General features: G+C 44.8%; 8 protein-coding genes and 1 long non-coding RNA gene across 11 annotated transcripts; 4 read left to right on the top strand and 5 right to left on the bottom strand.

The window, feature by feature from the left end:
- Positions 1–31,629: 31,629 nt before the first annotated feature.
- Positions 31,630–68,368, bottom strand: LOC119452718 (TBC1 domain family member 16). Its single transcript, XM_049667146.1, has 14 exons — positions 68,024–68,368; positions 60,868–61,100; positions 58,727–58,839; positions 54,760–55,103; positions 54,123–54,322; positions 53,449–53,656; positions 52,645–52,839; positions 51,065–51,240; positions 49,559–49,723; positions 49,091–49,239; positions 48,198–48,332; positions 46,905–47,091; positions 45,934–46,269; positions 31,630–41,582 (listed from the first exon to the last, which is right to left on the bottom strand). Exons 2-14 carry the CDS (start codon positions 61,069–61,071, stop codon positions 41,361–41,363), a joined length of 2,634 nt encoding a protein of 877 aa, XP_049523103.1. The 5' UTR covers positions 61,072–61,100; positions 68,024–68,368; the 3' UTR covers positions 31,630–41,360.
- Positions 68,369–68,481: 113 nt separating this feature from the next.
- Positions 68,482–72,284, top strand: LOC119452822 (39S ribosomal protein L12, mitochondrial). Its single transcript, XM_037714777.2, has 5 exons — positions 68,482–68,658; positions 68,802–68,967; positions 69,249–69,323; positions 71,124–71,255; positions 71,957–72,284. The coding sequence occupies exons 1-5, from the start codon at positions 68,576–68,578 to the stop codon at positions 72,071–72,073; spliced, it is 573 nt and encodes a 190-aa protein (XP_037570705.1). The 5' UTR covers positions 68,482–68,575; the 3' UTR covers positions 72,074–72,284.
- A 558-nt stretch (positions 72,285–72,842) lies between these two features.
- Positions 72,843–74,312, top strand: LOC119452282 (uncharacterized). The gene has a single exon (XM_037714525.2). It carries the CDS (start codon positions 72,953–72,955, stop codon positions 73,355–73,357), a length of 405 nt encoding a protein of 134 aa, XP_037570453.1. The 5' UTR covers positions 72,843–72,952; the 3' UTR covers positions 73,358–74,312.
- A 1,666-nt stretch (positions 74,313–75,978) lies between these two features.
- Positions 75,979–100,438, bottom strand: LOC119452825 (RNA polymerase I-specific transcription initiation factor RRN3-like). 2 transcript variants are annotated; one of them, XR_005192137.2, is made up of 14 exons: positions 99,990–100,438; positions 98,986–99,075; positions 97,103–97,235; positions 96,831–96,918; positions 94,355–94,523; positions 93,172–93,255; positions 92,329–92,440; positions 91,365–91,507; positions 89,734–89,867; positions 87,903–88,087; positions 84,672–84,921; positions 81,851–81,935; positions 80,348–80,496; positions 75,979–76,804 (listed from the first exon to the last, which is right to left on the bottom strand). XR_005192137.2 is itself a non-coding variant. In XM_037714779.2 (13 exons), the coding sequence occupies exons 1-13, from the start codon at positions 100,182–100,184 to the stop codon at positions 76,685–76,687; spliced, it is 1,788 nt and encodes a 595-aa protein (XP_037570707.1). In that variant the 5' UTR covers positions 100,185–100,437; the 3' UTR covers positions 75,979–76,684. The 2 variants fall into 2 exon arrangements, 1 of the variants encoding a protein (XP_037570707.1); XM_037714779.2 differs by lacking the exon at positions 80,348–80,496 and having other exon boundaries at positions 99,990–100,437.
- Positions 76,811–80,341, bottom strand: LOC125945503 (uncharacterized). The gene is made up of 3 exons (XR_007466937.1): positions 78,685–80,341; positions 77,119–78,338; positions 76,811–77,069 (listed from the first exon to the last, which is right to left on the bottom strand). It is a non-coding gene; the product is annotated as an uncharacterized LOC125945503 (long non-coding RNA).
- Positions 100,439–100,680: 242 nt separating the features above from the next.
- LOC119452826 (coilin) lies at positions 100,681–111,264 on the top strand. Its single transcript, XM_037714780.2, has 7 exons — positions 100,681–100,935; positions 101,977–102,745; positions 105,779–105,907; positions 106,703–106,750; positions 107,293–107,368; positions 108,312–108,373; positions 111,170–111,264. The coding sequence occupies exons 1-7, from the start codon at positions 100,694–100,696 to the stop codon at positions 111,218–111,220; spliced, it is 1,377 nt and encodes a 458-aa protein (XP_037570708.1). The 5' UTR covers positions 100,681–100,693; the 3' UTR covers positions 111,221–111,264.
- Positions 111,265–112,617: 1,353 nt separating this feature from the next.
- LOC119452827 (uncharacterized) lies at positions 112,618–114,777 on the top strand. Its single transcript, XM_037714781.2, has 2 exons — positions 112,618–112,912; positions 113,829–114,777. The coding sequence occupies exons 1-2, from the start codon at positions 112,671–112,673 to the stop codon at positions 114,775–114,777; spliced, it is 1,191 nt and encodes a 396-aa protein (XP_037570709.1). The 5' UTR covers positions 112,618–112,670.
- A 4,018-nt stretch (positions 114,778–118,795) lies between these two features.
- Positions 118,796–126,518, bottom strand: LOC119452828 (uncharacterized). The gene is made up of 6 exons (XM_037714782.2): positions 126,287–126,518; positions 125,730–125,818; positions 124,615–124,710; positions 124,044–124,123; positions 122,973–123,070; positions 118,796–119,910 (listed from the first exon to the last, which is right to left on the bottom strand). The coding sequence occupies exons 1-6, from the start codon at positions 126,401–126,403 to the stop codon at positions 119,758–119,760; spliced, it is 633 nt and encodes a 210-aa protein (XP_037570710.1). The 5' UTR covers positions 126,404–126,518; the 3' UTR covers positions 118,796–119,757.
- Positions 126,519–136,397: 9,879 nt separating this feature from the next.
- On the bottom strand, positions 136,398–201,223 carry LOC119452829 (meiosis regulator and mRNA stability factor 1-like). 2 transcript variants are annotated; one of them, XM_037714783.2, is made up of 19 exons: positions 201,068–201,223; positions 200,424–200,477; positions 194,063–194,377; positions 192,493–192,662; positions 187,159–187,325; positions 182,429–182,626; positions 181,630–181,759; positions 174,444–174,836; positions 173,481–173,642; positions 172,088–172,263; positions 170,488–170,663; positions 168,229–168,428; positions 167,384–167,617; positions 159,403–159,448; positions 156,898–157,112; positions 149,743–149,829; positions 146,831–147,159; positions 143,123–143,625; positions 136,398–138,151 (listed from the first exon to the last, which is right to left on the bottom strand). In XM_037714783.2, the coding sequence occupies exons 2-19, from the start codon at positions 200,446–200,448 to the stop codon at positions 138,033–138,035; spliced, it is 3,645 nt and encodes a 1,214-aa protein (XP_037570711.1). In that variant the 5' UTR covers positions 200,449–200,477; positions 201,068–201,223; the 3' UTR covers positions 136,398–138,032. The 2 variants fall into 2 exon arrangements, with proteins under 2 accessions (XP_037570711.1, XP_049523257.1); XM_049667300.1 differs by lacking the exon at positions 149,743–149,829.
- Positions 201,224–213,324: the final 12,101 nt, after the last annotated feature.

Raw genomic sequence — 213,324 nt, forward strand, 5'->3', positions numbered from 1 at the left:
TTTAATTAGCCAGGTCAGGCAGGCGGCAGAGGCCAGTGGGGCCCCGGACTGAGAGGCTCCGACCACCCCTCCTTAATATCTTTTCCATTACAATAAAGGTTCTATTAAGTTTCTATTTCCGCATTGGGAAAAGGTGACTGATATCTTGGTTTATTCGAAACACTTCACTCGGGCCGAATTCTTTATTTCTGACGAATAGAACATTGCTTTCTTTCAGTTTATTTTAATTATCTTGGTGGCGTTTCAAATCGCGGATTGCACTTTGTTCCGGCCGGCGCTTTGATAAATTATAGTGATGTACGCTTAAGATTCATTCGGTCTTTGTTGGTTTATAATTTTACTGCCCCAGAATTAGTCTTGCTAATGCTTTAAGGAGCAGGAATGTTCTCGCTAATGCACTTTTGTCAGCAGGCGTGGTAGCAGGAATGATAACTGCCTCGGAAGGTCTGAAGTTTATCATGACACGGGTTATTCCGCGAAGTGACATGTCGTTTTCATAGCATGCTTTAGTTTAGCGGTACAAGCAGAAGATGCTGTTTTCTCATTCAACGCTGTGAGTTGTCTGTTGTTTGCTGGCAAGGAATTTAGGAGCAACTGCAAACAGCTCTCGTTCCAGCTTTGGAGCGTTCTACTTTTGCACATCGCCGCTAGCTTGCGTTCTACACAGCTAAATTTTACTACAACTGGTGCAATTCGTTACCGAGTCAGGCATCTACATCAATACAACTGACTCCCCCCCCCCCCCCCCCCCCAAAAAAAAAAAAAAAAACTATCCTCGCTAAATTTTGGAACCTGTTGGAAGAAACTCAACTTGGTCCGATTGGTTGCTATTCACTTTTCACGTTTCACCGGGTTTGAGAATGTCTACGGGTGGCAGGTGTCCGCTGTGTTCCCAAGCCCGGGCCCTAACCTCGAACACTGCCTGCTGCGAGCACGAACAAGCGCCAGTCATCGGACGCAGACGACATTCTTAGCACACGTACCGGCTAACTATAAAAAGAAGGTGCACCCCGACTCACAAACGGAACTCCCATTTGTTTTTATGCCGAGACACACTGACCAGGTAACCTTACAGCTTTTTTTAGCCTCGTTCTATCAGTGCAGAATATCCGTATATAGCTCCTGAAAGCACGATAAACGTTACATGTCTATATATTCAGAGATGCCATATACATGTGATACACTGCAACACGAGTCTCAGAGTGGAGTTATCTATGAAGGTCGAAGACAGTCAAGTATCGTACGTGTAGCAGTGGAGCAACCCCGCGAACAATTGATTTCACTTTTCGGAGGCCCGCTACACGCACAAACACTTCCGGCTCGCTTGAAAGGCTCTTTGTCTTTCAAAAACTCTAATGCGGCTCGCTGCGCAAGCCAGACGTTTGCGCGCACAGCGCAACTATATTTCCGCGATTTCGTCGCTGAAACCCTTGAGACCGATCTAATTAAGATGAATGGCACCCTTCCGGCTTCCACGAAACACCTCGATTCGGTGCCACAAAGGAGAAACGTTACCACAGCACCAAGCGAAATAGTCGCCATGAACCTGGACGTCGTAGCCATCTTTGTTTACTCGGACAGCGTTGCCAGCTCGAGTAGCGGTTTGTGGACTTGCCAATAGGAGAGCAATGCGTTTGCCGATTTCGTGTGCTCCTGATGTCGCAAGAGCACTTACGTGACGCTTCTTTGCAGTGTTTACCATTTCAGACACAGAAGCAACCCACTGCAGTGTCTTATAGAAGCTATAGTATATGGCGTTGCACTGCTAATCACAAGGTCACCTGTTCGATACCTAACCGCGGCAGCCACGTTTCGGTGGGGAGAAAATTCAAAATCGCTCGTGCACTTAGATTTAGGTACACGTTCAAAAACCCACTCATCATCATCAGCCTATATTTATGTCCACTGCAGGACGAAGGCCTCTCCCTGTGATCTCCAACTATAGCCCTGTCTTGCGCTAGCTGATTCCAAGTTGCGCCTGCAAATTTCATAACTTCATCACCGCATCTGGTTTTCTGCCGACCTCGACTGCGCTTCCCTTCTCTTGGCACCCATTCTGTAACTCTAATGGTCCACCGGTAATCCATCCTACGCATTACATGGCCTGTCCAGCTCCATTTTTTTTCTCCTAATGCCAATTAGAATATCGGCTACCCCCGTTTGCTCCCTGATCCACACCGCTCTCTTCCTGTCTCTTAACGTTAGGCCTAACACTTTTCGTTCCGTCGCTCTCTGTACGGTCCTTAACTTGTTCTCGAGCTTCTTTGTTAACCATCAAGTTTCTGCGCCTTATGTTAGCACCGGTAGAATGCAATCATTGTACACTTTTAAGCGACAGTGGTAAGCTCCCAGTCAAAACCCCAGGTTGTCAAAATTATTCTGGAGTCCCCCGCTACGGCGTGTCTCATAATCACGTCGTGGTTATGACGGGTAAACCCCAGATTTTTAAATTAATTTTAATTAATCACAGTAAGAACCATTTCGGTTGGTGTGGCGATAAGTGATGTCCACATTGCACCACGGAAGCGGCGGTTTGCTCAGAACAACGGAAACGAATCTTCAAGGCCATACTTTTGCCGCGTGCTACGGGGGATCGAGAGCATCGGCGACGTCATGGCCGCCACGTTTCGGACACCGCAATCTATATACTCTTAAAGATGTTTGCACCCTTTGGGGCTTATATCGTCCCACAACGATAATCGTCATCTGCCTTGAATGCGTTTCCTTTCTTGAAAACTCTGCGCTGGCTACTTTCCTGTCAAGAAGGCTAGGTCATGCTGATAACCCGCGAGCCGTTCGTGAGCTGGAAGTACTGAGCGCACAGCGTATAAGAGAGAGAGAAATAGAAGAGAGGAAAGGCAGGGAGGTTAATCAGGCGCATGTCCGGTTTGCTACCCTGCACTGGGGAAAGGGGGTATAGGGATGAAAATAGAGAGAAAGGAAATAGAAAGAGCACAGTATAAGAAAAGATAGGCGCGCAGGATAGATGACTATCATTGTTGTGGGACAAGATAAGTCCCAAAAGGTGCGAACTTTTTTTAGAGTGTAAAAAAAACTTTCACGTCGCTTGGAGCTTATCTCGTCCCCAAACAATAATTGTTATCTAGATCGCACTTCCTCTCCTGAACACTCGGCGCTCGCTACATTCCTGTCAGGAATTAATGATATGCCACTCCGATAATGCACATGCGCTTCGTGACCGAAAGTATACCGGAAGCGCAGCGTTAAAGAAACGAAATACCCGCAAGATAGGACGATTATCTGTTTGAGGACAAGATAACCCTCAAAGGTCCCCCCGGAAGCTTTTCTTAGAGTGCGCCTATTTCAAACAAGTCGCTCGAAAGCCTTTGAACACAGCGAAGCGACCATTGCGAGTGAGCTAGTGACCTTTCTCAGCCACTCATCGTTCGCTCGCGACCGTGTTGCTCCTCGCGCCGCCTAGCTGATAGCGAGCCTGCTATCTCCTAGTTCCAATGCCACCACGTTGTGAAAGAGGAAGGAACCATGCGAACGTCAGAAATGAACAAAAGGAAAGAAAGGGGCCAACTCGCAAGGCCCCATCCATCTGTTTCAAAAGGTGGATTCGGACCAAAATAAGTTGCAAAACAAGCTTCATGATGCGCGTCAAACGAACACCTTGCGAACATGGAATGCGACACCGTGTTTGCGGTTTACATCGTGCTTTTTGGCCCCCCCCACCTAACAACGGTTTGCATAGCACAAAGCCACCGTTTGCGCCATGGTTTCTCTGGTGTACCGACCCCGAACAATGGTCGCATACTTTTACCGAAAGGCTTGTTACTGTGCTTGTTTTCGGCCTCAACAAAGGCACGTTTTCAGATAAGGAATGTGCGTGTACGTGCACCTAGATTTAAGGACAACAACCCACTTCAACAGTTTACGGCTGCATTCGTTGGAAGTCGTGGATGACGGCACGCTTGTGGCATGCGCCATAGGTCAATGGCACTAAGTGTTTCCTCCCCACCCCCCGAACTTCAGCAGACGTATCAATACCATAACGGCTAGATTCGACGTGCGAGAACTTCGCTCCCGAATCAGAGGAAAGTCTGCTTTTTCACCCTGAACGTCATAATTAAAATAAAATTGATTGATTGATTGATTGATTGATTGATTGATTGATTGATTGATTGATTGATTGATTGATTGATTGATTGATTGATTGATTGATTGATTGTACCTCTGTGCTATCGAGTATAAATTGAAACGCGAACAGTTGGAGGAGCAGATGTGAAGCATGGTCGCGGGATACGCATCCCGGCAACGGCGGCCGCATTTCGATGGGGGCAAAATGCGAAAACACCAGTGTACTAATTAAGACTTAGGTGCACGTTAAAGAACCCCATGTGGTCTAAATTTTCCGCAGTCCCCAACTACGGCGTGCCTGATAATCAGATCGTGGTTTTGGCACGTAAAACTCCATAATTTAAATTAAAATTTTAAAGGTGTGAAGCACAATGACTTGACATTACGACGTGCAATGGCAGCGCATGTGGTATCTAAACATGCCTATAACTATACTAAAACTGCGCATTCGAGCACGAACGGCGTCAGTGTCACGAATACTGGAGAGCTTGCAAACACGGCAGCCCCCCATTTGTCTAAACTTCGCGTTTCAATTTAACAGTTTTTGTGGCTACATCTTCCCTTCTTTCAACAGAAGAAAGTTAAAGAACTGAATTGAATCTTGGTGGTACGTTATCACATAATATGTTGAGCTAGCTTTCACGTTATCATAAATGTGCAGATCCAATGCACATGTTGGAATCCTATGAGAAGCGAAGGTTTCGTGAAGTGGTATGACCGTGGTTTGACTTTGACCTTCGGTGCCTGCTTCGATCTTATTTTTCTCTGTGATTTGGTGAACGAATTGATTGCATTGACTTTCAGTTGTTTTTCAGTCACACCCAGTTTACCTTAGTGGGATTCCGAAATCACTTTTGTTAACCTTTTCTTTCCTTGTATGAATTCCGTATTGCTATCGCTGGATTCCTTGAACATGACTTCTGATCCATTTTAGATTGCTTATCAGAAACCACAAATGAAGTATAGCCGCAGATTCGCGTTCCCGCTCCATTTATTTAGGTTGCCCTTAATTTTATGTATACGTTCTGTATACAGTGGGTAGGCACAGATATCTGAGCGAGGTCTACAGAATGTTGAATGAAATTAGCACAAAGTCAAGGCCTAATTTTAAGGCTACATCGAATATGCAGCTTTGAAAGACCAACGCTTCAAGGTAATTACCTTTCTACAACACACAAAAAAAAATTCGGGGTAGCTTGCACTATAATGGCGCAAGGCTAAAGGCACAGCGGAGCTGATCGGTTCCTAGCTGGTCGTAGCTATACGAAGTGAGGCTACATTATACGAAGTAATGCCAAGTTATGCTAAGTTATACGAAGTGTATAAGCATTTCCTCGTGGTCCGTGGTATCGGCGAACGTCTCGCGAAGCACTTGCAGTCCGAGCACACCTAGAGGAAGTGGGGCGAAATCTATGCACAGTGTACGGGCGGCGCGCAGCAGACAAGCCGGGATGACGTCAGGGCGCATGCGCAGTAAAGCACAGCTGGCGGGAGCTCATCGGAGCCGCGTCTGTGTCGGGTGAAGCGAGCGCGCACCTGCGCCGGCGGTTACTAGGTAACGCGAGGTGACATCATCACTACTGCTTCGGCGCATGCGCGGCTAGGCAAGGTAGGGCCAGTTGGTGCGCAGCTGTGGCTTGGTTGTTGCTAGGCAACGGCGCGAAATTTTCTGCGGGCTTCGGACGTTTTTCCTCGAGCTTTAACAGCTTCGCCGTTAAACGTGATTCTTCCCATGAGAAAAAGCTTGGTAATCCAGGAAAGACGCAAGAAATCGAATGGCGGGGGACGACCCTGCCCTGAAGTTTCCACACCAGAACGCCGTGACGTCATAGGTTTGGTCAGGGTTTCCTCAGGCCTAGTTAATTTGTTATCGGTAAATACGGACTGCATTGTATTCTTAAAACTGAAGTTAAGAAACTTCAAGAACTTTTACTTGACCAGAACGGCCCAAATACGAGAAAACGAGGTGAAATCTGCGACGTCACGCTGCTGTATTGGAACTGGGGTTCCGGCAAGAAAACTTAAATGATACTTTGACCTTCATTTTCTCTATAATAATAAACCGATTACGCTAAATAAACGAAAATAGTTCTCAAAATTATTTTATCAGTATAAATTCCTTAGGTCTTCCCCATAGTTTCACATTAAATGCTAAATACCTATTGCAATGATGATCATCATCAGCATCATCATCTGTTTATTTAGATACGTGCTAGCGCGAAAGTGATTAGACTCGCCAATCGTTGCCTGCGAACATTGCTATATTAAAGAATTGTCTTGAGTGACGTTGCGTGAGTACAGATAACCCAGAAAATACACAAAGCAGCAGTGATTAACGCCCATCGTGGAAGATAAATGGAGTGAAAGCAAATATGCAGTAGACCCCCGGAAGAAGGTTTCATGGCGAAAGGATAACGTTCGAAATGCAAGTTGTATGGCAATTGTATTTTGCAATCGAGATGAAAGAAGAACCCAATTGTGTCGTTCCATAGTGACCGGTTGCGAATACAAGTTACACCTTTGGCCGGCCTCATTGCAATAGCTCGACCAACTCCTCTACCAATGGCGGCATACTTCGACCCAAATAGTCACAATAGACACGTCTCATTGCCGGGGCATACTTTTCTGACTGTACTTGAAACCTTGTGAGTGAGTGAGTGAGTGAGTGAGTGAGTGAGTGAGTGAGTGAGTGAGTGAGTGAGTGAGTGAGTGAGTGAGTGAGTGAGTGAGTGAGTGAGTGAGTGAGTGAGTGAGTGAGTGAGTGAGTGAGTGAGTGAGTGAGTGAGTGAGTGAGTGAGTGAGTGAGTGAGTGAGTGAGTGAGTGAGTGAGTGAGTGAGTGAGTGAGTGAGTGAGTGAGTGAGTGAGTGAGTGAGTGAGTGAGTGAGTGAGTGAGTGAGTGAGTGAGTGAGTGAGTGAGTGAGTGAGTGAGTGAGTGAGTGAGTGAGTGAGTGAGTGACGATGGTATAGTATTCTTTCAACCCGCCCCGGTGGCTCGTCTCAACGTCGCTCTAGGTCGTGGGTTCGCCTCCTGAACGATGCTGCTGCATTGTAATAACAATATAAATATCGACAACAAAGGATGCTCGTGTACCGCATTTTGCGTGCACATTATCGAAGCTCAGGTTGTCAAAATAAATCCTGGGCCCTCTACTACAGGGTCTGCCCCCAGCGCTGCATTGGGACGCTAAACCCAATAAATAAATAAATAAATAAATAAATAAATAAATAAATAAATAAATAAATAAATAAATAAATAAATAAATAAATAAATAAATATTTCTATCTATAATCAATCTGTCCGTATTCAGGAAGTCAATCAATCGATAACTGGCTCTCAGTCATGGTTCACCCAACCATCGTTCCTCCCGTTGACATTAACGTAAAGTGCAAAAAAAAGCACATACCCGCGAGGGGGGTATGACCGCCAAGCGAGAAATTACATGACACGACAAACAAATGTGCGAACTGCCATGCCAATTCCATTTCCCTTTGCAAAGGGATTGCGAGTTGGGCGGGTCGAGAATGAGGTATCCATGATGATCAGCTCGCCCGAAAGTGAATACAGGATCAGGAAAAACGAGAACATGGGATACTAGAAGTTGGATTGCGCAACATTTTGACGGGGCACACGGAAGAGAAACACACACACAGAACAGAGCGCTACTTGCAACTATCAACTATATCAGTACCTTAAAGAGGTACGATATCCGGTTTGTGAGTCAATGTAACTTTGCCCGTGTTTATCTTCTCATGATCAGAACTGTTTTTTTTTTTTTATGGCATCGGTGTCTGTCTCCTGTTTTCCTGACCGTGTATTAAATTTAGTGCGCACCGGATCTACCCTCTTTCATTTTGTTTCAGCTGCATGCGGTATTGTACGCCGCCTGCGCGTCTTTTCTGTTTTTTTTTTTTCTTTTCTCGCTACATTCAACATAGCCGACGCAGCGATATGGCTCGAAAGGACTGCAATACACAATGAGCTACCTTTGATTAAAACGTTCCAGCAACAAAAAGAAAAGCCTGAGTGCAAGCGAGAACTAGAGATTATGAGAAACCAAAGAAGTTCCTGCTTATCGTCACTCCGCATAAACTTACACTGAGGAGGGCAATACTTTCGCTTAATGTGTATGTACGTACATAATGCACATGATCGTGACAAGAGATTCACGTGCTTACGCCACTCAAGAACCCCTTGCGGAGATAGCGCGGTTCTCGGGCAGGGTGCTCGTGCACTGGGACGCGTGCAATCCATCGCGAACATTCTCATCTCAGTGAGCAAACAGGACGGCGTGTTTTATGCCTGTGAGCACAGCATAAGTGTCGATATTCTTTGGAAACAGGCCCACGGGTCGGCTTGGAAGTCGTCTTGGCGCGGCTTAAAGAAGCGCGTACACTTCTTAAAGAGGTACGATATACTGTTTGGTGAGTCAGTGTAACTTTCCCAATGTTTATCTTCTTATAATCAGAACTTTGTTTTTTGTGATTTTTTTTCTTTCCCGCACGAAATAGGATACGTAAATTTGGCAGTTACGGATGCTCGTTCGCGTTGCGAGAACGTTAAGAGGAAATTTTAGGGAATTTGCAATGCAATTACGAAATTTGTGAACTTCTTACGGAAAACCGACGGCACATATGGCGACAGGAAAGAAATACATGTAGTATAATTTTATCTCCACCTTATTTGACAATGCATCTTTTGATACGTAATACGCAACTTGTCACGTCGTATGGAAACGTCCTTGTAATGGAGGTATGTACCTGACATTTTCTGCACTCCAAATAGTAAATAAATTTCGGCACTAAAATAGTACGGAAACATTTACGTGTATCAGAAGCCCCTTCCGTAAAGTTGCGCTTTCTAAACGCGAGACTACAAGTGATGTGAATCGATACGTCGAGAAATCGCGACAGTCGGCGAGTTTGTTTGTTTAAACGTTGTTCTAAATTATTTAATGATGTCTCTGAAATAGCACCATCATCACCATCCTATTGTTATGTCCACTGCAAGACGAAGGACTTTCCCTATGGTCTCCAATTGCCCCTGTCTTGCGCTAGCTGATTCCAGGCTTGCGCCTTTCCAACCCACGTGCCTTTATTGTCCTTATTACACTATATCCTAGAAAGTTTGAATTCAAAACATAGCATTGGAATGGGATGACTTGAGGCGACTTTCCACGCGAATGTGATTAGTTTACTTACATAAATAGATAAACAAGTAAAAAAAAAGGAAGGAAAGGAAATTACTACTGACCGCAGTAACTGTATAGCGCAGTCTTGACACCTGAACAGCGGTCAGCAATGGGGCGGAGTAAAAGGAGAGGGAGACAGCACAGCATTGAGGATAGCGCAAAGGTAAAACTATTAACATTATTTACAACAGAGCGACTGCGTAAATATTTCCATAGTTCGCTTGTGGGGCGACTTCCTCGAGAGAGTTGGTCACCCAGCCCTGGTACACTGGCACTGTTACAGGTTTATTGAATGGACTGGAAGATAGTTTAATGAATCATATGAACGTTTCAAGATCGAATCAGATGAACGGTCATCGTAATCGTCGTGTAAATGTACCAACTACAGTACTCCCCGTGGTAGGTTCTCCGAAGGGGTTTCCCCTGGTTCGCTACAGCCAAAGGTCGGCGCTTATCTGCAGCCTGGTGATGATCTGATGTCCTTCTGAGGCAGTTTTATTGCCGCTAATATTCTGAATCTGAGTGGACGACCTGCCGGATAAGATAAAAAGTCCGAGCTAGGAAAGTTTTTCGATGACTCCGAGCGTCCATAAAGCTACCACGACGTCACCAACGTGCATGGACGTCAGAACATTGCTGCGTAAAAGGTTCACCGCGCGACGGGTTGGGACAGCAAACATCGGGTCACAACTTGAGAAAGAAAACATCGCGCTAACGACTGACAAAGAAGTTACCAAACAAAGGTCTATCGAAAAGTCATCAACAAGCTCCACTTAACGGAGTTACAGAGGCAATAACGTGTACAAGCTAAAGAAGCTAAATAAATTGTGTAATGACCGAGAATGCTTGAGCGAGTGGCCAGAGGTCTTCGTACGGTGGGACATAATTTGTCAGGTGCTGCTGTTCTACCTCTGCTAAGGTCAATAGCAATAGACAAAGGAAAAAAATAGCTATGTGCCATTGCAAAATAGACTCCTAGTGCAACAGTACTGCGCGTATTACCTAGGACCGCACTAAGCAAGGTCCTAATGTTTCATTGTTAGTTTCCATAGTTTTCGCAGAACTTTCCGTGTATCACAGGCAATCGCTCACACACGAGCGCCAACATTCCACCACGGTTAAAAAAAGATAAAAATAAAACAACTGCACAGTCAGTAGCAGCGTTCAGGGGCGATATTGGCCACCCCAAGAAAGCTTGTGAGAAGTATACGGTATTTCGGCATAGCATTACTGTTCTGCCATTATGCTTACTGCTACCACTTTCTCCCAGCAAGCCAATCGAGCTTTTTTACAGTACCTGAAGGCGCCAGACTTGAGTGCGCGACTTTAGTTATGCCGCACCTGGCTTAGTGCACATAAAAGAGCGATTAAGATTCGTGTATTATCTCTCTCTCTGTCCCTCTATTTCACTCCCCCTCCCCACGTGTGAGGTAGCAAGATGGCCAATGTCTGGTTAACGTCCCTGCCTTCCTTTCCTCCCCTTCTCTCTCTCTCTCCCACGTGAGCATGCGCGGTAAGCCTCGTGCATGTGCGGGCGGTGGCAGGCCGATAACGGTAATGGTAGACGATATGCTAAAATACTCTTACAGGAACGATAACCTCACTTTTACCACGGCACATGCTGGGTGTCCCCTGTAACTTGTGCCAAAGTTTAAAGCAATGCAAGTGGCCACGTAGCTGGACAGAACAAAGGTAATGCTGTTTGCCGTCGATTGGAGCAAGTCAGGCTATTTTTTGGAGCGCAGAATCTTAGGCGCCCGTCCCTACGGCGAGCGTCGGCATCGGCGTAACCGAGCTAGCGAGCGAAGCGAAGGGCGAAAGCGCGAACGCGGAGTGGAGCGGGCGATGAAAGACGCGATGAGGAAAGCGGAGGAGGAGGAGGAGGTTACAGCGGAAGCATGAGGCGGAAAGTGCAGGAAGAGGGTACGGCGAAAGCGTGAAAAGAAAAGCGTAGTGCGGCGACGATGGTTACGTAAAGGCGCCAGAGTAGCGCGCGTCGTCTGTGAGGCCTGTCTGCGGCGGCGGCGGCTGTGAATCGCGCCCAAGCGTCACCCACGCGCTGGCTCTCGCGATCTGCAGATTAGCGAGGCAGTCGCGCCCAACCACTTCGCTCCCTTTGCAACGTGCCGCACGAGACAGATTGTCCGCGCCATCCAATATATCGCGAAATGAAAGCACGCCTATATAGAGCTGCGCTCAAATTTCGCATTAGGGAGTATCGTAATTTTCAGTGAATTTTGTTTTTGTATTTCGGCGAACTACATAATGAGTTATTGTTTGTTGATGAACTGCTCAAATATTATGTTCAGAGCAAAAATACAAATGAGAAAATTGTAGACCATGCTGAAAAATTCCCGATCCAGCTTTTAGTTGCTCAATATGTGCCATATCATAAAAGTTTTTTCCAAGCCTGAAAGAAACACCCCGAAATACGAAAAAAAATGTCAAGCGGCACTTCCTCGCGCTTCGTATTTTTCATTGACACTTTACCTCTTAATAGCTGATCAGTTAGTTAATTATTGACTAATTATGTAATTAGGCAAAATACGAAAAGTCTGACCTGCTGCAAGCAACGGCGAACAAAATTACGTTGGTTTTGTCCGAGTACCTGGCACTTGCATGTTTTTAAATTTTGGCACAGGTTACTTGGGACACATGGTACAATACGTGGCTAGGGCGCTGAGTAAGGGTTCTGTCTCAAATGCATTTTCACAAACCCAAAGATGTACCCCGTTAAAATTACGATGGCTGCGACTGTACCAAGACCTCCGTGCAAAAAAAAGATAACCCCAAGCTACCTTTTCAACTTCAATTTCACAACTTTAATGCCTGGTTCTCGTGTAGCGTACCCAAAATGCACACCACAGTTCGTCCTTCCCTACCTTCTGCTCTAACCGTGAGAACAGTGAAATCGCTCCCCAGACTACAACCAACACTCGCAACTGAGCCCGTATATGATATAGCACTCGAGACCTGATAGAAGACCAACGGTCGTATAGGACCTCAAATGGTTTCTGAGCAAACATATTTATCCTGTCCTTCCGGTTTATCCTGTATCTTCCTGTTCTTTGAAACGTCTGCCCCGTCTTGAACATACGTTCACCCTCACTATGGTCATTCTCTTCTGCTGTCGTTTGCGCATGCTCAGTGCCCATTTTTCATCTGTTCGACTTCACGCGTACTCGAAGGCAACGTGCCTATACTCTGGTCTGTTTTCTTCCCGCAGAACAGAAGGCAGCTAGCGGCCATGGTCAAGTTCCGCCTGCCTTCGGCGCTGGCGCGAAACGCCTGGCGCACCTTCAACATGGGCCTCTTCCTCATCGTCATCGGCATGGTTCCGCTCCTGCTGAGCCTCACTTCGCGGACGCGGCTAGACGTGGTCTTCTTGGCCGGCCTAGGCCTAGTCTGCGTCGGAGGCACGCTGTTCCTGGTCTCTTCCTGCGTAGCCATCTGCGACCACGTCCAGAACGTCGCGCGGCCCACGCCAGGTGGCGTCGTGGTCAGCGGCGGCGGCGAGCCGGTGTGGACAATCGATGCACCGCCCAGCTACGAAGAGGCGGTGGCCACGATCCATCTGAGTTCATCGAGTCCCAGCGTCCACATTACAACAGCGCCGCCCGTCGAGACCGTTGCAGGAAACGTCACCGTTTCCGCGACTGACGACGTTGCTGCTGCGAACGTTTCAGATACGGCGAAAGCGAAATGCGTGATTTTAACAGTGCCCGGACCAAAGTCTTCCGTGTGTTAAAAAAAGAAACATTCACTGCTTTCGCGCCGAGTGTGTGCTGTGGACGTGTGTGCTGCTGTGGACAGAACCCTCAAGCAGTCTCGGTGAAATATTTCTCACCAGACTATCGCTCGAGAGTTCTTCGATTGTGCCGGGCAAATTGAGTACCTGTTCTTTGCATGCGATATCCATGGCACTGCTCCGTCAGTGAAATCCGGGACGGTGTGCCGTTTGTCCTAGGTTCACGAGCACTTCTTACGAACAACGCCTGATAGCGTGAAGTGACCGACTGGGGACTAAAGGTGGCAAAGGGCTGAAGACACCTCCAGTGGAGATACGAAAGCCGGTCTTATCCCTCCTTATACTTTGCCTTCGGAACACCAGTACCTGTTATCGCAGTGTTAAGACCGGTGTTAAGACCGCAATGTTATCACAGTGTTAAGACCTCAGGCTATGCTTCAAGTTCCTCCGTGAAGTGAAGGTTGCACGTCATGTTTTCGACAATGCTTCGCGGACTTCAACGTGCCCAGGAGTCAACTGTCACTGTCGCTTCGCTCGAAGGCGGTGCTGAGACATCGGACGTCTGCCGTAGCTGTGTCGCCGAGCTACGAAATCGGGAGCACTGTGGACATGCTATAGATTGAAGAGAAACAGATCTGATAACGCCAGCCAGGGGTGACAGCTAGCTCGACTTTATATACACTCGAGTAAAAGTGTCATTGCATGAATATTGAAGCGAAATTTTTATTACGTTTTTATTTCTCCTCAAAAACCTGCTAAACTGCGCAAGAAATTTCTTGGTACCAGTCGTAACACAAAGTATTTATTTCCAACTAAACCACATAGCTTCGTTCTCGTAGCTTTGAACTTAAACGGGTCCATCTATTCAAATCGAACTTGAAGTATGCGCGTGCAGCCAAAGCTTGGAGCATCAGCATTTGGAATGTGCGTATAGTGCCAACGTTGTGAAATTGCCGACATCGAGTGTCAAGATCACGTTGTCCAGCTTTGAAACTAAAACATAACCGATAGTACTGAGGCGTTAAGAATGACCTTATCGTTGAGACATGAGTTAAAACGCAACCAAACTCATTTTTGGAAAGTCCGGTATCTTTGGCGGTGCACTATAACAGCGCCCACAAATAGCAGTGTCATAATCTGAAGGCATTTCTTGTACACGGATGTATCTGAACAAGTTCGCACGCCGCAGTACGACTTGGCAGCAACCTATCGTTCACTCATCCATAGGGCACGACATAGCACGGATGGATATTAAGGAGAAAGCTTTAGATGGCTCATGGGTCGAAAATCTGGCCGTCCGGAAAATTCAATGGTACCAAAATTGATGGTGCCGCCACTGAGGGTCGAACTCACAACCTTTGGTGGGAGTCGAACCCACGACATTTGGTGTTACTTAAGGCCAAGTTAATGAAGGTGCCACCAATAAAGGTCGTGGGTTAGAGGGCCTTAATTAACTCTACCTTAATTAAGAAATAGTTAATTAAGGCACCCGAACCCACCACCTTTGGTGGTAGTCATACTCACGACATTTGGTGTTAATTAAGGCGAAGGTAATTAAGGCACATTTAATTAAGATACTCGTATAGCTAATTAAGGCACTCAAACCCACTGACCTTTGGTGTTAATTATGACAAAGGCAATTAAGGCACAGTTAATTAAGGTAGAGTTAAGGCACTGGGACGCACGACCTTTGGTGGGAGAAAACAAGTAATGGGATTTAACAACGCATTCGAATGACAATGTCGAGTAATTTTTGCCTCGTGATCTCGCATTCGTTCAGGAGTGTCAACTCCTGAGCTGCTTATCTGTGCACCGCATATACTTTTGTTTCTCTTTTGTTACGTTTCGAATGTGTACACATTGTTGACTTGCCTGAACAAACTGGCCGGTTGGAAGTAAGCCACATATTGTGTAGTAACCCTTCTGGCTTTCTTTGCATGAGCGTTCACCTTTCGCCCGTAGTACACACGCGACCTATACACCATGATAAACCAAAAGCTGATAGCGAGAAAAGGGTGCAAAACAACGCGTAGAGTGAGCGTATCAACAGATAAACTTGTATCCATCAAGGTCCTGACAACATGGCCTTGGCGAAGACCTCGATGAATCAGCTAGGTCCTCGTGAAGGTCATTACGAGACGAGACAAGGCCACTCCTTGAAAAACTGCCAGAGTGCAAGCCAAACAAGAGACGCTCCAGCCTGGATGATGATGTGCATGCACAGCGCGACAGTGGACTAAGAACCGAAAGGCGCGACGGAGACCCACAAGCACTGACTTCCAACTAAACTTTATTTTCGTGAATACATACGCCCACGTGATCACAATCGTAACTGCCCAAACATTGCTCGCCAAAACAAAAATAGCACAACCTTAATCTTTGAGAAGCACCAACGTAGATTTAACAATATGGCACACCCTTCCCCGCGAATTTCAGGTAAGAAAGTTCATGTTCGTACAAGGCAAATGAAGGTTTGCTGACGCAAGAGCTTTGAGTTTGAGGGCGCTCGAACACTTGTCAGTTTTTTTTTTTTTTTTTGCTTTCGAGGCCCATGATCTTCCTTTACCGCAAAAAATATGATGAGTGGGAAATGTCATGTCAATACTGCTTTAATGAAATATTACAAGCACGGTGATCTTGCCAGCGCATTTCCTAGAATCCGAGTGGTCGACGAGGAAGGTATAGGAACAAGCGAATGTCCAGTTTCATCTTCATCACATACCGACTTCAATGCCCCGCGTACCGCAACGAGGGACAATTTTTTGAGTTACAAATGGACACGATTTGCCACGATCCGTTAACGTTAGCCAGCATCCTAGGTTCCAATGCCCGGCCCTTCAAAACAGCGCAGGGTTTTGGATTTATTGTTCAAATACCTGCCAGAAATTGGTCTAATTGGAAAGCTTTGAATATTCACCATTTCCATATAGAAAAGCCTAAATTTATCCGCCATCTCACCTGTAATTATTAGCATCAGGTCCACTTGCGCATTTCATATTTAACAAATGAGCTGTTTAAGCCAACCGTTAGTCCGTGCAGAGCAAACAGAAAATGTGGGCCGATCCTGGCGGTTGTGCAGAAAGGGTCCAAGCGCGATGGCACATACCCCTGTGAATTAGAGAAGCTGAACCTAAGCATGGTTGTGACTACTTAAACTAAGTCAGTCATCGATAGCCAAGAAATAGCTAATTGATAATCAATCAATAATCAATAAATTCGGGAAAATGCTGTGGAAGACTTGGTAGTGCTTAGCCTAGCCCAAAAGCCATGCAGGACTATCTAGGTTCCCGTCAGCTCCGCTGTCTCTTTAGCATTGTGCCTCCAGTGCAAGCTACGCTCATTTTTATTCTTTTTTTTTTTCACTATCCTCTGGAATTTATTCCCATTCCCCATCCCTGTACAGAGTAGCCTGCCAGCGGTCATATACGCGCCGGCAAAAATCTGTTTTTCTAATAAATAGCATCTCTCTCTCTCTCTCTCTCTCTCTCTCGTCACTACCAGCCTGCACTACCTCGATCCCCGGCAAAATCACTCTCATAAGCAGTTCAAACTTTTTACACTGGCTCAAAATATTGCCTGTGGAAAGCCGTACCGATAAGCCGTAGTCCATGTCTCCTTCTCTGCAAAGGCTATATACTCCCGTGCATTTAGGAATGCGTCACTACAGCCATAGGCTGTCTCTAAAGCCCTATGAATAGGTCAATGTAACCGCGCGCTCCACGCACACTGTGGGAATAGCAGACACTTGATCACACGACACACGCCTCAAAGACGCGCTATTCAATGGCGGCATTATTAATGCGAATAGCAGTATTTTCCTACTTCAGCAATTTTGAGTCTATCTATCTATCTATCTATCTATCTATCTATCTATCTATCTATCTATCTATCTATCTATCTATCTATCTATCTATCTATCTATCTATCTAGCCCCTTACGCCGACCGCATACCACACCATTGCATATGCGTCCAAACAACAACCGATACTCATTAAGCGAAGCTTTATAGGCTCACAAGTGTTGGCGGTGGTGTCACGCTGAAAAGTGGGCCGATCCTGGTGATAGCGCAGAAAGGGTCCAAGCTCAATGGCACATACTATAGGGACAAAAAAGAAAGAGAAAGAAAGAAGAAAATCACCACGAAGGTCAGATACACATACGACAAGCTTCGCTTACCCCCATTTTCTCGACAGGGGAAGGGCTGGTGATTTTTTAGACTATAAGCTAACCCCCCCCCCCCCAACAAGCTCACTTTCCTACATTACAAGAGTTGAGTGTTGGACTATAGTTGGTATTTTGACACGAGAACCATCTTGAAATAGCGCGCAACCGGACGGCACAGCAGAAAGGAAGAGCCCATGGAAGACGAACATTGCACCTGTGTTCGTCGTCCTTTCTATTTCAAGATGGTTCTCATGCCACTTTCCTACTAGCGCTAAGAGTGTGTGGCGCAATTTTAGCAGCATGCAGTTCTCTTTAATCAGTTGCACCACATGTGACATAAAAATAACTGAGAGATATTTGCATAGCAAAAAAGCCGCTACAAACCCATCTCACGATGGCTGTTGGCGGTAATGCGTTTAGCGTTGAAAAAAATGTCGCAGTTTTGCCCGAAAGGCGAAGCATCAATTGCGATAGCAAATTAGTAGAGAGCTATTCGGAGTAGGGATAGTAGTTTTATCGGCTGCATAAACTTGGACACATTCGCTTACTAACTGAATTAACAAGCGTGGTGTCGGCGCGCACAAGCAAACATGAATTGATCACACTGAACGACCGCATACAACGGCTGTCATAACGCTGGCAGCAAGCGCAGCCGCCGCAGCGGGAGAAGGTTCGTGCGGTCTATCGCTTCGACCGAAACTGAGCGGCGAATGCACAGTGCATACAAAGGTCAGAGCCGTGTGGAGATAAAGAGACGGTGCGGGCGATCGCCACAGCCGGGCAAAGTATGAGCGCAGTTGTTGGCAGAGTAGAAGCTGCACTCCCTCCCCCTCCCTGCCTTCCGCGCTGCCTTCCCGCTTTCTTGCTTTCGCGTGGGAGATTGAGTGGCATGTTCCCCTTACGCCCGGTTGCAAGATACGCCTTTGGTGCCGGAGCACATCGTCGCCTCGCCTCCCTCCCTCCCATACCCCCACGGCCTTTCGCGCGACGGTCGCGTTTGCTTTCCGCCGTGCGTTCGCTCTCCGTGATAGCGCGCGTCCCCCGCGCGCTTTCGCTCGCGCATACGGCGCGCGGCGACGATTTTATCGCCCTTGGACTTTATACGGAACCTCACGGCGACGCCGACGGCAGAAATCCGGTGAAAGTGTCCATATAATTGCGCAATAATAAATATAGCGACACAACGTCTTGCCGCCATCGAAACAAGTTATGTACGATGCGTGTACTGGAGCGGGATTTCTTTCCGGAATTAGCCTCCGGGAGCCCTCGATTCCCTGGCCAAATCCAACGGCAGTGGAAGACGCCGCCACGTACAAAAAGCAAATAGATGAAGACTACAAGAATATCAAGGAAAACCGCACTATTTTTACCTCACCCTTCACTAAACACGGAACAAGTATACATGTCCTTCGCAAAGTTCAGACTAACACTCTCCTCCGCCCACTCATGTTCTGCAACTTCGGATGGACTAGCACAGCTTATTGCCCCAACTGTCGGGAGATAAGGGCAGATACAGAACACATCCTGTACTCATGTAACACTGCCATTACCTCTACTTATTTCCCTTACCCTCCCCCTCCTTCCTGGAGTGGTTGGCTTCACCACAAGGCCCTCTAGCAGCTCCTTGGCCATTGCTACTTTGCTCTCCAAAACTCCCTGGACGTCGACACAATGCCCTCTAGCAGCTCCTTGGCCATTGCTACTTTGCTCTCCGAAAGTCTCCGAAAGCCGAAAGTGTTGCCACCACCGCTGGGGCCCTGGACTGAAGGCAACCCCCACCACAGAGATCGACGCTTCTCCGTGCCCCATTAAAATAAAGTTTTGTCTCTCTCTCACTCGGATTCCGTGGATCATTAGCGGGCCTTAGCGGAGCAAGCGCTCTTCTTTACTGGGCCTTGGCGTTGGCATTAAATAAAGTTTCTTTATCCTCCTCCTCCTCCTCTTTCGCGCCTACCTAAGAACACTCAACGCCATCTGAGCGGGGCCTCAGAAACGCAGGGCTCGCCAGTGCGTGCGAACTCTGAGAAATGCGTCATGTAACATCCGATCGAGCTCTTCTCTCGCGCTTCTTCCTAGACACTTTGCGCCGTCTAGTGGCGCTGCCGAGAAAGACCGCGCGTGGCTTCCGAGAGGAGAGGCGTGGTGCGCCGTTGCCTGCGAACGCTGAATATTCTTCCCTTTACAGCCGTCCAGAGTGCATTGTGTCGACGTCCAGGGAGTTTCGGAGAGCAAAGTAGTAATGGCCAAGGAGCTGCTAGAGGGCATTGTGTTGACGTCCAGGGAGTTTCGGAGAGCAAAGTAGTAATGGCCAAGGAGCTGCTAGAGGGCATTGTGTTGACGTCCAGGGAGTTTTGGAGAGCAAAGTAGCAATGGCCAAGGAGCTGCTAGAGGGCCTTGTGGTGACGAACAAGTCCTGTTTTGTAACACCACTTAAAAATAGACTATTTGGTGCGTTCATATACGAGAGGTCGATAGTACCTGATACCTCAACAAGAAACAAAAAAAGTCAGTGACGTTTTACTTCGCAAACGCGGGTGACGTGTCGCAAGCGTATGGGTGCTATAGCGCATATGAGGCTATCGGCCCTTGGTGCGCTTCGACAGCCTCGATTGGCCGCATCGCAGATCGCTTTCAAGATAGGGCCCGCGCGGCTGCTCCATAAGCAGCAGCCGCCGGAGTAAAAGTGCCCCCCGCCCCCCGTGGGAAGACGGCGCGCTACCTCCCCGCTCTCCTCCCTTGCGCGCGCGAGATTGAGTCACCATCGTCGGATCATCGTCGCACGCTTTCACTCGCACACACAGCATACGACACGATCACGAGACGAACCCGGTATGCCCATTCCGCGCACAGCGCCCGTAGCAACTGCCAGAGAAGGTCAACCCATGGAGTGCGCCTCCGCCTGCCTTCCTCATCTGCCAAGCTTCACCTCTTTTCTCCTTCATGCCTCTCTCTCTCATCAGTACCAGCCAGCACCACCTCGATTCCGGCAAAACCACTCTCATAAGCAGTTCCAACTTTTTTCACTAGGCCAAAATATGTATATATGCTACCAAACGCCACCTTTGGTAGCATATAATCGTGCAACAACTCTGTAAAGGAGTACGTTTATCTAGGTCAATTACTCACAGGGAACCCTGATCATGAGAAGGAAATTTACAGAAGAATAAAATTGGGTTGGAGTGCATACTACAGGCATTACCAAATCCTGACTGGGAGCTTACCACTGTCGTTGAAAAGACAAATGTACAAGCATTGCATTCTACCGGCTCTAACATATGGGGCAGAAACTAGGAGGTTAACAAAAAAGCTCGAGAACAAGTTAAGGACCGCACAAAGAGCGATGGAACAAAAAATGTTAGGCCTAACGTTAAGAGACAGGAAGGGAGTGGTGTGGATCAGAGAGCAAACGGGGATAGCCGATATTCTAGTTGACATTAAGAGGAAAAAATGGAGCTAGGCAGGTCATGTAGTGCGTAGTATGGATAACCGGTGGACCATTAGAGTTACAGAATGAATATCAAGAGAAGGGAAGCGCAGTCGAGGACGGCAGAAAACTAGCTGAGGTGATGAAGTTAGGAAATTTGCAGGCGTAAGTTAGAATCAGCCAGCGCAAGACAGGGGTAGTCAAAATTAATTCTGAGTCCCCCACTACGGCGTGCCTCATAATCATATCGTGGTTTTGGCACGTAAGACCCCAGAAATTATTTTTCAACTCACGTAGGCGAAATGATAACGTTTTGGCAGAGATGAATATTCAACAGAGTTCACTCTAATTCCATGTTAACCTCCCCAATCATATCTATATTGAAATCCCCTCCAAGAACTAGTTGATATCTGTTTGTGTTATCAAGTTCTAACAGTGAATCTAAGTATGACAGAAACTGGAAATAATTTCGGAATGGCTGGTCGGTAAGAAATACAGAAAATCAAATTACTGCATTTAACAACAGCTTCAAAGTGAGATTCAACGCAACAAGATTCAGAGAGGAACTCAGAATTCATTTATTTAGAAACTAACATTGACACTCCACCGCCACGTTCCTCGCGGTGGTTCACGTAAAAAGACTCAATTCTAACAAGGAAAGTTATACACATATTCCGAAACAAACCTTGTTTCCGAAAACAAAGTAACATTAAACCGCCTTTCTAGTGCGCAAAAGTCAAGTTCATCTCTCTTGTTTCCGCCAGATACAAGATTAAAATGTATGCAGCTGCATCATTTCAAACCTTGGTTTCTGATTATATCTAAGTTACCAAATTTACTCGGTCCATGAAACGCAAGAAAGATAAATCAATAGGTTATTTTATTTATTTATTTTATTTATTTACAATACCCTCAGGGCATGTGAAGGCATTGAAGAGGGGAGTGGATTAACAAACGAGATAAGACAAACATAACTGAATTGTTTACACGGGTGAAAATAGCGCAGACAAAAAAAACAAAAAAAAAACAATGCAGTAAGAATTCACACAGCAACGCAGTAATCCTGTCGTTATATAATATTAGCTAACGCGCAACGAAAAAGTGAGTTATCGTTGATGGACACAATATTGGCGGGAAGGTGGTTCCATTCAGTGGATGTTCGAGGCATGAAGGACTGCAAGAAAGTGTAAGTGTTAGACCTATCGATGCCAACTTTATGATGGTGATCCATGCGATGCGATAAGTAATGAGGTCGAAGAAAGAATTCGTTGCTCAGCGTAGAATGATGATACAGTTTGTGAAACAGGACTAAACGTGATATTTTGCGGCGTGACGATAATGATGGAAGTTGAAGGTCGGACTTCATGGCTGTAATGCTTACGGTTCGGCTATAGTTAGAATTAATAAAACGAACAGAGTTATTCTGTACAAGTTCAATGGCGCTAATTAATTTTTCGTGGCATGGATCCCATACAGATGACGCATACTCCAATTTTGGACGAATTAGAGTCTTGTACAGCAATAACTTCAAAGAAGATGGAGCGCTGGAAAAGTTACGGCGTAGATAACCAAGCATGCGGTTTGCGTTTTTAATTACGTATTCTATATGGGTTGTCCAGGTCAGGTTGGATGAAATAATTAAGCCCAGGTACTTATATGAACTTACTGATTCTAAAGGAACGTTATTCAAATAGTATACATGCGGGGTATTATTAATCCTGGCTACAAGCATAGTTTTACACTTACTAATGTTAAGTTTCATTAACCAAAGTTCACACCAGTTAGCAATCGCAGTAAGATCAGTCTGAAGAGAGTTAAAGTCGTCAGAACCTTTAATTTCGCGGAAAATAACACAATCATCGGCAAAGAGGTGAATGTTAGAAGATATTTGAGAGGGGAGGTCATTAATGTAAATTAAAAAGAGTAATGGACCAAGTACAGATTCCTGAGGTACACCAGAGTGCACCTCAGTAAGTGAAGAGTTGTGACCGTTAACTGAGACAAATTGCGAACGATTAGTAAGAAAGCATTCAATCCATTTTAAAACATTAGGATCAATGTTAAGATGACTAAGCTTATGAAGTAGTAGTTTATGGCAAACCTTGTCGAAAGCTTTGGCAAAATCTAAAAATATGCAATCGACGAGTGATGATCGGTCGAGAATGCGATGAAGTTTATGTGTGAAAGATACGAGTTGAGTTTCACATGAGTATGACTTACGGAATCCATGTTGTGCAGGTGTAAAGAACAAGTTAGATTCAAGGAATTCTGTCAGCGCTTTAAATATTATATGTTCCAGTAACTTACAGCATGTACTTGTTAGAGAGATGGGGCGATAATTAATGACCATGGCTTTGCTGCCTGACTTGTGAAGAGGAACAACCTTCCCAATCTTCCATTGTGAAGGTAAAGTACACGTGTCAACAGATTGCTGAAATATCTTCGCTAATATGATGGAACTATATGCGGACGTATTTTTCAAAAATTTTGCATTGACAGAGTCAAAACCGGGAGAAGAGTGATAGTCGAGATTTTCAATAAGTTTGGCAATACCACCAACGTCTATGACAATGGGGAACATGATCGGGTAGTCATAATTCAGTGATTCAGGAAGGTGAGAACTAGGAGCAAGGGAGAAATTTTGGACGAACGTATCGTTTAATAAAGTTGGGCATTCTTCGTTAGAAACATGTTCGCCAGAGGAGCCCTGTAAAGTAATTAAATTATCCGATGAAGGGTTAACTACGCGCCAGAATTTACGGACGTTTGTTTTCAACATAGATGGCAAGGAATTAGATACGAAATAATGCTTAGCGCTTTTTAAAGCAGTTATGTAGGCGGAAGAAGCTAGTTTGTATATCATCCAACGCGAGTTAGTAGGGCATGCCCTAGCTGCTCGATAGAAGCGTTTTTTGCTGTTAGAAAGGCGTCTGATATGTGCGTTATACCAAGGGGCGTGAGAATTGGAAGTGATGGTGCGGCTTGGAACGTATCTATCAGTCAGATCTTTTACTTTGGATGCGAAGCTATCCCAGTTAGTCTGAAGAGTACGGCGGTGAAAGTTACTCAAAAACGTGTCTAAAAAGGCAGATAATTCGCTATTGATAGCTTCGAAGTTGGCTTTCTTATAATCTAGAATTAGTTTTCTTTTTTTATTCGGCTTAGGGCAAACCACTCTGAGGTTGAAGTTTAGTAACGAATGATCGCTTATACTCGGTAGAAAAGTCATATCTGAAGCGAGATCAGGTCGATTAGTTAGCACTAAATCTAGGGTATTTGCACCATGGAAGGTGGCTCTAGTAGGACGTGTTACCAATTGTGATAAAGAGAAAACAGAACAAACGTCTAGAAATTCTTTAGCTTGGGTTGAAAAGGGTAATAAGGTAGGAAAATCATTGGTCCAAGTAATGTTCGGAAAATTAATATCGCCCAGCAAGAATAAGGGTGATGAAGGATATAGTGTACAAACAGTGTTAATGACGTCGTGAATCTAAGGTTATCTAAGCAACTCAACTGCTGCACAGTTCATCGAGGTCAACCGTGCAACGAGTGATAACCGAAGTTTCATACACTTCGTTCCGAACAGTAATTTTTCCCTTCGCATGCCACATGAAACGATAATAATTTTCTATTATTTATTTATTTACACTCGCCAATTCCTTCGCGCGGCGCAGCAGTTGGGCATTTGTCTGTTCTGTACGGTCATGTTTTCACCGATTGAAATATTGGAATTGATGCTTCTAAAAAATTTTTCGATCCGCCTGTCAAGCAGTGACAACTCTGAAAACCACACGATAATGCCGGATAAACTGCCTTGTCGGTAACCTATGTACAACATCGACGTCACTATAGCAGTGAACACTGTCAATTTCACTGGTTTTGCTACGTTTAGCTTTGTTCGGAGGTTTTCATTATCGAATACCGGAATTCCATGCACTTCAGTATTCAACTTCCTGCTGCAGCATTCAAGGTCATTTACCGAGGCTCCGAGTTGCTGGATGTCGCCTGCCCTGGTATTCCATTGTCTTCGATTTTAGAGACCCTCTCGTTCAAGCTGATTATTTACTTTTCTTGTGCTACTTGACGATTAAGTATTTCATCATATTTTTTTTAGGCATCAGCTGAGTAAAGGCGTTCACTTCTACCTGTTGCGTTAAGCCAGCGAGTGTATCATATAGTTTGCGGGTTAAGTCTGCCAAAAAGACCGAAAGTTTGTCATCTATCGCCTGTACGTTTGCTGTTTTAGCTTTTGGCGTTCTGCACGCCGAACATAACCATGCCTTAGCGTCCGCCCTTGCCTTACCATTTGTACGTTCACTCGCATCAGCCGGAACAATCACCGGGACGGTAGCCATACCCACATTCGGAGCACTTCATGAAGCGCCCATCTTTTCGGTGGGGGTTGTTGCAGAAACGGCACAGCCCTTTCATGGCTTGGTGTACACACAGTGCAGTCGACACGAAATATAGAGAGCACCAAGCAACACGGTGGCAACCGAGGTGGCAGCGGCAGAAATACGGCGCAGAATAGGTATAGTTAAGGAATAAACTTGCATTTACGAACCTGCGAAGGGTAGAATAAAGATGTAAAGGAATGTCCTTCCGCCGCCACAGCCCCTGTGACCTGCTGATCAAATTGGCCGAGCGAAACCATGAGCGCAACCAACACAGCCAAGATGAACATAGTTCGTGACTTCGATGCGGGCGTTCGCGACACAGCGCGACGCCGCACGGGGGAACTGCTGAAGCGCAGCAGAAACAGCGCCCTTGTAGATACCAGGCGTCTCACAACGCTGCCGCTATGAGGAGCGACGGCAGCGGCGTTACAGGCGTCGCACCTATATGTGCACCATATGAGAACGGCGGAAAACCAAACCGTCGGCGTTTTTAACAGCGAAGCTGTTCTGAGTCGAGCGTACGCCGTCACGCAGGAGCAGAACCGGAGAGAGGTCACGTGACCCACTCGCCGGGAGGAGAGGAGCCGACCAACCGGAGCGCGCGCCGGGAAAGAGCAGGAGAGGCGCGTGCTCCGATTGGTCGAAAAAAAAAGCATACGCGACAATCGCAGAAATAGAACGACCACAGCTTCGCTATTTCGACAGATTTCACTTCGTGCAACTGCATGGCTGCATTTTTTTCAGCGCCCCACGATAGGGTCCAAACGATTTAGCTCGACGTTTTCTATCCTTTCCCTTGGTATGCACGCAGCTCCTCTGCAGGAATAATGTATGTGCGCACAACGCCTCGTGCGAGTAGCGGAAGCCATGGGATGCTGCTCCAGGCTTCGGCATAGCCGATTTATCGGAACGTGACGGTGCTTTCCACTTGGTTTCGTCAAGTGGACATGCCCGCAAGTGCACGGACACGTTCGGCTTTTGCAGCCAAACGCACTTCGCGTTTCTGAAGACGTTCTATAAATCATCTCGTGCGGCCACGCGCATGCGCTGTCGATAGAGCGCCGTCTTGGCACTGATTCAAGGTATTTTGCCACCCCACAGGTAAAGGAATTACTACACCACTCTCCAATCTGGCGCAGAATATTAAGTGTATCATATCAAACATGTCGAACGTCATTTTATGAGCCATTAGTAATCATGTAATGGAAAAAGCACATAGGTTTGCGCACATCACTTTATTGTTCTGCTAGCAATTAGAAATAAAAAGAAAGTGAATGAAAATCTGAAAATGAAATTCAATTTTTAGAAGGTTTATAATAACGTTTTCTGTTCTTATTTCAGTCGCGCTATCATTGTGTAACTATTCTGTACTACCTCCCCCCCCCCCCCCCCATCCCTCTGTAATAGCAGTTTAGGGGTATTTTGAATTTTAAGAAAGTCGCAGTTTCGCCCGAAAGGTGAAGCATCGATAGCGATTGCAAATTAGTAAACAGCTATACGAAGTAAGGATAGTAGTTTTATCAGCCGTGTAAACTTGTAAACGTTCCCTTACTAACTAAATTAACAAGCATAGCGTCACGCACGCACAAGCAAGCATGAACACATATAACTCCATGAACGCGGACACTTGCTGCCAAAACATTGGCACGAGGAAGAGCGGCAGCAGCAGCGAGCGAATTGGATTCCATGCTGCATCTCGCTTCAACGCGGACTAAGCGGCGAGAACACAGTGCACACGAAGCTATGATACCTCGGCGGACTCTGTCCCCATCTCAGATCGCTTTCAAGATAGGGCCCACGCTCAGTCGCACCGTACGCAGCCGCTGCCGGAGTACACCACCCCCCACCCCAGTGCCTTGCGAGCAGTGGAAGACGGCGCGCTTCCTCCACGCCTTCCTCCCTTGCGCGCGCGTGATCGAGCCACGATCATCGGCTCACCCTACACGCTTTCATTCGCACCTATAAACAGCATACCGTACGGCGCGCGGCCACTGTGTTATCGCACTTTAATTTTTACGGAACATCGTGGTGCCGCCTACGGCGACAATGACGACGACGGCGGCGGAAATGCGCCTGGAGTGTCCATATAATTGCTATCGCAATAAAAAAAAATGTCGCAGTTCCGCCCGAAAGGCGAAGCATCAATTGCGATAGCAAATTAGTAGAGAGCTATTCGGAGTAGGGATAGTAGTTTTATCGGCTGCATAAACTTGGACACATTCGCTTACTAACTGAATTAACAAGCGCGGTATCAGCGCGCATAAGCAAACGTGAATAGATCACACTCGATGACCGCAGACAACCACTGTCAAAACGCTGGCAGCAAGCGAAGCCGCCGGAGCGAGCGAAGGTTCGTGTGGTCTATCGCTTCAACGGAAACTGAGCGGCCACAGCGCACACAAAGGTCAGAGCCGTATGGAGGTCGCTTTCAAGATACGGTGCGGGCGACCGCCACAGCCGGGCAAAGTACAAGCGCTGTTATTGGCAGAGTAGAAGTTGCCCCCCCCTCCCCCCCCCCACTCCCTCCCGCGCTGTCTTTCCGCTTTCCTCCTTTCGCGTGCGAGACTGAGTCGCCACTAGCCATTTCCCTTTGCGCCCGGTTGCAAAATACGCATTTGGTGCCGCAGCACAGCGTCGCCCCCCCCCCCTCCCTCCCTCTTATACCCCCACGGCCTTTCGCGCGACGTAAGTCGCGTTTGCTCTCCGCCGTGAGTTCGCTCTCCGTGATAGCGCGCGCTTTCACTCGCACATACGACGCGCGGCGACGATATTATCGCCCTTGGACTTTATACAGAACCTAATGGCGACGGCAGAAATCCGCTTAAAGTGTCCATATAATTGCTATCGCAATAAAAAATTTAGACGAAGCCATTTAATGCGGTCTTATAAGTCCTGCCATTTCAGTTTAGATTAGTCTGTCATGCTAAGCTTATTAGTATAACTTCCTTCTAAAATCGAGCTGCCATATTCCGAACATTTTCAAGTAAATTCAATACAATGGGAATCCCAGCAAACACATGTGTATTTGAAATATCGAACTTGCATGAGTAAAACGCGTTTTTTTTTTTTAGGTTCCAGGGGGTAGTTGACAAAAATAAAATTCCGACGTATATAGGAAGCCTAAACTAAGTGTTGCTTTATTCCTAATGTCGCTAACGAGTCGGCTTCATTTCAATTCTGGAGTGAATTTTAACACCCAGGTATTTTGATTTCGTAACCGTGCGTAAAGTGACGTTATTTACATTATACTGGTATGCAAGGTGCGCAGTTGCCGATTAAACCACAGCTAATCCTTGTGATGTTTGGATGAAATTACTCCCATCGGGGCAATATTTCTTGCAGATACAATCGTTTTATCACGATAGCAATCATATGGACACTCCAGGCGCATTCCACCGCCGTCGTCGGTGACGCAGTGATGTTCCGTGTAAAGTCCAAGTGTGATGACATTGTGGCCGCGCGGCGTACGCTGTGGGCGCTCCATGTGTGTAAACCGTGTTCCTTCTTTTGTCTGTTTTCTAGGCGTAATGCTACACGTTCATATTGGAAAACCAACAAGCCCAAGTGTAAACCCATACTGAAGTACGCGAGTGAAAGCGTGCTAGGGTGAGCCGAGGATGGTGGCTCCATCTCGCGGCGGGAGGGAGGACGGCGGGGAGGAAGCGCTACATCTTCCATCGCGCGCAAGGCACCGGGGCCATGGTACTTTGGCGGCGGTTGTGTACGGCGCGGCTGAGCGCGGCCGCGCGGGCGCTATCTTGAAAGCGATCTGCAATTGGTACAGAGTCTAGATGCGCCGAGGGCTGATAGTTTGTATGCGCTGTGTTCTTATTGCTTAGTTCGCTCGCTGCTACGGCCGCGCTTCCTCACGCCAGCGTTTTGACAACGAGTCGCCACTGTCGTCGAGTGAGATGTGTTCATGTTTGCCTGTGCGCACGTGGCATCATGCTTGTTAATTTAGTTCGTAAAACGAATGTTTACAAGCTTTTAACGGCTGATAAAACTAATATCCGTACTTCGTATAGCTGTCTAATAATTTGCTATCGCAATCCATACTTCGCCTTTCAGGCGGAATTGCAGGCTTTCGTTTTCTTTAACTTATCCCCCAAAACTGCTCGGCAAAAAGATCGTCTGCCATCGTACCAAACGCTGAGAAATGGCATTCAAATGCCGATTGATGTGCTCCAAATTGGTATTGCTGTACACGAATACTTTTACTTTATTTTTCTCCAAGAACATGCTACAATAACCCCTGAATTATATGTGGGCACTGAAAAACGATAATACTAAGAGAGACAAACAAACCAAGGAAGGGAAGAACATGCGAGAACTTTCAGAGCCGTGACTTTGGGTCAAGAATGGACTGGGCGCAGACAGACAACGCCTTGGGAAAGACCATCGTACGAAAGCGCAATAAGCAGTCGAAGCACAGATGAAAGAATAAGCCTTACGTATATTCTCATACGCTACACATCTGCTGATTGGACTCACGATCCTCGTCGAACACGACGGCGTCGAAGAATCTCAACGACCTGCGTAGTGCGACACTTCGCTCATTACGAGTGAAACGATGTGATGGGCTTGTGCGGATCGCTATCCAACACCCTGCATCTGACGAATACGACGAATTCATGATGCATGTTCAGCTACTGGGCTCTGTAAGAACGACTTCGATCTACACAGAGACCGGATGGTAGTGGGAGCACCGTAATAGGGCATGGCCTTCGAGACTTGCGCGCGCCGAATGGCGGCACGCGCGACTCTCGGAGGTTACGAATATAGAGTATATTATTGGCGTTCTGCTGCACCACGGCTCAGCGCTGGCCGCCATTTTTGTGGTTGTGCGTAGCAGCCAAGGGGCGGTGCGACGTGGTATTTGCCTGCTTGCTGATGTGGTCAGCCGCATCTCTCTCTACCACGCATTCACTACTCCGTGATCTCTTTCTATATTTAGGATCATAACAGTGAGTGTAGCTGCCTCGAATTGAAAATTCGCCGTATACGTTAAATTTGACCAGATGGCCACGGCGGTTTGGAGACGTTCGCGGCTGTCCGAAGCAGCCGCAGCATTATCCTAGGTGCGGAAACGTTTAGCGCTATATCTTTTTTATCATTCTTTATCTTTTTAACTCTATATCTTTAACGCGTTATCTTTTTAACGCTATAACCTTATTATTAAACTCCGAACGCTACTTAAACACAATGGGAGAGCCATTTCATCGTGACGACCTCAAGCAGCCAGCTTGCCTTGACTGCAGAGGACATCTACAGCGCTTTATTATTTGCTTAATTAGATTCTGGGGTTTTACGTGCCAAACACGATCTGATTATCTGATCTGACTCGACAGGCACACCGTGGCGGAGAACTCCGGAATAATTTTGACCAGCCGGGGTTCTTTACCGTTTTTTAGCATTTCGCTCAACAAGGCTTAGATCGAGTGGGGCTAGTCGGTATGTCATCGTTCTGTTTACTGCGCTATACTGTTCACACAAAGGACAAAATAAAAGAAACTGGCACACATGTGCACATAGGTGTGTCCGGTTTTCTTTGGGCCCAATTGAAATATGCGACTGGCGCGGCCGGGGTTTGATCCCGCGACCTCGTGCTTAGCACTGCAACGCCACAATCGCTAAGCCATCACGGGGGGTGATAAATCAAGAAAAGCGTTTTTTTCTTTCTTTTTACTTTTATGCTTTAAAGAGTTAGTATGTGTCTGATAATCACGAAATAAAACTAAATGATCCAGCGTGACAAATAATTATTGACATCATCATTATCATGATCAATTCTAGCGTACGTCACTTCAAAGCTCGCGCCCAAAACCATAAGAAACGAGCGCCGCACCGCGGCAGTCGCAACTGATAGGACACGTAATCACGTGGCCTCAAAAACCAGTGACGCTGTCGTTGAGGCGTGCACATGTTCATTTTCCACTTGCAGAATCCGTCGGCTACTGCGTGAGCGGGTTACTATGTCGTCGGCATTGGGATCGTGGTCATCATCATTGTTAAGGAAGATAACTTTGTGCAAGTCGGAATCGCTGCCATAGTGGATGTAGCGAACCATTTTCAATCTGGCCCTTGCAGAGCAGCCAGTCAGAAATTGGCAGTTCATTCCAGTTAACCCTAAGGAAATTATTTTGCATGAATATCGCTAAAAGTGATTTATGTGTTGAACATAGAACATAATTCGCAGTACTTCGATTCATTAACCACACAAAGCATGTATCATTTTTGTTACACTAAGTTTGATACCTCAAAATTCTGATTTATCCACTGAAAACTTAATGCAAAGCCCTTGTAGCGTTTTTGATACACTGGTAAGAAGTTTCAGCTGTGTATAACTTATAATACCATAACTAATTAATTACTAACCATACTAATTACGTTTCAAAAAGCTTTCATATTTTTGGTACAAATGTACACTCTCGGGCAAAAAATAAATGTGAACAAGTTTTCTGATTTTTCTTGATATTGAATGGCATTTGAGCTTTGTGGGGTTAACATGGTCTTGACTGTAAGTGGTACCACGTCCGCGTAATTCCCATCATGCATTACAATACAAAGTGCACCATGCTCATGATCAACAGACATGACTCCTATTGTTTTATCTTAACCTTTATTCCAGTATATGCATAGCTGTACATATATGCACATGTTGAGGCACATTATCACCGCGTCACTGTGTACACACCGTTATGTACAGATACCAGATACAAATCTTGCAGAACACGTACACAGGGAGCAGATACATTGCACAAGCGACAAAAAGTGTCACGTGACCGAATTAAGAAAGAAATGTTCCACAGTGGGATGTCTGGTGCAAAGAGAGGTGCAAACATTGTCTCGCCACGTTCTTTATGTAAAATGTAAAGAGTAAACACTGAAGCATGATAAAATTCAGAAGGTAGAATTCGTATTCACACCAAACAAAATAAATGGCACCACGTATGCCTTGACGCATTGTCGCTTCACTGGAAAAGAAGTGAGAGCCATCCAGTGGACATTGCAGGCAGCTTACCCGCCATGCTGTGATAAATTTCACATCTTTGTCTCAATGGAAAGTTGGTGATAGCCACTATGAGATGGCGCAACCAAACAGGTCATATATCTTTTCATCTCCTGATACACATATGTTCAAACATGACTGGGTATGTATATTGTATAAGAAGTCACAACTGTGCTTTATTACATCTTTTTTTAAGATTAAATCTCCCTAGAAGCTTCAATTACCGCTAGGTGACTGTGTGCAATCTCTTTGCGAGTGAAAGCTTGAGCGGCACTGACGACGAGAGACTACTGAACACCTAACGAGCCAAACACATAAACGAATGTGTACACTCACTTCAAGTGAAACTTAATTAGTCTGAGAACTAAACTTTTTGATTTCATGATCTGCAGACAGGTGAAGTGCCTTTGAGGACTTCACAGAGCATCTCAGTCATTTGGTGGGGTGAAAATGGATGCCTTTTCCAATGTACCAATCTCACAGGCTGATATCAAGAGCCTGCAAAACTCACTTGACTGCATAATCTCCAACATTCAATGTCTGAATCAAAAGAAAACATAAAAAGATGGCACAAAGAGATTTTGCTCCAAAATAAAAGTTCAATACAAAAGAGAGTTTGCCACTTTTTTTCTGTCCCTATTTCAGTAGCCGTGACTAGTAATTGGCACAACAAAGAAATATGACCAAAGCATTACGCTCGGATTCCCTATGAGGCTACATGAAAAGAGGATGAGCTGGCAAACGAAAAAGCTTTGCTGTTGCAGCAAGACTGGCCTCCATTCAAGGTGGTGACTTGAAGCCGACTGCAGCAAACTGACTAGAAATCGTGCAAACCTCAAATTACGAGGAAAAAAATGTTTCAAAAAATGTTTCCGTATTTGTAAACTTGTACTTCTTGGGTTCATTACTAGCCTGCACGGTAAACTTCATGGATGCATTACAAAATCGCTCCTTTTTGTGCTCTCTCTCATAACAGCCGACTGTCTGATGTTTCACAAGCCCCCCCCCACCCCTCATTACACTCTCACATTTCACTTAGACAAACACAGAATGCAAGTAATGCACAATGCTATCTATACATCATTATCATCATAATTGTTGTCTCAGCCATAATCATAATCGTGAGCCTACCGCAGAGGGACGAACGCTTTCCCAAGCAGCCCTCTTTAGCACCAGCTGATCACACCCTACATCAGCAAGTTCCGTAATGTCATCCCTCCATTCAATTCTATCCTGCCTTGTACCCTACCTCACCAATTCCACGCAGTACAGCAAAGGCTGTAGGGCACATGTCATTCTATGCCACTCTTGTCATCCACTGTTGATGGCCGGCTCATTCTGTCGATAACGTGGGCGGAGCGTCGCTCTGACCGCTGACGGAAGTGCGAAAAGGCATAGCATCGGAAAAGGCATCGCTACAAAATGGCGGCCTATGTTTCCCAGAAGGAACGCTTGCTCCATTGCGCACCACTGATTCTGCCAAGAAACTTTCATCCAGTTAGCACTGCACATACAGAGGATGATCAGTGGCAGACAATGGAGGAGCGTTTCCTCTGGTCAGGTCAGCTGAAGCGACCCATAGTTCTCGCTGTACTCCTCGGAATTGGTGGGACGGGTTACAGACCGCATCTCCCTTCCCTTGGAACCAGTACCGTTACACTAAGTGACCAGCTGTTCTACGCGTTACATTATCCGGCAAATGTTTCTTATCAACCTTGCGTTCATACACTACGCAATGAAGAATAAAATTTGCTCCAATAGCTCCAGTGCACTTCGTAATTGCCCCGGCCATCACAAGATCCGCCAGTGCATACTGTGTTTCCACAACTCAGTTACAAAGTCTGACTGGCGATGCTATGGATTGTGCGCGCAATGACGCCTCGTTTGGCACCTCACAACGGCGCATCTCTTTTCGGCTCGTCTTGCGAAATTCGCGCATTAGAGCGTGCGTACAAAACACGTACAAAATCTCGCACACCAAGACAACTAGAGCCGATTCTGCTCGTGCATCTTGCAAGACATCATGGAAAGGTTCAATTTTCAAAGCCATTGCACCCACGCCACTGACACAACTGCACATTTCATAGTAATGGGAAAGACGTAACTCCCTAGACAGGATTGCACATCATAATCATCGTAACACAAACATTGCAAGTACAAGGACTAGATCACAAGGCGATACATAGCACACAACTACAATGCTTTATGTACTGAGAAAAAAAACATCTTTTTCTTTTCATATTTGTGATGACTGCTTGCACACTTTTCAGGAAAGGAGCGATATGCAAACACTTTTTTGTGCAGCTGCTAACATGAAATAAAATGTTACAACACGCACTCAGTTCTACAAGAGTTGTATGTATGTACATTAGTACTCGCTACACTTGAGCCCAATGGTATTTTTTTAACACACAGCCTAGCTAAGCCCTTTAACCGCTTAACCGCTTTAACCACAACCTGTGCCAAGTTATGCTCTAAGAATTACAGACTCACTACTATGGTGCTCAACAGTTTTCCGCAACAGATCTCCAGTTAGTGTTTTAGGCAAGTTTAGTCTAAAGAATTTCTCCATTTAATGAAATGGTTAAGGGGTTAAAGTTGTGTACAAATTCCACTTGGCTCTTCTGCAATGCTGAATGGGTAACCTGAAACTTAAGCACACTATTACAGCTGCTCCAAGTTTCAAAAGAACAAGAAAAAGTTCTCAAAGAGGGAATGACTATAATGAAGCTGTCGTTTCTTTTTTTTTTTTTTCTTATCTCTTGTACTCTTGGTATCACATTTCACCACAGCATGCCCGTCACTAAGTGAACGCAACATTAAAAGATGGAATGGATCTAAAATGTGGATTAAAAAAAATCAGAGTCATGATTATGACAACAATATAAGGCGTGAAAAACGTACAATACCCATTGCGTAACACACTGTACGTGCAAAGCACACAACACACGTCTCGCATCACATTTGCTTGCGCGCACAGCTTTGCACACTTTACAGTGAAGACACTGTCACAGGGTACAAAGGAGTCGTGCATTTTGCTCGCACAATTCAGCAAATCAATCCAACACGAAAAATAAGGTGATGATGTTTAACGCCACAAGGGCCAGGTCTCGCCAAAGAGTGCCAAGAAAAATAAGAACGTAAACGGCAAAAACAAAACGAAGATTGCAAACTAATGGAACATCTTCGCATTTTACAGCATGATGAAATTTAAAGCATGTCAGAGTAATTGTCGCTCACTTTAGAATACCACTTTGATTGAGCCAGGACGTGCCTTGGCTACAAGCTCAATAATATGTTCAACTGGCCTAACTATACTATTTTCCAATTTTCATCCACAAGCAGTTAGAGCAATTGGAAACCAGCAAAATAAGAAATTAAAGAAAATAATGCTGTATGAACTGGAAATCGTTGGGAAACAAACCAGTCCAACTAATCACTTATTTCCAGTTGGGCTAGCGAGGAAAAAATTCAAAGCTTACGTCCACTAGGACATTGTGCATTCCAATAATGGCTGCACAGTACACAATGCTAAAAAATATAGGATCCATGAGTCAGTTATCCAGGAACTTGATTCATGTTTAAAGATGTAATTAATTAAAACTTGTGTTTTACTTTCAAACTGACTAGAATCACTTTGAGGAATGCAGGTTTTTCACTAGAATCACTCTGAGGAATGCTGCTTTTTCACACAGGCAAAAAAATACAGGAGTGTCTTTGGATATTGTCAAGTAACTATTAGAAAAAGTTAAGAAGAAGGATTGGATCTTGCATGTTCCTTTCAAATACACATTAGATGCAGAAATGGTCTACCCAGGCAACTGCTGTGCTGATTTGAAGAGAATGTGTTGCTTTTAAAATAGTAAGTTCAATTCTGCCTCCAGTTTATAGTTGATGTTTTACAGAGGCTCTCAATTTTCAATTTTAAAAACACTGAAAATAATCATCAAGATTTCTTGAAATCTGAATCGTCACATTTCCAAGCCTGTTAACAGTGCAATGAAAAAAGACCTAGAGTATCTGCAAGTAGCAGCTGACCGAGCATTCAAGCAATTCAAATTCACCATGTTATTTTCAATTTAATTCATTTCTAGGTCACCACATTAATTTAATTAATAAATAAATCATTTCATCTATGTGAGCTTTCCAAAGGCCTTATTAACAACTTAGTCGTGATCTCTAAAGTCATGTGCGATATACCAATAATTTATTACTTTAAACACTAAATCTGTTCGCACTGCAGTGCTTCAATTTTCTTTATTTTGTGTTTTGTTTTATAACTTTTGTAAGGTAATTGAAAGACTGTATAAAATATATGCTACAAGAGTTCGGAGCATTTGACTTTTTCTTTTAAATGCAACCAAGTTCTTTCTAGTCAGTTCAGCCATTGTCTAAGCAGAGTGTATTTCATGTGTGTTATGATGTGGAAAATTAAGGACCTAAACCTTTCTCTGAAATCACTTGCAGACAACACTTTTCCAAAATTCAAACTGCTGCTAAAGTCTTTCCAAGTACAAAACTGCACATATTTAAGGCATTCAGTCGATCTGAAAAGAAAGTGGTAAAATGCAGCATGCACCTGCACAAAAATATCAAAGAACAAGGAGGCAGCATCACGGGATAAAACTGAAGTTAGAAAAGGTCAGCCCGACACTTCGTCGTGGCGCGGCAAGCTTTAGTGTCTTCCGTCGACATACTAGCCACGGTGGGCGCACGCTCTTCTGAAAATGACAATGACTGAGATAGCCATGTGCGGCTGCCACAGTCTTTAGTTTGAACGAAGACTGCAAATGTACATGTTGCAATAAGCAATCGAAGTTGCACAAGCATCAAAGAAAAAATGTGCCCAAAGAAGTTGGCAAAGCACCCGGACAAGCGCACATTGATTAAAAGCTCGGGGGAACCAAGCACACTGGGCCTAGCCTGCCGAGCACAGAGGCATGTGTCGGGCCGAATTTTTCTGAGAAAAAAAAAGCAAAGGGGGTGATGCTCCACACAGAGTTGTCTTGTGAAGGCTGGTTGCGTGAGGTCATAATGTTCCCTACTAGTTTTTTTTTTCCTTCTTCCATGCAAAATGTCCTTATTTCGACTTCTCACAACAATGGCATTGTAAATGACTTCAAAAACTAAAGCCATATTTGGCAGAATCTCACTAGGAGAGCCGGTTGCAGGACATGCAAACACTAATGTGTACAAAGTGATCTGAATTTTGATCATGCGACATAGAGTCGACTCACTTTCAAAGCAACATAAGCTTAGGAATCGCTTTATGTCATCAGTTCTAGTTAACTGAAAGGACTACACTGAATCTATGGAAAACTAAACAAAGAACCATGAGCTGTCCAGTTTGATTATCAAAGAAACCATGTGAACAGCACTTATCTAAAAGGAACACTCAAGGCAAAGATTAAGTGAAGCTAAAAGTGATAGATTAGTGCTCTAAAATGTCAAAATTGCAAATTTCTGATCAAGACCGGCGCTTTCGCAAGGTTAAATGACATAGACATGTTAACGGATTAGCAACGCCAATAAGAAATTACAGATGCAACTTATGACGACATTTTAGTGTGTTCTGTTTAAAATAACTACCCATGCGAATATGAAAAACATTTTTCATCCTGCTGTCTATGGAACTACAAAACCCAAATTGCAACCATCTACAGTGTTTGTAATTCTACAAGCATGAACCAAACGTTCATGTTGTTTGCAAGCATTCAGAAAATTTGTCCAGCAACGCATCGGGCTAAATTCCACAATGCAATGCTCAATGCAGTGAACACAATGCCATCATTTGTTATCAAAATTGCCACGCTTATCTGGACACTAATCTTCACTAAGCTGTACAGAGTGATCAAGAGAAGGAAATGATGCTTGATTCTGCAGCCCCTATAAAGTCTCCAGCGGTCCATATAAGATTAAAATAAAGCTATCGCTTCTCTAGACAGTCCACCATACACACCGTTACATAATCAGCATGTAAAAATATAAAAGATTACGCACCTACAGAGGCTCTTACGTTGAACACACATGTCCGGAGTAAAAGATTATATTCTCGACAGCTTCACTACGCCGCCTGTCAGTTTATGAAACAAGGTTACGAAGAAAGAGCGTTGAGTCTACCGTTGCGTACAGTTCACGCACATGAGAGTATCAACTCCTAAACGAGCACAATCCACGAGCTATCCACAAAACAATGCCAATGCTACATTTCCATCACATATCTCGACAACGCATGCAACTTCAATGCTGAAAGGCATCAACATTGCGAAATAAGAAACAGATGAGCAATCCTTTCTTCATTGCTGCTGGAACAAAAGCACAACTTGCTGTGATAAGTGAACATTTCTACTGTGGGGAATTCTACAATGTCTTCAAGGGACACTATAGAGAGACACGTATCAGTTTAGAGTGACAAAGCGGTCTTTCAAAACTCGAATCTCCATAAATTTCGTGGTCATACATTGATTACTAAAAAAGAACATGAAGGTCGTAGCTCTCGCCATAAGCTCAACACCGGCATGGCAGTGTGAAGTTAAGGATTCAAAGCATGTTTTCGTATTTAGGTCGTGGTAGTTCAGTAAAAGTTCCTGCAACTTGCCAAGTTAACGTGTTGACTCTTTTAGAATACAATGCAGTCTATTAATACCGATGAAAAATAAACTGGGTCTTAGCAGACGCTGTGGAACTCTTATCACTTCTTGCTACCACCAAATGTGTGCGTTGACTCCTGAGCAAGCTGCATTTTATAATTCTATTTGTTCAGCTTTTTTACCTTTCTTTGGTGCTGTGCCTTTGCCGTTATTTTATGGCAGTTCCTGTTGTTGTATTGGAGAGTTGCCTTTACTGTATAGCTATAGTTTTTAATTTGCGATGTGCCGTAGCCATTTTCTTCTTTTCTGCACACCTTAGTTGACCCTTCTATTGTACCTATGCCCCTTCTGCATAGGCCTGCAGTATTCTCTAAATAAATAAATAAAATGCACAATGTCATGATAAGATTGTGCGGGAGTTTCAGGGCAAAGTTGCCACCCTACTGTCATTTATGACACCTCTTTTCATGGTATTTTTAGAACATTAATGTAGCAATACAGCTCAAGGCGTATTTCTCTTAAGTGTCCCTTTAAATTAGGGGCCATTCAAACATGGTCGTTCAATGAAATAAAAATAAAAAGTGACAAACTTCATAGTGATACCAGTCATCTTGCTTTTACAACGATGCATGCACTATGGCTACAAAGAGGGCTTAAAATGTGTGATAGGGTGCGAAGAAGAAACACAGAAGCTCTCCGGGCTCATGAAAGACTGCTGAAATGCTGCAACGAATGCAGGGATTCTCTCGAGAAGATGTCAAAAGTCACCGTGTCACGTTTCTCTTGTTTTTTTTTTTTTTATTATTTCGGCTCTAACAATCGGTTGCAATTAACTTGGACTCAGTTGCTGCAAAACATGCAGAGAAATCGTTTCACTCAGCATTCAATGCACCAAATTTGACGAGGCTTGTGGCAGTCAAAAGAAAATGTTGAAATACGCTAGTACTAACTGCAGAGAAGAGGTTGTTGATGTAGGTCATCAATATTTTTCACAAAAAATGTTGAAAATTGGAAAAAAGAAAAATAATAGTAAAACGAAGCTGTGAAGCTTACAACTCTAACTCAGCGATAATAAACTATATTGTAATGCTGTCAACTGCATCTATTGAGGCATGTAAAATTTACAAAATTGATGCGTCATTGTTATACACCACTAATTTGTGTGCAGGGATTTAAAGAAGTACCCTTGTTAACATTGGAACGATTTCACGTAGGCTGCAAATTAATATATCACAATTGCTTGCATCAGATGCCCTAGCAGATGCAGTTTACAGAACTCCAATATCGGTTTTCGGTGCAGAGTTAGAATCTACAAATCTGGCGCTTAATTTTAATTTTTTTTAGCTTACTCATTTTTGCCTATTTTTGTGAAAACTATGAGACCTTAAATAAATAATGTGCTTCTGACAGTCTGTAGAATGCACTTTGCAGGCTGCATCGCTGCTTAGGCCAGATCCTGTGGTGCTCTTTTATGCAGGGCATGCAGAAAGTGTGAAAGTGTGAAGACAGCGGCTGTAACGTATATGATTGGCAACGTAACTGCCAGAGCAGCTGTGCTCGCACTAGAGAAGTCATTGCATCATGGTGGAGGACTGGAATTTTCTCCTGCTCCGAACTGTCACATCCTTTCCCCTTCATTTACCTTCACTGCATTGCAGGCGTGTCTGCATCGAGAGGCCGGCTTTCCCGCATAGCTCAGTTGTCTAGTCGCTGAGCAAGCCTAACACGGAAGGGTGAACCAAGTTATAACTATCATGAGCCCAGTATCAGCACACAGCAAAATCGCAACAGCTGGCTAGAACAGGCTAAAGGCCAAGCTCAGCAGGTACGTTCCACAACCCACACTTTGCCCATTTCATAATAGCAATCGGGAACTTAAGCTAAGACGAAACTTGATTGTGTGCACGTCAATTAAGACGTCAGCTGCTATCACTGTCGGTCACATTACTGACACCCGTGATCGTCCATCCCGCATGGGCACGGGTGCAGCTGGTCCTAGGTCACATGGTTGAAATAGCTGTCGAAGCCACATGTACCAAGCCACACCTACCGTTGACACTGAGCCCAAGTTAATTAAAGCCCGTTGCTGTATACTGCAGTACATAAAGGGCTAGAGGTGAGCAAAGGTAAAGCTTGAGCTATGTATGAACGCCAGGACATGTTGACTTGTCTTCATCAAGGCAAATATTAATAGGGTCTGCCTTGACCAGAGTGTATCATCATGGACGAATGAAACATGAACAAGAAATTACAATGCAGAACACCTTTCGCAAGTAATAACTCGAGAGCACAATCTTTTATCACTACTTGTCCGGGCACCAAAGATGGTACAGGCGTCGCACCAAGTGTATCAACTAAAGTCATGCCGACAACATGAATTGGTGCCAAAGCAAAAATGAAAGAGTGCATTCCAGTCAGGCCTAACTTGTTCATGTTTCATCTGTCCGTGATGGTACTACAATGCTTGCATAAGCGAAGACAAGCCACCATGTCAAAGCATTAGTCACCGATCTGAGTCTGTGCTCATGCTCCCCTCTGGTCTCAGCAAGTCGATCAACAGCTTCGTTAAAGAGCTCCGACTTCAGCCTTACAGGAAGAAGTCCTGAGCCCTCGATAACAAACATGCGCGCGATGAGTAAACGTAGCTACTTCCCTCCAGCTGCTCATCATCATCGTTTCCGAAATGGAGGAACGGAAAAATGCAGCTGCCACGCGGAGCTGCGGAAGCTGAAGATCAGGGAACGTGGTTGGCGGCATCGGCCCCCGTCCCCTGCGAGGAAGGTGCCACCGGGTCCTGACCACGGTGCGGACACGGCCGGCCACCGTGGCCGCCGCGGCACTCGACGACCGGCTCGTGACCGCTGTCCCACATGCCGGGCCCACACAGCTCGCACAAGCCAGCCAGCGTGCACGGTATGCAAGGCAGGAGCCGGAACTGGTGTAAGAGGCCCCGCGCCTGCAACGACCGTGAGATACAGTCAACGACCGATTTTCCGGACGCCCAATTTTTCGGACATGCCCGATAATTCAGACGCCTTCGTGCCACCGCCATGTACCCTATAGAGTCAATGTCTGAAATTGTGTATGCAAGAAAACCTTCGCTGTCCGATTTTTCCGGACAGGCGTCACACCAAGTGTATCGTACCTGCGGCCTTGTCCGAAATGGCATTAATTGAAGCCACCACCGCCGCCATTTTAGTTATCTTGCCGCCTCGAACCGACGCTCTCGCACGCAGATCTGCTGGCAGCCGTAGCCACCACTGCGGCAACGCTAGACCTAGCTGCTTCGACATTGGCTATTAAGCTTGTTGCTGTTCGGTGCCGTGTTTTTCATCGAAACAATACGCCGCTGTTAGCAATGGCACCGACTCCGCCTTTGTAATCCTCGCCAATGGTTTCGAAGCTCGGAAAGCACGACGCGTTGCATAATGCCGGTTCCCAAAAGTGAGCTTCGCCTCAATACAGCAATGTTACGCAGTGAAGCTTATGCAATGTATTGAGGCGAAGCATACCAAGAGTGGGAAGGCGGCAATTGTTACAGGACACGGTATGTTTTCCTTAATTATACACGCCTGCACCCGCCGTCTCCTATCAGAGTATGAGCACCGATATCGCCTAATCAGTGTACTGGCAGACCTTTAGTGCTATTTCGGACGTGCCTGTGGCGATTTGAGCCCTTAGGAGCAGTAAAAGGCATGCATTCATTTTTTTCTGACTGCCCGACTTTTCGGACGTTTTCAAGGCCCCAAAGGAGTCCAAAAAATCGGACGCTGACTGTATAATATCACTGCATCGGTGGCCCGGCCGAAACGCACGCCATCTTTGCCTTCACATTAGTACGCACATATTTACTTCAGTCAAACATTTTCTAGGCCCATTTCATTTGGTAAATGCTGACTTTTCAGTATTTACACAATTCTGTGTTATCTATTGGTTGTTCTACTATGTAGTCATTATGCTCTGTTTTGTTGTGGTAGTGCAATTATATTCTCAAATGTAATATATTTTATTCACGCGTTTTCAAGAATATTTTGCTCTGTACCATTCTGACTGCCCCTTCATTGTGCTCCTTTCACATTTTGCCTTTCTTTTTATATTTTCTATTGCCTTTTCATATGTGTTTGTTGAATAACTGGGTTTCACTGCATAAAAAAAAGAAGTAAAATACTGTATTTGTGTTAATGAACTTTCACTGCAGTATTTGTAGTATAGTTCACAGTCTGCATGATGTCATTTTGGCACCTGGTTTTACGAGGCCCCACATTAGCCTTGATGTACGGGACTTCTTTCTGTATGTTTAAATGCAACGTACCTATTACCTTCATTGTTATCAATAAACGTCCAACTTCAATAAACGTCCAATAAACGTCAACTGGAAAAAACAAAAAGAAAGCTTGATGCTATCATGCTATTTTTACGGTATGGGAAGTCACTGGTATCAGGGGGCTGACGTGTACTGTTTGCAGTCATTAAGCGAATGAAAGAAGTTGTAATCTCTGTCCTATTTTATTAATTCATTATATGTCCCATGAGGCAGAAAAGCTGACGTCCTCAACGAGTGCTACCAAAGATCATCATCAGCGTGGATTAAGGTGGATTAAGGTTGGTAAGAGTAAGAGCAAGGTGGATTCAGGTAGAGTTGTGAAGGACACGTGACGATGTATGACGTCACATATCATGGACGTAACCAATTAATTAGATAAGTCATACTGCTTTCACGTTCAAATCATGTAAGGATACTTAAGTGACTGTCAAGTTTTTCTTTATGGCCCAATGCAACACCCACAGGGAATATTGAACGAGTTTGCTTATCTGAACTCTATATTGAAGATCAATAACGTGAAGTTTTAAAGTGTCAGGTTATTATTATTCGAGATACAGTCTGTTAGATACAGCTGATACAATTGCAAGAGTCCCAAAGTCAGAGAGTGCAATGGCTCCCTAGAATATTAGTTACCAGAAAGTAAACAATACACAAAGCAGCTAATTATAAACACATGCAATGCACACATGCAATGTACTACTAATAATAATACATGCTGTATTATGTATGGCGCGTAAAGAAGTAACTACTCAAAACCAATTAAAACACCATATATAAAATAAAGTAACCATGATTATATTATATGCATATAAATAATAAAACAGAACTTCAAATATGTAATGTTAACTAAACAAGAAATAATGTTTCAGCTGATATTTATAAATTTTTTGGTATATTCCTATAAATTTTTTGGCAGAATTATTTGTTTTACAGCGAAGCTCTTAAGGACGCTTCCACAACCATTCTCATGCGACAAGTGGTGGCATGCACGGTAGCAATCGAAGAAGGAAAGGAAAGGCCACCTCCATCACAGCCTCGAATTTGCTTTGAAACATAATAATCAAGAGTTGTAGAATAAAAGTTACCTTGTCCTTAGATCACTCGAATAGACATCAATTCCACTGCATGTTAACCTTAGCCAGTAGTCAATAATACGTTTTTTCTTACATCGCATTGGCTTCACTTGAGAGGTCAATTAAGCGGGGGGGTCGAAAACCCCGAACGTTTTGTGGGTATTGCCACTGGGCCTCTTGGCTATGATCAATTTCAGTACGGGTAGCATACCAAGCACTTTAACGTTCATGTTCCCATGCAATCAGCGTCTCTTCAGCAACTGCTAACGTCTCATCACCGTCCCGCATGGCGTTACCCTAGGAGGCCTCGGCCAATCATCGAAGGTCTCCCGGTGACCTGCAAGGATGGCGTCGCAACCTTTGCCCCCACAAGGTGCCCCGTTTTGCATTTTAAAAGTGCGAGAACTCCCTTACATGGCTTTGCTGTCCTTAATGTACGAGTTGCTTGGATTTGCATACATCTGCAAAGGTTTTTTGTTTTGTTTTGTTCATTTGTTTGTTAGTCTCAGAATGTCCGAGAAAAAAGTTGTGGGTCCTTTAGCACAGGCACCTTGTTGCATTCTTTCATTCGCACGTGTCACGAGACTGGAACCACCTGCTCGCTAACACTGCTTCTATCATTGATTAACGCTTGTTCCGATAATCATTGTTCGCGTTTTTACATTGTCATTGAAGTGATGTAGTTGCACTGCTTTATTAATTATTTTTTCTTTTTGCATATTTATAGGTTTATGACCTCTTCAATTTTTTCTTGTTCCGTTTCATCTTTTGACAACTTTTTTTGTATAGATCATCTTGCTCACATTTATATTTCTACTGTATACCTTGCCAAATTTTTGCCATTGTTGTTTATTATCTGTAACCTACTCCCCTATACAATACTTTTGCATTTTAGGGAATAAAGAATTACACAGATCACACTTTGGAAATCGATGTAAGCGAAGCTTTCGGTGCTGCTTGCCTTGATTGACTATATTTGGAGGTATGATGATGGCATGCGACAGTGGTGAGGTGATGTTAAATATTACCTTGCTTATCTGTCTGCGTAGTGTACAGAACACACAGCGAGATGCGTTTGCTCAAGGCATTGTTGTGCGCCGCTGTTTGTAGCCTGCAAGAAGGCTAGCACTGTCATTGCTTTACATGGTGGACTGCATCATGGCGGAAGTGATGGTTTGCTGATTGGCTGCTTGTGTAGTGTTGTCTTAACACTGCGGTGCTTGAGTTGTCCGGATGGACAAACTTGCACGATGTTTATTTTTTCGAAATGGTAGAAACGTGCCGTACCGCACCTAGAATTTAAAATTTTCCAGTTTGTCCTCAACTTTAGCCATGCCTAGTATTAGCGTTTCCTTCATTATGAGACCCTAACGAGCCATGCTCTCCGACCTGATGGCGCCTTTCCCTTCTTTCGCGATCCTTCCACGTATACAAGATGCCATGAGCTAAGAGAGGCAACATTGTTATTCATTCGTTCCATGACGACGTTGGCTTTGCCCATTCTCAGTCGCCTCTCTCTACCTCCTGTCTACCATTGTATCTTTTCTCTGGGTTATTGCGCGTGAGTACAAAGGTAAGAGCTCAAGTTTCTGCAATTATTTTGCGGGGGGGCTCACACGTAATCACAGCCATCCAGAGGGCATTGTGTCGACGGCCAGGGAGTTCCAGAGGGCATTGTGGCAACAGCCAGGGAGCTCCAGAGGGCATTGTGGCGATGCCCAGGGAGCTCTCATTGAACAGATCTCAGACTCCTCTCCCGTGCACTTGACATGTACATCATACACATTCTCAGCCAAACCCCGACAAGGCATGCCAGACAGCAGCAGCAGCAGTAGCAAAGTCGAAAAGGCGAAGGAAAGCTTCGCTTCAATAAAAACGTAAACACAGGTCTGCACACGCTCAACATTCACCTTGCGGAGCACCAGGTCGCCGTCCATGTGTCCCGCCAGAGAGCTGAAGTGGAGGAGCATTTCGTCAGGGCGCATGCCCTGGTCGACGACGTCGCCCCCGTACAGGGCCACGATGGCCGCACCCAGGAACAGGTGGAACCAGTCGGTCTGGTAGCGTGCCCAGCACGCTTCCCACATCTGCAGCGCCTCGGGCTCGGCAAACTCACGCTTGAAGCACAGAACCAGCCAGCGGTGCACGAACAGCAGCTCCAGGGCGTCCGGGTAGTGCTCGCACTGGCTCTCCAGGTGCGCGTAGAAGCGCGGAGTCATCAGCCGCAGCAGCTCCCGCATGTACTCCTGAGCACGTGCATGAGGCACTGGTATCATGGCGTCCAATACAATCAAGTACCGACATGACAAACTTGGTTATAATGAATTATCGCATGCAATGTAGCAAATATAACATTTCCTTGCCCATGTATTTTGTGGGCAGTGGAGGAATGCACACTTGGTCACTGTACATACCTACAGTGGGATCTCGTTGATACGATTCTGGATAATAAGTTTTTCGGCATAATACGTTTCTTTTTCTTTTTCCCGATAATACGATTTGGTTGGATAATACGTTGGATGATATGATTTTCAGATGATACGCTTCAATTTCTGGTTCCCATCAACATAGTATCAACGAGATTTCACTGTATTCACAAAGTGTTCATCAGCTTTACAAAGATGAGGTCCGTCGGTAGAGGGGTGCTCGAAGGTTACCAGTCAAATGTACATGGCCAAAAAAGTTTATGGGATATGGGATTTGCGAAAAAAGCTGAATTTCCACAAAGCCTGGGCACATAGCCTCAAATTCAATTTTGATCTATAATAGTTTTGGTAACTTACACTATGATCAATTAAATTTCGTCATGAAACTTGTGGCGAACAAAACATCATGGCCAACTGTACCACAGGCTGGAAATAAAAATGTTATACATACGTACCAGGTTAAGGTCCATGTCGCCATCCTTGGGAGAGCTGACAAAGATGGTTCTTTGCATGAGTCCCACAAAGCACCAGAAGGCTTCGGATTCGTCTTGGATTTCGGCCAAAACAGGTGCCAGAAGATCAGACATGCCCTGGGTGTAGCCCAGGTTCGGGTTGCAAGCCGCGTAGTTGAGGAGGATGTTCCTGACGGAGAAACGGCAGATGCAAAACTAAGCGCAGATCACCAAATGAACGTTTACAAGACATCCAAGTTGAACCTTGATACAGCGATCACAGGTATAATGAATTATCATATATAGCGAAGTAAATCTAAAATGTATCTCGCTAGTATCAGTGTGTAACGAATACATGATTATAACAAATATTGCATATAACGAAGGTATTTTCATGTTAGGAGTGACTTCGTTATTACGACACTCAACTGTTTACGCAAAATGCATACACATTGCCACCATAATGAATGCCTGTTCTTGCATAGACAAGTGTCCTTGCTATTTAAAATTTACCTAATAGTGTTTGACCATAGCCAAAAGCCACTACTTAACTGGCAGGTTAGATAATTTGTTAAATAAAAAAAGTAATTTCACTCTGTGCTCACCTGCAAGCAGAACAGTGTTTTATTAATTAAAGTGAGAAATTGATTCCATGAGATTTTGTTAAATCGAGGCTTCACTGCACTGTTTAGTTGTGAAAAGCCATTCACAAAACCGCACTGAAACCCCAACAGTTTTACACCAGAAACACTGACATCATAACCATATATCTATTAACCGTGCCATTGTGTATTTAAGTAGGCTTTTCATCATGCTGTAAGTACCCATGACAATGATGGTAATCTTGCAGGCTTTTGCAACATCAAAGATTTTTATTTACGATTTCTTTCCTGCAGTTTCACACTAAAGCCTTCGTTTGGCCTACTTTCTCCATAGGCAACACTATACACTACAGTCTTCTTTATCAGATAACACCACTGGTCACCAAACATGTAGCCTCTGAACTTGACACTTCATCATTCTAACATATAACAAGATGCCATGTGGCATACACCTGACTGCAGGTCAATGTAGCAGCAAACAACAGCAAAATAAAAGATTTGAAGAATCCGCTCAGGAACTTTCTACATATACTAGGCCAAACTACTTTCCCGTGATCAGCACATTTTGTCAACAACCTCTTCATCTACAGAAACAAGATCACGAATTTTAAGTTGTCTGTCCTTTTGGGTCTATCACTATCTGTGTAAATGGGAACACTGCAAAAAAAAAAAAAGAGAGAGAAAGGCTGCTCACTTCATGATCTCGATGTTAGGATTGTCGTCGCCTGCATAGAAAGGATTGGTCCGGTCGGTGCGCACTACATCCTTCTCCACGGTACACTCGACGTTCCGCCAGAAAGCTTCGCGCTCAGCCGGGCTCATCCGCTCTCTGGAACGAGACGCAGTTCTTTTTTCACACTTTTCTTTCCTGATATGAATCTGACACTCTATGGGCAGCACAAGCAATGCAACAGTGCCGGAAAGACTACAAGCACTGCTTGCCCATTTGTACAAGTGGCACCATTACACAGGATTCTGGCACATAAAACTCCAGAATTCAATGTTTTTTTTTTTTTATAATTACACGGCCCCTCACCAGTTTTGGGCATTACAAATAGAGAGCGTGCCTCACACAATGACGATCATGCATCCAAAGTACTGCACAATGTACACCTCAAAAACAGCTGAAAATCCAAACTACAGCCCGCCAGCCCCTGATACATCCCGTAATAAAAATAATTCAGATCCCATGCACTTTGGGAATTGGTGTAAACAAAGTTTTGGTGAGCTGCCAAGACAGAATAGCATATCTCGATAAGAGACACACAATGGACTTCAGTAGCCAACGCACCCTACAACCATCAGCCAAGGCAGTGGAGAAACCGCAACACAGCACCACAACCAACCACAGCCCCCTGAACCTTCGGACACTACAAAGCTCTCGTACCATGGATTCACGATTCCTACTCACCCAAATCAGTACATCGTTAAGTAATGCCTAAGTAATGGCAATCAAGAATTTTCTGCATTCAGAACTTGAATTATGCTGAAGAAACTAAAGAATAAAAGTGTCACTCAATGAAATAGTACTGAACTACTCAAGTCTCTATTAGAATCAAATCACTTCAATCATGCACTGGTCATTACCTCAGCTTGCGAATATCCTGGTACTCGAGAAATCGGTCGTTACGAATTTGTTCCCGCTCTTCGAATGTGGTCGTGAAGGCATAGTGTTGTAGCAACAGTGGCCATGCCTCTCTTCGTAGCCTAGGATCTAAGCCTCTGAAGAAGATTGCCTGCACAGACAGAAGAACAACCCAGTCAGTCATACAATCAGTCGTTAAAGCTCATTAGCAAAGTCAATGAAACAACGATATCCATGCTTGAAGAAACAGCAGGGTCTTGGCAAATGTAAATGCGAATGCGGCAATGAACACTCGGTTAATGTCGCAACGGTACGGCCACCATCACTGCCCATCACGCAAGCTTACACAACAACACTGTGTTACTAAGGGTACCAATGTACAGGTATGACTGCCACCTTTTCATACGTCGCAAGTCTGATTTACACCAAACCGTAAAAGAAAGAACGCCAGCAGAGAGACAAGGATGTACCTTTCGCAGTTGGAAGTCGTCGTCGATGCTTCCGTCGTCATTCATGTACTGCCGCCAAGCCTCTTCGTCGACCAGCGTGCTGTACAGGCCTTCCTCGGGGTGGCACTCCTCTGCTGACACCTGGGGCTTGGACACCGAGAAGTGGTCGTACGGACAGTGCTCGTTCTGCATTGCAAAACCCAATCACAGGGCATTAGCGAAGCTTGGCATGCACCCAGCTGGCACAGTAGTGAAATTGATTGTCAGTGAAAATCACCAGTTGTGTGCCAGAAAAATTGGGGAACCTTGTTCACTGGTTTGCTTACAGTGCTTCTGAGGCAGAAACACAAACAATAAAAAAAGGAAGAGACTTTAGCAAGAGCAGTTAAACAATTGCACGATTAATGACGATAGAATGCTTAGAACAAAGACGATGGTGGCAACTACAACAATGAAAACAGTGGCATGATGAAACAACGACGATGACCGTCGATGACAGCACGAATCTAAATTCAAATCTTGGAATTTAAAGTTTCAAAGCAACACATGGGCTGAGGCACGCCGTCGTGGGGGCTCCGGATCCCCCACAGCGGGTACCAGCATGACGATAGTCACAATGCGCAGCCTACAATCAAGAGTCAACACGTGTCAACTTCGCAAATGATAGAAGCGCTCCGTGCACTTACGCTGGCACTGAAGGGCGGTACGAGAAAAGAGAATTTGCTGTGGTGGGTGATAAGCCAACCAGTGGCCAGGCCTAGCACCTTGCATAGGCACAACGAACACTGAGCAGCAGCAGAGTTAAAACTTTTAGCGGGTGAGTTTTTTTTTTTTTTCAAACGGTGCTGCTTATGTAAGGTACGTGACGTCACGCCACGCTAGCCCCGCCATGCAAGCACACAGTGTTGTGACACCAGATTTGCAGAGGTGGCGGAATGCAAGAATGAAGAAGGTTATTAATGCGAAGGGACTATATGCCCCATTGCACGAAAGTCCAGCGGCATGACTGAGCGATGGTACCAAAAATGGCCGGCGGCACAAAGAGTAAAAACACGTAGAAAAATCCTCGGATTGACATCAAATTTCTCAGGGAGGTTCCTGTAAACGAAGTAAATTAGTGGCTTTGAAAAGAAAATTCGATAAATTTCGGTCTGAGTGGGAATCGAAACCGGGCCTCCGAGGTGCGAGACGAGCATGCTTCCCTGATGCCGCGGCAGCTCCACGGTTCTGGCTGACTAACGGTGTGCCTAGTGCATGCGCGATTGCACACGTCACGTCGCAGCCATCTGGCTGACTAAAGCTTTCACCAAAGGGACTATAATGCTTTCACATTCCCACGCGTAAGCGGTCTTCAGTGTCTCCGCCAAATTATTTCATTAAGTTGGCCGCAGGTGGCGCAACACGACATTTGCCAGCCCCACATCTTGGCTCTTGAGCACGTAGCCAAGTGCTGCTGAAGTTCCAGAGCAAAGTGTTCCGAACAAACTTACAGGGCTTCCAGATATTGTGGTCCCATTTGTAACTTACTTTCCTCTTCTTGCCCCGTGTGAGGAAGTCGAAGTCTCCTAGGACGGGTGCCAGCCTCTCGAGGCCCCCGTGGTGGAAGTGGAAGATCTTGTACTGGCTCTCGCGGCTGGCGATCACCAGCTGGCCGCAGGTGCACTCGCGGTTGCTGAACAGCAGACGCAATGATCGCATCTGGCCTGCACAGCGTGGCAGCACAAACGAAGATTCAAGCGCTAGCTCCCGTCAGAAAACTGGACATACAATCGAACCTCGGTATAACAAATTATCAAATGTAACGAAGTAAATGTAAAATGCTTCTCACCACTATCAGTGTGCAATGAATACAATATGCTTGTTGCGAATGTCGGATGTAACGAAGCTATTTTCGTGTCAGATGTGAATTTGTTATAACAAGGCTTCGACTGTACTTGAAGGCTATCCAGTACTGTTTCAACGTATGATGATACGCGGTTGATTCAATGAGCACGTGCTTAAATCACAAATGATGCCTATTTATTTAAACATTCATGCACTAATAAAAATAGCAACTATGAAAAGATGTAGAGTAGCAACAAAAAATGATAAGCAGAGGTGACCAGTGACTGGAGTGGCAACTTGTGATATGCAGCGCTGATATGCAGAAATAGTAGTTAGTCAATAATGTTGCTGGGCTCTTCTATCTTCTCAGTGGGGGGGGGGGGGAGTTGGCAATTATCTTCAATTGTGTTCGAGCAATCATGCATCTACATCCCAATCTTCCTATTTCATGGTGATGTTCTAGCCAGCTGTGATTCTTTCCAAGTGCCTTAACTGCCTACTGAACAACCCACAAGTGCTAAAAATTTGGTAATGGCCCGGTACTCTTGCTATCGGCATGTTGTCAGCTGTAGTGCCCTGTATTACAATTTCATTACTCCGATCGGCAGTCACGTGTGCTAACCTTTTTCCATTCACTGTGCACTAATGTTTGCACAAAAGAACACTGATCACGAAAAAAATAACCATCAAAGATGATTGTCAACGTAAGAGAATCTTTTTCGACTGTCTTGGCCACTTTTCGCCTCTGTAAGGTTTCTAGTCTTATGACTAAAGCGATCTCCGATTACCACTGTCTTGAGCCAACTGACACAATCCCACGCATGAAAGTTACCCAATTCCATCACACCACCTAGTTCCCTGTCGTCCCCAACTGCGCCTTCAGTTCTATCGGCACCTATGCTGAAACGGCAATAGGCCATTTTGAACTGTAAGCCAATTACACAGAGCACAAGAGAAGACCTGTGAGTCTAGCGATTGTGTGTGTGCTCCTTATTCTCTTGTGCTCCTTTTTTTGTGCTACAGTTCAAAATGGTCAACCTATACCAACTCGCCGAATTTTCTATTTTACAATAGACCAGCAGTTATCGGCCTTACGCATCACATGGTTTACCCAACCCCAGTCCTTTCTCTTCATGTCACCTAGAATATCGACTACCCCTCTTTTTCTCTAATCCACGTCATCGTCGTCCTGTCTCTTAATGTTACGCTTATCGTTTTTCACTCTATGCCTTGTTGCAGGGTCATTCCACTGAAGAACAGTTTCAGCATAGCAATATACTGACCCAAGTCGACCGAGAACTGCCCGCATGGGCTCTCCCTCGACATGGATGACCGCGATGGACTTCGTCCGCACAGAGAGGCGTTGTCCGGAAAGGTCAGGTTGTGGGCATGCGCAAGCTGTTCGGGTGTCCCTTCTTCGAGCATGAAGCGTGAGCCAGATCGTAGCCGCTCCAGAAGCCTGTTTGAGCCGTCGTCCCCTACGTGAAACATTCGAGCAAGCGCTCATAACAAAGCCTGGTGGAAATGTTCATTAGTAATTAATATTTCTCCAACTGTACTTTTTTCTGTCCGATTAAACGACTCAAATGAAACGCTGCGATCATGAAAAATCCTTTCTGATGACATTTAAATAATCGCATTGTTGTCAATGTCTATGATGGTGCAAGTCAACTGCTTGTAAGTGCGCTAGCTGCAAGTTTTCTGTTACAAATTATTATAATTCCAATTTACCCCCGTATGAAAATTCAGACACCCAATATCTGCTAAGAAAGGCTGGTCTGGTTTCAAAGAATAGCAGACAGTTAAGTTCATGAAAACTTCCTAGTTTGGCAAAACCTAGCCCAATATTGCATGTAAATATTCACACTGTTGCAGCCAGTGTGACTGTCTGAATGAGCATCCGGTTGTAAAACAGAAGCAGATCCGAAGACAGGCAGATGCTGCTTGCAAGCCGCATAGGCCATTTATTACTTATTTATATGTCAAAATAACAAGGTTGTGCAACCTTTGTCTATTGGCAGTTAAAGGGTTAGTTTTAAAAAATGCACGAAGCACAGCTGCTGATCAGTGTGCAAAGGCAGGCCCACCTGGGAAAGGACTCTGCTGGCCGGAGTCCGGTCCTTCGGATGAGCCCGACGAGACCAGTCCACTGCTCCTGCCAGATTCGCACGTGGCCAGGTCGGCGCTGGAGCAGCCACTATGCTGGCTCACCATGATGGCCGGTCCGGAGGCAATGCCCGAATCGGTCATGCTCCGGAGCGACTCCGGCTGCGGCTTGGCCCGGCTGCTCGACGGCTGTGCGTTTCACCAGTATGCAAGTCTTCACTGAATGAACTCAGCTAGAAGTTCACTTGCGAAGTTATTCAAATGTATGATTGGAACATCTCTCTGTGTTCACCACAGGTTCTATATGTTACCTCCCAAGTCAAAAGAGCACAAGTCTATCTTAAAAGCAATGCGGCACCTTTATAGTCATCTCCATGGCTGGTCATACGAGTCCTGCTGCTTAAACCATTATGCATTTTGTACAAATGATGCTCATCCAACACACATGGTGATACTATATGGCACGCCTGCTGATATCTGGGGAACACAGGATGCACAAAAAGCACTACTGCTTTTCAACAGACTACACACTGTCTATATAGACTACAGACTAGACACAGACAATAAGAGATGACCACCCGAGCATGGAGTAGGTTTAGGGTATGAAATGCGTGCACAAGTATAGTGAGCATGAAGGCTGACCACACATGCTTACCTCGTCAATGCTGCCATTCCATTCCGAATGCCAAGGCGTGTCGCAGCTTGGCCCGACGTCCCCCACGTCTTTCCATGGTGCATCAGACATGGTCGTCCCGTTCCTCTCAAAAGCAGCTGACACATCCTCTCCATTTCCCACCGACGTCGCAGTACTTTCTTTCACTCCGACAGTTTTAGAATCCGCAGAATTTTTGGCACCTGTCATGAGAATAAAATGTAACAAGAGGTTCAATCTGACGTAGTGGGCCCAGTTAAAATGAGTCACAATGAACAAGCATTGAAAGTGAGGAGTCAGGCAAGCCAAGGGGCTCCATTTTCCGTTCGAACCACATGAAGTCAACAGAAAATGAAGCCAAGGAAAGCATAGAGGAATTCAACTGCCTTTTTCTTTTCTATTAGCTTCACATGGTTGTTACTAATGAAAAAGCATGTACTGAATAGTGAATAAATAGTGCTCCAAGAGTATTAACTGAAGCAAATCAAACTACATTATGGGGCCCAACGTCCTGAAGCTACACAACGTGTGAAGCTACACAAAGCATTCCTGCTTTCACTAACAAATTTTTCTCTAATTTGATTCTTCTAGAAGTCCTTCCGGAAAGTTATATGGTCAATACCGGATAAACATGACTAACCGACACCACTTCCTGTGTCGATCTGGTTAAGGCCGCTGATCATGGACTCCAGAGCAGCCGTCACTTCCTCTGGTCCAATGGCAGACGATGATGATCCGTTGCAGTCGGCACCTGACACGCTCCCATTGTCGTCGCAGCTCGGCATCTTGGACACGGTGGCACTTGTGCCGACCCCGCAGAGGTCGCCATCGCTGGAGTCAAGGGGCAGCCCCGGTGGCGACCCCGCTGTCGACGCCGTCATCTCGGCCTGATCGCTGGCCGTCCAAGAGTCCAAGCTGCCTTGCTCCTCCGGTGGACTCCCCATGTCGGAGACGGCCGAGCTGATGCTCTGCTGGTCACAACTCCTGCAAAGGCAAGCCTACTGTGTAGCCTTTGTGAAGAAGCCTTAGGGTGCGTTCACACCAATCATTAACAAAGGCTGAGCGACCAACAGCAACTGGCAACCAACAAGCAACTCACAGCGGCCGATGTTCACACCAGCAAGTGCAACCTGCTCCTCCGCGCACCGAAGTGTCTCGTAATCGGTGCCACCATTCACGTCAACTAGCAACGTTATCCCCATGCAAGATAACCTTCAGCGAATTCCACTGTCTTGCTCTTGTGCCACTAATTGGTTCAGCTGTTTTGAGACTCCAGTCGTGGCACTGAAAAATCAAGCAGCATGCGAGTAACCTAAAACAGTCACTGTTCGTCCAATGTGGCCACTTGTGGCCGTCACTTTGTGATAAACTTGGTCGAGTGACCTCTGCAACTCACCAGTGTAAATGCACCTGAAAGTTTTAATGTGAAGCTTTTTTATGGCTTCCAACAAGTTTTGGAGTACTGTTGTGTTTGGACATTGTGGCACCCAGTTGAACAGCAGTCCAGTTGCACAGCGGCCAAGTGTTGCCATGCATCCACAAATTTTTTTCTTCCTGTTTCGTTTAGTTTACTTAGCTGCAATTCCTGTACTCAAACACTGCATAACTCGGAGCTAAAAAAAGATCCAGGTACAAACATTGCTCACGCTGCAAATAACCCAAGCTGCACAAAGCCGGCTTACGTAGTACAGGATCTTGATCCACAAGTTAGTGTTCATGAGAAGTTCCTTGTAATAAAACAATAAATTATGACATAACGCCCATACATATAAGTATCTCGAAGGACACATAGACCTGCTATATAAGAGTGGATGATATTCAACGGTTTCATAACAAATGTGTAATACATAAGTTGTTGCAACACCTTTGGTATTACATTCAAACTTCAGCAAAACTTGCAGGGGGGTAGCCAAAAAAAAAAAAAATACTAATGAAGTGTGGCGTATTAATGCATTTAGTGAGGCTATAGCACAATAGAATGCTTCATATTAAACCAATTCCTCCATTGCGTATGTTTTTTTTTCCAGTCCGTTTAGTGATACATAGTTTTTCACCACAAGCATTCACCAAAATTGCAGTTTTTCTTTTTAAACACCATCAATTTTGAAACACGCTTATACAGTAATTACCAAATCTTCTACCACTTAACGAAGCTTTCCTAATTAACGAGGACTTCACATGTGGCTGAGTAGAGCCTTCATCCGGTGCCGGCTTGGTTCCCAGAACTGGTGAGCCGCGTCGCAAGTGGCCGGTGGTGTACGTGGGGCTGGGCGTATTAATGCATTTAGAGAGACTGTAGCACAATAGAATGCTTCATATTAAACCAATTCTTCCATTGCGTTAGGTTAGGTTAGGTTAGTTTCATAACAAATGTGTAATACATAAGTTGCTGCAACACCTCTGGTATTACATTCAAACTTCAGCAAAACTTGCACGGGGGTAGCCAAAAAAAAAATACTAAAGAAGTGTGGCGTATTAATGCATTTAGTGAGACTGTAGCACAATAGAATGCTTCATATTAAACCAATTCTTCCATTGCGTTAGGTTAGGTTAGTTTCATAACAAATGTGTAATACATAAGTTGTTGCAACACCTCTGGTATTACATTCAAACTTCAGCAAAACTTGCACGGGGGTAGCCAAAAAAAAATACTAAAGAAGTGTGGCGTATTAATGCATTTAGTGAGACTGTAGCACAATAGAATGCTTCATATTAAACCAATTCTTCCATTGCGTTAGGTTAGGTTAGGTTAGTTTCATAACAAATGTGTAATACATAAGTTGCTGCAACACCTCTGGTATTACATTCAAACTTCAGCAAAACTTGCACGGGGGTAGCCAAAAAAAAATACTAAAGAAGTGTGGCGTATTAATGCATTTAGTGAGACTGTAGCACAATAGAATGCTTCATATTAAACCAATTCTTCCATTGCGTTAGGTTAGGTTAGTTTCATAACAAATGTGTAATACATAAGTTGTTGCAACACCTCTGGTATTACATTCAAACTTCAGCAAAACTTGCAGGGGGGTAGCCAAAAAAAATACTAAAGAAGTGTGGCGTATTAATGCATTTAGTGAGACTGTAGCACAATAGAATGCTTCATATTAAACCAATTCTTCCATTGCGTTAGGTTAGGTTAGGTTAGTTTCATAACAAATGTGTAATACATAAGTTGCTGCAACACCTCTGGTATTACATTCAAACTTCAGCAAAACTTGCACGGGGGTAGCCAAAAAAAAATACTAAAGAAGTGTGGCGTATTAATGCATTTAGTGAGACTGTAGCACAATAGAATGCTTCATATTAAACCAATTCTTCCATTGCGTTAGGTTAGGTTAGGTTAGTTTCATAACAAATGTGTAATACATAAGTTGTTGCAACACCTCTGGTATTACATTCAAACTTCAGCAAAACTTGCAGGGGGTAGCCAAAAAAAAATACTAAAGAAGTGTGGCGTATTAATGCATTTAGTGAGACTGTAGCACAATAGAATGCTTCATATTAAACCAATTCTTCCATTGCGTTAGGTTAGGTTAGGTTAGTTTCATAACAAATGTGTAATACATAAGTTGTTGCAACACCTCTGGTATTACATTCAAACTTCAGCAAAACTTGCAGGGGGGTAGCCAAAAAAAATACTAAAGAAGTGTGGCGTATTAATGCATTTAGTGAGGCTGTAGCACAATAGAATGCTTCATATTAAACCAATTCTTCCATTGCGTTAGGTTAGGTTAGGTTAGTTTCATAACAAATGTGTAATACATAAGTTGTTGCAACACCTCTGGTATTACATTCAAACTTCAGCAAAACTTGCAGGGGGGTAGCCAAAAAAAAATACTAAAGAAGTGTGGCGTATTAATGCATTTAGTGAGGCTGTAGCACAATATAATGCTTCATATTAAACCAATTCTTCCATTGCGTTAGGTTAGGTTAGGTTAGTTTCATAACAAATGTGTAATACATAAGTTGTTGCAACACCTCTGGTATTACATTCAAACTTCAGCAAAACTTGCAGGGGGGTAGCCAAAAAAAATACTAAAGAAGTGTGGCGTATTAATGCATTTAGTGAGACTGTAGCACAATATAATGCTTCATATTAAACCAATTCTTCCATTGCGTTAGGTTAGGTTAGGTTAGTTTCATAACAAATGTGTAATACATAAGTTGTTGCAACACCTCTGGTATTACATTCAAACTTCAGCAAAACTTGCACGGGGGGTAGCCAAAAAAAAATACTAAAGAAGTGTGGCGTATTAATGCATTTAGTGAGGCTGTAGCACAATATAATGCTTCATATTAAACCAATTCTTCCATTGCGTTAGGTTAGGTTAGGTTAGTTTCATAACAAATGTGTAATACATAAGTTGTGCAACACCTCTGGTATTACATTCAAACTTCAGCAAAACTTGCAGGGGGGTAGCCAAAAAAAAATACTAAAGAAGTGTGGCGTATAATGCATTTAGTGAGGCTGTAGCACAATATAATGCTTCATATTAAACCAATTCTTCCATTGCGTTAGGTGAGGTTAGGTTAGTTTTCATAACAAATGTGTAATACATAAGTTGTTGCAACACCTCTGGTATTACATTCAACTTCAGCAAACTTGCAGGGGGTAGCCAAAAAAAATACTAAAGAAGTGTGTACGGTTCTCGAGGCTGCGAGGATTCTTCTTGAGTGATGCATTAGGGATCCAACTGAGACGCAGGCTTAGGCCGAGAATCTGCATGAACATCGAGTTTCCACAACCACATTGAGCTGAGGTAATGCGCACTCCAGTTTACTACTGGACATTACTAGTAGAGTATAATGTTTACAACAGTTTACTGAGTATAGTGCCCAGTAGTAATGTTTACTCTAGTTAATCCTACATACTCTAGTATTGACGGAATGGTTTCTTCAGCTTACTCCCAGAAATTACTTCATACTGGAGTAATGTTTACTCAGGCTTACTCCGGAAGATTATTCCATTAACAAAGTAATGTTTACTCTAGTTTACCCTTGAGCATTATTTGACTTACTAGTGAGCATGTTACTACCGACAGGACATTACTACATTAGCAGAGTAATGTTTAATCCAGTTTAGTTCAGGCTATTACTCCATTAATAAATGTTCACTTCACACTCTTTAAAAAGTTTGCATCCTTTGGGGCTTACCTTGTCCCACAACAATAATCGTCATCTGCCTTACTTGTATTTCCTTTCGTGAAAACTTTGCACTTGCAACTTTCCTGCCAAAATGCAATGTAACATTGATAATGCACATGCTGTTCGTGACCTGGAAGTACCGGCACACAACGTTAAAGAAAGGAAAGGTGCGCTAAGACAGATGACCATTATTGTCATGGGACAAGATAAGCGCCAAAGGTGCAAACTTTTCTTAGAGTGCAGCTTACTCTTCCGTTGCTGGAGCAATGATGGACGCTGTACATTGCAGCATTTACTAAGAGAGAACATTTTGACAAACTGGAGTAACATTTACTCCTAGAAATTATTCCATTATTATGGTAATGCTCACTCCAGCATACTCCAGTACTGAAGTTTACTAGAGCGCAGATGGCACTGGAGCAAACTGGCACCTCTCAGAACAAGTGTTTATTTTAAAGAGAAATAAAAGGACATTCTGCCAAATGCACTTAGTTAGGCCTGAGAGAAAACACAAGTGCCAAAATTCAACTCATCAAAGCATAATTTGTTTAGAGAAACGTGCACACAACTGAACATGTGCAAACATTAAAGGGGCCCTGAAACACCTTTTTGAAACCACAGCAACAGGTTAGAATGACTGCAATTCATTTTGAAGAAATTTATTCCCAAATAAATTCTTGAAACAGACCCTATGTAAATGGAGATATACAGAGTGTAATGTTCTATTTCCCACTTATCGCTCCTGTCTTACTACATCCTGCAGTGCCACCAATGGCAAGCCTTCTAGATTAGTAAAAAAAGTGGTGCAGCGTTTAGCTACCACAAGAACCAAATTCGTTCCTTAACACCTTCAGGCACCATATTTCATTTTAGAGAAAAAGAAACCAATCTGTCATACTGTACTGTAAGAAGACCGCCACTGCCAGAGTACACAAATGTATTTACATTGCATCCTCCCCAGAACATGCCCTCCGGGATGCGATTTCTCAACTTCTAGTTTATTGCACAACACCAGGGGTATGTGAATATTCGAAACTTTTGAACGACAAATTCAATAGTGCCCTATTCGATTCGGTCTTCGAATCGAATAGTCACTATTCGTAAATATGAATATTCGTTCAAATACATTTTGAATATTTCAGAACGGCAACTGCGCCTAAATAAACATAAAATTTTAGCAACAGTACGATAAGTTTTTACCTCTGCAGGCATAGTGTATACACAAAAATGAAAACTTGCATAGTTGAGCAGGCTAAGTCACTTAAGCAGCCATACTTTAGAGGCTGTACAGCGATCATTCACACTTCTGATGAGCCCTGTGCATGCGAAGAGACTAATTGTTTGCCCCTAATGCTCCATTTGCACTTTAACTGAACAACGCTTCATAACATACTATGTAATGACAGAAACTTGCTAACTTTAAGAATACTGGGATGTGAACATCGTTTTATGTTAATTACGATAGCAGCTATTGATTATTCGAGAACTATTCTAATAGTATTCGATATTCGACTCGCATCTTGCACTATTCGATTCGTATTCAATTGGGTCTTGTAAATCACTACTCACACACCCCTACGCAACACCATAATCGTCTACCCACCTCATCGTGGTGCACTTTGATGGTGAGGTAGCCTGGGTGATGGGTGACCCCATTATTCGACGACACCGGAGGGTGAACGCACACGTTGTTCTTGCAGAAGACCACCTCCCCGTCCGCTGCGGGTGGCTTTAGCTGCTGAGGCGTGCCTGAGCTCGTCCGAAAGAGGTCGGACGCGCGGCGAAACAGAGTGTGCAGCGCAGCCATGGTTGTTCATTTGGCACTTACTGCAGCACCTGAGCCGCAGAAAACAGCTTATTATCGCAAATATAAACATTGTTCGTGGGCACAGATGCGGATGAACATTTGAGGATTCACACAATGAAAACCGAGCCGGGATAATGTAATCATTCTATTAAAAATTCGTTTTTTTAGCACTTTTAACCTATGTTATCAACAGGATTGGCTGGCCAAGAACCGTAGATGAAGAGAGAGGCATAGAATCGTGTGAAAGGAATCACTAAATTACACTCTTAAAAAAAGTTTTCACCCTTTGGGGTTTAAATTTTCCTACAACAATAATCGTCATGTGCCTTGCTTGTTAAATGGAAAATGAGACATCCACCCAATTGCAGCAATTGCTACAAAGGAAACCCATATGGGTTCCTCGAAAGAAAAGCCTCGCAGTTGAAGAAAAATTCGTCCTGGTCCGGGACTCAAACCCGGGACCACCGCCTTTCCGGGGCAACCGCTCTATTATCTGAGCTAACCAGGCGGCTAGGAGATGGCAGGGCGATGTCGAATTTATCGACGACTCGAAGCAAAGGCCAGTGTTTGATTTAAAAGTTCAGCAGAAACCCGCTCGGTGGACAGAAGTAATTAAATGGAAAATGAGACATCCACCCAATCTCAGGAATTGCTTGTGTTTCCTTTCACGAAAACTCTGTGTTCGCTACTTTGCTGCCAAGAATGCAATGCCACCTTGATAACACACGTGCTGTTTGTGACCTGGAATTATCTAGGGCACAGCGTTGAAGAAAGAAAAGGGGCACAAACTAGATGACGATTAGTGTTGTGGGACGAGATAAGCCACAAGACATGCAAACTTTTCTTATACTGTACACTGGCCCTGGACAAAGATCAGAATTGGGCAAGTTGGCTGATGATCATAGTGATGGATGTATCACAGTGAAGCACACGGGTACTACTCCCTGTCATGCATGTTTCACTGCGCTGCATTCAGCATGAAAATTTAACAACTGTCCAAATGATGCAAAGTGCATCAAATATGATTGATCAACTGATGACTGATCACATATTCATTCAATGATCCAAGAAAAGTAACACTAGTGGCATAATAAAAAAAAAAGAACGCTTTAGCATGCATATAAGATATCACCCACTTATATGTTATGGATCCAAAGCTAGCGATGTAGGCTAAGGATTCAGGTAATACTATCAACCGCATTGTATAACACTACGCCAAAATAAGGCCTTCAGGTGGCAAGTTCTGTGGAAAAGCTCAATTTCTGCACAACTCAGGCATGCAACCTCTATATAAGCGAAATGTTGTGTTAGTCCTACAAGTACAGTCAAACCTTGTTATAACAAATAGATATAATGAATTATTTGATATAACGAAAGTAAATAAAAAAAGTTTCTTGCTGATATTAGTGAGTAAACAACATATGGTTATAAGGAATATCGGACATAACGAAGGTATTTTCGAGTCAGATGCGACTTACATATAATGAGATTTGACTAATTTATTGATTGATTGATTGAGATTCGAAACCAACACGGAGGCTATGAGAGATGCCACAGTGGATGCCTCCGGGTTAATTCTAACCACCTGGTGTTCTTCACTGCACACAAAAAGCATGGTACATGAGCTTTTTTTGCCTTTGTTAACACCAGGATGTGGCAGCCAGAGCCAGGAAACGAACCCATGACCTCATGCCCAGGAGCAGAATGCAACAGCACCTGAGCCACAGAGTCTGGTATAAAACATGGTTTTATGGCCCTCCACATTACAAACATGCAAACATAAATTTGGAGTTTTACCAGCAGCATCTGCTAAGTGGGCTTGAAAAAAAAAGTCCGACAACTTCCTCTTAGATTCACTTTCACTGCCTATCACAAGATGCAGTCTGTGACAAACCTGCATGTCACCGCTAACGTCTGAGTACATTGACGCAAAAATAAGAAGAAAATTTCTTATCAACTTTATAACAATTAAAGATGCAGCTGAGTTCCACTCTGCATTTATGACCACCAAATAGAATACGGTCCAAGAGTTAAGCATCCTTATGGTGTTCTACCAACACTGGCAGAAGTGGATCATAAAATTCTATGGGCAGGAGCGGAAGCAGACAGAGATGAAGAAGGATATTAAGGCTGTCAAGAAAGGGAAGAAGAGAAAAGAGAAGACAGAGGTCGAATAAGGTGGCTAAGTGATCGCAATAAATGCTCAAGGGCTCTCAGCTTTTGGGGACTTCTATATTGACCTCTTCAAACACTCTTTTTTACCATACCAAGGAATGAAGCAACATTGACTCAGTAATGCTTGCTGGTGTCACTACAACAGAGCCTTTTTTTTTTTTTGCAGAAACTGGAGCTTCTATGTTTGTTATGTATTTGGTACAAAACATTACGCACTGCCAATTATGTTGATAGGTAATACTGAGTGCCTGTGCTTCCCAAGCACCTTTCATGGAAGGTACAGAGTCTTCTTCAAAGCTACGTCACGGATGCCGCAAACATGAAGATAACATACTCAGCGTACTCTGAGTATTACGGGTGCAGAATCTCAATTCGATGCAACGATTCTGAGTATGTGAAAAATTATGTGCTAGACGTGAAACACCAACAAATATAGCAACGTGAGAAAAATTCAGTTCAACATTGCCGAGTGATCAAAAATAGTATTGTTTTAGTTTTTCCAGAAAAATAAAGCAAGCAGAATATTGTAAATAAATTAAGAAGGTCCCATAATCTATAAATGCAAAAACAACAAAGCAAGATGTACACTGTATTGTCGTTTGCGTGAGCAGGTTTAAATTAAATCGATAGAAGCTATCACTTTCAACAAGCACATTAGAGTACGACACCTCTAAGTGCTTATAGCACTCTAGCATGGCCTGTTCTGAAAGCTCTTGAGCGACCATGACTGTGCTAGATGCATTTTGTCACTGCCTTCCAACTTTAAGGGACAACTAAAGAGAAACACTAAACTAATTTAGTCTGATAAAGCATATTCTTTCAAAACTCTACTCCCATTAGTTTTGCAATAATATGCCGATTATTAGACGAGAAAATGAAGTTAAGATCTCCATTCTCTAATTTCGCACCGGTACATCAGTGTGAGCCACAGATTTCAAAGTATACCATTTTTTTAAATGCATAAGGATTTCTATGAATCCCCAACGAGAATCCTGTCTGTCCGTTACGTAAGACGAATGCAATGGTTCAGCAAGCAAAAAATGCCATGAACCATTACAAGCACTCAACAAAGTGAAGCGAACAGAGCATAGATTCATTGAAACCACCCACACGACACGCAGAACAGCGTACGTTTCAATAAAGAACAAGCTTAAAACAAGCATCCGAACCATCAATAAAGCATTGCGTAGCAGTCACATTGCTCAGCATTGCTAAAGCATTGCTCAGCAGTTGCAGTGGTGGTTTTGCAAATGCTTCGCTGGACATCCAGGTTCATAAGGACGAATAAGAGTTGATAAGGGTCGGATCATGTTCGATAAGGTTTATAAGGGTTTATACTGGTTGGATCAAGTTTCATAACCATGATAATGAAACCGAAATGCGTGGAGGTGAGCAAGTGGTACAATGCTTACGCATACTTACCGTAAAAACCGAAATATAGGTCGAACTTTTTTTCAAAAAACCATTGCGAAAAGTCGACCCTCGTCTAAATACTGTCACCATTGTGCAACTGGCTGAGTCGCATTTGTTTAAAGGTAAGGGTGTCTTTCGGTACTTTTGCCGTTGAAAAAGATTTTTTTTTCATTTTTAGAATTAGTTAGTTGGGGGTCGACCTATATTCCGGTTCGACCTATAGTCCGGTTTTTACGGTAGACAACTCCCAGAGGAGTTTCTGTGTGAATTTTTTTAATATTTGGACCACATGTGCTCCCCCCCAGTGAAAGTTCCAAAAAGTTTTCACGTTCAACCTTTGGTTCTTTTAAGAACACAATGTAGTCCATTTTTTTACCAATAAACAATATAGAAGGCCCCAGAAGATACCGTCAAAATACATGAAGCTCCTGCTAACTGGTACGAGAACTTCAGGAGTGTGTCGTCACCCGTCTATTCTGACTTGCCAAACATCTTGTCATGGTAAAAGTGTTTTACTTATTGTTGAAGGGTGATTCATTAATAAAGGTGACATCATTTTTCTTCTCAGTGTCCCTTTAAATTTCTCGGATTTTCCTTTTATTTTGTTAAGATGTACAAGTGTACTAATATTGCAAACGAAGAATCCGAAACAAATTTTTCTGGTGAAGATACTGACTTTTTAACCCACATATACCACTTAATGAACACATCAGCACCGACATATTTGCTCGGATGTCTATTCATACGCGATAAGACACACAGAAACGACAGACTGAGGTAATACTGAATAATACAGGAAATGAAAAAGTTATGTACTTCTATTACGCGCTTCATTAAGCGAAAAAACAATGATCTTGAACCACAAGCAGATTCAAACAAAAAAAACTAATGAATAGATATGGAAACGTCAACCGCCAGTTGTGCACATTTTTGCCACGAAAGATTACACAAGCAGTGATCCAGGCAATAAACTAATAAACTGTATTACGAAGCAATGACCAATGATACCATTAATGACTAACCAGTCACAACTGCCTGAGCAGAAGCAATCAATGCTTGTCACAGGTGGCAATGGCATACTGCAGCTGAGTACAAAGTCATGGATTTGATTCCCAGTTGCACAGTCGTATTTTGATAGGGGATAGAATGCAATAATGCTCATGTACCGTGCTTTGAGTGCATGTTAAAGATCTTCAGGTGGTTATTAATAAACCGGACATTCCCATTACAATGTTTTTCATAGCACATGAGATGCTTTGGCATGCTAAACCCCGTGATCTATTTTATTGCCTTTACTTATTCAGAGAACATTCAGCTAAACAGACTAGACAAGCAGGCAAACAAACCATTGCAGAAAGTATGAATCGCTGTGTTCTCAACCATCAAATGAAGCGTCTCCGGAGATATTAATGCCTCTCGAACTGTTTTTCATTATGTGATTGTCCACGTAATATTTGCGAATACAGGAATTGCTAAAACATTCCATTGCATGTTTAATGTCACAACAGCTAATGACACTGTAAAGTGTCATACGCACTTCTATAAAATGTCAATGACTGATAAAAAAAAAAGAAAGCAATGTAGTAAGCACAAAATCTAGAGCGTAATAAACAGCAGGCCATTCTTATTCAAAGCAAGACACAAAGCAATAATTTTGCATTCACTTCATAAAGTAAGGCGAAGGTTTGCAAGCAGAGTACATGCTGTTTTTTCAACAACGAAAAAAGGATCAGTTACATAAACTTTTGGCTGTAGGTGCAAAGAGTCTTTTGCTTACATTCTATTCATCTTTTATTACCCTTCACAGAAAGTGGCAAACCCTGGTCACAGCAAATGCTTGGCATCAGTTGTGACAAAGGGCAAAAGGAACAGAAAATAAAAAGACTCGCTATATAATAAGGCCCTTTTCCACTTTCCTTTTTATTTTCTGTGCGCTGCATATCCGGCAGCCAATCGTGATAAGCCAATTACATCTTTTTGCAATTACAGGTGTCTGCCGTGCAGCTTTACAGTCATGTCACACAGTTAGATCGAGACTAAATAAAGAATAGAGTAGGTACAATGTGATCACATACAAAAGGAGCAAAACGCATTTAAATAGAGTGACCCGTTTTTTTTAACCGAGCAGCCAAGAGGCTGCAGGTGTGGAACAGCTGCTGCACACTACTAAACAGAATGCACGAGGACAAAGCCCATAGTGAATCAAAAAGATGTCCCAGGGGAACAGTGGACAAAAGCGTGCATCAAACATGTCCTTACGCCAATGAAACACACATACGAATGCCACGATACAGCTTTCTCTACATTGTGTGACACGGTACCTGCAATACAATATAATGTGTTACAGAGATGGATAAAAGTTTGTTGAGAATAATTAATCCTGTAACCATGGTGGAGACAGCAAACAAATGTCTACAAGTACTACTATAACTATGACATATTGCGACAGTAAGTTGTAAAAGCATGAAGTCTCTTACCTACAATCACTAGAAGCCACTAATCAAAGATTAAGTTCAATTTGCCTAATGCTTTGATTGTTTCCAGTGTTAGGCGGCAATGACATATGGTAGTCACATGACAGGAAAGAGATAACAGAAGAGCTGGTGGTAAGAAAGTTGGCGATCCAAGCGTTTTTACTTTGGACGTCCATGTTTGCCACACGAACCGGTTGCACTCTTCTGTTTTCCTTACTATTATTTTCAATCTGGCGAGTACACGACTTACACGATTCGATACTATTAACTCATGTCCGATGAGATTTCACCGAAGAATTGCTGAGACCAGGCTTACTTCTGCCTAAGTCGACCAGGGGGCAAGATCTGCAAATAATAGCTTCGCCACGCGAACCACGGAACATATGCAATGCGTCTGACAGGCCAATATTTATGTTTCTAGAGTTCTCGATGTCGACGTTAGTATCTCGCCCACGTATATTATTGCCTCTCCAAGACGCGGTGTTCTTAGAACGAGCCGATGCGCTATCAATTAAGGCGCTGATCTCCAGTCCCAAAAGTGGCGTTGCAAATGTCGCGTTTAAATAGCGCGCAGTGTAAGAAAACGGCGATCTGTCGCTAACTGTACTTCGTATCGGCAATCCGGACCGGCGTGTGCATCTGGACATCAGAAGGCAAAATCTCCGGATGTCTGTAACAGTTAATCTTGCACCATCGGCAAACGCCAGCTGTGTGCATTCTCTAGACGAGCGTTTGCGCTCAACTGCGGGTACATATACGCTGCAACAGTTGGTCGCCGGAACTACAACATCTGGTTTGGACACCTTTCGCGCGATTGGTGCACCTTAGAGAGACGGAAGAAAATGAAAGGACGTCGAAAGTATTTCGCACGAAGCGAGAAACACACTCACATCTGCTAGTGAGACGGCGAACATGGGGACCACCCCCAATCGGGTCAGCGACGTTGAACTCCGTGATGTTGACAAATCCGCTGGCCGTCATCACGACTCGACGAACGAAGCCCGCAGCTCGAGGTCGTCCCTTTCAAACTGACGCCAGACAAACGCGAGGAGCTACGCGAACGTCTCTCCCGTGCTTTGAACGCGGTACCCACTCACTTTCTTTTTTTTTTTTTTCAACGAACCTATCTCGATCGGTCGTCAACAGACATGGCTGCGAACAACTGCAGTAGCAGACAAGCAGACGCATAGCAGGACCGCATTTATTATTGTTAATGAGAGTTTTTACCCTAAACATCACTCGACGCAAGAAAAGCTGCCCTAAATTAATTAATATTTTAAATGTTTATATATATTAAATTTAGCGACAACGTTTTGTTTTAGCTTGAGCTGTTTTAAAAACTGCGGAGCTGTTCTGTGTAAGCTAGCGGAGCATGTGTTTTGCGGCCTGAGGGTTAGAATCGGTTTCGGCGAGTAAACTTTTGTTACTTTCGATCAACAAATATGTCTCTTTCACTTGTTCTGGCGCGTAGGTGTAGGTCGGTCCTATCGACGGGAAGGCATTGCGTCCGAGCGATTCACAAAAGGTTGGCATCTCCTTGCTAGAAATCACTCGATCGCCCTAGCGCACATGTTGCGCCGGAGATGGCCCCACGCTTTCTACGCATCCGCGTTTTCTTTCACGGCGATGCGGAGAGTTTACTAGTTTCGCGTCTCCTTTCGATTTCAGATGCACGACGCCCGCCTTATCCGCCGTGAAGTACAGCACGGAGGCACTAGCACAGCCTGCTCCGAGCACAGAGGAAAGACATTATCCGGAGAAAATCACTCGGCTAGTGGACGACATCGCCAAGCTGACGCTCATGGAAGTCGCCGACTTGAACGAACTTCTCAAGGTACGACGATCCGACGTCTCCGTACGCGCACCCTGTGTCGCGCACGACGAAGCGATCCACTTGTGTGAAGCTCTTTCGTTTTTCTGAAAGTTCATGGGTTGCGTTGGTGCGCGGCATTTGCGTGTACGACTGTTTGGTGTTGGGAGTACTGCTTGGCGCGATTAACGCCCAGGAGTGCACCATGAAATAAGTAGAGGGAAATAGCAGTGCGCTGTTTCGAACATAGCGTGGTCGCATACGGGTTCAATGCTAACATTGATGTGTTTCTTTGGTCCTTACAGAAAACACTTAACATTCAAGAAACACCTATGATGGCTGGAGCTTGGGCAGCACCGGCGGCTGCTGCACCACAGGAGGTAACTACGGCCATAGGAACACAATCGCGCTTTTGAGTGAATGCGCAGATAACGATGTGTCGCATGTTACCAAGTCATTAACGTGAACGCGTTGAATCAAGCTGAAACTTCTTGAAACCTGCAGGAGTATTATGACTAGAGAGCAGGCCAAATAGCAAATTCTTGCACGTCGTGACGATTGCGATCCTGCTTGTCACCCTCCATCATGTGACCTTGCAGATGTGGCTATTATGATTGCAAAGATGTGAACTTATTGAACAGCACATGGTGTACACAATAGCCTTGAAGCTTTGTTAGCCTGCTAGTTTTCACTGAAACCAGTTGTACTATGTTCCCGTTTCCACTTGTATTAGCAAGTTATGCTTACCATTCACACTCCTTTGTGGAGCTTCATGTCTGAGGCCTGTTGTGTGTCACATGTGCCTCTGAGATCTGTAGTCACGCAAAGCTTTATTTGCAATTACAAGTTACACTCTCGCACTTGTGTGCATACATGTCTGAAGCCACTTGTGTGTCATATATCACAAAAAAAAAATTTAAGAAGAGAGGCACAAAGGTGTGCACCTAAATCTCTGAGGCAACAGCTGTTTACCGAGTGTATGTTTGGTTATGCTACAATATGTGTCGCAGCAAACGTAGAGGCTTGACCAAGGTGCTTCAGCTTGTGCGCCTTATTAGTGCAAGTTCATAAATATGCATTTGACATGGCAATAGATGAGTAATAACATGCTCGCTTGTGGCATCATTTTCCAAGGCATATCTTAGCTTGCTATCATAAGTGAATTCATTCAGTGGCAGTGTTACAGGACAAGCCAGCAGCTGTTTTGTTTTTTCGAAGTGGGGTGGGGGTGAGGGGTTTGCTTTATAGTTGTACTTTATTACCTGCTGTTATAGACAGCTAGTCTTTACTAGAAGGCTATAATGCGTAAGCATTGTAGGTCTACTTCCCTCGGAAATTTGTCGGTCCGTAATACGTGACACGATGTGCTCCATGGTATGCATGGGGTCCTATGGGGGTATATATGTGAGAATGCCTTGTGACTACGTATGACTGCTTAGATTTACGATTATGACTATATATAATGAGTGTGTGTGTGTGTGTGCAAAAAAGGAGCAGATGTCTCCATTATACGACCAGACATGTTTGGATACATAGAAATGTATGTGTGCAAGATGAGCAACTGGAAAGAATGCTCGCATACATCTGACAAATCCCACTAGAGAGATTCTGCAGTAATTTTTTTGCCGTGCTGTTCCACAGCAACTCTCTTTAGCTTAATTTAAGGCTTCGTTTTCAGTGAGAGCAATGTTTCTTTTTTTTTTTTTTTTCCAGGAAAATAGATTTTTCCCTGTAAGCTGGATTTTCCCACACTGAAACACAATTTTGAGCTTACTTATTTTAGTAGCAGTTGTCAGTGATTTAAGACATAGCGACTGTGAACATACATCTATAGAACTGTTGATGAAATATTTGGGGATCTTTATTCCATCCCACCATAATAACCTGCGACGTGATGCCTGTTATAGCATTTCCGTTTACAGCTCGTATATTAAATTTGTTCTTCCCAAATTTTGCAAGGCAGCTGCATCCTTTCTGGTTGGACTTAGGATCTGCTTAGTATAGATTTCCGGTACTTTTACAGCTCTGTGTGTCCTCAAGTCAAACTTTTATCCCCTCCTATGTAGCATACACTATAATTTTTTTTTTTTACTTGTTACATCTTTCTATCTTGCACATCCCCACATGTTACTGTTATGTTCTTTTATATCTCGGTTTCAACGTTTACCTGCGACATGCAGGAGGACGAAGGTGACAAAGTTGCCAAGGTGCAGACGTCGTTCACGGTGAAGTTGCTCAAGTTTGATGATGCCAAGAAGATCCAGCTCATCAAGGAGATGAAGAACCTCATGGAGGGCATCAACCTTGTGCAGGTGACTCTACCGTTAGTGTTAGAATTGCCTAGAACATTCCAGATTCTTTTCTATGGATCACTTCTGTTAGGAGTTTCCTGATAAATCAAACAAATTTTCTTAGTTCATACACTCTGAAAAAAATGTTTACACCCTCTGGGGCATATCTTGATCCCAAACAACAACAGTCACCTGTCTTGGCTGTGTTTCCTTTTTTGAAAACTATGTGCTCGCTACTTTCGTGTTTAAAATGCTATATCACACTGATAGCACGCATGCTGTTCAGGAACTGGAATCATTGGGCGCACATGATTAAAGATAGGAAAAGCATGCAAGATAGATGACGACTATTGTTTGAGGACAAGTTAAGCCTCGAAGAGCACAAACATTTTTAATGGTAGCTCAAGCTCTTGCTGAGAGTCCACTGTATATATTTTGCAGAAATGTGTTGCCATTTAATGTGCTTATTCAACTATGCATACCTGAATGTATTTCTTCAGCAAGGGCAAAAGAATGGGTGGATCTTGGAGACAGTGATGTTTTTGTTACGGAGACTCGCTACCAAGTGATCGTGGTTAACTGGCTAATGCCAGTAGATGATGTCATGCATTGCTGCTAGATGAAAAGGGATGCATCCATCTTTAAATAAATTGCTTACTGGATTGCCTGTGCCCAGGTTTCTCTATGTATGTTTTGCTTAACATGGAACATTGTGTTTCCAGGCCAAGAAGTTTGTGGAGAGTGTGCCCCAGGTCGTGAAAGCGGACTTGGCAAAAGACGAGGCCGAGAAGCTAAAAGCAAGTATTGAGATGGCTGGTGGAACATGCGAGATCGTCTGAGGAGATGAGGCGACCAGCGCGTCATACATGACGCTGTGTAGGAACTGTACAGATTTTTGAAGGGAATGTGCCGCAACCTTCAGCATTGTCCAGAGACACAAGTACCATCACTGGAACTGGGCATTTTCTTTTCTTTTTTTTCACACATTTGTTTTGTGCCCGCATCTCAGGTGCCTGTATAGCATAGAAATAAAATAATTCATACATGTTCCTTGTTTCGCCTTGTGGTGACCCTGGTCTGGAATAAATAAAACAGCTGACACTTGTCCTGCTCAAGAAACCTGTAAGTATCTAGAAATTTCAATCTGTAACTACTTGGCCTCCTCTCTACCTCTTTGATTTGGTAAGTGAGATTTAGATCTTTCACACCTGACAGCTTAGCAGACAAACTTTCGTTGAACGCTTGACTATTTAGCTGGTCATTGGTACGCCGTTTTTAGAACGTGACCCTTTCCCTTCCTCTTTTTTTTTTTTTTTAGGGGTCGGTGACATGCATGTTACTTGCAGCTACTCCTGCCTCTTTCGCGCAACGACACAGGCAGTAGAGAGCAATTCTGTTTAAATCAAGCATATGTCATATCTTTAATAGTTTAAAATTTGCTCCAGCGGTTCTAGCAATCGTTTATAGAGGGCGCCTGTTACCACTCTCCTTCACAAATGTTTTTGTACACGTTCTGTTTGCTTTCTTTTTAAGACAGGGAAAAAAATATTAGCTGCGTTCCATCTAGAACTATAATCTGCCCATTTCTTTATCAAAAAAATAGCGTATCGCACATTAAAACTTTTTTCATCCACACGTATTGCGAGGGTCTTGCTTCGCGCAGCGCTTGCCTCACTTCATTCGTCCACACGGCCCGAAAAAACCCGCGTAAACAGAAAATGGCCGCCGCCGCCGCCGACCTCAAAATGGAGAGCGCCAAAACCGTAGACGTCCACCTATTCTCCTGCGACATCAAGCACCGTGGCAAGGCCAAGGCGTCCACTTACTTTTTGCCCCACGTCGAACCGGTCGATGGACAGCCGGGCATCTTCAAGTCTCACCTGCGCGGTCGACCGCTCAAGGGCCGTCACCTGACCCTTCCGGAGGGCTACAGCGGCATAGTTGCGCGCAGTGCAGCCACGGACTCCGGCGAAAGCAGCACGAAACAACTTTACGTGAGCGGTAGGTTCGACAAGATAACCGCATGGAACTGGAGCATCCCGCTGTACGAGGACAGGTGCCGGCAGATCAACGACTGGATCGTCGTGAACCAGGCGCTGCACGGACAGAGCGACGACGAGTGAAAGACGCGCCAAATCAAACGCGCGCCTAGTGAAATGTGCTGTTCATGAATATCGCGGTGCGGTTTTGAAAAGTTGGGTGTTGTTCAGAGAATTGTTCTGTTAAATCGCGCCGACCTGTGTTTACTCGAGGCGGCGATGCTGGAGGTTGTTCGGTTGTGACTGTTCGATGCCGTTTACTAACTGTGGTGCGCGCAACATCACCGCGTGGCATTCGATGTGGTCACTAAGAAGTCTGTTTCATTCCAACCGCAAGCTTTTTTTTTTTTTTTTTGCCGTGTTTGTTGCGTTAAAATAGCGGCAATAAAGTATACCTTGCAAATCACAGAGGTGCACCTTTCTGCAGCGTTACCGAGTTGTGTGCGTTTTTGCAATGACTGGGCGCGCGCTCTGAAATGTGGTTTCTGGAAAATCGTATTTTTCGTTTATTCGTGAGCCAGTGCAGGAAAAATTGATGCGACATCGTGCCGTTGTCATTCAAGGGCAAGCGCTTAATACCGCTCTTCACCGACTTCCTTGTGTCTATAAGTTCGGTACAGTGCACGTATGGAACCTGAACCAAGGTACCCAGAGTGCAGCCTAGTTGCACAACTTGGCACTACAAAATCTGCTGCATACCGGCTTCCTGTGTTCACCACACGCAATGCTTTTCTCTGTTAATGCTTCAAGGCTAGCCATCATTTACACCATGCTTTTTTTGTAGGCAGGCTTCACAAGCATCCTGCACACGTCCCACTAAGCATTTAAACTGAATACCTATGCTGCAAGAGCACAGCATGACAATAAGTGTTCAACACCTCATGTCGTTTAAGCACTACAGTACTGAAAAACGAACAGCATATGTGTCCTGTGCCAGTACGGGAGGCAGCGTTGCAACATCTTCTGTGGTCACGCTCCAGGTTGTACACTGTCCGTCAATGTAATCTGCACCACATGTGCATGGACCACATTAGAATTCTTTTAACTTTATGGGGGAGACAGGGCCTGACATTTACATGTAGTAATATTCTGGATTCTAAAGGGGGGGTAAGTTAACATTAAAAAAAAAAAAAAAGTTTAACGGCACATACGGCACTAAGAAGAGTGCATAAACCCTTTAACTGTCGACTACATAACTCGACATCACAAGCATCCTCTTATGCCGATAACGAATTAATTCATCTTAATTTTTGCACAAAAATTTGCTAACAATTTTACAAACATACACAGGTCTTAAGTTCTACACTTCTAAAAAAAAGTTTTCTGAATTTGTCACAGCGGTTAAGGTGTTGGTAGCAAGTTTATACCACATCATGTGTTGCCACAATCCTGGAAATTTATGGCACTCATTATATGGGGTATACATTTTTTTTATCGCTAACAGAACCTTTAAAAATTAGCCATGGCATGTAGCACAGTTCTAATTCTCGAGCTACATTACTCTCAGAGACGGACGTTATTTAAACAAATTAGATAAATAAGAGTACAAAATGAGGCAGTACGAATTATTTTTAATAGCTATGGACAAACTACTGGCAAAAGCTAACCTGAAGAGACTGTCAGAGAAATCAAGAGGGCTATTTGACTTTTATGTTTAGGTAGTCAAGCGTCGGCTGAACTGCCAGACAATGAACCGCATTACATTTTCTTCTGCACATGCTACCTTATTCTTCTCTCTTTGCAGAGGAATATCCGTATATTTCTCTCCATATATTCCATATATAATATTTAAATTAATGAAATTTTGCTAACTAGCTTTTAATATACTTTGCGGCCCACTGAAATTTACTAATTGCAGCCAGTGACTTCCGAAGTCATATCCACTCGGAACGAAATCTAAGAATGACATCAGTTTCAAGATGTGTGTTCCCAAATTTGCGATGAAATACATTGGTGTTTCAGTAATTTCTGAGCTTCAATGCATTAAAAAGCGTTTCATTTAAAAGACAAGTGGAACAACAGTGCATTTTTATCACAAGTTTAACAGCGCTTATCTCAAAACTGGTGCGAGTTTCAAAATTCTTACCAAGTGGATATGCCTTGTGAAATCTCTGGCTTCAATTCATCTATTAAAATATGTAAACTAAAGTACTTAGTTAAGTTTACTGAAAGTTTGCTAATTAGTAAATTATGCATTTTGAGTTCCAGTGTAAATAATGTCCGTCTCTTTACGTAATCCAGCATGACAGATTTGTGCCATGTGCCACAGGCGATTTTTAAACTTTTTATTAAAAAAGTGAAGTCCGGTAAACATAAGACTAACAGCCAAAGCAGGCTGAGGTACTTTTACATAAATTTCATATTTAACTTTTTCTTTTTTACTTCCTACACGCAATCTGCACTATCCTCGACAGCCTCACACGTTGCAATAAGACTCAATTTTTATTGTGGAATATTTTCCAACAAGAACACATTACCCAAACACACGTTTTGAACACTCAACCAAATATGTCGACCACGTGAAGTTTCCCCTACCATTCCAACAACACAAAAACACTCAACTTGCTGATTTCGAATAACCACCATCCGACACACTCAAAAGGGGCTGCGACTGCAGGTTCACACAATCAATAGCTGAAATAGGAGCTAAAGCTTTCACAACTGACATGATCACTTTCACAACACAACACACTTGCTTTCTGAACATTTATTTCGCAATATGATTTTAAATTTACAAGGGCTTGGCCAGCAGGTAATATACAAATCACCAAGTAATGTCATGTCCACATTCGCTGTACAAAATCCTTTAGTTCATAGAATGCGTGGATTTAGCGTTTAAAAGAATGGAGATGTACAGGCAGGGTAAGAAGTTTACAGCATTCAGGTTCTGCGAAAAAAAAAGTCTAACCTCAGCCTAGCTTCTCGGCTTGCAGCCATTATAACAGTACTACACTGCCTCGGTCGCATACACTGGCACAAGTAAGCGTTTAAAATCCAGGCTGCATGCCGAAGCACAGAAAATATTCGTCTTCTCAGATCGAGTGTCCGTAAACTTCTGACCCTTCCCGTACCTTTAATGACAGCTCAACCATTACTTGCTTCCATATTTACATTTTACTTCCTATAAATATCCAAAGAATTAAAGCTATAGCACTTCAGAGTAGCAGAGGAGACTGTCGTTAGCCATTTCCCATCACAGAAGAACCTAGACGAGTGACATCCCCATAGTCTTTGCGTGATGCTGCGATTAGAAGTCAAACACTTCCTTCCGACCTTTTGTCCGCGAGTGGCAGTATCGCTGTGGTGGCATCAAAAGTAGCAAGAAAAGATTAAAAGCCACCCCTCTGCATCGCACTGGTAGCGTCTAACATTAAATCCCAGATTTCTTTAATTACGCTACTAGCTTCCGAACTATCGGTGGTGACCAAAAGATAGACTGCGCTTGAAGCCAGGCGACGTGCCGTAACTGAACATTTCGGCGACGCAGCTCGGTGACTTGGGCGACTTGCACATCAGTTCGTCGTCATCATCCTGAAAGAGAGAGAAAAATCGAAATGACCTTTGGCATGAAAGAAAATGCAGGGGTGTGGGTAGAATTGCTGCTGATTTCACTGTAGATTTCTCGAGTACTTATTTCTCAAAACAGATGCTTCCTAGCAAGAGGCTATACTTTTAGTACTGGCTTGCTTGACTTCTGCAATCGCAACATGCCCCTAACTTATTCATTTGAAAAGTCCGTCACCAAAATTTCACTAATTGCATTGAGTAATATCATTTAGTGCAATCTGGCACCCACCTCTGCTATAATGCATTGGTAATATCATTTAGTGCAATCTGGCACCCACCTCTGCTATAAAGCATAGAAAAAAAAAATTATTGTATCTCGAAGCCCTGTAGAGTTGGACTTCAATAGAACGAATTATAAGATACAACAAAGTAAATCTAAGATGTCTCTTGTCAATACCAGTGTGTAATGCATAGATGTGCACAATGAATATTGGATATAACGAAGGTATCGTCTCTGATGCAACTTCGTTATAACAAGGTGTGACAATTTAATTATCTGATAAACATACAGCATATTAAGAAAATTTCATTTTTTTCTTTTTTTTTTTATTTCAACAATTGTAAAAAAAAATTAACTTTTCTTGCAACAAAGCCATCAAAATCGATGCAGCGGCTGCTGAGAAAACGATTTCTCCCTTCCCAGGTATTTAAATTGGAAGCTCGGAGCTAAAGCTTTCTCTTAAAGGGTCCCTGAAACGCTTTTTTAAAACTAATCATCGGATAGTCTCAATATTAAAGGACGTAGTCTCACGAATGACAGGTTGCAATAATTTTTTTAGTCCGTCAACTATAAGTGGACTTATCGCAGAGATATCCGGCTTTCTCTTTCTTTTCGACTTAGCTAGCGCGCTGGAAGCTACAGAGTGGAGAAGCCAACAGGGCACAAAGCCCCGGTCAAAAGTTGAGTGTCGCGGCAGCCGCGGTAGACTACACTACACAGCTTGCCGCTGGTACCTCGGAGGCCACACGCAGCAGACACAGCTACACGCAGCGAAGAACTGAATTTTCAGTCTTTTAAGAATAAAAAAAATATTTTTCATTTATTTAACTTCAGTTAGCAATTACGAATTACTGAGAATGCTCTCGCGATCATGAAATCAGCCAAAAGCGTTGCTGGGTCCAACTGCTTTCGATGATGCTGCATGACAACATTGCGGAAACGAGAGCGAGCGATTTTTCCCGGTGTTTGACAGAAGATTGTAAATTCCGTGCTGCATGCATTGTAGTATAATATTTGGCTCACATGTTCACAGCAGCCTCTACGACAGATCAGCAATGTTTTCACACTACAGTGAAATCTCGATATAACAAACTTCAGGGGACCGCGGTAAATGGTTCGTTATTCTGAAGTCGTTACAGTGAAAGTCCAAAAATGAACCATTCCGCCCACTAACCCATCAGTTCATAACTTGTCACCATATGAGCTATCCACGAAGACGGCGATTTTCGCTCTCGGCCAGTGCTGTTGCTATTTGCCATAGATTCCGGCCCCATGCACCTAAAGTCCCTATATAAGAAAAGTACCGCCATCCTTTGATAAACGCCGCTTCTCTCTCTCCTGTATCTCCGATTGGACGATGATAGCGCGCGCTTTTGACTTCTTTATATTTTCTTTTTTTCCGCCTGAGAGCCATGTTGAAAGTCCTCTGCGCAGCCGCAGTCGCCGGCGGCAGCGACGGCGCGCGCCGGGCCTGGAAGCTTCAACGTGGACTTTCTAGGTGCGCCACCGTCGACTTGGCTTTCGCAAGCAAAAAGTAAAGAAAAAAGCAATCGCTTTAGGAGAGGAAGCGGCGGAGGGAAGAGTAGATGGCGGTACTTTTCTTATATAGGGACTTTACATGCACCATCGAAGCACCGTGTAATAAGAGTGACACGCTCAAAACAGATGCCAACACTGGGAAAACTACCAACAAAAAGAAAGATCCATGTCGCCTGCAAAGCTTGTTTGTTTTTCACATTCCTTGCCGTGGACACCGCAGCTGTCTTGCTTGAGGTGGACACAGTGAACTATTTCAAAGCACAAGCGCGCGTAAGTGACACCGCCCAGATAGTACAAAGTGTGACCGTGTGGCAACTCCGCAAGTACGAAGGTTACATTTCTCCGCGCACGTAGCTGCGCAAAAGAGGCGCGCAGGAAGAAGGAAGAGACGCGCCTCCATTGCTAGGCGACACCTGTCTGGGCGGAGCATGCGCTTGCAAAACCTGATGCGTCGTCGCCTCAGCTAGTGTTCGGACGGCCCTGCGCATGACAGTCGCCACTTTGGGACCTTTTCAGAAAGAACGGCTCACCTGAATGTTAAGCTGACATACTATTATCCTGTTTCAGAATGAAAAAGCGCGAGTCGAGAGCTAAAGTAGTTCGCGGCGATGCCCGACCTGATGCGCACCTTCTCGCCTCGCTGGTCCCACTGCTCTACTGAGCTGCGCTGTTGGAATATCCGTCCACGCGGGGTCTTTGGATACACTGCGTCGTTGTTGAGCACAAGGGCGCCGCCCTAAACCAGGGACGGACCCACTGCAACGCGCGCCGGCATGTCATCTGCCAGCCTTAGGGTTGGCTGGTACGGAAAAGACGTGCGCGGGCGACAGCCGCTTCCCTTGTGACATGCCGCTGTCACCGATTCCCGTGATCGTCTCGCTGCTTTCAAGGCTTTTTCGGAACTCGTGGAGTGATTATCATGGGCAACTGGCCTTTCAAGAGGGGGCCGCCCCGCTTTCCAACGTGCCGATGCTGCGTGCCAGCGTACTCAGGTTTCCCGAACCCATGCGCCGCGGCGTCCACTAGCCTCCTGTTTTGGCTGCCGTGACTGGATACGGGGAAATCAAAGAATCCCCAGATTTTTGAATATTAGTTCGTAGTACTGAGGCGTTGTTAACCTGACACGGAAACTGAATAATGATCGTTATTCTGAAAAGTTCGGTATTCTGAAGTTCGTAGTACTGAAATATTTTTACATTGAACCCATAAGAAGTCAGCGGGGGATTTCTGAAAACTACGTTAATCTGAAAAGTTTGTTAATGTGGGGTTCGTAGTAATGAGATTTTACTGTACAGTGGAATCTTGTTAATACGATCTTCACGGGAACCGGAAAATAAACCGTATCATGCAAAAATCGTATTATCCGAAATACATTGCTCCTGTAAGACACAGGCTGGGAAAAGAACGGAAAACGTATTATCCCGAAAAATGTATTATGCAGAATCGTATCAATGAGATTCCACTGTATGTTCAAAAAAGTGTTTCAGGGCCCCTTTAGAAGTACGGACACAAAATTTCGAAGTTGTCATAACTTGTGAGATCGATTTCTACAAACAATCACACACAACATTTACAAAATATCAACAGAGAGTGTAGCTGGAAACATATTTAAATTTTAAAGCACGTGCGGGCAGTCAACCGCAATGTGCATCACCCCGCATCATTGACATCAACATGGGACGTGTTGTAAATACATTTGAGGACAAAACAACAATGTTACATCACGAGTTCTTGTTAATTCTGCCTACCATGCACCGAGCAGACCGTGCTGCTTGCACTTTTGCTCGTCCCAGGACCGAGACTACGGTGCTGTGCCGCTAAGCAGGCGGCGCTGCCAGTCTTCCCCGGCAGTCGCACGTGGCAGAACGCTGTCCGTGTCGTACTCGTGCATTTTTCACTTAAAAGCGTAGAAAAAAATTATTTCGCGCTTACCTCTGCTTTGTTCTCACAGCAATTTTGCAGAATGATTGAATTTTATTGTCCGAATGGTTCGATATAACACTTGGCGCACTTATGTACGTGGTTTTCAAGAATAAATGCGAATTTGCCTTCGTTTACGGGGAAGCCAAGTGCTGCCAAGCCGACGCTAGCACACACTTACATCGCCACGTAACAGCAGCTGCAGAAAGCAAAGCACCCATTCCTGTAGGGTTGCCACGTGGGACAAGCGGCTGGTTTGAAGATGCCTACACCTGAAAGTGATCGGCCACGTCTAGTATAAAGGCAACTCTCGTCTGCAGAAAATGGTCGTCGCCGGACGATGAAATGAGGACGGTGCCGAGGACACTGCACGTGTCACGTGTTTACGTAGATGGAGCAGGAAAACTAGCAACACGGATCTCACGCACGCAAACGCGTCACATTTATGTGTGATGCCATGACTAGCTGTGTTTATGAAGCCTCACATAAAGTTGCGCCACTCTCGTTGCTCTCTGAAATCGAAACTTGGACTGGTCGCTTTAAACAAGGCCCCAAATAATTGCCCGTCGCACACTGAAGCAAATGAGATTCCGGGCTGTGATTACTGGGTCTGTGGCTGCCGCATACAACAGGAAAGACAAGATATAAAATTTTCGTGTGAGTAGCACTCCTTGAACTGCTTTAACTCCCTGTTTGCTAGAAGTTTCCAGGGGTGTGTGTGCGTATGGGAGCTTTCACTCGCGAGTAACTCATGATCAAGAACAACACCCCAATATTAGCAACTACGAGCCATCATGCAGGTCTGTGACATCATAGGTGGGGTATAATAGAGGTGGCCTTGAAAGTAACAGGAGAAAGTGGGCTATATTTCATGCAAGATTGTGGGCCTTCTGCTGCAAGCAGCAGAATAATACAGTTGACTACCATTAATTTGACTCCTGTGAGACATCCGGTAAAACAGTTGGTATAGCAGAGACATTGAAGAGTTGTCTTCAATTTATGCACCTGAATAGATGAAGCCGCACAAGTTTCTTGGAGTCTTCATCCTCATTTGAAGCACCGTGCGAAGTGTTGTTTTACGAATCGGTGATGGTGATATACTGACATGTTTTTGCTGGATGACAGTGCATAAAACCAAAATCGGGAATTACTTCGCTTAAGCACCCAATTTGGATTTACGAGGTCAGATTTGGTATGCTACGAAATTGCAACAGGCTAGAACAGGTTATAGCTATAATTTTGCGTGTCAATGTTCACAGTGTGACCCTAAGCACAATAGTGCAGCCCATCATTTTAGTACTGACTCTCTGAAAAGTTGACAGAATGCAAACCTCGGGTTCGTCATCCAAGTCTGCGTCGTCATCGTCGTCAGACTTCTCGAACTTCCTGTAGAGGGGATCAATCCATTTGCCAGTGCTGGAGCGTGGAGGGAAAAGGGACAGAAAAATAAGATGAGGCAACTGATCAGAAGACAATGTAAAGGAAAATATCACAATTGATCCCATAGGAAACAAGAATAAATTCAGCTGCTCTTAAAAGGAAGCCTTAAGGCCGACCTCCATGGAGCGAAAAAGCGACCAACGTTCAGCGTCCGCCGCTCAGCAGCGGATGCCTGCTGCCCAGAAACTGTCTGCTCGCCGCCAATCTACTCTCTCCAGATAGTCGATGTGCAGTGAACACCGGCATTGGAAGTGGCCGCGCGCGCGGCAGAGAGAACGGGTCAACTGGACTGTAGAACGGCCGTTGGCTTCCATCTGTCACCAGAGTGGAGCTCATCTGGCCACAATTACTCCTCGCGGGCTTCCGTCTGTCGCCAGAGTGGAGCTCATCTGGCCACAATTACTCCTTGCGGGCTAAGTCGGAGGTACGGTTGGTGGCGTTCGCCCGCTCTTGTTTGTGTGAAGTGACAAACATGCAGGGGCGCTTCGCGCTGGATTTTTCACTGCGCAATATTCTCCGCGAAAGTTCACTCCGTGGAGGTTGGCCTTTAACCTACAAGAACAGAAAGTTGGCGAACTTATGTGCATGCACAGTTGATCTAACGGTGCAAGTAAGACGAAAATGGAAACAAGAGTTTGACCAGACAAGCGCTTGGTCAATCGAGCCCTCGTTTTTGTTTTCGTCTTACTATCACTGCAGGGCCAACCATTAAAGTCTTACTCTCAGTGCAAAACACCGTCAAAATTTTAGTTAAGAGTCTAACTATTTATTGGGCAAGCTTGCGGCCAGAAAGAAAAGCGACAGTCAAGCCACAACGATATTGACGAGCACAGTCATTGGTTGTCAAAATGTAAACTCATAGGTCAAGTCTGCTTGCTATTAGTAGATAGCACATGATTCACTTCAGTACATTCCAGATTAATCGCTGGAGTTTGCTAATATTCAAGGATGTACAACACTATTCGCTACGCACCACTCAATCTCATAAAACATGCCTACCGTATTCATTCGAATATAAGGAGAGGTTTTTCCCCAGATTTCTTAACCTCGAAGTCACCACCCGCCATATACGCGAATTTTGCCTTACAGTGTGGCTTTACAGCAGCACGCGCCGTGGTGCCGTAAGGCCACACTACAAGAAGAAATTCGCGCTGCCGTGAAACCACACCTAAAGGCAAAATTCGCATATAACCTGCATTTCGCACGTTGAAGCTCCCCCCCCCCCCCCCCCCCTCCTATTTCATGGTCGCCATTGTGCATTTTGGCTGTTTTAGTAATTGAGTATATTAGGCGATTCCTGCGGAGTCTAGATAATCGGCTACTCTGTATAGCCTTATATTGGTGTGCATACTAACATATGTTTTTTCTTGGGTCACCCCAGTTGCACCCTTGCCTTATAAGCATAACCGCCTTATAATCGAATAAATACGGTAGTTTATTACAGAAGAACAACACGATGCATTCCAGATACTGTAGACACGTCTTGTGTAAATCAATAAGTTCATAACAGTGATAATCCAGGAGAAAAGAAAAATACTGTAACAAGTAACACAATGGCATGTGCAGAATGTTGAGAACAGTTTAACAAGCTGTTTCATTCCCCCGAAAGACAATACTCATGCACTGCTGCTGATTACAGCAGAACCTAATTAACATGTTGCTAGCTTCAGTATAGACCACTTATAACGTAAGCGTTTATAGTGCAGAACTGGCTACAACGCGGCCTTTTCCGACTCCCGTTTACCCTCCTATAGAACTCCATGTATACGCATACCGCTTACAGTGCAGCCGCGTGAGACGAAATACCGGTTATAATGTGGCTTCCGCGGGAAAATCACACCAACAAGAGCAGCAGCAAGCACACTTCTCAACAAGGTGCGTGCTCCCGGCCGGTGTATGCATTATTCAATGCAATGAAACTCCCATTAATTCGAACTTATTTGTCCGCACATCGGTTAATTCGGACTACTTTTGGAGCTCGGTGAGCGAGGAGCGCCGCAAATGTGCGACGCAAAAGAGCAAGAACGCGCTAGCATCCAACCGAAACGAAGCGGCGGAGTCCGCATCGCCACAGCCATCAGTTGAAACCGTACGTTAAGTGACAACAACGCCGGAATGCTTCGAGCCTATTTTTGTTGTTAAAGCCTGTATTCTTGCGTTTACCGCTGTGCATAACACCGCGTTGGCCACGGGCTTTCGTAACTGCGCAGTCGTCATCCACGATCGCGTCGATAGCGGCCGCGGTTTTCTCCGCAGCGGTTGCGGTGAACAGTAGTTTCATTTTTACTCGGTACGCGCGTCTGCCGCGTGCCTAAAAAGCTGCGTAGTCGCCATCGATGATTGGATAGATAGCGACCGCGGTTTCGACGGCCAGTTGTTGCAGCGACTGGACGACTCGGTGCGTGCGTCGGCGTCGGGCGCGTGCCTTCAGCACCGCAAAGTCGCCGTTCAAAATCGCGTCAATAGCGGTCACGGTTTTTTCCACAGCGGTCGCGGCAAACAGTTGTTTCGCTTTGACTGTATTGCCTTGGCTGCTGTGTTCCATTTGCACAGTTCTCTATGGTGCCTTCGTTGCTTCTGCGACGTCTCTCCCCTACAATGTTTCTCCCTCCATCTCTCACTCTATTTAAACGTTTTGTGGTCTCACGGACAACGAATCAACAAGGTTCAGAGTGTCATTGACGCAGAGCTGCAGAAAGTCTCCACACTCACCGCTTCAGCACATAGGGGTCAAACGGGAAGAATGCATCGAGGACTGTGTCCCCGTACGGTGCGCTGTCCCCGCCGGCCGTGGGCAGGGCAAGACGCTGGTTGCGCTCGATGACACTGTAGCAGTAGACAAGCTGGTAGTGGCGTGCTATCGAGGCGAACTGCTTGACCACGCCGGGCAGGCAGGCCTTCAGGGGGTTCAGCGGGCACATCACGAGGGCCTCCAAGTTCAGGTCGCGCAGGTACTGCAGGCCTGCACATAGTATGGCACACTTAATGATGAACCCACAAAACGGATTTCAGAAGTCTGTAGTGATACCAGAGGAGCAGAGTGAATCTATGGAAAAAAGTCGACAAACAGTTCTGAAACTGTGAAGATTATCAGACAATTTTATCTCACAGTTAAATCCAAGTAGTAGTACTAGTAATTCAAAATCTTCTTAATTGATCAGTAAGTCCCAGCATAGTCACATGTATTCAAATTGGAAAGAACTCTCACATATTCAAACTTCTAGAACCCCGCAGCGGTTATTCCAAAAGAAGTTTCACTCTTTTGGGCAGAGTCCGATGCATCGCTAGTCATCATAACATTGTGAACCACAGATAACGTATTTTTTTGCGTATAACCAGCACCCCCAATTACAACAGCCGGAAAAGAAACAAAAATATCCGTGCGTATAACCCGCGGAAATAACTGCATGCAACAACGCTCAAATATTTGCAAACACAGTCTATCCGCGCATGCACGACTAGTCCACGTAGTATCTTCGGCTAGCGGCTCTGTTCCACTTCTTCGGCGATGCTGATAAAGCTGGATTCACATACGATCGACGTGATCGCGGACGAATCGGTCACGTGACATCTGACGTGAATCGGATCGCTTAGCAGGTGCAGCTAGCATTCTCGCGACAGAGGATGACAGTGTGGCCGAAGCAGCCCTTGCATGGGCAACAGCAATTTCTCTCTCTGCCATATCGCGAAGTGCTTCGCGTGGACCGCGGGTACAGTACCGAGGAAGCACCGCGAGAACGGGTGATGTACGAGTTCATCGGCGCCGCATGCACTATCCGCAAAATGCCAGCCCGTAAAGAGGAGGAGAATGGACGACCATAAAGGAAGAGAGCTTCAACACGCAGTGGTGGGCAGAAGGTGGGATTCCCTAGGAGATAACGAAACTAAATGGTGGAGAACTTTGCTTCGAGGTGTGGCTACACGGCAGCACGCGCCGCGCTGCCGTGAAGCCACACCCCCCTCCAAGTAAAATTCGCGTAAAACCCGCACCCCAACTTTGCTGTTAACGTTTTTGAATTTTTGGTGCGGGTTATACACGCGAAAATACGGTATTAAACCTTGTAGCTTCGTGTGATACGTTAGGCCCACACTGCATGCATTGCCACAGAACAGGGTAAAGTGCCACAGCATTTTAGCATACCGCCATTGCACGCCGAGCTTCAGCAGACAAGAAAATTAGTGATGCAGTATAAAATTAGGCCTTTTAAGGTGTTTCACATCGCCAACAGATGACTAGTGCTAAATGCTGTGGCATTATCTGATTGGCACATTGTTCACAGGGCACACTCATGCGATTATCCTTCGTGTTCCAAGCTCAAATTAGGCACACTCGTTATGTGATCCGCAATTTCCGAGACAGCAATACCAAAAATGCATGGCAAGCCACTTGGTCTCGTTGATACGGTACAGTCACTGATCGACAAGTCAGACTCAGTCCCACTCCACCTGCACGACCACGTGCCAATTTAGCCACTGAGTTAACTGGTTCAAGCAGGTAAGCTATATCTTAATAAGCTGCTCGCTCCTCTTCGAAATGGAAATTTACGATATGCCTAGTCGATACAGTCATAGATGACTCCACCCAAACCACAGCACGAGCCAATCGAAGTTGTGAAAGGCTGAACTGCGTAAGTTCCGCGCATCCAGGCTTGTTCCTTTACTTAATAAATTGCAACAAATCAACTTGACTACCATAGCAAACTTTTCATTAGACGCAATCAACAAGCAACTTCACACAGAGCCAACTCCACGCTTGATGTTTCCAGTTAAGAGGGCGGCAGTTAAGTGAAAGAACAGCCTGACAATGATTTTTGTGAAGAAGTCAGTGATATACGGCTGGGGATGGAGATTCGGTGCATTAGGAGACCGTACTTAGGACTGCCTGCAGCAACAGCCATAACCATGGTCAAAAGACAAACTGACCAGGTTGTATGTAAGCATATCTGCATGCATGAGGCAACGCGTTGGCAAGCTTTTTTGGCTGCTTGTGAAATAGGAACTTATTTTCTGGCGAATTCAATATTTCCGACCCCGTTCATTTGAACTTTAAGGCAGTGCCCACAAATTCTGAATTATCGATTGATCACTGTATTGCGCCCTATACTGCGCATATTATCGAGGACAATATTAAAAGGAGGCTTACTTTTGTTCAAACTCCACCTTATTCGAATAATCTTCCAGTCCCCTCGTAGCTTAAACTGACGATGTTCCACTGTATTAGGCTTCATTCTAAAGTGTTGTAAAATGTGAATGTGCAAACAGACGACGATACAGACACACAGACGACAAGCAAAAGTGCATTTGCATTTTGCCTGCGTCCCCGCTCGTGTCGTCGTTTGCTCGCGAATTGAAGACTTACATCGCATAGCTTACTTGCCAACTAATCCCTTCACCCTCTAATAGTGCCTCCTGTAAGATGAAACAAGCTGGCTGACAAACCTATTAATAGATCGACAGCTCAATCAGGCTTCGTGCACGGCATGTATCCCGAGTAGACACACGATTTGTGGAGTTTAAAACGTACCAAAGTAACACTGGGGCGATGAGAGACACCACAGTACAGAGCTCCAGATTAATTTTGCCCAGCTGGGGGGTTCTTTAACGTGCACCGTAACCTAAACGCACGAGCCTTTCTGCATTACGCCATCAGAATGCAGCCCCAGCATGGGTGGAAATCGAACCCACGACCTCGTGTTCGACAGCAGCACACTACATCTACAGTGGAATCTCGATATGATTCTGCATAATACGTTTTTTGGGACAATACATTTTTTTTCTTTTCCTGATAATACGATTTGGCTGAATAATACGTTGGATGATGCGATTTTCGGATAACATGCTATATTTTCCGGTTCCCGTGAAGATCGTATCAACGAGATTCCACTGTACTCGGCCAGCACTCCAGAGACAAGGGAGCGCACAGAGCGGCACGCAGACCCCCACCTTTCTCGCCATCTGCAATGCCCTTGTGGTGGAAGGCAAACACGTAGAAGACCGTCTGGCAGACGGCGTAGAAGGTCCCGTGCCGCTGGACATCGTGCTGCGGTTGACAGAATCCGCCGTCGTTCAGCGAGGCCATGTAGCCGTGTGCCCATTGGCACATCAAGGACAGAGAGTCGCACACCGTGCTGCAATACAGAAAAAAAGCAAGAGAAATGCCATTTCATGTTTGGAGCACAGCTCCAAATACAATAAAACGATGCACTTTGACAAGCTGGTACAGCTGAACGTTGAACATCGTTCAACTGTCATAGCTGACATGACAACACCTTCATCGCATTTTATATTTGTTATGAGCATTTGCAGTAAAATCTTCCTAAACAAACACACATAACAAAAAAAAATAGAAAATCGCAAGAGCTCGTGCTTTCTTTGTTGAATCTGGTACCAGCACATTCTGTGGATCGAAGACAGTGCCAAGTTACAAAGCCAACTGCAGAAATGTTTCACTTTGGCTAAATCAGTTACAAATGTGTAATACATACTACTGAAGAATCTTAGCATCTACTTTTCTTTATTAGCCGCATTTATATAGCACCTTAGCAGAGGACATGAGCACCCGACGGTTGGCAGATATGACGCAGATCCCAGAACGTGGCCTCCAAGATATTCAATGCATTGCAGGTGCTGCCTGACCATGGAAGCATGACTAAGCGCCATACCAGTTTACAACACTTTGAGTTGCAATTCCCGGTGAGCAATCACAAATAGTTGGCAGTTTCGCCCAAAGGGTAAAGCACAGACAGTGAGAACAAGGCGTAACGTTGCGCTTGACCACCTCGGTCGGCGTCTTAACTACATGCGGGTGCAACATGGCTTGAAGCTGTAAACAAGGCAACTTCTTCCGTGCAGAAGAAACAGCAACCTGGCAGCTACCAGGCGTCTGAGAATGCTAGTGTCATGAGCACTGCCAGTGGCATTGCAGGCGTTGCCCCTCAACGCTGCGCGTGACGAGATTGGACGGGAAACCGTTGGCATTAGTCGGCGCTCATGTAAAATGTTAGATTCGCGAAGAGCACTGGCGACCGGTACCAGTGAAATTGCATCACGTTGAGAGTGCGAGTCCAAGTCTTGTTTTTCATTTTTTAATGGTTTAGGATAAAAGGCATACACTGCAAACAAAATGTTTTATGATTGTTCTTGCGTTTTACAACTGCCAAAATTCTGAGGAATAAATCAGTCAGGACCATCAAACCTGGTCAGAGCAACTTTGATGTTTAATACTACTACACAGCACCAATCTAGCATATCGAAGAATCCAAATGGACCACGCATCCATCGCTGCGAGCGAAAATTCGCCAGGAGCGTCCATATAATTGCTATCGCAATAAAATGACTATTTTTGCAAGATGTTTGAACTAATCCACACTTATTTCAAATGTAAAATTTTGCATAGCGACTGCTCAATACCTACACCATGTGAGACTAGGCTTTATAAATGTTCTCAGCTATCACAGCAGTTGGCCTTAAGGTGCTGGAGGTGGAGACGGGCGTGTATTTTTCCGTGTAACTTGTATATTATGCGTTCTGATATGCCAAATTTGTTTCAAGTTATTTTTATCCTAATGATGCCAGTCTTTATTTCTTCAGATTCATAGAAGGGTAGCCTAACAACAAAGACACATTCAGTTTTGCATAATAGCTTTCATTAAAATTAAAAGTAAAGATGCTGAATAAAAAAAAAAAAACTCATCCACAAGGGAATGTTCACCTTCAATTGCAATCATTGAAACAACGCTGTCAAGCAAATGAAAAGCAGCAATGGATGCCCCACCTGAGAGGCACATATTTCGCCCGGGCCAGAAAGCTCCCGATGTAGAATGCCGACGCTTGCCGCACGATGCACGATGTGGCCGGGTTCTGGACTTTCTTCCAGAGGTAGTCCAGGAATGCAACTGCCAGGGCCGCCTGAGGAGTTGTCAGCAAAAAGAAACTGACTCAGCTGCAAGCTATACACAATAGAACATCTTTGATCAAAACCTCACAATCCCAAGTGCAACATTCATACTGACTGATATGTCCAGTAATTTCATAAATGTGCCTCTTAATCATCAAGTCCACCACAAGACAATGCTCTTTCTCAGTTGTCTCGGTTTAGTGGCACCCATGCACGTAAGAGCAGAAAATGCACAGGGGCCTGGCAATGACCTCAGCAAAAAGCATGGCCACTGACAGGTACCCATCGCCACCAACCCTATCACGATATGCATCTTCACCTGTCTGCGTGACAGTGGTGTGGCATAGTACGCAGTGCCATTGCACTGGACAATTTTACAGGCAATAATCAAACCCCACAACCATTCTTTGCTGCCTCTTTGAGCAGGACCGGTCGCAGTGAATAGCTTGCAGAAATGAAATCAAGCCCGCAGTTGCCGCACTGGGAATGGACTCTAGTGTCCTGCAGGCTGAAAGCTACTTTCAAATTTAACAGCATCTGCCTTGATGACTCGTTGCCGACGTACGACGATTGGCCATTTAAACGGCGTACTGTAACGGCCATGCGGACTGTGAATGTTATCACACGATTCGCAGTACAAGTTTGCTGGTGGCGGCAAGGCCCATATATAGGCTGGTTTGCTTCAGTACTGCATCCATTTTTTACCTTTTCTGAATAAAAACACGCAACAAGCGCTTCTACGCATACGAGGCACCCTGCAGTCTCACGGCCGGGTGACATGGGCTTGCATTGTTAGCATTGTGTTAGCATTGCAATCAGTTTATCAAAGAACATTCAGCAGCGCGAGTGACTTGTGACATTCGTCTGCAAAAAACAAGAAATAAGGAAACTTCTGTGCGTTGTTGCGGCCTTGGAGAAACAGATCGGTAAATTCCCGCTTTTCACTATCTTGGAAGACTCTCCGAGACTTAAATAAAAATTAAATTCTGGGGTTTTAGGTGCCAAAATCACAATCTGATAATGAGGCACACCGTTGTGGGAGACGCCGGATTAATTTTGACCACTTGGAGCATGGACATTTTTGCATTTCGCCCCCATTGAAATGTGGATTCCACGGACGAGATTTGATCTCACGCCCTTATGTTTGGCAGCGCAATGACAAAGCCACTACACCACAGCGGGTGCTGCCCAAGACCCCCCCCATGTGGAGTCTTTAGACAACTTCAGATGGGCATATTTTATATTTCGGATTATCAATGTATCGAAGTACTTCGCGATCCTCCTTGAGTTTGATATATTCAGGATCGACTGTACTATGTTCAAGAATCATGCGCTACCTGATACCACAAGCGCATACTCGTGTGACAGCAGAAGCATGATAGCAAAGGCATATAATTAAACGTGCACAGCAATACAATCCTAACTACACACTCATATAAGCATGCGATCTTAGTAATCTTCATTTAAAAAATAATAAACAGCCATCTTAGGTGTTAAGTTTTGCTCACGGGCCGGAAGCTGCACAGGTAGAAGAGGAGGAACTGGACGTGGCAGCACTTGTGCGTCGGCAGGACTATCTTGTCGAAGATGGTCAGGAAGTCCTTGAAGAGCACTTTAGTCTTCTCCCAGTCCAGCTTGGACAGCTCACCATCTGCGAGGAGGAGAACATCACGTTCACCCGATACTAAGACAACGCAAAACAGCAAATGACCACTATGACGAGAATGCGACAGATGCGAAACACTGCACGTGAAAAACACCTATGCGGGGCTCTTCAAGCAGCACTGACATGAAAATTTTGGGTCCTACTTTTGTTGCTCTTTTAGGTGCAGTTAAACCTCGATATAACGGCGTTGGTGAAGTTGGCACTTTACTTCATTACATCGAAATTTCGTTATATTGAAACTCGACCTTTTATGCAACTAAGTACAGTCACTGACGGACTTTTCTTGCATGGAAGGGGCTGTAAAATTTGCCGAATTATCGAGCAATCAGAAAAAACGAATTTCAATCAGAAAAAAGAAATTACTCTTTTGTTGAATTTGGGAGTCGGCGACCAAAGGTACAGTTTCATGTAGTGTCGACGATATCTTCGAATCGGTTGTACGAAACGAAGCTTTCACGTCTGCTCGGCCGCTGCAACTAATACTGTCACCCACAGTAGGTGGACGAAGCTGTCATGAAGAACACAGGCACAGCGGAGAGAATGCTTCGTCCCCCCTCGCTTCAATGCGTCTCCGAAACTCGAGATTACGTGCGGGAAGACAGCGCACATGAAGCCACGGCCATCTCGGCTCTCCTTGTCTTTGCACCCATCGCAGATTAACTCCATCACAGGGCGCGCAGGCCGCGTACTGCGCTGACAGCCATGCAGCCGAGCTAGAAGAGACGCACGCTCACTTGCCTCCCCCTACCCCTTTAATGTGCACTTGACCAAGTATTCACACTGCTGTGTTAGAATAAATCACGCACCTTTGGCATTGCAGTGTTGTTGAAAATGCAGGTAGAACTGATTGAGAACCTGGTCCAGAATGTCGGCAAGGGGATGCTGCATACGTTCCGAGTCGGTTCCGTTGACTTTTTCCTGCAATAAATGCAAGCGAATGCAAAAATTGCACCGAGAGCAATAGCTCTCTTTTTACAGCAAGAGCTTCGTGCTCGCAAGCAAGGACTTGCAGGCATTTTTCCCAATACTCGTAGAATTTGATGCTAAACACTTGAAAGCACTTGCGCTAAACATCATAATTCAGCGAAAACGTGATCAATATATCAGCATTTTGTTATACCTGACTTCCTGTAGTGTAAGTCGCATCTGGTCCTTATAAGTGAGAGAATGTTACTACAGTCAAACCCTGATATATCGAACCCACATATAACGAATTATTTGTGTATATGGAACCACTGTAAAATCCCCTTGAAAATGTCTGTAAAAAATTTTCATTTTACATATCAAACTACCTAGATATATCAAACTTTTTTGTGATCCCCTTTAGATTCGATATATCTGGGTTCGCATGTATATGCAGGCTCATTAAAAGTCTGTTCAACTTTACCTGCACATGGGGGGGGGGGGGGGGGGGGGAATCACTGGCATCCCTTTGCAATTTTAGCCTTATGAGTGCGTTGTTCATGTCAGGATACATCTGCTAACCCACTTTTTTTATAGATGCTGCTTATAGATGTCTTGTAGCAAAATAGAACAAGACAGCTGTGAGGTCCATAACATGTTACACCAGAGTACCAGATAAAAGGACACGCAAAAAAAAAAAAGATCTATATTACATCGCAGCAAGATGTGTATATAATCGACCATACCATTTCAAAAATGTCGCCTCCTTCCATGGCATCGTCCTCGTCTTCGAGCTCAGCTTCATTTATTTCATCCTTGGGGCAGTGCAGCTGAAATGTACATTGAAACAAATTTGCAAGAAATTTAAGCTTGCATGCTCATGGATAAAAATAATGCTCACATTCTCACAGACAAGGAAAAAATTACATGAAAAAAAAATATATATATTTCATGCACATGAACTTTAAAAGGGTCATAGTCATCCATCTATTCTCAATTTATCATCGTAACTGAGAGCAAATATGGTTAAACACACAAAACAAATTTTTTTAGGCTTGACATTATGCACTGCATGTTAAAACTGTCCCATAGCAAGGTGACAAAATTTGTGTGCATTCAGTGGGTAGAAAAGTAGTATTTCATTTTTTTTATATGGCAGTGCAACCATAATGCAGTCTGGTAACACTGATGGGCGGCGAAATGAAGTGTGTTTTGCATGGTCATTGTAAGCAATATATGCATAGCTTTGTTTTGCACATACTTATCGTTCGGCAGTCAGCATGAGACAGCTTGATTAAGCAAGTGAAACAATTGTGAACACAATGCGACGATGCCCTTGCTGTGCCAAAGCATCCAGAGTGAGGATAGTCCGGCACAATGCACACGTGGTTTCGGAGCAGACGACACAGCAGTGGCCCCGCACTTCTTGACGTCACACAAGCCATGTCAAAATGGTGGTCGCTGTGAGGCTTAGAGGCGGTAATTTTAAACTGAAATTTTGCGTTAAAATAAGCACTAATAATACCGCAACATTTTTTTTTTTTTTGCATGTGCATAACCCATACTGGCCCTTCTACTCACAGCTACAATGATTAACTGAGAATAGCTGGACCACCGTGTCATGGCCCCTTTAAGGAAAATGATGTTAGCTGCTGTGTATTTACGAGCTGTGCATTTCAATTTGGCAAGCAAGGAGAGTGGAGACACACTACACACGCCGTCGTAATGGCGTACAAATGGACAAGACACATGCTACACATGACAACAATCTGTACGGTGTGTGTTTGCCAACACACAGTGTGTAAGCATGAATGGAGTTGTTGTTTTGCTCATTAAAAAATAACTAGTAGTGTTACTGCCACTTGCGTCGAATCACAGTGCTCAAAAGCGTAAAAAAAGAAATGTAATCAGAAAAAGATATCAACTCACGTCAATCTGCAACGCCTTGTGGGTGAGCAGCTGCAGCAACTCCAGCCTATGGTCGGGGATGTAGGAGGTCAGGCGCAGAAGATGACCCACGAGGGATGCCTGCTGGGCGCCCTCGCGTTTCATGTAGGGAAACACCTCGGCGAGAATCTCAATCAGCCGTGCGGGAGCCCTGCGCACGATTCAAGCCAGATTGATTGATTGTTTTTTTGTGTTTAATGTGCCAAAGCTAGACTGAGTTAACAGGAGACACCGTAGTTAAAGGCTTCGGATTAAAGGCCAACTGTAGTAAAATTGCACTTTGGCTAAATTGGTTGTGAATGATACCACTGAAGACTGAAGTAGCCATGGCAAAATCACAGGGCTTGGCGATTGTATAATTTTCTTAATTGCAACACACATGCAGAAGACGCTTGCAGCCAGCGTGAAGCGTCTATGACGCAAATCCCAGCACGTCATCTCAAAAATTTTTCAGCACGTCGCAGGCAGTCGCCTAACATTGGAGGTCAAGCCAAGGACTTGTGTGTTCTGGGTCGTGTGTCACTTTCAGCAAGCAGTAATGGCATTTCTTTTTAGTTTCGGTATCAAAAGCAGCTATCTTTGCGAGCTCATTGTAACACTTCCACTAATATTTCAAACACAAAATTTTGCATGAATCCATGTGCAGACATCTTAAACTAGGTTTTTTAAGCGATCCAAAATTTCATTACAGTTGGCCTTTTTGGACTGCTTCAGTTTCTTTAACCTACACTCAATGCTTTACTCGCGGACAACTCTCTGTGGCAAAAAGCTATGGAGGCAGAGCTTTTGCACATGTGTTACCGCGCCAAGCAGTCCAGCAACATTTCACAGTGCTTTCAGTTTCCTAAAGAAAGCAGCTTCCACGTGCAACGGTTTCACATTTACCCAGACGCGGAAGAGAAAAGCAGAAAAATAATTCAGTATTGCCACTCAGTTGTGTGTTTTGACATATTTAGCTGTTGTAGATAAGGTATTTACGTTTTCTCTTCTGCAGCTTAATCTAATACAGATGAAAATGTGAGGTTTTTTTCAGAAGCGCTTCAACTTGTGCGCAATTCGCCTCCATAGCTTTCCCTTCACTGCCATAGAATGTTGTCCGTGAGTTGAGTGCAGGAACATGTCTGCGTACCTTCTCCAATGAATTGCAAGCCACCATGGCTAGCAATCGAATTCGCAATCTTCTGCTCCGTGTCGCAAGCCCATAGCCACCGAGCCCTAAAAGTGGGTCAATTGAAGGTGCTAACACGCAAGTGGAAAAGTGTTCTTTAATTTCTTGACGGCATACACACACACAAGCACAATGTATCGTGTGACATTGAATGGCTTTCAAGCTTTCTGGGTCAAGCTATCTTATTCCCTTTCCATATGCGCGTGCAAGCATAAGCATTTTTTCTCCTTAAAATTCAGTTGCAAGTTAGCAAACCGTGTCGTCTGTCCCCAGTGTTTCCCGTCTGTTTTGTGCTGGCCGTGAAAGCAATGCAAACACGAACTTTTGCTTTGTTCTCCCCCACAACACTGAGGCTTTAATGGGAAACCAAAGAAAAATATTAAGCCAAGATGGATCGATAGAATAGTATTCACTTAGAAATTACTATCATTTTGTGTGTGCTCAATATATGACTTTGTCGCGTAGAAAATAGACCCGCCGAAGGTCTCGCTGCTGCTTCTTAATGTCAACGACCGATGCCAAAACAGACAAGCCGACTCAATCTCTCTGTTACCTCCCTCTATGGCATTCTCTGTGAATTAGCCAGTGCTGATGTCACATCAGAGGTACCATAATCTAAAATAGGTGGTGCCGCTCCCAACTTCCCATTTTCATCATTTCCTCGCCACAAAAAGCCATATTCTCGCTAAAAATTATGAATTCGTTAATACAGAAACCTAATCTTTCAATCTAGCTCGGCTTAATATAGCCACGTGTACTTGTTTATCTTTCTCAGGTGACCGTGTTTCACCGTCAACAAGTGTTATCGCTTAGCGCAGGACGCGCCTGCATGTAGCGGAAGTTTCTCGAATGTTATCGATGGTTCTATCCGCTATCTGTTGTCGCCGAACCTTGTGTAATCTGATTGCATGTATGCGCAACGCGAATTGTGTAGTACTTTCTGGAAAACACGTCGGCACCAGCGATTACTCTGGAACCTTCGATGACTCGATGTATAAAAGCCGACGCACTTGACCCGCTGATCAGATTTTCTACAACCGCCGACCGCGTTTGCCACTATCGTTGTTCTTTGAGCGTAGCCTATTTTTGTGGCCACAAGTTCGCCCAATAAAAAGCTAGTTCCATCATTCACAGTATTGCTACTGTTTTCTCCATCGTCACTACTACGTGACAATATTCTGCCTCGGTGTCCCGTTCAGGTCGCTGCCCATAGTGATATGTCTGAGCTGCTGACTACGACGACAAGACTTGCACAGTGAGAACAGAGCTGCCGATTGACGCGACACTTACGTTGGCACAAGCTTGAAGAGCAGCCGGAGAAGTGCGTGAAGCCTCTGGAATTTTTCTTCCCGCTCTGGTGTGTCCTTTGAGGTGGCTTCTGCAAAGAGTCAAGAAGCTGTGAATACAAAGACGAACACGCACAGAAGCAGCATGGGTCCAAAGATGGCCTGCAGTATGTTTAAATGAAAAATATTACAGAGACCAGAATTCATTTGAAATGTTTTCTTATTTCCCTTTATCCAGCACAACAATGTGAACGTCGCAACAGTTTTGTCACAAACCTGGAGACATGAAGGTGCCTAGGAGAGCTACGACGATGTTCCTCAGGATCACGGGGTGGATGAAGACCATATCGCAGGCTAGCTGTGAAAATGCGTCTATGACGTGAACATTCCTCCTGAGCAGGTTGATTCTCTGAAAAAGAAAAGAAAGGCAGCAAGCAGCACAGGGCCGTTGAATATAGTGAAGAGTGTCAAAACAGAGCAACCAACTACCTTTCACCATCTGCAATTAGGGTTGCTTCACCGGCAAAGCCAGTTCATAATTTTGACATCGGCACCCCATTTTCCAGTTCTACAGCCCTCGATAAATTGGCACATTATGAAGTTGCACCACATAACTTAATTCCTTAAACTTCCCTCAATTTCTTCAAACGCCGTACATGTTGTTGTCATCACATTTGTACGTATTTCTCGATTGTTTTACATAAATTATAAATAATAAATTATTTGCAACAAAAATGGCATGATAATTTTAAAAGAGTGGTAAATGTTTCTAATCCTTTTAATAAAAGTTAATCACGCAAAGTTTGCACCATTTTGTTCGTACTTTTGTATCGAGCACTTCTCACAAAAAACATACGACCTCCTCCCCCTTCACAGTCTCGGTTTCTTTATGTATTTTATTTAACCACAGTACCCTTAAAGACTATCATTTGAGGGTGTTACATAAGGGGGGACAGTAGAAAACAGTAAGATGAAATACAGAACAAAAGTATGCTGACAAAGTTCAGCTAGTAAGAAACAATTACTTGTAGGGGTGTGCAAATATTCGAAATTTCGAATATGAATCGAATATTTTCCTTATTCAAAGCGTATTTGATTCGAAAAATGCCTATTCGGAAATTCCCGAATACTCGGGGAGGGCCGAATAATGGTAGAATCGACGAATGTTCGAGTAAGTAACGAATTATATGCTTGGGCCGCATTCTCCTCAGAATATGTTCAACCATTGAGAACTTCGCATGACGCGCTCATTATCTGTCTGCTCTAGTTCAGTCTATATGCATCACGCCCATGAGACAGAATCAGTTTCAGTTTCTTTTGTACCAAGCTTTATTCTGTGGCTCTTTCATCCGATGTACGAGAAATGCCGGAACAGCTCCTTATCTTTATATCTGAGCACTGAGAAGAAACATGTGCCATATTATAACACAGGCTATTGCGGTACAAAATGCTATTACCTGCGCCATGCTCTCTGCCTTCTACCAATCAAAGCTCGTATATACCTGTCTGAGAGCATTACCTGAATGCATTACCTGTAATTAGTGTCTCTTTAACCTGCAGCAGCCTTGTAAAATTCAGTGATATTTTTTAAAAGATAATAAAAGCAACTTTTACCTCTGTTTTTGCAACTTTGTAATAGTACACACATATTTGATTCGATATTCGAAGACAGTTTTTTGCCTTCATTTCATTCGATTCATATTTAAAAATTTCAATATTCGAACACCCCTAGTGATTCATAAAAATTTAATTTGTAAAGCACAAAAAACAATTGTATGATAAAAATACACAAGCTCACAGAGTCTATAGTACTGAAGTATTTAAACGCAACTCACAAAAAAAAAAATGCTCCTTTAATATCTTTAATTTTCAAAATGTCAGAGTTTGTGGTATGCGCTTTGGAAATGGTGGTGTCCCTCAGCATTATGTGCTACTATGGCGCTTTCAGCGCTTCTGTGGAAAACAGGCCTCTTCGACTGTAACTTAATGACTGTAACGACTGTAGCATGCATGCTTGTGTTTTCTCCATACCTTTTATCTCTCATCACATTATTGCACCTGGAGTGTCGGAAGAACGAAGGAGCAACAAAGAAAGCAAGACACTTAAGTCTTCATGCAGATTACAAGGGTGTCAGCACAATTATCGCATTGGCACTTACCAGAACGCAATCCAGCACTTCGTCATTGTGCCTTTCAATCAGCGGTGCAGAGTTCTTGATGCGTTTCAGCAACCTCACCAGCGCTTCATCCTGAAGAACCCCACGTGCACCCAAACGACAACATAAATGTAAATTCTTTCCGACACTGATAAAAACCGACCAATTCGCACCAATCACGCTTGCCACAACTGATCACGCTGATCTGCACAATGCTAATTAAGTGCACCACATCATGCCCAGCACCAGCACTGAACCAAATGCTAGTTTCACAACTCATCACATAAGTTTACATGCGATGACAGTTTTGGGCCACAGACTGACTGCATTTTTGCAGCAATAAGGCTGTTCGTTTTTTTTTTTTCTTTCCTTTTTTTTTCTTCCTTTTTTTTTTTCTAGGCTAGTCGAGGAATTTTCAGTTCAACAATTCAGAGTGCGAAGAAAGTCGCAACCCGCAAATCTTGTTGTGTGCTAGAACCGAAAGCCAAGCTTTTATGCCCAATACCGGCATACGTGAATGAGGCCAAACTAGAAGAGTTGCCATACTGTTTGTTTGGGGTTTATTTGGAATTTGCTTTTAAGAAAAAAAAATTGTTGTATTGATGCCGGTCCTTTAACTGTGGCGCTTCTCATAGCCCCTTGTATCGGTTTGGGACATTCAACTCCATATAGCAATCAATAAATCGATCATAAGCCAGCCGCAGACTGTCGCCGGATTGCGGGTCCGTTGAGCAATTGTTGTCGACTCCCCCCCTCCAAAAAACAGCACTTGCGCAACGAGTTGCAAGCGAGCGGCCAGCGGCCGGCATGTTCGGCTTCGGCTTGTTTTACCGTCAGTACTACATTGATTACAACTTCGTTTCTGGTAGTCGAACCGCTAATATGCCAATTCAGTAATCAAGAAAAGAAAAGAAAAAAAGCTGACAGTCAACGCTACAGAAATGGAAGGAAAACTGTGCAGGAACAGCTATCTAGCGTGTCCGGGCAAGGCCTCAAGCACAACTCACGTCGGTGTCAGCCGACTTGAGGACACTGATCAGCTGCCTGTAGTTGCTGTCCATGACGTTCGACTTGTTGGCTTCCGTGAAAGCCACCTGGACGTCAATCTCGTCGGCGGAAGGCAGCTTGAATCCCACGCGGTTCTCGACCACGACGGTCGATGTCGACGGACTACGTTTCTTCAATATCGACGTGGTTGACATGATGGTGACGAAAGGGACAGAGACAGCTCAGGCCCGCGCGAAACCCAGAGAGGGTTGTCAACAGACACACAGACTGCCGTTAGCAGTCCGAATTTCTCAGGTGTTACCGTACTGTTCGTTCGGTTTAGAATCGCGAAAGTACACGTTCGAACCACGCAAAAACACGACGACGCGTCGTGACATTATATGCTGGCGTAGCACGAACCAACCATGCGGCGATGAAACCTACATAAAAAAGGGCCGGCTTTCAACGACTGAGGATTGATCTGACTTCAGCTTACACGCAGGTTACTGGCTTCGCAAACCTGACAAGACGTAACAGTATGGGTGTTCTGTGGTAACAACCGTTGTAAACCGCAATCGTTCAACATGCAAATTATAACCGATAAAATGCAGAATACTTCATCTTAAGTTTATTATAAGAATTCTTAAAGAGCGCATCACTATACTACGATGCACGCTGTAGAGCACTTGGCGCGCGCTTCAAAACGAAACTGTATTGTTGAAAAATGGCGGACGCCGGTTCCGTAATTAGAGTCAAGTTGGACTTGAGGTGCGCGATTCCGCACCGCGACGCTCACAATTTGGTGTGGATCGTCGTTGATAGAGCGGAGACAGCGACGATCAAACAGTTATCGAAGTTGATAAGAACCAAGTACGGCGTTTCAAAGAAAAGCGAGCTCTACCTCGACGACGCGTGGCTGCCACCTGACGAGACCCTGCAGATCTTGAGAGACAAAGATACCGTGAGGTATAAAAAAACTGCCAAAAACAGTTTTGTTCGCGCGAATTGTCTAGCTCTATCTATGCTCGAGGCACTGTGCTGCGCTGAAAACCACAAATAAATGGCAGGCTTTTTTAGCGATCGTTGCCTTTTTTGAGTGGTCTTTTTTTTAGTAAGCTTTTCAGTGACCGGTGCGTGTAACTAGACGCGTTGGTTGCGCTCCTTTTCCCCCCTTTGTGCGCGTAAAGCCATCTCTCGATATATGCATACGGACTCAGAAATCACTAACTCCATTCTGGTTCGAGAAAGAAAAATCGATAATGTACTTCACTCAAGAAGGTGAACGAAAGAATTCTAGGCTACCTAATTACTACCTTCACCCTTAACTTATGCGAACTCCGCACGCGTGACAGCTTTTCCTTTCTTCCTTGTAGACAGCACGAAGCTACAAAAGAAACTGATGCGGGTTGCTCAGAAAGAAAGCCTCGCAGTTATAGAATTCATCCTGGTCCGGGGATTGAACACAGGACCAACACTTTTTCGGGGTGGTCACTCTGCCATCTGAGCCACTCAAAAGGCTAGGAGATTGTATCACAAGGGCGATGCAACACCTTTGCAGCTTCATGCTACAGTCAGGTGCATGACAATTTTCCCTTTCGTAAACATAGACGTGGCACGACTTTACGGTTCTCACCTGTACAGTGCATAAACATAAACATCGCATGAGATTACACATAGCTTTGGATAAAAAAGACAATTGTACACATTGCATTTGGTCTTCTAACATTAGAATAACCACTTCGTGAAGGCTTTGCTTCACATAGATTCCGACATGCGCATAACCTTTATTCATTCTTTTTTCACAATATTACACTCTAAAGTTCTTGTTCTCGAATTTAACATAACATGAGTACAAGCTCAAGAGCTGGGTAGTAACACTAGCTGATGCACGTGTGCGGTGTTTGTTTCAAAATGATGATGATGATGATGAACCTCTGTCATGGCTCGTACCCACTAAGGGGGATCAAAGACAACTTCTCGACCTTCTGTCTTCTTTTTCTTTATCAGAGTTGTTACTCCTGCCCAGCAGCCATCAAACTCCGACTCCCCTCCCGACGAGGACCCGGATCCGACGACAGCAACAGATAAACCTGCGGAGGAGAAGAAGAAGAAGAAGAGAAAGCGGGAACCCTCGGAGAGCACCGATGCACCCGTGGTTGAAGCCGCTCATGTTTCAAGCGCTGCCGGGCGCAACCCATCCACTTCGTCGGCGTCAACACCGAAACAGGGTGCAACGCCATGTTTTCCGGCAGCACAGCTGCAGAGCACACCCTCATTCCAGTACGAGCCAATCTGTTCAACCCCGCAGGATCTGAGCGTGGGGAGCACGCCAGGATGGCCCGTGCCGACTCCAGACCCCAGCCTTGCGGGATCTGTGAGCCCCGCCAAGAAGAAGCGTAGGCCGAGGCGCAAGAAGAAGAAGCCTGACGAAGTAGGAGCGCAAGACGCCGCGTCGCCAAGCTTGCCACCACCAGCTCCAGTCTGTGTTCCTCTAAAGCCAGCTCATCCAGACTTGTCAAGCGGAAAGCATCTTCGTTTCGATGGCGACACGTCGGATGGAGAGGAGGAGGAAGTAGCTCCTCAGCAGAATGCACTGTGCATGGTTGTTGAAGAACAACAGCCTTGCGCAGTTAATGCGGCTGCACCAACAAAGGGTGCCGAGCAGGAGAGTCAGCCTCCGCTCACAAATGGTCAAACATCGTGGGTACCGCTTGAAGCCACCGGCTATAGTCCTCCCCCTGCTGAAGTTTCCACGCCGAAAGCCAAGATTCAAAAGGTAGTAAAACAAAATCGCCTCCCAGTAGTCTTCTTTTAATGTTTTGGATGAGCTGTTTCAACTAGAGGCACGCGATTGAAATTTCAAATATGAATAGACTATTCTGTGCTACTTGATTAGTACTATTTGATTCAAGAATCCACTAATTGAAGTTGTCGAATATTCATTCCTTTTGATTATGTTGTCACGGTTTATCTACGAAGACAACAATGATGTGGGCGTGACTGAACACTCAAGCTATGTGGAACCCCTATGTTTTTGTGCTGTTTAGCTTGATGAGTACCAACTAGCTACTGCTGATTATATACTCCTCATAACATCTGTTTGGTGGAGGTGCAGAGTATAAATCCCCATACTTCCCTAACTCCACGTAACAATATAATGCATACCTGCCAACATTTATTATTTTGTCATAAAATGCTCAAATTTTCTAGCATGTTTTTAAATTGTGCTATTGAAAGCAACTACTTTTACAACTTTTTTTTTTTTATTTACGTCTGGTTTAGCACAAGTCTAATTTTTCAAACCCAGCCGGAGCAGCGACACCAACATTTAGAACCAGTGTGTAACAGCAACCAAAATTTCTGCGCCATTGCTTGTAGAACTCCACGAACATTTCGATTATTCTTGCTGCGACTGTAGCAGAGCCAATGTCCCTACTGTATAAAGCCAGAAAACATTTAATAAACAATGAAAATGTTGAGTACCTGGTCAAGCAATGTTTAGTATATTTCGCCACATTTTAGTAACATGGTTCGTACACCTCCTTGAAATCGTTAAAAACCCTTGAATTTGGAAAAACAGATTCAAGGGCCCGTAAAACTCCTTGAAAATAAATGTGCTCCTTGAATTCCTCGAAAACTGGGGTTGCGGGCGACTTTTGAACATTCAAAGTAACAAACTCTGCATAGGAATTATGCTGACATAATAGTTCAGCGGAAATCCGCTAGGTGGAGATAAGTAATTAAAGGAAAACTGAGACATCCACCCAAATGTAGCAATTTGCTACAATGGAAACCCAACCGGGTTCCTCGAAAGAAAGCCTCGCAGTTGAGGAAAAATTCGTCCTGGTCCGGGACTCGAACCCGGGACCACCGCCTTTCCGGGGCAGCCGCTCTACCATCTGAGCTAACCAGGCGGCTAGCAGATGGCAGGGCGAAGTCGAATTTGTCGACAACTCGAAGCAAAGGCAAGTGTATGACGTAATAGTTCAGCGGAAATCCGCTAGGTGGAGATAAGTAATTAAAGGAAAACTGAGACATCCACCCAGAGGAACCCGATTGGGTTTTCGAGGAACCCGGTTGGGTTTCCATTGTAGCAAATTGCTACATTTGGGTGGATGTCTCAGTTTTCCTTTAAGGAATTATGCTGTGGACACTTCCCATTGGGAATTGACCCTTTTTTTTTTTTTTTTTTTTGAGAGTGTGGCTAAATGATTGCACTGTGGTGTGTTGACAGCCACCAACGACAGGATTATTTAAATCACCACTGCCATCGTGGAACTAGGCAAAGCTAGATTAAGTGACCAAGCCGTGCCAGCATTGTGTTTCATTGCTAGTTGATTCACACCACAGACTCCATTATGCAGCTGTAGGCTCTAGAAATGCCTGGTGGAAAGTAAGTTCGAGCCATTTGGCTTTAAGGTCATGAGTACCTTGGGCTGAAGTCGGGCACTACTAACCGTCATGCCAGAAAGCGGTTGGCATCACTACAATGGGAAAATCAACTTATAAAAGTGACCTGTAGAGCTTGAAGCATGTGTCCAAGCTCAGCAAGAAATTGCAGCTAAGACGGAGATTTCACTACTTTTGAGTGTATGTGTACAAATAGTGTTTGTCTCCCCCTCCTTGAATTTTGAGTCTAATGTTTCGCACGAACCCTCTAGTAACTTTCGGCTTCAGCTGTTGTACTTTTCATATTCTAAGGTTGGCAGGTCTGGCAATGGGTAAAAGCACTTATTGGAGTATTGAGGAAGACAGAGCAATACATGCGATACAGATCGAATGTGACTTTATAACAGCTGTACCAGTTCTCAGGTCTCGAGGTGCTGTGGTCTTGAAAGAGACTAGGAAAGAAAGCTACAGACGGGTGCAATTTTTTGCAGCTGCTTTTACTTTTTGCAACGGTTAACGTCAAAAATTGATGCACAGTTTGGCTTATGTCCTGATTGCATAAAACTTGCTGCACCGACATCCCCTTCCCGTAAACACTCCTTATGGATGTTTAAACTCAACAGACAAATGTTAACAAAACTGTCTGCATGCTGTAGTGGTTAACAGCTTAGCGGGATCTTAAATGTACTACAATGTTAGTGTTCGGACGATACTCACGAAATCAAATGCTTCAATTTAGGGCTAACTAATGCATGTACCTTCGTTTCCGCAGTCTCAAGCTGTGTTGCATTGGCATAATTTTGGCTCTTGCACATAGATCAGAATTCCTATCACCTTTAGCGACCAGATGAGTACCGACTTGACATTGCATTCCCATGTATTTGAGCTTATTTAGTGTTCTATAACTGTCTCGTTTCATGTTTGATTAGCAAAATTATTGCTATATTATTATTATTATTATTATTATTATTATTATTATTATTATTATTATTATTATTATTAGGTATTGTTCGATGTGCATAGTACCTTTGCATAGACGTAAATTTTGTGATAAAAAAATCCAGGCCATGACGGCCTCATTTCGATGGGGGCAAAATGCGAAGACACCCGTGTACTTACATTTAGGTTCACGTTAAAGAACCCCAGGTGGTCTAAATTATTCCGGAGCCCCCACTACGGCGCACCTCACAATCATATCGTGGTTCTGGCACGTAAAATCCCAGATTTTATTTTTTTTTTTTTCAAATTTACCATGCTTGTTGCAATGGTGAAATCAAGTACAATTCTTCCAGCGCTTGTAGAAAGGTGGTTCAGGAAGTATTCATGACATGTATGTTCCGATTCAGTGAGAATCCTAATCAACAGCACCTGAAAAATGTGCTGTCTTTTTAACACGTGCCTCTGCAATCTTTGCCCAAAGTTGGTGGAGGACCACAAGGCACCATCGAGTGCCGACTGTACGGACGGCTCATCCAGACAAGTCAAGGACTACTCAAATTACCCGCCGCTCAAGGTGCCGCCTAAGGTGGGAGACGTCATAGCATTCAAGGTGAGCAAGCGGTGGTTCGAATTAAATGCAATAGCATTCCAATTTGAGCTCGCTGGTACGACTTAATGATAGAAATACAGTTAAAGATTGATATACGACAAAATCAGTAAAATCAGCACATCACTTCGTTATAACGAAATTTTACTACATCAAAATTCAACCTCACAAGTAAAAAAAAAGCACAGTCATTGACTTATTTTTATAACATGGAAGAGATCCATAAGAAATGTCAGAATAATAGGGCAGTCCAAAAAAATCGATTTCAATAATAAAAAAAAAAACAGTGTTGTTGAATTAGAGATTATTGAGGTGAAAGCATTGGCTAGTTGGTCATTCATGTTCAAGAAGGGAAGAGCACTAAAGACATGGACACGAATGAAGGGACATGGAAAACGACGTGTGATGCTTTTTTATTTATTTATTTATTTTTCTTTCCTTTTTTTTGCAACATAGTCTTATGTAAGTCATAGTGTCATGTGTTTTTATCTGTGTTTGTGTCTTGCAAGCTGTTCCCGCCTTCAATTTGAGAGTACATCACCAAAGTTGCCGTTTGATGCCAAATCAACAAAAATCACTTCACAGCAGTCGTTTGGAGCTCAGAAAAAAAGAAACTCTCGTTGAGATATCATTATTTATCATCATTATCATCAAAATATTGTGATATCAGATATCACAAATAATATTTTGTGCCAGCTGAGCCCTTGTAAATATGCTGGACTGTATTCAGCTTACTGCCATAGCTTGAGTGTGCCTAGTCAAAGTGACATGTTTCTGTTGTGCTTATTCCTAACACAGATACTGGAACTGGATGCCAACTATTGTCCCAACGTGTCCGACTACAAGGTACCGGCCCTTTAATTGTCATTTTCCATTGCAAGAGAACAGATTGCAGTCTGTTCCAAATACTATATTGTTTATGTGTACATCACCGTGCCTGTACATTGTCCAGTGGTGCAGCCAGGGAGAGTTTGTTCCATGTAGGTATGGCTTGCTAGCTCACCGTCTGCAATATCCGCCGTGAAGCACCTACTTGAAAATTTAATGAATTTATATTTGTTAATTAACTGCATTTCAATTTCTTGTGCAAGTAATGCACCCTTTTGAGTAATTCAGCTCAAAGACTACAAGTGCACCATCTGTCACAGGCAATTTTTAAAAATTCTGTAGAGCAAATGAAAATGTATCTCTTTTTTTTTTTTACCCTTTCGCTTCTGACTGTACATCGCTGTGCGAGCAATAAAAAACTGAATGGTCGTTATTAGTGCTCTTTCCTGTCGTCTTCGTTCCTTCCTCGTGAATTTGGTGCAGAATAAGTTATTTTTTTTTCTTGGTGAAAGAATGTTTAAAATGTAGAATTGAGGTTTCATTCTTACTTTGTTTTTCAGGAAGGAAAGGTCCTACAACACAACCCTGTGAGCGATTTTGTGCGCATTGAACTGAGACAAGCCGAAGCCAAGAAGAGTAAGCATGCCAGCCTCTACAATAATGCAATTTAGTCAGCCACAGAGCTGCAATCTATACTGTGTAATCTCGTTGACACTATCTTCACGAGAACCGGAAAATAAAACGTATCATCCGAAAATCGTATTATCCGAAATACATTGCTTCTATAAACATTGATAGGGAAAAGGACAAAAAACGTATTATGTAGAATCGTACCAAAGAGATTCCACTGTAATTATTAGAGGTGCATGTCATTCATATTTGTTGCCATGTTCGGCAACGCACACAGACCCCCTAATATTTTGGGGGGATGAAAATCCATGCTTAGAAGAGAACCCAGTTTGGTGCTTTTAAAAAAGGAAATTTTACAGATTAAAAATAAAAAGTCCTGGTCCAGCGATCAAGGTGGGCCCATCCCCTTTCTGGGGCAGTTGCGCTGCCGTCTGGGATAATCGGGCGACGTTCAGTTGAATCTCAATGTAACGAACACGGATGCAACAAATTGCTGGATATTACTGGTAATTATAAGGGAACGAACATACACTTATAAATTGGGTTGTGTGAAAGTATTTTCGTGTTGTATGTGACTTTGTTAGAACAAGGTTCAACTTGGCAGTATATAGATGTCAGTGCTAGTCTGAACTAATCAAGAACACAAAGCACTAAAGGCCTGAAACAAATTAACTGAACGAGTTACATTAACCTACAAGGTGAAAAGAAAACTTGTTGATTAATCTGGCCTCACAATTACAACATTAAAAGCAGCATTTCCAAATCCTGCTTTATACAACCATTGGAACATATATGTTGCTCCTAATTTTACCAAACCAATCTTTTGTAAGACGACGTAGATTTCATTCTTTCAACAGGCATTTTTGGGGGTTCGTATTGCTGTATTTGAGTGGCTCTAGCTTAAGGACTTATGATGTGAAATGTTCTTAAATTTCTTTTCTTTAATCAGCATATGGTGGCAAGTTTGAACTTGAGGTGCCCGAAGAAGGAATGCCTCCGATGGAAAAAGTGGTAAGTCTTCATGAAAAAAACAGCCGTGCAAGTAGACCTTCGTCGATAAGCTCCCAGTTAATGTAATTTCTCTCTGCATGTCCTCACTGTGGAGAAATTAAAGATACCTCATTAGAAACTAAACATTTTGACAGTACCCTTGTCTATGTTAATAGATTAGATAAGGGATGGACATTGCCCCCAACCGAAGTTTGCTTATTGTCCCCAATGAGTATCCCCATCTTTTTTTTATCACCTATTTAAGAGCAAGCTGTAGCTTGGGCTGCTCCTATCTAAATACTTGTAAAAGGAGAATTCGTTTTTCTCAGGCAACCACTGCACCAAATTTGACGAGGTGTGTTGCATTTAAAAGAAAAGTTTAAAATCTAGTCACTGTTAGTTTCGAATTTTTTATTTAGTTTGTCAATTTTTTTTATTAAAAATTGACAAGAAATCGCAAATTTTCAGAAAACGAAACTATTAGGTTTATAGATCTGTAATGCAGCAATGAAAAATATCACAAATCTGTGGAGTGCAACTAAATCTAAATCGGACAAAATTAATGTTACACATAAATCTAAAAAAATTAGTAATATGGAAATACAGCTTTTGCTGAACCCTTGTACTTGTACAACGTAAGATATAAATTCACGTAAGATATAAATTGACATATCAAATTTGTCAGCTTTGTATGATCTAATGAATGCCGTTTACAGAACGGCGATATCTGTTCTTGATGCAGAGCTTTTTAATTTGTAAACTCTGTGCTCCTATTTTTTTCGAACTTCCCAATTTTTGAAAATTCTTTTAACGAAATTCAGGCCCTAAATCGAAATTCTGCTTCCAACAGTCACTAGAATTTAACTTTCTCTCTAAAATGCAACACATTTAATTCAGATCAGTCCAGGGTTATCTCAGAAAAAGCGGTTCTGCGTTTTACATGTATTTGAATAGACCACGTCGAAGTTGGGCCCGAATTATTGGGTAAAATAAACAAGCTCTAGTTGGAGGCAACGTCTATCCTCAAAAATACCTCCTTGTAGTTCAGGTGCTACATTTTTCCTCCAGCATTGCACTGCTGAGCTCGAGCTGTTCAATCCCGATTGTGGTGGCCACATTTCGACGGGGGTGGAGTGCAAGAACACTGGTGGACTCAGATGTAGCTGCACGTTGACGAACTCTCATAATCGTACTGTAGTTTTGTAACGCAAAACTCCAGAATTTAATTAAAATTTATTTTGTTCCTTTTTCCGACATAACATATATGTAGGTATACGTAATTTTGTTTTCTCATTTTATTCAGCACTGCCAGTGATAAGTTCCTTCAGCTCTCAGTGTGTCCATGTCTGCGAGTCTTGACACACAACTATCTACCTTATGCAGCCTCCGTAGTTTCTTCGGATACCCATGCAGAGAATGCCTAAACATTTCTCCAGCACTTGCAACAGTCGTGACGTTCCAATAATAGTGAGAAAGAAAATCCCAAGTGCAGGCGCATTTTTCTAACCCGATACATTGCTGTTATCACTAGGCTGGATGTACTGTTTGATATGTTATAAACAGTGTCACACACAGTAGAAGTGATCCCAGTATGGCAGAAATGGGCAGCTTGGAGGTAATGGGACCCAGAAGTAAAACTTACCTGCACATCTTGCATCTTGTAACCAGCTGCAGTGAAATAGACAGGTACGCTGACTATTTCAGCATGCTTAAGTTGTTCAAAGTCATTTTGGAAAAGAGAAATTAGAAAGGGTTACCAAAGCTGCACTATGACGGCATCATTAAAAGCAGAAGCTGTTTCTTTGCCTGACTTCACTAAGGTTACCGTAACAGTGTATCATAAGAGCAAGTCATCGCAAAAGACAAGTGCGGGAACAGCTACACCTGTTAAGGGAGTACTGAATCATATTTCCAATGTTGTAAAAGCTCGATCTGCCGCACTGTTCCTAGAACATGAAAGAGATAACACTTATAGTAGGTTTAAATATTGGGAAACACTTACAATAGTATTTTATTAATTTGATAGTACTGAAGCTGGTCTTTAGAGCCTGGTTGCAAACAACCTCTACAAATAATAATAATATAATTCAGTGAATGCCAAAACCATGATCTGATTGTGAGGGACTGCGGAATAATTTTGACAACCTGGGGTTCTTTAACATCTCCAAAGAGGAACGGCTGCTGTACGCTTTACAAATACGCTAAATAAATGGTAGCCGAAAAACAGTCCAAAGTTGTGGAAAAAGCAAAAAAAAAAAAAAGAAAAGAAAAGAAAGCTACTGAAGGATTTGTGTCGTAAACTCATCTTAAAGGGCCCCTTGCAAGAAAAACATCGCTGGTCATAGCATTAAAGATAGAAATGCTACATGACTAGACTGCGAGAAACACTATACGACAGACTGCAAGCAGATCTCGCAGGTTGTCATGTAGGATTTCGGTGCGAAACTTAAAACAAAACTTGCATTCTCAGTTTTGTTTCTGCATTCCTTTGAAAACATTTGCTGTAGTTACACTCGTAATAATTTTCCATACTACTTTGTTTAGCAGATTGAGAACAGCAACAAGTAAGACTTTCACAATTGGCTGTGAAATAATTGGTTAACTTCAAATACCTGAGAATGCCAAATATAGTACCTTTTCAAATATGAATAGTTAATGTGTAATATTCTATTCATACTTGTAAGCTTGAATGTTCACTTACCCCTAGTTTAAAGACTTTGCAAACACAGAAAATGACAGGTTGAGAATGCAAATATCTTATTATCCAGTTACATATCGCCCCCTAATTGTCATTACCAAATATTTTGTTCATTTCAGGTTTCGCTATTGTGGACTGAGCTCCTTGAACCTGTCGTCCTGCCATCATGAAGTGCAAGACTCTCTTAATGCATCAATAAAGCAGTTCAGAAGATGTTGCTTGCCATTTATTATTATTATTATTATTATTATTATTATTATTTCTTACGTATGCATTTTGCACCTTGTTGTATGTACACTTTTCCTTTGAAGATTGATATTTTTTATTCATTGTTGTTTATTCTTTTCTTTTTTTACTGATATTACCCTGCTGTACTTTTTTTTTTTTCTTGTTGTTCTATGTATGCATGCGCCAGCACTTAGACCTCATGGTTGTGGGCACAATAAATGATTAATTGATTATACAGTGGAATATCTTGGGAAAAAAAATGCTCCAGAAACAAATGTTCACTATACCAAGCTTATTTCACTAGCTACTTTCCCATTTGTATTGCTAGTAATCTTGTCTAAGCACAATTTGTTAGTTTCATTTTAAAGTAGAACAATTTTGCACTGTATTTCAGTTATAATTACAGATTATATATTGTCTCTGAAATAACTGCCCTCTGCGCCGGCGGCAAATTGACAGCTTGGTGAAGCCATCCCAGCAACATGGCTCTTCCCTTATGTTTGAGTAGTGCCCGGAGATGAAAAAGCTTACGGGCATTCAAAAACGAAATCTCCAATACGTTTCAGAAGTAATCTTTCGGCGTCTTCGAACAACGTTCCACACGCGAAATCTCCAAACAGCTAGGCGCTCGGCTGGTTGTTCATCAGCGGTTAAATTTAGGGTGCACTGGTACACTGCTCAGTTTATTTAATTCCAGACAGCTACACCCGCCGTTAACGGGTGAAATATCGAACAAGCGCGAGCAGCGGTTGTGAAAATGCGTTGCAATCGAACCGACCGCAGCAGCAGTTAACGAATGTTTGGTTGCTGCCGTGTGGTCCACAAAAAAGGCGGCTAGTCTTGTAAGCTGTTTATTTTGTTGAAAGAAAAAAAAAATTGTACTGACATGTTTTTATTCACTTCACCAAGTTAAAATTCTCGCACCAGTAATGGTTAGAATTTACTGCGCGTAATTAATCTACACCATGAGCTATTGCTACACAGTAACACAGACGTTGCAGTTTTGTCATGCAAGCAATTTCCACCTTTTCATGAAATCCAGCGGAAGAGGCTACAGTGGCTGAATCATATGAATCATATGAATGGCGTTGCATTTCATAGGCAATCCTAAACAAAATCTCTACAAAGTTAAAAAAAAAAAACGAAATAAAAAAAACCCCGTCAAAATAATGCAAGCCCGGCTTGCATTGTATTTCGTCGAAATGAAGCGTCTGTGAAGCTGTCTGTGCGCTCAGTTTGCCTGGAACTATTAATTTGTCTGTGAACAATTTCCCCTCGATTGTCTTGACCGTTACAGAAGTGCCTAGAGAAGAGCGCGCAATTTTGAATCACTACTAAAAACTTGACGCCGTGTGGTTCTGCGCATGCGCTTCAAAACGAAACTACTGAAACATGGCGGAGAGCGGATCCGTTATCAGAGTGAAGTTAGATTTGCGGAGCGCGCTTCCGCGTCGCGGCCCGCACGATTTGGTGTGGAGCATTGTCGACAAAGCGGTGACGACGACGATCAGGCAGTTCGAAAAGTTTATACGCACCAAATACGGCGTTCCCAGGAAAAGCGAGCTCTACCTCGACGACGCGTTGCTGCCTCCCGACGAGCCTATACAGATCTTGAGTGACAAGGACACCGTGAGGTAAAAAGAACTGACCAAACAGTCCGTTCACACAGTTGCTAATCGATACATCATCTGGTTGGTGAACCGCACTGAAAACCGCAAAGTATTTTTAGCGATGTATGCGATCCAGTTAATTGCCGTCCGAGTTGTGTTTGAGTTAACTCGTAGTGCATGTTTTAGCATTGGCTGTAGTTGCGCGCTTTTTCTGCAGAGTGCATTAAATGAAAAAAAAAGAAAGAAAAAAAAAAAAAAGAAAACAAGCACCTGTCAGCATGAGCGTGGTTAACCTTCTTCCTGTTTGAACAAACATAAATACTGAATAAAAAAAACTGTAGAGCAACCATTTACTACTTTCACGCGCGCCGATGGTTGAATCTCGACGATCGTTTCTGCCTGAAAGCAAACGGCGCTTTCTTTATTCTTTATTTTTTTCGTTCACGCACCCAGGTTTCGCTGTGAAAATACGGAATGACTTCATCCCGTTAACTTGATCGACAGTCGCGTTTGAAATGCGTACACTGCATGCTTATAGACCGCACGAAAAGCGTTTTTATTTCATCACTTCTGCTTCCTTGAAATTTCAGTTGTACCTTATTATTTTTTTTTTACAATGTTGCGCACTAAAATTAATATCTTGTTCTCTACTTTACAGCCTCCTTCATAGTGTATATAGGGGAGGCTATGTTAATGCATATGAGCGGGTAAAAACCCAAACAATCACGGAGCCAGTGACGTAGCCCCTTGCTCCCCTCCCCAGAAATTATTTCTTTACTTGCTCCCCTCCCCAGAAATTTGTTAGTATGCAGCCTGCCCAGTGCCCCCCCCCCCTCCCTCTCTCCCTCCTGGTTACGCCACTGGTACTAGCAGGCATCTTGTTGTTTGTTTCAAGTTATCGCTTGTTGAACTTTTGTCATGTTTTTATTCTTTTTATCAGAGTTGTCACAGCTGCCCAACAGCCATCAAACTCCGATTCCCACGCTGACGATGATCCAGAATCGTCACTAACAATAGATGAACCCATCAAGACAGAAGTGAAGCGGGAACGCCCAGAAATAGGTGAACCCATTAACGAGGAGGTGAAGCGAGAAAGCCCAGAAATAAATGAACCCATCAAGACGGAAGTGAAGCGAGAACGCCCAAAAATAGGTGAACCCATTAAAACAGAGGTGAAGCAAGAACCCCCAGAGAGCCACGACACACCTGTAGTTGAAACTGATGAGGTGTCGGGCTCAGCTGGGCCCGGCCACTCCAATTCCTTTGAGTCAACAACTAAGCAGGATGTGACACCATGTTTTGCAGTTTCCCAAGTGAAAAGTACACCCACATTCTACATCGTGTCAGCCAGTACAACCCCGCAGAATCAGAGCCCGGCAAGCACGCCAGGATGGCCCGTGTTCACGCCAGATCCAGGATTGCAGGAGCCCCGCCATGAAAAAGTGCAGGCGACGACGCAAGAAGAAGCCAGGCTGAAGAATGCGTGCAAGTCGCCGAGTCACCGAGCTCGCCACAAGTGCCTCTGGTCTGCATCCCCTCGCATCTTGCTCAAGCAGACTTGCCAACTGGAAAGCAGCGTTGGTTTGACGGTGACACGCCAGGCGGAGCCAAAGTGGCAGCTCTGCAGCAGAATGCACTACCCACACCTGCTAAACAACCGCCTTGCATTGTTTATTTGGCTGCACCAACCAAGAGCGCAGAGAAAGGATGTCAGCCCCCACTCAAGAATGGCCAGGATTCACAGGCACCTGCTGCGGCTAGCTGTCATAGTGCAGTCCATCCCCCTCCAGAAGTTGTCACAGCGGAAGCCAAAAAAGTATCGGCTATGGTTAAGCCTCGATTTACCGAAGACGATTGGGCCCAAGATTCCCAAGATCTTTTTTAGTTAAATCGAGAACGTTGTCAAATTGAAAACAACTAAAACACCCGTGCAAACGATATACTTATTCAAAAAATAAAGTTCATGTCATTTTTGCTTGTGTTTGCACTTATTGTAGATGGGGCAAAGCACATCTTCAGTTCCTTCACGGCAGTGGCAAACCTTAACAGGTTATTCATATCTGTCACCTGAACTGAAACCTGGCATAGCCACATTTTACCTACGGAAATACCTGAAGTGAATGTTTGTTATTATTTTTTTTTGAAATACTCAAAATACACTGAGAATAAGAATATCCAATGAAAAAAATTTATATTTTGCGGAAACCTTTTCAGCAGTTGCCTGTAGGCAACACCAGGCGGAACACCAAGTGAGCTTCGCCCCAAGACACCTATGGCTTAGTGCAGAGCTCCTACAAACAGTTCTCGTCGAAATTGAAACAGGGGGGGGGACATTGCATTGGCACTACATTAACTGCAGTATGATTGCAGGCTTGCGTCTTGGATCGGTATTGTTGCTCTGACTGCGCTTCAAAAGGGAGCTGGTAACATGTGAAGCTTCATCCTCTGTTCCTGCTCTAATCAAACAAATTACACTTGCTGCCTTTCATTCGGTGTTGGCCAAAGCCGAAAACTCCCTACTCAAAATCAAGCCTCGGCAAGAGAACAAAAATAATTTTTGCTACCCGTAAGCAACACATGTCTGTAAAGAGTTCAAATTAAACCAGGCAAAAAGTGCAGTTCACTTCATTGCGTCAAGGTTTTCAACGCGTTAGGCTCTATGGACATGTCGGAGAATTGATGCTTCATTGTATAGAAAACTTTGTAAAATCGGGTATCGTTCAGTCGATAATTGACCATATCAGTCGTCTGATTTAATGTTTTGAATGATTAACCCTTAACTGCTGATGGTGAGGCAACTCATCACCACAACAATCGTCCTCTCGTGCCGATGACGAGATAACTTGTAAACTTTCGCGATTTTTGCACATGCGAAGAATATGTACAATTTCTTGCAATTTTTGCAAATGAATAATACGCAATGACTAACAATTTTATTTTCAATAAGACCAGTAAAGATACAATAGGCATTCCTGGTACCATTTTTTAAAGACAAAAATTGGCACAAGATTTGCAGGTTTAAAAAAATTTCAAAAATTTAAAAATGCTTTCGAAATTTGTCATGGCAGTTAAGTGGTTAACATAGCAGACATGCAAAGTATGGAAGAAAGACAGTCCATAAGAAAGACCATAGTGTTGTGGTTTCACTCTTTCCATCTGTTTTCTTTTAAAGAGATAGTGTTAAGGGCCCTGTGTCGCAGAAAATCCAGAGTCGGTGCCGGCGTTGTTGCCCATGAGCCAAAATTTCCGTATATGTGTAGGTATGTGTATATGCCATGCCTTGCTATATTGCATGCGGTATATGCAAATTATATTGCCAAACCATTCTGTCACTAAAGTTGCTTATACCTTGTCTTGCATTATTCACAAGGTTATTCCTTGGAATTTTGAGAATGACAGCCCACAGGCGCTTGTCATGAAACAAAACACCGACAGCGCATGCCTTTTATGGTAAATCTTCTGAGACTGAAATACTAAAAGTGTGAAACAATAGCAGAAGATCGGCCCACGCAAGACGCGTTTCTCCCAGAAAGCTCCCCTTTGTCCATAGCGTTCGCCGCGATCATTTCCAGGCAAACGTTACGGTTACATAGCTGCAGTTGCCAGGAAGTGTGAGAAGCAGTTGGGTATCTTGGAATGCTATCACGTTCCACTCTTTTAACCTTTTTTTTTCTGTCCTTGGTTGCGTTTAACACTACAGAATACTGATTACGTGTGCCTTTTTATGCAGGCACATCCTGTACAACCCAACCCTCCCAAACATGCAGTTGAGTAAATTGCATAGGCTTTTGGCATTAGGTGCTCTTGCTTCGAAATACAGTGGAATCTCGTTGATACGATCTCCACAGGAACCAGGAAATAAAACATATCATCCGAAAATCGTATTATCCGAAATGCATTGCTCCTGTGAGACATTGGCTGGGAAAAGAACGAAAAACGTATTATGCAGAATTGTATCAACGAGATTCCGCTGTAGATAAAACAAAACTAAATGTGCGACTTTTCACAGCTCCTTTTGCAGCTGTGATAAATTCAATATCGACATACGGTTCGGCCTGTGTTTTAAAGCTGTGCAGAACCGCTGCACTGATGCCCTATGGGGCCCCAACTAGCGATAGCCCGGAGGCACTGTGGCAGTTTAAATGTGCAACTAAAGTATGCTGACGCCGTCCAGTTGGGAAGCCATGAAAATGACGGAACATAATCAATGACAACAGACGCATGCTTGAATGTATGTGTGCTAATGCTCGATGCGTGCAGCCAAGCTCTGTCAATGGCTGTGCACGTTAAGAGGAGCGCCTGCGCTCCCATGTTTTAGCACGTTGGTGTCATGTCGGGCCAGACGCTGGACACACATGCCTCGCCATGAGCGGTTAGTTTGCTAATGTGAAATCAACAATTCCTCTTGAAAACTGCTTCCTCTGCCAGCTATGCTGTATGTTATGTTGCTGCTGTTGGCATGCGAAGTTTCAGTGCTGGTTGCTCGTAGTGCTTCTCACGGTTTCTTACACTCATCCTTAGCTTCACCGACTTTCCAACACTCGGCACATTCATATGAAATATATTGTCTGCATGCCTCCGTGTTTTACAAGGATTTAAAAACAGCTATAGATCCTTCTAATGCTTCAATAATGCGGTTCACAAAATCCTGCTTGCAATTTTTTAAATTTATTTTTTGTGGCTAAACTGGAACATACTTCTGGTAAAGTCGTTGAGACCAGAGAAGGATCTTCACTACAATGGTACTTCGTCATTTTCCCACTGGTACGGCTAGGAATGTGATCCTCCTTTAACCCTTTCAAGCGCCAGTTAATTGTGTTGATTGAAAGCTAACTTTCACCGCATTTCTTGCATCTTCAAAATCATAAAAAGCGTACAGCCGTAGAATAGCTCATAATTTTACGTTTTCTAGGGAGTTTTGTCAAGTTTCCAGAATGTGGACTCCGTGTGAAAACTCGTTACTGGAACACCAGATTTGAGAACATCAACTATTTCATGTCTAGCAGGCTTGGAAAAACACCTATCCAGCCACTTGCAAATCAAGCTTGGTGCAAAGCACTGCGACAAGCAATGAAAGAAGTAATACTACTGACACCGAGCAAAAACACCGTACAGTCTACCCTCCCACCCGTTTTACTGTAACATTTTGCACCTGTTATTCAAACTTGCAGCACATTTCCAATCAGAAGTGTTTCAAGATGTATGCGACACATTCGAACTATCGTTGCTTTCATGAATGCTTTTGCTGTTGATGCACTATCTTGGCATACACAACTGTGCACACAGCGCCTGAAAGGGTTAAAAAAACGTCATCAGTGCATAGTTTCCCGCAAAGTCAAGGCATGCAATGCAGTGAAAACACTGCATAGTCCACAATGCGGAATAGAGTAGGGTCTGAACTTCCAAGATTTTTTTTTTTCTCGCCTAAAAAAATAGGTACGATTAAACTTACCGAAACAAACTTATGTCCTTATATGAAATAGTCCTTCATATATTTAGGTTGATCCCAACAATGTGGAATTACAGCTGAAAACGCGACACAAATGTAATTCACGCAACTGTGGGACAATTTTTTCTTACTCATTTTGCGGTTGTTGCACATTGAATTGTTTTATTAAAATATTTTAACATAATACTGCAAAGATACTTAACAAATCAAATGTGGATAAACTTATTTGAAATGTCAAGAATGCCCCATATTATCAATTTTACCTGCATTATAAATACATATCAAAAATAAAGTTTACTGAAACATTTACTGAAACACACATAAATGGATAAATAAATAAATAAAAAGATAAATGAAAATGCCCTTTAGGTGGCGGACGTTTCAGACTGCTGTGTGCTGGAAGTTTCCCCAAAATGCTACAAATTCAGTTTCCAAGAAACACATCAGCAGGATTTATGTTCAAATGCTATTTATTGGCAATATGTTGATGAACATAATACAAAGTTTCTGAATCAGCAAATCATTAAAACATATTACTTATGCTAGTTAGTGATATTAATTGGGATAATTAGTGTTCTGCTGGCAACATGGAATCTTTGTTGCTGTCATCATTTGAAGATGCTGCGTAATCAATACCAAATTCCCATGAATCGGAGTTCATAAGAACTTCTAGAATCTCCTTGATTGTTTACAAAACACGTGGGCTTTTTGTGTTAGTCTGCTGGGTCGAAAAACAATTGACGCGAGCAACAGTGACAGACAAAAAACTAAGGTTTGTCACATCATAAAAATAAAACCTGCCACAAAATTGCTGTTTAGCCAACTGCTGTGAACATGGCACAACCAGTCTACGGATGTTTCATGTTCATGAATTATCTTTGGCGAAATGTGAGGGAGACATGCAGAAAATGTGACGCAGCTTTACTCAAGCACAGCCAGGGGTGTGCATCGGCACCAGCACTTACAGGGTCAATGGAAAGACTCGCAAATTCAAATTAAATTATGGGGTCTCACGTGCCAACACCACAATCTGATTATGAGGCACGCCGTAGTGGGGGGCTCCGATTAATTTCGACCTCCTGGGGTTCTTTAACGTGCACCCAATACACAGTACACGGGCGTTTTTGCATTTCGCCCCATCTAAATGCAGCTGCCGTGGCCGGGATTCCATCCTGCAACCTAGAGCTTAATTAAGAAACCTAGCCTTCCAGTTTTCATGAAATCTAAAAACGTTAAAAAAAAAAAATTCTCTGCAGTAATAATATCAGTAAGAAACTACACTACATATAAGGCTTGCAGCACAACAAATGCTACTAGCCTATCGTCTTTCTGGCTCTTTCGAACGTGCCACGAAACGAGGGTTTTATTGTAGCGAGCGTTCGCAATGTGAGCGCATATTGCGCTACCTCCTACTCCAGAATTAATCTTTGACAAACAAGCAGTTTGCTTTCCACTTCGAAGGGTCGAGCGGCTGCAGTACGCTCCTCAAGTACTGCGTTGTCATGCTCCCACGAAATCCAGAGGCTATTTCACCCCATCGCAGAACTTGGGCGACGAGGGGCTGCCATTTTCCCTGGAGGTGCAAAGAAAAATAAGGCGAAAGATAAGTGATGGAGACTGGCTGAAACGACAGAAAGAAGGGTTGATCACTGATGATGCTGGAAGTGGTGAAAAAGAAAGCTCTTAGAGGAGGAGTAAAGAGACAGAAGCGTCGATCCCGATTATCTTGATGGTTAAAAAAAAAAAAAAAAAAAGCTTTTAGAGAGTGGCAGACGCAACACGAAGATGAGTTGATCACTGATTATCTTGAAGGTGGTCAAAAAGAAAATATATTTCAAAATTGGCAGAAATGGCAGCTCTTCTACAGCAGTAGCTGTTATGAGGCCCTTCAGCTGTAGGCGCATCCATCAGCCTACTTGTACAACCTCTCCAGCTGCCTCAAAAGCAGTCGTTATAACGAAGTCGCACCGGACACGAAAATACCGTCGTCATATCTGATACTTGTATAACCATACGTTTGTTACCTGCTGATATCAGTGCGAAACATATATTTACTTCAATATATCCGATAATTTGTTATATCCGAACTCATCGTATTGAGGTTCAAGTATATAGTCAAACCTTGATAGAATAAATACGGATATATAATGGACTATTAGATACAATTAAGTGATTTTTTTTTATTCCTTCCCTGATATCAGCTTGCAATGAATAAATCCTTAAGAAGCCACCTTTGTGTCAGATGTGACTTCATTATAACAGGGTAATAACAGTGGAAGTTGGCTGAATGTTTTTCAGCACTCACAACAGTCGCAGTGTGCTAACAGCAGTGACTTAACGATTCTGGTGCAAGAGCATTTCTTGTCCAATTTTGCTGTTATCGCAAAGGCGAAGATAATGGCCAACAAAAGTGTGTTTGACAAAAGTGAACATGCGCATGCATTTTATAAATAATGCGAACATATTACAAAAAATTATAACACCCTCTGGGGCTTATCCTGTTCCCCGACAACAATTGTCATCTGTCAACCCTGCGTTCCCTTTCTTGAACACTCTGCGCTCGCTACTCTCCTGTCAAAAACGCTGTGCCACATTGATAACCCACATGCCGTTCAATGCCTTGAAAGAATTGGGCATGCGGCGTTAAAGAGCGAAAAAGCACGCTAAATAGATCACACGATTATTTTTCGGGGTACGAGATCAGCCCCAGAGGGTGCAAACTTACTGAACTAGGCAGGTACACTATGACATACACACAGACTGTTTAATGCCAACTGGACAAAACATAGAATTGCCAAAGCAGAATCTGAATGCCACAACGACCAGTGGTAGCTGCCTCCTTGCCTGGCTATTGTTAAACCTGTAATGTCCAAGGTATTGTATACAGACTACGCTGTGCATAATTCAAAATTCTCGTTTACAAACAGAAAACTTAATGCATAGGCTACAGCAGTATTTTTTATATGCTGGAGCGAGTTTTTACTTGTGGATATTTAAGCAAATCAATTAATGAATTACAATGCTAATTAAGTTACAACTCCAATACTGTAACTTTTTTTTTCCTACTATTATACTCTCCATGGTGAGAAATAAAGGTGATTAAATTGTTCTAATTTTACTTGATGTGGAAGTGGGTTTGGATATCACAGAGTTTAGGTTAAAACAACAAACATAATTATGAAGACAAGTCATAGGAATGGGTTGTTAAAGTATGTTTAAAAAGCTTATGCAAAAGGAGAAGCTGGTGCTGTTAGAGGCCAACTGCAATTAAATTTTGGACTGCATAAAAAGCATAGTTTCAGAATGCATATATATATATATATACACCAGAAAAAAGCGATTCTGGGTCCGGGTAAATATTCACAATGAAGTAGACGCGCGTATGAAGCGGTTTATTGACGTTTCGGCCGGGGTCCGGCCTTCATCAGAATGAAGGCCAATGAAGCCATCAGGTGACTTCATCACCTGATGAAAGCCGGACCCCGGCCGAAACGTCAATAAACCGCTTCATACGTGCGTCTACTTCACCGTATATATATATATATATATATATATATATATATATATAGAGAGAGAGAGAGAGAGAGAGAGTAGCTTCCCTGGAAGAACTTACTTTTTTTATGAATGGCTGCTTCGTGGAAAGCTAGCAAAATTAGTCATTTTTGATATGGAATGTTAAGGGAAAAATAATACAAAAGGAAATAATTCTGAAAAGCCTGCTGCCATTAACACTCACCAGATATGACACAGAACACGGAACATTGGGAACTAATGTGGCATCCAAGCATGGCCTCTGAGATCATGTGATTCCAGAAGTGTGCCGAAGATTTTGGTGGCCTATGTTATATAGGATCTGCTTCACATATGCTTACCTCCAGGTGCCTGCTTTATCTACTAAGGGGATTTTCAAGGGCTGTTAAAAAGAAAATTAAACTACCAGCCCAGCAGATTTGATCCCATTGCTTTGAGCCCCAGTACATACTACTAATTTATAATTCCAATGTAGTCAAAGTGAAATTTCACTGCAGTTGGCCCTTAACGAGACGTTAATGAGAAAAATAATGCGAGCTGTGTTAAGAAATAAAACAGCCACCTGTAATAACAAAAAAAAGAGGTACTTTTATTATAAGAAGAGGCTCGGTGAGCAAGAAACGATGCAAAAAACAAAAGGCGTTATGGCTTTTACGGTGCCTGCGTGAGCCTGGTTAACTTTTTACTGTTAAAGACGGACTACACTGTATTCTAAAGCAGCGAAAAACTGAACTTGGCAAGTGTCAAGAACTTTTGACTTAGCCACAACAGCCAAAATACGCAAGAATGCTTCGGAATCTGCGACATGCCACTGTCATGTCGGCACAGACATTTGGGCTCGAAATTTAAAAACTTTTCACCTTCATTTTCTCTCGTAGTAATCAACCTCCTAGCGTGAAATTAATGAAATTAGAGTTTTGAAAGAATACTCTATCAGATATAAACACGTCTAGTGTATTTCCATAACGTCCCTTTAAACAGTGGCAGCGAAGTTGTGCTCCAGAGGTATGTTACATTTCTGATTTTTTTTAACACATCACTTGGCTCTTTGCACAGATGTGATCACAAGGCAAGTTGACAATGTTACTCTACGTGTTGCTGCACCTGGTCAAGTCCATGAAACAGGAGCAAAATGGATGGCTTTTGTGTTCGCAGATTTTGAATGTAATCTGCAGGGTAGGCATACTCGGCAACCTTGTGGGCTGTAAAGAACCGGGAAAAGCTTTAGACCGGGTAATTTTTTTCAACACTCGCAGTGTTGCCATACCAGTGGATTTTGTGCCGGATCTATCAGGTCCTATGCTTGCCAAAAACATGCTTTTTACAGACAGCTAATTGTGTTTTAGCAGACTTCAAATGCAGTTAATCTCAGTGTCTTTCTGATGGAGTCGCAGAAACATTTAGTGGATTGTAATGTACATTTATAATGTTTGAAACCGAATCTTTTGAATAAGAAATTACACCTCTGGTTTTTGGTGCCTGTTGTTGACACTCTAGATGTCGAATGCCAAAATCTCCTTGTAGTACTCGTCTGGCACATCTTTATTTACTAATTACATAGATTCTCACTTGAAAGGTATTCAATAACCATTATACTGCCAACATTTACAAATGCACTGTAAAACACAAAGACGAAAACAACCAGTGAAGAAACGGATAAATGTAGAAATAGATATACACCGAAACAGTTATAACACACACAATAATAGATAGGTGGGGAACAGAAACAAATAAACACAGACATGGGAAAAGAGCATTAACAGAAAAGGAACCGATAAACAGGACAGAAAGTGATAATACAGAAACAGAACAGAGATGGATACACATAACAGAAGGTAAACACAGACAGAAATTACTAGTGCTCATCCTCCATTTTATGCATTTTCTCCATATTGGTTGCTTTCATGTTCATCATGTACTAATCAGCCCAAATGTTTATAACGATTGCAGCATCAAATCACTAATTAGTTTATATGTGCACCACAAAAAATTTCTCGTCTGCCTTAACTGATCTTATATAGTGTGTCATTGAAAACTTTCACAGTACACTTTTAGCAGATTTAAAGAAAAATGTTAAGCACATTTTAGGTGATTTTATACGTTGCCTTAGGAGAATATTTGGGGAAAAAAAATAAAGGTAATACTGCTTATGAGAATAGTAAATCGTGTACGCACCATTGTGGACAATGACGCACACTCTGCTGGTACACTGCTGGTTCCGTAGGCTCTCTAGCCAACTGTTCACACTTGTGCAGCTACATGTAACAATATGCAAGGAATGCACATAGTTCCAGTTGAACATCAACATAGCGAACTCAGATGTCAGAGTTCGAACTTTATTTGCAACAAGTACCACTTTACGTGATGCAGGAGATTCGACAGAAAAAGAATAGAGACGCGGGCACCCTGTTTACTGACAGAGAGGTAGCGCACAAAAAAAATATGTAGGTGCTCAATCTCAGGATGTACATAATAAACGAATAGCTAATCGAAATTACATGCACATCACAAGTGAAGAGCATAAATTGCCATAGGAATGTAGGTAACAGTTTTTTTTTTTTTTTTTTGCTATTCATAACTGATTGTTGCTAGCTACATACTTGCCCCTACTACAATGCCCGATTAGCCTTGCAGCTTTGAAGATAAACAAAATAAATAATTGGCATAACAAATGGCGAGGACTTGAACTACTGCCAATCATATGTGTGAGAGTGTCAAGTAAGAAGACTTGAATGCGGACACAAACCTCATTAGAGAAGTGATGTCTAGGATGACTACGCAAAGCAGATTGTTCTGGATGCTTGGAACTTCTCCAAGCGCTTCCACCGACTCGAAGGAGTTGCTGCAAATCGAAAGACCACATGGGAAAACAATTAAAAACTGTGCAGCCTGCGATTCGTTGACTGTACATCTGGCATTTGCTACACAGTTGTAGAATGCATATCCTGGATCTCAATCCATTCAGCTTCCACTGCAAGGTCACTCGAAGCCTGTTTTTACAAGTTCCCTCACTTCTGCGGAATTCTTCTAATTCCACCAATCTGCACATAACACTGCCTTTGAAGAGGATTCAAGCTTGGGTATTGCCTGTTGTAATACTCGTGTTATGTATATTGCCCTTGTAGTGGCACTGCTATTGGTGGCAACCTAGCAGAAGGAGGTAGAACACGACCTAGTCGACGGCCAAGAACAAGTGGTATGCCGTGATCAGCTGATCATTCCAAATAAATGTGGCTGAGGTCGCCTTCGCTGGCGACCTCCACACTTGATATGCAACACAGTTACACGCAGTTAAACTCATCATAAAACAGCTGAATCAACAATGTGCAAGATTCGCTGCCATTTAAGAGAACTACACCTAAATTCCAGCAACTGCTGGGAGCAGATTATTGATCAAGGAACACAATATTTCTGCACAAATAGATGCCAGAGCTGCACTTCTAAGTGGCTCAGCTACGACACTACGTAAAAAAAAAAAAAAAAAAAAAAAAAAAAAAAAAAAAAAAAAAAATTGTGGGCTTTTTATATGCCAAAACCACTACCTGATTATGAGGCATGCTTGAGTGCGGGGCTCCGGATAAATTGCGACCACCTGGGGGTCTTTAACATGCACCCAATGCACATCCCATCAGATCTAATGGGAAGCTGTTATTTGACTTTCACAATCATCCACAGCTCTTGATGATGATGATTAGTGTGGTTTAATGGCGCAAGGGCCACAGAAGGCCCTTGCGCCACACAGCTCCTTTATTTTTAGTTCCACATTGCTTTATTAGGTTGTCACCGTCTTTTTACGTCTGTCCTGATCAGCGCGCCGTTCACCCTAGCGCCGTGAAGCGGAACAACACGAACGATACTTGCGATGTGCACGGGCGAAATTCGGGCCATTCTGACAACTTGACGAGTTGATCGCACAGTGTCTCTCGCATTTGTCTGTCCACACCGACGACCTGTTGAAAAGAAAGTTGATTTCGAATTCGGGACGAGTGCCGATTCTGTGTTTCATGTTTTGAGGTCACAACATCAACAATCGGCAAGGCTCTGACTGGTGTTGCATAAGTATTTTGCCAGACTCCAGGGTCTATAATACCGGGAAACGGTTATTATAGGACGAAGGCCTCTCCCTGGGATCTCTAATTATCCCTGTCTTGCGATAGCTGTTTCCAACTTCCAATGTATATACTAAACACAATAGAGCCACATTGTTTACACTTAATACATGCGGGCGGCCTGGCAGAGGAGACTATTGCTTACAGTCATTTACAGTGGTAGCTCGACTTACATAATAGAGCGACGTCAGTCAGGCTTTTCAGACATGTGGCGTTTGGGATAGCGTGCGCGACGATAAAGGTGCCCCGGGACTTCTGCAACGCCAGTCAGAACCAACATTCTACGACTGGAAGCGTTCGTTCACTTACCGCGAACCTCATCGTGAGAAAAGGACTATTTCGCAGTCCTTTCGACATGTAAAGAGAAATGGCGTTATCCATGGCTGGAAATGAAGCACCTGAGACGCTGGAGTCGTCTTCAGCCATTGCTACGGCGATTGTGCGAAAACGAATGTTTCAGACGTTGCTTGAAACGCCCGCTTAGAAGCTCGTTGCACCGAGCCCTCTGTCGGCTGCGGCTACCGTTGACTGCTAGCGCTTTTGGTTAGCCGCGTAATAGAAGACGGAGTCAAATCCAGCAGAGAACAAATGGCGGCAGTTTAAACGGTTTAAACTAGGCAGCAAACCACGTTAAAACCATAGTCAGCTACTCTATGGTTCAAATAGTGGTTTTAACTAGAGTTTATGGCCATCGTAGCTTAAACAATGGTTTGAACTTCTGCCCTCTAGTTTCATATGTTACATGCAGCTCTCCGATTGCTCGATGATTCAACGTTGCGAAAACGCGTGCTCATGAAATACCGATGTCACGCCGCATAGCCTCTTTCGATCGCGATCGAGCTCGATCTAGATCGAAATTCTCGATCGCGATTGGCTCCCTCCCGCAGCTTGCGCAAATGAGCCAATCACGACAAAAGAATTCGATCCCGGTCGAGCTCGATCGCGATCGAAACTTCGTGCGCCATGTGACACGCAAAAACAGCACAAGGTTTTTGTTTTTTTTTTTCTCCTTTTCTTCTTTTTTTTTTTTTTTTGTCTTCTTCATTGGCTTCATATACAAATGGCCCAAAAGCTCGCCGAGCTCTAGCAGGTAAAAAAAAAAAAAAATATCGCAGTTTCACCCGAAAAGCGAAGCATCGATTGTGATCGCAAATTAGTAGAAAGCTATACCAAGCAAGTTGAATGGGGAAAGTTGTAAACATTCGCCTACTAACTAAATAGACAAGCACGGTGTAACGCGCGCACAGGTAAACATGAACTCACCTCGCTCGATGATCGCGGAAACTCGCTTTGAAAATGCCGGAGTGAGAAAGCGCGCCAGCAACAGCGGGCAAATTGACCTTCGCGCTGTCTCTTGTCTCGCTTCAACGCGAACTAAACGTCGAAAGCACAGCGCATACGAAGCTACCGGCACTCGGCGCATGCACGTTGTCCCCATCGCAGATTGCTTTGAAGATACGGCGTACGTGCGGCCGCGCTGTGAGCATCAGCCGACGGAGCAGAAAGCAACCCCCCTCCCTCTCCGTCGCCTCAACCCCGTGCCTCGTGCGCGAAAGAAGACCGCCCGCTTCCGGCCTGCCTTTCTCCCTCGCGTTGGCTACATTGAGCCGCGATTGCCTGGCCCTCGTACGCTTTCACTCAGGGGCGGCGCCAAAGGGGGGCACGGGCTGCCTCCCCCCCCCCCCCCCCCGAGATCGCCGAAAGGCTGCCCCAAATTAGGCGGTATGAGACAAAATGTCACTGTTGATGTTTTACAACCTGGAGGCAGATGCATGAGAGCAGTGCTGCTTACTAAGGACAGCCTTGTTTAAGCATAACAATTTATTATAGAAAATTTATGATCACAAGCAATTACCCTCTCGCTTGTGATAGAATAGGTGCTTGAAATATAGCGTGAACTGCTGCAATAAGATAAAAATGGTTCCAACTGTTCTAAATAGATTTAAATATGGGCTACCCTTCTTCGTTGTTCGGTCTGCTCGCGTGAACCGGCAAGTTCGTGCCTCGGATGCAATACGCTCTTTTTCAGGCGCCTTCCGCTCACAGGCCTCTTCAGCAGAGAATAAGCTTCGCCCTGCTGAGGTCGCATAATTGTGAGCGTTGTGTAACCGAAGGCAGCGCACGGATAGCACGCGGGATACACATGTCGTCTTTATGCGGCGCATAAGCGGCAGAACACTAGCACAGCAAACAGTGTCGGCTCGAAACCATACATGTTCACATATGGAGATGGTTTCAATACATTTTCATGCGAACTTCGCTCGGCTACTGGGCAGAGTTGAACTTTGACCATGCGGAGATCCCAGTAACATCCCTGAAGGGCATAAACTTGCGTTCCACGAACTGCAAAAGCTAGGTGTTTTTGCTGTGACGATACCAGAATCGTCATCATCTTGCGAGCGCACGTTTTGGTGCCTTCAAAGGTTGAAGACTTCGCAGTAAGATGACGAATAACCGTCTGAGCGACCTAGCTTGGCTTGCGGTCAAACGATCTCTTGCCAATAAGATATATACCATTCAGCATGTTCTCGACATGTTTGATGCTGTGCACAGCAATCGACATATACGTCTGCACAAGTATGCCGGTATAATGATACCTCATCGTATCTCTGCGGCGCTCTTGCGGGAAAATTGTGCGGGCAAGGGCGTAAGACCCGAACCCATACCGATATCAGAACACCCGCTTCACGATCGAATAAATCCCGGCTATGTTTTGTCTTGTGCTGTCACAGCGCAGGCGCTGACATCTGTGGTTGTGCCGAAACCTTCGAGCACTTCATCTGTCCCTGTCATCACTTTGAAAGACACTCCATAAGATGCTGTCCGAGGCGACGTCTGTGCTCTAGCTAGTGTATTGAATAGTGCTAACATTTGCGTTTGTAAAACCTGCTGTACTGTATGGCCAAAATTGACACTGACTGACATGCCTACTTCGTCCTCTATTTTTGCAGTTCTCTCCTTTTTTCTATTTGCTTTTGTTATTATTTTCTCACATATCTCCTTGTTATTATTTTCTTATTTCCAGTGTTTAAAATCACTAGTCGGCACCACAAGGGTGTTTAATTTCTTTTTTTCGTAATGTAGCGTGTCTTTACCAAAGTTGGAATTGATATGCACATTGCTTAGTGGTGTTCTCTCTCCTACTGTGAAATTACTTATTTGAAACTATATTGTGATCTAGTTAACTGATGTTATTTTGTTGCTGCTGGGTACCTGTTTTTTTTTTCATTACTTCATACGTTTTTTTTTATCAATGTGCTGTACGATGTACTATATAAATTTTCATTTTCTTAGCAAGAACACTGCTGTGCTAATTGTGCTAATTTTTAATTTATATCTTACTGTGTTGCTGGAATAGCTTATTCACACTAATGTATTTAGAACGCCTTCAGCCCATTCAAGCTGTTGTTAAAAGATTTTAGACATCGAGCAATTTGTATCCGCATCGCAACCCTGTTGTGCTCTCGGACGAGTGTGTTGAACATACATAAATAAATGTTCACTTTATTCTTTCACGCGCTTTCATTCTTAAATGACGCAAAGAAAGCACGCCGAATAACGACAAAGTTGAGATAGTCCTATCCTAAAAAAATAAGAAAATAAGAAACATGTTCAGAAATAGTGGGAGAAATTATAATGCACAGAAGCGTTGGGCTGAGCAATGATTGACATCTTTTGAAGATGCGCAGCCTGGATTTCTATTACATTGCACTTAACACTGTTTATGTTTATTGGAGTCTTGAGCAACTGATTGATTGATTTGAACATTTATAAAATAAGAGGAAAGTGGAAGAGAGTTACACACAGTCAAAACACAACGCATAAGTTCCCCACCTGCCTGCCCCCCTGAAGGAACTCGCTTGTCGTGGGTGCCCTCCCAATAAAAAAAATCCTGGCGCCACCCCTGCTTTCACTCGCAAACACAGCGTACAGCGACAATTTTATTGCCATTGGACTTTATACGGAAATGAGCTTGGAGTGTCCATATAATTGCTATCGCAATGACATAGAGAAGGTGTACGAGGATATGCGTAGCACGTTCACATTATGCTGTGCTACGAGTATGCGTCACTTAAAGAACTATAATACGTTTTCTGATAAGTTCCTACACATCCAGTCGGCTTCCGTGCACACCGCAACCTTTTCTGCCAGCCGTCACAGATGAACAAACTGAATATCCAACTTCTCACACGAGCCATATGCAGTACACGCAGCGCGCACACATGGTCGTCGCAAGCTTTAGGATTTTGCACCTTTTGTGGAGCTGTGTCAGCGTATGTAGCAACACCATGCTGCACGTCATCCTTGCTTTTCTGGCATTCCGCACTAGGCGTAATGATCCCATCATTTGTAAGCAGAGAATGTCCTTTGCAACTCCCCATGTCACCAAGATAGCTTCCTAGCAAAGCAAGAACTCTCTTCACAATGGCGGCATAGTTAATTCGACTAGGCTGAAAGCAATTTGAAATCCCTTCCCCCAATTGTTTTCACTCTCCTTGTTAACCTGTTAACCTAGCTGTTAACCTTCAAAGTAAGCTACAACAGTGCAACTGCACTAGAGCAAAAAAAAAATGCACTTTGGTGGACAGACACACACTGCACTGTAGTGTGCATTTGTTTCACTGTCCTCTTTTAATAGTGCTATTTCACCTTACTTCGATTCTAGTTCCTATCCTGTTTGCATTTGTTTGTTTTGTATGCCCTTAGTTGTACCTGGTTGTGCCTTTCCAGTAAACAATGCTTCCATCCCAAGTGACTGATGACCTAAGGGAACTGATCTCTCACAGTTTTGAACCATTATGCAAGACAAGAAAACCAGCTGGACCCATTTTTTAACGGACTGTTTAATGCTGTAACTTAACTTATGTGGTCCTCAAGCCAATCAAATAATCAATAACATCACAGCGCCGTGACCAGATACTCTATCATAAATTATTCATGCATGAACAAGATCGCTGTATTGCGACAAACCTCCACATGCCAGTGGGGGGTTGAACTTGCACTGGTTTACTTGAGGGACAAACGTGACACAACAATTAGATCAAATCTTTTATTGCACTTTCTGAGCAAAGTTCACAGGCCACTGTTGTGCAACAATAAAAGGTTAAAATGAGCTGCCTGATCATGCCAAATGTAGGGCAGACACAACCACAATTTCTCCATGATTACCATTACCCATGCAACTACTGAAAATTAATGGTGTTTAGCCAATCTTAGTGCATAGTAGAAACATGAAAACTGCATTTCTCATCTTCATGCCTCATAGAGAGTTCAACCATAATGGAGATGTATTAGACAAATATGGATATGTCTACACTAAATAAAGATATGTCGGGGAACAACATTGCTTGTGGCATTATCTTGCAATGCTGTGAACAATTACAATGCACTAGAAACATTCTTGCATTGTGTGATCCTCAAAAAAAGGAGATGATAAAACACTTTTGTGATGATTATTTCACCAGTGACTGATTTATGGCAGCGGACAAGCGGAAGACAGTCGGTCATTACAATAAATATTCTGCACACTGTAGTTTAACAGATTGCCACAAGATTGCGCTACCAGAGCTGTTGCTCGCATCCACGTCTTCCAATATTCTGGTACACATATAACTTTAGCACATTTAAAACGAGGTAAAACTTTATAATTACATGGCTCGCCCTCTTTTGCCCAATAGGGTACTTCTCATGACCCTAGAATGAGACATGCTTTGCAGCTGAAGCCACATTCTTGATGACACCCTAAATTTTCAGTAAAGTGAAGTTATCTCTCCAATGTTGGGGATATCACTGCTGCACCACAGTTATACAACATGTTAAACTGATTTGATTTTAACATATCTTTTCTATTGTAGACATTTCTTCGACCCGTACAAGTCTACAGTAGGCAGCAAAGCATAAAAGGGAACACCTAACCCGTGTTCAAACAGTAATTGCTGCAAACATGTAAGCTAGAAACTCACTAACTGGCATTCATTATACCAGGATATTTATTTTTATGGAAACACTTAAGATATGTGGCAGATATTGTAATTCTCTCACATCGGCTGGATTACTTGAAGAGTTGGAATGCTACTTGCAAGACAAACTGCAGAGTGACATTGGCTAAATAGCAATATTTTATTTATAAGCAGTGTAATTAATCCTAATTGCACAATCGAAGCAAAGCAGTAATGAAGTAATATCCGATTAGCAGAAGTCTTGCGCTTGCTGCCACTTTAAAGAAATACATTCTTGAAATTTGTGGCAAAATGCACCGACACTTTGAGTTGAACAGTTAGCTTTAACACTCCAAGTTAACTTTATGTTAAGTGCCAATAAGTTGACACCCATCAGCAATCCATTCGTCAAAGTGCTCAAAGTATTATACGTTAGAAAAAAGCTAAGTGTGTGGACACACACACAAGAAAAGACGGATGGACAATGGTTGTCCGGTTCTCTCTTCTTATGCCCATGTCTGAGCGCCTAGCTTTTTTCTAACATGAATTCCTACCAACTAACTCAATTTTCTACCGTTCTAAGCTTAAAGTATTAATTGGAACATCAAAGCATCTCACCATTGATTTTGTGGACGTATTTCTCAAAGCTGGTGCAAGGCACAAGATTTCTGCTGCTTGACTTCAATTCTGCAAATGAGTCGTTCACTTCAAGGTGATTAATTAATTAGGTTTACAATTCTTCTTGCAGGTAGTGACACCCCTTCAAGCAATCCGGCTGATGTGACAGAACTGGAATATCTACCATAGGAGCTCTTAATAATAAGCCTGTTTCTATTAAAACAGATAAAATCTTGCGCCAAAGAATATCTCTCATGAAGGTTTCAGGAATATTTTGTGCATGAACAAGAATTACCAGCGCCGAACACAAACCTGGTGCTCCCTTTCACGTTGGCACACCACTTACAGTGTGCAACAAAAGTTGACGGGACACGAGATAGATGCCAAATTGGTAAATGAGATTTCCTACTCTGTTAACGCAAAGCGCTTATAATTTGATGAAACACTGTGTACTTCACAACATCTACGACCGACCGAAATGGTAAATTCGGGACTGTGTGCCAAAGCCTCACAGGAATTCAACTTTTTCACAAATTCCGTGTTCCGTAAACTTTTGTCGTAAACTGTGTTGTCGCAATAAACGCTTTGTATTTCACAATGATGCAACAACAGTGCTTGTTGATGACAATCAAGGTTTTGCTGACTGAAATTCAGTGCACGAATATACAATGCTACTCTTAGGAAAGCTCTCACAATGAGTTTCACTTTGACTCACTCTTGTAAAATCACGTGACAAGATAGACATATGACTTAAGTACACACAACGCTGCTTCACAAGTTTGTCACAACTGTGACAACGGAGATCAGTGAAGCTGTCAGAGTACCATCGTGGACAAATGAAATGTGAATGAAAAAGCATGCAGTACTTCTCGTGAGCAATAATGTGAGCATGTGATCTTGCGTCGCTACTTCTCCGGTAGCCAAAAATAGCGTAAACCTCAAACTGAAAAGCGTTCAAGCCGGAATCATGCCAACTTCATCCTAAGTGGCAAACGCAAAAACAAAAGAATGCACTTGACTAAGTCCTAACTTCTTGTGTCATTTGTCCACGATAGTGCAAGTTCACACAAACTAATACACCTAGGCACACATTATAGAAGGGGTGGGGACAAAGATGAATTACCAAAACAGAAAAAGGGTCTTTTCTGATAGGCTAGGTTCAGTGCCTTGAATTGACTGAAGGGTGCACAACATTGTTCACATCATTGGGTAGTCTGTGTGAATGCACTGGCAGCTTTCGTTATTCAACCCCAAGGCTAACTACAACAACCGCCACGATCATGCTAACAATGACCAATAAAACATAAAAGTCACAACATTTCAGTGAAAAACTTAGGTTCTGAGAACATATCATAAAGACAAACTGAAAGAAACAACAAATACTATGCCTAAAGATGTCGTCTTTCACCATGACCAAGTAGGCAGTGAGGGCATAACATTTTAGCGAATAATTTTGATTGTGAGAACGTATAAAAACAAGCACAAGAGAAAACACAACAAATGCAATGTCTAAAAATGCCATCTGCCTCACTATTACCACATTCAGGGAAGAAGTCTGCTTGTGCGAACATATCATGAAACCAAACAAAAAGAAAAGAACAGATACTATGCCTGAACACGCCATTTACCTCACATTGCCAGTACTTAATAAAGCAAAATAAAAATATAGGTACATATTTAGATGAGGCACCCGTTTTTCACATTCAAGGCATTCTCAAGAGTTACACTATTACTACAAACATTTTTAAGCGATGCAAAAATTTCCTTCAGTTGGCCTTTAATACACAGTCGAACACGGATATACCTAACCCACGTGTAACGAATTATTGTGTATATGGAACAGCTGTAAAATCCCCTTGAAAATTTCTGTATAAAAGTTTTCTTTTATATATCAAATTACCTATATATTGAACTTTTTTGTGATCCCCTTCAGATTTGATATATCCGGTTTCGACTGTATGTCTGCATCAGGGATTATGTCGGCCTCATTTTCCCCACAAAGTACAAAAATGTGTTCAAGTTGCACCACACTGAACACTAACAAGGTGTTATTTCCCCAAAAGCAGACAACTCTGTACACCACGTCGGATGTGAGGAATCTATAAAGGTCATCATAAAAGCAAAACAGACATTATAAGAGCACGCCAAAAATGGTAATCTTTTTCACTCTGTCGCCCCCCCCCCCCCCCCCCCCCCCAGTCGCAGTTACATTTCTTCCCACAGATTACAATCAAAGAAACCAAGCAGTCCATCTGTCCAATGCAAGGCCTGTACAGCAGTCCTTAACAGTGTAGTACATAGAGCGTCAACTGCTAATCTGCATTATTCAACACAAGAGGCAGGTCTCATCTGGTCTAGTCCGACAGGCATTTCAGGCCCGTTCTAAAGCCAAAGTGAACATGTTGCATACCGCACAAAAAGCAAAATGCTTGACAAACGGTATGAAAAAACTCCCCCCCCCCCCCCCCCACACACACACACATATAAAAAAAAAAGTCATGAGCACTTAATGGCAGCTTCCACGCAAACGAAACACATCCAATACAAAACCTCGACAAGGCAATTGCTCGCTGCGTCTCAATAGACCTTTCATGCATGTATAGTAAGGTTCACTCTTAAAGGAAATATGTAACTAATTAGCATTCACCCATTGATAACACTTGAAATACAAGACGAAGGCCTGTGATAATCTTTAATGCATGGCTTGGCCTTAATACATCACATCAGCCACATTTCTGTGACGTAGTCGAAGGAATGCTGCAGTTGTGATGCATTTATTACAACTTGGGTGTTTTCTTTAAGAGTGTGCCATACTATACAGCTTACAATTCACTTAACACAATGCACATTGCACATCATGAGAATATCACTCTCCAGTCGTCTTAAGGGCAAAACTTCTGCCCGGAATGCAACTGAATGTGGTTCCTTAAAATTAAATAATAAAAAAAAGGCATAGTCATCCGGTTTCAATCTACATGCTCCATGCCACGCATTCTATGGCAAAACCAAAGCCAGTGATAAGAATCTTATCCTACAAAAGGGAGTCAGATTTGGCCTTCAGGTGATACGGACAACAACACACTTTTGTCCCTGAACACGTGCCAAAAGGAAAAAAAAAAAAAAAGGAAAACAGGATGAAAGTTGTTTCTACAGTCACCAAAGTTGAACTTGTGCCACATTTGTGAGGCTGATGCAGAAGGCAATTATATGCAAAAAAGCGCATTTCTCTTTTCCCATTTTTCCTTCTTTGCTTTCTTTGTGATAATTCTTACTGAACTGCCCTATGCCTGACATCGCAACCGTGTTCCACAGCTTAGATGGGTGTGAGTGAGACAATGTATGTTGGTATGACTATACAATGAGTGAACGATGGTGAAGATAAAGTAAATAATTATGATTTAAGATGAATTAAAATGAAATAAACGCTGTGTCATCACACTTGCACAACTCATATTTAAAGAGGTAGTACCATGTGACACAGCAATATCTTACACAATACAGACGATGCCAGTAACAAGCCACACTAGTTACAGAGTGTTGTATCATTATAGTGGACAAATGTGAACAATTTGCCTGCCTAAACTACCGACTCGTTTAGTGTTCAGATTCCACATCGAGGTTACATCTAGTGGTGATTTTTGTCCAAGGCCACGTTCAACGACAGAGAAACAACATGAAACAGAGGTAGCACTGCAAAACGTGACACTCGACAAAAAACACCACTAAGTAGCAGGTACTGGTGAAATTACAATGCAAATGAGGCAACAGTTGAGGTATGAAGAACATTTAAACATGTATCCTGTAGCAATGCAACACTCTGTATATACAATTCGCACTACATTGAAGGTGAAGGGCGATGAATGTTTCTTTTTTTTTTTTTACAAGATTGCTACAGACACAGTCCACTGTTTATCACAGTTGAGCCCTTTCATGTTACAAGCAGTGATCACATGCAAATCTGGCAAACATATAAATACGTCGCACACGAACCTTAGTGTCTAAAAACACTTTTGTGTCCATTTTGAAAATTCTGGGTGCACGCATGCTGTACCAGGTGTTTGCTGCGTGCACTGTCGCGGAATAATGAAACATGGATGGGACGCTGTCAATCCAAATGGTGAGACTGTGGCTGAACTGACAGAACAGCGGTGTGTTAAGACGTAGTGAAATGGCGCACTCTTGGTAACAATCAACTACGCTATTATTCTATTAAAAGTTGGTAGAATCATCTTGTTTTCTTACTTCTTTTTTTATCATTAGACTGTCCTGTCCACATTTCATTAGACCACTATGAAAGCAGAAAAAAAAAAAGGTAGAGCTAAAAAAGGTGGCATACATGCACAATAAGTTACACCGGTATTGCGCAATCATATTGACAGAACTCACTCTAAATGTATGCATGAACATGTGTATACATGTATAAATGTATACAACAATTTGCATTTGATTGCAGCTGCAAAAAGAAAAAAAAGAAGGAAAAAGCGATGGTTACGTTAAAATGTTGCTGTCCTTTTACATCGAAAGACAGGATGCATCACGTCTGTCAGACTTTTTGCCATTTCACGAAGAGGCACAGTCAGCCCCAAAAGTTTACGGGACACGGGTTCCACGATGCATCTGAATTTATCGTCTGCTAAGGCATGGTACATCCAATTTAAAGGGCCACTGTGAAGGCTGCAATGGCCTGTTGTGACTCATTAAATCAGAGATCAATGATCCACTCCGAGACTCTGATTTCAAGGCGACGTGCCCTGGCTTTGTGGGAATTCAGCAATCCTGTGTCCCGTAAAGTTCTGCAGTGGACCGTACCGTCCCATAATGAGAAATGCAATACCACAGCGTATGCAGTTCCGGACATTTGCAACAGGTACAGTGACCATAAAGGCAATAAGCACTTGGCTAAGCAGGTTTCTAAAGCCTTGCAGGTCACATATTCGAGAGTGTGCGCTTATGAACACGCAGTGTCATCATATGAAAAAAGGAAGAAAAAGTCACAATAAGATGACTGTACCAAGTTCATGACAAAAAAGGTGAAAGAAAACTAAAAAAAAAAAAAAGTCTCGTACGACTGATGGCAGGATGAAAGGGAGAGTCAAGGACGTAGAAAGATGACTATACAAAGATCACGACAGAGCAAATGAGAGGAAATGAAAAAATAAAATGATATCGCATTTCTTAAAAATGTCTCGCATGACTGGTGGCAGGCCAGGCCCCGCCTTGAATCACTTCCACCGGCATCATTCACACGAAGCAAATATGCTGCACAAGCACAAGTACACAATGTTAAAAAGAAAAAAAGAAAGGCGCGGATAAAAATGCAAGCATTAGTGGATGCCCACACTTTGCGAGGCTACAAAACACAAGAGCTTATCTTTGAAAGCGTGGAAAAACGTAGAGTGATGGAAGTGGTGCTACTGGTGGCAGATCTGGTCCCCGAGACGTGTTCCCGAATGATAAAAGCGTGCGCCCCGTGCCGGTAGCCTTGGCGGCGGAGGCAGTTATTGCGAGAGTGGGACCGGGAACAAGGCGGCGAGCCTCTTCTTTCTGGCGGGCTGGTCGGTAGACGCCACGGAGTCTAAGAGCTCGGCCGAGTCGGCCTCCGAACTGGGCCTAGTGTCTGAAAGGGAGAAACAAAAATGTGTTAACCCTTTATGCATGAAAGTCGCCTACAAGCAACCAAACCCCCCCCCCCCCCCCCCCCAAAGTACTCTACATTGAAGCTGTCAAGGGGGCAACGGTTCTCGTGCGGCGAAGGCCAGCCGGCGTGGTCGATAATAAACGTACAGAGTCGTCCACTTTGAGGGAAAACACTCGAGTGCGTGGCCGCGCTTCATGGTGCTCTACACGTGGCTGCCAAGAGAATTTGAGCAGGCGCGTCGAGAGCCAGAGGCGACTATGGCGTGTCGTCCGCTATTCTGGCGATATGCGTAAAGACTCGCCCGATACTGGGCACCGTACCTTTGTTTGCATTGTGGTGCACGAATGCCGGTCTTTCGCACCAACATCCGCAAAGTGCCGAGTGTTTTTATGGCACGCGGCACAACAAACTGCTTGAAGTGGCAAACAGGTAGTCCGAGAATAACAGTTTTTATAGAGGTGTTATTAGTTTTGTAATGACGAAGTTAGCACAAGCGTCGCTGTGGTCGCATGGCTCCTGAAGTGAGGAAGAGAAAGACGAAAGGATCGGTGTCACTGGTTTTGCCTCGCGCTGGCGTTTGGCTGGAACTGCTCGGGTGCTCTTTGAGCTGGACCTAACGGGATTAAACGCCAATAAACCCCATATCATTTGGTGGAGGTGCGGGGTATCCTAACTATCCTAACAACTCGCCCTGGAACTCCGCAGCCGCACTCTGCCCTCCGCTACCCCCACGACCATGCCAGACGACGCCGGTGAGCGACCCACTTCGTCAACTGTGCAAGTCACCTGTGGTGCCGTTCGTGAACGAGACCCGGCTGTGTTCAGTGGCACCGCTGATACCGACGTCGACGACTGGCTTTCGTCGTACGAACGGGTCAGCAACCACAACAAATGGGATGATCGGACAAAGCTCACCAAGCTTATTTTTTATCTTGCGGGTGTCGCCCACCTCTGGTTCCGCAACCATGAAGCAACCATTGCGACGTGGAATGACTTTAAAACTGCATTTGCGGAGGTATTTGGCCGTCCTGCGGTGCGAAAGATTCGCGCTGAACAGCGCCTTCGCCACCGAGCGCAACAGCCGGGCGAGACTTTCACTAGCTACATCGAGGACGTCATAGATCTCTGCAACCGCGTGAGCCGAACGATGACTGAGGAAGATAAGATTAAAGAAATCCTCAAGGGCATTGAAGACGATGCTTTTCAGATGCTCATGGCCAAGAATCCTACCACCGTTGCAGCCGTAGTCACATATTGCCAAAGCTTCGATGAATTACGCCGGCAACGAGCGCTCGCCCGCCAAACTGTTTCTCAAGTGGCCTCCCTTTCCAGTTTGGTGACTGCTCACGGACAGGCTGATGACGGGTCTCTGCTGCCTCAGATCAAAGCCTTCATTCGTGAAGAGGTGGCCCGCCATCTCTCGCTGCTCCCTCTCACCCAGGAGCCTGTCCAACCTTTGTCCTCGGCCGTGCAGCAGGCCATCCGCGAGCAGGTTGCAGAGGCCCTTCCACCAGTCCAACAGATTGCTGCACCAGCTCAGATTGCTGCACCTTTGACGTACGCTGAAGTCGTGTCGCGTCCTAGACCAACGACACTCCCTTACTCGGCGCCGCCACCGCGCCCAGCGCTTCTCCCTGTCCCTCAAATGCCCCCTCAGTACTTCCGGCCACAAGATCCCTGGCGCACGCAGGACAATCGGCCGATATGCTTCTCGTGCGGTATCGCGGGACATGTGGCGCGCTTTTGTCGCCGTCGCCTGCCGCGTCAGGACGTCGTCGTTGAGCCACAGGTACCTGCATCCCACCAGCATGCTGATTCGAACCCATCGCCGAACTTCTGGACCGGTCGTCAGAACTTCAGCCCCCGTCGTTCACCATCACCGCGTCGCCGTTCGATATCGCCGATGCGTCGTCGCCCGCCTTCCAACGAGGGAAACTAAATGCTGCAGCTTCGGAGGCAAGAGCTGCACGCTTGTCGAAATGCCCAAGACCTCCGCTATCGCCGCAAAACATTATAGAAATACAGGTTGAAGGAGCCGCTACATTTGCACTCATCGACACAGGTGCTGCGGTTTCCGTCATACGTGAGACTCTTTGCCGTAAGATTAGGAAGGTCACCACATCACTTTCTGGCCTTGTACTTCGTACTCCCACCACGGAGCCCATCGAACCTTCAGCCGCATGCACCACTAGGATCGTTATTCAGGACGTAGTTTACACAATTGAGTTCCTTGTTCTGCCTTCCTGCTCCCATGATGTCATCCTGGGATGGGACTTTCTGTCGCGCCACCGTGCCGTCATTGACTGTGCCCGTGCCGAAGTTGCTCTGTCTGTCGTTAACACCACTCTGCCTGCCGCCTCTCCCGCCCCCTTAAAGATTATTGTCGCATTTTTGACTGTACACCGTATGCATGACTGGTGTGCCTGTGTGCTACTCATCTCAATTTACCTAACAAACTCAAACTGTTTAGTCCAACTTTTTTTCACTAGCGCTATGTGTTGAGTGGGAAAATGCGATGCAGTCGACAAAGATTTTTCTGAAGCTAGTCAGCGCCACATGTAGTGTGTGTTAACGTCTACTTGTACTTTCAAGTTAGGTCGTTTTGCCGCTGAACACAACTTTGCCGTCCGTTCGTTAGGACGGGGCGGTTGCACTGCTATCGCAGTGAAGTGGTGTGCGCTTACAATAAATGGATTGGCTCAGCAGGGAAAGTATACTAAACCAAGGAAGACAGCAAGAGAGACCGGACATGCAAGGAAAAGGAGCGATGAAAACATTGTATGAAAGGTTCATGCTGTAATGTGCACCTCAGTTCCTCCGACTTTTGATGCATTATAAACACTGTCACGAAAAATGCAAAGAAGTCCCTCATAAACACACAACACGTAAAAAAGCAGGCATTCTGCGAGCACTTCTTTACATTTTTGAGCAGTTTGTTCTGCGACAAGCGATAACAGCCAGTACAATGATACAAAAGACTGCTCATCGGGCAAACTGCACCGTGATGTAATCAAATTTACGACGCCAGCAAGAGGCAAGGCGTTGTGCGCGCCAGCACAGTAGCAGACGACACGCCGTAGGCCCTGCATTTGGCTCTCAACGCATATGTACAAGCAGTTTGTCTGGTGCCAGATGATAATAATAATAATAGTAATAATAATAATAATAATAATAATAATAATAATAATAATAATAAAAAGTAACCTTCTGTATTTCGTTTGTACAGACAAAAACTTGTATGCGCATTATTTAACCATAAATAAGCAATTTTTGTTTCTTGCATCGTGTTATGTTGACTCCGTGTAGGAGGTCAGTTTGAAGTTTGTACGGGTGCGGTGGTGAAAGCCGATGCTGTGCGTGGAAGCCGTTATGAAGAACAGCCTGTCACGACAGCACTGGAATGTAGGTGCCTAGTACTTTAGAAGGGTGTGAGATCTCACATATAAAGCTTCACTGTCTTTGATGTATCGGTTGTCCCATTGGCATACATCTGTGAAGAATTAATTTTTTCGTTGAGTTTTGGTTTAAAATACAGTGTTTGGCTAAATGTCTTTGGCCAACACTGAATCACAGGCAGCAAGCACCATTTGTTGGATTAGAGCAGGAACAGAGGATGACAAGAAAAAAAAAAAAAAAGGTTTGGCGTGCGACTCGCTTTCTCTTGAAAAGCACAGTCAGGAGAGAAAGGCCAATGTAAAAACCACGGCTGCAGCGGTAAGAGACAGTTGAAGTAGAGGAAACGCACTGTACATTTGTTTCCCATATGTCGAGAACTGTCTGTGCACATTCCACATGATGCCACAGCTGGCTTGGGTTGCCCAGTGTTGCCCACAGACAATAAACCCAGTGCTACAGAGGTTTGATGTTATAGACACACAAGACGCACCAAACTGCTACAGTTCGGTGTGTCTTGTTCAGCAATTTACTTTTGTCTAAGCTGCGGTATGCGTGGCAGGTTAGTGCCTAACGTAGTGACTTCAAAGGGAATGGCAGCAATGAACGAGAAGCTACTTTCAAGCGTGTCAGCTAAAACTAAGAATGAAACATTTCGAGCCCCCCATCTGGCAATAAGAAAATTTGTGAATATCCTTTATTAGCACCACATGCGGATGCAACACTCCAAAAACTAGTCTCCTTTCACACAACTGAAACAGCCGGTGGCAACACAAGGGCGACAGCTGGGCTCCACTATGACTCTCTGCTCGCGATGGCAAGCAAAGAGCAACGCAATGTCGCCGCAGCTATCATTTGTTGTGTAGCACTGTTACGTATTCGGTGGCAGAACGAGCACTGGTAGCCGAGATACGGATGACCAGCACCGAGGCCCGGAAGATAATTTCTTTATTTTTATGAAACGCACTTTTTGCGAGTTTCCTGACAAATCACATACGAACAAAATTAAAATAAAAGGAAATATAGGCAAGCAGGACACTCTTACCTGAAGACAAGAGTAAGGCACCTGCATATTTTCTTACCCTTTATGAAGAAGCACAACTTCAGGAAGAAATCGCGCTTAACCTGATTTTTCATAAAACTTGATCGGAGTGCAAAAATGGGAAATTATTGGGTTTTATCCGAAAACAAAGGTCCCTACATATAAGCAATACATGATGTAACATAACATCAACTTCGTAAGTTACAGTTCTAACACATCAAGAAGTTATTCTGTTGGAAACTTGCAAGATATTGCAGATGATGCAGGCGAGTTACATGCGCGGAGTGATGCATTTCTGACACTGTATTACTTGCGTAGCTTTCACAGTATTGCTTGGTACGCATGAAACGGAACGTAACGTTGGCTGGCACACACTGCATTTTGCTCGAAGTCTGAAACAGGAAAAACTAGAGTGGCAGCCATGTGAAGATAAAAAGTGAGTAAGGAAGACTACAACCACTTCGGTGTCCCCACCCTCTAACATCATTAGAGCTGACATTTCATCGAAGGCTCACCGTTATCTGCCATGTCGAACTGCATAAGGTCCCCAGCCGGCGAGATCTCTGGACAGATGACTGGGGACGGCAAGTTGCTTGGAATCGGCCCGTCGAGCAAGTCGTCATCTGACGAAGGAAAGAGCTCCAGCAGCTCTGGCTCCGGCAGCGTGCACAGCTGCATAAGCTCTGGCTCCGGACATAGCTGCATCAGTTCTGGCTCTGGCAGTGGGCAAAGCACCAGCAACTCTGGCTCGACGCCACTTTCCAAGCTGCTAGCTGTGTCCTCCGCGCACGTGCTTGAGTTGTTCACTGGAGAAGGTGCCCTCGTCGGCTCCAACAAGTGCGGCTCCTCCGCGGTGACCTTTGGCTCCCTGTTGACCTTTGGCTCCCTGTTGACCTTCACCAGGCTGACAGACCGCGAATCCCGGTCCCCCGACAAGGTGAAGTACTTCGGCACCGACTCGAGCAGCTCTTCTAAGCTATCGAAATTCAGCTGCTGCAGTGGTGGGGGTTTACCATGTCTGCGAGAAAGAAACGAGAAAGGCCAAGCTTATGAATAGGAAAAATTGGTGGGCTTCCAAGCAATTTCTTCCACTCCGAGCTCATTTACGAGACATACGACGGAACATAGTCTGGTCAGGTGCTGACATATCACCAATACAACGGATCACTGTCCAATGTAAAAAAATAGAACCTCGACATTTTGTTGTATGAACAATGGGGTTGTACAGCTCCCGAAATGTCAACTTTTTTGTTTTGTTTTTTTGACAATGCTCAGTACTTAATGCACTAAGCCATTTACTGAGACTGCAGCAGACTCTCGCCAGCAGATGCCATCGTCTTCTCAAGACAACTTCTCGTGATATTAGAAAGTTCTAGCTTGTCCGTAAATGTATTAGTCCTGGTGGAAGACTGGGTTACCGGAGATGTTTGTGTGAGCAGCTGTGCTTACTTAGTAATGCCATACTGTGGCGAAGGCCTTAACCAGAGAGGACAGAGAGCTACTATTGCAGTCACCTACAATATTCTGCTTAACTGCTGTTGTAATGCGTTGCTGGCAACATCACTGCTAACATTCAGTCCGAGAACGCTCATGTAGCACAAAAACGGCTCAAACGTGTTGTAGTTGGACAAAACGCCACATGATGTTGCTACCAGGCTTTCTCACTATCATTTACGGGTCCAGTAAACGGGTATCCCGTAATTGGGAAGAAGTTTACGGACAAGCTAAAGGTTTTTATTGTCTCCGTGTGCTACAGCCACAGTTTTGTGCAAAAAATCACTAGAGGCAACTCTGGCACTAGTGCTGTAACATTCAAAGAAACATTAGTCAAATCATAGCAGGCAAAATTTGTAAACGTTATGCAAAATTTCGGGAAAGTTGGCACATATGTGACACGTGGACATCTTAAGATAACATTGCAAGACTTGGCAGGTGCGCTTGCAAAGTGGGGGGCGGTACAAATATTCAAAATTTCGAATATGAATCGAATAGTCTCTGCTTTCTATGTTATGAGCTGCTGCACAAAGGTGCCAGCTCCTGAGTGAACGCACGGTACAGATTACTTCTGCTGATTAACTTCCGGTGAGTCAATAAGAATGTCCCCTCTTTAGGCAGCCTATGAATTTGTTGTCTCAGTTTAGCCAAATCAATATTTTATTTGGCCAATCTCATTTAAGTTGACACTTTAAACCAGCATGCTGTGCTGCAGTATTACACTTGGCACCTCTAACGAACGCAACACCCTACATGCATGCGGTAGTGTGCTGTTGTCTTGTTTCATTCCTGTCATTACCATTGTGAACCAGATAAATGAAATAAGCTTTTTATCACTTATGAGCTCATCATTTGACCCAATGTCAAGTTATGAACCGAATTATATGCAGGTATAAAACAATGTATATAAGCCTACTGTATTTCTTTTTTGCCGCGAATGAACTCCATGCAAGCTTTATACAGTTAAACCTCAATATAAGGATATTCTCAATATAACAAAGTATTTACCCTCTTATACTTCTGGTCCATAGAACACCATTTATTTAAAACCTCAATGTGATGAGGAGTGTTTACACACCATTTTAATATAACAAAATTTTACTGCTGCCATGAAGGAGATTTGAGACATTAAATGGAAACTTACGCGGATGCAGATGGTCGAATTACAAGCGGCTGTTTGCACATGCACCTTTCAAATTGCAAGCCGCGCAACCGAGAGCGACCACCGAAGCAGAGCACCGTCATATTCTGTATAAAGTCCAAGTGCGATAAGATCCTATCGCGCCCTGCGGGCTCTATCAACGGCTGTGTGCTTTGGGTGCGAGTGAAAGCACGCAAGGATGAGCTGAGAAAGATGGTGGTTTGATGAGCGCCATCGGCGACCGTACTTATTTGCATAAAAGGTCAAATTTCAATATAACGAAGCAAACTGCCGATTTTACCAACTTCATTATAACTATAATAACTATAATAATGGAACGAAAAATGTTAGGCTTAATGTTCAGAGATACAAAGAGAGCGGTGTGGATCTGAGAACAAACAGGGATAGCCGATATTCTAGTTGAAATTAAGCAGAAGAAATGGAGCTGGGAAGGTCATGTAATGCGTAGGATGGATAAATGGTGGACCATTAGAGTTACAGAATGGATACCAAGAGAAGGGAAGCGCAGTCGAGGATGGCAGAAAACTAGGTGGGGTGATGAACTTAGAAAATTTGCCGGCACAAGTTGGAATACGCTAGCGCAAGACAGGGGTAATTGGAGATCGCAGGGAGAGGCCTTCGTCCTGCAGTGGACATAAACAGGCTGATGATGATGATGATTCTATTTGATATAAAGAGGAAGCATTAGCTCGGGCCCAACTCCAATGTCGCCTACTAAAATACTGTAAAATGCAGAAACGCTTTTCTGAGGTAATCACGGGGCTGATGTTTATGAAATCTGTTGAATTTACTAGAGAAAGTTAAATTCTAGTGACTGTTAGAGGTGGAATTTCGATTGAAGGCATGAATTCTTTTAAAAGGCATTTTTAAAAATTGGCAAGTTTAAAAATATATAAGCATGAAGTTTACAAGTTCGTAGCTCTGCACCAAGAACAGATATCACTGCATCCGTTCGAGCATCTGAAGCGGACAAATTTAATATATCAATTTATATCTTACAGCGAATTTGCATTAGACGAATCAAACCACTGTGAGGAATAGACCACATTCAGTTGTACTAAAAATCTAGTGATGCCCTCGTCTTCCTTGTCCTTCATTGTCACTTCACGTATTAGTGGTCTATTTGAGAGCCATGTATAACACATCAAATGTGTTCCCTTCAGATGTACCATTATATGCAATTTACAGAATCGTGATATCGTTTTTCATTGCTGAGTTACAGAGTTAACGTAATCTCATTTTATGAAAATTTGCGATTTTCAACAATTTTTTATAAAACATTAACAGCCTAAATTAAGAGTTTACTACAAACAGTCACCAGATTTTACCTTTTTCTTTTAAATGCAACAAACCTCATCAAATTTGGTGCAGTGGTTGCCAAAGAGAAAACGATTTCTCCTTTCCCACGTATTTAGATAGGTACCCCCGAGCTAAAGCTTCTCCTCTTAAGAGATCGTTTTTCTCAAATTTTCGCATTCGATTTGACCAGAAAACTTTGCTATTTGAGCACCCCTACTAAAGAACAAAGCAATTCACAGAGGTATGTTACACACACTGCCCTCCTCACCTTCGACGGTAAGCGTTTTCGAGCAGAGCCAAGGACAGCCGCGGTTCCTCGCCAGGTTCTGTGAGGGACCAGAGCAGACGACGCAGCTGCCAGGCCAGCCGGTACCGAGGCGACAGCTTCACTCGGCCAGCGTCCCGGTAGAAAACAATGCAGTCATTGTGCTCCAGGCGGCGCAGGAGTGAGAGATTCGGGTATGAACCGCAGCGCTCGTGGAATGCGACCCACAGCTGGTCCAAGTCCATACTGCTGTCGGGTTCGGACAGCAGGTCCAGGACGCACTCCTCTTCCTGCCTTTTCTCCAAGCTGTCCTCTTCAAACTGCCTTGCTTCCTGACCACGGTGGGACCAATTATCATAACTAATTAATTGATTGATTCGTGGGGTTCAACAACAAAAAGCCCAACGTATCATTTCTGGTACACCAAGTTTAACACCTCTAAATGCCGATTTTTGGAACTTAAAAACCCATAGTAACGTTCTGGATACGCATTCTAGACGATTTCAGCATTGACTTGTGTTGACGTCACAGATTAATATTATTCCCTCCCCCAAAATCAGCTAATCAAGACAATCAAAGACTGCATTATGGATCATGATGAGATAAAGTTTAGGAATGAGAGTGGCGTCCCTGTTCAGTCATTTATCGAGCTGTTGGTTTTTTATTTCAAATCGACGTTCATTATCTGGGATGGTGTTGTTATGATGCAAAAGCAGGGGGTTTGCATAGGCTCTCGTGTTGCACCAATTGTAAGCGCGATTTTTCTCGGCAGTGTTGACCGGGTGCTCGAGAACGTCTTGATGGGAACAATGATCAAGTGCTTTAGATTCGTTGATGACTACCTAATAATTGTCAGATCGCTAACAAGTTCCAAAGACATTAACGATATTCTCGCAGCCTCTGATAAAGCTGGAATGGGTCTCGGCTTTACTCATGAGCTGCCAGCGAATAATGAAATTAAATTTTTGGACTTGTTGTTGAGATTTAAAGCACAACATATTTGTTGGCAATATAACCCCAGAACAACCAAATCAATTTTAAATTATGTGTCGGAACACTCCAAACTAGTGAAAAGAGGCATTGCTACATGTTTAGGATCCGCTCTTAGAAAGCCTTGCCACCACCTCGCTAATACCAGCTTTTCGCAGCAGGTAAATCGTCTAGAGAAGGCCGGCTTTCCAAAATCTATTGTATCAGTCTGTGAAGGGCTTGTGGAGAAAATAAAAAAAGGGGAACCACCCCAGCAGCTGATCGAAACGGGAAGAAAGTTTGCAGTCATTCCTTATGTACATCAGGTGGGGCATGGGGTAAAAAAAGCAGCCATGAAATGTGGTGTTCAAGTTGTTTTTTCTGCTAAGAACTCGTTAAACAAGATTTTCCCTCGTGTAAACAGGTGTCCAAGGCCATTTGCCATATCAAGCACACAGAACAGCCCATGGCATGCGCAGTGGGAGTTGTATACGTCACTCCACTTTCATGCGGCAAAAAATATTATGGGCAGACGGGGGCGTTGCATCAACATTCGCCTCGGGGAGCACCAAGCCACTATCAGAAATTCAATTAATTCAAATCTGGCTGCACATTGTAGAAATTGCCCATGCAAACCCGTGTTTGAAAAAGCTGAAATACTGTATAAAAACAGAAACCAAATCAACCGCGAGATTGTATAAGCCTACTACATGCATGTTAACTCAGGCGCAAGTGTCAGCCAGACCTCTATCTCTCTGCATGATAAAGAAAATAAGTTTTTGAATGGCAAGATAGGCTGAGAACCTTTCACCACTTGTACATGTCACATGATCACATTTTGTGTATATATATATATATTCAGTTGTTCGAAAATAATAATTCAGTTGTCAGTCAGCGCTCTTACCTTACCTACAAACGGGAGAAATGCGCATAGTGATAAGCTACGGTCTTCGAGATTCAAGTGCGAAAGCTTAGGCGCGCTGCTCGTTTTCGGAAGTTGGGTGGCTACAAGCTGCTTGCGGATTTATTGTGCAATTCACTGATTGCCGTTACACACTGTGTTGTGCTTTTAGACACTCGGTCATGGGTAATGGAGGTTCTCAGGATCGAGCACACCTCGTGTTTGCCGTTTTATCCACTTGGCGAGCGCGGGATCAGGGAAAATTTATCAGTGGCTCGTGGAACCCCAAGCAGGGGCCTGCGGAGCCCCTGGGTTCCGCGGAATCCATTTTGAGAATCCGTGCTCTATTCCTTTCATGACATTCACAACTATATCCATGCCTTCAGTGCTCTTTACCTTGTCTAAAAAAGACTAGTCTACTCTTGAAAAAAAAAAAAAAAAAGTATAGGTAAGCACAATCCCACAGGAGGTAACGTTTTCACATTCCCGAGAACCCCTGAAAATTGACTGCTGGCAGGCTCTGCCGTTTCCTCATTGAAACAAGGAGCTACATTATTCTTCGGCTTGGTTTCTTCCGACGTCAAGTGCATATATTATTCAGGTAGCGACATGTACACACGCCGGAGATATCTGCGTTACGATGCTGTTATCTTTCTCTGTTTAATTTTGTTTTCTATTCGTTTATTTCTTCTAGCGTTACCATGTTTTCCTTTATTTTTTCTGCTTAACAGAGAAATAGAGCACCTAAGGTACTTTTTTACCGCACTCTATCTACAGCAACTCATGTGTAACAGAACAGAGCACAAGAAAATGAACTTATTAATCGACGCTCTAGCTATTTCTTTAAAATCTACCTTTCTTTGCCATGTCTTCCATTTCTATGAATAGTGAACAGTTCGCTTATATCGCAGTGCACGTGCTTTTCCAGCACACTACGAAGACTGGTGCTGTTTCACAAATGTGAAGTTTGGGCATCCCTGTTGGCATACACCAACAAGTTGCTCACGTGAGACCGGAGAGTCGATGCCGTGTAAACAAAACACACCTCTTTAGCAACGGGCGGCGGCTGTGACGTCGGACGCCGGTAGCTGGGTGCTAGCCGCACCATTTTCCGGCTGCCACTGCTGCGCACCTGGGTCAAACACAAAGTACCGATAAAAGGGGCATTAAAGGGGGAATTCGCACAGGGAAGAAAACCACCTCCCTCGCTGCAAGGGTAGCGCACCACATGACGACGACATCACACCTTCGTCAGGTGGTGCGGTCACGGGGATCTACCCGCAGGGACAGGGGAACAATTCTTCCCAAGCTACAAACACTCCCCGACAGCCGGGGAGGAAGAAGCGCCCAGCCGTCACATGTGCATCTGCTTGGCGGTGGCAGGTGGCCTTGCACCTCACTGAGGAGGGAGAGGTGGTCCGTGGGGAATGTCGTCATGGGTGCCCCTTCCCCTGATCCCCGGGGGGAAGTCCCCCGTGTGAACACCCCTTAAAGAGAATAAGATGATGATGATGGTGGTGATGATTGATGATAATAATTCCTCTAATAATTCCTGGTGAGGGATAGGCCACATTCAGTTGTATTAAAAATCTAGTGATGCTCTCGTCTTCCTTGTCATTCATCATCACTCGTGTGACGCTTCAGTATGCTCTATGCTCGGGCTCCTCGAGCTGCGAGCTCTCATGAATAAACCACTGGCTTTCTGTCACTGGTCTGGCCTGACTTGTCGCCTACTTATCTGTTTAGCCTGCGGCAAGCCCTACAACCTCGCTTCAGTCACTATAATGTGGCAAAACAGATGTGATGCGAGTCGTTGCACCCTATTGCGTCAAGCCTGCATTCACACTGAACACTAATTTCATCAATGCTACCTTACACTTCTGCCTTTACTCCAACTGCACTGCTACGGCCATCTGTTAGAAAATGCATCACCTGGGCGCCCTTCCGGTGTCCCAGGCGGTAGAACCGAGTTTTTACTCCGCTAGTGTCTACAGGTGAGACTCTCTAGTGGCAGATCATGCGCTGTGGATAATACAATGAAATGCCGCAGGAGGCATTGCGGAAAAACCTCGTAAAGCACTGAGCTGTCCATGTGCTGCTTGCAGCTGCCGAGACGCTGTTGCATGTCACGAGGGAGCTGTGATGGCCGCTAGTCAAAGATATTGCCATGAGGCAGAATTAGTGAAGCGTAGGTGTACTCACAGGGTATTTACAATGGCAGCATCGCTGCATACACAAATGTTCCGGTGGCGGCTGTCCTGCCTCGTCTTCTGTGCAATCTGTGAGGCAGTGAGCTTGGAGCAGGCAACCTGGTGAGCTATGCCAGCCTGGGCGAAGATGTCGCAGGCATACTCAGTTGGAATGTTGGCTGCGGTTGAAAGGAGTGTGTCAAAGGGCAAAGCTGGGAGGTGGCTGAACACCAGATGGAGAAAAGCCAGCAGTCCCGTGACGGGACGAATTATGTGCAAAGGTTATGTAGGGTAATGTGCCATGCCATTCAGTGTGGTCTGGCTCTCCTGGACCAGTTGTCCAGCGGGAGAACCGGACGAGGTGGTCTCTCAGCTGGTGAGAGCATTGGTTCAGGTGCAGGCGTAGTGATGTGGGCGGCGACTGCTCCTATGGGCCGGATGCCCAGTGAGGAAGCTCAGACTTCGAACGCCGAACCTCGCCCACTGCACACGCCACGAGCCACTCTCTTGCGAGCCATGCTTCATGAGCTGCCATTGCCACCACTCACAATTCGGTGTTTTCTTCGCCACCGCAGGGCGCACTGTCTTCATTTGTCTTTGTTTTTCACTCCCGCGTACTATATATTAGACTACACAGCAAGAATGGCCGACAAACGCATAAGGTGACTCGCAAATGTGGGCAAAAAAACTATCACATCGTCTAAATAACATAGACAAGTGGACCATTTATAGCCACGAAGTAGAGATTCCATCATTCGCTCAAAGGTACCGGGGCATTAGAAAGGCCGAATGGCATAACCTTGAATTGATAAAACCCGTCCGGTGTTATGAAAGTGGTATTTTCGCGGTCCATGTCATCTACAGAGATCGGCCAATACCCAGAGTGAAGGTGTATGTATACTTAGCTCCATGCAGGCAGTCCAAGGCATCATCAATGCGTGGCAGCGGGTAGACGTCTTTACACGTGATCTTATTCAGATGTCGGTAATCGACGCAAAAGTGCCAGCTGCCATCCTTCTTCTTAACAAGGACAACTGGAGAAGCCCACGGACTAGACGAACGTTTGATGACACCTTTAGTCAGCATGTTTTCCACCTTATGTTGTGTAACTTGATGTTCGGCATATGAAACGCTGTACGGACTTCGACGTAAGGGATTGGTGTCTCCGGTATATATACAGTGAGTTACCACTGACGTCTGGCCTAAGGGATGACCATCAAAATCAAAGATGTCGTCAAGACGCGGCATAAGTCAGCAGCCTGCGTAGGTGGAAGGTCAGTTACGATCATCTTGCTTAGGTCGTCTGTAGCAGGGTTGGACAGATTGAACTTGCCTGCGGATGATGGTGGACCTTTGCGTCCAATACGGAGATCTCAAAATCATCGATAGGCAAGACATCAGCCAGCAACATGCCTCTCGGGATAACCTGTGCGAAGTAGTGAAAGTTTAGGAGATGAAGTGCGGTCCGGTTGTCTGCAACAGTGAGTAGGGTGTGCGGAACGGCGACATTCCTTTCAAGCATTACGAGAGCATGTGGACTCACCACATAGACGCCGTCAGGAACAGGCGGAAATGAGGTCACACTAATGTGCATGGTGGCTTTCGGTGGCAGGCGGATGTCCTCGTGGGAACATAAGCGCGGTTGGGTCTCTTGTGGGATCTCGCAGCTCTGGAGCAGTTGAAGCTGAATTACACCGGAGTTCTGAGGGTGCAATAGAACAGACAGAATACGCCGAGATATTGGAGTTCTTTGCGAACTATTGCTTGGACAAGTACTATCACGGGCAAGCTGTTGGGATCACTAATGCATGGAAAAAGGGTGGCATTGACATTGCTTCAATTCCGCGCCGAACAATTTGTGTCACGTCTTCTGAAGTCGATGGTCGCTGCATTCTGCTGTTCTCGCATGAGGAAGTCGCAGCTGTGTTCGGCAAGCGGACAAACGACGTTGCAATACAGCGGCTCTTTGCCTGGTCAAGACGTTGGCACTCCTTGATAATTCTTACACATTAGTAAGTTGAAAGCGTCGTCAGTGAGGCCCTTCAAAACATGCCCGATCTTGTCCGACTCGCACATGTCGCTGTCAGCCTTGCGACACAGACCAAGTACGTCCTGGATGTAAGCGACGTACGATTCATGGACGTTTTCGCACGAGTTGCTAGGTCTTTCTTAGCGGCATTCTTTCGCCCTAATGGTTGGCCAGACAAGTCTTTAGCTTCTGTTTACATGTTTCCCAGTCTGTAAGTTCGTAGTTGTCAAACCACAGCCTTGCCATGCCTTGCAAGTAGAACATCAGGTTGACCAACATTACGGTTGCATCATATCTGTTGTGGATGCTCACACCCTCATACATGGCAATCCAATCTTCCACGTCGACGTTATCGGTGCCACAGAGCATTCCTGGATCTTTGGGATATGCCAGGACAACGGTGGGGGTTGCCGCCTTTGGCGCAGGCTCCGCCTCCTCCGTCATGATGTTAATACCGAGGCGACGACCGCTGCGAAGCTCCGTGATCTCCTGGGACTACCCAGCACTTCCACCAAAATGCCGCTAGGCAGAATTAGTGAAGCGTAGGTGTATTCACAAGATGGCTGCCTGAACCAGCCGTGCACTCTTCTTGCCAAATCGTCTTCTTTGTTCATATAGACACCAGGCGCCACTGCTCTGTAACACTATGGTAGCACTAAAGCGACTGAAGGAGTCTGGCGTGCGAGAACAACCACCATGAAATCGTTGCACCATGTGACTGGATGGGGCACGGTGACGAATGCCAGTGAACTCACTCGCAACTTTGAGAGAAAGGGTCGACAGAGCTTGCAGGTACTTAGTGTGTTGGGCAGTGATGTGTCACAGGTTAAAGGCAACTTCAACCCGGGCAAACCACGTGGCAGGATCCCACGACCAGAACTGTGGTAGCTGTACCTGGACACACTACCGAACGTTGCAGCTGCTGTCTATTCGACTATTGGCGGACGCACGACACCTATGCCCGTGGTGATTCTACCGTCTACTGTGTCACTGTTCAATGGAATTTCATGAAAGTGGCATCATCAACGTCTAAGCCAATCACAACCTCAACAAACTCCAAACTTGATATGTACTCTTAATCTCAACCTCGGACAGTGGCACACCTTTCCGTGGGTACATATTTATTGTTGCCAACGTGGCTTTGGCCATTTTGGTGACTGGCTTCCTCAGCATCTCCACTCTCAGCTTCAACTTACACTTGTGTCGCCTCGTGGACATTACCTCATGCTTGCCCTTTCAAGGACACCGTGCTCTGCTTACCTTCCCGATCGTGTCAAGCCAGCACTCGCATCAACGCAGCCTCACACTTTTGTCTCTACTCCAATTATGGATCAACGCAGCCTCACACTTTTGTCTCTACTCCAATTATGGCGCTAGGGCCTTTGAAAGCAGGCATCACACATGTATGTGAACTTAGGAGCAGGCAGCAGGCCAAGGAAAGCAGGCATCACATAGTACGTGAACTTAGGAGCAGGCACTAGACCCTCACATGCTAGCTGAAGGCATCAAAGCTGCCCAAGTCGAGGTCCTTGCCATGAAATTAATGAAAAGGGGAACCGAGAGGCCCAATTTACCATATTTATTCGATTATAAGGCCGTCACGGTTATAAGGCACGGGTGCATTTGGGGGACCTAAGAAAAACAACAATAATAACAACAACAACAACAACAACAACAACAACAACAACAAAAACAACAAAAACAACAAAAACAACCTTAGGTATGCACACTAATATAAGATGATATTGACCCTTTTTGCGGCGATCCCATGGGCGCTGCCATGTTTGATCACGTGGTACGACGCATCCATTGTTTGCCTCAGCTGCCTATGTTGCCTCAGTGTTTACAATGGACGTGTATGACGCCGGTGCGGCTTGGCAAACCTCTGTTTCGGGAGATATCGTAGACCCTGGCTGGGTGGACGACACGAGGCTTTGGCCACAGCTTCCGAGGAAATGTAAAAGTGCTTTCAGAGCTCATTAAGCTTGCTACAAACGGCGCGAACAGCGTATATCACGCTTGTTCCAAAAGCGAGGCTAAAAATGTATTCCAAGCTATCCAAACTTTCCGCTTATGAATTGAAACAGGATCAGTGTGTTTTGCTCTTCGTTCTTTATGTGGCAAATAGTTTGAAGCAGCGGCATTTCACGTTTCTGACTCAGTGAAGTTCCTCGGTGCGGTCACTGTCTGATTATTTTCTGTCTAATCGCTTGCGGGTGTGCTCAGTTGCAATAGGATTTGTTCTTGCTGCGCACAAGGCTTGGAACATAGCTGTTTAGTATTTTGCAATAGCTCGTAGCAAATATGTACTATCAATAGTAACTCCTGTGGACCGTAACGAAACATTCAGCTTCGGCCATTCGTGTGCTGTCGGTGTAGTCGCTGTCACCCATGTTTCGGCGCATTGATTCGAGTGTGCACCCATTCACATATTCTTAATATGCTGATGATGACAGAGTGTGCGTAAGTTCGCATGCAAGTTGTGGTAGATGCGTGTGGATAACGTGCACGAAACTTACTGTGCTGGGAAGTGGCATTATTTTCACTGTCATTGTTTAAGAACGGTACTCACTGTTGCCGACGTTCAGGGTTGACGTCCTTTTTTGCGGTTTAGCGGCACAACGCTGGTGGATGAGTGAATATTTTTTTATCCGCAAGGAAAGTCGTGCATCGAGAAAGGCCGGAAACACAGGCTGTCCGTATGTAGCTACGGGCCGTGTATTTGGTCAGACATATTCATTCCATTCCTTAATATGACAGTCACTATTTTTGCAGCATGAATGGAGCACAGTGCGTCATCGAAAACCCAGTTGCATTTCCGACAGCTGATTGCACATAAATAGAGCAGAAGTGGTAATACTTTCATATTCGTGCGCTTTCGCTGAGGCAATGTGTGGTCTGGGACCGAAAGTGTCATCTCGTTTCTCTAGAACAAACTGCTCCGCGAAAAGGGTCAATAGAGTAGCCGACAGATTATTCACACTCGGCAGGGATTGCTCGAAATATTGAATTAGTAACACATCCAAGGGAGCTTTCACTTGGTGAGTGAAGGCTACACGTGAATTTAGCCTATAGGCAGGGCTCCACAGCAGCGCGAGTTTCACCTTATAATGTGGCTTCAAGGCACGGCAGAGCGCGCTGCTGTAAAGCTACACTATAGCGCGAAATTCGAAATCCCGTGAAGCTACACTAACAAGGTGAAACTTGCGCTGCTGTGAAGCCACACCTAATTGCAAAATTTGCTTATAAAGGGGGGGGGGGGGGGGGGGGGGTGGCTCCCCGACTTCAAGGCTAAGGATTCGGGGAAAGAAACCTCGCCTTGTATTCGAATAAATATGGTATGTCAGTGACAATGATATGAAGTCAACAAAGAATGAAATGAGGGAAAGCATAAGGGAAATTACTTGTTCTATATGAAATGTAGAAATGATAAATTAAATGGTAAAGAAAGTGAATGATAAAGCAACTTGCCGCTGGTGCGGGGCCCAAACCAATATCTTACGCATTATGCGTGCGATGCTCTACCAAGTCAGTAATTGTGGTGCTGTTTTTCCATCCATCTTCTTTGAGTAGCTACATACGTGTACTAGATCTAGCCGTGGGAGTTAGCGTCAGTCAAGGCCATGGCAGCGGATTACCCTGCAACGCTCAACGTATCATTTATGTACAACTGAGTTTTGAAACCACGAAATTCAGGTTTAACAAGCATGGGAAACTTCACGTATAGGTTAGACATACTGGAGTGAGTTTTCCCAGTTGTGGATAGTTCAGCAAACCAATTATTTAACTACCATACTCATTAGGTTACAACAAAAAGTAATCTTTTAATTGTTTTTTATGCAAACGTACTTCCCATGGCCAGAAATGAAGGTGAAAAAATTGTTCTAATTGTCACAGATGTGGAACTGCGTTCTGGCGTCGCAGGGTTAACCGCAGGCGACACTCGATAATGTGAACTGCACCGTCAAGGTGTTCCACCTACCTCAGCAACATCGGAAATGGCCTGTATGAGATGCGCCACCTTGCCAAACGGCCTGTAGTTTGCCATGCGAAGAGGCCGGCCGAACATCTGCTGGTAGGTGGAGCTCAGCTCGGACAACGGAATGCCTCTGTCGCCGGTCGGACGGAGCAGACAGACCAGTTCCTTGGCAAACTGGCGCAGGCGCTCCGCTTGCTCCATCGTCGGATCCGACGACACTATAAAGCAACAGGCCATTTTCTAAAATTCAAATACCCTAAAGGTCCACACATGACTTACACAGGGATGGCACAATAAACCAAGAATAATTATGCAGTCAACTCTCATTAATTCGATTCTGCAGAATTTGACTTGTCAGTTAAATATAAGGCACTGGAAAGTCCTGGCAAAAAACCATGGAAGAAAGATTTGTTTAGTTTGAATGCGAAAGGGGTTACTAAGGCTTGAAAACACAAGTGATTCAGTAGACACTGCGGGTACTTCTTAAGATGCGAAGCTGCTCTTTTCTACTTTAACTTTACTTTTAGGAAACCTACTTTTCCTTTCTGTCCAACGGTGAGGCAGCGTTTAAACATGTCAAAACTCGTTGCCACATGAAGGTTGAGTTGCGCTTCAAGAACAAGAAGCAGGAACACATTACAGACCACTTCGAGCAATAAAAAAAATACATGAATTCGTAAATTTTTCCTGCCGTTTGTTAATTCGACCTTTCAGATAGTTAGAGCAAATCTTGAGGTTCCGCAAGGGTTGAATTAACGAGAGCCGACTGCACCACACATTCAAACAGTTTCAAACAAACAAAAACAAACAAACAAAAAATTCAAACAAAAACTAAACCAGTTTAAGTTCGCTAAGTATTAACGCGAGAGCATTCAGAGCCCCGTGTCGCAGAAAATCCAGCGTCGGCATCCGTGGTGGAGAAATTCATCCCGAACCACCCCGACCACACCGGCCCTCCGCGTGGCACAAAGTGTTAGTGAACAAAAATTGAATTTCTCAAAGTAGAATCCATCAGAAAAATTGTGAAGTACGAGTTAACTACAGCCTACAGACAGGATAGCGTCGGATTGTAATTTGAATGTACGCAAAAACATAATTCTGTTACTTTTCAAGCATTTCTACCATAACAACAGCGGCACACTCGGGTAGGTTACTTGCGAAAGCCCCATGCAGATGGCGCTTCGCCTCGTAAAGCGGTAGTGGCGTGCAGAGGCGAAGGTGGAGAAAAAAAAGAAAGCTGCATTTGCCGGGAAGTCTGACAAGCATTCATAGATCTTTGAATGCTATCGCGTTCCACTCTTAAAGACGAAGCTTAAGTGTCCCCCCCAATTTTTTAAAATCTATATGTTCGTCAGTTTTGGGACAATAAGTTGATTATTAGAAGAGAAAATGAAGCTCAAAGTTTCATTTCTTTAATTTTGCACCAAAACCCCATGCCAGTATGTCAGCGCGATGTCGCGCATTTCGAAGTATTATTTTTATGTTGACTCAGTAAAAGCTCCCGAAGCCTTCCATGCTCAATCTTCGGCTTCTTTAGACACACAGACCAGTAAGCAATTAACTAGGCCCCAGCAGAGGGCATTGAAATCCATGAGGTCATGGCGGAGTGGTGTAGAAACTTCGAGGCAGTGTTTTTGCATGTTCTCTGGCTTACCGAGCCTTTCTCGTGTCAAGAGTGGTGCTTTCGGCATAGTAGAAGGGTAATTTACTGAAACTGGCGAAATCATTTTTCTCTTCGGGGTCCCCTTAAAGAACAACCCCAGGTGACCAAAATCAATCCAATGTCCCCGAAGTGATACACTGTGAAGTTAGTACACGCCAGAATGGGTTACTGATAATTCATGCATAGATCATTATTTTGACTGAATCTTGTTCTGACCGTTCTGGGCCTGCTATGCGGCATGTGCTGGGACCCACTGTGATACCACTTCTTGTTCTCATTCAGTAGCTGGAGTTAAACTTGGTTGGCTGTCAACATGGTACTTCAAAATTCAAAGTTTTCATGTAGGGTTGGATTGGCTTGAGCTGTTTGTGGCCTTGTGGCCATTTATCCAAACAAATCTACCAGGCTTACCTAAAAACAAGTTCGAGGACTTTCATGCACTTGGCAAAATTAAGACACCTTCAAGGCCTTGAAAATTGGCTCCCCCCTTCAATTTATTATTCAATAATTTTCAATGACCAACTGGATTGACTCGCGAAAATTTCGTGGTAGGATGTCCAAAATATTTCACTGAAATTGGCAGAAAACAAAATTCAATAATTTTTAAGCACTTGGCAAAATGTAAGAGGCCTTCAAGGCCTTCAAAAAGGTATTTTGATATTAGAGTGTTTGCAAGAGTTTTATGGTGCAGTGCGAATTTGTTTGATGGGTAAAAACAGCAAGAAGTGCAGTAACTGAACCACTAGGAATGCAATGCAAGAAGACGCACAGGAGACATCATAGTCTTCTTTTTTTTTCCCCCCCGCAGTATTTTCACCCTCAGGTTCTCACAGAAGATTACTCACCTGAGTCAGGATAAGTGATAAACGTGTTGCCTTCCCTCCGCTCCACCTGTTATAGACACGAGAAAGAAATTCAAATATTAGTCACTGTCAACATGCAGATAAGCTTCTAACTAGGGGAGTGTGAATACTGAAGAGTAAATTTTGAATCGAATATCAAATCAAATCAGCAAACGACAGCACATTGGGACCGTCGACACAGTCCCAATGTGTTGTAAAAATTCTTGTTATAAATTTGCGGTGCTGCTCGCACGGCGAGTGAGCAGCGCCGCAAATGTGTGACACAAAAGAGCAAAAACGGTGCTAGCATCCACACAAAATGAAGCGTCGGAGTCCGCATCGCCATAGTCATTAGCGGAAATCGTTTGGAATGATGACAACAATGCCGGAACGCTTCGTGCCTATTTGTGCCTTTAAAGCCTTTATTCTTGAATTTGGCGCCACGCATAACACCACAATGGCCGCGGGCTTTCATAACTGCGTAGTCGCCATCCATGATTGCGTCGATAGCGGCTGCAGTTTCTTGCGCAGAGGTTGCGGAAAACAGTACTCTCGTTCCGACTTGGTACACGCGTCGGCCCCGTACCTAAAAAACTGTGTAGTCGCCATGCATGATCACATCGATAGCGATCACGGTTGTTGCAGCGAACGGCAGTTCCGTTCTGGCTTGGTGCGTGCGTCGAACGCGTGGCCTTAACTCTTTCCCTATCATGAGGAAAATAGGTGTTTTTTGTAGGTTGCGCCAGATTTGTTTTCCTGAAAGAACTACTGCACTCATTATTATATGTAATACATAAACAAAAAGCAGAATGAATGCACTTGGCATGCATAAAAGTTTTATTACTAAGATGTATGTCATAAAAAATATAAATTGCCAGAATCAAGATTGTGGGATAAAATTGTTTAACAAAGTTTGTAAAGACACGCTTGTATCTACTAAGAACGAAATGTAACAAGAATTATGAAATATATAAAATATATTTCCATGTAATAGGTTTTATCTCTGAAAACATCACAACTTTACATTGAACAGGCATCCACTCCTAAAATTTTACTGCGAGCACTCAGCTGGGCGTGCCGGGCTGTGGCCGCCAATGTTCTATGCAGGTTTGAGTCGTCGCTCTCCGAGTCAAAGTCCGACGAAAAGCCAGCATCCTGAGACTCGCTGCTGCTCAATCCAGTGATAAAATGAGCCACAGAAACAGCAGAATCACAAGATCTATGATTTTTCAAAGCACGCACGCCACTCTTGGAGGCAGCCATTTTTGCTTTCTGCTTTGAAGATCGCAAAACTTCGGAGTGTGTTCGAAAATCACTGCCTCGTGGGCAAATAAAAGCGAACTGCTTAGAAAACAATAATATAGTTCACCTCCTTCATGTCTGACAGTGCAGTGTGTCTGTGAGTGGCGCGGAAGGTCTCAAAAGCAGCGTTTCAAACGATCGATAGCGAGCTAATGACGCCCAATAGGCGCAGTAGGGAAAGAGTTCAGCACCGCGAATTCGCCGCTTATAATCACGTCGATAGTGGCCGTGGTTTCTTTCTCAGTGGTTGCGGCAAACTGTAGTTTCATTTTGACTCGGTGCGTGTGTCAGCTGCGTGCCTTTAGCACTGCAATGTCGCCGTTCATAATCGCGTCGATGGCGGCTGCAGTTTCTCCTACACAGCAGTTGCAGCAAACAGTTTCGTTTTGAGTCGGTGCAAAGCTGTCGAGGGTGAAGAGCACCGGCGACATCGTGATGGACGGACGATCTGTTAGCATTCAGCTCATTGGTGAAAAAATAATCAGGATGTGCCCGCAGTTCTGCGAAGCGTTTCACAGATGAAGTGTCGCAAAAGTGCTGCAAAGGAAGTCGCAAGGCCTCGATCGCCGCTGCGAGAGCCAATGAGTCACGAGATGACGCGAATTGCAGCTTCCACTCTGCTTTTATGCAATATAGCAACAGGATTTGCTCATTCATTCACTAAATAAAAGCGTGTTGACGCAGTAAGCATTGCCTTATTGTTTTCTGGATACCCTTGATAATTCGACACTCCGTTAATTGACATTTTTTTTAGATCCCGTGAAATCCGAATTAACGAGGTTGCACTGTATCGCTATTTCTGCTGGACTCGGTGGCCATATTGTACATGGTCTTGGATTTGGAGTCCGAATTACCGCACGCCGTGCCGTAAGGTGTGTGAAATTTCGATCATCCTTATGCATCAAGTCTATGGGGCTAGTGGCAATGCTGCGAGGCTCTCCGAATAATCAAGCATGTCTGAATTACTGGTGTTCAAATTATTGGTTGTTGACTGTATGCAGATTTGACTATATTGCATTACTAATGTATTTTTATCTATTGTTCAAATAATGTCCACCTTTTCGAGCAATCCATTTCAAGGACTGGAATTTTATTATCTGCCAGCCAGAGGCATTTTTAATCAATTCTGTACAATTCATTAAAGAAAGAGAGAGAAAAAGAAGAAGAAGAAAAAGTGGCAGCACACGCGTGGTACGTATAAAAAGAAAAGGTCCAAGACAAAGATCTGACACAAAACGATGCCTAGATAATGCTACGAGAGACACATTCTGCCAAGGGCAGACGACAAAGAAGACGGTTCTGTCTGGTGCTGGTGGCTGTCCACCATCTTGGCTACTGTGTCTGTGTAGTGTAAAGACTGTAAATAGTGCCGCCTCGTGTCGTTTTACGCAACATCTTTGTGGTGGAGGTGCTGGGTAGTTCCCCGTTTCCATCATGGAGCTCCGCAACGGCCGCTTCATCACGCTTCCGACCATGTCAGTCGGTGCAGGCACGTCTTCACCCGCTGCCCCTCCCGTGGCTACCACCTACATCGTTCTGCCTCCAGCTCGTGATCCAGGCGTCTTTTCCGGCCAGGGGTCGTATTCTGTAACGCTTCGGTTTTCGAAGGATTCGGTTTGCGTGCAGCGATTGGTCGCCGCCTGGGTGACGCCATCGCCTCAGGGCGTGAACGCATTTTTTGATGACGTCACGCACATGTCAATCATGCGGAAACCGAATTTGTCGTCTGCTACGAAGCGAAGCCGCGCGCGCTGCTTCGGTCTGATCCGAAGCGCGGTGTGTCGTGTGCAGAGCCTGTGCGTGCCGTGTGCACGGGCGAGATAGCGGCACTCGGAGCAAAATGACGGTGTGTGCGGTGCCTGTGGCGCCTGTTATCGTGCTTTTAGCGAGCCTCCGTGATAGACAGCAACAACCTCGACGTCGACAAGACGCCTTTGAGATGACAGACGATGGATTCAGGCGACAATTCATATTCTCAAAAGAGACAGCACTCCGACTGTGCGAGGAACTTGAGTGTGTATTTTGACCGCAACGCGAAGTTAGCGTACGACGTCCCACCTAGTGGCATAAATGGGTCAACCGAAGTAAACAAAATTCGTTAAGTCACTCACCGCCAGTACAACTCACACACGTTTCATGATGAAAAACGTAAACCTCATCAATACCATGAACAAATTATTTTTATTTACCAAGAAGCGTTCGCGAATTGCTATATTTTTACTCGGTTTGTGACGTTCACTGCCACAAAAAGAAACCTTCGCGCCGATTGGTCACTGTCCTTTCACTTGTTTTCATTACGTCAACGGACCGCCCCATTGTGACGCCACAGCCAAACCGAATCCTTCGAAAACCGAAGCGTTACAGAATACGGCCCCAGGATGGGATTGACGCCGACAAATGGCTCAACCTTTAAGAACGGATCAGCGCCAGCTACAGGTGGGACCCGACCCTTATGCTCGCCAACGTGCTTTTTTACCTCGATGGCCCACCACGGGTGTGGTTCGAGACGCACGAGGCGGGACTATTTACACTGTATTTACACTACACAGACACAGTAGCCAAGATGGTGGACAGCCACCAGCACCAGACAGAACCGTCTTCTTTGTCGTCTGCCCCTGGCAGAATGTGTCTCTCGTAGCATTACCCCCGGCGGTAGTCCTTGGGCCTCCCCCGTCGTATTAGTAAAGAAGAAAGACGGCTCCTGGCGTTTCTGCATTGATTATCGCTACCTCAACAAAATCACCAAGAAGGACGTGTACCCTCTTCCACGTATCGACGACGCCCTCGACTGCCTCCATGGTGCCACCTTCTTTTCATCCCTGGACCTTCGATCTGGCTACTGGCAAATCACTGTAGACGACCTGGATCGCGAGAAGACCGCCTTCGTGACCCCTGACGGCCTTTACCAATTCAAGGTCATGCCTTTCGGTCTCTGCAACGCACCAGCCACCTTTGAGAGAATGATGGACACACTTCAAGGATTTAAATGGTCGACGTGTTTATGTTACCTGGACGACGTGATAATTTTCTCTCTCACTTTCGCAACACACCTTGAGCGGCTTTCGACCATTCTAGCAATTTTCTGACGAGCTGGCCTCCAGCTCAATTCCTCGAAGTGCCACTTCGCTCTTCGTCAAATTACTGTGCTGGGCCACCTCGTTGACGCTTCCGGTGTCCGACCAGACCCAGCGAAGGTACGCGCTGTCACGATTTTCCCCGTTCCACGGTCTGTCCATGACGTTCGCAGTTTCGTGGGGCTGTGCTCCTACTTTCGCCATTTCGTGAAAAACTTTGCGGCGCTCGCACGTCCACTCACTGACCTTCTTAAGCAAGACGTCCCGTTTTGTTGGGGTCCTCTACAAGCTAACACCTTCTCTGAGCTCATCGCCGCCCTAACGACTCTACCTATACTTGCCCATTTTGACCCAGCTGCTCCCACAGAAGTGCGCACAGACGCTAGTGGTCACGGCATCGGTGCAGTTTTAGCCCAAAACCAACGCGGCATTGATCGTGTTATTGCGTACGCAAGTCGTCTCCTTTCGAAATCTGAAAGCAATTACTCGATTACGGTACGGGAATGTCTTGCCATTGTCTGGGCGGTTTCGAAATTCCGTCCTTACTTGTATGGCTGCCCTTTTTGTGTTGTCACAGATCATCACGCTCTCTGTTGGCTTTCCTCACTGAAGGACCCTACTGGACGACTTGGTCGTTGGGCGCTGCGCCTTCAGGAGTACTCTTACTCAGTTACCTACAAGTCTGGCCGCCTCCATCTGGACGTGGACTGCTTGTCCCGCTACCCTGTTGACCAACCAGACGGATCGGAAATCGAACCTAGCCCCTGCGTTATGTCCATGTCCCAGTTTCTCCAGATTGGTGACGAGCAACGCCGTGATGCTTCTTTGCGATCGCTCATTGACCGGCTGGAATCGGCACCTAACGACGCCTCACTGCGCATGTTCGTCCTCGTGAATGGCACACTTTACCGTCGTAACGTCCAGTCCGATGGCCTTGAGCTGCTTCTCGTTGTGCCTAAACATCTGCGCTCAACGGTCCTGCATGAGCTTCATGACGAACCAACTGCTGGTCACCTTGGAGTATCTCGCACGTACCGCATTTACACGATTGTAGGTCGACCCATTTTTTCAAATTTGGCAATCCAATGTTGGGGGGTCGACTTAGAATCGAAACCGAACCGTCTACCGCTAGTAACGGCAAGAGAAACGAGAAATCAGGGGTGCTACGGCGTGGTTACAACTTTGCACCTACGTTTTTATGGTTGCGGTAGAAGCGTAGCGTAATAATTTACTGTATTGCATACATTTTGATTGCGCGCACGAGCGCACGGCTCTTGTGGGAGCATCGATCATGGAAGAGCCGCCGTTTAGGGGGTATTGGTAGATGGCGGAAGAGCCGCCGTTTGGGGGGTATTGGTAGCTGGCGGAAGAGCTGCCGTTAGGGGGGTATTGGTAGTTGGCGGAAGATCCGTCGTTTGGGGGGTATTAGTAGTTGGCGGAAGAGCTTTTCTTAGAGATACGATTGTTTTCGACGGCCGCGCACATCTGTCACTTCTGCTGTTGTGCTGAATCGTCGCGCCTGTCATGAGTGCCAAGAACTTTCGGCGCTCGTTCTCAGCAGCGTTTAAATGGGCTGCTATCCTCCATGTTGAGGAAACGAACAACTGCGCAGCGGGACGCAAGTCTGGAGTCAGTGAACGTGTGGTGTGGCAGTGGCGGCTTCAGCGCGAGAAAATTTGGCCTCTCTGGCTACTGTGTGCGGGTGGGTCCTCTCTGCGTGGGCGGCTGTACTGTGCGATGTCGTGGTGCGGTCGTTCGCGAAGTGTGGACTCACTTTTGATGACGACGTGCTGTGGGACCGCAGCAGCTATGACGGCAGCAGTACCAGTGAGGTCCACTCTAGTGACGATGAGTGGTCTTAGAAACCCCATCAATAAATTTCACTTGCGTGAAATGCACTCGCGTGGTTTTTCTCCCCCCCCCCCCCCCAATTTTTTTTGAGACATGCAATTTTGGGGGGGTCGACCTACATTCGAGTCGACTTACAATCGTGTAAATACGGTACGACCGTATCCGGTGCCACTTCTTTTGGCGCGGTCTCGCCCGGTCTGTTCGACGTTATGTGACCTCCTGCGATAAATGCCAACGTCGGAAACGTCCTACTGCACCCCCTGCTGGTCTACTTCCAACCACTCTCCATCCCGACCGAACCATTCTTCCGTGTTGGCTTAGACCTTCTCGGTCCTTTTCCCGAGTCCAGATCCAGCAACAAGTGGGTCGCCGTTGCTATCGATTATGCGACCAGGTATGCATTCACTCGAGCGCTCCCCACCAGCACTGCTACTGACGTTGCCGATTTTTTTGCTCCACGATGTTATTCTACACCATGGCACCCCTAGCCAATTGCTCACAGATCGAGGCAGTGCATTTTTATCCCGAGTAATCGACGATCTTTTGCGCTCCTCCTCAACGCAGCACAAGTTGACCACCGCCTACCATCCTCAAACAAATGGCCTCACTGAGCGCCTAAATCGCACCCTCACGGACATGCTTTCAATGTATGTTTCCTCCGACCACCGTGACTGGGGCCTGGCGCTGCCTTACGTGACCTTCGCCTATAACTCATCGCGTCACGATACTGCCGGTTATTCACCCTTTTATATGCTCTTTGGCCGTGAACCGACGTTACCAATGGACACCCTACTTCCGGCTGCTGCCGCGCCCCGCCTAGCGAGTATGCACGTGATGCCATCGCTCGTGCCGATCATGCGTGTCAGATCGCCCGCTCTAGGCTGTCGGCCTTGCAAGCGACCCAAAAGCGCCTCTATGACAGCCGGCATCACGACGTTCGCTTCTCACCCAGTGCCTTAGTTCTTCTGTGGTGTCCATTCCGTCGTGTGGGCCTGTCCGAGAAGTTGTTATCTCGGTACACGGGTCCTTACCGAATCATCCGCCAGGTCACGGACGTCACCTATGAGATTGTTCCCGTCTCTCCGACTTTGCCGCCTGCGATCGCTTCCAGTGACATAGTTCACGTCAGCAGACTGAAAGCATACCACCCTCCTTCTGACGACAATGTTTGAAGTGCGCCGAGACGGCGCTTCTACGCCGGGGGTAATGCTACGAGAGACACATTCTGCCAGGGGCAGACGACAAAGAAGACGGTTCTGTCTGGTGCTGGTGGCTGTTCACCATCTTGGCTACTGTGTCTGTGTAGTGTAAATACAGTGTAAATAGTCCCGCCTTGTGTCGTTTTACGTAACAATATTGCTATAACTCTTCAAATTTCTCAGTGGTGAGACAGGAGTGCGATGTGTACAAATTCCAAAATGCTGGTGAGCGTTATGTACAAATCCTTTTGACTGTGATCCGTACAAATTCTCAATTGTCTGTGCGTGTGAAAATTCTCCGTCGCTGGAATTTGAGATGAGACAGGGCAGTTTTTGGGGTCTCATCTGCATAGATCTGAAAAACGTAGATGCGTGTTTTGCACAGATCCCTCAACTGTAACCCATACAAATCCTGAAACGCCGACGTGCACGAAAATTGCCTCGTCACTGAAATTCCGGACAAAAAGAGTTGCAGAAAAAGAGAGAAGGAAATGCCTGCACGGAATGTCACTGGCCCGAATGACTGAAGAAACATTCAACGATTTGAACACAGCTCACCACAAGCACCGTGCCGGGCAGCGCATCGAGCAGGTCATCTAGTGTGCACATTCCGTAGTCAGCCACTTCCAGCGGCCGGTTGTACGCGCTCTGGAAATGGCTGAGTAGGGTGGACAGCGACATGGTCTTTGGGGCATCTGGCTTCTTAAAGAGGTGCTCGATGTCCGAGATGAACCGCTTCATCTGTTCCTCGTGCGTCAGTGTGATGATGCCGTCGGAGCCATAGCCCAGGACCTGCGGAGGGTAGACAACGAGCGCTTAATGGCGTATTCGACTGGCCGTTCCAGAGCGTTCTGGAAATGCTATTAGGCAACAATAAAGCTGTGCTACAGATCTACCGGATATCCCGCGGAGTGGTCCCTTACTACGCGCATCAAGACGCCACTACCTGCCGAAAAGGGGCCACACTGATGCTGGCCTCCTGACTACCACCTGTGGATGTATGGCCCACCCCATAGATCCCTGTTACCTTCATCAAGCAAAAAACATAAAGACGTTTTGGGACTTGTACGGTGGCCATACAAGTGCCAAAACGTCGATGCGTGCTAACGCAGCTCCACTGACCGTGATCTGTACAAATCCTGAAATGTCAACGAATGCTTTGCTTCTGTCCCTTGACTGTGAGCTGCACAGATGCCAAAACTTCAACGCACGCTTTGTACGGTTCCTTCAATTACGACCTGCACAGATTACAAGACGTCGATGTGTCCTTGGGCAGACACCCTGACTGTGATCTGTGCAAATTCCGAAACACCAAAGCATGCATTTAACACTAGTTGACGACCTGTTTTACCAATGCAGAAGAGCCAGCGCAGCAAAACAGCGGCGGTAGAGAAGTGCCTCACCTCGACGACTTCTGGGATGCTCGCCATGAGGTCGGCCACCTTGCTGCAGGCAAATTGGAGCAAGCAGAGGGGACGGGAATAATGATCCTTGTATGCTTCAAGGAACTTTCCTAGTTGCAACCTGCAGTGCGGCTGTGCACGCAGCAGGTCCACCATCTTGAACGCAAAATCTTCTATGGCTGAGCCCTTTCTGAGGGTGCCTGCAATATAAAGCAATGGTCAGCAATGCAAAGCAAAGCACAGGTCGACCTGCTGAAGCTCACTTCGATTCGGATAAGGGTTACCTGTATACCGTACCTGCCAACACGTGAACGTTAAAAGTTTATAAACATCTAGCGAACACATGTGTTGCGGTTTTGCGCGAGTTGGTTCACTGTGACTTTATATAATGTAACACAGGAAAAACAAGGACAAAAGAAAGAGATGGAGACACATGCAGTGTCCGTCTTGAGCTTGTTTTTCATGCGCTACGGATGTGAAGCCTGTGAACACAACACCGAAAGGAAAGGAGGGGATGGTGCTACAGCACAGATGTTTTAAAGCTCACCTTGAGTGCACATTTTCTGGGGGATGCATATGCACTTTGTTACTCGCTAGTCAAGCAGGCAAGCAGTAGCGAAATTGGAATGGCTATGACTGACAAGCAACCCATTGTTTTTATATAAATCAGTAATCTTTTTTTCAGTGCATTAGCTGTTGCCGATTTCTACTGCTTCAGGAATTCCTCCGCGTAAACTGGGTAGAAGCAAGTACTCTCCCTCTAGTGTCCTTTCACCATCAGAATCTCCGACCCCCCAAATGGTAGACCAGTGCACAAAACTATTTCGTGAACGGTTAGTTTTTTGTAAAGCTTGATGCAATATTCCCAAAATCATAAAGTGAGCCCAAATTTATAAACATTACAGCAAGTTCGGAAGTCTTGGCAGGTGTGGTATACTTATTGCAAAAACGCCACAGTAAAGCAATAACGGCGAAGAAAGTGAGTTGGACTACGACAAGCCTTTTGTTGATTCATCACTAGCAGTAATTAATGACAGGACTGTTTTGCACTTTCAAATGGAGCCAACGCAATGAGATCTGACTTTAGAAGTGAAAAGAGGCAGAAGACACTGGTTTGTCTTGAACACAAAGAGCAACGGAAAAAAAAAAAAAAAGCACGGAGACTGCGGTTACTTTACATAATACGTAACACACATTTTGTCAATACATACTCTTTAGCAGGGGTTTGCGAATAGTAACTTTCGAGACCGAATTGAATATGAACCAAGTACAGTCAACGACCCCGATTATTCGAATACCAATAATTCAGACATGCTTGATTATTCAAACAGCCCGATTGCAATGCCACTAGCCCCATAGACTTAATATCCAAAATTCGACCGAAATTTCGGACACCTTACAGCTCATTATGCGATAATTCAGACTCCAACTGCACGACCGCATGCATTTTAAAATGGCCACCAAGTCAAGCAGAAATAGCAACAATTTCCTATTAAGACATCGTCAACATGGTCCTTTCATCTATCTATAGCTACAGCAGGACAGTGGTCGAGGTAGAGGCCGTGATTTTCTAGCGACGCCTTCCGCTCAATCTTATGCCACTCTTATCATGTACAGTTCATGGCCAGCTGATTCCATTGATAACGCATGTGGAGCGTTGCTCTGCAACTCTGCAGTTCACATCTGCAACTTGCTGCTACTGCTAAAGTACTACTGGCGTCAAATGAAACGCGAACAGCAGAAAGCATAACTGAAGGTACAGTGCGCGGCATCCCGTCATCGCCACTGACAGGTGTGCTCACCCAGTTTGACTGCACTGCACGCTGGTGCACCCCCTTTTCGTCATTGTTCGGGTTTTTTTATATGAAAGCAAGAAAAGAAAAAAAATCAAATAAAACAGAAGCTGAAATATCACAGCAGAGGGCGAGTATTATCGCCCCGTGTGGCGAAACTGTACATGCTATCAGCGTCAAATGAAACACGAACAGCAGTGCACGTGGTACACTTTGCGCAGTAAACATTACTGCGCCGTCATCTGTTCTTGCTTTCAAATAAAAGAGAACCAGAACAGCAACAAAAATATCACAGTATAGGGAGAGCATCGTCGCAGCCGTGCGGTCAAACCGGATGTGCGTGCCTGTCAATGGTGATGACTGGAGGGCACGCACTATACATTCAATTATGCGCTCAGCTCTTTGTGTTTCATTTGACAGTGATAGTACCATCAAACAGAAGCAACACCGCTAATGGCGTGCTTACCCATTTGCTTGAGTGGCTCCCGCTTGGCTCGTTTGAAGCCCCGCTTCGAAGTCACGACACCAACGCCCGGCACTGATGCCACCAGGTGTTCCAACGGCACGGTTCCTGCCTGCCACTTCTCCAACTTTGTCGCCATGGGCAGCGGCCCAAACTCGGCTCTGTAACATGCCTTGAAGCTGCGCACCGCACGGCATTGTGCTTTAGCCAAACGTGCTCCATGTCGAGCAGAGCAAGCAAACGGCAATGTTAGACAACTTTTAAGTACGGTAAACTCTCGTTAATTCAATCTTATACCAGTGTCACATGTACACTTCTGATCGCAACTGCGGTCAAGCCGGATTGAGCTTGATCCTGATAGAGTGTTGCTACAATGGTCATTTGCGATCGCGATCTTGCAGGATCCAAATCCAGACAATGGCGATCCGTGAATCATGATCGGGCCTCTTGATCGCGATCCGCAGGCTAATGTCCGCGCTCTCTAGTGCAGTATTCTAAAAACGCTAAAAACAAAAAGCCAAGGCAGCTCAATAAGAAACGTTTAAAAACCTTTTTATAAGCAATAGTAAGCTGTAAAATTTAAACATTGTCCAAATTTCCCCATATTTCACAAATCTGAATTTGTAGCCAAGGCATTCTGCAGTTCTGAGAGTTGCCGACAATCAGCAGATGATAATAACTTAATCCGGATCGTTGGACCGTATAGCAGCGACTATTGTTGATTGCGATCACGAAACCCGATCCGGATTGGCCTTGATCGTGATCAGAAGTGTACATGTGACACCGGTATTATAGTTGATTCGGAGGGTCGGATAAACCCCTGCAAGCACCAATCAAATCTGTACATCGAAAGGTTAGTTTCAACCCATTTCTTGCATAACCAGAATCGCAGGGGGAAAAAAAATAAAATAAAGTCGTAAGGTTTTACACGCTGAAACCAGAATCTGATTATGAGGCACACTGCAGTGAGGAGCTCCGGATTAATTAATTAACATAAGCGGTCAGGGTCGTACCTGTGACCTCGAGCTCAGCAGTACAATGTCATAGCTACAGGGCTAACATGGTAGGTAATCGTGAAAAGCCTTCAGCTGCAGATGAGATTAGAATTGCTGTTTTTTTTTTTTTTGTTATGATTCTAAGTCAATTTTGCGAAGTTTACAGAATGTGAACTCCATGGGAGAACTCTCTACAGGAACACTGGATGCAAGAATATAATAAAATATTTCATGTTTAGCATTGTTGGAAAGCACACTCATCCAGTCCACATCTTTTTCACTGTGTGGGCGCCGCTTTACCAATAAGGCTACCATGCACCCGTCCTCCCGTTCACCTTCTTTGGTTCTGAGCATGTGTGCAAGATTAGCACCGAGAGCGTTAGCCAGCACGGCTCACAACCAAGATAGTGGATATTGAACATCTTTTTTAACTGCAGGTGTCGCGTAGTATGTAAGCTTAGGAGCTGGCTACCGGCCAATAAACCCTCATAGGCTAGCTGAATGCATCAAGACTTGCCAAATTCAAGGCTTCCACTATCTAACAATTTCTAGGGCATGAACCACTTCATTATAACCGGGTTTAACTATACGTGCAAATCCAACTTTACCTGTCCAAGAGGAGGGAGCCATCATGGATGTCCAGCAGCTTCCTAAGCTGCGTGATCCACGTCGCACGAGGTAGGCAGACTTCGGGCAGTGGTTTGAGCAAAAGTCTGGGCATGCCAGGTATCGCAGCAATCGGTGTGGGGTTGTCATGAATCGGGCAGTACAGTGGCGACCCCGTCTGTAAGTGTTGGGACAGGAATGCCATCGTTGTTCCACTTCACATCCTCAGTAATACCATTATTGCTAATTTTGAGTTAAATAAAAAAATATATGTGTCTGCAATCTCAAAAAGCATTTCATCTCTGCACTGCTGGCCTACACACGACAGTTGCACCTAGCAGAGTCTACTGCGTGAGGCCTCCGTGATAGCTGCGACGTCTTGCATAGTGCAGATATTGCGGCCGCCAAGAGTGCCGCGACAAGCCCTCTCACCAGCGAGACGCTCAACCTTTGTACGGGGCCTTCCACCCTTTCCATTTCCCCTGTGTACTTCCAGCGTGCTAGCGGAGATGAAGTGAGAGAGAAAGTCGCTCATTGGTGCGATAACTACGCTTACTTAGTGAAGGACTTGAAAAACTCTTGCGGCAGGAGATTAATGAAATGACGTCCTTTAATAGCGTGGCCATTCTATGATTAGCTAGAAAAGTGTTTTAGAGTCCCTTTATTTGTTTTCAAAATTGGTCAGAAACCACTGGGGAACGAGCAAAATAAACCTTAGTGCAAACGGGATCATAGAAGAAGGTAAGAGGGCAAGGTGCTACTCTCAACTTACATCTTTATTACATCACAGCTCTACTCATAAAAACCCAGGCATAAGGAGCATGCAACATTATGACATCAGACAGGTCAAGACAGATATAAAAAAATATTGAGAACAAAAACTCAGTGTTGTACAGAGCAAAGAAGCAACACTGACACACTCTGGTCTAAGTGATAATATTAAAGAAAGCTTCTGATATAATCATCGAGCTTCTCCACGTGCAAAGAGAAGGAAAAAGCGCTGCAGGTTGTAAGGTGGGCTACCTGTGAGGCAATTTAAGGCATAACATTTACAACAGCATGATGTTCCGGTAGCATTCTGGTGTTAGAAGAGGATTGGGGACACAGCACCTAAACAATGATTTCTGTGAGTGACTGTACCGTCCATTTACGTCGGCACGGTGGATTTGCCACACAGACAGCCACCTTTTAACCTCTAACACTTCTTTCTTTTCAATGCTCCTATTTTTACCTTCCATCATAATTTTCAATTGTTGCCATCTTCTCTCCTTAAGCATGTAACAAATACATAGAGACATCCAGGACAGTGCCGATGCCATGTGTGAGGCATGAATGCCTGTACAGTTGATACAGCAATAAAATGGCCATTCACAGATCCCAACAGAGCGGCCGTACCTGTACCAGCACTTTGTCATCAACACTGAGATGGAGACAGTAGAGGCCCAGACGGCGCTGGTGGATGTGCTTGAAAGCTCGTATGGCTTCGAATGCATTTGGCACGTGCACGTATGCCTTGACATTGCCGTCTCGTTGGACATTCAGACTGATGTGCAGGACCTAGAAGAGAGAGAGAACAAGAAACTTGCTAAGTCTTGCTGTCCTGCACTATAGTGCTGACCATATAGTTTCCCACTAAATTTACCAATGAAAACGCTGGTGCTGCAATCGTTCAACTTCCATGTGAACGATGACCGGTCCATGGATTTGTCTAGTCTTTGTGCATGTGTCTTCAGACATTCTTGTGCCTTATTTATTGCAGTTTATACACCTTTATCAGCCTAAATTTCCAAGCACTAAAGTTTATTTAAACTACAGGTCTCAAGTGCAGTGAGCACGTAGCGAGTGACACGGGCTGGAAAGAGCGGCGGCAGCTCTGGTAGCCACCATAACTACAGCGGCCAGCAGTACTTCACCTGCCACGGACCAAGCAATGCACGGCCGTGCTGTTCCCCAGATTTAATACGCGACGTGCACATTTGGCGATTCAAAGCAGCAAGAGAATGGTGTCGAAGGAGCAAGGCAACCTCCTAACATGTACCATACACCCTCCCAAGTTTCTTTCTTCGATGCACACAAAGTAAGGAAAATTGCTGCTATGCAACGCATGTGCCAATCATGTCATAGCCCTAGCTGGCGTTGCAATGAGAAATACGCTTGCTCCTGTGGCCTAAAAGAGCATCCGGCTGCTGTGCTGGCAGACCCTGGTTTGATCCACCATCGAACACTTCATTTACTGAAGAGGCGCGAAACGCAGCATAGCAGGAACCAACCCTACCTGCGAACTGCGAAGTGCCTACTATGAGGCAAAGAATACTTCACATCGAAAGATCCAGCGAAAGAATGAGAAATGCAACTTACCGACACATGCTCTCGAAACAAAGCCAAAAGCATCCTCCTGAGATCGTTAATCTCAATGTTGGGGTCGAGGTTCGAGACACGGATGCAAGCGGGAGTTTTGCCGGGATCCTGCAGTGAAACGTTTTGTAGCCTAGCTTCCAAGGCCAAGTTGCTGCCAGAGGCAGTCGCGTCTTGATGCTGATGCTGGGCCAAGGCTTGCACGAGGTCTCCCGGCAGAGCCTGTGGATGAGCTGGTACGCCCTCACACATTCTGGGAATACCGTAGAAAGGTAGCATGTTGCCGGTATTGGTTGGAGAACATGACCGGTGGCGTGAGGGCATGTTTAATGCCCGTCCCAAAACAGGATGCGTGACTTGTGCTCCACCAGAGTTGTGGACATTGGGAACTTCTGGCTGCAGAGACAAGGAGGAACAAGAATACCGACTTAAATCCTAATCAAAATAAGATGTGGAGATAAAAAGACCTGGAGTGCAACATGTCTTGCTAGCTTTTTCTCGAATGTTCATGTTATGCTAACTTGCCTACCAAACATTCATTGCAGTTACAATTATCATTGTAATTTATTTTTTCTCTTAGCAGCCTCTATATTTCTGCATGGCATTGTCAAATATAGTGGACGTTGGGCTTCTAAGTGTCTTTGTATTTTGTAGCTCTACAAATGCTAAAATACCCATTTCCACGTGGCATTTCGGTTCTCAATAGGGGAAGCTCGGAAAGTACGACGTGTTGCATAATGCTGGTTTTCAAAAGTCAGCTTCGCCTCAATACAGCAGTGTTATGCAGTGAAGCATACGCCAAGTACTGTGGTGAAATACGAAGAGTGGGACGAAGAAAATGTCAATGGACACGGTATGTATTCCTTATACACGCGTGCACCCACCATCTATATAGGGGACGCCCGATTTTCCGGACGGACGATAATTCGGACGCCTTCGCAGGACCGCCACGCACCCCATAGAGTCGATGTATAAAAACATCTGAAATTTTGAACGTAAAAAACATTCGCCATCCAATTTTCCGTATTTATTGCCATTACCGCATGTCCAAACAGCATAGCGGCATTAATGGTAGGCCCCACCACCGCCATTTTGATTATTTCGCCTCCTCGAACCGGCGCTCTAGCACGCAGATCCACAGGCAGCCGTAGCCACCACCGTGGCAACGCTACGCCTAGCCACTTCGACATTCGCTACCACGCTTCTTTCGGTTTGGTGCCGTGTTTTTAATTGAAACAATTCGCCACTGTTAGCAATGGAGCCAACTCCGCCTTTGTAATCCTCGCCTATGTCTTGGAAGCTCGGAAAGTACGACGCGTTGCATAATGCTGGTTCTCAAAAGTCAGCTTCGCCTCAATACAGAAGTGTTATGCAGTGAAGCATATGCCAAGTATTGTGGTGAAATACCAAGAGTGGGACGAAGAAAAATGTCAATGGACACGGTATGTATTCCTTATACACGCGTGCACCCACCATCTCCTATCAAAGTACGAGCTACGATACGTGTAATAAGTGTACTGGCAATCTATCAGAGCTATTTTGGACGTGCCTATGGCCATTTGAGCCCTTGGGGCAAATAAAAGGCAAGCATTCGTTTTTCTTGGACTGCCCAATTTTTCGGATGTTTTCGCGGCGCCTAGGGAGTACACAGAGTGAACGTTGACTGTACATTGAAAATGGTGTTCAAAAGCAAAATATAAATTTTCAAATGAATATCACTAAATGATTTTGGTTTTATAAAAGATTACAGATTACCCACTTGTGGAAATTATAGCATGGTGATGAAACCTGCTAATGGTGGAGTCCCCTTTACCGCATGCTCAGATTTGCAGTTCAGGTCAAGACAGAGCCACATTTATTTAACAATTATTTAAGAATTTTTATATTCAATGTTGCATGCACACTGCCATATAGCATCACATAGTATGGCATTGAAATCATAGAATAAAAAAAAAAAACAGCAAAATGAAGCCTAAACGTTTAATCTTGGACTGTCATGACCTATAGCACGCCTTGGGGATTGCAATGAAACAAAGAGATAAAAATCCATCCAGCCGTTATTGTGCTATGCTTTCTACAAGCAAGGTGGCCGACATAAAAAGCACCTCTGAGAAAATGGGCCACAAAGTTCTGGAAGCAGTTGATCGGCACAAAAATATGTCAGCACAAAAAAGGCCTTTGCCGGACAATTCCGACTTGACCAGTCAGCATACATGTGTATGACCCCAACGGCGACTCCAATAGCAACCAAAATATAACGACTCCTTTAGAAGCAGCGTGTCTCGGAGGAGCGTAGGGAACAGTGAGTGCATTGAACACACATCATTTCCCATCTAGGAAGATTTTCGAGCAACTACACCACAGGCAAATCTGAACAAATTACTTGTATTAAAAAAAAAAAAAGGCAATGCGGATTGTTAAGAAATTACCGAGGGTACATCACACAAGAGAAATATTTTTAGAACACAAAATTATTCGAGTAACAAAAATCTATGACTATCACCTCAGCCGAACACTTACAAGAACATTTAAATAAAACATCATTTCTTCAAAATATTTCAGGCCCGAGAAGGCGCGAACAAAACTACAGAACAAGACATAAGGGCATGTGGGAAATTAAAACATGTCAAACAACTTATGGTCTACAAACGTTAGAACACCGGCTTCCACAACTTCTTAATGACCTATTGAGACGGGATATAACACCCCAATATGACACATTTCGGACACTCTTGGCTTACTTTCTTTCCTAAACTTTTCTTGGTTATTTCTTTATGCAACGAAAGCCCAATCGCTTTACAGAATTATGGCGTTACTCGATGTTATTCCTATGTTTTTCTGTTAAAGTGTCTTTGCCATGTCATTGCACTGTGTAAACTATTAGAATCCTTTATTTCGTTTGCAATGTGGGTATGGCTTCATTCTTTTGAAAAAACTTATGTGCCAGATGCAGCCTTTATGTAACGTGTTTATATATTGTTCTGTAGTGCAATGTGACCGCTGTGAGCAGTGTTTACTTTTTTGTGTATCTTCTTTAACGTCACTTTGTATGCTACTGCCAAAAAAGGGGGGCCGTTGTTCTATCAAGCTGTTGAAAGACAGCTTTTACTTCGGTCCCCCTGCATCATCATGTATGACGTGATGGTCAAATAAACTTATTATATTATATAACAGTAGCTAACAATGTCTGATTATGATATTTACCATATTAAAATGCGTGCCTTTTTATTTTGCCGACAAAATTAAACCAGAACGAGTGTTTGATGCGCTCGTATGCTTTGCCGCATAACACAGTTGCAGTGAGGCGAAGCTGACTTTAGGAAACTGCCCACCATTGAGCAACACACATTAGACCCTTGGCCATATTTCTTGCTAAAACATTGGTTGCACGTTAGATTTCTACTGTGTTTAGGAGCTTTTAATGTTTAATAGTTTTCTATATGGACACATAGAAAGGAAGTGCACATTTCATTGGGGGCATGTTAGAATCAGGCAAATACTGCCAAATAAATCAGCACTGTGTTCCAGCGCTGTTTCTGCATCTTGTTTAATTTGACCCACTGCATAATTTGATCACTTTTGCCGGTCCCGTCAGGGTCGAATTAATGGAAGTCGACTGTACTAACTCAGACGATAATTCAGATGTCTAAGGGAGATGCAAATGTCTAATGCAAACGTCCAACGTAGACGTCAAATGCCAATACTAACACAAACGTCGAACATAGATATAGACATAGATCATACCTGCCAAGTTCGGACAAACCAAATCAGGAAGATTTTCCGACCGGGCGGGGGGTGGAGGGGAGTCGGTTCGTAGGGTTTCCCTACTACTTTCTTAACAATGCTACACCTCATTAACTTCCAAGTGGATTGGATTGGATTGGGTTGGACTTTTTGCCCATGTGGCCAGACAAAGCGCTGGATGCAGATAGAAACGGGGCACAACTGCAATTCCCGGGAGATTTTCCTCTCAACTGTACAACCGGAAGAAACGGTCGAAATCTGGACGACTTGGCAGGTAGGTAGATGACAATGCAGACATCTAATGCAGATGTCTGCGCTGTACATCTCATTATGCACCACTAACAAGTAGGGGTGTGCGAATATCAAAATCTTTGAATACGAATCGAATACTTACTTCGAATATAGAATAATGATATGCACATGCATTTATTAGCAAGTTGGGTAAATTCATTATGATGGAACATTGCAATTACATTGCCAATGTTAAAAAACTAGACTAGTAAGCCGTACACTAAAGCATTGTGTACTTGGCTCATGTTTACTTGAAAAATTCAGTATTTCCCACTAGCTGTCCTCGCCAGCCTGTGCTTTACTATACTACATCAAATGCCCATAAACTCGGAGACATTTGACCCTGTGCCACTTGTCACTCATCGCACTTGCTGTCAAGCTCAGAACTGAGGTAGCACTGCAAGAAAAATAAAAATTTGGAGGACGCTTAAGCTTCGCCTTCAACAGTGGAACGCGATAGCATTCAAAGATCCTTGACTGTTTCTCACACTTCCCGGCAACTGCAGCATATGTAACCGTAATGTTTACCGGGAAACGCTGGCGGTGAACGCTATGCACGAAGGTGCGCTTTCTGGTAGAAACGCGGCCTCTTTCGTGGGCCGGCCTTCTTTTATTGTCTGCACCTTTAATATTTCAGCCTGAGAAGATTTAGCACAAAAGGCATGCGCTGTGGGTGGTTTGTTTCATGACAATTGTTTGTGGGCTGTCACTCTCAAAATTCCGAGGAATAACTTTGTAAAGAACGCAAGACAAAGTGTGAGCAACTTTAGTGGTAAAATATATTTGGAGGGCCTGCGTGGTTGGGGATGATTTTCTCGGCCGCGGGCGGCAATGCCGACGCCAGATTTTCTGTGACACGGGGCCCTAAACGCTATCGCGTTAAAATAAAAACCACCTAGGTGGCGTTGGTAGTGCTTCTTGATGCCAGCGTCCCTTCGAATGCTGGCATCGAGGCGTCGTAGTACTGAGACCACCGAAGCGTTCACTGTCGGTGCGCGTTAGTGTCATAATGCAGTACTTCTCTTTTCTGCTCGTAGGCGGCGGCACCGCCCCGAGCAAGAGCGCGGGTACACGGAGGAGTGTTAAGCCCAGACCACACGTACGCTTGCGGACGCGCGTAAGCTCGCGTCTACGCGCCTTGCGGTTGCCGCGCCTAGCGAGGAATGGCGGTTTGCATCCACAAATACGCGCGACAGCGTGCGCTCACTGGCCTCACTTGTTTACACCTTGGCAGACGCCACTTCGTATTCCGTTGTTGGCAGTGCTTCAAAATGCTTCGATATCTATAAACGTAATTGTTATCTTTTTGGAACTGTTATATCAGCACAAAAAGTGAAGAAGAAGCACTTTCTTGCATGATATAATTCTGCTTAAGTGAGAGTTGAATGTACCGCGCCGTCGCTGCGTAGCCAGGCGCGCCGACGCGAGGCAGCCCAGGCGCGCGATAACTGAGAGGAGCTGATCACCGAGATCGCGCCGCATTTCGACGCGTACGAGCCGTGCCGCACCATCTGCGCATGCGTGGGCGCGCGGACGCGAGCTTGCGCGCGTTTACAAGCGTACGTGTGGTCTGGGCTTTAGATATATAAGGCGCGTCTGTGTAGCTCTCTGCGAATGCGTTTGTGGCGCAATGGGTTAAACGCTCGGCGATCTATCGTCGCGGACCGAGAGGTCGTGGGTTCGATTTCCAAATTTTGCATGTTTGTGGAACTTTTTCTTCTGGTTTCTTTCTTTGTATTATGTTCTATGACGTATTTCCGTGACGGAAATACGTCAGTGAAGTCTTGGTGGACCCCGGCATAAAACACTTTCGTGTTAAAAAAAAAAGGCACCCTCGCTATGCGCAAACTCGTGCCACTTGCTACTGAGAGGCTGGCTTTCCCGCACAGTTTATACGTCTAGTGGCTAAGTGTGCTTTACAGGCGAAATCTCTCTAGCAGCACAAAATCACGGCAAAATAAAGCACAACATTGCGCCAATATTTTTAGTTTACATAGAATTACATAGAAACAAATGCTAAGAATCGTGCTTGCTCCTGCACTGCCAGTGATATATTCGATTTGATTCGAATATTTGTATCCAACCGAATATTCAAACATTTTCGAATATCTATTGTTCAAATCGAATACGAATATTAAGAATATCATATTCTATAATATTCGACCTTTCAGAATTTTCGCACATCCCTACTAACAAGCCAATAGGGTGGAAAGTTGAGCTTCTTGGCTCTTGACTAAAGGTACAGTGTGAGAAAATCAGGAGACGGGACAGCGTAGGGTGGACCTACTCCTCACTCTGTAACTACAGCAGTATTGTATGGAACGGCATTGCAAAGAACGGCGTTCCTGGAACCAGTTCCTTTCGAGAGAAACGGAGAAACGCCACCGTTCCGCTAAGGGTGGCCGGAACTGTAACAGTAACTTGTTAGGTTTACGAAGGAGCGACAGAGGGAACAGCGTTCCTTCTGTAAACGTTCCACAGAATTGAACAGATGCACGCATGTTCGCAGCCCATCATGCAAGGCAGACGGGTTACCGCGTGAGATGCAAGGAACTACCACTTGCCTGTCACGTGACTATGGTGCATTTTTTTTTGCGAGCTCTCCCTTACATTTTTTTATGACTAGGCTTCAAGATTGTCACTCGAGGGACGAGGATGGAAAATTTACACTGTTACACTTGTTATAGACAAGCACCAAAGTTGCAGTTAGACATGTCTGGAGTATGTCCGGTGCTCCCTGAAAAAATTTGTCTAGGAGCGTTTCTTTGGATTTTTTTTATCTCCAGATAATCTGCTGCCGGTAAGGTTCAAATTCTTATTGTACACGAAGTTCGATGCAAGTTTTAAACTGCTCACTTTATTTCACCTCAGGATTATCAGACACTATATTTTAATTTAAAAAATCAAATGTAAAGTTAATGTAACAGCACGTTCCGATGTTCGAAGTGTAACCGGAACGCATTCCTTTCGCATTAAAGGAACTTGTAACAGGAACTCGTTTCAAGATTGGGAAGGAACGAGGAACGAGCTTTCGTTCCTGTTTCAGAAGAACGTGTACAACACTGAACTACAGCCAATAACAACTTACCACTCCCTTGCAAGTGAATCAAACTCGAGCGTGACAAAGTTGTGCCGAGGTGAGCACATGCCTCACCTGACTGCTGCTGCGCATGACGGGAGACACGCGTCCCACGCTCCCTGGCCTCTTGAACTCCGCGGGAGCTTCTAGCCCAGCCAGTGAAGTCGTGGCAGCGTCTGGGTTCCACATGTCCACGACAGGGAATCTGCGCGAGTGCACATTTGAAGACCAAGCGACAGAAGATGGGTTTGTTTGGTGACCCACGTTCTTATTCTAACAACTTTGATAAAGGAATGTTGCGCTCACAGCTGCTTTGCTTTTGCTCGAATTTCATCACAGGGTCAAACCTCCTTGGTCCACATTGTTCAATAACTTGGTGCCATTGCCTGCCTGTGCACAAACGTCTGCTTTCATGACCAATGGCAACTAAGAGTGCTGACAAACCAGGCAAACAATTACGTCAATGATGCCTTGTTTGCGTGACAGCAGGGTGGATGGCCGATGCAATTCGAACTGACCTTTATTATTTGCACCCAATCGTGACATTAAGAAATAAGTGGTGAAGTTGGCTCTCACTAAGTGTGACCACACTTTGTGATCGGCTGTACGTCTTAACACCGTTAAGCCTAGTGAAGAAGTGGGCAGCAATCTACGCAAAGGGTAGAAAGTGCTACTGTTGCCGCTAGAGTGCTTCGAGTTCTGTCTAACAGCATTTAGCATTGGCTGTGGGTCAACCCTTATAAAGGCTTTGCCAAAAAACCTCCCCTAGGAGACAAGACGTATCCATGTTACAGCCATTTCTTGTTAACTCACACGAACGGCTGCAAGGCTATACCAAAGCTCTAAAGGAAGTAGGCACGAAAACACAGCTGACCTCTCCGTACGGCGCTGCGACGTTAACATCTGGTAGTTGTCTGCTTCAACTGATGATGACTCTGGGCTGCGGCTGCTGCTACTGCTGCTTCGCTTCGCTCCACTTTGGCCGCTCCGCGATCGGCGCTGTCTTGGTGTGTGCAGACTGACCGAAATGGCGTTCCCGCAGACGTTCTCCCCATCCATGCGTACACGTGACCTGCATAAAAGGAGGGATGCTGACATTTAGAGCGGAGCTGGACATGTCTTAGAACTTGGCTGACAGCCTAGCACACCTCTTCAACAATTGAGCACGGAAAGAAATAAGGTGCAGTATAACTTTACTTACGGTGAACCATATATAGCCAAACCTCGATATAATGGATTACCGGGTATAGAAAAGACAGCACAGAATTTGACTAGCCATGCCTTAGAGTTTATATCAAGTTAGGGTGAATATGTCATACACATGAACATACTTGAGACTGCTTTCACGCTGACTCGGTCCGCATGAATATCGACAGCAACAATAAGATAGCAACACTTAAACGGCTGTTGGTCCAAATTGTCTATACAGTTGCCGACCCATTTTCCGGACCTAGCGGGGACCGAAAAATAGTCATAAAAATTGAACAGTCCGAAAAACTCATTCATCCCAAAAAATAAAATTTATCAGGCCTAAAGCGACATAAAAAAATTTCTAATAATGCCCTGCCTAATACTACGCTTGGAGGCAATCAGATTTGCTTGGATTTGCGCAAGACTGACGTCTGCGTATACAGTTGACAAGAGCGTCCCCGCGTTGGCGATCTTTGTTGGCAGAGATTGCCATGGAGGTTGAAGAAACGAGCCCTGTTACTTCGCACCACTAGGCTCTCGTGAAGGTACAGGAGGTGGCGCCGATCACACAAATGTGAAGCCGCACACACACACCAAAATGCGACGTCTCAGAGAAGGTTTATTCGATTCAGCCAAGTTTATCTGCACCTTCTGCACCCGTTAACGGTGCAGTACACCTTGGCCTTCGTTTCCCCGAGGTACAGCGGTGCACCCTGCACCCCCGTGCTCGATTGCACGGGGTGCAAGGCAAGGTGCCGCTGCGGTGCAGTGCAACCTTGAACCTTGCAGTGAGTGGGTGCAGCCCAACACACCATAACTGGCACCACCTGCACCTTTTGGTTTGTGGTGCCGTACACCTTTTCCGAATTGGACAAACCTAGAAACACCTGCTCTGTGGACACACCACGTGAAAAAATAGCAACCAGAACTTAAAAAACTGATCCTGCATTGAGTGATTCTGACGATAGTGCTGACCGAAAAAAAAAAGAAGGAAACAAGAAAAAGTGCCGTCTCCCGGAGTGTTTTGCCAGCTAAGGAAGAGCGGGCATGGCCTCCGAGAAAGGAGGATGGCATGTGCTCTCTGTTGATAGCATTCGCCTACCAATCTTGGAGGCTAGAGAGCGGGCCACTGGTAGCCAAGCTTGGCCAAGCCAGCAGAAAATCCAACATGGCGGCCTCCAAGATTGGGTAGCGGGGCTCTGAACGAACGTGTTAGTCCAGAAAATCGGTCGCGAAATTGGGTTAGCCCTATGGGAACCCCGACGGTGCATTTATGAAGTCTGGAATATCCAACAAGTCCGAAAAATTCGGCGGCGACTGTATAGGCTTAGTGGATGCGGTGCTGCATGAAGAAGTCTGCAAAATCGAGAGTGCCGCCGTCGTGGCCTCAGAGATGGAACCGGCCCACGCGCCAGTGCTACGCTGGAGGCCACGGCTGCCGTACAGAGCTGTCTTGCCTTGAAGCATGCTGGAGACATGCCTTGACAACATGCCTACCCTAGCATGCTTGAAAGCGAGCTACTTTCCTCGTGGCTTCCGAAATCTGCACACACTGCTCGCTCATCTCGGCAGGCGCAACCTTGTTGCGGCTGGATTGGAGTGAGGGCTGCGCTGCCCTGTGCCCAGCGCGGGTCTCGCTTCCGTGCTTAGAAATTTTGCGTGCGCCCTCCTTTTACCACCACCGGGTTTGAAGTGTTCGTTCAAACAGTACGACACTTTTGAAGAAGTTTGTTATATCTGGATGCAGCTCCAACAGACAGAGTCAGAAAATCCCAAATACAGTGAAATGTGGTCATTATAATAAAAAAATCATTAGATCTCAAATCGTTATAAGTGGGTTCGACAGTAATCAACATCCCATTGCAAAATTAGTGAGAATAGGAGTTTTGAAAGAATGCTTTCTCAGTCTAAACTGCATTAGTGTTTCTCTTTTGGGTTTGTAACAGACAAAGAGTGTGTTATTATTTTATAGAAAGAGCCCCCCCTTTTTTAAAATTCAGTACTGGTAGCAGTAAAGCTCCAAACCACGATTTAATAACTTATGTTTGAGAAAACAAAAGCATGATGCGGATTAACAAGAGTGTCTAGAGTGAAAAACTGTTTGCATCGGGAGAGAGTGTACAGTAAAAGCTCGATGATACGAATCTCACGGGGTCACGAAAAATATTCGTATTAGCCGAAATTTGTATCATCGAAACACAATTAAAACTACTGTCGAATCTCGATAATTCGAACTCGAAGGGGCCCGAAAATTTGTTTGAATTAAAAGGACGTATTTTTGAAGTATTCGTGCACCATAGCACGATACACGAACGGTGCGAGTCGTGAAATATTGCGGCGCGCAAGCGCATAGCAAGCACGGGCCACGAAACTGCCCACGCTGGCTAACGGTCGCTTCCCGATAACGACAGAAAACGAAGCTTCAGGGAGCGAGCGGGCGGCGCCGGCACACGGGTGCGCGCGGAGACCGTCGAAGGTGAGGGAGAAAGGCGGCAGGGAAGCGGATTTGGCCGCGTCAACTCCGCCGCTTCGGTGGCTCCCCTCGCCCTCCCTCGTAACTCTCTCACCTTCGACTCCGTGCGCGTGCGCGCCCGCCGCCGTGCTGGCGCCAGCTTATTTTAGCCGCCCCCTGAAGTTTCGTTTTCTGCCGTTATCGGGAAGCGAGCGTTTGCGGGCGTGGCAGTTTCGTTGGCCCGACTGTGCCTCCGCCGCTGCTTCCCTCTGCGCTGCTGCCGCAGCGTGCAAGGTCAACATGTGACTAGAAAATAGAGGAGAAGGGTTCACTGCTATTTTATCCGAGTGGCTGAGACGTCGGCACCAGTGTGTGCTAGAATACGGTTGTCTAGAACACTCTAGTCGGCACGTACACGCTTGTTCCGGCGCGATGCAGAAACGGCGACCTTGCAATTTGAGAGAGAAGGAAATTTCCGCTGCGGGGGTTTTTTTTCCCCCCGTTCCTTCGCGCGCGGCATTGAGGGGTCTCTCCTGAGCTTTTGCTCTATGGCGGTGTTGGAGCAATGCCGGTCGGAGGCGCCGCCGCGTGATTTGGCATGCTGCTAAGAGCATTGTCGGTACGCGGTATGTTCGAAGTAAGCGTGTTCGAATTTGCTTGCTTCGCGTTGACGTTGAACGAAAGCACGTTTTTCATGATAGTCTCGCTGTGCAACAATTGTGCTCAGTGTTGACGTTGTGAGGCCTAGCTCCTTAGCCAACTCCGTCCGCTTCCTCTTGGGATTCTCATTGACCTTTCGAAGAATGTCTAATTTCTCTTTAAAGGAGAGTGCTTTCCGCTTGCGAGACATAGCTCGCTGTGACTAGGCAAAATGGCGCAAACACGAAGAACGCGGCCCGAAGCGCAGCAGCCACTCCATCTGACGGCTCGCAGAAAAGGAGGAAAAGTACAAAAGCACCAAAAGCGCCACCGCTTCAAACTCTTCGCGCCCAGTCGCGGAGTCGCGACTCCGCACCAAATGAGAAGGAGAGAAAGCGCGTGACTGCGCGCTGTTCTCTTTCGCGGCCGTCGGAGGGGCGGCGTTTATTCGTATCAACTGACGCAGGCTGAAAATCGATTCGTAACAACCGTTCTCTAGCACGTTGCAAAGTAATGGGGCTCGGTCGGGACCACAGAAAAATTCGTATCATCCGTAAATTCGTATTAGCCGTGATCGTATCATCGAAGTTTTACTGTATAAACCTTATGAAGCATTCTATGTGAAACAACATACATTAACAGACAGAAAGATCAAGCAACTTGGATCCCCTGATTGTTTCTTACTCATTGAAGATCGAGGGCCTTGAATTTGGTAGCTGTGATGCCATGAGGCAGCGCATGAGGGTTCATTAGCCGGATGCCCACTTCTATGCTGACGTAATACATTATCTGCGCGGTTTAAAAGATCTTCCACATCCACTGCCATGGCAGTGAGTGGTGCTGACTAAAGCTCCCAGGGCGAATCTTGTACATAACACAAATATCCAAGAAAGGGGATGAGAGAATGGCTGCCACAGTAGCTTAATTACGAAAGCACTGTACGCATAATGCGAAAGACATGGGTAGGGCTCCCACCTGCGGCAAGTTACTTTTTTCCGACCCCTTTCATTTCCTTTTACCTTATTATTTCTACATTTCAATTAAACATGCTTAATTACCCCTATGCCTTCTCAGGATTAGGTGTGTGTTTCTTCGTGCAATTGTAGCGAAAAGAAAATAAAGAAGAAAAATCAAGCACTTGCATTGCCTAATTTTTTTTTTTGCATTCTTTCAATGGGTATTCTGCTCCTATAGTGCAACTGAAAAGGAGAGCTCTGAGGCTATATTGGGTCGGTATACTTGGCACTTCCCTTTACGCAGCATTCTGTATTTTTTATTTTCCCACGCTTTCTTAGTGAAGCGGAGAAGACGATGGGGCTCACCTGAGAGCTGCATTTGTGGTGGGATATTTCAGAACGGCCGTTCCGCCATTAATGGAGGTCACACGTCCCCCGCAGTTCTCCGACAGCTGCTTCAATCGGCATTTCAGCTTGCCCGGCGACTTGGTTACCGGTAGGTTGGTGACCATCAACTCAAGGCAGTGGACTTCCTGCGTTTGAGCAATGACCAGTTCAGCTTGTCAGCGAAACCCCAATAAAATGAACTATTGAGTACAACACAACGAACAAATTTCAGGCATTGAAGCCTGAGCCCCTCCCCTCCTTGATCAGGAGGGGGGGGGGGGGGGGGCAGGTCTGCATTGTTGCAGCTAACACCTCCATATAAGAAATTATCAGGTACAACAACATCAATCGACCACAGAGGGCGGACGCTTCATGTTGGAAGCTCACCCATTCAGTTTGTGCAGGCAGAACCTCGATGTAACAAGTTACTCGGTCACTCGACTTTTTGGACCGTCATGCTCATGCCAACAATGCCGAATTTTCCACCTCATGAGCCATATAATGCTTTCGCATTAATAAGTTCTTGGAGCAAAACTCCAACGTCCGAGGGAGACCAGTTCTGCCCGGTACAGCCAAAACCTCAATATAACAAATTATAGTGCATGACAAGTGATTTGGAGCTCCACGCAGTGGGCGCGGGGTGACAAATTTGGTTTGTCACAGCTAAGCCTCAATGTAACGAGTAACTGTGGAACCTCAGGGTGAGAAAGTCGCGACTGCAATGGCAAAAAAAAAAAAAAAAAAAAAAGTTCTGTTCAATTCAGAATTTGTTCTAAGTTGGCTATTCTATGTTTCAGCAGTAAAAATTACTTCACAGATTTCCAGAGTGGTCCTGGTGCATAGCGTCTTGTCAATGAACATTTATGCAGAGACTCCCGTAATAAATTTCACGAATAATTACACAATCAAGCGCACTGGCACATGCATTAAACATTGTTGTTGCTGTCCGCGCACAAGTGGGCCTGGCCAGTAAATAATTTGCAAAGTTAACGAGCGTCATACAATTGAGCATTTGCTGTGATTTTATCCTGACAGAATAATCACCACGTTTCATCATGTCAAAACTAAAACGTAAGTAGTAAAAAATGCATCTTCATTATTGCATCTTCATAAAAAGAACTTTAGCAGCATTTGCAGTCTCTAATGCATGCTAGCAAGCAAATGAAAAAAAAAGAAGAGACAAATAAAATTGGCCAGGAACCATCGGAGGACGATATCTAAGTGAAAGCTCCCTAGTAGATCCGTTGAAATGTGGTGCTCGGAACACTTATTTTAGTTAGCTCTGATAGAGTCGACTTCCACTAATTCGATCCTGATGGGAACAACAAAACTGATCAAATTATCCTGCAGGTCGAATTAAACAAGATGCAGAAAAACCGTCAAAACACACAGCTGATTCATTTGACAGTATTTACCCTATTCTAGCACGCCCCCGAATCAAACCCAGCTTTCTATGTGCCCAAGTAGAAAACTAATGCGCACCCAATTTTGTAGCCAGAAAAGTGGGTACGGGTCTAACGTGTGTTGCAGAGTGACAGCTGCATTCCCAAAGTCAGCTTCGCCGCAATACAGCCGTGTTATGCGGCAAAGCATACAAACGCCGCGAACGCGGCTTTTAGCCTAATTTTTCTTGACAAAAAAAAAAAGGGTGGGGGGGGGGGGGGGAGGGGCGTGTTGGAATCGGGTAAATACTGTAATGAGACATTGTGAGCTACCGGTATTACTCTAAAATTTTCCCAGGGCAGGCCGAAAATAGCCGTTTACGATTGCAGATTTGACACATGTTCACCGCATTAGCTGTTCCTTTAGCTCTGCAGAGACAGACGTGGCCGTGGCCAGTAAAGGGGTCGCTATTGAAGTCGCCAAAGGGGTCAGGCTCGTGCATGCCGACTAGCGAAGTTCAAATTATCCGGCAAAGGCCAATGGCAAGATCGAAATAACGAGCGTTTTGGCCCACAGAAATGCATGGGCATCAGCCGGGACCTTTGGTCAGAATCGAATGAATGGAAGTCTACTGGATTATGAAGTGCGCAGGCACTGCAATATTTCACTGCCTTCCCAATCAGCCTGCGTTACAAACCACATTAAAACCCTTGCAAGGACACTTATTGCACACTGGTATCGGAATTGGCCCAGTTTACTCGGCCAGATAAAGTCTTGTGCACTGTGGGGGTGCGCGATTCTCACGCGTCCCATGATGTTGTTTTCCCCACATGTCTCCTGTAGTCCGGCTTCTCTGCGTGGCTAAGCCCGGCGGTGGTTGCGGCGCGTTGCGAGAGATGGCGCTAGTGTCGCGATGCTGCGTAGTGTCGCGATGCTGGCGCCACCGAACGGCGGGGTCACTTGGGGGAAAAGGGTCGGAGGCGCTCTCTCTTTGGCTGGGGATCGGCGACCAACACGCACGAACGCTTCGCGCGTGCGCCGGCCCGCTTCGCGCGACCGTCGCGCGAGGCTTAGAGCGGGACACCGGTATGGACGAACACGGATCGTTCGAGCGCGCCACCGTTCGCGTGACTGTACACGTGAACGACTAGGCGATGGTGTCATAGCATGGGGCGAACGTATTCGCTCGCTATCGGGTCGCGGTGAGTCGGACCTACTTGATTTGTCGCGCGCCCGTGTGAATGTTCAATTGGTTGTAATTCGGCTAGTATGTATTAGTGTATGAAAGGTGCAATAAATGCCCTTTTGATTGTCTGCACTACTGCGTTGTCGTTCCTTTGTCCCAAGAGCACATGTGAGACCCCACATCTGGCTGCCCAACGTGGGGCTCTTGGGGCATCGGACGATAATTTTAAGTTTTGCTCGGTTCGAGATGTTTCAACCGAAGCGTAGTCCTAGCGTGGATTTTGATCGCTAGTGTCGGCGGTGTGCTTTCTTGAGCGTGGCGACGGTTGCTGTAGCGTGTTTGAACATTTCAACATGCTAAGCCTTTTCGCGAGTGTTTTGAAGTACACTCGTCGGTACGAGAGCCACGTGGTCTGCATCCTGGGAGAGCGAGGCCTAGCGCCCGCGGAGCATTGGCAAGCCTGAAGCGAGTGAGTACGGAAGCCTCGTGGGTGGTCCGAATTTCTTATGTAAATAGCTTCTTCTATATCTTTGACTTCGGAAGTCGAGGCTCAGGGAGCCGGGTGGCCGCGGGCCACGGGTGCCGCTACGGGCTGACTGGTATTGCGGCCTGGCACCGGGCGCTCCGACACCGTCTGGGACGGTGGGCGCCGTCAACTCGGATGCTGTGTGCACCGAGCGGAGTAGGACCACCTCACAGAGCTAACGTCTCCTCGCGGCTGCCTGTTCTTGTGCCCATTTTGGGTGGTGTTGTTTTTTTTTTTGGATGCCGGTTGTTGTCAAAAGTAGCGACGCATTAGGCCTAAGGCTTAACAAAGCCGCCTGTCGCACGTCGAGGGACACAACCTGGTGGACCGTGGTGTTGAGATGTCGCACATTGCTTCCCTCATTAGTTCGCCTCGCACGAATTGACGAATTGAAATTACTCGTTCGACAAAAGACAACAAGCTTTGTTCACGTGAACTTAGCATCTGAAATGCCACCCGAAATTTTTGCTAGCCGAATTGAACATCGTACCACGTGGGCGATGCGTATGCCGAATTCCTCTCCCTTGCACTACTTTAGTGTTTGTCGAGTGCGTTGAGTGTACGCAGCGTGAGCGGAGTCACCCCTGGTTTGCTGTCACCTGCACATCGTCAGCGCTGCTGCCCCGGACTTCAATCGAGCTACCCCAGGCTTTGGAGATGCCTGTGGTCAATTCGGCGCAGCGACTTCGGCGGCCGCCAATGTCCGGCTCGCAGCCCTCGGCGGCTGGGAAAAGAGCCGGCAGTCACCAACGGCTACTGCGGCTCTCGTCAGCGGGGCGCGAGCGACGCTTGCTCGTGCCGACTTCTGCGTCGCCGTTTCCGGAGTCCAGGGCTGGAGTCGTGCCATCGAATCTGCAGACGTGGTGCTGTGACCAACGGATGCCAGCGGTGAACCCCGGAGTCAATGTCGGCTCGCACGTTGTGGATAGTGCGTGGACATTTACTCGGCGGCGCCACTGTCGCATGTACTAACTTTTGTTCGCGACGCGCGCGTTGATAGGCCTTGTGACATGTTTCGCCGGCGTATGTGTAGTGATTTAAGGTTGGGGGGATGTGGGGATACTTTTGTTCGCGACGCGCGCGTTGATAGGCCTTGTGACATGTTTCGCCGGCGTATGTGTAGTGATTTAAGGTTGGGGGGATGTGGGGGTGCGCGATTCTCACGCGTCCCATGATGTTGTTTTCCCCACATGTCTCCTGTAGTCCGGCTTCTCTGCGTGGCTAAGCCCGGCGGTGGTTGCGGCGCGTTGCGAGAGATGGCGCTAGTGTCGCGATGCTGCGTAGTGTCGCGATGCTGGCGCCACCGAACGGCGGGGTCACTTGGGGGAAAAGGGTCGGAGGCGCTCTCTCTTTGGCTGGGGATCGGCGACCAACACGCACGAACGCTTCGCGCGTGCGCCGGCCCGCTTCGCGCGACCGTCGCGCGAGGCTTAGAGCGGGACACCGGTATGGACGAACACGGATCGTTCGAGCGCGCCACCGTTCGCGTGACTGTACACGTGAACGACTAGGCGATGGTGTCATAGCATGGGGCGAACGTATTCGCTCGCTATCGGGTCGCGGTGAGTCGGACCTACTTGATTTGTCGCGCGCCCGTGTGAATGTTCAATTGGTTGTAATTCGGCTAGTATGTATTAGTGTATGAAAGGTGCAATAAATGCCCTTTTGATTGTCTGCACTACTGCGTTGTCGTTCCTTTGTCCCAAGAGCACATGTGAGACCCCACAGCACTCAAAGTTTAGGGAAAAGTCCCAAGAAAGCTTAGCTTTAATAGAAAAAAAAGTTATTCCAAGAATCCCACGCTCGCATGGGAATCGGTGTTGAAGGGAGCTTTCATACCGCGCCTTGCTCAATGCACACACTGATCCCATTTTGTTCACTTGTTTTTCTCCCTACTCGGCAGACTTGCTCCCTTCTCTGTAGTTGATTTCTTCCATTTTCTGTTTCCGGCTTCTTCACTTCTTGCCTCTTGTTCTGATTCTCTATTCAGGCGCGCACCTAGGGGCACATGTTCCTTCTAAGACACTGGCCAAGAATGGGCGTACACCCAGTGTAACATGCCCAGATAAACATACCCAGTGGCTAAATAAGTTGTCTACTCGGCAAGAGAGCACCCAAAAAATTCAAGGAAGAGGCAAAGAATGCTTCGCTTCAAGACATACTGAAGCCAAAAGAACAACAACAACAACAACAACAAAGTGGGCCGCCCCACGCTCACCTCACGACGCGGGGTGCGGAAAGGCACCCCCGATGCCACTTGGGCAAAGCTGTAGGACTCGTGGGCACACGCAGTTAAGGCCTCAGGGGCGGAGCCTCCGTGCACCAGCACCACGCGGATCTGCCGACGATGTCGGAAGTCCGACAGGTCCGTCGAAAAGTTGACGTCTCCTGCGTCAACCCAAGCGGAAGCAGCAGTTACCACGACTGGCCCAGAGGGAACCTCAAGAAATGGCGTAATTGCCTGAGGGGATGAAATTGAGCTTCTCTGTTATTATTTTTTTTCCTTACTTTTTCCACCTTGCCGATTTCCCCAGAACTGATTTTGACATATTCAGCATCCCTGCGCTTTGAATTGTTGATTAATTCGGCTTCCCATTCATCCCTTAGGTGCTTAAGGTTTTTTTCCGAAGTGTACCAAATTTCTGTCTAAGTAAAAGATTAGCAGGCTTCAGATTCAAATGGCGCATATTGGTAATATGTTGCTGAACACACTACATTTCTTGATCTGAATATTGAAAGAAAATTAATAGTTGTACTAATTAGTGATTCGGACTCCACCAAATAAAACTTCATTGGAAGCTCTTGAATTACTGCATGATTCGAAAACCATGAGTGCTTCCTATGATGGCCGGTCATGTTGTAAAACAAGAGATGTGAGCTCATAGACATGAAGCAACACCGGCAGACATTAGACAGGTAAGCCTTATCACTCTACTTGTAAACGCGCGCGCGCGTGCGCACACACACACACACACACACACACAAAAAGGTTGTCAGGCAATTTCAGTTTAATCAACTTATGTTTGACAGCCCAACCAGTCATTACAGGGGGTTTCCCCATTCAAGTTACCACAGTGATAGAAATTTTTGATGCAGCACTGCTTGGCCACAGCAAGCAGTGTGAAAAGGCACCCAGACAACTTTACTTGGACATGGTAACTTAAAGGTTAAAGATCAACTGCAATGAAATTTCCCTTTGGCTAGATTGGTTATGAATGAGTAGCATATATCCCATTAAAGCAATCTTAGCAAAGCTGTTAAGATAGAAATTGCCAAATTTTCTTATTGGCAGTCGTTAAATAGCACTTGAGTAGATGACGCGTGCACCTGGCGGTCAGCAGGTACAGTCACACCTCGTTATAACGAAGTCGCAACTGACACAAAAATAGCTTCATTATATCCGGTATTCGTTATAAACTTACATCTGTTACACAGTAATAGCAACGAGATAATTATTCACTTTGTTATATATGATAATTCGTTCTATCCGTGTTCGTTATATCGAGGCTCACCACATACCATAGCCTCCGAGCTCTTCAGCCATCTCCAAATCTCACAGGTCGTACTGAGGAGCCATTGCTGGTATTCAACATTCCAGGTTCTGTGTCATTTCTGGTTCTGGCACATCGTTGCAGATAAAAGACAATCGCATTGCAAAACACGCGAAGCGAGGCTTCCAAGACCGCACTACTTGCATAGCCTCTGCAGCGTTGCCTGCCAAGCACGAAACGGAGTGCACGCACCCAGACATCAACAACTGGCGGAGCCCGCAAATAACGAACACTGACCTGATATGAGCACGAGCGTGGCGGGGCTTCCGTGAATGTCGACGAACCGCCGCATGCACTGCTTGAGCTTGTCGTCAGCGGCATTCTTGCTCACGGCGTTGATGTGCACCACTGTGACCTGGGCCAGGTTCAATTCCTGCACCACCTCGGGCAGCTCCTTGCGAATGTCGCAGACGCACAAGAATTCGGCCTCCGCATGGCCCGTGAAGAAGAGCTGCCTGATGCGGCCGACTAGCGCAGTGGCCGACTTTCCGCGCGGCACGTGGCAGTTTTCGATGTCCCAGAAAACGCCGATGGGGACCTGGCCTTGAATGTCTGAAAAAAAAAACGTGCAACGTTAACGTCACAGTGTCTTTGTGATTGTTTGTTCACTTATTTATTTTATTTTTATGCACCTACATCGCCTGTACAGAGATTAAAGCGGGGCATAAACAAAGAAACAAGCGACAAAGTAAAGATTAAGCACATAGTACGCATTAAAAAGCATAATTTGAAGAATATAAGATAACTTGAGAGGCAACACTATCCCCCTTCATGATTGTATGAGGAAAGAATAATGAAATACGTCACCCTTTGAAGAAACATTTTCATATAGTTTTTAAGCTTGACCTCGTCTTTCACATATACATGTTAGCTCATTAAAGTATTTCTCATTCTGACTCTGCGACGATAAATAGTATGGAGTAATTTAGGTCGTATGTTCTTTTTACATTTGTTAATTTGGCAAATAAAGTTTACATTTACATTCTGTCAGACTAAGCGCCCTACTATCATTATTCAGCACAAAACCAACAGACTGCAGTGCCAACAGACTCTACGCAAGTTACATAAACTGCGAAACTAAACAAGACGTGTGGACCCAATCTTAACCCTTTACGGTCGTGCATTGCAGCCCATCCCAATACACATGAATATCAGGTTATGGTAAGCTGTCTAGAAGCACCCGTGCGCATTTGCTTGTGCTGGTTTCTTCTTTCTGTTTGTTGAGCTGCCTTTCAGAAGCTTTTTCAACTGTTGATAATTGTACTTAGCGGCGTCCGAGTACGAGGTGAAAACATCTTAGTAACACACTTGCATGGAAATTTTTAAGCGCTTTTCGTGACGCAATGCACAGAAAGAATGTTGATGTTTTTTCCCCATGTGTTTTATAACTTACATAAGTTTAGGAAATCTGAAGGTGACTTTACTGCAGAAGAGGTATACATTCCGCATTGAGATGACCAGCAAACATCTTTGAATGAACACATTCAAGAAGGAAGTGGCAACGAGTACCCTCGAGGAAACAGTTTTTGTGATAATTACCCACCACGTGATAATGGCCGGATATTGTACACGAGCTTCCGAAATAAAGGAAATTTTCTTAAATAGATAACTCCTTTAGAGTTTTTCCTGCACATATGCATTTTCCACATGACGTGTTGCAATATAGTTCCTGACCAGACAACCGCAAAGACTGTAAATGTCTATGACTACAAAGGTTTAACATAGTAAACAAATAAGCAAGTATGTTAATCTGTGTGCTTGCAGAAGCAAGAAAAGGAAGGTTCTAAACAGATTCGGAGAGCTCTACAAGACCTGTCTCAGCAATAGCTGCTAAGACACACTTGCAATCAGAGGAATCAGCAACTATCATCGCAATGTACTAATCACAGTGATCCTGCTTTATGTACATTTCCTGTTTTTTGCAACCTTATCCTTCAAAGACTCTTTTTTTTCCACAATTGTTCACTGTTGTTGTCTAGTTGACATTAATAAAAACTACACGCAACCATCATTATTTACAAGCTGATAGTCATGCAGTTAGTTTTCTCATTATGCCTTTTTGTTCCAGTTCCATTTTCTTCTACATAATCAGATAAGCCTCTTTTGCATACGTGCATTATTTTGACAGTCCTACAAATAAATAACGAAGTAAACACACTGCAGCAGATGGCAGAGCAGTGCAATAAATTATAATATAATGAATTCAGTGAAAGTAAGAAAGCAAATGAAAATACTGCTGAGCACAGTATTAATTTTGGATGCAAGTAGAGACAAATTATGAAGTAGAGTTTCTCCACTTGGAAGATAACTTCAAACGACAGCTATCTAATTGTCAAAATTCTAACGAATTTTAACCCCAATACATGAGGTAATGTGCAGATACAACAAACCAAAAGAATGAGCTTGACTGGCTGATAGGAGTTAAAAAGCATGACTGGGAGATAAAGAATCTTCTAAGAACACTTTCAATCCAAAAATTCTCTATGATGGCAATAATAAAAGGCTTTACTCTGCCATTAATGAGAATTTTGTTATCAAAAGGAAGAATGGAGATTAATTCACTTCGCTTTTACGGGATTATGACACTGAACAAGCACCTACTTTGACAAGCATCACCTAAATAAGCAATGTCATGATGTTCATGTCTTAAAAGACCACTTGAGAAATGAATGTACCGTGTGTCATAGAACCTGTCAACACTATTCATGCATATCAAATAGCTTTTAACAGAATTTTCCAAACGAAAAGTGCTGCAGTGAACCTGGCTTTCACAAGATTACTTAGCATGATGTGACGGTCAGCTGAGTAATGCGAGTAACTAAGTAGGCGGTGATACATTGGTTTACCACAATGACTATGAAATTACTTAACTCTGCATATGCGAACCAGCCTCTTCACTAACACATGATTGAAAAACTATGGAGCACACGACAAACGAGTACTGTGATTAGCACAGTGATTACTGCAATACTTTGTACTTTTTTCATGTTCAAAATCACTGTTTCCCATGAGTTAAATAGATAGGAATAAAAAAAATTGGCCTGCCATCCCCATTCTGCGAAAGTGAATCTCCAGCGCAGCTGTATCAAACACTACACATGGTCGAGCATGGTATTCATGCTGTTCTTCTGGTGCATTTAATTACCATAGTCTACCCATGACGGTCTTAGAATGAACTGAACGAGTTGCTAGACAGATCTCCCTTTTATATATGAAAGCGTGGTGACGTCACTAAGTGTATATATATATATGCCCGACTGCAAAGAAAGATATTCCGTTTGCCTTCAATTGTGAACCTGGCATTTTGTATTTACGCCACGAATTTTCCGACCAACGTGAGGTACACAGCTTCGCTGTAAAAATTATGCGTGGCTCTGCTACCGCAAACACCAGAGACCAGCGGAGCTGGGGAAAGCCTAGTAAAGTAGTGGCAAACCACACACACTTAGTTTCCTGGCGCTCAGGATTTCTTGGCGATGTTCTGCGTAGTATCGTGATGAATTCAACCGGCCACGTTCACAAGCCTCCGGATCTTCATTTATTCGCCTAAGCGAACTCTCAGCTTCCCTCAATCTAAACTCGGTATGTTCTCTTCTGCGACGCTTGGTTTCAGATTCCCTAGCTCCCGCTTCAGTCTTTCGGAAGCAACTAGTGTCCATTTGGCTGGTGGAAACCACGACCTACTGTACTACTGACCTGACCAGCGAGCAGAACGCCAGCGCGCCTGTTCTAGCTCATATTTCTGCCACTACGAGCCTTATGGCGCTCTTAGTTACCCCATCTGCGCTGCACTTTTGTTGTCGTCTGCTCGCACCAAGCCGCGATGTTTGCGTAGGTATGCACTTTGTACGACTAAGAAAATGAGCAAAAGTACGTTGATTGAGTAAAATCAACAATATGCCGCACTGCTACGTGACTTTGTGTAAATCACGGCAAGGTAAGACGCCTGGCATACGCCTTATACTAGTTCCCAATGTACGCAGCTGGATGAAAAAAATGGATCAAGGCATGCAGTTTCTAGAAAAGGTGAGGCTGCCCTAGTGTTATTTGGAGTGCCGAAAATGCAGCTACATGCCTCAAATTGTTATACGTAGGTGTTCTACGAAAAAACGCCCTAGCACTTAGCGGCATTTCCCGAATACCTTCGCCAGCGGTATCAAATTCACATTGCGAGTATGCAGGGGCAAGGGTTGCACGATATATTTTTGCAACAAACATTCGTGCAAATAAGTTGTGCCTCAGAAAAAACATGTATTACCACTGGTGGCTTATCACGTACATTTTCATTATATATACGTCTCTCTTAAGGGCCCGACATCCCCACAATCAAGTTCAGATTGGAAGCATATAGCCTTTACTTCACTTGAGATGGTTTTAGGCCAGAATATGACATAAAGACTGAAGGCAAGGTGTACTGCTTTCCATACTTCTATCCATTGTAACCTAGGTGCACGTGCGGCATCTGCCGTACCAAAAGCGAGCCGCGTACAAACAGATGCACGAGCGAAGTTGACGGTGCCCAGACTTGCACACTGGGCCTTGGAATTTTATTGCAGATTGTAGAGTTTCTTGAATGGTACAATGCACCTTAGACACTCTCTGGGCCCCAAAATAATTCTTAAAGGGTCCCGAACAAATCTAGCAACATGAAAACATTCAGCGCCAGCTTTCTAGTAAGAGCCGCAGAAGATAAAGCGATATTTCAGTGGTGCGTGGAAAGCTATGTAGCTATAGGTCCCATGCTCTACCATCTTAGCTGCGACTGTGGGGATCATTGTGGCATGGAAAGGTGGGCTGCCGTACCGTGAGACAGGAGTTCTTCTCTGTATACATGCATGAGGTAGATGCTAAAGCTTATGCGCTATTGCCGGATTAAGAAAGAAAAAAAAAATCATTTCAACTGCCCTCAAGCGACCGCTGGAAATAGTATTTACACAGGAGGGCTCTACCTGAAGAGCGCATAATAAGGTTCGCTAAGCTCGTGCACGACAAGTAAGCCCATTTGACACTTGCAGGATCAACAAAACAAAGAAAGAAACGTGCGCAACATCAGTTATTTGCTGAAGAACCGAATAGTGCACCAGTTTTGGTGCAGTTGCTTCTTTTGTAAATAAACGCTTTGAAATGTTGGCTGAAGTTCACATAAACATTCTCACTGTCACAAACATTACAATAAATCAAAATATGCCTAAATTTGACCACGGTGCGTGAGTGAAGCACTTGTACAGCACACCCTCGTGTGCTGTAATTTTGCACGTCGATGCTCAGGAGGGGTAACTCGAGCGCCCCCTTAGCGGCGAAGTCTGGAACGAGAACCAGCGCAGGCAGCTCCATAGAAAGCCGTCAGCTGAGCAAGTCAGTATTTGAGTCGGTGGTGGTCGAAACCTGCTGAGCCGACGCTAGAGGCATAGGTAAAAGAGGGGTGAAGGAAAAGGAATTCTGTAAGCTAGTACAGGGGTTTGTGCTCAGTAGGATAGTTTATGCGACGCCTTATATGAAGTTGTACGCGACGATAAAAGTCAAGGTGGATGCTATGATTAGGCAGGCGTATAAGGCAGCCCTTGGGCTGTCTAACAATGCGCCTACCGAAAGGCTGCTTACATTAGGGGTGCATAACACCCTGGAAGAACTACGGGAGGCACACTTGATGATGCAGCTCGCTAGGCTTTCGAAAACGAAATCGGGCAGGGACATATTGGAGAGGATCGGCATTGGGGTTGAGGCTCCTGCCGGGGACATGAAAACTCAGGTGCGGCGGGAACTCCACAAGACCTTATACATAAAGCCTTTGTCCAAGAATATGCATCCGATACATCATGAGGAACGCAGGAAGGCAAGAGCTATAGCTTTACATGCTAAGCACGTGAAGTACAACGGGGCAGTCTATGTAGATGTCGCGGAGTACAAGGACAAGGATGCATTGGTGATTGCAGTGGTGGACGGACGGGGGCGCTCGGTCACCTCTGGATCGGTCAAAACCCGCTCCTCAGAAACTGCAGAGGAAGCGGCAATAACGCTAGCTATAACTAATATTGAATCTGATCTGATTCTCAGCAATTCAAAAACAGCCATCCGAAATTTGGCGAGGGGCAGGATATCTGTCACGGCGGCACGATTGCTGAATCGGGCCACGAGACGAGGGACTAGGTAGGTGGAAATTGTCTGGGTACCTGCACACTCTGGGAATCCTAGGAACGAGGCGGCTCACATGAATGCTCGAGGTTTCGTCAGCCGAGCAGGTGAGCTGATCGTTCCAGGGAGGTCCACGAGAGATGGGCTGGTGTCTTTTCACGACATTAGAAACCATTATAAACAGGGGCGGAGGATTTATCCGCTGATTGGCTGGCTTAGCAAAACCGGTCGAACCGATTGGCTCGCTAGAAAAATCGCTCGAATCATCAAACGCGACATGTACTAGGTCATGCGAAAGTGATCACCGAAAGAGTGATCGTCCATGAATGCCACCCCAGTTCCAGCGTCTAAGCATACATGTTTATCCCAATGCAACGCACTTGACCCTGTATCTTGCGACGACTGCGCGAGAGTACGGTTAAACTTAGCATCCGATCAGATATAAAAGATTATCGGATAACACTACCTTTCTTGCTGTCCAAGGCCTGCATACTTCATCAAGTTGAGAGAACAGCTGTGGCTGGAATGAAATAAGAAAAAACACTTTTTATGTTGGTGTCGTACACCGTTCCCTTACGATCATTAAACCACACCACAATTATCAACATGAATCGCAGGATAAATTTACGTTCTGACACACCTGGAAGAAAGTTCGAACACGTACTCGTCATAACGGTCGAGCGGACTAAAGTGATCGCATTGCCAACGACCGAAGCAAATTTCGAACGCCAGATGGGCGTCTGAACAGCAAACATTATCTGGCGAAAATCGCAAACCGCTTGTGTACAGACGAGCTGTAACTCACAGGTGGGACAAGGAATAAACATTAAGAAATTGAATAATAGTCTTAAGGTGTCTCTACACAATGTCAACACACAACCAAAGCCGTTGTCACCATGCCACTAGCTTAGCAGGAACAAGACGCTAATTAGGACTTCGCTGCGAGGACGGCTCAAGCAAAGCCACACACCAAGAAATCGCAAGGAAAAACCGTCATATCTCATTTCTGTTGTTCTTTTAAGAACTTTTGGCAATAAACAATCGATGGTAAATTCCTGCGTGCGTATCGCTTCTGATCAGGGCGGAAAGATGTTAAAAACGGAAACTTACCGTGGGTGGAATAATGATTCGTTTATCGTGATAAGCACGCACAAGCACGGGGTATGTTTGGCACAACTTGCTGGCGACTGCGCTGCGGATGGAAGATGACCGGACAAAGTCTTCGCCGCAACTGCTTATCCCCACAACGAACGCACGGCATCCATTTTGTCACGGACTGTGCTGGTGTCGATATCCGTGCTGTAAAATACCGTTGTTCGCGTGGTTTTGTTGTATCGTTTAGCACTGATTTCCTCAACAAAAGTTCAGAAAAAAATCTTCTAATATCAAATATGTGAGAGAAATTTACGCAGATAACGTGATCTGTGTGCTATGAGCGTATCCTTGATCGCCAGCGTGAACAGGTCAGACGCGGGAAATTCAAGCTGACCGTTTTTCTTGCTCCGTTATTTAACTTTCCTTCTAGCAACGATAGCTGCAAAAAGCACCGTAGCGCTTCGTTATCGTTTACGTTATGCTGACTTAACTTTGTCATACAGTTTTGTCATACAGTCTACAGTCATACAGGTAAGAAACGGTTTTGTTTGCATGTGAGCCTGCTGGTGTCATCCTGAAACTGGTGTCATCCTGAGAATTCGTTCCAAGTGGATCCGCCTTGCGAACTCCAAAGGCTAGAATTTGTAAATTACAATATAAGGTAATTAGTTAGAAACTTAATTAGTGAATTTTTGCTAATTTGTCGATTATGCATTTAAATTTTTTTTGTGCAAGTAATGTCCGCCTATTCGAGTAGGCCAGCTCATGAACTATAAATGTGCTATCTGCCACAGACAACCTTTCAACATTTTGAAAGTGTTCGCTGAAACACCCGGTATATGGCAGCCTAACGAACTCCTATATCTGGCACAAAGTCGTAGCACGAAGTTTTAGCTGGGGGGTTCCTCTCTAAACATGGAAACGAAGAAATAGTTCTTCTCGGCAACCACAGCACCGATTTTGATGAAACTTGTTGCATTAAAGGAAAACTTAAAATCTACTGACTGTAGGATGCGGATTTTTTTATTTAGGTTGTCTATTTTTGATAAACGTTGAAAATTGAAAACTTTTTTTTTTTTGAAAAACGAAGTCTCCAAGTCAGCAATGAAAGACAATATTACACTTCTGTAAATTGCACCTAATAACACATCTAAAGCAGCCCAAATCGATGCCTTATTGATCCATTTGAAATACACCAATAATAATTGTAAGTGGAACTTTTGCTCAACTACTGTAAACATTGTACCGAATTGGCCCCAAGCTAAAGCTGGCGACTTGTGGGTTGGTTTGCTTTACAACAGCCTCGAATGCCCACGGTGATAGCTTGTTTTCTTTTCCCACACTTTTCTAACAGGCACGCCATTTTTTAGTAAAACGATTCAGAAAACAGTGGGCGTTATAACCGAGTAAATGGGGTATGTATCTATATACATATAAACACGTGGCACTCCAATAAACGACAGTTGCTACTGCGCATCCCGCATGTATCCTTGCGTGCCTCTGAAATTGAAATGAAATTGCGTGCCTCTCTAGCAGTCGGTGTTTTCGAGCAGCGCGTGTATATATATATATATATATATATATATTATATATATATATATATATATATATATATATATATATATATATATATATATATATAGGGGCATTTCGGGAGGCCTCGTGGTGTATCCCCCCTCCCCTACCCCCTTCTTACACACTCTTGTATCTGATTTTTAGCATGTGAATAAGCCATTCAGTTTTGCTAAACGGCCGAGTTTACATCCCGTCCGCGAAGGGTGCATTTCGATGGGGGCGGAACGCAAGAACGCCCGTGTATCGTGCATTAGGCGCACGCTAAAGAACTCCAGGTGGGCCGAAATTATTCCGGAGTCCCCCACTACGGCGTGCCTCACAATCATATCGTGGCTCTGGCACCGTAAAACCCCATAATTCATTCATTTGCCGAATAGCGTCTCCCCGTCGTAACACCATCGAGGCGTTGTCCTTCTTGGCCTCGGGTTAACATTATTCGCCTAATGACGCCACAGATTTAAACGCACACCAACGTAGTTTTCTTTCTGTGACTTTCGTTTTATTGCTATAGAAATTATATGGAAACTCCAAGCGCATTTCTGCCGTGGGCGTCGCCGTGACGTTCCGTATAAAGTCCAAACACGATAACATCGTCGCCGCGCGACGTACGCTGTATGTGCGAGTGAAAGCTTGCGAGGGTCAGTCGACGATCGCGGCTCAATCTCGCGCGCGCGAGATAGGATAGCGGGGCGGAAGCGCAGCGTCTTCTGTACGTCGTGCGCGATGCACGGGGGGGGGGGGGGGGGAGGCGAGGGAGGGGCGTTGTACTTCGGCAGCTGCTGCTTACGGCGCGGGCGCCGTATCTTGAAAGCGATCTGCGACGTGGACAAAGTATGCCGAGTGCACATCGAGCGAGATAAGTTCATGTTTCCTTGTGCGTGCGTGACACCATGCTTGTTAATTTAGTTAGTAAGCGAATGTTTGCATGCTTACACGGCTGATAAAACTGATGTCCTTACTTCGTATAGCTGTCTACTAATTTGCTATTACAATCGATGCTTCGCCTTTCGGGCGAAACTGCGACTTTCTTCATCTTCGTCAAGGCGTCGTGACATTTCTTCTTGTCTTCTTCCAACGAAAATTCGCGCCCTCTCGTGTCGCAGAGGCAAATAAAAAGAAAGAAGAAGGAACAGCAGAAGTCATCGTTGTCCTTCCTCAGAGTACAACGGTACGTGTCTCCCGATTTTTAATGCTGTACCTTCCCTCCACCATCGTACTTTTTTTTTCTTTTTTTTCTGCTCTTTTTTCTTTCTTTTTTTTTGTCGACCGTACAGCGTCAATCTGGATGTTGAGCGCTAGCTACGTGCTCCGGAAGTCCCCATTTCCCGCCCTTTATTCCCCTTTCCCCCAATTTTCCCTTTCTCCAGCTCGACGGGAACATCTCGTGGTCTCTTGTCGCGCGAAACACCCGTTCCCGTGCTCTATACTATATACTTTACTTTGCTCTCCAACATCCCAAAGAACCGTCGCCCTCATCCAATGCCTCCGCCAACGCGATCGCCGAGAAGAAACGAACCAACACGGATGTCTGCAGGGAAGCCGGAGCCAATGAGCCATCACTGAGTGAAGAAGGGCGAGGCTGAGGGCTATACGCGTACGAGACAGTCGTCTAGATGTGCCACGGGGCGGTTGTTAGCAAGCGAAGCACGTTACCTTGTTTCTCCACTCGTCCGGCCGTGCCCTGCCGTGCTGTGTTGGGCCGGCCTGGAGATCTAGCGGCGGTTTTTACGAGGTCTTTAGACGGGGCGTTGGCTCGGAAAAAAAGAGAACAAGAAAGAAAAAGGAGAGCGTCTCGAAACCCCGCCGGCTGATGACGGCTACAGAGTACACATGCTTGGGGTGAGAGTAGTGGGCGCCGCCATTATTGGGCGCGGAACTTCTGTTTAGGCCGTTGTCTGCTGCAGGATTACTGTGGTGAAGGTGGCATTGTTTCTTGTTACTTTTTGCTGATCAGTGGCATAAAAGAGCACAAATTCCATCTCTTGATACAAGGACTGTGTTATGACTACTGAAAGTTCTGGGGAAGGTAGCCTTGAGTGCGTCAAATCGCACTCATCAAAAACACCACACATTTCCCCCCCTATATTTGAAAGTTTTCGATTCAATTTATGTGGCAACAGCATTTCGTTTGCGTCTTACCTTTTTCTCAAGTTATGTTGCAGGCTGAATACTTGTCTGCTTCGATGGTCTTCCTGATATTCCTAACACGTTGCGACGGTTGTTTCTGTTACGATTATTTCATATTTTGTCTAACTTTACTTCCCTGTTAGAAACGTCAAGATTTCTTATTACACAATTCCACTATATCGTAATTACCGTCTCAAGTTCTGAATTCGACCAACCGTACACCGTGTCGCGAGCTTTGCGACGCATACTTCTTTATTCCACCTGCATGCATTACCCATCGCATGGACGTCATACAGTTTGAACGTCCAACCTATTTTGTCTTATCGCAGTAATGCGATCGCTTTACACTGATCAAAACAAGACCTTAGATGATTTATGGAGGTATGTCTGCGGAGGCGCAACTGTCGGGAGGGGGGGGGGGGGCGGAGGAGGGGGAGAGAGCAACGGAGCAAGGGAGGAGGAGCACGGGAGCGACGTGACGTAGATGGACACGTGACAGGAGGAGTGGCGGGAGCGTTAGATTTCGCAGTGCACTCCATCATCGCTGCGCTGTAATCAGGGAGTTGTAATCAAGAGATACCTGTGGTTCGCATGGGCGTTGAACAAGGGATGTTACCGTAGCCAACGTTTAGACAGGGGGACTGCTCGTGGTCAGGTACACGTAGGTGTGCAACTAGCGTGTTGGTAGGGACGTTTACAGAATACAGTGAGACGTATTTTCATAATTGAAGTAATGAACGGCGGTTAATCACTCGTACGTTGCGCGCTCACTGCAGTCGTTGTGCTACTGCGCTTCAACTGACCGCAGGTGACGTAGACTAGTGGACAGCAGCAGTAGATCGTAAGGTCATAACTGACAGATATCACCACGAGATATGCCAAGTCAAGCGTATGTCGAGGGATAATTGTTGAATATTAGTATCTCACACTGAGATACCCCCGCCCCTTTCTCGGCATTGCCAGGCACGCAACGTAATGCAACGGCACCTGCAGCGCCAATTTTCCCTCTGTAGACAAATGTAAGAAACTCCTGCTTTTTTAAAAGAAACGGGAATCACTGAAAAACTATAGAATGTGCGAACTGATGCGTTCCCCCTCCCCCCTTTTTAAATAAAAATATTCTCTTGTTCGTTTATCTTTTCTGCCATTACCACTTCGCCCAGTGCAGAGTAGACAACCGGTTAACCTCTCTGCCTTTCACCTCTTCTTTTCTGTCTCTCCTCGGGACCATGCCTGTGGTTTCCTCCGCTCCAGCGCTTTCGTCGTACAGTCCACCCTGATGGCGACGACGACGACCACAGCAACAACAAGAACAAGACACACCTTCAAGCACGCATACTTCGTCGACAGCGCTAAGAATACGCGCGCCCTGCAAGCGTCGTGCCCGTCTCGCGACAAACGACAAAGCGAACCGCGCAAGTATACACATACGTCAACGCTTCGTCGCCGACGCCGTTTTGTCGCACGGTCTCTCTCTCTCCTCGAAAGTTGACAAGATTCGCTCGTTCAAAGGCGCACGCTAACTGGGAACGGAAATTCGATCAGGCGGACCCCAGGGCTGAACCAAGAAGAGAGCGAGAAAAAAGAAGATAGTAAGCAAAAAAAAAAAGAGAGAGAGAGAGAGAGAGAGAGAGAGAACCTTGGAGGAACACAAAACGCCGCTGAGCGAAAGACGTGCCTGACTCCAAGACTGCAGAGAGGTGGGTGGGTAAGGGGGGGGGGGGGGGGGTTGTTGGCTTGGTCGCGGCTTTGGCGGCTGTAACGACTTTTTCGGAGGCGTACAGGTTCGGCGCTACACTGTTAAAAGCGTGCGGGTTCGCGCCTCTCGGTCGGTGGCTGCGTGTTAGGCCAGCGGCAAGGCTTTTGTTGTGGATTCTTTTCTTTCGTTATAGTTTTGTTTTCTTTTTGGCTGTGTTTATAAACCCTGAAATAAAATGAAGGCCGATGACAGAAAAATATGAAAGAAAAAAGAAAGAAATAGATACGAGTCAATTGGCTTTTGTCTTTCGGGAGGGTTGGATCGAGTCTTCTAAGGGCTGAGGTTGTTTTGAAACAGAAGACAACACACCTCGAGAGAGTGTTTTCGTTTTTTTTTTTTTGAAAAACAAATGATAATTCAAGGAAAAAGTACGAGGTGTTGGCCTCGGAGTAGACACTGGCGACTCGAGAAGAATGGAGAGAGAGACAGAGAGAGAGAGGGAAATAATAAAGAGAGACTTCTAAACTAAAACACTAAGACACGCTGCCTGCATCCCAGAGGGATTGTTTGCTTTAGCCAGCGCTGGCTTTTGCTGACCGGCTTCCTGCACCCCTACCGCACCAATCATTTCCTCTTGCTTTTTTTTTCTTCGGCTCCACGACTACAATGAAATTAGTTGAAGGGAAAGGCGTAATGAAATAAGCAAAGACACCATAGGACGCAATGTTTTCAGCGCACTTCGTAGTTGGCAGGAGCGGTCAAGTGCCCACGCGTGTTTGTTTCTGGGTGTAGCAATGGGTAGAATTTGGCTCCTCGTACACTTTACATATAAGTTACTTCGGTTTGCACACTACACGTGTGTTGTATGCATTCTCCTATGTTTTGTACGGATATTGTGAGCTTAATTGCTAACATATACGATGTTTGTTTGCTGAACTTTTTTTCCCCTTTGCTCTTGTACCCTCGGTGTACCTATGTGATATACCAACTTCCTTGGCACCTGAACGTGGCCCGCAGCTTACCCTATGAATGAATGAATGAATGAATGAATGAATGAATGAATGAATGAATGAATGAATGAATGAATGAATGAATGAATGAATATTGGATGGGACACAGCACTTGTTCGGCATACGCGTTCGAGGCTATGTAGATTTGTAAACGCCGACGTAAACTTTTGTCTGCCCCTCAAGGTGGAGAATTTTCAATTGTAGCAAACTCTATGGCAGCGGCAGGAATCGCAGGAACAGAGCGAATCAGTATACGTATTATGACGTCATGACACCCCACGTTCGATGAACCGAAACCGAAACTAGTTCGTAGAAACGAGTAATGTAGTAAATTATTTAGGGCCCTGTGACGCTCGCCAGTGTTTTTTTTTTTTCTAGGGCTTAGAAAGCTTCTTCCTTCATTCAACGCTAAAAAATAAAAAAAAAGTAAATTTAAGAACGTCATGTCAAGTACTCCCTTAACATTCTCCTTTAGTGTCCCTCTAACTTTCGGACGAAGCTCGCGTCGATAAGCGCCAGCTCCTAATCGGTTGACTCCTAATCGAGCACGCTTGAACGCGAAGCAATGACTCGATCGGCTGTTGGGAGGAGATGTTGCTCAAGCAGCTCGTCCGAGCCTGGCCGACCTCCCTGATTGCATCAGCGCATGAAGTCAGCGTTGATCACCTCGCGCGAAGCTGCTTCCGTCGTCGAGAAACAAGTGGGCGGAGAAGAGGCGGAGAGGCAGGAAGGAAGACTAGGGGCGCCGCTAGCGGCCGAGGGGCTTATCGGAACCGTGTCGCCCGTAGTCTCACTAATACGATGCATTGCTGGGCGAACTACGAAGGGGGTCAACGTATAGAACGCAACAGTGCCCGTCGCCACGTTTCGGTGTGGGATAAGCTGCGTTTGCGTCGGCGAAACAAGATTACCATTCACTGTGCGGTGTGCGCGCCAACTTCTTGCCAGAGTGGACAAACGTAGGGCAATAAAATTTGGAGGACGCTTAAGCTTCGCCTTTAAGAGTGGAACGCGATAGAATTCAAAGATCCGTGGCTGCTTATCAGGCTTCCCGGCAACTGAATTATGTTTTCTCGTATATTCAAATTACAATCCGACGCTATCACGTCTGTAGGTTGTGGTTAAGTCGTACTTTACGATTTTTCTGCGGATTTTACTTTGAGAAATTCAATTTTTTTTTCACTAACGCCTTGCGGCCACGCAGAGGGCCTGCGCGGTCGGGGTGGTTCGGGATGATTATTTCCGCCAACGACACCGGCGCGTCCACGCCGACACCGACGCCGGAATTTTCTGCGACACGGGGCCCTTAATGCTATCGCCTTAAAGGTGCGCATTGCCCACTCGCGTCGTCTGCTTACTGTTGTTCACGGCAGACGGCCACGTCGTCACGCGTCGTCTGCATGCTTATTACTGTCGTCGACGGCAGACGACGCTGCGACGTCTGCGATCGAGAATGATCGAGTTCTTTAATTATGACAACTACGAAACTTACTTCAGAAATGCGGCAGTCTATTGTGACAATGTTTTTGCAGCTAACAAACGTAAACTCAATCGGCGCCAAAAGTATAACAGGTGGACATGTGCTGGAGCTAGGCTGAGAGACATTATGGGCCTCTTCTCCTAGGCACGGTAAAAGAAGGGGCCACTAACATTGTCATTTGTTTTGCGTTTCGGCGGCTTATTGGCTCTATACTTATGATCTATATGGTAGCAAACAATCGAATCTTAAAATAGTTTCATACTTGAAGCCAGCTTCTAGTTCCTTTATATAACTATCGGCGGCGCTACCACTCATACTTATTCAAAATTTGAGACCTATCGACTCATAAGGGCATCAATTTTTTAACCATGGTGCATATGGTGAGGTTCGAATATGTTAACACAGTATACCAAACCATTGATAAAAGGTCACACCAAGCAGAACTTGCATTGCCTTGGACCAGTTGCTTAGCTTACACACTGAAAACAGACAAAAGACATGGACGAGTGAGCAGACGGCAAAGGTCGGCGCAGACGACATATGTCGTCTGCTCACTCGTTCGCGTCTTCTGCACGATTTTCACTATAGACACACCGCGTTCATTTTCTAGGTTGACTGTACCTCGACTCTGTTGTTTCCACAGTACTGCACCATTTTACCGAGGCAGGTTCCGGTAGCAGAAATGGAAGGGGAAGGGGGTGCGAGAAGCAACTCGTCTCGCGCGACGAGCCGCGACAGGACAAGATGGATCGGCAGGAACACCAGCAGCGCGCAGCCATATAGCTCTTTCCACGCGACGGTGGGGAGTACCTTAACGTCTCCTGCCCTGTTCGTCGTAAGCGAAGAGCACGTGACTGGGTGTGAGCCCGCATCTTCGTACCAAGGGGGAGGGGGGGGGGGGGGGCACGCGCAACCGTTATCTCGCGGAAGAGCGTTTTGGCTTAATCGAAGTAACGATCTTGTGGTCGTCGCCTTCTGCTGGGATGAAGTGCGCGGTTGCGAAAAGTTACCGCGCGGCGGCGCTGTAATACGACAGCGAGTAGGGTGCCTCGATGCCAGCGCCGCCGTTCAGGGTGGTGCCAACCTTTGACCGCCCCCGCGCCGCCGCTTTCTCGCTGCGACGCCATATTGTGTCACAGCGAGCCGTTGCGATTGCTTGGTGCCGGTGCTGAGTTCGAGGCACAGTGCGCGCGGATGCTTCGCGGACGCTTCTACTTGCTAGACAGTGTTCAGCCGCATGACTGACAAGCTATCAAGTGCATCGTGTCGACATGACGGGCTGTTGTGTTCCCAAGTGCGCCGGATCGACGCGTAAAGGACTGCGTTGTTTTCGCTTCCCCCGGGACCCAGAGCGACGGAAGAGATGGGAAGCCCAAGTAAAGCGCGATCACTGGAAGGCAACGGATAACTCCTGCATTTGCGAGGTAAGTGTCAAGAATGTTTAGACTACCGCACCGTGTTTTTCATTTAAATAAGAAAGTATTCTCTGATCCTCGCTCACGTACCTACGTTCGCTCACGAACTAAGTAAGCACTGCACCGATGCTGTCTGAGTAGCGTATGGTTTGCGAGCGCGCGTCGCATAGGCTTTTTTCGTTTTGATGGGCGCAGTCTGTACCCTTATTTTAAGGACTGACGAAGATGCTTAGCCGCGAAATAGTCTTACATTAGCTACGAATCGTCACGTAAGCCACCTATTTTCCTTTTTCACGGGAAGCACACATCGTGTGTGTCTCTTGTTTCTTTTTTTTTTTCGGTACTGGTTATTTGGGACTAAAGAACGCAGTGCTTCGTCTGGGGAGAGCGGCTGTTTTGTACGTGGTAAGCGAAACATTGTGATTTTCTCTGATTTCTCAGGAGATATCTTGCGGACCTCAGGGTGTTACGTTACATAGCTGATTTTTTAGACTTGTACATATTTGTAGCGTGGTGATCGTAAGCCGATGGTCATTCGTGCTCATTCCCGATCGTAGTGGGTACTGTGACGGTCTTTAAATGCCTGTGCACGGTATGCCCAGGTGTAGTAGAGTTAAGGGGCATCATGGGACCAAAATGTTTCGGCGCTTTCTGGCATGGTGTCTGTTGTAGCCTGTGCATTTCTTCGAAACGTGTGAAGCGAGGTAATACAGCATTGCTTCTGCTAAAATTTATTTTTAAGCACTGTAATGGGTTCTCTGTATTTACAAGGCAACTTTTCATATCAATAATCACTTTTGTTGTTTTACCTGTACTTAGAAACACTTTGAAGAGGACCAGTACGAGGGAAATCGACAGGATGGGCGCCGTCTGTTAAAGTCAACAGCCCTACATCATCATGGACTATATTTTCGAAGTGAAAAACATTGCTAATCTGTATTTGACTGTCTTAGTTTCATTTACGGTTTTTGTACGTGATATGTATGCAGTGTTGTTTATTTTTTCAATGTAGTTATCAGTGTTCTAATGGTTATTTATGAAATGTTCTGTACTCGCCATCGATGTGTTTGGCTGATGCGACGTATTCGATGGTAGCTGATGTATGTATTCTGGCTGGATATCTGGCTGGATATCTTGATTAATATTACCCGCGGTTGCGTTTTCTTGTTTGCATTCTTGTTTTCGATTTATATTGTGTGTAATAAGGTTGATGTACTCACTTGAACCCCCCCCCCCCCCATGTAATGAATAAATAAAAAAAAAAACTCTCTCTATCCCGAATTGTGTGTCGAGCCTACCTTGCGAATTAATTTTTTTATCTCGTCTTTCAACATAACCTTCAGGCGCCACACAGTACATATAATTTTTCATGTACATATCTCTTTCATGATTGATTGTACTAGACATTATAAGTAAATGTATTTTGTGCATCGTTTGATTTCTTGTGTGTACTACGCAAGATTGACACAGACAAGTTACGTTACATTTTTCTCTACAGCACTAACTAAACCTTATTTTCACATCGCAGTTATTTTTACACCAGCTTAATCCTGTCAGCACACAGTTTTGTGGGCAAAAAAGCAAAAATTGCGCGTAGATATCGTCAAATAATTGCAACGAACGCGAAGAGCACGCGCAACGCAAGGGAAACTAACCGCCGTGCGCGAGTGGCTGGCTACGGTAAAGGAGGCGTGACGTGTAAACCAAAATACAACAGCGAAAAAGAAAAACTTCCACACACAGGGGGTCGCAAACCTTATATACCAAGCATCGAAGCGCAAAAAAAAAAAATAGTGCGTATTTTAAACATACACACGGCATATTAAATGTGATTGAATTAGGCAACTTGGGGCATGTTCCCGGCGCCATACATTTACGTCTTCGACCTTCGACGAGTTAACGGCTATTGGTTATAAAGATATGCAGATGGGACACCGATAAAAAAATCCTCATCAAGGCAAAGCACTTGGAAGCGCGCCGCGAGTAACACTTTATGAACGCAAGCGTAGCTGAGTCTCAGCTCGTGTGACACAATATGGCGGCGCCAGCGGGGTTGTCTCCACCCTGGACGGCGGCGCTGGGCATCGAGGCACCCTAACAGCGAGACGGACTGTATCGCTGAAGTGTGGAACCGGTGGGTGTATTAGGAGAACACTGTTCGTTGCGAGTGAACGCGGGCGCAATGGAGGAAAACGGAACACCGAAATAACCTTGGAAGAGAAGGTAGAGGTTACCGAAAAGGCTTACTAGAGAACTTGAATGCACTATAAAACGTCATTAGAGCTCTATGCAGGGCAGGACCATGAACAGGGCCGAGTCACCGCTTCGTTTGATGTGTGTGCAGCGATTAAGACAAGGCAGGGTTGGGAAAAGACCCGTCAGTTACTTCTGCACGTAAGTAAGCAGTTCAGTTGTGTCATAATTAAATTTGAATTCACATTGACTAGTACCAGTATATGTAGTTGAGAAAGAAAAGAGAAAATAGTGGAAACAAGCACAAAAAATGAAAAGAAAGAAAATTAAAATAAAAGAAGAACGCAACGTCCCTGGTTTACAAAGCCATTGAGAATGTTAATCAATGCCGAGGTTTTTCAATATGTTTTCTGTTATGGCATCCATATTTTTCCTCCCGCCTTATCTTTTTGTCGTTTAACTTATAAATGACCAAAGTCTCGTACCATATTCTTTCTGGAATTTTACGTGCCAAAACCAGTTCTAATTATGAGGCACGCCGTAGTGGAGGGCTCCAGATTAATTTTGACCACCTGGGGTTCTTTAACATGCACTAAAACGCAAGCACACGGGCAAAGTCTCGTACCATATGGAAGATCATGGCACAACCATGACCCAACCTTGGGCATTGTGCACACAAATTGATGCAAACGTACTTTTTTTTCTGGATTGCTGGCTGACTGTGAACCTCCTAGCGTAGAAGTTAGTTTGCAGAACGAGAACTGGCGGCGCGT

Source organism: Dermacentor silvarum, chromosome 5, assembly GCF_013339745.2.
Source record: "Dermacentor silvarum isolate Dsil-2018 chromosome 5, BIME_Dsil_1.4, whole genome shotgun sequence".
Classification (NCBI taxonomy): Eukaryota; Metazoa; Arthropoda; class Arachnida; order Ixodida; family Ixodidae; genus Dermacentor; species Dermacentor silvarum.

Coding starts and splice junctions, on each gene's coding strand:
- LOC119452718 (XM_049667146.1), bottom strand. CDS start 61,071: ATGGCTGCGCTGCACACTCTGTTTCGCCGCGCGTCCGACCTCTTTCGG. Junction 58,840..60,867: donor TCAAAGTGCACCACGATGAG/GTGGGTAGACGA, acceptor ATGTTCATGCAG/ATTCTCGGCCTAAGCCTGCG. Junction 41,583..45,933: donor GCGACCTGGTGCTCCGCAAG/GTGAATGTTGAG, acceptor CGGTCGTTGCAG/GCGCGGGGCCTCTTACACCA.
- LOC119452822 (XM_037714777.2), top strand. CDS start 68,576: ATGTCTCTTTCACTTGTTCTGGCGCGTAGGTGTAGGTCGGTCCTATCG. Junction 68,659..68,801: donor GTCCGAGCGATTCACAAAAG/GTTGGCATCTCC, acceptor TTTCGATTTCAG/ATGCACGACGCCCGCCTTAT. Junction 71,256..71,956: donor AGGGCATCAACCTTGTGCAG/GTGACTCTACCG, acceptor TTGTGTTTCCAG/GCCAAGAAGTTTGTGGAGAG.
- LOC119452282 (XM_037714525.2), top strand. CDS start 72,953: ATGGCCGCCGCCGCCGCCGACCTCAAAATGGAGAGCGCCAAAACCGTA.
- LOC119452825 (XM_037714779.2), bottom strand. CDS start 100,184: ATGTCAACCACGTCGATATTGAAGAAACGTAGTCCGTCGACATCGACC. Junction 99,076..99,989: donor TCAAGTCGGCTGACACCGAC/GTGAGTTGTGCT, acceptor GGGGTTCTTCAG/GATGAAGCGCTGGTGAGGTT. Junction 88,088..89,733: donor GCGAAATATGTGCCTCTCAG/GTGGGGCATCCA, acceptor TCTGTATTGCAG/CACGGTGTGCGACTCTCTGT.
- LOC119452826 (XM_037714780.2), top strand. CDS start 100,694: ATGGCGGACGCCGGTTCCGTAATTAGAGTCAAGTTGGACTTGAGGTGC. Junction 106,751..107,292: donor CCAACGTGTCCGACTACAAG/GTACCGGCCCTT, acceptor TTTGTTTTTCAG/GAAGGAAAGGTCCTACAACA. Junction 108,374..111,169: donor TGCCTCCGATGGAAAAAGTG/GTAAGTCTTCAT, acceptor TGTTCATTTCAG/GTTTCGCTATTGTGGACTGA.
- LOC119452827 (XM_037714781.2), top strand. CDS start 112,671: ATGGCGGAGAGCGGATCCGTTATCAGAGTGAAGTTAGATTTGCGGAGC. Junction 112,913..113,828: donor AGTGACAAGGACACCGTGAG/GTAAAAAGAACT, acceptor TCTTTTTATCAG/AGTTGTCACAGCTGCCCAAC.
- LOC119452828 (XM_037714782.2), bottom strand. CDS start 126,403: ATGGCTGAAGACGACTCCAGCGTCTCAGGTGCTTCATTTCCAGCCATG. Junction 124,124..124,614: donor GACATCACTTCTCTAATGAG/GTTTGTGTCCGC, acceptor TGTTACATGTAG/CTGCACAAGTGTGAACAGTT. Junction 119,911..122,972: donor TGTTTCATGGACTTGACCAG/GTGCAGCAACAC, acceptor TTGCACCTCCAG/GGAAAATGGCAGCCCCTCGT.
- LOC119452829 (XM_037714783.2), bottom strand. CDS start 200,448: ATGCAGGCCTTGGACAGCAAGAAAG. Junction 143,626..146,830: donor GAAAACGCTTACCGTCGAAG/GTGAGGAGGGCA, acceptor TCTTTCTCGCAG/ACATGGTAAACCCCCACCAC. Junction 138,152..143,122: donor GTTCGACATGGCAGATAACG/GTGAGCCTTCGA, acceptor TCTCCCTTTCAG/ACACTAGGCCCAGTTCGGAG.